This window comes from Schistocerca gregaria, chromosome 10 (genome assembly GCF_023897955.1).
Source record: "Schistocerca gregaria isolate iqSchGreg1 chromosome 10, iqSchGreg1.2, whole genome shotgun sequence".
Taxonomy (NCBI): Eukaryota; Metazoa; Arthropoda; class Insecta; order Orthoptera; family Acrididae; genus Schistocerca; species Schistocerca gregaria.
In genome coordinates, this window is record NC_064929.1 from 192,689,333 (window position 1) to 192,912,284 (window position 222,952).

General features: G+C 42.5%; 1 protein-coding gene and 2 pseudogenes across 1 annotated transcript; 2 read left to right on the plus strand and 1 right to left on the minus strand.

Annotated features, from left to right (window-relative positions):
* Positions 1 to 7,961: 7,961 nt before the first annotated feature.
* Positions 7,962 to 8,079, minus strand: LOC126293805 (5S ribosomal RNA; annotated as a pseudogene).
* Positions 8,080 to 8,687: 608 nt separating this feature from the next.
* LOC126293822 (5S ribosomal RNA) lies at positions 8,688 to 8,805 on the plus strand (annotated as a pseudogene).
* Positions 8,806 to 86,737: 77,932 nt separating this feature from the next.
* On the plus strand, positions 86,738 to 220,578 carry LOC126293425 (F-box/LRR-repeat protein 7-like). Its single transcript, XM_049986648.1, has 8 exons — positions 86,738 to 86,779; positions 128,161 to 128,609; positions 143,827 to 144,028; positions 158,822 to 159,123; positions 176,954 to 177,139; positions 199,221 to 199,400; positions 214,178 to 214,402; positions 220,129 to 220,578. The coding sequence occupies exons 2-8, from the start codon at positions 128,194 to 128,196 to the stop codon at positions 220,352 to 220,354; spliced, it is 1,737 nt and encodes a 578-aa protein (XP_049842605.1). The 5' UTR covers positions 86,738 to 86,779; positions 128,161 to 128,193; the 3' UTR covers positions 220,355 to 220,578.
* The last annotated feature ends 2,374 nt before the right edge of the window (positions 220,579 to 222,952 follow it).

A 222,952-nucleotide genomic window follows, 5' to 3' on the forward strand; every position in this document is an offset into this window, starting at 1 on the left:
GTGTCGTGGAATATTTTGTGAATTATCCCTGACTGTTAACTATTACTCCGTTTTTAAATTTACTTTCTGTTAATCACACAAAGTCCTTTATCTGTCAATTCTTTCAGAATTAGCCACAAAGAGTGGACGTTGGGTACTTCTAAAACGAAATTAACTTTCAAGCCACATAGAAAATATTTACTAACGGCTTTTTTCATGTATCAAAAGCAATGGCGATACTGCGTACATATATTCACTGACATCCTTTAGTTAAATAACATTTTGGAATTTATTGTTATTGAGCGATTACACGGGCAACATTACCAAAGAACTGCAGGCCCGATGTGTTCACTTAGTGACAGAGCTGGAATAACGTTCTATACTTTTGACCGTCAGAGAATACACGCTACACTTCATAAAGGAATCTCTAGTAGGTAGTTGAAGAATAAATTCATCTATAATAGGATTAGTTATCTGTATGAAATATTTACAGTTTTATAATCAATTAATTGAAACGTTATGAGTGTTGTGAATTTATTTGCTACACGTAACAAATGGTGCTGATCTTAGCAGAAAGGGTAAAGTAGCGTAAATCGCACCACTTTTCATAAAAAAATTGCTGTAGAAGCCTTAAAATGTTCTACTTCGGTTATACAAATAAATTGAAATGAACATTTGTGTTTCGGGTACAAAAAGCATTTAAAAGAATTTTTTGCCATAATATATGCTATTTATTTTTGACCATATTGTAAAACTCTGCTAATGGTGCCTTTTAGGCTACTGGTTTCCTAAATTTCACCACACGGTGCCAAAATCGCACCTGTTCCTACTATTATGCGGTTTTTTGATGAAAATTTGTTTTTAAATTAAAGGGTATACTCCATATAATTAATTATTTACTTCACTAAATATATCACACAAATAGCCTTTAAAATATTCGTAATAATGCTTTGCTGTTATTGGAAAAATAAAATAAATTAAAAATTTTAACTTTTGTATAAAACTCACACTGGAAGCTCATTTCATGTTTTAAAACACCATAACAGGTTCAAAAATGGTTCAAATGGCTCCGAGCACTATGCGACTTAACTTCTGAGGTCGTCAGTCGCCTAGGACTTAGAACTGCTTAAACCTAACTAACCTAAGGACATCACACACATCCATGCCCGAGGCAGGATTCGAACCTGATACCGTAGCGTCCGCGCGGTTCCAGACTGAAGCGCCTAGAACCGCACGGCCACCATGGCCGGCACCATCACAGGCTTCATGAGTCCATTTTCTGCAGACTGAGCATTGCGTCGTGTCCTCCACCACACTTCCTTCACAAATGAAGCAAAATCAGTCATCTACATCAATTTCAACCTGAACATTTTCGAGAGATGATGTCGATGAACCAGTGGTATTTACGTTGCTTCTTTGCTTCTTCCTTGTGAGGGTCCAAGTCCATCAATTGATTTCCACACATTCTTCGCAACATGAATTGATTTTTTGTCCCTAATATCGTGCAATGCATTCTTATGTGGGCTTGAAGTCAACAGATCAGCTTTCTGAGCACCTTTCTTTATTCCTTTTCCTTGTTTGGTAACGGATTTTGGCAAAGGACTTATTTTAAGGACGGCCACAGCAAGTTTGGGGAAGGGCTAATTTGAAGTGGTTGTGATAGCTTCGTGTTTGCTGCGCTGGAGAGGCCTCCTGCAGCTTCTTGACCCTATTCTCAGCACTGTCATTGGAAAGAGTTGGGTACTTTGGCGTCTATTCAGGTTCATTTGTGTTGCTTTTCCGTGAATGGATAATGGCTGGAACAAAGTCAGCATCGAGAAAGAATTTCTGTCTGTGGGCCAGATTCCAGGGGCTCTGAAATATTCATTGCATTGCTCAAGGTCGCTGCTCGGCTGTACGCTTCGGAAAGCAGAGAACAAACCTCGAACTGAGTCACAGAAGGCTCATTAGCTCGCAGCCATTTGCACTGTGCTTCATCATAATAGGTTTGCAACGGCTTGAATATTGCCACAGCTGGCATCTGCAAACAATGTGCACTATGCTCCGGGGTTGTAAGAGTAAAGCACCATGCGACCTTGCAAGTTTAATAGATTCAAGAGAGTAAAACACCATGCGACCTTGCAAGAAAATAGATTTAAGAGAGTAAAACACCATGTGACCTTGCAAGTTTAATAGATTCAAGAGAGTAAAACACCATGCGACCTTGCAAGTTTAATAGATTCAAGAGAGTAAAACACCATGCGACCTTGCAAGTTTAATAGATTCAAGAGAGTAAAACACCATGCGACCTTGCAAGTTTAATAGATTCAACAGAGTAAAACACCATGCGACCTTGCAAGTTTAATAGAGTCAAGATTCTTGGAGTGTGTCGAGGGCCCATCCAACACAAGAAGAACTGCCGATGGTTTGACATAAGCAATAAAATGCTCCAGCCATTTAATGAAGAGCTCACTACTAATATAACCAGCGTCTGAAATTTCCACAAGAGCTCCTGGGGTGCAACACCTTTCAGTGAAGGATGCATCCTAAGCCTGTTAAATGTTACCGTGGGCGGCACATAATTACCACTAGCACTCGTACAGCAGACAATTGCCCAGTTAATTCCTCTTTCGGCACTAGAAACACTACCCTCTTGAAGTTTCCCCTTCTGTGCCAATATCTTAGAATATTTCTTTTGTACAGTTGAGAAACCCAATTCATCAACATTGAAAATGGTCAGTGCATTTAGTTTATGCTTGTCTACAATTTTTTTCCAGAATACCAAAAAACTTGTTAACATTATCTTTATTAAAACCTCTAGCCCTAGCAATAGATACATTTTCAGGCTGTCGTAAAGTTAGTGTCGGATGACGTTTCACGCAAGCTCTATACCATTTCTTACCAGCCATCTTTTTCTCTCTACTGAGTGGATTGTCAAGATGGGGATGAAACGTCAACTTTCACGATCACCGCGAAATTATTTTTCTTAGCCTAGGAATATTAGCCTCCATAAATGTATTAAAATATTTAGCCTGAATGACTTTCATTACTAAGGTTCTTAAATTGCACCGGTAAAGATTCCTAAATCGCACTGTTGCTATTTAGGCAACTCGGCAGTGGTGGGATTTCAGCAACCACGCCTTTTTGCGAGTTTGTCATGCTGTAAGCTAAACAATTGATTGAATGACAACTATAACTATGTCAAAGAGTACTTAAATATATCTTAATTATATGTAATAGATATGAATGGAATAATGTTACGTACCTTAATATCAGGCTCCTTACGAAAAGTACACAAGTCTTACATGAAAATCATCACTTTTCTTGCGAACTAAATACGAGACAAACTACCGCAGCCATTGAACCCAAACTACTGTAGGCCAGCCGTTGTGGCCGAGCGCTCCAGTCTGGAGCCGCGCGACCGCTACGGTCACAGGCTCGAATCCTGCCTCGGGCATGGATGTGTGTGATGTCCTTAGGTTAGAGACATTTGAACCATTTCAACCGGTTTAGCCGTTTAGTAATACAGAACTGCTTTCAATTTCATCGTCTGGAAATGTAGTTAGTGTGGAAAACTACTATAGTATCATTGGGGTGTTCCCAAGTTGAAACTACTCCCGCTAGGTGGTGCCTAAGTATGAACGGTAAATCTACAGATGTGGTGGTGCGATTTGAGAGCCGATGCGATATAGGCTACTTTCCCCGACATGGCTGTCTTCTCGTAAGGTAGGACCAGAGAAGTGGGGAAAATACAATGTGTTCAGCGCCTATATAATGATGAGTATAGATAAATAAAACGTGGTTGTTGTTGCAAAGTGATTGACAAACGTACGGGAAAGGCAGATATGATAAATTTCTTGTACAAAAAAAGTCTTGATTTCTTTTTTTTCTTGAATTCTTTTGCATTTGAGACTGGTGGGTAATCTAGGAGGTGCAATGAAGGGTCACAAGCTTTAAATCTTTGAAGCGTGCGCCAGTTGCTCAGTTGTAGATAACAGTCGTTTGAAAAACGCATGCGTAAACGGGCAGACTTCTTTGTCAGATCCTCCATAAGTCAACATTTCTCTCAAACACATCGAACACGAATTATGTTTGACGAACACGTCATAGAAATGCCTCACATTTGACAAACCATTGAAGTTTGACAAATTGTTTGATCGTGAATGGGGGCATTAGGGGATGGCCACAGTAGCACCCACAACGCGGTTTCACTGCAGCTGATCTCATCGCCCGAACGTACAGACTTCGCACGATAGACAGTGAAATACAAAACTATTTTCTTAGGTCGAATTGGTGGTTGTTACCACGCTCGAAACACGGATTCTGAGAAATTGTTGAGTTTCACAGGAGAAAGAAGGAGCTCGTGGCATCTTGAGAGTGAACAATATAAAGAACAGGGTTATCCAAGAAATTTTTTAAAATATAAGTGAAACTTTTACTAAATAGACCACAATTTAGTGGTTATACAGTTATAACGTGATGACTAGTTTCGGTGGCTTTAAACAATCATCTTGCTTGCCTGAGTGGCCTTGCGGCGCTGCAGTCTGGAACCGAGCAACCGCTACGGTCGCAGGTTCGTAGCCTGCCTCGGGTATGGATGTGTGTGATGTCTTTAGGTTAGTTAGGTTCAATTAGTTCTAAGTTCTCGGTAACTGATGACCTCAGAAGTTAAGTCCCATAGTGCTCAGGGCCACTTGAACCATTTGAACAATCATCTTCAGGCTGGTTGGGCTCGTGGCATCTTACTTTTAAATCTTCAGCTTGTGGGCATTTTTTAAGAATCACTGTTTTACACACCATGATGGATCATTCCTTTGCAGGGGTGACTATGGAACAGCTGAAAATTCTTGTTACCGTTGCATGTATTTTTCTCATTATAATAATCTTCTGTACAGTGTCTTATAATAGGCATTTGACGCAGTTTCTACTCGTGGAACTCGGCATTTTACTTCTTCGTTACCTGCATCTTGCGAGATTATGGTTTACAATCTGTCTGGCTCTCGATGATGATTTTTACTTCATACTGTCCTAATCTTGTAGGCCCATAACAAGAATGCATGTCGTTGCATGACTGCTGTTAATGATGGTGTTTCTCAATGCACATTCCACTCGTTTCTACGATTACAACGATCTGAAAATGTTGCTGAAAGCGACCGAAACTAGTCGTCATGTTGTAATTGTATAATGTAAATTGCGGTCTAGGAAGTAGAAATTTTTTAAGAACGCTGTATCATTCCTGACCATGTCAGAATTCACTACATTACAGGGATTTGCCTCGGAATCTGTGACCTGAAGTCGCTACGTTATTGGAAATCAAAAGTTTTGAAGAACTTAAAATTTTAACAATAATAATTAATTGAAATTTACCATATGTTAGATTATCCATCTTCTGTGGCTGTCTAGCCATTGCAGCCTCATACCGCCTACTGTGGACACAGTGGAGACCCGTCTGCGATGAAAGAACCTCTCCAGGAGCAAGAACGACATTTTCACCGCAAGCGCTCCGGCGAGTCGGCCGCGCAGTCACGATAGAGACCTTGCGCCTTAGCGTAAGCACCGTGTCAGTACAAACGAAAAGGTTATCGAGGTAGACCAGATTGCTAAACGACCGAAAAGTTTTAATCACAACGACAGCTCTGTGCCGCCTGCCCTCACTGCCACGATGGCGCCACCGGCATTTACAACCAAAACAAAGGCAAGGCTCCGCCTACAGCCGCCAGAGTACTCTGGTAAAGGCGTCCTCCAACCACGGCAACGTCATTCGACAGACAGTCGTCTATATCTACGACGACAAACGCAGGAAGTACTCTCTTTAAACCTGCGAAATATTGCAGTTACCTGCAAAGAGCCTACCGATATTTCCCCAACGTCTGATCAAAATACACTACTGGCCATTAAAATTGCTACACCAAGAAGATGACATGTTACAGACGCGAAATTTAACGGACTGAAAGATGCTGTGATATGCAAATGATTAGTTGTTCTGGTGCCTCGTATAAGGAGGAGAATGAATACCATCACGTTTCCGACTTTGATAAAGGTCGGATTGTAGCCTATCGCGACATTGCTGCTCGCGTTGGTGGTGATCCAATGACTGTTGGCAGAATATGGAATCGGTGGGTTCACGAGGGTAATACGGAACGCCGTGCTGGATCCCAACGGCCTCGTATCACTAGCAGCCGAGATGACAGGCATCTTATCCGCATGGCTCTAACGGATCGTGCAGCCACTCTCGGTCCCTGAGTCAACAGATGGGGACGTTTGCAAGACAAAAAACCATCTGCACGAACAGTTCGACGACGTTTGCAGCAGCATGGACTATCAGCTCGGAGACCGTGGCTGTGTTTACCCTTGACGCTGCATCACAGACAGGAGCGCCTGCGATGGTGTACCCGACGACGAACCTGAGTGCACGAATGGCAAAAGGTCGTTTTTTCTGATGAATCCAGGTTCTGTTTAGAGCATCAAGATGGTCGCATCCGTGTTTGTCGACATCGCGGTGAACGCACATTGGAAGCGTGTAGTCGTCATCGCCATACTGGCATATCATCTGACATGATTGGTTTCTGGTCTCGGCCACTTCTGTTAGCATTGACGGCACTTTGAACAGTGGACGTTACATTACAGATGTGTTACGACCCGTGGCTCTGCCCCCTCATTAGATCCCTGGAAAACCCTACATTTCAGCAGGTTAATGCACGACCGCAAGTTGCAGGTCCTGTACGGACTTTTCTGGATGCAGAAAATGTTCGACTGCCGCCCTGGCCAGCACATTCTCCAGATCTCTCAGCAACTGAAAACGTCTGGTAAATGGTGGCCGTGCAATTGGCTGGTCACAATACACCAGTCACTACTCTTGATGAGCTGTGGTATCGTGTTGAAGCTGCATGGGCAGCTGTACCTGTACACGCCATCCAATGTTTGTTTGACTCAATGCCCAGGCGTATCAAGGCCGTTATTAAGGCCAGAGGTGGTTGTTCTGGGTACTGATTTCTCAGGATCTATGCACCCAATTTGCGTGAAAATGTAATCACATGTCAGTTCTAGTATAATAAAAAAAATGGCTCTGAGCACTATGGGACTCCACTACTATGGTCATTAGTCCCCTAGAACTTAGAACTACTTAAACCTAACTAACCTAAGGACATCACACACATCCATGCCCGACTTCCGGACTCTAGTATAATATATTTCTCCAATGAATACCAGTTTGTCACCTGCATTTGTTCTTGGTGTAGAAATTTTAATGGCCAGTGGCGTAAAACAGTTACACGGAACCAGTTGCAGGTTGGCTACCTGAAAGCTTTCAGCTGCAACAAAAATGCCCAGATAGCCGTATAGCCGTGAGCGTTAACGCGCCTCCCCTGGGCTAGGGAGGTGCGCCCGCCCCAGATCGAACAAGCCCTGAGGATTAAGGACGAGGTTTCGTTGTACCGCTTATCCTGGATGAGGTTTTTAGTCGGTTTCCCACGTCCCGCTAGGTGAATATAGAGCTGTTTCCCAAGTCCTGCCTCCGTCATACTATTCGCAAGCATTTAGGAAACGTTCACACGCTTACCAAACGATAACACTACATGGATGTGGTTAGCTTACACATATTCCCTCCTAGGGTGGTAACACTACACTCTGTCTTCAGGCCACAAGTGGCCCATCGGGACCATCCGACCGTCGTATCATCCTGAGCTGAGGATGCGGATAGGAGGGTTCAAAATGGTTCAAATGCCTCTGAGCACTATGGGACTTAACGTCTGAGGTCATTTGTCCCTTAGGACCTAAGGACATCACACACATCCGTGCCCGAGGCAGGATTCGAACCTGCGACCGTAGCGGTTCCAAACTGTAGCGCCTAGAACCGCTCGGCCACCTCGACCGGCGGATAGGAGGGGCGTGTGGTCAGCACACCGCACTCCCGGTCGTCATAAAGGTTTCCTTTGACCGGAGCGCTACTATTCGGTCGAGTAGCTCCTCAGTTGGCATCACGAGGCTCAATGCACCGCGAAAAATGGCAACAACGCACGGCGGCCCGGATGGTCACCCATCCAAACGCCAGCCACGCCCGACAGCGCTTAACTTCGGTGATCTGACGGGAACCGGCGTATCCACTGCGGCAAGGCCGTTGCCCAGGGTGGTAACAGGCACCCCTTAAATTGACCATGCCACAGGCCATGACAACAATGCCGAGCACGTGTAGTTGCAGCACAAAGGCAAGAAGGAATATGAAAACGACGTACTTCATATAATTATTGACCTAATTGAAATATTCATAATCCACTCATTTAACAGCTGTAATCTTACGTTAAAGGCTTAACACAATATGTCGAATATTAAAGTCAACATCTTGAGGTAGCATAACTCATGGCGCACGGGAATTACTCAGACCATATCAATCCAGTATTTGCGATTGAGAGCACTTAAGGACTTCCAGCAAAAGGACTTCCCACAAAAATTAAATGAAAAAATTTTTCGCTGGTAATGTAGTCAAACTCAAGCAAAAGGAATGATGTTTTATGCAATAACTTCTTTGTGCTAACTTAATGCTCAACACATTTTGCACACAGTATACCGCTGAATGTACGTGCAAAATTACGTCATCGTATGACACATAATTCGGGAGTTATGACATCATAAACGTTGAATTGCGTGGAAAACTAGGAATATTATTGATGCATTATATTGTTAAATGGCAGTTTCGTGACTTTGCTTTTAAAACTTACTTTTTCTATAGTCAAAGCAACGGCCTTGCCGCAGTGGAAATACCGGTTCCCGTCAGAATACCGAAGTTAAGCGCTGTCGGGTGTGGCCGGCACTCAGATGGGTGACCATCTGGGCAGCCATGCACTGTTGCCATTTTTCAGGGTGCACTCAGCCCCTTGATGACAGTTGAGCAGCTACTCGACCGAATAGTAGCGGCTCCGGTCAAAGGAAACCATCACAACGACCGGGAGAGCGGTGTGCTGACCACACGCCCCTCCTATCCCCATCCTCACCTGAGGATGACACGGCGGTCGGATGGTCCCGATGGGCCACTTGTGGCCTGAAGACGGAGTGTTTGCTATAGTCAAGTTTAAAAAAAGTGGTTTGAGACTGTGCACTATTCTCAAAAACCTTCTTACATGAATGTATGAAGCGGTTACCACTGTTTTAGTTTATCACTCTTGATTTTGACTCTTCCATTAATGTGTGGGTGAATAAAGGAAAACCAACACAATTAGGATTTTGAATCTTCAGCGATAAATGTTTTACATGCTTAAGGCCAGTCATTTAAAACATTAAATTATTTGTAAAGTAAGCGGACATATAACGCTTTTTTATGCGTGCACATAAGTTCTTTAAAGAATCGACGATTGTGGGATTTCTGGATAAGATAATTTTTCCGAATACAGGGAGCTTGTAGTTGAACTTTCGCCGCTTGTGAGTTCCCCTTTTAAAGAGCATAGCACTACAATGAAACACCGTTGAAACATTTTGTAAGGACATGTGGAAATGAAATATCAAATAATCCATTCAAACAAATACACTTTAATTTCCAAGTGATGGGGTCCCATTTGTTATAATTGCGTACCATGTTTACGTTGCAGGTCACAAACGGTGCTTAACGTGGAGAGTCTAAGTCCGTTATCAGCGTCTTACGTAACCAAGGTCGCGCTTCGCCTATAATAGCGGGCAGTGCACGCCAGCGGAGCTATTAGACTCCGAGTCGAGCTCGCGTAGTGAAAGGACGCTGCTGCGCTGCGCTCTGCTACTGCTTGCCCGACCTGGAAAAACCCACCACGTGGGCCGCCGCCGTCGCTTACCGCGGCTGCCTCTTTGTTTGGAGCTTCGTGTGCTTGGTCGCCGTCTTGCGTGTTCTTCGCTACATCGCTGGGCTTGCTCGTTTGCTAGGTTGCGAGGGACGGTGCTGTTGTTCTGGGCTGGTGGTACGTGATTGCTGGGCGCTTGTCGTAGAAAGCAAATTGTCGCTGGCAAGATTGTTCGTGTTGCCCGCGCCCAGTGTCCGTCCCGTCCGGTTTTGGTTCATCAGTGCCCTCTAAACTCTAGGATGGCATAGTTCCCCGCGAAGATAGACGTTTTCGCGCCGCCAGCAAGATAAGGAGTGAAGAGGAAGAGGCGTCGAACAAAGAAAACTTCTTTCCGAGAATTTTGTGCTGCAGGCGATAGGGTAAATAGCGGTCCAGGGACCCGTTGCGCTCCGTGGCTGACTGTTTAAGCCACGCAGCGGTTAGCGGTATCCCGCGCCCGCCTGAGTAGGGAAATCCGACCAGCACAAAATTGTCGGAATATAGGGACCCAAATTCTTTAGGAAAGCAACATCACGCGGATGCCCCACCATGGTACACCCGCAGGATCCACCTCCATCCGCTGATCAGCGAGAAATAAACCCCAGACCACTCCCTGCACCCTGCCAATCACCACCGCCATCACCACTCTCATCATCATCATCATCATCAGACGACGATTCTGCCGCTGGAAATAGTCAGTCATCGCGCAGTCTCGTCATTGATACCGACGCCGACTCGGCTTCAGAAGGTGAGACCCACGACTCACCGCTGTATAAGGTCCCACGACGCAGTCGCAGGCTCCTAAAATACAACTCAGAAGAATCATCAAGCGCCACTGGCATACCAAAGCCGGCACCAGAGCAGGCAGCGCAAAAGAACACGACTACAGACTCAAGACAACCATCAAGGACCGGTAGCGCTAGCATAACACCAAAAGAATCGACCCACGGGCCAACAGGTGCACCCACGAAGGCAAATCAGCAGGCAACCCAGCCACAAACTAAGCAATCGAAAGAGACAGCTGTCACTACCACCAAAGTGAGCGCACCACTTAAACCAAAAGAAATAAGTTTGCAAGGCACACAACCAGTAAGCGCCCCTGAACAGTTGGTAAAATCACCATCCATGCCGCCTTCACCAAACACAAGGACAGGAACCACACAAACCTCACGACCACTACAAAAACGAGGAAGAAGAGTTCCACCAATAACGGTATATGAAACTAAAGGGTACACCACCCTAATAGGACAAATTCAGAGCAAACTAACTGGTGCTCTTAGCACAACGTACAAAGGGGACCATATAGTCTACCAGGCGACCAACGCAGAAGACTTTCTCTATCTAAAACAAGAATTCCGAAAACGAAAGTTTGAATTTTTCACTTACAGCGATGACCCGAGAGGCACACTAAAAGTAGTCATCAAACGCCTCACACCCCACTGGACTACAGAAGAAGTTAAAGAAGCACTTATTGCCAAAGGCTTCCCAGTCAAGGAGGTATACCAGATGGCAAAACCAGTCACCATCACCACAGAAACGGGCGACGTCATCCCACAACCCCGAAATAAAATGGCAAATTTTCAAATAAACCTGCCAAACACTGCAGATGCACAGAAAATCTTTAAACTCGACAGACTACTGCACATGACGGTTTCAGTCGAAAGATTTCGGAAACCAAGTGGCCCTACCCAATGTTATCTCTGCCAGAGGTTTGGCCATGGCGCAAAACAATGTTATCTAACACCAAGATGTGTAAAATGCGCCGGTCCCCATCTCTCCAGCGCCTGCACCAGGAAGCCTAGTGACCCACTAGTCTGTGCAAACTGCTCTGGAAACCATCCAGCTTCATTCAGGGGATGTCCAGTTAGACTCAAAATCGCCGAATCGCGAGCCCAACGTACAGCAGCTACTGCAAGGGAACACCAAGTCCCCACCTCAAGACAGCAAAGACCACCAACCATCGCTCACCAGGGGATAAGCAACAACAGACCCCAAACCCCACCTATGCCTCCAAGCCTAGCAGAGGAGAGATACCGCTCTCTGCCACCCAGAGTAGAAGAAAACCCGCCAGGGACACAAACCGAAGCTCATGAAACTTCACCCCAAGGAGTTAAAACGATGGCGCAAATAGTAAAGGCTTCCACCTCAATCTGCACACCCACCATCAGACCCCACCCACAATCGCGCCCACAATCAAGACCAGAAGTCGTGAAGCAGCAAGCGAAAGCAAATGTGAAAATGGCCCCCCCACCAATAGCTCAAAGCACATCATCGTCATCAGTTCTTCCCCTACCCCTGCAAACCTGCACTACACAGACGAAAGCTACAATACTACCCCCAAACCCAAATCAAGAGCAAAGAAAATCCACCCAACATCAGGCAAAAGAAGAAGCTGCTCTCCCAACCAGTAACACGGCAGAAACGACGGAAACAACCACTCTTCAGGCGAATACCACCACACCTGAGCAACCGACCGAGCAAACAGACGAAAACGGGAGCACAGCAAACTCCACCCCAGAACAAGAAACTCAATCCACCCCACAAACCTGTGAGCAGACACAAGAACAGACACAAGATGCTGAACCAAAGCAAATCTTGGAACAAATATGGGACTTCCTCAAGTCACTAACCAAAATAAACTTCAGAGTCATATTTGGCAAACTAAAAGACGCCTTCACACAGATCATGGCCGCCCCAGACATGATGACAAAATTCACCCTGCTTTTCACCACCATCTTGCCAATCTTCTGCAGTGGAGGATAGAAGCAAACACCCACAAATAACCATTTGGAACACCAATGGCATTTACCAACAACGACACGAGCTGGAACTCTTCTTGGAGGAACATGGAGTGGACATAGCTCTCATTAATGAAACCCATCTGACCCCAAACCAAAATTTCCAGATCCGTAACTACGTCACACACAGAACAGACCGGCCAAACCGCCCAGGTGGTGGGACAGCAATCCTTGTAAAACAGAGGATATGCCATCAGAGAATAACTCTGCCTCAGCTCCAAGTCGTAGAAGCAACCGGAATCGAACTCCTCATAGAAGGCCACGTCACCCATCTCATCGCTGCATACAATCCACCTCACCATAACATCCCTACCATAGATCTAGACGCCTTATTAAACGGAAACCACAGAGTCATTATAGGGGGGGACCTAAACTCAAAGCACAGAGCCTGGGGTTGCCGCACCACGAACACCAGTGGTAGAACACTCTTAAGATACCTGGACAATGATCCAGACATTGAAATAGTCGCTCCAGAAGAGCCCACTCACTTCCACTACGACTCCAGATGCCGGCCAGATATACTGGACGTCTACCTACACAAGAACATCTCTCTGGCCATAACAACTGAAGTAGTGAATGCCCTTGACTCGGATCATAACCCGGTTATCCTTAGATTCGAGGACGATCGGGATGGTCCGGAGACGAGAAGGAGAGTTACATACCATACCAACTGGGAGCGCTACAAGACGCTCATCGCCCACCACATACCTAACATTGCTCCAGAGATGCCCCGTAAAAAGGACATCGACCAAGCTATTCAAGAATTCACCCATATAGTGTCCTCATGTAGCAAAATCGCAACGATAAAGATCACACATGAGCAAGGAAGAGGCGATTTACCACCTGACCTGGCCCAGCTCATTGCGGACAAGAAGAGAATCCGAAAGCTCTGGCAACGATTTCGAGATCCTCAAGACAGGAGAAACATGGAAAGGATGGCCAGAGAAATACGGCAGAGACTGCAAATGCTCAGAAATTCCCGCTGGGAAAGAAGCCTGCAGGAGGCAAACACAAACCCGGACCACCTCTGGAGCAAAATTAGAGCCAGAAGGCAACCCCGGAAGGCCATCAATCCTCTACACGGAGAAAATGGTATCGTGTACTCGCCAGAGGAAAAGGCAGACGCCATGTCGAGCACGCTCGAGCGCCAATTCAGAGAAAACATAGCGGATGAAGACGAAGAGGAAGTAGAGAGGAACGAAAGAAGGGTCCGCCGCTATCTCAACAGAAAACTTCGACAGAGACAAGACACCTTCTTCACCCCAGTCAGCGAACGTGCAGTTGGCGCTCTTATCAGGCGAATCGGCAACTCCAAAGCCCCTGGTCCCGACAGTATCAAACCTCCCTTCCTCAAAAACCTTCCTGAACCCGCTATATCACATCTCACAGCCATACTAAACAACTGCCTAAAAATAAACTATTTCCCTTCAGCCTGGAAGGTTGCAAAAATCATCTCAATCCCTAAACCCAATAAAAACCATCTATTCCCACAAAACTACCGGCCAATCTCCCTGTTAAACCACCTCTCTAAAATCCTAGAAATCTTAATACAGATCCCATTGTTGCACTACCTCCAAACAAACAACATCCTCTGCCCCGAGCAATTCGGTTTTCGTGCTGGACATAGCACCATACATCAGGCCATTCGCCTGATAGAGCACATCTGTACAGAGAAATCCCAAGGACATAGCACAGCTGCAATATTTCTAGATATTGAAAAGGCGTTTGATCGAGTTTGGCATGGCGGCTTGCTCTACAAAATGTTCCAAGTAAACATCCCAACCCACATAGTAAAAATTATTAGATCCTTCCTCACAAACAGGAAGTTTTACTCAACAATAGAAGGCGCTGAAAGTGCACCGAAAACAATAGAAGCAGGGGTACCACAGGGTTCTGTGCTTGGTCCCCTCCTATACCTCTTATATACTAACGATGTACCTAAAGCACCAAGAGGAAATATAGCGCTGTATGCAGATGACACAGCGCTATATCACAGCGGCAGAAATTTAAATTACATAGTGGCCAGCCTGCAACGACACTTAGAAGATATGATCAAATGGTGCAACATCTGGAAAACGAAGATAAACCCTGACAAGTGCCAGGCAATAATATTCACAACCAAACGCAAACAGCCACTTAGGAACTTAACAGTAAACAACCAAAATCTACCGTGGAGAGAGACAGTCCAGTACCTAGGCCTAAAATTGGATAAACACCTGACATTCAAACAGCATTTAAATGAGGCGTGCAACAAGGGCGCTGCACGCCTCTTCCAGCTGTACCCCCTGTTAAAAGGAAGGGGTCTCACGACAGCAACGAAAATCAAGACATGGAAGGCAATTATCCTACCGGTTATACTATACGGATCGGAGGCATGGAGTATGGCCGCTGACACAAATTTAACAAAAATCGAAACGTTACAAAACAAAGCATTTCGCATCATAGCTGAAGCAAACCGCTATACCAGCAATGAAGAAATGCGAAACATGTTAGGACAACCCACCATCTATCATATCATCCAACAAAAATCAATCAACTTTTATGAGGCTGCACGCACATCACGATACCAACTCATCAACACCCTTGGCAGGGAAATCCACCCCCAAATTAAAACCCCAAAAACAACCATCAACCGAATCTTTAGGATCTAGATCTAACAAAGTTCAACCTCCTTACAAACACCACCATCTAAGCCCCTCACAAAAATATCTTACCTACATCACTCATTAGGAAGGAGACCCCAAAATAATTACCAAATAAGTTAAAGCTCCGAAACACAAAAGAAAAGAGGAGAAGACAGAGTGCAAAAGGCACTGGTTCTTCTAAAACATGGGGGAAACCCAGCTAATTCGACTCGGCAGCGGAGCTATTCCGCTGTGAGCTCTATCTGCAACAGCATTGAAGCACTATGCCTCGTCGACGTGTGTATCGGCAACTCCGCATGCTTGTCTACAAACATATTATTAGCCTCGAGAATAAACTTGGAGGAAATGGAACAGCCCTAGCAGTCATTTTAAATGGACCTATATTTTTCCGTGGCTGCAGGGTAAATTTTACTCTTGACATCGCTACTGGGAATTCTGGTAGTGGTTGGTTTACCCTAGCCATCGTTCGTTGTGGAAACGCCTCCCTTCCTGGACTTGAATCTTTCGCCGATCGAGACGTCATCGCTTACAAGACGTGGCATTGTGGTATTGATCAGAAGACCCAAAGTAGACCTAGCTATGTTTATAGTAACATGCCACTTACATTGTATATACGCTCCTGTAGAAAAGCTAGTCATGATGAAAAAATTCATGTATGGACTAAAGGACTTGGTGTACGTGCTGAAAATGTAGCCTGGAACCGCACTAAAGACACCTTTTCGCAATTGTTGGGCTCACATTTCGAATGTTGGATCGTGGAATGTTCAGCTGTGTTGACACAGCTCGTGCACTGCATGAAGATGGCAGTTGCATCCAGCATTCTGAGCCATGGCAACAGTGACTTCTTCAATCTGTGGCGGAACTGGCTGTCGCCCTCTCCCAGGAGTGATTCCCAAATCGCCAGTTAATTCGAACTTTCGAAGTACGTTCTTTAAATCCAGTGCAGAAAGAGGACCTCTTTCGTATTTCTTTAATGCCTCGATACCAGCGAAGAGCAGCAGTACTGTTGCCGTTGTTTCGATAAAACAGTTTTACGGGTAACGCCCTGCTCACCTTGTCCAGACCCACGTTGATCGTCTTCAACCGTAACGCATCCTGTTGCTCGTGTTTAAACCCAACATCGACGAACCAGTAGCGGTGCCTTCCGGTAACTCGTGAAAATAACACTACTACCAACTAGAGACGGGCAAACTGAAACACGTAACTGTTTCGAAACAAATGAAACAGTACAATGTAATGTTTCGATACCTTGTTTCGAAACAGTGAAACAGTTTGTGTTTTGTAATCTAATAAACCTACACATTTTATCATCTTGAATGTCTACTGTATAAGTATGTCCATATAAACACAAATGAGGTGGGAGAGCGCTAACCATGTCGCAGAAAGTATGAAACTATCACTTAGGCGTCTTGGCAGTTTCGTATTTACTGCAGCAAATGCGCTGCTTTCGTGTCGTGTGACTTTCATACTTTTCAATTGGCTAAGGACAGCCATAGCTGAAGACAGAAGAACCACCACGAACGGATCTGGAGGTCGGAGCAAACTGCAGAAACAACTGATATGCTACTGGGATTCCCACATTCCGTTAGTAGGGGTAATATACCCATCCTGCTAATTTCCATGCACACAAAGGGAATCATTGTGGATAATAGGCACAGTGACTATAGACTCACAAATAATGCCAAATAATTCGAAAAAATTTTGTCTTTCTAGGTGTTCGAACAGTTACTATATATTCACCATGCTTCCCAGCCCTGCCCGTTCACCATTACACTATCAGTGATATGTCTAACAGATTGCTTGCAATTATACCTAGATCTAATTTATGTATATGTCTAATAACTGTCACTCTATGCCTTTTTTAATTGAAGATATTGTAGGCTTACTTGCGTTTCTTAATATGATTACTGTACACGAACAGGAAGCGTATTTTATAAAAAATAGTGTAATTTAACTGAATGATTTTAACATATTTATTATGTTGAATGTGAATAGTATGCGTTGTTTTATTATTTGGTTAGTGTTTATAAAGCAGATGTTACGCCATTTTGGAATAGGACAGTCAGCTAGAAACGAAGATTTATTTTCGGATATCTTAAGCTTCATGCTATTGCTTCGCAAAAATATTTCACACTCTTGAAAGTGTTTCACGAAGATCCACGTATCGATACACTGTTTCGAAACATAGAAACAGTGGCCAAGTCTACTACCAACGCAAATCCTGTTGCGGAAAGTCTGAACATCATTCCTATAAAGTTGTGTACCCATGCGGCGAGTAGTTTTCCGTCTACACTGCATCAAGAAGCGAAAGTTTAATTACGAGGTGCGACAATAAAGTAATGAGACTGGTGTGAAAGCAAATGTTGCTTATCGTTTTAGTCAAGTTTAGTGTTGTCTCCTTCAAAGTAGTTCCTTTCTAATCGCAAACACTTTATCCAGCGCTTCTGCCATTGATGGTAACATTTCTGGAACTCATCTTCTGTAATATCCTCCAAGATCCTCGTCACAGGTTTTTGGACATCTTGTGTAGTTTGAAAATGGTGTCCCTTGACCGCCGTTTTATCGCAAGGAGCGATATCTGGTGAATAAGGTGGCTGTGGTAGTACTGAAATTTGTTTTGAAGTTAAAAATTTCTGTACTGACACAGCAGTATGGCATGGCGCATTATCGTGATGCAGAATCCAATTATCAGCAACGTTGGCACGGACACGAAGAACACTTTTACGAAGTCTTTCTAAAATTTCTTTGTCGAGAAGACACCCACTCTTAATGAACAATTCCCTTGGAATCAAAGAAGCACGCAAGCATGCATTTCACTTTTGAGTTCAACACTCCTTCTGCCATCACTAAACATTTTATGCCAACGAAAAACTTGAGCTCTTGACATAACCTCCTCTCCAAAAGCCTTCTGGAGCTTACCATAAGTCGTCATCGCGTTTTCACCCAATTTAACGCAAAAAGAAATGGTATACCCTTCCACAATATTATGTGGTTCTATTTCTGTGACGAGAGACACAAACACGTGTTAACTTATTACAGCACAACTCATGACTGAGCAGTTGCATCGATGTGCCACTTGGACAAGAAGAAGCTTATAGACCAAGGTCAAAAATATTGTGCCTACACAAGCCGGCAGTGTTGCCACATCTTCTAAAGAAAATCAGTCTCATTACTTTATTGTCGCACCTTGTATAACCACACTGTATTTTGGTATTGGACATCTGTCGTCTCCAATGACTTGTACAGAGTAATAATCTACGAGCGGCGCCCGATAACTAATGCAACACATTTTTTTCTCGGCCGGTTTCAGTTGAAAAAATGCGAAATTTGTAGTTTCATGAAGCTCTCATAGGTGCCGGCGCTATACATAGCCTTCAAACTGGCATTCCAAGCTGTCATTGAGGCTCTTTTGGCGGTAAACGAAACGTCACAGATATTGATAGGCTACTGCACAATGTCTAGAGAGAGACCTGGCCGTGAACAAAACCACGGTGAGTCGTTGGACGAGGCGTCGGTCATCATAGCAACAAGGTCGCGCAAACTTGTCCGGTCTGCCTCGTGCAGACAGCCCTCACACAGTTGTGTCTTCTGCAACGTTGAAACGTGTAGACACTCTCATTCGAGGTGATCGACGGATCATAACCAAACACCTCGCTGCTCAACTGAACGTCTATGTTGGTAGCGCTAGTACACTCGTCCACCAGCTGGAGTACTCAAAGGTTTCTTCGCCGCTTAACAAGAAACCATAAGGAGTAACGAAGGACCATCTGTACGGAATCGCTTGCGCGTTACCAGGTTGATCTTGTCAAATTTTTGTCAAACATTGGCAAAGGCCATGAAACATGGGTTCATCACTTCGAACCGGAAACAAATTGGCAATCTGTGGAGTGGCGCCACACCACCTCCGAAGAAAACGTTCAGCGCCGCACCGTCAGAGGGTGAAGTCATGGCGACGGTTTCTGGGACTCTGAAGAGTTCTTCTGTTTGGTGTGCTACTAATCACGTCGGAAATGTATTATACCGATCGTAAAAAGTTCCATATTTCTGACAATAAAGGCAGTAAATGCTGTCCAGCAAAACTGTCGGCCACACAAATTGCAGCCACATGTTCAGCATCATTGTCATCCACTGTTGCCCGGCAGTGTTTGTATCAGTACGTTTCTGGGCCAGAAGTGTTTACAAGGGGCACACTTCTAGCATTCTGCGTGGTGTCTGTTTGTTCTATATGGTGTCTCCCTACCACTTTCGCGCAACGACACTCTGAGCGTGTTTTTTAGGGAATTGACTAGTTTGAACCTGGGACCTGTTGCTGGTAAGGAGACGCCAGACCACACATGACATGTAGAATTCAGAAGAGTTCAGTGAGACTAGCGATGATATAACCAAATACTTAATGATACCAGCGTCAGCTCCAGTGCACTCCCTGTAAAAGAATCTTAATATTAACTAAATTTAGTGGAAGGGGTTCAAGGCTTTCCTATTTTTAGTTAGCTGGTAAAATAACGTCGAAAAAGCAGTTAAGTTTACCATTGGAAATTTTATTCTACTCACAATACATCGTTTATATGGATCTGAGCACTATGGGACTTAAAATCTATGGTCATCAGTCCCCTAGAACTGAGAACTACTTAAACCTAACCTAAGGACATCACACAACACCCAGCCATCACGAGGCAGAGAAAATCCCTGACCCCGCCGGGAATCGAACCCGGGAACCCGGGCGGGGGAAGCGAGAACGCTACCGCATGACCACTAGATGCGGGCATTGTTTATAAATTGCACTGTTGACAAAAGGAAATGTTTTAATACAGGATGATAAAAACCAACTGCGTTCAACAAAAATGTGAACTAATATTCCCTGAATGGGTTTCCAACTTCTACAATGGATCGAAGGATGACCTATGCCATATCACATCTATAATCTAGATTTAAATTAAGTTTCACAAAAGAGAAAACTATGAAAATGGTCTACAGTGACCCACAATTATCTTTAATTACTTATCTAACTTGTCGTAAATTACAGTGGCTGATGTGGCTTCTCAATAACTAAATAACAGAAAAATCATCGAGTTTCAGATTTTTACTTCAAGTGGCAAATGTGAATGCCATGAGCTTTAATTTACGATCGACACTAGTATTACGCAAAAAAGTGGTGTAACAGATGAGACTTATGCAGTTCTGAGTGAAGCTTTATGCGCTGTTATGCGGCATCGCGTGTGTTCATTACCCTGTCGGTGTTCGTCAGGGGGCGGCGAGCAGCTCAGCTCTGCTCGCCTCGCCGTCTCGGAAGCAACTCTCTCCTAACTTCTCCTTACTACAATTTACCGAAGTTGGTTTAAAAAACTATCTGGCTGTGTTTTCATCTGACCAATCAGGGTCTCAATGTTAACCTTAGGCTCCGCCTACAAAAATTCTGTCTATCCAATGAGAAATGTTATACTTTTCGTGGTGGGGCAATGTTTTTAAAGTTTGCAACGTAACAGAGACGCGAAAAAGTCTCACGCTAAAACTTGCAGCTGGTGTGGTCCTTTTAGTGTTATCGTAAGATCTATACTGTTCTTCTGGAGGGCTCTATGTTTTAACATGGGCTGGGGCGTGGTCCTGACGTAACAGAGACGCGAAAAAGTCTCACGCTAAAGCTTGCAGCTGGGGTAGCCCTTTTTGTGTTATCGTAAGATCTATACTGGTCTTCTGGAGGGCTCTAGCTTTTAACATGGGCTGGGGGGTGGTCATAGCGGTTAGCTGGCGACGTGGGTGTCCGTCACTTATCGTAGGGCCTTCTAACTTGACACGGTTCTGCTCTCGGCTTCTGTTCTCTTTTCTTCCCTCGGAACTGCGTCTATCTCACGGTGGGAAAAGTCCCTATGAAATTATGCGATCACCAAAAACATCAGCAAGCAGTGACATTGAAACGCGAGCTGTATGCGCGGTTGCACAATCTTGTTGAAAATAACCGTTCAGTATTTCACTTAACACAAGTTCTCCTATGAATGGGTACAGAATATCACTGCAGTATTGTTGGGCGTTTATTGTTTCGTTGAAAATATCGGACCCACAATCCGACGTCTAGAAATTGCAATCAAAACTCCTGTTTTCACAGAATGAAGTGGTTCCTCATGAATACATAATGGATTTGCGGTACTCCACATACAAGAATTTTGCGAGTTCATGTTGCGGTAGCAGGGATTGTCTGCACCAGAAAGCATTGTTGGCAGGAGAGACCGCACTTAAGCGTTCGTAGGATGTCAGTAGTAAGCGAGATGTGAAGCGAGTCGGTAGCAGGTCTGAAGCGAGAGGTTGAGAGGAGCAGTGTGCTTGCCAGCCACCAGCTATGATTTACAAGAGATTATAAACGGATGTACAGAGACATCAGCTAACTATTATCATAAGAGGAGCTAATATTATTGAATTATTTTTTTGAGAAACTCAAGAATACTGAAGGTATGTTTGCGCAATGCTGGTTGTAAATTTCATTCAGAATATAGTTAATTTTTGCCAGCAATATTGCATTACTGATTATAATCCATCCCAAAAACCATCAACGTAAAACTTTGCAAAATTTTATTGTTGTCAAGAAAACGTTTAAGTATGAATTTCGTAACTTCAGTCAAATTAATTAAAGAATAACGTCAGCTTTGCTATTAAAGAATAACGTCAGCTTTGGTAATAAATACAGCCACTTATTATGGCAGACCACCAGCAGCTAATAGAGTATAGTAAAACAGAATAAGTATATTCATGTCGTAGTTCGATGTAGCAGTCAGATGGCGATCAAGTAACAGTAAAGAAGGTAAGGAACAGTTTTGGGTTATTGCAGGTAACGACTGAGGGCCACGACGACGAGACATTCTATGTTTTGTCGAAATAATCAGAAAATCACTTTTAATAAGCAGCAATTAAATTTGTATGCGAATATTGAGAAAGAGAATAAATTTCAAAGAGAAAATTTCATTTGTTATTAAGCAAGAGATAGAAATCCTAAGGGAAGGTTTCATAGGTTATTGTAGAAGGGAAGGTTGCGTAACAAAAGAGATATAGAAGAGACGGGAAGGTTTCAACGTGTACACCCTTCTTCCGTCATTCTTAACCCAAGTGTTAGCTATGATCAAGTTATTCTCTGTGCAAAATTCTACTAGGCGGCTTCCTCTTTCATTCCTTACCCCCATTCCATAGTCACCTACTATGTTTCCTTCTTTTCCCTTTCCTACTATCATTTAACCGTACACTAAAGCTGCATGCCTTCGGGAAAAATTACAGCTATAGTTTCCCATTGCCTTCAGCTGTTTGCAGTACCAGCACAGCAAGGCTGTTTTGGTTAATGTTGCAAGGCCAGATCAGTCAATCATGCAGTCAGTTGCCCCTGCGACTACTGAAAACACTGCTGCCCATGTAAAAAAATAACACACTAGTTGCGTTAAAAACTATTTTTTATCGCAAGTGGTGTGCTACTTCTTCACACCGGAAATCGTTATTCTATTCACAACCCTCCCCCTCCCCTCTCCCAGATCAATCGGACTTCTTTTGAGCCACATATATTTGCTTTACACAGTCAAAGAGAAATACTGGACGTGATAAAAGATCGAAAAGTATTAAGAGTCCTTCACACACTGGAAGTAAAATTATGTTCTACAACAATTTAAAAAAAAAACCTCAACTACTGGGCAACAAATTTGCTACACCAAAAAGAAACGCAGGTGATAAACGAGTATTCATTCGAAAAATACATTATAATAGAACTGACATGTGATTACATATCATGCAATTTGGGTGCATAGATACGGAGAAATGAGTACCCAGAAAAACCACCTCTGGCCGTAATAACGGCCTTCATACGCCTGGGCATTGAGTCAATCAGAACTTGGATGGTGTGTACAGGTACAGCTGCCCATGCAGCTTGAACACGATACCACAGTTCATCAAGAATAGTGACTGGCGTATTGAGACGAGCCAGTTACTCGGCCACCATTGACCAGACGTTTTCAGTTAGTGAGAGATCTGGAGAATGTGCTGGCCAGGGCAGCAGCCGAACATTTTCCTGTATCCGAAAAGGCCCGTACAGGACCTGCAACATGCGGTCGTTCATTATCCTCTTCGCAGGGTTCGAATGAAGGTTAGACGGGCGGACGGAGTGGTGGAGCGGTTCTAGGCGCTACAGTCTGGAACTGCGCGGCCGCTACGGACGCAGGTTCGAATCCTGCATCGGGCATGGATGTGTGTGATGTCCTAAGGTTAGTTAGGTTTAAGTAGTTCTAAGTTCTAGTGGACTGATGACCTCAGAAGTTAAGTCCGAGTGTGCTCAGAGACATTTGAACCATTAGAAGGGTAGAGCTACGGGTCGTAACACATTTCAAATGTAACGTCCACTGTTCAAAGTGCCGTCAATGCGAACAAGAGGTGACCGAGACGTGTAACCAATGGCACCCCATACCATCACGCTGGGTGATACGACAGTATGGCGATGACGAATACACGCTTCCAATGTGCGTTCACCGCGATGTCGCCAAACACGGATGCGACCATCATGATACTGTAAACAGAACCTGAATTCATCCGAAAAAATGACGGTTTACTATTCGTGCACCCAGGTTCGTCGTTGAGTACACCACCGCAGGCGCTCCTGTCTGTGGTGCAGCGTCAAGGGTAACCACAGCCATGGTCTCCGAGCTGATAGTCCATGCTGCTGCAAACGTCGTCGAACTGTTCGTGCAGATGGTTGTCGCCTTGCGAACGTCCCCATCTGTTGACTCAGGGATCCAGACGTGGCTGCACGATCCGATACAGCCATGCGCATAAGATGCCTGTCATCTCGACTGCTAGTGATACGAGCCCGTTGGGATCCAACACGGCGTTCCGTATTACCCTCCTGGACCATATTCTGCCAACAGTCATTGGATCTGGATCAACGCGAGCAGCAATGTCGCGATACGATAAACCGCAATCGCGATAGGCTACAATCCGACCTATATCAAAGTCGGAAACGTGATGGTACGCATTTAGCCTCCTTACACGAGGCATCAGAAGAACGTTTCACCAGGCAACGCCGGTCAACTGCCGTTGTGCATGAGAAATCGGTTGAAAAGTTTCGTCATGTCAGCACGTTGTAGGTGCCGCCACCGGCGGCAACCTTGTGTAAATGCTCCGAAAAGCTAATCCTTTGCATATCACAGCATCTTCTCCCTGTCGGTTAAATGTCGCGTCTGTAGCACGTCATCTTCATTGTGTAGCAATTTTAATGGCCAGTAGTGTATTTCAAATATTTACCTACAATTGCGAAGAAAATGTAACGTAAATTACAAATATTTGCACCCAGTATTTCCATTTTCATATCTATATGTCGGTGCGAATAATATCGTCGATATTTATCCGTATTTTTTGACAGATGTGTGGATATATGGATATTTTATCAACAGACCTAGTACATATTACCCGGCAATACGTACCATTCTGCTCCCTTGGTGGACAACACCGGCCAAACTTGGGCGATACGTTGGCAGATGCCTTAAGTTGCCTGATCCATTATCAATATCGCCTGCCCATCTCACAAAACATCCGTGTATTGCAGTTCGTGGGAGAGATGTCGATAGCAAGACTATCGCTGCCACACATTGCCGTAAAATACAGCGCGCGTAAACGCAGCCGTAATTATTTTTGTACCACATCTTCAGCTAGTGTTGCGTCTCCGATGATATCGCCGCCGACGGTTCGTTAAACCAGTCTTCCACGTTTCCAAATTACTCCTCTGCAAACAGCGCGGAACCGTGGATTAATTGCAATTAAACTGTAAGCAACTGTTGCAGCAAGCTCCGAACGCTTCTAGCTGCTCGCTTCCGCCCACGACAATTCCTCCAAGTAAACACGGTAGCGTCTCTGTTGCGTGATTTCCAGTCGCGGCGCTAACTAATCAAGGGGCCCGGTGTTACGTCACAGCAGAAGCAGCGGGAAGAGATGAGTAATAATGACGGTACGCTTTCTCCCACGCCAGGGGTCTCATTCCTCAACTTCCAGAGCTGACTGATGCACAACGCTTCCATGTACAACTTCCTCCACGCTCGTACGTGTTGCTTATCTGTTTCCACGCCACAAGCCACTTTACAGTGTGTGGCGGAGGGTATTTCTGGTACCCAATTATGCGTGTTCTCCCTACGCGGTTCCATCCACAAATGGCGCATAGGGATGGCGATTACCGCTGAAAAAACCGGTTTTCGGTTATATCGATTTTTTTTTCAACGCCAATTTAACCTGACAGTTGAAACTGCTCAAAATAGCCGGTTCCTGAAATGACCAGTTTTAGGTTTTTATTCCCATTCTTTTCTGTAATAAACGTAGAAATTTAGCTAAGATTGAAGAAATTTTGGCTCCCTCAGTTTCAAGATACATAGAATCAAAATATTAAATGAAATAGGCAATTAAAAGAAAGTGTAGTCAGTCTCCCGTTCACTGGTCTTCTCGACAAGCGAGACGTGGTTGAAAAAAAATACTACAAAACATCACCAGTGTTCTCCTATTGATTCTAATTTTTGAAATTGTGCTCAAAAATCGTGTTGTAATCGAGGATCATAACGCAATTTCCGCAGTGCTAAAAGGTGAAAACTGAGGTCGAATTATTTTTGTAGTAACAGGTTGCGGAGGAGACGAGCATTTCGTTCGCACAGGTAGACCAACAAGCCAGAGAGAAATTCTGCCGAAATTTTTACAAAGGCACAGACGGTGTTTAGATAGGATAGATGACATGCAACCGGTGGTGGAGTGTTCGTCGCTGTTAGTAGTAGTTTATCCTGTAGTGAAGTAGAAGTGGATAGTTCCTGTGAATTATTATGGGTGGAGGTTACACTCAACAACCGAGCTAAGTTAATAATTGGCTCCTTTTACCGACCTCCCGACTCAGCAGAAGCAGCAGGAATATCAGACCAGCTGTGTGGCTGGATGAAGAGTTTTTAGCAAACAAAACACAGCATGTTGTTCTCAATGGAGAGACGTCTACAGACGTTAAAGTAACCTCTGGCATGCCACAGGGGAGTGTTATGGCATCATTGCTTTTCACAATATATATAAATGACCTAGTAGATAGTGTCGGAAGTTCCATGCGGCTTTTCGCGGATGATGCTGTAGTATACAGAGAAGTTGCAGCATTAGAAAATTGTAGCGAAATGCAGGAAGATCTGCAGCGGATAGGCACTTGGTGCAGGGAGTGGCAACTGACCCTTAACGTAGACAAATGTAATGTTTTGCGAATACATAGGAAGAAGGATCCTTTATTGTATGACTATGTGATAGTGGAACAAACACTGGTAGCAGTTACTTCTGTAAAATATCTGGGAGTATGCGTGCGGAACGATTTGAAGTGGAATGATCACATAAAATTAATTGTTGGTAAGGCGGATACCAGGTTGAGATTCATTGGGAGAGTCCTTATAAAATGTAGTCCATCAACAAAGGAGGTGGCTTACAAAACACTCGTTCGAGCTATACTTGAGTATTGCTCATCAGTGTGGGATCTGTACCAGGTCGGGTTGACGGAGGAGATAGAGAAGATCCAAAGAAGAGCGGCGCGTTTCGTCACAGGGTTATTTGGTAACCGTGATTGCCTTACGGAGATGTTTAGCAAACTCAAGTGGCAGACTCTGCAAGAGAGGCGCTCTGCATCGCAGTGTAGCTTGCTCGCCAGGTTTCGAGAGGGTGCGTTTCTGGATGAGGTATCGAATATATTGCTTCCCCCTACTTATACCTCCCGAGGAGATCACGAATGTAAAATTAGAGAGATTAGAGCGCGCACTGAGGCTTTCAGACAGCCGTTCTTCCCGCGAACCATACGCGACTGGAACAGGAAAGGGAGGTAATGACAGTGGCACGTAAAGTGCCCTCCGCCACACACCGTTGGGTGGCTTGCGGAGTATAAATGTAGATGTAGATGTAGAATTTAATCATCAGCAAAAGTTCATGTCCAACAAATTTAATTACCATCAGAAGTTCATGTCCACTGTAAGGTACAGTGATCGTCGGAACGTATTTGTGAAAAGTATCGTATCAGCTCAGAGGCTTGATACCAGTAGAAGATATCAGTAAAATGCTATTTTGTAGTCTTAAGTAGTTTTATCAGAAAATCAGTTGCGTCAGTTTTGTTTTTTGTTTTTGTTAATTTGCTGTGTGACTAGAATATCAGTTCTGAAACAGTGATTGTTTGCAAGACTAAGGATAAAGATTAACAACATTCAGGGCCAACATTTTAATCTGAGTCATTTGTTTTGCACTCAAATAGCATATGTAAATTTCATTGAAAACAGATTGCTTTGTTGCAGGTGAATGTTTTGATGTACTGCCTAATCTGGATTTTGCATCATCGCACAACGTCAGCCCCATATAACTTCCATTCAAAAATGAATTTTCACGTAGTTCTGTCCCTGGACAGAAATTTATGCATTTCTGTGGCAGTATCAGTTTTACAAATTTTTCAGATGCGAACCATATACAAACAAACACGAGAAGTGTTACATTTTACTTTCAGCGTGGTGGGTAATTTATAGCAAAACTAGACGAAGCGTCTGATGTTTCAACAGGCGCGGTATCAAAGTTTCGTCTCTGTAAATAAAAGGCAGCGTCTCTACAAGGACGGTTGTTAATCTTATACGGTAGGCATCGTTTAAGAAGGGATTTCTCGAAGTTTCACCCCTAAGGGTGTAGAATAGGTAATGAAAGATTTTGGAAAACATGTCGCTATTAAGGCAATATTGAAGCCAGACCTATGGAAATCGGTATTTGATTTCTCGATCCGAAATAAAGAAATACGTGTTTCAGCATTTTTTGAAATTTCATCCCTATGAGTGTAAAATAGTGGGTGAAAGTTTTTTGAAAATAGTGATTATTAATGAACTACTACACTATTTTTAAATCTACAAAGAGAAAAAAAATACGTGTTTCAGTGATTTTTGGAAATTCAGTTCCTAAGTAGATGTTTTATGAAACTTTTCATTATGACAGCATTTTTAAAGCTAAATCGACGAAAATTTGAATTTGGCTTCTTTGTAAGAAGTAAAAAAAAATTTATGTTTCACTGTTTTCGGAAATTGAACCGCCATGGGAGCGAAATAGGGAATGAAAGTTTTTATGGAAATATTTCATTATGCCAACATTTTTGAATATAAATGTATGAAAAACTGTGTTTGGTTTCTGAGACACAAATAAAGAAAATACCCGTTTCACTTTTTTTGGATAATCAACCACTAAGGGGGTGAAATGTTTTAGGAAAATATTCCATTGTGAAAACATTGATAAAGCTGTATCTGTAACAGTTGGTATTTGGCTTCTCAGTCAGAAATAATACGTTTCACTGTTTTTGGAAATTCAACCCCTAAGGGGGTGGAATAGAGCCAGATTGATTCATTGAATCATCATCGCACTCCTCGAACCGCGAAAGACACAATCTTGATATTTGGGGAGGTTCTGGTTTTATGCTGTAAGCATCGTTCAAGAAGGGATTATTCGAAATTTCACACCTGCGGGGGTGAAAAAGTGCATGTCAGTGTTTTTGAAAATATGCCGTTATTAAGGTAGTTTTGAAACAAGAGCTACAAAAGTGGTATTTGGTTTCTCGGTCAGAAATAAAGAAACCTGTGTTTCAGCATTTTTGGCAATTCATCCACCAAGGGGGTAAAAAGGGGATGCAATATTTAACAAAATGTTTCCGTATATCAAAAAAATTTCAAACGTAAATTTGTTAAAACTGATATTTCAGTTCTCGGTTAGATATAAGGAGGCAGGCCGCGGTGCTCTCACGGTTCTAGGCGCGCAGTCCGGAACCGTACGACTACTACGGTCGCAGGTTCGAATTCTGCCTCGGGCATGGATGTGTGTGATGTCCTTAGGTTAGTTAGGTTTAAGTAGTTCTAAGTTCTAGGGGACTAATGACCACAGCAGTTGAGTCCCATAGTGCTCAGAGCCATTTTTTTAGATATAAGTAAATATGAATTAGGGGATGAAGACTCTATGGAAATACGACAGCAAGAAGGAAAAAGGGGCGATTATAAGAAAAATCCTGGAGTCCAGCGACCAGAATCGCTGGTCATAAGTACATCAGGCAAAGATCATGCTTTTATGATCTTATTTAGCGTTAAAGTTTAAAGGTGTTACAGTTTGTGAACAACATAAAGATTCGATTAACGAAAAACACAATAAGCAGCAGGCTCTATGCTAGTACCGCATGTAGGGAAAATGGAAAAGTCGCTTTCTCCAGAGGGGCTTAAAAATTTCAGTAAACTCTCCCTTTGGAATGTGGCAGTTTGTAAATCTTGACTTCCAGGCTAAACCAAGACACTTTGGAGAATTTTTTTGTCAGAAATTCGTTGTCTGTAAACATTTTACAAAAGATCAGTACTGGAAACATTTTACAAAAGATCAGTACCTTTAGCGGTGAAAAATAAATGAAGACATCTCGTTCTCGGCAAATTCATCCGTTATCGAGAGTACTGGTGAGGCGCTGTCGCACATTTCTCCAACAGAAGACACTGAAAAGGACTTCATAAAGATAAGCAAACTGTTTTGATAATCAACGTGCCTAGAAATATGACAGCTGATTGGATCGTACTAATTTCAGGGAACAAGAACTAGATCTGTTGCAGTTTCCTAATGATGAACGAAAACAGCGAATCCCAAGATGCACTGAAATATCTTTCGGGGTACATAGCATTTAAATGTTAAGTGCATTGAGAGTTCTTTCGGTTCAGTACCAGAAAAATCTTCAGAGGGTTACGTCGTCATCGGTCTGACCTAAATTGATTAATTATGAACGCTATTGCACATTCTACACTACTGGCCATTAAAATTGCTACACCACGAATATGACGTGCTACAGACGCGAAATTTAACCGGCAGGAAGAAATGCTGTGATATGCAAATGATTAGCTTTTCAGAGCATTCACACAAGGTTGGCGCCTGTGGCGACACGTACAACGCGCTGACATGAGGAAAGTTTCCAACCGATTTCTCATACACAAACAGCAGTTGACCGGCGTTGCCTCGTGAAACGTTGTTGTGATGCCTCGTGTAAGGAGGTGAAATGTGTACCATCACGTTCCCGACTTTGATAAAGGTCGCTTATCGCGATTGTGATTTATCGCGACATTGCTGTTCGCGTTGGTTGAGATCCAACGACTTTTAGCAGAATATGGAATCGGTGGGTTCAAGAGGGTAATACGGAACGCCGTGCTGGATCCCAACTGCCTCGTATCGCTAACAGTCGAGATGACAGGCATCTTATGCGGATGGCTGCAACGGATCGGGCAGCCAAGTCTCGATCCCTGAGTAAACAGATGGGGACGTTTGCAGCAGCATGGACTATCAGCTCGGAGACCGTGGCTGCGGTTACCCTTGACGGTGCATCACAGACAGGAGCGCTTGCGATGGTGTACTCGACAACGAACCTGGGTGCACGAATGACAAAACGTCATTTTTTAGGATGAAGCCAGGTTTTGTTTACAGCATCACGCTGGTCGCATCCGTGTTTGGCGACATCGCGGTGACCGCACATTGGAAGACTGTATTCGTCATCGCCATACTGGTGTATCACCCGGCGTGATGGTATGGGGTGCCGTTGGTTACACGTCTCGGTCATCTCTTGTTCGCATTGACGGCACTTTGAACAGTGGACATTACATTTCAGATGTGTTACGACCCGTGGCTCTACCCTTCTTTCGATCCCTGCGAAACCCTACATTTCAACAGGATAATGCACGAGCGCATGTTGCAGGTCCTGTAGGGGCCTTTCTGGATACAGAAAATGTTCGACTGCTGCCCTGACCAGCACATTCTCCAGATCTCTCACCAATTGAAAACGTCTGGTCAATGGTGGCCGAGCAACTGGCTCGTCACAATACGCCTGTCACTACTCTTGATGAACTGTGGTATCGCGTTGAAGCTGCATGGGCAGCTGTACCTGTACACGGCATCGAAGCTCTGTTTGACTCACTGCCCAGGAGTGTCAAGACCGTTATTAGGGCCAGAGGTGGTTGTTCGGGGTACTAATTTCTCAGGTTCTATGCACTCAAATTGCGTAAAAATGTAATCACATGTCAGTTCTAGTAAAATATATTTGCCCAATGAATACTCGTTTATCACCTGTATTTCTTCCTGGTGTAGCAATTTTAATGGTCAGTAGTGTAGATGTGGATGTAGATTAGGTATGTAACAAGAGCACGGATTAGGGGAGGAAATCGGTTGCGTCCTTCTTTTCGAAGGAACTATCGCGGCAATGACGTTATGTTATTTATGGAGACTGTGGGACACCTTAATCTGGATGGCCGGATGGGGGTTTGAAGCGGTGGACCAGCCCTGCCCCATCTAGCTCAGTCTGGGGGGGGGGGGGCAGTTGGTGGTGGTGGGGAGGGGGAGGAGCAGGAAGTTTGTGCTGGGAGGCTTGTCTCGTCCTTGTGATGCGCAGACCTAGCGATTACTTTTCCTTGGATCTCGTTTCGTCGCGACACGACGAACACTGGTAGGGAAGAGGCGGCGTCAGAAAGCCGGCGAAAGCGAGTCCGACTCAACGGCAGACCGCGCCCGCCTGCGCTTGCGCCATCCTTCAGCTGGATCTCTGGACAACTCGGCGGGCGCGTCGCCTTTCCTAACTCCTCGCGATGAGCGACCTAGAAGCCGCAATCGTCACAGAACACGGACCACTCCGAGTCTCGTTTTGTAGTCGAACACAACACGTCCCCTCTTCGTTCTCGACACTGTTAGGATGTTGAGAGCATTTTCACTATTTTTTATAGGAGACAGTCTTTAAACTGCATTCTCGTTACTGCCACATCTACATCTGTAGTCCGCAAGTCGTTGCGGATTGTTGTGGAGGGTAATTTGAGTACCAGTATCACTTCCCCCTTTTCCTGTTCCAGTCGCGATTGGTCAGCGTGAAGAACTAGTGAACGTCCAATCTCTCTAACTTTACCTTCACGGTCTTTTCGCGAGACAGGAGAAGGCTGCATAAAGTGCTCGGGGTGGCAGAAGTGGCCGCAGCATATCTTTTGCCCTGTATAGCCCTGCTGACTACCGAGAAGTTATCGGACTGGTTCTAATGTGAACCATCTCTATTGTCCGTGAGTATGGCACAGGAAGTTTCCTCCGTTACATTTTCTGATTTTTCAGTCGTATGATGTAATGTAACTAAGTTATACTAGTCTTGTTACCTCACTAACATATAGAGAAATACTTTTTTTTACCACATCAGAGTTTCAACAAAGTCTTTTGGAGAACGCATGTAGTTCCTTGTCGTTTGTTTCTGTTTGACAGTTTCATCTGTGAACCACTAATGCCGGCATGGTGTCCGGTCGGGAAAAGAGGCCACATTACTCGTCGCAAAAAGTGGCCAAGTTGTTTACCCTGGTAAGGGTTACCTATTTCCATATATCCACCCATAATACTTAAGGTCAGATTTACTTACAACCCCGTTTTATGTAAAAAGCTATCGCATGTCATTCTATCGCCTGAATTGATTTATACTAATTTAAAGCACCTCGTTCTGTTATATGTGACCTAATATAAAAATCCTGTTTAAAGCGATCTAATCAAGGCGCTTGATATTGTTTCAGATACGAAGACATCAAGATGTCTAGAAAGTATATCCGAAAATCTACTACGATGATCACGTTGCCCCCCCTAGACAGAGGAAAGTGGCCACTTTGTTAGCCTTCAGAGAAATGCATATAGCTTCTATATACTATTTTCGTTTTCACTTAACAAGTATATCTCAATACCTTGTAATATGTGTATTCAAAGAGTGTAGGCTTTAAGCTTCTATCGATAGCCATAGTCTGGTGAAAATTCAATTTCCCTTCGAGTGTTACTTCATGACACCTTCCCCTAGCCGTGCGAGGAAGCAATAAACAGACTGATTCCATGATGATGATACAAACTTTCAGGACTGATGGAGGAGTTAAATGTGTTGATTTTAGGTAAGGGAATTTGGTCCGTAAACGACCGAATCGAAAGCTAGAAGCGAAAATCGTTCTGATACCTCTGAGATTGGACCCCTTCTACTGCAAGGACCTTGCTTTTCATATTTTCAGAGGAGGTAGTATGGACCAAAACAAGAAAAAAATGTCCAATAAACAAGGGCTCTAAACCTGTATAACAAGAAATCTATTTCCATAAATGCGAAACTTCGGCACTACAGTACTGTCATTAAACCAGAGTGCCTTTATGCATCAGAATACCTTTCGCTAAATACAGCCAAACATCCAGGTCGAATAGAAGAGAAGGAAAGGACAGTAATCAGAAAAAATCTTATGACCAAAATATGATAATGAGAAATGGAAATTAAAAAATAATTAAAAAGTTTATAAAAAACAGAGTGAAAATCAGACATTATGGGGAGTAGTGCACTTAAAAAGGCTAGATGAAAACAGGGTAATAAAAAGAATTTTAACAGAAAATTTTGACAGAAACCCAAAAGCATCAATGACGTGGCTAAAAGAAATTAAAGCAGACATGAAGGAAATGGAAACAGTGGAGGAAGAAATATGAGAAAGAGAGAGGTTCAGAGCAAAAGAAAAAGGTTTCCAGGTCTTCCAGGAGAAAACAAAGAAAAAGACAGGTGCAATATGGTCAGAAGAAAGAACAGAAAAACATAGGGAAAGAATGAAAAATTACTGGAAAGAAAGAAACAAGAAAAAAAGAATACATAAGTTATTTAAGCAGGCAAAAAAAAAGAAAAGAAAAGGGCTCTAAAGTGCATACCGTAAGAGCATGAACATTTGTTCATCTTTGCTACCGTGGAACACATCTTTTCGACTGAACAGGCCTTCATAGCTCCTAAGGTATCTACAGTGTGTCTGGTAAGTCACCTCTCTGTTTTAAAACAATTATAATTTCTTTATTTATGAACCAATTATCTTAGAACTTCTTTTGTTGGAAACAGTATTCCTTGAGGTTGTGTTAAACAAATTTTTTTCTCTTGTTTCAGTTGGAAAATGCTGCCTATGGTGGCTGTGGAAGAACAGGCCAAAACAGCAGCTCGTTATGAGGTTTGGGAATATGGGGTAGTGGAAGACTGAACGACGGATCCATGCAACACTGGATGCAGAAACAGTTACAAATTGCCATTCCAAATTACTAACAACGGAGAGTGGTGTCCTCAAAGTTGATGGTCTTCCTGATCTCTTTGCATCGGCGACAGAGATTGTTGACAGAGCTGGTGAATTGTGGCGTTGAGCCCTAATAAATCACTGCGTCGAGGATCTTGTGAAAGTTGTCTTTCACGTTTCGCAGTAACAACGATTCGTAAGGAAGATCTCACATTTATGCTGTGGAAGCCACATTATGGGCAGCAATTGTTTCCTGATGACTGTGACAGGAAAATGGAGTTTGGAGAAATTTTCTTGGGTTGGAAACTATAAGCGCCAGGTCAAAGATAGTCCGAGGTGAGAATATCGATACACACCGCTGCTGCCACCGGCGGAAGGAGAGGACAACGGCGTAATCTCGAGGACCGCGGGAGGCTACACACAGAATCGCAACGAAGGTTTAATACAGTGCATAGCATGAGCCAGCCACGACTCACTTATCAAGGAACAAAACTGAAGCTGGGAGAGGCTTTTTAAGAACAGCTAGGGGACACATTCTCACTTGATACTAGGAAGATGTATTTCTGGAAGAATGTTCTGCAAAATAACCAACACAAAAAGTTTCCAAAATGAACATTTTTTCTGTTCCTACATCCACGTCTACATCTACATCTACATACATAGTCCGCAACCCACCATACAGTGCGCGGCGGAGGGTACCTCGTACCACAACTAGCATCTTCTCTCCCTGTTCCACTCCCAAAGAGAACGAGGGAAAAATGGTTGCCTATATGCCTCTGTACGAGCCCTAATCTCTCTTATCTTATCTTATCTTATCTTATCTTATCTTATCTTATCTTATCTTATCTTATCTTATCTTATCTTATCTTATCTTATCTTATCTTTGTGGTCTTTGCGCGAAATGTAAGTTGGCGGCAGTAAAATTGTACTGCAGTCAGCCTCAAATGCTGGTTCTCTAAATTTCCTCAGTAGCGATTCACGAAAAGAACGCACCCTTTCCTCTAGAGACTCCCAACCGAGTTCCTGAAACATTTCCGTAACACTCGCGTGTTGATCAAACCTACCAGTAACAAATCTAGCAGCCCGCCTCTGAATTGCTTCTATGTCCTCCCTCAATAAGACCCGTTAGGGATCCCAAACGCTCGAGCAGTACTCAAGAGCAGGTCGTATTAGTGTTTTACAAGCGGTCTCCTTTACAGAAGAACCACATCTTCCCAAAAAATCTACCAATGAACCGAAGACGACTATCCGCCTTCCCCACAACTGCCATTACATGCTTGTCCCACTTCATATCGCTCTGCAGTGTTACGCCCAAATATTTAATCGACGTGACTGTGTCAAGCGCTACACTACTAATGGAGCATTCAAACATTACGGGATTCTTTTTCCTATTCATCTGCATTAATTTACATTTATCTATATTTCGAGTTATCTGCCATTCTTTACACCAATCACAAATCCTGTCCAAGTCATCTTGTATCCTCCTACAGTCACTCAACGACGACACCTACCCGTAGACCACAGCCTCATCAGCAAACAACCGCACATTGCTATCCACTCTATCCAAAAGATCGTTTATGTAGATAGAAAACAACAGCGGACCTACCACAGTTCCCTGGGGCACTCCAGACGATACCCTCACCTCCGATAAACACTTACCATCGAGGACAACGTACTGGGTTCTGTTACTTAAGAAGTCTTCCAGCCACTCACATACTTGGGAACCAATCCCATATGCTCGTACCTTAGTTAGGAGTCTGCAGTGGGGCACCGAGTCAAACTCTTTCCGGAAGTCAAGGAATATGGCATCCGTCTAACACCCTTCAACCATGGCTCGCAAGATATCATGTGAAAAAAGGGCGAGTTGCGTTTCACAGGAGCGATGATTTCTAAAGCCGTGCTGATGCATGGACAGCAACTTCTCTGTCTCAAGGAAATTTATTATATTCGAACTGAGAATATGTTCGAGAATCGTGCAACAAACCGATGTTAAGGATATTGGTCTGTAATTATGAGGATCCGTCCTTCTACCCTTCTTATATAGAGGCGACACCTGCGCTTTTTTCCAGTCGCTCGGGTCTTTACGTTGGGCAAGAGATTCGCGATAAATGGAAGCTAAGTAAGGAGCCCTCCCCCCATGAACCATGGACCTTGCCGTTGGTGGGGAGGCTTGCGTGCCTCAGCGATACAGATGGCCGTACCGTAGGTGCAACCATAACGGAGGGGTATCTGTTGAGAGGCCAGACAAACGTGTGGTTCCTGAAGAGGGGCAGCAGCCTTTTCAGTAGTTGCAGGGGCAACAGTCTGGATGATTGACTGATCTGGCCTTGCAACATTAACCAAAACGGCCTTGCTGTGCTGGTACTGCGAACGGCTGAAAGCAAGGGGAAACTACAGCCGTAATTTTTCCCGAGGACATGCAGCTTTACTGTATGATTAAATGATGATGGCATCCTCTTGGGTAAAATATTCCGGAGGTAAAATAGTCCCCCATTCGGATCTCCGGGCGGGGACTACTCAGGAGGATGTCGTTATCAGGAGAAAGAAAACTGGCGTTCTACGGATCGGAGCGTGGAATGTCAGATCCCTTAATCGGGCAGGTAGGTTAGAAAATTTAAAAAGGGAAATGGATAGGTTAAAGTTAGATATAGTGGGAATTAGTGAAGTTCGGTGGCAGGAGGAACAAGACTTCTGGTCAGGTGACTACAGGGTTATAAACACAAAAGCAAATAGGGGTAATGCAGGAGTAGGTTTAATAATGAATAGGAAAATAGGAATGCGGGTAAGCTACTACAGACAGCATAGTGAACGCATTATTGTGGCCAAGATAGATACGAAGCCCACACCTACTACAGTAGTACAAGTTTATATGCCAACTAGCTCTGCAGATGATGAAGAAATTGAAGAAATGTACGATGAAATAAAAGAAATTATTCAGATAGTGAAGGGAGACGAAAATTTAATAGTAATGGGTGACTGGAATTCGAGTGTAGGAAAAGGGAGAGAAGGAAATATAGTAGGTGAATATGGATTGGGGCTAAGAAATGAAAGAGGAAGCCGCCTAGTAGAATTTTGCACAGAGCACAACTTAATCATAGCTAACACTTGGTTTAAGAATCATGAAAGAAGGTTGTATACGTGGAAGAACCCTGGAGATACTAAAAGGTATCAGATAGATTATATAATGGTAAGACAGAGATTTAGGAACCAGGTTTTAAGCTGTAAGACATTTCCAGGGGCAGATGTGGACTCTGACCACAATCTATTGGTTATGACCTGTAGATTAAAACTGAAGAAACTGCAAAAATGTGGGAAATTAAGGAGATGGGACCTGGATAAACTGAAAGAACCAGAGGTTGTACAGAGTTTCAGAGAGAGCATAAGGGAACAATTGACAGGAATAGGGGAAAGAAATACAGTAGAAGAAGAATGGGTAGCTCTGAGGGATGTAGTAGTGAAGGCAGCAGAGGATAAAGTAGGTACAAAGACGAGGGCTGCTAGAAATCCTTGGGTAACAGAAGAAATATTGAATTTAATTGATGAAAGGAGAAAATATAAAAATGCAGTAAATGAAGCAGGCAAAAAGGAATACAGACGTCTCAAAAATGAGATCGACAGGAAGTGCAAAATGGCTAAACAGGGATGGCTAGAGGACAAATGTAAGGATGTAGAAGCTTATCTCACTAGGGGTAAGATAGATACTGCCTACAGGAAAATTAAAGAGACCTTTGGAGAGAAGAGAACCACATGTATGAATATCAAGAGCTCAGATGGCAGCCCAGTTCTAAGCAAAGAAGGGAAGGTAGAAAGGTGGAAGGAGTATATAGAAGGTTTATACAAGGGCGATGTACTTGAGGACAATATTATGGAAATAGAAGAGGATGTAGATGAAGACGAAATGGGAGATACGATACTACGTGAAGAGTTTGACAGAGCACTGAAAGACCTGAGTCGAAACAAGGCCCCCGGAGTAGACAACATTCCATTAGAACTACTGACGGCCTTGGGAGAGCCAGTCATGACAAAACTCTACCAGCTGGTGAGCAAGATGTATGAGACAGGCGAAATACCCTCAGACTTCAAGAAGAATATAATAATTCCAATCCCAAAGAAAGCAGGTGCTGACAGATGTGGAAATTACCGAACTATCAGTTTAATAAGCCACGTCTGCAAAATACTAACGCGAATTCTTTACAGACGAATGGAAAAACTGGTAGATGCAGACCTCGGGGAGGATCAGTTTGGATTCCGTCGAAATGTTGGAACACGTGAGGCAATACTGACCTTACGACTTATTTTAGAAGAAAGATTAAGAAAAGGCAAACCTACGTTTCTAGCATTTGTAGACTTAGAGAAAGCTTTTGACAATGTTGACTGGAATACTCTTTTTCAAATTCTAAAGGTGGCAGGGGTAAAATACAGGGAGCGAAAGGCTATTTATAATTTGTACAGAAACCAGATGGCAGTAATAAGAGTCGAGGGGCATGAAAGGGAAGCAGTGGTTGGGAAAGGAGTGAGACAGGGTTGTAGCCTCTCCCCGATGTTATTCAATCTGTATATTGAGCAAGCAGTAAAGGAAACAAAAGAAAAATTTGGAGTAGGTATTAAAATTCATGGAGACGAAGTAAAAACTTTGAGGTTCGCCGATGACATTGTAATTCTGTCAGAGACGGCAAAGGACTTGGAAGAGCAGTTGAACGGAATGGACAGTGTCTTGAAAGGAGGATATAAGATGAACATTAACAAAAGCAAAACGAGGATAATGGAATGTAGTCAAATTAAATCGGGTGATGCTGAGGGAATTAGATTAGGAAATGAGACACTTAAAGTAGTAAAGGAGTTTTGCTATTTAGGAAGTAAAATAACTGATGATGGTCGAAGTAGAGAGGATATAAAATGTAGACTGGCAATGGCAAGGAAAGCGTTTCTGAAGAAGAGAAATTTGTTAACATCGAATATAGATCTATGTATCAGGAAGTCGTTTCTGAAAGTATTTGTTTGGAGTGTAGCCATGTATGGAAGTGAAACATGGACGATAACTAGTTTGGACAAGAAGAGAATAGAAGCTTTCGAAATGTGGTGCTACAGAAGAATACTGAAGATAAGGTGGATAGATCACGTAACTAATGAGGAGGTATTGAATAGGATTGGGGAGAAGAGAAGTTTGTGGCACAACTTGACTAGAAGAAGGGATCGGTTGGTAGGACATGTTTTGAGGCATCAAGGGATCACAAATTTAGCATTGGAGGGCAGCGTGGAGGGTAAAAATCGTAGAGGGAGACCGAGAGATGAGTACACTAAGCAGATTCAGAAGGATGTAGGTTGCAGTAGGTACTGGGAGTTGAAGCAGCTTGCACAGGATAGAGTAGCATGGAGAGCTGCATCAAACCAGTCTCAGGACTGAAGACAACAACAACAACAAGTAAGGAGCCAATGCAGAAGAGTACTCTCCGTAAAACCGAATTGGAATCCCATCAGGACCTGGCGATTTATTTATTTTCAACCCATTCAGCTGCTTCACAACCCCAGGGACGTCTATCACTATGTGCTCCATACGGGAATCTGTACGAGGCCCAAACGGCGGTATGTACCTGAACTGAGTAGCTTTTTGTAACCAGTTTTGTTAACATTTAACTTGTGCTAAGCTTTTCAAACGACTAACCTAATAAAAATTAACGAATTAATATTTTCTTTATACATTTAATCTGTTTAAGTTACAGTTATATATCTCACTTTTTGGAAATAAACATTAATTGGATTTTGGTTACAACCTATTATACATACGATAGTTTTTTTCTCGGTTTAACATGCATTCAGTGCATATTTCAGCTTATGTGAAAATCTTTGAAAATATGGACAAAGTCACCCAAGTAAAGGTAACATTGCCCCAATTTTTGAAAAAAATATTGCAGGCATAAAAGGTTTTTAAAAATATTGTAATACCCTATTGATGTACTAAAAAATATTATTATACTACAGTTTACCAGGACCCTATGAACTCATCAGAAATCATCTTGTGAAGGCAGACGGGAAAGTGGGCCAATGCTAGCCCAGCTGACGGTACCTCGCTGCTAGTTATTCGATGTAACCATCTAATGTTCAGCATTCATCGATGCCACTTTGTTGAGTGCTAGAAGGAGGGCTGCAAGAGGGGTATAATCATTTGATTACTTGTAATCGAAATCTGTTTCATGCTGAGTAACCACCCTCTGGTCAGAGGAGGGGTGAACGGTGATGGCAACGCAACAGTGACCCGAAGTAGGGTTTAATGTCCCGTCTTTAGAAACGGAGCATGAGCATACATTACTTGCTTTGAGGATGGAGAAGGAAATCCGCGTGGAGTGGCTTAGGGAAATCACGGAGAATCTAAATTGACCATTGTCATCCCAAATGCGAGACCATTGTGCTAACCGGTGCACTATCTTGCTCGCTGCAGTGACCCGAACAGTACAGAACTTCCGAGCTAAAGAGTGTAACGTAAATGTAAAACATTAGTCATTGACTTGTGTTCATACGCGACTGATTTTAATCTTTTGTTACGGCGGGCCGCGTTTTTTGACATTAACACTGGTATTGACAGGTAGTTTACAAAATGCTAACTACAAGGTACTTTGAGTGTAACTGTGGTTCCTGTAGCTCAGTGATAAGACTTCCACTTTATGATGTGTGTGATAGTGTGGTGTGTGTGATAGAAGGGTGAACCTCAACTGAATTTATTACACTGCAAATTACTTTTTAGTTAAAGTTTTGAGTTAACTTGAAGGGGGCCGAGCTGATTACTGTTTGAAATCTGCGCTGAAGTATTCCATGCATTAAGAAACGTACGGACCAGCGAAACTTCGATTATTGTAGGAAGTACGTTGAATACAAAAAGGCAAAAAGGAATAAAAAAAGTCTCAAAAATGAGATCGACAGGAAGTGCAAAATTGCTAAGCAGGGATGACTAGAGGACAAATGTAAGGACATAGAAGCGAGTATCACTAGGAGTAAGATAGATACTGCCTACAGGAAAATTAGAGAGACCTTTGGAGAAAAGACAGCCACTTGTATGAATATCAAGAGCTCAGATGGAAACCCAGTTCTAAGCAAAGAAGGGAAAGCAGAAAGGTGGAAGGAGTATATAGAGGGTCTATACAGGGGTGATGTTCTTGAGGACAATATCATGGAAATGGAAGAGGATGTAGATGAAGATGAAATGAGACATATGATATTGTGTGAAGAGTTTGACAGAGCACTGAAAGACCTGAGTCGAAACAAGGCCCCGGAGTAGACAACATTCCATTAGAACTACTGACAGCGTTGGGAGAGTCAGTCCTGACAAAACTCTACCATCTGGTGAGCAAGATGTATGAGACAGGCGAAATACCCTCAGACTTCAAGAAGTATATAACAATTCCAATCCCAAAGAAAGCAGGTATTGACAGATGTGAAAATTACCGAACTATCAGTTTAATAAATCACAGCTGCCATATACCAACGCGAATTCTTTACAGACGAATGGAAAAACTACTACAAGCCGATCTCGGGGAAGATCAGTTTGGATTCCGTAGAAATGTTGGAACACGTGAGGCAACACTGACCTTACGACTTATCTTAGAAGAAAGATTAAGGAAAGGCAAACCTACGTTTCTAGCATTTGTAGACTTAGAGAAAGCTTTTGACAATGTTGACTGGAATACTCTCTTTCAAATTCTAAAGGTGGCAGGGGTAAAATACAGGGAGCGAAAGGCTATTTACAATTTGTACAGAAAGCAGATGGCAGTTATAAGAGTCGAGGGGCATGAAAGGGAAGCAGTGGTTTGGAAGGGAGTGAGACAGGGTTTTAGCCTCTCCCCGATGTTATTCAATCTCTATGTTGAGCAAGTATGGAAGTGAAACATGGACGATAAATAGTTTGGACAAGAAGAGAATAGACGCTTTCAAAATGTGGTGCTACAGAAGTATGCTTAAGATTAGATGGGTAGACCACATAACTAATGAGGAAGTACTGAATAGTATTAGGGAGAAGAGAAGATTGTGGCACAACTTGACTAGAAAAAGGGATCGGTTGGTAGGACATGTTCTGAGGCATCAAGGGATCACCAATTTAGTATTGGAGGGCAGCGTGTAGGGTAAAAATCGCAGAGGGAGACCAAGAGATGAATACATTAAGCAGATTCAGAAGGATGTAGGTTGCAGTAAACACTGGGAGATGAAGCAGCTTGCACAGGATAGAGCAGCATGGAGAGCTGCATCAAGCCAGTCTCAGGACTGAAGACCACAACAACAACAACGCTGAACTTAGGCCATTAGATGCAAATTTACGGCCTTTATGTACTGCATCCGCTATTATTGTGGGAGATATTTGTGTTAGGCCCCTTGTTACGCAAAGCTTCTCTCGATCCAGATTAGTAGAACAGGTATTATACAGAGTGTAACAAAAAAGTACGGTATAAATTGCCATACACATTCTTCACACATAGACGAAAAAATCATGTTGTGCTAACGTGGGTCTGGAAATATTTCGTTTCCATGTTACAACTCATTAATCATGGGAAACACACAAGAACAGAACGTTAGAATCATGGGAGACATGCACTGTTGGTAAAAATGTGAATGTCGTGTGACTAGGGCCTCCCGTCGGGTAGACCGTTCGCCAGGTGCAAGTCTTTCGATTTGACGCCAATTCGGCGACTTTCGCGTCGATGGCGATGAAATGATGATGATTAGGACAACACAGCACACAGTCCCTGAGCGGTGAAAATCTCCGACCCAGCCGGGAATCGAACCCAGGCCATTAGGATTGACATTCTGCCGCACTGACCACTCAGCGACAGGGGGCGGACATGCACTCTCGGTGACGTCTAGTTACGCTGTGCACCGCCAGTGTTTTGTTTTACATGTCCCTGTGGCCGTGCGGCGTACGTCATTGCTTGTTTACAGGTGACGCCAACTGTTCCAGAGATCGGTACGACTGCTGCAAGCACACGGGTTACTGCGTAGAGTTAATCACAGACTGGGCCCGTGCAGTGAGAGTGAATATGCCCGTTTGATGTAAGGATCAACTGACGGAAATGGTGCTCGCGCTCAACGTTTGTGCCGGGGGAGGTTTCCAAAAGGAAGGTGCCCAGACAGCTATTGATCGTCATCTTCGGGAACATGGGCGTTTAAGCCTGATAGTCGCTACCGGGGCAGAGCCAGAAGAACGAGGACACCACAACGGGAGGCGGCAATTCTTGATGTCGTTGACGATGGCCCTGCCGGTCGGTGTGGCCTACATCTACATTTATACTCCGCAAGCCATCCAACGGTGTGTGGCGGAGGGCACTTTACGTGCCACTGTCATTACCTCCCTATCCTGCTCCAGTCGCGTATGGTTCGCGGGAAGAACGACTGCCGGAAACACTCCGTGCGCGCTCGAATCTCTCTAATTTTACATTCGTGATCTCCTCGGGTGGTATAAATAGGGGGAAGCAATATATTCGATACCTCATCCAGAAACGCACCCTCTCGAAACCTGGCGAGCAAGCTACACCGCAATGCAGAGCACCTCTCTTGCAAAGTCTGCCACTTGAGTTTGTTAAACATCCCCGTAACGCTATCACGGTTACCAAATAACCCTGTGACGAAACGCGCCGCTCTTCTTTGGATCTTCTCTATCTCCTCCGTCAACCCGACCTGGTACAGATCCCACACTGATGAGCAATACTCAAGTATAGCTCGAACGAGTGTTTTGTAAGCCACCTCCTTTGTTGATGGACTACATTTTCTAAGGACTCTCCCAATAAATCTCAACCTGGTATCCGCCTTACCAACAATTAATTTTATGTGATCATTCCACTTCAAATCGTTCCGCACGCATACTCCCAGATATTTTACAGAAGTAACTGCTACCAGTGTTTGTTCCGCTATCATATAATCATATAATAAAGGATCCTTCTTTCTATGTATTCGCAATACATTACATTTGTCTATGTTAAGGGTCAGTTGCCACTCCCTGCACCAAGTGCCTATCCGCTGCAGATCTTCCTGCATTTTTCTAATGCTGCAACTTCTCTGTATACTACAGCATCATCCGCGAAAAGCCGCATGCAACTTCCGACACTATCTACTAGGTCAGTTATATATATTGTGAAAAGCAATGATGCCATAACACTCCCCTGTGGCATGCCAGAGGTTACTTTAACGTCTGTAGACGTCTCTCCATTGATAACAACATGCTGTGTTCTGTTTGCTAAAAACTCTTCAATCAAGCCACACAGCTGGTCTGATATTCCGTAGGCTTTTACTTTGTTTATCATGCGACAGTGCGGAACTGTATCGAACGCCTTCCGGAAGTCAAGGAAAATAGCATCTACCTAGGAGCCTGTATCTAATATTTTCTGGGTCTCATGAACAAATAAAGCGAGTTGGGTCTCACACGATCGCTCTTTCCGGAATCCATGTTGATTCCTACAGAGTAGATTCTGGGTTTCCAAAAATGACATGATACTCGAGCAAAAAACATGTTCTAAAATTCTACAACAGATCGGCGTCAGAGATATAGGTCTATAGTTTTGCGCATCTTTTCGACGACCCTTCTTGAAGACTGGGACTACCTGTGCTCTTTTCCAATCATTTGGAACCTTCCGTTCCTCTAGAGACTTGCGGTTCACGGCTGTTAGATGGTGGGGGGGGGGAGTTCTTTCGCGTACTCTGTGTAGAATCGAATTGGTATCCTGTCAGGTCCAGTGGACTTTTCTCTGTTGAGTGATTTCAGTTGCTTTACTATTCCTTGGACACTTATTACGATGTCAGCCATTTTTTCGTTTGTGCGAGGATTTAGAGAATTAACTGCAGTGCGGTCTTCCTCTGTGAAACAGCTTTGAAAAAAGGTGTTTAGTATTTCAGCTTTACGCGTGTCATCCTCTGTTTCAATGCCATCATCATCCTGGAGTGTCTGGATATGCTGTTTCGAGCCACTTACTGATTTAACGTAAGACCAGAACTTCCTAGGATTTTCTGTCAAGTCGGTACATAGAATTTTACTTTCGAATTCACTGAACGCTCACGCATAGCCCTCCTTGCGCTAACTTTGACATCGTTTAGGTTCTGTTTGTATGAGAGGTTTTGGTTGCATTTAAACTTGGAGTGAAGCTCTCTTTGCTTTCGCAGTATTTTCCTAACTTTGTTGTTGAACCACGGTGGGTTTTTCCCATCCCTCACAATTTTACTCGGCAAATACGTGTCTAAAACGCATTTTACGATTGCCTTAAACTTTTTCCATAAACATTCAACATTGTCAGAGTCGGAACAGAAATTTTCGTTTTGATCTGTTAGGTAGTCCGAAATCTGCCGTCTATTACTCTTGATAACAAATAAACCTTCCTCCCTTTTTTTATATTCCTATTAACTTCCATATTCAGGGATGCTGCAACGGCCTTATGATCACCGATTCCCTGTTCTGCTCTTACAGAGTCGAAAAATTCGGGTATGTTTGTTATCAGCAGGTCCAAGATGTTATCTCCACGAGTCGGTTCTCTGTTTAATTGCTCGAGGTAATTTTCTGATAGTGCACTCAGTATAATGTCACTCGATACTCTGTCCCTACCACCCGTCCTAAATATCTGAGTGTCCCAGTCTATATCTGGTAAATTGAAATCTCCACCTAAGACTATAATATGCTGAGAAAATTTATGTGAACTGTATTCCAAATTTTCTCTCAGTTGTTCTGCCGCTAATGCTGCTCAGTCGGGAGGTCGGTAAAAGGAGCCAATTATTAACGTAGCTTGGTTGTTGACTGTAACCTCCACCCATAATAACTCACAGGAACTATCAGCTTCTACTTCACTACAGTATAAACTACTACTAACAGCGACAAACACGCCACCACCGGTTGCACGCAATCTATCCTTTCTAAACACCGTCTGTGCCTTTGTAAAAATTTCGGTAGAATTTATCTCTGGCTTCAGCCAGCTTTCTGTACCTATAACGACTTCAGCTTCGGTGCTTTCTATCAGCGCTTGAAGCGTTTCTAGGCGCTTCAGTCCGGAACCGCGATGCTGCTACGGTCGCAGGTTCGAATCCTGCCTCTGGCATGGATGTGTGTGATGTTCTTAGGTTAGTTAGGTATAAGTAGTTTTAAGTCTATGGGACTGATGACCTCAGATGTTAAGTCACATTGTAACAATACGAGTCAAGATAGATGTAACGGAACTTGAACAGCGTATTTACCTCTATTGGTTACGGTAGAGAGATCGATCGTTTGGTCCTGTCTGTATATTTATATATAATATTGCATGAATAAAGGCTGGGCGAGTGTAAAGCTATCGTTAAAAACGCACGCCGCGCGATTTGTTACGATTTAGTAGGTCATAATAATAATAACATGCTTTTGAATACAATTAAAACATAACGGCGATACCTGTTTAATGTTATTGGAAATATTATGTAGTAAATTGATGAGTAAGGTAGCCGATCCCTTAAGAAGAGGTAAAATTGTGCATATTAAGGATTTTTGCTTTATATCGACGAAGCCGATGATACGGCGTCATTTTTTTTTTCGTTTACTCTTAGAAATAAACAAGTAAAGAAGTGCTAATTATGCGTAGTGAAAAAATATAGGGGCGAGATTTAAATAACTACGGTATACAATCAGAGTGACAAAAGGACATTTAGTTACACGAAATCGCGGATAGCGAAGTGTGGTCACTAAATTGAGTACACCTACATGGCGGTCAATTCCCGGATAAATCTATACGCATCTCACGAGGGACGCGGTATTGCGACCGTTCTTTTTTTTCTTTTTTTTATTATATCGCTGAGAGCCGGCTCCAATTTATGAAAAGGACAAAAACGTTAACTTTTACGCGAACTCGTAATAATTGTGGAAAGGAGAGAGAAGTGTGTAATTGTCTTACGCCTAACAAACATTCATGGAGGCGGTGGCTAAACTAGAAGTATGAATTACAAAATACTGTATCATTATCATTGACTGTTGGTGTCGAGCAACCAAAACTGTTCATCAAAGGGTTTCGATGGAACTTGGGAGTTAGGGTTCAGACACTTGCATATACTCCACATCAGAGTGTGAATGAGTTGTGAATGCGAAATAAAACTGTGAACAAAGTTACGTTAAATAAAACAGAAGAAACAAGACAGTTTGGTCGTATCTGCTATTATTCCATGAACTGTAACATTTCTTATCGTTGTACGAAGCCTTTATAGACGATCGTTATGACAATTTGCTTCGAAGGGATCTCGTTACGAGTTAAGTTTTGGGGACCTGGTCAAGAGAGGGTAGTTCGTAGAACCTAACTACTGCAGCTATTCTGGAATCAGGTGCTACCGTGACCGTTGTGTGTTGTCAAAGACTTAAGGTTACCATATCTCATGCTCTAAGATCGACGCGCTTTTCCACTTGGTATAACGGTGCTTCACGGCAACAACGACAACGCCGTCGACGAAGGAAGATACGGTAGATAATAGTGCTTAGAGCCGTTTGAACCATTTTTGAACGACGGACCTAGTGACAGTACAAGATGGGTATCTGCGACACTGAGTGTTGACCACATCACTGGCGAGTGTTACACGAGGATCAACTGTATCCATACCACTTACAGCGTATGCAGGCACTATCAACACCTGATTTCCCTGTACGGGCACTCTCCTGCAAATGGTTTATTCAATGAATTGTCAATCCTAACTTTAGCACAACGGTGCTGTTCACAGCTGAGGCGTCTTTTCAACGAGATCAGACTGTACATTTTCACAATCTGCGCATGGGCAGACGTCCACCCTCACGCAACTCTTAAAGCTAGTCATCATCAAAGATTTCCTGTCAGTGTTTGGGCCGGCATTGTTGCTGACTGTTTGGTAGGTCCTCAGTTTCTTCCACCCAGGCTCAACGGGCAAAGTTGTTGTAATTTCGTACAGAATGTTCTTCCTGATCTGTTGGCGGATATGCCCTTAGCTATACGACAAAAAGTGTACTTCATGCACGATGGAGCACCTCCTCATTGGGTGTTAATGTCCGTCGGGCAACTGAATAACAGATTCGATGGCAGACGGATAGCTAGAGACTGACAAACTGCTTGGCCTCTACGCCTGAAGGATGTAAACCCACTGGGTTTTTATTTGTGGGGGAATTTGCAAACTCTTGTCTATGGAACCCCAGTACAAGATGTTCAGAGCCTCCGTGCATCTATTTTGGAAGGCTACGAAACCACAAGCAATACTCCAGCGATACATCAGCGCATCCGAGATTCACTATGGCGGCTGGTTGATGCATGTATCAGTGCCAACGGAGGACATATTGAACATCTCTTGTGAGAAGAGTTGGATGTAGTATGTTGGTGTTTATTGTTCGGATGTGTTTCCCATGATTAATGTGTTGGGGGAAAGATTTGTAACATGGAAACAGGACGTTTTCAGACCCATGTACATGTAACACAATTTCTTCTTATACGTGTTAGGAATGTACCCTCCAATTTGTACCGTACATTTTTTTACATCCTGTATAGAAAGTTTGCGCTTGGGAAGTGCTGGTTGGACTTATATCACGTAACCCAGTCTCTCAGGCACTAAATAAGTGAACCGCCACAACTATTTATTGTCCATGTTTACTTACGTAGAAGGCTACACTCGAGATAAATACTTTCAGAACAGACATCCTATTACTTACAATATCTGACGACAAGAAATCTATGTTTTTGACAAATGCTTCTCTTGGTATTGTCAGCCTGTGTTTCATATCCTCTCTACTTCCGCCATATTGGTTACCTCGCAGCCCAAGCGGCGTAACTACAACTTACGTCTACTGTCTGGTTTGTGTATAAGCTCCGTATAATTTTCAACCCCCTGTATTTTATCTCTGCTACCTTCAGAATTTCTAAACACGTACTGTGGACGACACTGTCAAAAGATTTCTCTAAATCCCCGAATGTCACAAATGTAGGTTCCCTTCTTTCTTCAATCAGTCTTTTAAGATGAGTCGTAGGATCAGTGTTTACTAAAAAAGAACGAAAAGAAACGCTATTGTAAGAAAAGGATGCTTGCACCGAAGAAGCAAGAATGCTAGTATGAGAACTGGGACTGTGCCTTCATTTTGTTTTCCTTGCAACATCGAGAGGGAACCTGATTGAAGGTAATAACTGTGTAAAACTTCACACAGTAACCAAATCCCCTCCCCCTCCCCAACCGTAAAAGTAAGAAACAATTTTTCCATGGCCATCTAAGAGATCTTTTTCATTACCACCAGAGTGATGAAAGCTTCTTGTGATCACGTATCTTCTAAGTCATTGAACAGAGGTTGTCGTCTCGCATACAAACATTACGCATACGCTGTCTGCCTGTTCCGTTTTCACAAAGCTTATGCCCACGGTTTCGTTGGTCGACCTTCCTTTTTTATAGTAGCACAGGATTTAATTGGATAGAAAGAGACGAGGAAGTAGAGGAAAATGAGAAAGCATATCGGATACTGTGAGAAGAACCTGACGGAGCACTGAAACATTTAAGTTAAAACAAGGTGTGTGGAGTATAAGATATTCCTTCGGAATTATAAGATACTTCGGAGAGCTAGTCATGGCAAAACTATTCCATGTGGCGTGCAACATACGTAGGTTGGAACTTAAATAGTGGGAACACTGCTGTAGAGACACTATGCACTGTTGTCACTGATAGAACACGTTGTCGACATACCTACCTTACCTCTGATCAAATGGACTCGCCCGTCCCACGTCACCGGCGTCCGCACAATCGAGGGAAACAGTCACTTGTGAGCGAGCGGTCTACCGTAATGGTGTCACTACGTTTTCGAAACTGGAACAACGGAGTTGGATCAAGACTGAATGTGCCAGAGGTCGTACAGCACGACAGTGTCATCAAGGTCTTCAAGAGGCTTGCGGGGAATCGGCATTGTCGTACAGAACTGTGGCACGTTGAGTAAAAACCTTCAACGAATATCGGCAAACTGGCAGACATGCATCGGGCAGGTCGTCCTATCGTCTCTGAAGAACAAGTGCATGCTGTTGCCTCGTTAGTGGTCAGTGATCGACGCCATACGATTCGTGAGCTCTCCCACGAAACCGGATTGGCGCATACGACTGTGCTTCCGCATGAGTTGACGGAAATGCAGAAATGGTTGCGTTACGGACGTTGCTCAGACGCACTTGGAGCGCTACGAGAGCGAAGGAGACGCTTTCTTACGCCGTGTCGTAACACATGATGAGACATGGGCCACATCGTACGAGCAAAAACTGAAACGCCAATCCAACGAATGGCGACGTTATGGGTCGCCCCGAAAGTTGAAAGTGCGTCGGAGCCCCAGTATGGTGAAAGCTATGGTGATCCTCGCGTACAACTGTGATGGTGTTATCCTAAGGCATTACGTTCCTCAACGAAACACTGTTAATGCACAGAATTACTGTTCGTTTTTGGAGCATCACCTGGCACCAGCTTTGCGAAGGAAGTGACGACACTTTCTGCGCAACCCACCCATCATTTTGCACGACAATGCGCTGGCGCATACAGCGCAAGATGTAGCTACTCTTTTCGGTCGATGGGACTGGAAAGTACTGTACCATCCACCATACTCCCCGGAATTAAGTCCTTGTCACTTTGATTTGATTCCGAAGATGAAGGAACCGCTTAGTGGCGTCCGCTTCAGAACTGTTCCAGAGATTCGACAGGCGGTAGACCGCTCCATTCGCACCATCAACAGAACGGGCTCTGCTACGTCTTCCACATCGCTGGCAACGGTTTGTACACAACGCTGGTGACTGCTTTGAAGGACAGTAACAGGCGCAAACATGTAACTATTAACGCTGGTGACTGCTTTCAAGGACAGTAACAGGCCCAAACATGTAACTATTTTGTATCGGTTGTGAATAAATGGTTGCCACTATTTAAGTTCCAATCCTCTTATATACACTGAAGCGCCAAAGAAACTGGCACACCTACATAATTACGTGCAAGGCCCCCGCGAACACGCAGAAGTGTCGCAACACGACGTGGCATGGACTCGACTAATGTCTGAAGTGGTGCTGGAGGGAACTGACACCATGAATCATGCACGGCTGTCCATAAACCCAGAAGAGTAAGAGGGAGTGGAGATCTCTACTGAACAGCACGTTCCAAGGCATCCCAGATATGCTCAATAGCGTTCATGTCTGGGGATGGTTCAAATGGCTCTAAGCACTATGGGACTTAACATCTGAGGCCATCAGTCCCCGAGACTTAGAACTACTTAAACCTAACTAGCCTAAGGACATCACACACATCCATGCCCGAGGCAGGATTCGAACCTGCGACCGTAGCAGCACCGCGGTTCCGGACGGAGGCGCCTAGAACCGCTCGTCCACCGCGGCCGGCCATGTCTGGGGACTTTGGTGGCCAGCGGAAGTATTTAATCTCAGAGCAGTGTTCCTGGATCCACTCTGTAGCAATTCTGGACGTGTGGGGTGTCGCATTGTCCTGCTAGAACTGCCCAAGTCCGTCGGAATGTCCAATTGACATGAATGGATCAAGTGACAGGTTGCTTACTTACGTGTCACTTGTCAGAGTCGTACCTAGACGTATCAGGGGTTCAACATCACTCCAACTGCACACGCCCCACGCCATTACAGAGTCTCCGCCAGCTTGGACAGTCCCCTGCTCATATGCAGGTCCTTGGATTCATTAGGTTGTCTCCATATTCGTAAACGTCCATCTGCTAGATGCAATTTGAAACGAGACTCGTCTGAGCACGCAGCAAGTTTCCGGTCATCAACAGTCCAACGTCGGTGATGAAGGGCACAGGCGAAAAGTAAGGCTTTGCGTCGTGCGGTCATCAAGGGTACACGAGTGGATCTTCGGCTCGGATCGATGATGTTTTGTTGAAAGCACGCTGCCACTTATTGATGGCCCAGCATTGAAATTGCAGTAATTTGCGGGATGGTTGTACTTCTGTCACGCTGGTATGATTGTCTTCTGTCGTCATTGGTCCCGTTCTTGGAGGATCTTTTTTCGGGCTGCAGTGATGTCGGATATTTGTTGTTTTACCGGATTCCTGATATTCACGGTACACTCGTGAAATGCTAGTACGGGAAAATCTCAACTTCACCCTACCTCGGAGATGCTGTGTGTCATGGCTCGTGCGCCGACTATAACACCTCGTTTGTTGTTGTGGTCTTCAGTCCTGAGACTGGTTTGATGCAGCTCTCCATGCTACTCTATCCTGTGCAAGCTTCGTCATCTCCCAGTACTCACTGCAACCTACGTCCTTCTGAATCTGCTTAGTGTATTCATCTCTAGGTTCTCTTTATGATTTTTACCCTCCACACTGCCCTCCAATGCTAAATTTGTGATCCCTTGATAGCTCAGAACATGTCCTACCAACTGGTCCCTTCTTCTTGTCAAGTTGTGCCACAAACTCCTCTTCTCCCCAATTCTATTCCATACCTCCTCATTAATTATGTGATCTACCTATCTAATCTTCAGCATTCTTCTGTAGCACCACATTTCGAAAGATTCTTATTCTCTTCTTGTCCAAACTATTTATCGTCCATGTTTCACTTCCACACATGGCTACACTCCATACAAATACTTTCAGAAACGACTTCCTGACACTTAAATATATACTCGATGTTAACAAATTTCTCTTCTTCATAAACGCTTTCCTTGCGATTGCCAATCTACATTTTATATCCTCTCTACTTCGACCATCATCAGTTATTTTGCCCCCAAATAGCAAAACTCTAGTACTTTAAGTGTCTCATTTCCTAATCTAATTCCCTCAACATCACCCGACTTAATTCGACTACATTCCATTATCCTCGTTTTGCTTTTGTTTTATGTTCATCTTATATCCTCCCTTCAAGACACTGTACATTCCATTCAACTGCTCTTCCAAGTCCTTTGCTGTCTCTGACAGAATTACGATGTCATCGGCGAACCTCAAAGTTTTTATTTCTTCTCCATGAATTTTAATACCTACTCCGAATTTTTCTTTTGTTTCCTTTACTGCTTGCTCAATATACAGATTGAATAACATCGGGCAGAGGCTACAACCCTGTCTCACTCCCTTCCAAACCACTGCTTCCCTTTCATGCCCCTCGACTCTTATAACTGCCATCTGCTTTCTGTACAAATTGTAAATAGCCTTTCGCTCCCTGTATTTTACCCCTGCCACCTTTAGAATTTGAAAGAGAGTATTCCAGTCAACATTGTCAAAAGCTTTCTCTAAGTCTACAAATGCTAGAAACGTAGGTTTGCCTTTGCTTAATCTTTCTTCTAAGATGAGTCGTAAGGTCAGTATTGCCTCACGTGTTCCAATATTTCTACGGAATACAAACTGATTTTCCCCGAGGTTGGCTTCTACTAGTTTTTCCATTCGTCTGTATAGAATTCGCTTTAGTATTTTGCAGCCGTGACTTATTAAACTGATAGTTCGGTAATTTTCACATCTGTCAACACCTGCTTTCTTTGGGATTGGAATTATTATATTCTTCTTGAAGTCTGAGGGTTTTTCGCCTGTCTCGTACATCTTGCTCACCAGATGGTAGAGTTTTGTCAGGACTGGCTCTCCCAAGGCCGTCAGTAGTTCTAATAGAATTCTGTCTACTCCCGGGGCTTTGTTTCGACTCAGGTCTTCCAGTGCTCTGTCAAACTCTTCACGCAGTGTTGTGTCTCCCATTTCGTCTTCATCTACATTCTCTTCCATTTCCAGAATATTGTCCTCAAGTACGTCGGCCTTGTATAGACTCTCTACATGCTCCATCCACCTTTCTGCTTTCCCTTCTTTGCTTGGAACTGGGTTTCCATCAGAGCTCTTGATATTCATACAAGTGGTTCTCTTTTCTCCAAAGGTCTCTTAAATTTTCCTGTAGGCAGTATCTATCTTACCCCTCGTGAGATAAGCCTCTACATCCTTACATTTGTCCTGTAGCCATCCCTGCTTAGCCATTTTGCACTTCCTGTTGACCTCATTTTTGAGACGTTTCTATTCCTTTTTGCCTGCTTCATTTACTGCATTTTTATATTTTCTCCTTTCATCAATTAAATTCAATATTTTTTCTGTTACCCAAGGATTTCTACTAGCCCACGTCTTTTTACCTACTTGATCCTCTGCTGCCTTCACTACTTCATCCCTCAGAGCTACCCATTCTTCTTCTACTGTATTTCTTTCCCCCATTTGTGACAATGTTCCGTTTTTGCTCGCCCTGAAACTCTGTACAACCTCTGGTTTATTCAGTTTGTCCAGATCCCATATCCTTAAATTCCCAGCTTTTTGCAGTTTCTTCAGTTTTAATCTACAGCTCATAACCAATAGATTGTGGTCAGAGTCCACATCTGCTCCTGGAAATGTCTTACAATTTAATACCTGGTTCCTAAATATCTGATACATTCTAGTATTTTCAGGATTATTCCAAGAGTACAACCTTCCTTAATGATTCTTGAACCACTCACTCACTCACTTTAATCTTGATAACTTGCCATTGTAACAGCAGAAACCAATCTAGCAACTGCGCCAGACACTTGTTGTTTTATACATGCGTTGCCGACTGCAGCACCTTATTATGCCTGTTTACATATCTCTGTATTTGAATATGCATCACGCCTATACCAGTTTCTTTGGCGCTCCAATGTAATACAGTTGATATATCCTCAGACTTCAAGAAGAATATAATAACTACAATTCTGAAGAAAGCAGGTGCTGACAGGTGTGAATGAGAAGTCTTGATTGCAAAGTACTGAAGCATATTCTTTAGAGATGAATGGAAAAATCGATACATGTCAACCTCAGGAAAGACGACTTTGAATTCGGGTGAAATGTAGCATCACGCGAGAGCAGTACTCACCGTATGACTTCGCTTACAAAATAGGTTAAGGAGACGCAAATCTACGTTTGTAGCACTTTTAGATTTAGAGAATCCTTTTGACCATGTTGATTGGAGCACTATCATTGAAATTCTGAAGGTAACAGGGATGAAATACGAGGAGCAAAAGGCTATTTACGACTTGTACAGAAACCAGTTGGCAGTTATAAGAGTCGAGTGGCATGCAATCGAAACAGTGGTTGAAATGGGAATTACACGGTTGCAGCCCATTCCCGAAGTTATTCAGTATGTACATTGATAAACGCTAACGGAAACCAAATAAAAGTTTGCAGAAGGAATTGAAGTTCAGAGAGAAGAAATCAAAACTTTATGGTTTTCCGATGACAGAGACAGCAACGGACTTGGAAGAGCAGCTGATCAGTGTGGACAGTGTCTTGAAAGGAGGGATGCAAGATGAAGATCAACGAAGGCAAAACGATGACAATGGAGTGCAGTCGAATTAAATCAGGTGATACAAATGGCATTAGATTAGGAAACTAGACACTTAAAGTAGTAGACAGTTTTGCTATTTGGGCACAAAATAACTAATTGATCGATTCGGCGGAAGGGACCAAACAGCGAGGTCATCGGTCCCATCTGATTAGGGAAAGATGGGGAAGGAAGTCGGCCGTGTCCTTTGAAAGGATCCATCCCTGCATTTGCCTGAAGCGATTTGGGTAAACCACGGAAAACGTAAATGAGGACCGCCGGGCGCGGGTTTGAACCGTCGTCCTCCCAAACGCGAGTCCAGTGTGCTAACCACAGCGCCACCTCACGCGGTAAATTAACCGATGATGGCCGAAGTAGAGAGGATATGAAATGTAGACTGGTAATGCCAGAAAAACGTTTCTGAATAAGCGAAATTTATTAACATCGGATATGAACTAAGCGTTAGGAAGTCTTTTCTGAAGCGTTTGTCTGGAGAGTAGCTTTGTACGGAAGCGAAACATGGTCAATAAATATACCACATGAGAAGAGCGTAAAGACCCTCTAAATGTGGCGCTACAGAAGAATGCTGAAGATTAAATTGTTGGATTGGATAACTGATGAGGAGCCACGAACTGAGAAAGAAATTTACGGCAAATTTGATTAAAGAAGGGATCGTTTGACAGGACTCATCCTAAAGCAGCAAGGAATCGTCTGTTGGGTAACGGTAGGAAGTGTTTGTGGTGGTAGGGGAGTCTGGTGGAGGGTCTGGGGATGGGGGTGATGAGAACTGTAGAGGGAGACCAAGGCCCGAATACAATGAGCAGACTCAAATGTACGCAGTTGGTGGTAGCAACAGACTTTAGTCTCGCATTCACATGTTTTTACTGCTCTCTATTCAGTTATTTTTTCACGAATAGTATTTGCAGATTTTACCTTGATTTCCCCTTAATCGTTTAAGGCAGAGAAAGGGACACAGCCAATTCCTTACCCCATCCTTCCGTACTGCGAGTTCGTGCTCCGTCTCTAATGACTCCGTTGACGAAGAGACATTAAACGCTGATTTCTTTACTTCCATCTTCGAACAGTATATACTTTTAACATCAAACATGTGTAGATAAAAATCCTGCGACAACATCACAACTTTTCTCAATAGATTTATGGTTTCAGCTCGTTATGGAGCCACCTTCGGTTCAATCTAAAATGTTGCGTAGTGCGAACAATCATTATACCTCGTCACTTAGTTAAATAAAAAATACTAAAACTAAAGTCGTAGTTGATTATGTAAACTGAGAAAATTAAGCACTAGTCAAATACTGTTACAGTGCTCGTTTTACCACACCTATGTTCACTGAAGAGCCAAAGAAACTGGTACATCTGCCTAATATCGTTTACGGCCCCTCGAACATGCAGACGTGACTCAACACGACATGGGATGGACCCCTGGAGCCACTCTGGGTATACCCGCTGGGTATAATTTGAAACGAGACTCGTCCGACCAGGCAACAGGTTTCCAGTCATCAGGGGTTCAATGTCGTTGTTGACGGGCTCAGGCGAGGCGTAAAGCTTTGTGTCGTGCAGTCATCAAGGGTACACGAGTGGATCTTAGACTCCGAAAGCTCGTATCGATGATGTTTCGTTGAATGGTTCGGACACTGACTCTTGTTGGTGGCGCAGCATTGAAATGTGCAGCAATTTGCGGACGGGCTGCACTTCTGTCACGTTGAACGATTCTCTTCAGTCGTCGTTAGTCCCTCTCTTGCAGGATCTTTTCCCGGCCGCAGCGATGTCGGAAATTTGCTGTTTTATCGGATTCCTAATATTCGCGGTACACTCGTGAAATGGTCGTACGGGAAAATCCCCACTTCATCGTTAAGTCGGAGATGCTGAGGCCAATCGCTCGTGCGCCGACTGTAACACCACGTTCAAACTCACTTAAATCTTGATAATCTGCCACTGTAGCAGCAGTTACCGATGTAACAACTGCGCCAGACACTTGTCTTATAAAGACGTTTGCCGACTGCAGCGCCGTGTTCTGTCTCTTTACCAATCTCTGTATTTGAATAGGCGTGCCTATACCAGTTTATTTGGTGCTATTTTAAACTTGAAACATGTTTCGATAAAATGCTACGACAAGATCGCAACTTTTTCATTCTTAAAAGATGTTCAGTGTTTAACAATCATTACATGTAGCCGTATTTTTTAGAGCTAAGTCGGCCTAGTTACATAAAAAATACTAAAACGAAAATCATTGTTGGTTGTTTAAACTTACAACGTTAAGCACTAATCAGATATTCTTACAATCCCAATTTTGCCACCCCTATGCACTAACGATCGACAGCAATGATAGTTGCATCGCTCATGTGTGGGTATAAATAAAATATCATTTCTTATATTCGTAACAGGATCAAGGATGTGTGTGTGTGTGTGTGTCAGCTGTACATGGGTGTGGCAAAATGGACACTAACAATATCTGATTAGTGATTAACGTTGTCAATTTACATAACCAGTTACGATTTTCGTTTTAGGGTTTTTTATTTAACTAAGGCGACTTAGCTCTAAAAAATACGACGATGTGTAATGTGTGTCACACACATAAAAACATTTTAGATTCTTCTGAAGATGGCTTAGTAACGGACTCATACCGGTAACCAGTAAAGAAAATTTGCTATCTTAACGTAGCATTTTTTCCCCCATATGGTTTAAATCAGCTGATGGTGTGTCTCCCTATTGACAGTGTCAAAGAGTAACTCTTTTTAATTTTTGATACTGTACCACACAAGCGGCTTGCATTGAAACTGTGCGCTTATGGATTATCGTCTCAGTTACGTGACTAGATTCATTATTTCCTGTCAGAGAGGTCACAGTTCGCAGTAATTGACGGAAAGTCGTCGAGTAAAACAGAATTAGTTTCTAGCGTTCGCCAAGGTAGTGTTATAGGCCCTTTGCTGTTCCATATCTATACAAACGATTTGCGAGACAATCTGAGTAGCAGTCTTAGATTGTTTGCAGGTGACGCTGTCGTTTATCGATTAGTAAAGTCATCAAGAGATCAAAAAAAAATTGCAACACGATTTAGAAAAGATATCTGAATGGTGCGAAAATTGGCAGTAGACCTTAAATAACGAAAAGTGCGAGCTCATCCACATGAGTGCTAAAAGGAATCCGTTGAACTTCGGTTACACGATAAAAGAGTCAAATTCAACTAAATACCTAGGAATTACAGTTATGAACAACTTAAATTGGAAGGAACATGTGGAAAATGTTGTGGTGAAGGCCAGCCAAAGACTGCGTTTTATTGGCAGGGCACTTAGAAGACGTAGCAGATCTACTAAAGAGACTGCATATGCTACGCTTGTCCGCCCTCTTTTTAGAGTACTGCTGCGTGGGCAGGGATCCTAGCCAGATAAGATTAACGGAGTACATCGAGAAAGTTAAAAGAAAAGCCACACATCTTGTATTATCGCGAAATTGGGGAGAGAATATGGCGGACATAATACAGGAGTTGTGGTGGTCGTCATTAAAACACCAGTGTTTTTCGTTGCAGCGGAATCTCCTCGCGAAATTTCGACCACCAACTTTCTCCTTCGAATGTGAAAATATCTTCTTGACGCCGACCTACGTAGGGAGAAACGATCACCAGAATAAAATAAGGGAAATCAGAGCTCGCCCGGAAAGATATAGGTCGTCGTTTTTTCCGCGCTCTGTTCGACATTGGAAAAATACAGAGCTGTGAAAGTAGTTCGATGAACCCTCTGCCAGGCACTTAAGTGTGATTTGCAGAGTAGCCGTATAGATGTAGGTGAACTTACTACAAACATTTTTACTGTTAGTTCAGTCATTTCTCATGCAGTGTGTTGTTTCCCTCCGGAGCTCTGCTTTCAGCTCTTGAAGGTGAAAGAGCTGCCATTCCTCCATTCAAATTGATGCTCTTCATTGAGACGGCCCCACGCAGGGTTCAAAGGCGGGGGGGGGGGGGGGGGTGAGTTGGAGTCACCCCGTGTTAACATCCACTAATAGTGGTCCGGACACTTATGATCAAATAGTGTAGATGTACACAGTGAATCGCCGTCGTTCTAGTCGATACGTAACTAATACCGGCGGCAAAGATTAACAAGCGGCTTGTCCGCTCTGTAACTATCTACAGTCAAAGTTCAAAATACCCAGCAAGAAGAAACGTCACGGCAGCCGTCACCATTACGTCAGTGATCAAATCCAACGTCTTCTCATGAGTTGTCTGCAGCAGATATGTCTTATCTGTGCAGTCGGCGGAAGTGGCGGTGGTTGTGCACTGAGGTCACGCCCTCTGCTGGTCAGTACATGGGCATGCCTGCCTTGCCAGCTCATCGGGCAGACTGATCAAAGCAGGGGTGTACAATGAGTGGCCCGTGGGCCGCATGCGGACCACAGCATGTCAATGCGGCCCAAGAACTGAGCATCTATCACACGACCGGAAAAAAAAATTATCATAGAAATCTGTTTATCTAAACTTAGGACAACTGGAACATAACGCTAAAGATGGGATGAAATACGCTGCCACACTTTTCTGTTTGATGCAAGAATTTCAAAATCGGTTTCAGCATTTCCAAGAAAATAATCAGCATTTTTGTATTTAAGCGACATCGCTTAAAAGCAGTGCAGACACGTTTCACAAGCTGCGATATGGTCGGCAATTGAACGGTGACCCGAATATAGAATAGATTTCCTTTACTTCACATCTATGGTCACAAATTTTTTGTCATCAGACTACCGGTTTCGGTCTATAATGTTTATCTTCAAGTGCTCCTGACAAGATGAGTTTTTTATGTACTATTATTTATATACATTTGGCGATGCTGGCGCTGATTTTGCGTTTAGCATTTGACGAAGAGTATTTCTCAGAAATGTTAAATTGCACTATCCGCACATAACCTTCAATTACGCAACTTCTGAGAGTGACAGCATTAATAATGACGAATGTAGAATCACAGAAGTGATCCAGTCCATTCAAAAGCTCACAAACAACAAGGCAGCAGCCGAGGACCAGATATCAGCAGAGATGTTAAAAGAGGGCGGAAGCAAACTACACAAAGAAATTTATAACCTTATCACAAAGATCTGGAAAACTGAAGCGCTGCCTGAAGATTGGAAAACTGCAATAATTTGGCCCATACATAAGAAAGGAAACAGAATGTAGTGTGGAAATTACAGAGGAATCAGTTTGCTAATTATAACATACAAACTATTGTCAATGACCATTCTGGAAAAACTTAAACCTTACTCGGAAACATTATTCGAGATTACCACGCTGGATTTCGAACAAACCGCTCCACAACTGATAATTTGTTTACTATACGACAGATCTTTGAGAAATACTGGGAATTTAACAAAAACATCCACTGTCTCTTCATTGACTTCCAGCGAGCCTACGACAGCATCTACAGAAGTAACCTCTACAACACCTTACAAGAATTTAATATACCCAGTAAAATCATTAGGATGATACAACTGTGCATGGATGACTCCCAGGCAGCAGTGAAGTTCAGAGGATCCATATCCCCCACCTTCCCAATTAAAACAGGCTTACGACAGGGAGACGCTTTTTCATGTGTCATGTGTCCTCTTCAACCTTGCATTAGAGAAAGTGATTGAGGAGAGTACTTTACATCTATACAATGGTCTCCGATTCGAACACAGTGAAGTAAAACTCCTGGCTTATGAAGATGATATAGTGTTGCTGAGTGAAACTGAAGACCTGAAAGACATGTACAGATCTCTCAGGCACAGTGCCAGCAAAATCGGGCTTTTGATTAACCAAGAGAAAACCGAATATATAGAAACAGGTAGAGTCATAAACCCAAATCCTTACTTTGAAATTGACCAACATTCTAAATTCAGGATATATTTCCAGTTTAAATACCTTGGATCACGTTTCAACAGTAAAAATATCGTAACAATGGATACAAATGAAAGAATAGCCTTAGGGCCAAGATGTCTGTACTGACTAATCAACCCACTCAAAAGTAAAGCTTTGCCTATCACGACAAAGATGAAGATATAAAACACTTTTATCTTTCCCAGAGTACTGTACGGTTCAGTAAGTTGGATGCTTACAAAGAATGAAAGAGAAAAACTGAATGTTTTTGAAAGAAAAGCAATGAGAAAAATATGGGGACCTGTGTTGGAGAATGGCGTATGGGGAATTCGAAAGAACAATGAAATTTATCAGTTAATGAAGCAACCCACTATCACCCAGAAATTGAAAAGTAGGAGACTGCAATGGGTTGGACATGTGATCAGAATGGAAAACAACAGAATAACCTAGGAAGCATTTGAAGGAACTCTCCAGGCAACAAGACCATTGGGCCGGCCTCGTACAAGGTGGAAAGATGACACAGAGAAGGACATCGCAGCATCAGGAATTTCCGCAGGGTGGAGAGAGGCTGCGAGAGATAGAAGGCGGTGGAAGCAGATCGTTGATGCAGCGCGTGGTCTACAGGGCCTGTGATCGCTGAGAAGAGAAGAGAGATTATGGCTCCAGTATATTAGGACATGTTTTTGTAAAAACAACTCTGAAGATGGTCATTATAGATCGAAACCGGTATTCTGATGACAGAAAACTTGTGACCATAGACGTGAACTAAAGGAAATTTATAACCTAGAAACGTTGCCAGAAGATTTTCAGATGGAATGCATAGACTTGCAGTCTAACATCCTACTAAAAGAAAAATTTGGTCATGTGTCTCTGTTCAACTTATATAAATCATACCTCACCAGAGACAAATATCCCTTGCTACACAGTCGTGCGTTATATATGTCATCTTATTTCGCAAGTTTGTGAATAGTTATTTTCACTAGTAAAACACACAAAGGCTGAAAATATAACCAACATCTCATGAGAACACCTTGATAATTGCAGCCACTTCAACGGAGCCTGATACTGGTACATCAGTTTACCAAATTCAAAGCCAAACGTCATATTAATTCTATAATTTGTCATACTTATTTATAAAGTTATTAATGAGGTCTCATTTATAAAATGTCAGATTAATGTCATCTTGCATTTTTGAGAATAAAGATTCATAATTTAATAAATTCGAAGCTATATCTGTTAACTGTATACCTTGAATCGTATCCCTCGTATCCCTTTTCCCCCACTTTCTTGCATTTTTTCTGATCAGCCATTATTGTCACAGTAAAGCATATTACGTGCAGCCCAGAGATACTCATCTCCTTCCAAATGAGGACGAGGTTTAGAGCGCTGTGATTTTATTCATAGCCATTATGTTCTCAGCAATTTTAAATGTGTAGCAAAGTTCTTATGATTTATATTATCGCAAATTTTGTAGGCTTTGGAGATGAACTATTAATCTATCGAATCGGACAACGCAAAATAAAAATAGCTGAGGATGGACAAACCACTCGGAAACATGTGTGGGTAGTAAAACAAAAAAGTTGCGTTTGCTCAAGGCACAGCCACAGTTCCTTATTGCTTGCTTCGCGGGCTAGACGCTCGGGACAATTTTGCATATGCTGGTGAAATGTGATGAAAAAGTCGAACGTCACAAATATATCGGACGCAAGCATTCATGAGCAGTTACAGACGTTGCGAATTTTCCTGAGAGAAGCCTTGTAGGATAATATCGCTGTAGTCAATGATTGGGAGTATAAGCGTTTGTACTAATTTCTTTTTCAGATCGAAAGGGAAGAGTTTTTTATATTTTTGTAGGACATGAAGGTATGCTTTTTTGCACACTGCAGTTACGTGCTCTGTCCAATTTAGATTTTCATCTATTATTACTCCCAAACTCTTTGTGAGGGAGACAAGTTAATATTTGTTCCATTTAGGATAAGAGATGGTACGGATTCCCGATGTTTTGGGCTAATGAGCTTAGAGTGACCAAGAAGTACCGCTTGGGTTTTAGATGGGTTTAGTTTTAGTCCTATGTCCTGTGCCCATTTTGATAGTGTATAGAGGTCAGTATTGAAATTTTCAATAGCTTTCTGAAGAGTGTTTGGTTTCGCAACTGAAGGTCATCAGCATACATATATCTGCAATAGGTCAGAACCGATGACACATCATTGACATACAGAGGGAAGAGTATAGGACCTAATTCTGAGCCTTGGAGAACGCCTGACACTACCTGCTGCCATTGTGATTTTATATTCCCAGACGTCATGTATGTGCGAAACCATTGCACTGCACTTTGTGAGAAATTTAGAGCGCTAAGTTCGGCTAGTAAGATGTCGAAGTCGACAGTATCAAATGCTGTGCTGAAATATAAGAAGCAGATGATAGTCGCTTCTTGTCTGTCCGTGGTAAGTGTCAGGTCATCTGCGGATGTTGTGCTTCGATGTTTACGGAAACCTGATTGGTATTCGTCTAGTAGGTTGTTAGTAGTTAGGTAGTTGGTGAGCTGGTCATGGACTATATATTCTAAGGCCTTTGATGAAGAAGACAGATGGGGCGGTAGTCAGAGGGTGCTGTAGCAATGTCCTTTTTAGGCAGTGGCTTAATTTGTCCCAGTTTCCAGACCTCAGGAAAAACATTTGTGATTAATGAATCGTTGAAAATGTGTGTTATAGAGGGCAGTAATTGGTCAATAATAAGTTTTACCATCTGGATAGTGATGCCATCATGTCCAGTAGATGCTTATCTAATCCGCATTATGGCATTCTTGACAGTACTGCAAGTGACGTGCTGTAGATAGAATTTTTCTTTGCTACAGTCATTCATCCCCATGAAGTAATCAATGATTCTCTGTTTTTTTGCGGTTCAATTGTAGTTGTAGGTAATGTGAAGAAACCGTTTAGTTCTTCAGCTGGGACCATGGGATTTTCTGCAACTTTTATTTTGCCTAAACCGAGACTGCGGAGATTTTTCCATAGGATAGCTGGTCTACATCTATTGTCACCTAATGTACGGGCATGCCTGAGCTTAGCGTTTCTCACCGCTTGACTGACTTTGTTTCGTTTCTGCTTGTAAACAATACGATTTTCAGGTATAGGGTGTATCTTGTATGCTCGATGTGCAGCATCTCTGAGATTCATGAGCTGGTTTAGTTCATAAGTCACCCAGGGTGCAGGTTGCCTTTTTACTTTTCTGGTCTTTATTGGAGCATATTTGTCATACAGTTGAGTAATGTTGTTAGTGATATCCTGGAGTTTGTCGTTTATGTCCATGAGGGGAGTGGAGGTCATCCCCCAAACTATTTCTTGTGCCTCACTTTAGAGTCCAGGCAAATTTATACGTTTGAGGTTTCGGTATGTAGACAGTTTTTGTTTCTTTCTAGGACATTCTAATGAATACGTCATGAAAATAATGTCATGGGCAGACATGCCGGGCGCAGATATTTGAGAGGTGCGGATTATTCTGTTTGGAGATTTTGTTGCGAATATATCTATGAAAGTGTGACTGGTAGTCGTGTGATAAGAAGGTGCCAGCTGAAGTAGCGTCATATTTGAGGAAGAAAGCATCCTCTTAAATTTTCCAGTGGAGGACTATTGCGCAGAAAATTAATGCTGGTGTCACCTGCTATAATGACATGTTCATATGACGATTCGAGACTAGAGAGGGCAGTTTCGAAGCAGGCGAACCCGCCTACTTTAGGAGGTTTGTAAAGGACACATATTAAGCACTTCCTGTTAAGGGATTTGATCTTTAGGCAGTGGTTTAATTTTTCCCAGTTTCCAGGCCTCAGGGAAAACACTTGTGATTAATGAATCGTTGAAAATGTCTGTTATAGAGAGCAGTAGTTGATCAATAATAAGTTTTACCATCTGGATAGTGATGCCATCATGTCGATGCTGATCTAATCCGCATTTTGGCTTTCTTGACATTATTGCAGGTGACGTGCTGTAGATTGAATTTTTCTTTGCTACAGTCGTTCATCCCCACGAAGTAATGAATGATTGTTTTTTTGCGGTTCAATTGTGGTTGTAGGAAATGTGAAGTTCTTCAGCTGGGACCATGGGATTTTCTGCAATTTTTATTTTGCCTAAACCGAGACTACGGTGATTTTTCCACATGATAGCTGGTCTACATCTATTGTCAGCTAATGTACGGGCATTCCTGGTTATGGACGGTTATTGAGGCAGCATGGCTCAGTATATCTACGCGTCCCTCGAACGATTTGTTGACCCTGTGCCTCCTCAAGCTGCTGCACCATGGCGGGCATTTCATGACTTTTGTCGCCTCATTGTAGCTGTCCTAATGCGTTTCTGTATTCGGAAAATGCAGGACGATACATAAAACCTGAGCTACTTCAGTGCATAATTTTCCTCCGAAAGGAGGTAGAAACGGGAAAGTTGTTTTAATGATCTCAGTAACTGTGGGAGAATCGGAAGTACCGCCCGTTGTTGGCAAGTTGACTGTTGTTTCTTCGCATGAGGTCCTTTGTCCGGTCCAATGCCGCAGATGCTCGGCTCGTGTTAGTTCCTTCGTAACCTCAACGGTCTGCGTTTGTGACGTCTGTGAGCTTGTATTTCGGACCGCGTGACAATAACGATCAAACTAGTGATTCGTTCGCAGTCTTCAGCAGGAAGGAAGATACTACACACACTTCTAGAGTTGATTTTATTGTTTCACAGAGGAAGACCGCACTGCAGTTCCTTCTCTAAATCCTCGCACAAACGAAAAAATGGCTGACATCGAAATAAGTGTCCAAGGAATAGAAAAACAACTGGAATCACTCAACAGAGGAAAGTCCACTGGACCTGAAGGGATACCAATTCGTTTTTACACGGAGTACGCGAAAGAACTTCCCCCCCTTGTAACAGCCGTGTACCGCAAGTCTCTAGAGGAACGGAAGGTTCCAAATGATTGGAAAAGAGCACAGATAGTCCCAGTCTTCAAGAAGGGTCGTCGAGCAGATGCGCAAAACTATAGACCTATATCTCTGACATCGATCCGTTGTAGAATTTTAGAACATGTTTTTTGCTCGAGTATCATGTCGTTTTTGGAAACCCAGAATCTACTCTGTAGGAATCAACATGGATTCCGAAAGGAGCGATCGCGTGAGACCCAACTCGCTTTATTTGTTCATGAGACCCAGAAAATATTAGATACAGGCTTCCAGGTAGATGCTATTTTCCTTGACTTCCGGAAGGCGTTCGATACAGTTCCGCACTGTCGCCTGATAAACAAAGTAAGAGCCTACGGAATATCAGACCAGCTGTGTGGCTGGATTGAAGAGTTTTTAGCAAACAGAACACAGCATGTTGTTCTCAATGGAAAGACGTCTACAGACGTTAAAGTAACCTCTGGCGTGCCACACGGAGTGTTATGAGACCATTGATTCTCACAATATATATAACTGACCTAGTAGATAGTGTCGGAAGTTCCATGCGGCTTTTCGCGGATGATGCTGTAGTATACAGAGAAGTTGCAGCATTAGAAAATTGTAGCGAAATGCAGGAAGATCTGCAGCGGATAGGCACTTGGTGCAGGGAGTGGCAACTGACCCTTAACGTAGACAAATGTAATGTTTTGCGAATACATAGGAAGAAGGATACTTTATTGTATGATTATATGATAGCGGAAGAAACACTGGTAGCAGTTACTTCTGTAAAATATCTGGGAGTATGCGTGCGGAACGATTTGAAGTGGAATGATCATATAAAATTAATAGTTGGTAAGGCGGGTACCAGGTTGAGATTCATTGGGACAGTCCTTAGAAAATGTAGTCCATCAACAAAGGAGGTGTCTTACAAAACACTCGTTCGACCTATACTTAAGTATTGCTCATCAGTGTCGGATCCGTACCAGATCGGGTTGACGGAGGATATAGAGAAGATCCAAAGAAGAGCGGCGCGTTTCGTCTCAGGGTTATTTGGTAACCGTGATTGCGTTACGGATATGTTTAGCAAACTCAAGTGGCTCTACATCGCGGTGTAGCTTGCTCGCTTCGAGAGTGTGCGTTTCTGGATGAGGTATCGAATATATTGCTTCCCCCCTACTTATACCTCTCGAGCAGATCACGAATGTAAAATTAGAGAGATCCGAGCGCGCACGGAGTGTTTCCGGCAGTCATTCTTCCCGCGAACCGTACGCGACTGGTACAGAAAAGGGAGGTAATGACAGTGGCACGTAAAGTGCCCTCCGCCACACACCGTTGGGTGGCTTGCGGAGTATAAATGTAGATGTAGATGTAGACAGGCAAAATAATGTGAACACCTGTACTTATTTCGGAATGGTTTATTAATACGGGGTTGGATCTCCATTTGCCCACAATACGGCTGCCATTCTTCTTGGAATACTGGGATATAATGAATGTATGGTCTCCAGTGGAATGTTATGCCACCCTTCGATCAGAACCTCTTCTAACTCCTGTAGTAACGAGGCGGAAATCTGCTCCGAAGTCTGCGCTCCAATACCGCCCACAAGGATTGCATAATGTTCAAGTCTAGGGACTGTGCTGGCCAGGGAAGACGCTGTAGTTCAGTTGCAAGCTCCTCATACCACGACTGTACTGTCCTGACTGTGTAAATGGGTGCATTATCATCCTGAAATATGGCATCATTGTCGGGGAACAACATTTGAATCATGGGGTGCACCTGACCACCTAAAATGTTCACATAACCGTTGGCTGTAACACGTCCTTTGAGAGTAATAATCGGACCCGATTTTGATTCTCGGCTCGGCACACAGTTTTAATCTGCCAGGAAGTTTCATATCAGCGCACACTCCGCTGCAGAGTGGAAATTCTCATCCTGGTTTTCTTAAACATCGATGTTTCCGATTCCCGATATTTTGAGAAATACCAACAGCCGTATTACAGCGCAGAGAACGTTAAGGAATATGGCGAAACGGGTACAGTCGCGCGTTGATGCTTGCGGAGGGCAGTTCCAGCATTTGCTGTGAGGACTTTGTGTGTACGTACGTAATCTCCCAATTGTGTATTATCATTTCCCAAAATTGCAAATGTGTCCAATAATTGATTCAAATGTTATGACTCATTCAAAGTAGTTCATGTTTTATGGAGCGCACTGTTCTACCTTTCTGAGTTGATTTTTCCCCAAAAAAATTATAGCGTAACTCATTAGTGAGTGTAAGATACACAATAAACTAATTAATCCACTTGTAAGTCATTCATATACAAGTACGCCAGACAAATTATTAGTCACCCCAGCGGACATCGCGTTAATACTGCGTAACACCGCCTTCAGGATTTGATAATGTTCGCAGATCGGCGAGGAGGATATTGCACAAGTATCTTCATGTCTGGCATATCAAGCTGAAACCACTCATTCGTGATGACGTCCCGTAGAGCTAACACAATGCAAGAGGTTAATCGCTATGTTTCACTTCCTGCCCGTAATAGTCGTGGATATTTTCCGTGTGATGAAATTTTATGACTGCAGAGACCTTTTCAGATCTCATATATATATCATCTTTATATACAGGCTGAAGCAATGAATGAAAAATTGTACTAAGGCCGGGATTCGAACCCAGGTGTCCTGCTCACTAGGGAGATGTGCTAACCGCTACGCCAACCGGGCACAGTGGCTTTGCTCAACTGCACAGACTTCTCTAGAGTGCCTCCCCCCTCAAGCAAAATTTCCACTCACGCTTCAGCCCACTGACATTCTTTGTAAACCCGAACAGCATTGGAGAGGCTCTCCAACTGTACTGAAATAGCACCCCAGCATCGAACGAATCGGAGGACCCTGCCTGAAATCCAGGGGTAGGTGTTTCAGTCAAATGAAATCATTTCGAGGCCTCTGGGATCATGTAGTTTCATTTGATTAAAGAGTATGTGCTGGGGTTTTAAGCTGGATCAGCCAATTCAATCGATGCTGAGATGGCATTCCATTACAGCAGAAGCGCGTCTACAATGCTATTCGAACTTACAGGGAATACCAATAAGCTGAGGTACGAACGGGAATTTGGACTGAAGAGGGAGGTTTGCTAGGGTACTCCGTGCAATTGTCCGAAGCCTCTGTGCCAGGGTGGCGCAGTGGTCAGCTTATGGATATTGTTCTTATTCGTAATACTGATACTATGTACTAAGCAGTTATTTGGAAAAAGAGATGTATTATTTACAACAAACTTCAATAAGGTATAAATATACTCAGAAGCTGTGGTTAGTATGTCCATTTCTTTGAATAGGTTTCGACATGATGTTCTTGGATTTACACTACACATTATTCTTATTACACGCTTCTGTAGGCTAAAAATTTTTTCTCGTTTTGCGGAGTTACCCCAAAACATGATACCATATGACATAATGGAGTGAAAATAAGCAAAACGTGACAGGTTTTTTATATTTATATCTCCTATGTCTCACAACATTCTCATTGCATACATAGACTTATTTAGGCGCTTTAGCAGTTCGTTAGTATGTCGCCCCCAACTGAATTTATTATCAAGTAGTACTTCCAAGAATTTTACGCTCTCAACTTCTCCTATTTCCATGTCATCATATTTTATACAAACACTGGAAGGAAATCTCTTGGAAGTTCTGCAGGTATTTTCGAAGTTTAATGACAGTGAATTGGCTATGAACCACTCATTAATGTCAGTAAAAAATCGATTAGCTGCCCTGTCTATATTTATATCTGATTTAATATTTATTGCAATGTTTGTGTCATCTGCAAATAAGACAAACTTGGCATCTGGTAATGTAACACATGGCAGGTCATTAATATACGCAAGAAACAGTAGTGGACCTAGTATGGAACCTTGGGGAACACCACATGTAATTTCTTCCCAGTCAGATGATATCTGATTGCCTATTGCTGAAGTGTTACGTAATGACACCCGTTGTTTTCTATTAGTAAGATTTGACTTAAACCACTTTGCATAGTTGTTTCGGAACATGAAGTCCAAGAAAGGCAAAAAATAGTCTGCAAGTAGCCGAACACAAGCACGAACCAGTCAATTCCGTGTCAACACAGCCCATTACCAGCATACACAGCGCCTTGTTGACAACTTGGGTCCATAGCTTCGAGAGAACTGCGTCACACTCAAACCCTACCATCAGCTCCTACCTATTGAAATCGCGACTCATCTGATCAGGCCGCGGTTTTCGAGTCGTCTTGGGTCCAGCCGATATGGTCAAGAGCCCAGGAGAGGCGCCAAAAGCAATGTCGTGCTGTTAGCAAAAGCACTCGCGTCGGCTGCCACAGCCTATTAACACCAAATTACGCCCCACTGTCCTAACGAATACGTTCGTCGTACGTTCCACGTTAGTATCTGCGGTTATGTCACGCAGTATTGCTTGTCTGTTAGCACTGACAACTCTAAGCAACACAGCTACTCTCGGTCGTTAAATGAAGACCGTTGACCACTTCTGAAACGGAGTTTCCCATGAATCTAGCTCCAACGACCATTCCGCGCTCAAAGTCTGTTAATTCTCGTCGGAAACCTTTTCTCATGAATCCTCTGAGTACAAATGATACCTCCGTCAGTGCACTGCCTTTTTATTCCGTGAGTCCGCGATACCACCGCCATCTGTCTGTCTGCATCACTGCCCAATGACTGTCGATACCTCAATGTGTGTCTGTGAACTTAATCCTTGAACAGTGCTGCGAGAAGGAGTTTCTGTTGAACAGTGCTTCGAATTGTTTCACCTGCGACAGTCTGTTTCATCACAAGTGTTACACTGGTTCTCTCTATGCATATAAATGTAACTATGCTTTGACCCACAGTCGCAGCAAAGAAGAAGATGTATAACAAAATATAAGTGTTTGTTTTGACTGTCAGTATATTGTAATTCTTATATTTTACACGTGCAATAATCACGAAATTTATCACCTTTATAGAGCCCGTCACAACAGCTGCCACCATTCCATCTTCACTGAATATCACTGTTCACTCGTACTATATCCACACTACGGCAACCAGAGATTCTGACATAATTAGGAATAACACAACAAATATATCACCGTTCTGCAGTTTATTGACCCAACACTGATACAAATAATTCTGTTACCAAGTGCCAAGTTGCACATGAAAACCTTTTGGAAAATTATACACTGAAGGGCAGAAGAAAGTGCTTCACCTGCATAATATCGTCTAGAACACCCGCAAGCACGTAGAAGTGCCAAAACACGACGTGGCATGGACTCGACTAATGTCTGAAGTAGTGCTGGAAGGAACTGACACCATGAATCCTGCAGGGCTGTCCACAATTCTGCAAAAGGGCGAGGGGGTGGAGATCTCTTCTGAACAGCACGTTGCAAAGCATCCCAGATTTGCTCAATACTCTTCATGTCTGCGGAGTTATGTGGCCAGCGGATGTCTCCAAACGCAGAAGAGTGTTCCTGGAGCCAGTCTGTAGCAATTCTGGACGTGTGCGGTGTCGCATTGTCCTGATGGAATTGCCCAAGTCCGTCGCAATGCATAATGAACATGAATAGATGCAGGTGATCAGACAGGATCACTCCAAATGCACACGCCCCAAATCATTACACGCCTTCCACCAACTTGAACAGTCCCTTGTTGCCATGCTGGATCCATGGATTCATGAGGCTGTCTCCATACCTGTACACGTCCATCCTCTCGATTCAAATTGAAATGAGACTCGTTCGACCAGGCGACATGTTTCCAGTCATCGAGAGTCCAATGTCACGTCCATCCTCTCGATTCAAATTGAAATGAGACTCGTTCGACCAGGCGACATGTTTCCAGTCATCGAGAGTCCAATGTCGGTGTTGACGGGCCCAGGCTAGGTACAAAGCTTTGTATCGTGCTTTCATCAAGGGTAGACGAGTGGACCTTCGGCTCCGAAAGCTGATATCGATGATGTTTCGTTGAATGGTTCGCACGCTGACATGTATTAACGGCGCAGAAGTCGAATCTGTTGCAATTTGCGCCGCGTGGGTATAGCCGAGCGGTCTTAGGCGCTGCAGTCATGGACTGTACGGCTGGTCCCGACGGAGGTTCGAGTCTTCCCTCGGGCATGGTTGTGTGCTTGTTTGTCCTTAGGATAATTTAGGTTAAGTACTGTGTAAGCTTAGGGACTGATGACCTTAGCAGTTAAGTCCCATAAGATTTCACACACATTTGAATATTTTTTTGTTGCAATTTCCGTTGGACGATCCTCTTCAATCGTCATTGTATGATCTTTTTCCGGCCGCAGAGATGTCGGAGATTTGATGTTTTAGTTGATTCCTAATATTCACAGTACACTCGTGAAATGGTCCTGCGGGAAAATCCCTATTTCATCGCTACCTTGGAGATGCAGCGTCCCATTAAACTATAACACCACGTTCAAACTCACTTAAATCTTGATAACCTGCCATTGTAGCAGCAAAAAGTCTTATATAAACGTTGTCGACCGGAGCGCCGTATTCTGTTTACATATCTTGTAAGGTGTCAGGCAAATCCAACACCTTCCATGAAAACCCTGACATGATAAGCAAATCCAATAGTATGTCACATAGCTCCGAATAAATCGTGACATTAAATTAACCAAAGTAATACGAGTAACGAGTGAGCAAATGGAATACCACAGACTAACACAAGAATTCCTAAATGCATGTCATAACTTCCCATCGTGAGACAGACGCAGTTCCGAGGGGAGAAACGAGAACAGAAGCCGAGAGCAGAACCGCGTTAAGTTAGAAGGCCCTACGATAAGGGACAGACACCCACGTCGCCAGCTAACCGTTAGGACCACCCCCCAGCCCATGTTAAAAGCTAGAGCCTTAGCGTGAGACTTTCGCGTGTCTGTTAAGTTAGGACTTTTTCGCGTATCTGTTACGTTGCAAACTTTAAAAACATTGCCCCACCAGGAAAAGTATAACATTTCTCATTGGATAGACAGAATTTTTGTAGGTTAGCTTAGGTTAGTGTTGTTTAACGTCCCGTCGACAACGAGGTCATTAGAGACGGACCGCAAGCTCGGGTCAGGGAAGGATGGGGAAGGAAATCGGCCGTGCCCTTTCAAAGGAACCATCCCAAAACAATGTTTTGCGAGTAGAATAAAATTTCCAATAGTAAACTTAACTGCTTTTTCGACGTTATTTTACCAGCTAACTAAAAATAGGAAAGCCTTGAACCCCTTCCACTAAATTTAGTTAGTATTAAGATTCTTTTACAGGGAGTGCAGTGGAGCTGACGCTGAGATCATTAAGTATTTGGCTATATCATCGCTAGTCTCACCGAACTCTTCTGAATTCTACATGTCATGCATGTGTGGTCTGGCGTCTCCTTACCAGCAACAGGTCCCAGGTTCAAACTAGTCAATTCCCTAAAAAACACGCTCAGAGCGTCGTTGCGCGAAAGTGGTAGGGAGAGACGATATAGAACAAACAGACACCACGCAGAATGTTAGAATCTCTGTGTTTGAATATGCATGCCTATACCAGTTTCTTTGGCGCTTCCGTGGATAAACTGATGGCGTTTATAACAGTGTCCAGGAAGTGCAAGTGAAATGCAGAATCCGGCGTAAATCGCATTTCCGTTGACATACTAAGCCTAGTAAACGTTGGTCTCCAAGTTCCAGTATAGCAATCGGATTCCAAGTCCGGAATGGCTCGAATAAACATTGAATAACAGGTTCATCGCACCACAGCACTTCCTTTCCAACTGTGGAGTAGAAACAGCACGATGACAACTGGCTTCTAGACGTCAGTAGCGGCGTTAAATAAGGGTCCGTAATTGAGATTTTCACTCTGCAGCGGAGTTTGCGCTGATATGAAACTTCCTGGCAGATTAAAACTGTGTGCCGGACCGAGACTCGAACTCGGGACCTTTGCCTTTCGCGGGCAAGTGCCTTACCAACTGAGCTACCCAAGCACGACTCACGCCCCGTCCTCGCAGCTTTACTTCTGCCAGTACCTCGTCTCCTACCTTACAAACTTTACAGAAGCTCTCCTGCGAACCTTGCAGAACTAGCACTCCTGAAAGAAAGGATATTGCGGAGACATGGCTTATGGTGTGTTTTTCGCCTGTAATTGTCATCGCATGACGTATACATGGCCTTCCCATAACACCTCTCTTTTCTCCTCTAGTCCAGTGATCTGCTCTGCAAGAACAGGACCAACGACGACTGAAGAGAATCTTTCAACATGACAGAAGTGCAACCGTTCCTCAAATTAGTGCACATTTCAATGCTGGGCCACCAACAAGTGTCAGAATGGGAACCATTCAACGAAACATTATCGATGTGGGCCTTCGGAACCGAAGGCCCACACGTGTACCCTTGAAGACTGCACGACACAAAGGTTTGTACCTAGCCTGGGCCCGTCAACACCGACATTGGACTGTCGATGACTGGAAACATGTTGCCTGGTTGAACGAGTCTCGTTTCAAATTGTATATAGCGGATGCACGTGTATGGATATGGAGGCAACCTCAAGAATCCATGGATCCAGCATGTCAACAGGGGACTGTTCAAGTTGGTGGAGGGTGTGTAATGGTGTGGGGCGTGTGCAGTTGGAGTGATACGAGACTCCTGATACGTCTAGGTACGACTCTGACACGTGACGTTAGCAATCTGTCTGATTACGTGCATGCATTCATGTCCATTGTGCATTCCGCGGAGTTGGGTAATTTCAGCAGGACAATGCGACACCGCACACGTCCGGAATGGCTACAGAGTGGCTCTAGGGACACTCTTCTGAGTTTAGACGCTTCCGCTGGCCACGGAACTCCGCAGACATGAAGAGTATTGAGCATATCTGGGATGCTTTGCAACGTGCTGTTCAGAAGAGATCTCCACCCGCTCGCACTCTTGCGGATTTACGGACAGCCCTGCAGCATTCATGGTGTCAGTTCCCTCCAGCACTACTTGAGACATTAATGGAGTCCATGCGACGTCGTGTTGTGGCGCTTCTGCCGGGGCCCTACACCATATTATTCAACAGTTTCTTTGTCTCTTCAGTGTAGATTGTATTCAGACTTGTTCGATTTTCGGCGTCGTTCTTAAGTAGTTCGAAGTTCTAGGGTACTGATAACCTCAGATATTAAGTCCCCTAGTGCTCAGAGCCATTTGAACCATTCGGCGAGGAGGCATGCTGCAAGCGCCTATGAATATCCGCTATGCTGTTGTTTCTCGCCAGAAGAAACTCAATGACAGCTCTCAGCCTGGGTCGCACCTCCGTTACAGACGCCATTTTGAAGGCTACGTATAGCGTCGCCACCTATCGGAACTTCATGAAACTGCAGGGGCTGAAAAGGGAATATTCCACGATGTTCCACAACAAATTCCCCATTTTTTCAACCGAAATGGTCGAGAAAAAATATGTTGCATTACTTATTGAACGGTCCTCTCACAAAACGAGAAACAAGGATTCCAACACACTTCTCTGAGGTACGCCAGAAATTTCTTCTACACCTTTAGATGACTCTCCGTCCGACACAGCATGCCGTCCCTTCCCTTCAGGAAACCATCAGTCCAGTCACAAATTTCACTTGTTACCTACGCGACAGTGCCTTCAATAATAGGCGAAGTGTGGTACCGAGTCATATGCTTTTCCGAAATTCAGAAGTACTGCGTCTACTTGAATGCCTTGACCAATTGTCTTTCAGTATGCCATGTCAGAAAATTCCGAGTTGTGTATCATGTTTTCGGAATTCATACCGGCTGGCGTAGGGCAGATAATTCTGTTCGAGATACCTCATTATTTTTAATCTCAGTGAGCTGTGCGCGGCTCGTGTTCATTCCGTTTACTGTTTGTCATCTTCACTTACCGCACTGCCGCCTCTTTTTCTTATTCCATTTACTGGTGTCACTAACTTTCTGCCTTACCTGCCCGTGAGTGGCAGCAGCAGCGCTTGTCGATAAGTGCACCGTCGTACTGTCTCTGGAGCGACCGCTAGTATTTCCGGGTGGTCGTGTGGCTGGAGCTCAGTTGGGAGCTCAGTCGGGGCGCAGCAGCAGGGAAGTCGGGGACGGAGCGTCTGTGAGGCGCAGACAGCCAGTACTTGCCGAACGCTGGCCAGACATATGAACTGTCCGACAGAAGGAGACTGGAGCGGGACGACCGTTGCTTGGTCGTTCGGTCGGTCGTCTCATCGGATGACATGTGTTTGGTCGCCGACTGCTTGTGGAAACTCTCTGTGTGTCGAATTGATTCCTCCTTGTGGTTCCACAGTGGTTGCCTTTACGATTGTTCGAGTTCTTGTGCAAGTGTGTTTACGTGGGACCGTGTGTGTAGCTTCTGTGATTTCCACTGAGCAGATAAATGCTGTCTGCGTACTGGAGTAGGCAGTTGGTCGGTAGGGACAGAGGGAAACTTGCTGGCAGATTAAAATTGTGTGCCGGACCGAGACTCGAGTCTCGAATCTCAGCCGGCCGGTGTGGCCGAGCGGTTCTAAGCGCTTCAGCCTGGAACCGCGAAACCGCTACGGTCGCAGGTTCGAATCCTGCCTTCGGAATGGATGTGTGTGATGACCTAAGATGTTAAGTCCCATAGTGCTCAGAGCCATTTGAACCATTTTTTTTTTTTTTTAATCTCATTCTGGAGGACAGAGGGAATTGATTAGGCTGTTGGTTGGTTCTTCAGCCGTCGCTAGGTTGTGTTGCCACCCGATTGTTTAGTGTTACGCTTGGCTGTCTCTCTCACATAAACTGTGGTTAGAGTTTTCTCCCCAGGACGACCCCTGGAACACTTCTGAGCACCACGGTTTCTTGCTCGTGATTGTCATTTTATTTGGTCGCAGAACTGTACCAGGGCTTCAGCCGTTTATTAATATTGTCTGTTTTATGTTTAGTATATGGCCTTCAGCCGAACTTCATAACAACTGTAAGAATAGGAGTTCAGCCGTGTTTCATTGAAAATTCTTGTTGCTCTGTATTTAGGCCCTCAGTCGCGTTTGTTTCAGAATCTGTGGCTTTAATATATAAATCCTTGTCTGCAAGGTTTCTCTTCAGTTATCATGAATTCTTGAAACGGCCTTCAGCCGTGCTCTGTAAATGTTGTCTTTAATTATACTTGAGTAATTGTGCATTGGTTTGAGGAATAAAGTTGTGTGTGTTCTTGTATAGCTAACAGTAACTGACCTTGGCCCCTTTTCACAAATTGATCCTCTCTGTCCTGCGAAACTCAGATTTTACTCAGATTATGTTCTAAGATTCTACAGCTGATGAACATCAGTGAGATTCGTTGGTAGTTTTCTGGATCACTTGTGCTATTTTCTAGTAGACTGTTGCCACCTTTGTGTCTTCTAACAACGGAAGACAGATTTTTGTGCGTAATTTCTACGGTATATCATGGTTATACAGAGGGCTAAATGAGTTAGAAACTCTGTATGGAATATCAGAGGGATTTCGCCAGGTCTGGAGTCCAGTTTAATTTCAGTGATTTTATAACACCACATCTCTGTGGATGATCACACATTTTCTACATGTTTTAAGATGTTTCTTGTATTAATTGTGCTGAATATTATTCCTGTAAATATGTTGTCAAGTTACAAATGATATTTAAGAAAGAGAATGCGCATGGAATGATAACATTTTGTAAGGAGACACGCTGCCCTAGTCAGGGAAAAGATATTGTCCAAGAGTGCAACAAAATGGTTCAAATGGCTCTGAGCACTATGGGCCTTAACAACTGAGGTCATCAGTCCCCTAGAACTTAGAACTAGTCAAACCTAACTAACCTAAGGACATCACACACATCCATGCCCGAGTCAGGATTCGAACCCGCGACCGTAGCGGTCACGCGGTTCCGACTGAAGCGCCCAGAACCGCTCGGCCACTCCGGCCGGCTCAAAGAGTGCAATAAATTGTGAATGTATGACCAGTGGGCGTGCGAGCGCACCAAGAGAGCAGCAGTCTGGAGTGGCGAGGAGACGATGGGTGGCGCTGGTTGTGTGTATTCGCCGGCGTGGCTCTGCAAAAGCGCGAAGATAAAAAGTGAAAACTGAAATGGTTGGTTTGGCGGATGTTTAATATGGGCAAGCTATGGCATTTATTAGGCACGGTACAAAGGCAACGGGAATAACTCACATAACATCAAGAGTACTGTGGGCCCTTGTCATTGACTATGGAATGGCAAGAAGAGCTACCTGTACCCTATTTTACCTCTAAATGAAGCCACTCGACAAACCAACGGCATCATACAGTGGAGTAAGATCTAGACTTCTTATATCTAGAAGTGTAATAGGCTGACCAGCGCAGTTGGAATTTTATTACTTAAATAACATTGTTTTCGTGCATATTGTCACGAAAATAATTTTCGTATGTCATCATCCAAGTAGTATCCATCCTATCCCTTTGTATGAAACGAGATAATCAGAAAATGAAGTGTACATTCATTTATTAGATTATCAAAACATAATTTTTCCATTTAGAAAGAATGGACTCAAACAGGTTAACGCACAAAATCCATACATTTTTAAAGAACAGAACTACAAGACTGAACTGGTACAGAGAGACGGAAAAATACCTGAGAGAATTAGGGTCTTCAGATCTACATTACAGAAATGAAATCAGAAAAATCACAAACATCCGGGGTTTTGAGGAAGAAGAGAGAAAAAATAACGGACATACGTGGTCTACGCAACGAAAGCTAGCCCATTTGTTGCTTATGAAGGAATACTGGGCGAAAAGGAAAGCCAACAAATGTTGATTACGCGTGGTACTAAGTGATCCATCCGCGAAGTAAAAAAAAAAAAGAATTTTTCCAACTTTTGGACAACTGCATACTAATGAAATCTTTGGCTGTAGTAGGAGTAATGACAGAAATAAGACTATGCAAAAGCCAGTATTAATTCGTATGCTAAAAATAGAGTAACATTCATAATAAAAATATTGCTAGTCAAACTTTATGTAACTTGGACACGATTTCACTGAAACAGGACAATTCTAATTTATTGCCTGTGGAATAATTTATAACTTTTATTACAAAGAAATATCTGAGTAATTGTTAGGTAAATGAGAGTCCTTGCCAGTGAGTAAATTCAAACAATCTTTCTGCTGGCTACAATTACGACATTCATTATTACGCTCAGTAACGTAACAAAAAGTTTCTGTCCACAGCCAGTAAACAATCTTACTGTAATCCATCTTTGAAAATTAATATAAAATTATGTATGTGTTTGCTGTTGGATTGTAATAATCCAAATAATTTTCTGTGACATGTGTGGTATAAAGTACTTGAAAGTGTGCGTTAGCTTAATTACGAGTATAAAGTTCAGTTTAAATTTAATTATTCTTGTTCCGGTGAGGAACTGGCGACCGTTGACTATTTTCATTAATGACATACTTTAAAAACAATTTTTCCAAATTTTCCACTAACTACGTTAATTAAAAATAAGTTTACGTAATAAGAAACTTCGTTTCTAATCGTCATTGCTAAAGTACCGAGCAGTGGCGATTCGGTTATAAATTCATCTACTTCTCTCGGTTTTGCATTATTCTTCGGAATAAGATGCCTTTTCCCACACATTAGGGACTTCAGGTACACGGTCATACAGGAAAGCCTAATTAGCTAGAATGGTAGGAGGGTTGTAATTTCAGATGTTTCTTAACACCACTAGCAGTAATGACTACACTATAAGATCCGAAGTGTCCGGTCACCCCTATGTAATGCAGAATTTACCACTAGCTGTCACTAGAGGCGGATCGGCCAATATAAAAGGACGCAGGGAGTATTGTGTATTGCCAGACTACCATATATCACCCATAGCACTGAGGTGTACCAAACAACCGGAGAAGAACTCCTCGAAACTAGGTTGGGCAAACTCAGAGCAAAGTATGGTAAACACATTTTAAACAAAAGGCCCGATATGGAGCACCTGATTTCGACCAACCACAGAACACTCCGAAATTGTAGGTTCAGATATAAGACCCCATCCTGCACAATAGTTCAGAACACTGCTAAAATGTAGCCAGACCTGACACCCATGTTGGAACTACTCACAGCAAACACTACCACACCGCCACACCCAGATATCCAGATGAGAGCACAGATGATTAAAACACCCCCCGCCCCCCCCTCACACACACACGTAGTCACACAGGCACACATCACGCAAACACGACAAGGGAGGACAGGCGTTCCAAGGCGCGGAAGCAGAGACGATGCTGAGGGTAGACCAAACTAGGAGAGATATCGTTGCATGAAGTAAATCGTAAGGGGAGAGCCCTGCGAAAATGCAGGTCCCCCCAGACGTGGTCCCAGGGCGCTAGTTACTCTTCAAGGAATTAACATGTAACTTCATATGTCGTCATGTCGTCTGGACGCTGTGGTAGGTTGGCACCGTAGAACTTTGTAACCAACGGGCACGTACTAGCGCTTTCAGCTGAACAATGTTGATACCAAATGTGGACTTAGTTAGTGCAGCTGCATTAACATCACCATCTTAGGAGCAGTAGAGGGGACCTAACTAAACCGTGATTGGCAGGCAAGAGGCCTGCAGGATTGGCTGGCTGGCTTTAAGTGGGAAAAACAGTGCCCCCACGCGACTCTTTAAAACCCCTAGATTCTGCATTTCAGCGGAGTTCCCAGTCAGACGATCTGGGCGCCGAATCCGTATCCGTCAACTCCAGCCTCGGTCCAGCTCCGCTTAAGTCTGCTCTCTCACTTGGAGTGCCTCAGTGAACAGTGTCACATTCAGTGTGTTTTGTTTTGCAACTAAGTTGTTGCCTTAAGATGCTGCTAGTGTTGGGTACTGTGGTTAGCATCCACTCCTGGGACTTCTGCACTGGCTCCTGTTGTTAACAGTGTTATTCATGCTTTTTCTAACCCTAGAACCAGCCTCCAGTTTATTAGCTAGTCCTGTCTGGAATAAACAATTATTTCAAAACGCTGTTTGTCCAAGAGTCTCCACAGCGAGTTCCCTACCAAACCTCACGACCTGCATTTCTAGTAAATGCCTTGGCTCAGATAGGACAAAACAATCAAATGCCTTCACTGCGAATTGTCCTCCTGTCTTCTGTTCTGTACCGCTGGGGAGCGCAGACTGACCAGTAACCCCTTTTCTCCCTCTTCCAACTATGTCAGAACACGACACGAGAACAGCGTCGTTTGTGTAGAGTTGTCAGTGCTAACAGACAAGCAACACTGCATAACCGCGGAAGTCTACATCGCACGAACGACAAACATATCCGTTAGGACAGTGCACCCAAATTTGGAGTTATGGGCTATGGCAGCAGACGACCGACGCGAGTGCCTTTTCTACCTGCTCCGCCTAACCATCTCTCCTGGGCTCGTGACCATATCCGTTGGACGCTAGACGACTGGAAAACCGAGGTCTGGTGAGTCCCGATTTCATTTGGTAAGAGCTGATGGTAGGCTTCGAGTGTGACGCAGACACCACGAAGGCATGGACCAAAGGTGTCAGCAAGACCTTGTGCAAGCTGGTGGAGGCTCCATAACAGTGTGGGCTGTGTTTACATGCAATGAACTCGGTCCTCTGGTTCAACTGAAAGGATTGGAAAAGGGCAAAGGAAAAGGTTCAACTGAAATGATTGGAAAAGGGCAGAGTCATCCCCGTTTTCAAGAAGGGACGTCGAACAGATGTGCAGAACTATAGACCTATATCTCTAACGTCGATCAGATGTAGAATTTTGGAACACGTATTATGTTCGAGTATAATGGCTTTTCTGGAAACTAGAAATCTACTCTGTAGGAATCAGCATGGGTTTCGAAAAAGACGATCATGTGAAACCCAATCGCGCTATTCGTCCACGAGACTCAGAGGGCCATAGACACGGGTTCCCAGGTAGATGCCGTGTTTCTTGACTTCCGCAAGGCGTTCGATTCAGTTCCCCACAGTCGTTTAATGAACAAAGTAAGAGCATATGGACTATCAGACCAATTGTGTGATTGAATAACAGAACGCAGCATGTCATTCTCAATGGAGAGAAGCCTTCCGAATTAAGAGTGATTTCAGGTGTGCCGCAGGGGGGGGGGGGGGGGGGGGGGTGTCGTAGGACCGTTGCTATTCACATTATACATAAATTACCTTGTGGATGACATCGGAAGTTCACTAAGGTTTTTGCGGATGATGCTGTGATATATTGAGAGGTTGTAACAATGGAAAATTGTACTGAAATGCAGGAGGATCTGCAGCGAATTGACGCATGGTGCAGGAAATGGCAATTGAATCTCAATGTAGACAAGTGTAATGTGCTGCGAATACATAGAAAGATAGGTCCCTTATCATTTAGCTACAAAATAGCAGGTCAGCAACTGGAAGTAGTTAATTCCATAAATTATCTGGGAGTACGCATTAGGAGTGATCTAAAATGGTATGACGATATAAAATTAATCGTCGGTAAAGCAGTTGCCAGACTGAGATTCATTGGAAGAATCCTAAGGAAATGCAGTCCGAAAACAAAGGAAGTAAGTTACAGTTCGCTTGTTCGCCCACTGCTTGAATTCTGCTCAGCAGTGTGGGATCCGTACCAGATAGGGTTGATAGAAGAGATAGAGAAGATCCAAGCAGCGCGCTTCGTTACATGATCATTTGGTAATCGCGAAAGCGTTTCGGAGATGATAGATAAATTCCAGTGGAAGACTGCAGGAGAGACATTTAGTAGAGCGGTACGAGCTTTTGTTGAAGTTTCGAGAACATACCTTCACCGAGGAGTCAAGCAGTACATTGCTCCCTCCTACATACATCTCGCGAAGAGACCATGAGGATAAAATCACAGAGATTAGAGCCCACACAGAAGCATACCGACAATCCTTCTTTCCACGAACTATACGAGACTGGAATAGAAGGGAGAACCGATAGAGGTACTCAAGGTACCCTCCGCCACACGCCGTCAGGTGGCTTGCGGAGTATGGATGTAGATGTAGATGTAGATGTAGAATCATTTATCTGAAATGGTTATCTCCGGCTACTTGGAGACCATTTGCAGCCCTTTATCGAGTTCATGTTCCCAAACAACGATGGAATTTTTGTGGATGACAAGACGCCATGTCCCCGGGCTACTGTTGTCGGCAGCTGGTTTGAAGAACGTTCTGGCAAATTCGAGCGAATGACTTGGCCACACAGATTGCCCGACATTCAACACTTATAGGGCATAATCGAGAGGTCAGATCGTGCACAAAATACTGCGCCGGCAACGCTTTCGTAATTATGGACGGCTATAGGGGCAGCATCGTTCAATCCTTCTAGATGATACTTCCAACGACTTGTTGACTCCATGCCACGTCGAGCTGCTGAACTATGCAGGCCAAAAGGATGTCCTTCAGGATATTACGAGGTATGCCACGACTTTTGTCACCACGGTGAACGTACTAGAGAGATCGGCAAAATAAGTTTATTACGATCTGGAAGTACACTACTGCCCATTAAAATTTCTACACCACAAAGATGACGTGCTACAGACCAGAAATTTAACTGACAGCAAGAAGATGCTGTGATATGCAAATGATTAGCTTTTCAGAGCATTCACCCAAGGCTGGCGCCGGTGGCGACTCCTACAACGTGCTGACCTGAGGAAAGTTTCCAGCTGATTTCTCATACACAAACAGCGGTTGACCAGCGTTGCCTGGTGAAACGTTGTTGTGATGCCTCGTAAAAGGAGAAGAAACGCGTACCATCACGTTTCCGACTTTGATAAAGGTCGGATTGTAGCCTATCGCGATTGCGGTTTATCATATCGCGACATTGCTGCTGGCGTTGGTCGAGATCCAATGACTGTTAGCAATATGGAATCGGTGGGTTCAGGAGGGTAACACGGAACGCCGTGATGGATCCCAACGGCCTCGTATCACTAGCAGTCGAGATGACAGGCATCTTATCCGCATGGCTGTAACGGATCGTCCAACCACGTCTCTATCCCTGAGTCAACAGATGGGGACGTTTGCAAGACAACCACCATCTGCACGAACAGTTCGACGACGTTTGCAGCAGCATGAACTATCGGCTCGGAGACCGTGACTGCGGTTACCCTTGACGCTGCATCACAGACAGGAGCACCTGCGATGGTGTACTCAACGACGAACCTGGGTGCACAAATGGCAAAACGTCATTTTTTCGGATGAATCCAGGTTCTGTTTACAGCATCATGATGGTAGCATCCATGTTTGGCGACATCGCGGTGAAGGCACATTGGAAGCGTGTATTCCTCACTGCCATACTGGCGTATCACCCCGCGTGATGGTATGGGGTGCCATTGGTTACACGTCTCGGTCACCTCTTGTTCGTATTGACGGCACTTTGAACAGTGGACGTTACATTTCAGACGTGTTACGACCCGTGGCTCTACCCTTCATTCGGTCACTGCGAAACCCTACATTTCTGCAGGATAATGCACGACCGCATGTTGCAGGTCCAGTACGGGCTTTTCTGGATACAGAAAATGTTCCACTGCTGCCCTGGCCAGCAGATTCTCCAAATCTCTCACCAATTGAAAACGTATGGTCAATGGTGGCCGAGCAACTGGCTCGTCACAATACGCCAGTCACTACTCTTGATGAACTGTGGTATCATGTTGAAGCTTCATGGGCAGTTGTACCTGTACGCGCCATCCAAGCTGTCTTAGACTCAGTGCCCAGGCGTATCAAGGCCGTTATTACGGCCAGAGGTGGATGTTCTGGGTACTAATTTGTCAGGATCTATGCACCGAAATTGCGTGAGAATGTAATCACATGTCAGTTGTAGTATAATACACTGCTGAAAATGGAAAAAAGAACACATTGACACCGGTGTGTCAGACCCACCATACTTGCTCCGGACACTGCGAGAGGGCTGTACAAGCAATGATCACACGCACGGCACAGCGGACACTCCAGGAACCGCGGTGTTGGCCGTCAAATGGCGCTAGCTGCTCAGCATTTGTGCACCGCCGCCGTCAGTGTCAGCCAGTTTGCAGTGGCATACGGAGCTCCATCGCAGTCTTTAACACTGGTAGCATGCCGCGACAGCGTGGACGTGAACCGTATGTGCAGTTGACAGACTTTGAGCGAGGGCGTATAGTGGGCATGCGGGAGGCCGGGTGGACGTACCGCCGAATTGCTCAACACGTGGGGCGTGAGGTCTCCACAGTACATCGATGTTGTCGCCAGTGGTCGGCGGAAGGTGCACGTGCCCGTCGACCTGGGACCGGACCGCAGCGACGCACGGATGCACGCCAAGACCGTAGGATCCTACGCAGTGCCGTAGGGGACCGCACCGCCACTTCCCAGCAAATTAGGGACACCGTTGGTCCTGGGGTATCGGCGAGGACCATTCGCAACCGTCTCCATGAAGCTGGGCTGCGGTCCCGCACACCGTTATGCCGTCTTCCGCTCACGCCCCAACATCGTGCAGCCCGCCTCCAGTGGTGTCGCGACAGGCGTGAATGGAGGGACGAATGGAGACGTGTCGTCTTCAGCGATGAGAGTCGCTTCTGCCTTGGTGCCAATGATGGTCGTATGCGTGTTTGGCGTCGTGCAGGTGAGCGCCAAATCAGGACTGCATACGACCGACGCACACAGGGCCAACACCCGGCATCATGGTATGGGGAGCGATCTCCTACACTGGCCGTACACCTCTGGTGATCGTCGAGAGGACACTGAATAGTGCACGGTACATCCAAACCGTCATCGAAACCATCGTTCTACCATTCCTAGACCGGCAAGGGAACTTGCTGTTCCAACAGCACAATGCACGTCCGCATGTATCCCGTGCCACCCAACGTGCTCTAGAAGGTGTAAGTCAACTACCCTGGCCAGTAAGATCACCGGATCTGTCCCCCATTGAGCATGTTTGGGACTGGATGAAGCGTCGTCTCACGCGGTCTGCACGTCCAGCACGAACGCTGGTCCAACTGAGGCGCCAGGTGGAAATGGCATGGCAAGCCGTTCCACAGGACTACATCCAGCATCTCTACGATCGTCTCCATGGGAGAATAGCATCCTGCATTGCTGCGAAAGGTGGATATACACTGTACTAGTGCCGACATTGTGCGTGCTCTGTTGCCTGTGTCTATGTGCCTGTGGGATCATGTGATGTATCTGACCCCAGGAATGTGTCAATAAAGTTTCTCCTTCCTGGGACAATGAATTCACGGTGTTCTTATTTCAATTTGCAGGAGTGTATATTTGTCCAATTAATATCCGTTTATCATCTGCATTTCTTCTCGGTGTAGCTATCTTAACGGCCAGTAGCGTAAACTAACGGCTTCTTTTGCCATTCACACATTAATTTTGAACGATACGGCTCGAGGATGAAAAGAAATGCGTCAGGTCGCCGGCAGTTTATCTGTATTCGGCACAAAACGAACTGCCGTCACTCATGGAAGATAGTGTGATAGTGACCGAAAACGTCGGAGGGAGTCATGTGATCTACACTGGATACGGGGTATAGATGTGCGATAGAGTGTGCAGCGGGAGGGCAGGATAATATAAAGGGACGCGATTTTTCTAGCGTGTTCATACCGGCGTTGTATTGCACTGCTGGCGAGTCTGACGCGGCACTATGTAAGTTATCATTATTTCACAGTTTCCGTACTGACAGTGTAATTTTTTCACTGGTCAACGTTAGTTAACCTACAGTAGGCGGCCGTATTATTAGGAGCAGTACTCAGATTTTTGCATTTTGTACTTTAATTGTATTTTTCTGATAAATTGTTGGCTGTAGGTCTCTTATCTATTATTTATTTGTGTCAGTATTCTGTTGGGATCATAAAAACAACAAAATATGCAGGTAAAACTATTTTGTACATTCTGTAGAAGTAATATTAGCACTGACAAAAATTTAATGCAGTAAATTTCAAAATTTAGTTATGCCACTTTTTGCTACAATAAGAGCTTATATGCGTCGAGGCATGCTCTCTACACATTTTTTTGTTTTTATTTTCTTGGATTTCGGAGTTACGATGGAATTCTCTGATGAGAGTTTCAAACATCCGGCGGCTAATGTTTGATGAATGTGTCTCCATTTTGCTGTCATAGACACATTGTGCAAAATCCAAAGTATGTGTGTAATCGTTGGACTATGTGAGGAAGACGAGTGAAAATAGTAATGATACTTGAAAAATGATTTAGTTTTTGGACCAAAACGCAGTCGAATCCTTTTGTTTTTACCCCTCAGAAAATCACGTTTGACCCCTTAGGGTATAACTACCCCCAGCTTGGGAACCACTGTTCTAGCAAAGCGGGAAGTATCCTATAGGTTCTGATGAGTGAGTTTGTGTGTTTCAAAACGTGTGACATAAATTGCAAAATAATTTCATCACATTGACTTAGGAGCTTAAATTTTTACACCGCCAAAGGACCATAGACTTAAGTATGTGACACATACTTGAAATTCATTCTAGAGGAAAAAAGCTCTTAACAGACCAAAGGGGCAGACAGAGGGATACAAAAATTAAAACAAAACATATCGTGTGATATAATAATAAAGCAACGATTTTTCTGATTTTTACTTTACTTGCACTGTAAAACCTTGCCTCTTGCCAAATTTCATGTTTCTAGGTCACCTGGAAGTGCACTATAGGTTTTCATGAGTGAGTTTGCCAATGCCAAAATATGTGACATAAATCGTCGTATCTCTTTATTGTATTAACTTATACATTAAAAATATTTACACAGACAGACGATCATAGACCTCAGAATGTTATATATATTTCAATTTGATATTCCAACCTGTTCCAGAAAAAAAGGATCTTAACAGACGAATAGACACACAGACGGATAAAAATGGCAAAAAAATATTTTATCGTGTTATACAATATCAAGTTAACACTTTTCGGAACTTTCCCTTTACTTCTAGTGTGAAACCTTGCTTCTTGCCAAATTCGATTATTCTCAGTCCACGAGAAGCAGTCTATAGATTTTGATGAGTGAATTTTTGATTATCAAAATATGTGACATAAATGGCCGTATCTTTTGACTGAAATGACTTACGAACTTAAAAGTGTTTCACCGCCCAGAGACCATAGACGTTGATGTGTGACATAAATTTGGCTTACATACGTCTACCCGTTCTTGAGAGAAAGGATTCTTAACAAATGGACAGAGAGACAGCCAGATGGACAATATGGCGGTCCTATAAGCGTTCCGATTTTTCGGACTGAGCCAAGGAACTCAAAAAAATGACGAGATGCACAATTACCACATTTAAGTAATTTAGAATTTATTAATTAATGATTCTGTATCCTAAAAAAGCTAGATGGAATTAATTTGACAGTTTATAAATGAGATTTAATTAATAATTTTATACGTAAGTAATTACAAATCATAGAATTAATGTGACATTTGACTTTAAATTTGGGAAACTAATGTATCCATCATATAAGGTTCGATCGAAGTGTTTGTCTGAGATTTTCACATACGTACGGGCCTCCAAACATAGATGACATTATGTAACACATGACTGTGCAACGAGGGATATTTGTCTCTGGGCGGGAATTATTTGTAAAAGTCCACGAGAGACACTAGATCAAATTTTTGCTTTAGTTGGTTGTCAGACTGCATCTCTACGCATTCTATGAGAAAATTGTCTGGCAATGTTTCTACGATCTCGTATATTGTTTGTAAAATTTCCCGCGAAAACACAAAAATTTTGGTTTTTTTCGATATCCTGAAATCAGTTTTCAACTTCTTGCATCAAATCGAAAAGTTTGGCTGCGTATTTCATCCCGTCCTCAGGGTTATGTTTGCCCAACGCGTCGAAATGAAAGAAACTGTTTGTACTTGTGCTTGCCATAATTTCAGTTCTATTTAGAATGCGTTTATTGTTTGAAACGTTGTACCGATAAGGAGGTTTCAACCTTGAAGAAGTCTGTTTAAGTCACCTAAATGAGCTGTCGAATCTACCAAAAATGCTAAATCTACCTCCGTCCTGGCATCGTGAACTTCTGGTACACATTTTGCTTCTGATATCATGAACGATTTGATTTCATTAGTTATGCTATAAAATCTTTTTAATACCTGGCCTCGACTGAACCACCTTCCTCCTGTACAATATATGGTATCCCCACAGTCACCGTCCAAACTTCTGATGGGAACTGACGATGAGTCAAACCCGCAGGAAGTTAGCTCTTAGGCTTGGAATGAAAAATTGAATTGAATTTGAGCTTATCTTTTTGTACCGATCAACTTCACACGGAAGTAAAAAGATTTCGTGAAAGTGTGTTGTAGAGACGTTCATGTTAAAATATGATTCTTATTTGTAGCAAAGGATATGATATCAAATCAAACCCGTTATAACAAAAATACGATACCGTCAGATAGTAAACATTGGCAGTAACTGCAGTCCGCATGAACATTTCTAACTTTACCGACTTGTAATGATCAGAACCATGGTGGAAAACGTTCTTTATCATAAGCGTACATGGAATATCGTTGTATTTTCATAAATTAGTTTCATTATACGTCTATAAATCTCTAGTTTCTCAATTGGAACCGAAGTAGCGGTAAGATAACAGACAAACGCGTCTGTCAGATCGGTCGGTTATGAGAACGAGGCTGTAGGGTTTCAATTACCGCACGGGCAGGCGCAATTTGAGAATAGCATCGTGTGGCTGGAATATCAAATTGAAAATATCCAATTTGTATTAACTTTTTTTACATAAACGGATTTTTTTCCGGTTCCGTGTTAGGTGCTCAGTTCTTCGGCCCGCTTGCGGCTGAGACCTACCTTCTCTTGTGGGTGGACCACATTTACTGAAGAGTCTTCCAGTAAATCGCAGTCTGGCATTTGCCGTACCCGTATTTAGATTTATGTGGTCGTTCCACCTGGAATCTCTCTGTGCGAATTCTCGCAGGTATTTAAACGGAGACAGACCCGAGCCTTTTCCCCTACGTAGGCAGTGCAGATTATCAAGGCATTCAAGTACCATTTCTGAACAAACTACTAAACATTGAAACTTGGAAATGGAATTTCCAGTCACCATTGCTTTAATATAGTGCAGATTCAGGCACATTGAATTTGTAGAGTTCTGTTGACATTTGTTTAAATAATTGGCTTAAAATTAAAGAACAGAAACTTCTTTTTGAGCCTGAACCAGAAGCAAAATACCTGCAAAGCGAAATGTGCATCTGTTTGTTAGTTTGTTGTCTTGGAACAGTAGCAAAATATTTCAAGTTTCTGTGACATATAGTTCTAAATAATGGTACGTATAGGGAAAAAATATACTTTTGAGAAAAATTGTTTAAATTCTTATAGTTTTGTTTGTGTATTATTTACAAATTCTATTTATGATTAATATTTTCCTGATCCTTATTCAAAGTCATGCGAATCGTAGGCATCTTCTCTTTAATACTCGTAATTCTTGTTTGCTTCCTCACCTCTTTTGTGCAATTGAGTGCAGTTATGTCTGCTTTAAGAACCATCTGGTGGGCAAGATGTATGAGACAGGCGAAATACCCTCAGGCTTCAAGAAGAATATAATAATCCCAATGCCAAAGAAAGCAGGTGTTGACAGATGTGAAAATTACCGAACTATCACTTGAATAAGTCACAGCTGCAAAATACTAACACGAATTCTTTACAGACGAATGGAAAAACTAGTAGAAGCCCACCTCGGGGAAGATCAGTTTGGATTCCGTAGAAATGTTAGAACACGTGAGGCAATACTGACCCTACGACCTATCTTAGAAGAAAGATAAAGGAAAGGCAAACCGACGTTTCTAGCATTTCTAGACTTAGAGAAAGCTTTTGACAATGTTGACTGGAATACTCTCTTTCAAATTCTAAAAGTGGCAGGGGTAAAATATAGAGAGCGAAAGGCTATTTACAATTTGTACAGAAAGCAGATGGCAGTTATAAGAGTCGAGGGACATGAAAGGGAAGCAGTGGTTGGGAAGGGAGTGAGACAGGGTTGTAGCCTCTCCCCGATGTTATTCAATCTGTATATTGAACAAGCAATAAAGGAAACAAAAGAAAAGTTCGGAGTAGGTATTAAAATCCATTGAGAAGAAATAAAAATTTTGAGGTTCGCCGATAACATTGTAATTCTGTCAGAGACAGCAAAGGACTTGGAAGGGCAGTTGAACGGAATGGATAGTGTCTTGAAAGGAGGGTATAAGATAAACATCAACAAAAGTAAAACGAGGATAATGGAATTAAGTCGGGTGATGCTGAGGGAATTAGATTAGGAAATGAGACACTTAAAGTAGTAAAGGAGTTTTGCTATTTCGGGAACAAAATAACTCATGATGGTCGAAGTAGAGAGGATATAAAATGTAGACTGGCAATGGCAAGGAAAGTGTTTCTGAAGAAGAGAAATTTGTTAACATGGAGTATGGATTTAAATGTCAGGAAGTCGTTTTTTAAAGTATTTGTATGGAGTGTAGGCATATATGGAAGTGAAAGTTGGACGATAAATAGTTTAGACAAGAAGAGAATAGAAGCTTTAGAAATGTGGTGCTACAGAAGAATGCTGTAGATTAGATGGGTAGATCACATAACTAATGAGGAGGTATTGAATAGAATTGGGGAGAAGAGAAGTTCGTGGCACAACTTGACTAGAAGAAGGGGTCGGTTGGTAGGGCATATTCTGAGGCATCAAGGGGTCACCAATTTAGTATTGGAGGGCCACTGGAGGGTAAAAATCGTAGAGGGAGACCAAGAGATGAATCCACTAAGCAGATTCAGAAGGATGTAGGTTGCAGTAGGTACTGGGAGATGAAGAAGCTTGCACAGGATAGAGTAGCATGGAGAGCTGCATCAAACCAGTCTCAGGACTGAAGACCACAACAACAACATCATGTCTGCTTTAAGAACTCATGAAAAATCGATATTTCGTAACGCCATTCTTGTGTTTGGACCTGAATAGACTCCTAGTCTCTCCAGCAGTGCAATTTTTCTTGATACGCTGTCATTAAAACGTAAAGCAGCATCCAATACACCAAATTTTAAAGTTTGATGGTGTACAAACACCGTCTTTGGTTGACTGCCGTGAATTCCAGAGTTCGAACTTTTATTGAGCATATCATCATTAGCACGGTTACTAAATACAGGTTTTATTGCGCACGTAACTGCTAGCGGAAAAGAGTGTTTATGCTCATAATTTTCGACAGAATATAATGCTCGTTTACATTTGCTGCAACTTTCAGGACCGGTTGGGTAACGGATGTGCTGTGGGTCTTAATCGTTGCACCTTGAATCTCTCTGTGTGTACTTACGAAAAAAATGGCCCCTGCGGCTCTTCTCATACTTTCTAAATCATTGAAGTTCCTTCTCGTGGCTAACCCATAATAAGTTTGCAGCTTGTCTATTTCTGAATTAGTGAGACGTTCTTTTCCTCCAAGTTTTTTCCCAAAATAATCAAATGACACATATCTTCACCTCGTATCGACAAACGACATTCAAATGTCACCTAGGCTACAGGCTCGGAAACTACTGAACTATAAATCATTGATGGTTACATCACGTGGAGACAGCACGAAGCCATAAGCCTGAAAACTAACATGAGCGCGGAAATCGGCGTGGACGTGCAACGTATTGTAAAACTGTCAATATCTCGAAAATAATTATCAGATTTTCTTGAAGGGTTCATTTTACACAAAAAAAACCTGCGGAGCGTTTGAAATGACAAAAAGAAGCAAGAAATTTCGAGTTTTTGGTTCCATGTAGAACATGTTCCTTTTAAGAGCTGTCACTTCTTCCAGGGTTTGCTCTGCAATCGCGTATTCATGCAATAATTATTGTTTGTGTCTATTTAAGATCAATTCAGTACATTTGTTTGTGTTGAGAGTCACCTGACAATCCCTGTACCAAGTGTTGATCCTCTGAGAGTATTCCTGTATTCCACTATCTTCAAGCGTAGCGGCTTCCTTGTATACAACAGCATTCACTGTGATGAGCCTCGTAGATCTTCCGACGTTATCTGCTAAATCATTTACGAATATTGTGAAAAGTGGTCGCCCCTTAGGGTAAGCCCGAAGTTGTTAGGTTGCTGCATAAGTTCGTAGCGTTTTGGTTTTGCTTGTTGGTATTCCAGCTGCTACGAGTTTGTTAATCGATTTGTAATATTGATAAATTAAGTTGATATGAAAGCGGTGCTGCTATTCAAGACCATTTGCAATCAAGACGGTTTTTAAGTAACATTACCATAAAAGTGGGTTAAAAGCTGTGAGCTGTCTGGGGAAGTTAACCTTGCATTACTGAGCAACTGTTTCACCAGGTATCCAGTCTAGTTTACCAAATTCCCAACCAGACTAACATTAATTATAATCTTTTAATAGTCATACGACGACCGGTGATATATATATATATATATAAAAGATAATTTAAATAAAAAAGAAATAAATCAGTTTATATTTAGAAATTTATTTTAACATTGATCATTGAAATTTCAGCATATTAAACTTGATTCATTACTAAACTGGTGCCTTATTTAGGATTGTGAAAATGTGAGTTTGTAATCTCACGGAACACATCAAATATGGAGTCAAGATTGGGAGACTGCATACAACACTGCATTCATAAAATAACACACGAAGAACGTTGAAACACATGCAAGAGGAAATTAACCACAACCAACCGATTCAATCTTCACCCAAAGAAGTTACGTTCGTAGCGCAATCCTGTCCGTCATGAAATTACCACACACTGGTATACTAAATTCATACTAGCTCTGTAAAATCTTCCCGAAAAGAATAGCTGAGGGCTACTTTGACGATTAGACCACATGCTTCACGTGGTCAACTTGGTTTACACTAAGAGTGTAACTCCACAATAATTTTGATAATTAGAAAACGGAAGTGACCAGAGAGACAGCTTCCTATACCAACATGACAAGGGACGGACAGTACCATACTAAGAATAGAAACCTCTTTCCTTTTAGACAGCGTAGCTACCTGTTCCGATGTTGGCCCTACTGTTCTCTAGCAGACAGGCTTCTCTGCTGCCATCAAGCATGCAACTAGAAATACATTTGTTCATTCATCCTTTCACACAGAAGGGAAGGAGGATGACAGTATCTTATCATATACAGTATATAAAAGAAAGCAGATGTAGGTTCCGTATGACTGTGTGACATGAATTACATATAAACTGTGTTTTAAAGTGTAGTAGTGTGACAGATCGTTCTTGATTATGTGCAAAAGTAACATGTTCCACTGCTCAGTCTCCTCCCAGATAGAGTCAGAAACACCACAGTAAATGTAGAAGTGAAATGTACGCCGTAAATGACAACAGATTTAAGAAACTAACATGAAAGGAATCCAACAGAGACCTTTCAGATTGTCTTTTTTTATTTGTAGTACACTGTTGCTGTTTGAGTTTACACATCGTCATTTTGTCATTTGGAGATATAATAGTAGGTGGAGCTGTGGACGCTAGAAAATGGAGTGTCAATTGGAGAAATCGGAACATTCCTGACATGTTCGTCCGTTTGAGTTCAATAGAGAGGTGGCAGCAGCAGAGACAGCCAGAAGCATTTGTGCCCTGTATGGGGATAACGCCGATGGACAAAGCAAAGTAAAAAAATGGTTTTCTCGTTTTAAGGAAGATCCTTTTCACATTAGTGACTCGTTGCTCAGGAAGACGTTTGGGGTTTGATGCAGATCGTTTAAACGCATTAATCCACAATGATCCACGTCATTGTACTCGAGAATTGGCAAATGTGGTGAACTGGGGTCATACCACCATCGTGCGACACTTTCATGCAATGATAAAGGTTCAAAACTCGGGTGTACGGGTACCGCAAGTTCTAAGCCAAAATCACAAACATCAGCGGCTCGCCATATGTGCATTTCTGCTTGCTTGTCATCAACTCACTCGTGAACAACGCCGACCATTCCTATCCAGTATCATTACTGGCGACGATCGACGAGAAATGGTGTTTTTATGCTAACATATTGTAAGATGTCGTGGCCTCCTGACCTTCATTGCTTACATATTCCGCCTTCACAATCATATTCCTCACATCAAGACGCTTCATTCGAACCCTTACTTGATAAGATAAAGTCAATGTTGTATGAATTCATGTAAACAATATGCAGTTAACAAGTATGCACACCGTGGTTGAAATACTCGAGGCTGGCGTACACACATACATTCCAGACACGACAGTCACAGAAGCTTTTAGTTCGGGAGAGAAATCGCACAGTGGGATGCCGGTCCCTCCAGAGGACGACCCAGCTCATGTCGGCCAGTCACCGCCCGTGTAGCAGACAGCATGAGCCCGAGTGAAAAGGGGGAACGACCCTGTGTTCAGCTTAAAAGCAAATTCCGCTACATGGTGTGGGAGCGGCCAGCCTACGCATTCTTTACACATAGCACGCAGTTTCAGAGATTTTCACAGGGAGACAGCAAACGCCAAACGCCAATGCTACAGGTTTCCGGATAGGTCGCCTTAAACGAAACGTCATTCTCCCGTTTAGAAGAGCAATGCTGATTGGCAGACGATATTTATGATGCCTTGAGCTGAAGGAATAATGGAAGACACCGAAAGATTTACCCCTTCACGTCTGGCGTGGAGAGGCGCCGTTCTGTTATCGCTCTTGAAGCGAGGAACAAGTCTCTCCTCAGTACTTCACTGGGAGAGCACCTCTGTCGAGAGCGAATCGAAGTGCTACTCTATATTGAGTCCTTGTAATTAAGCGTTGTTCACTGTGTTGGCCGATACTCTTATTGTGCGGTGTGAACGGACAGAGTTATAGTTAAACACCTGCTAGCGAATTTTGAGTGGAATCGCGGTGGACTGGTTATCTGACCGGTGTACCACGCCAGTAGTTAGACTAAGGGCGAATAGGAATCCTTGACTTCATCAAGGCATAGGGAGAGTTTGATTGGCGAAGGTCAATCCAGATAGAACGAGAGTTATCTTATTTGTCAGCAGCGAGCGGCGTAGACAGCAGTCATCGCAGCTTACGGTATTGTGGGCTACAGCTATTGCGAGCCCCATATTTCCTCCACAACAGTACAATTCACTGCATTTCACACGCGACAGCCTCGACCGCACCTAGCAACATTCTAAAGGATAATTATTCGAGTTGAGTAGGCGCGCATCTCAGCCATTCTGCCGAGTCAACAAGCATCTTAAACTTCGTATAGGAATTTCATTAGCGAATCCTATCCTTGAGAGGTAACTTTACATTCCGAAAAGAACCAGGATATAACTTGTTCAATTCATAACTATAAGTGCCTTTGTGATTTCTCAGAATGTTTGAAAACAAATAATAACTTTCATAAGTTTCATGTTTTTCTTACACTAACTAGCACTACTCCAGTACAAAAGTATCCCACAAGTTTCTTAAGAAATTTTGTGAATTTTTGTGTCATTTCCTTAAAGCGGACGACTCCAGAAGGTATTTATTGCTGAAAGTTTTTCAGACTTTTCCCTTAGAACGTTAGGAGCGTCTGTCTGGCTTCTGTAGTTGTGTGGGGGTGGACATTGCATCTTGCAGGAGCCACAGGGTAAAGGGCACATCTCAGATTAATCCGTTGCGCAGAATAAAGATCAACCCCACACCTCAGAATATGGGAAAAAAGGTATAGTTGAGCCCAAATAGAACAGCAACTTCCCGTGCAAAGACCTGAGCACATCCACAAAAGATAACGGTTTGTATATGGGGGAACACCGGCTGTTTGGTGTTCTAGGGATTGCTTCCCTGAGCTATATCACTGCTGAAATTTTTTGTCAACAACTGCGACGTCTTGCCGACGCTATCCAAGAGCAACGACCAGAGGGACTACGTGAAGCGATGCTACTTCACGATAACGCCAGCCCGCATTCTCCTACACTGATAATAAACGCCATACAGAAGTTAGGTTGGGATATCATTCCCCTCCCACCTTATTCATGTGGTCTTGTGCCCCCAGATTTCCACCTCTATCGAACAACCTTCATGGAGCAACAATTCCGGAGGAAAATAGTCTCCGAACATGGCTCCACGAGTTCACAAATCCACGTGATTTCTACAGTCCGGCAAGTTACACCCAGTGTTGGCAGACAGTTCAACAGTGAAGAGGAGAATACACTGAAGAGCCAAAGAAACTGTACACCTGCCTTATATCGTGCAGGGCCCCCGCGAGCATGCAGGAAATGCCACAACACGACGTGGCATGGACTCGACTAACGTCTGAAGTAGAGCTGGAGGGAACTGACACCACGAATCCTGCAGGACTATCCATAAATCCGTAAGAGGGCGTGGAGATCTCTTCTGGACAGCACTTTGGAAGGCATCGCAGGTATGCTGACTAATGTTCATGTCTGACACTATGTAGCAGTTCTGGACGTGTGTAGTGTTGCATTGTCCCGCCGGAATTGCCCAAGTCCGTCGGAATGCACAATGGGCATGAATGAATGTAGGTGATCAGAGAGGATGCTTACGTCAGTGTCACTGGTCAGAGACGTAGCTAGGCGTATCAGGGGCCTTATATCATTCCAACTGCACATGCCCCATACCATTACAGAGCCTGCACCATCTTGAACAGTCCCTTGCTGACATGCAGGTTCCATACACGTACACGTCCATCCGCTCGATACAATTAGAAACGAGACTCGTTCCACCAGGCAACATACTTCCAGTCATCAACAGTCCAATGTCGGTGTTGACGGACCCAGACTAGGCGTAAAGCTTTGTGTCGTGGATTCATCAGAGGTACATAAGTGGATCTACGGCTCGGAAAGCCCATATCGGTGATGTTCGGACGCTGATACTTGATGGTCCAGCACTCTGAAATATGCAGCAATTTGCGGAAGTGTTGCACTTCTGTCACGTTGAACGATTCTCTTCGGTCGTCGTTGGTCCTGTTCTTGCAGGATCTTTTTCCGGGCGCAGTGATGTCGGACTTATGTTTTACCGGTCTGTTGATATTCACGGTACACCCATGAAATGGTCGTCTGGGACAATCGACACTTCATCGCTACCTCGGAGATGCTGTGTCCCATCGCTGGTGCACCGACTATAATACCAGATTCAAATCACTTCAATCTTGATAACCTGCCATTGTAGCAGCAGTAACCCGCATAACACCTTCGCCAGACACTTGTTGTCTTATATAGATTTTGCCGACCCCAGCAGCGTATTCTGCCTGTTTACATATCTCTGTATTTGAATACGCACGTATATATAAGTTTCTTTGCCGCTTTGGTGTATTATTGATGAAAAAAGCCTCCCTTATGTATATGTTGCCTTTATTAAACTTGAAAAATCTACGAACCAATGCACAGGCCCAATACTCTTATATCTGTAGATCTCTTTCTCTCTTCCTCTCCCACTGGCTATCTCTCTCTTTCTCTCTCTCTCTCTCTCTCTCTCTCTCTCTCTCTCTCTCTCTCTCTCTCTCCCTCTCTCCCTCACTCCCTCTCCCCGATAAATCTGATAAGGACGATATGCTGTGCTCTATTTGCTGCCAGGTCTTCTATTTAGTCTCAAAGCTGCTGATATAACGCACGCTCTAATTTTTTTCATTAGGTAACGGTATGGAAATGTATCGAACTATTTCAAGAAGTGAAAAAACATCAACAAAAGCGAAACGAGGACAATGGAATGTAGTCGAATTAAGTCGGGTGATGCTGAGGGAATTAGATTAGGAAATGAGATACTTAAAGTAGTAAAGGAGTTTTGCTATTTGGGGAGCAAAATAACTCATGATGGTCGAAGTAGAGAGGATATAAAATGTAGACTGGCAATGGCAAGGAAAGCGTTTCTGAAGAAGAGAAATTTGTTAACATCGAGTATGGATTTAAATGTCAGGAAGTCGTTTTTTAAAGTATTTGAATGGAGTGTAGGCATATATGGAAGTGAAAGGTGGACGATAAATAGTTTAGACAAGAAGAGAATAGAAGCTTTCCAAAATGTGGTGCTACAGAAGAATGCTGAAGATTAGATGGGTAGATCACGTAACTAATGAGGAGGTACTGAATAGAATTGGGGAGACGAGGAGCTTGTGGCACAACTTGATTAGAAGAAGGGATCGGTTGGTAGGACATGTTCTGAGACATCAGGGGATCACCAATTTAGTATTGGAGGTCAGCGTGGAGGGTAAAAATCGTAGAGGGAGACCAAGAGATGAATACACTAAGCAGATTCAGAAGGATGTAGGTTGCAGTAAGTAATGGGAGTCGCAGAAGCTTGCACAGGATACAGTAGCATGGAGAGCTGCATCAAACCAGAACTGAAGACCACAACAACAACAACAACGTGGATGCCTGTATTTACCGCTTGTTGGGTCTCGTGGACGAACAGTGCTAGCTGGGTCTCACGTGATCATTGTTTTCGCCATACTGATTCCCTCTTTGACATAATATCAGTGTCTTAGATCTTTAATTGTACGTGACAGTTTGATAACCCTTTTTGGAAACGGGAATAACCTGTGCGTTTTTCCGATGTCTAGGAAATATTCGTTTGTGCAGTGAACCCCAGAAGACAGATGAGCAAGCTGTTTCGCATATTCTATGTAGGACCGTATAGTTGTTCCGTCAAGTCCAGCGAACTTCCCTCCACTGACAGATTTCTATTGCTTTTCGCTCCCGTGATCACTTAATTCAATGTCTGCCATTCTGACGTTCGTGTTACGATTGAAAGGAAGAACGGCTGTACAATCTGCACCACAGTGTGTGTGTGAATTCCTAAGGGACCAAACTGCTGAGGTCATCGGTCCCTAGACTTACACACTACTTAAACTAAGTTAACGCTAAGGACAACACCCACACCCATACCCCAGGGAGGACTCGAACCTCCGGCGGGAGGGTCCGCACGATCTTTGACATGGCACGTTTAACCGCGCGGCCACCCCGCGCGGCTGTCTTCACCACTGAAACAATTCTGGAGAAAAGAATTTAGTATTTAGGTATTCTTTCTGTCATTCTCTGTCATACACTGAAGAGCCAAAAAAACTGTTACACGGTCCTAACATATCCAACCAGCTAATCCGGTTCATGATTTATTGTCCGCTATCCAAGTTGCAGGTTGCATGGTTTCCAGGGGTAACAAAAATTTCATTTTAACATTTCTCGTAATTATTGACCAAATTCAAAAATATAAAATTCTTCATAATATCATTAACGGGTTAAATCTTATATTAAAGGTTTAACGAAGTACGACAAGCATTACAGTTAGAAAGTACGTATATGTCTAGGGCAGTCTATCTCACAATGCGCAGATACCCACAATATATTCATTCAGTATTTCAGAATGAGAGAACTTAGTGACATCCAACTAAACGTAAAAAGTTTTCCGTTTAGCCCTGACCACCGCCCATTTGAATAGCTATTCGAACATATGCCGTATTGTAACTATGTGACAGTATGTTAAGCAAGGTTTGAACGACTAACAGGACATGTTGCCCAGGCAAGTTGTGCGAAACGATAAAGTGCTTTTGCAAAAGATGTTAATTTTGCTGAAAATTAATGTTCAGCTGACCGCACTATTTGTATGTGCACCGTTCGCACTTTACGCGCGAATACGTGGAAAAACCACGTTTTTCTGGAAGGATTTAGATGCTTGCCACTTATGTGATTTAAACCTGTGCGAATCGGTTCAAACTTTGCACCAAGGTAGGTAAATGAATAAACTCAAAAGTAACAAGTGTCCATTGTCGAGATACAATGGTTTAAAGTTGAGCGAAATGTAGCACGTGAATAAAAAGGGCTCAAATTGTTTAGAGAGATTCAAACATACAAAAATGCGTTCGTACATAAAATTGAAAAATCGCTTTAAAAGATCTAGCTTCATTCGGATTCTATGTGTAAAAGAACGTTTTTGTGAGTTTTTTTTTTTTTTTTTTTTTTTTTTTTTTTTTTTTACTCACACCACTTCCAGCTCTACCTAAGCGTCAGACCTGAAGACGTAAACACTGCAATCGCTCTGATGACTGATGATCTGTCTTCAGTAGTGACATGGGCGAAAAACCTGGGGCTTAAATTAAATGCAAAAAAGACGCAAGTAATCTTAATAGCCCATCAGAAATTAAAAAGTTCAGATTTCCGCGAACGGCTACCTCCTATTCTGCTCGAAGGTACTCCAATACCATATCAGAAAACAGTGAAGAACTTGGGTGTAACTTTGGACGAGCATCTTAACTGGGCGGAGAATACAGTCGCAGTGTGCCGAAAGACGTCTGCTTGTCTCTATGCTCTCAAAAAGTTTCGGAACATATTCCCACAGGACTTGAAACGCGCCGGCTGTGGTGGTCTCGCGGTTCTAGGCGCGCAGTCCGAAACCGTGCGACTGCTACGGTCGCAGGTTCGAATCCTGCCTCGGGCATGGATGTGTGTGATGTCCTTAGGTTAGTTAGGTTTAAGTAGTTCTAAGTTCTAGGGGACTAATGACCACAGCAGTTGAGTCCCATAGTGCTCAGAGCCATTTGAACCATTTTTGAACTTGAAACGCCAGCTCGTGCAAGCACTCGTTCTACCGAACCTCCACTATTGTGATGTGATTCAACAAGGCATGAGTAGTGAAAACAAAAGACGGCTAGAGCTAACCATGAATGCCTGTGTGCGTTACACCTGCAACATTCGCCGATATGATCATGTTAGTGCTTCATACTCCGAGCTAGGGTGACTGCGGCCGGACAAACTGCGTGACTACCACACTCTATGTCTACTTCACCGACTCCTCGTCGCGCAAGCACCCCAGTACCTAGCTTCAGAGATTAAAAACCTGCCATGCCATCATAATCGAAACACGAGGTCACTCTTATCTGGTATCCTAACTGTGCCCACTCACAAAACAAAAACTTTTGCAAACTCCTTCTCAGTTGCCGCTGTCCGCCTCTGGAACAAACTGCCCCTTAACTTGAGGAAAATTCAATCTCCTGTTGCTTTTAAGAAGAAGTTGAAGCATTTCCTACTATCATCCGCATAAAATTCTCCACAAAATTAATGTGCAAGGCCAATCCTCTCATCTGTCAAATAGCAAAGCTAGCGTCTCCTGTCTTGCTCCTGAGGTGCCTTCCACTTCATCTATCTCTATTAGCCACGCAGACTTCTTTTCCTTTATATTTTCCTTAATCATGTTTCGTCATGTCTCTCTGTTCTTCTCCTCCCTTCACCATGAGTCTCCCTCATACTCCCTGCTGCCAGCACTCCTATATAAAATCTTTCTCTTCAATAATGTATTTTTCAAGATGTACCTTTCTAATTGTTTATCTCACTTTTTGTATTAGATGTAGTTTAACATGCCTACTAAAACATATGACTGTAAAATAAGTAGAATGCCTGGTTAGATGTAAGAGAGGGCCTGATGGCCCTAATCTTGCCAGGTTAAATAAATAAATAAATAAAAATAAATAAAATAAACTTCTACGTTTCAAATTAAGTGCAAAATGCACGTTTCTCTGGGAGGTTTTTGAAAAGCAACACTTGTGTACTTTTAACTTATACGAATCGTTTCAAACATGCACTGAGGTATATAAATGCTTTAAGTCAAAAAGTAATTCTATAATCCAATAATCTTCATCCGTTGTCGAGATGCAACGGTTTAAAGTCGAGGTAAATGTAGTGGGTCCCTCCCGTTGGAGGTTCGAGTCTTGCCTCGGGCATGGGTGTGTGTGTTGTTCTTAGCATTAAGTTAGTTTAAGTAGTGTGTAAGTCGAGGGACCGATGACCTAAGCAGTTTGGTCCCTTAAGAATTCACACACATTTGAACATTTAAATGAAGTGCGTAAACTCCACTCCCACTTGAATTGAATGCGCGGAAACGGTTTAAAATTTATCAAAGTAATAAAAAATGCATTCTTACAATAAAATCGAAACCTTGTTTTCAAAAATTTAGCTTCATTTGGATTTACATGCAAGAAACAGATTTTTGTAATTTTTTTTTTGCGCATGCCACTTATACGATGGTTGCCCAGAAAGTAAGGCACCACACTTTTTTTCTTCAACAATTACTTATTGAACATAACGAGAATTACACAAAAGAAAGAATAGTGTTTTATCTACACATCCTAGTTTTACACGTAATTTCCGTCCTGTACTACGGCCTTTCTCCAGCGCGAAACAAGGGCGTGTCTGCCCTATCAGTACCAGACCTTGTCCTGGTGGAGGAGCCAGTGGTTCACTGTGTGAATGACCACCTCGTCTTCCTCAGAATGTCTTCCACGAATGGCTTCTTTCAATGGCCCAAACAAGTGGAAGTCCGAGGTGGCTAGGACAGGGCTTTAGCGTGGATGGAGTAACGCTGTCCGAGCCTGTTTTGCCATGTGTTCAGCAGTCCTCAGACACTTGTGGGGCCGAGTGTTACCGTGTTGCAGCAAAACACCTCCTGTGTTGCTGTGGTGCCGAAGTCGCCAGAAGCGTGTCTTGAGTTGTGTCGACGTGTTGACACGTGCTTCTGAATTACTGGTACCGCCTCTTGGCATCACATCAATGAGAATCACACCTCCACAGTCCCAGAACACGGTGATCAGCGGCAGCAGTTGCTTTGAATTTTTTCACCTGTGGGGAGTGAGAATGGCGCCATTCCATCGACTATCGTTTTGTACCGGGCTCAAAATAGTGAACAGAGGTTTCATCGCCCGTCACAATCTGGGACAAGAAGGCCTCGCCCTCAGCTTGAAAAAGTTGCAACAAATCAACACAAGTGCGATTTGTGATCCACTGCGGAACCGATCTTGCACACACTTCGAAATACCCAAGAGTGCAGATAACTGCATCCACAGTTCCTTTGCTGACCGACAGATACAGCGCCGACTGACGAGTCGTAATGCGTTTGTCCTCGCGGATGACCACATCAGCTCGCTGCAACGTGGCAGGTGTGACAGCCGTGGATGGTCTCCCCGACCGCTGCAAATCGTGGAGATCAGCCGAACCGCCTTCTGATGACCTCGCCCTCCGTGCCCAGCGAATAACTGTACTTACATCGACAGCAGATGCTCCATAGACTTCGCACAAGCGTTCGTGAATATTCCCCAGAGTGCATTTCTCGGCAGTGAGAAATTCAGTGACGGCACGGCACATGGTCTACAGACGCCATTTTGAAACTGTCCTGCAGCTACACTACCTGTCAGAAGTGACGAAAACTTGGCGCGCTCACTCAGGACACTTCAAATTATATAACTTACTTAACTGAACCGTGAATTTTAACTTTCAAAATATTTTCTTAAAGAATTTATTTACTGGCGATTCGTCAAGAACATTGACACATTTAATCACACTAGGTGAGTGTGGAAGTCGTTGCCAGGAAGCAACTGATGGAAAATTACTTTTAACAAATATGAATTTATTCCTAAAAGTCTTTTCAAAACAGATTTAAAATTATAAGCAGAAAAGCACCCTCGAAATGTCAAGTTACAGTTATGTTTAGAGGCAAGAACAATATTAACAGTAGGAGCCTTCGGGCTGAGAAGTTGCCTGCTTCCTTTTAACGCGGTCGTAGCCGTGACGGCTAACAACAACCTCTGAAAGAGTACACTAGTGCAAATCTGCAGCACACCACATTACTTTAAACAAAAATTTTTAACAACTCACACAAACATGTAAACTATACACCCCGTAAGAGGAATAGAAATGGTACAACCCTCAAATTATTTGCCACCGAAAGTGCATTTTTTTGAAATGACTTTTACGGTGAAAGTGTGGCAAGCTTATAACCTAAAATACCTATTTAAATAAAACACATAAAATGCAGACTTATATAAAATGTACAACATGCTTTACATTACACATATACCACCTCGCAAGATGATGAGCAAGATAGAAATACATTTCAAGAATTCGGCCTTTAAGCAATAAATTCGTCAACACCGAGTCCGACAAACATTACAGAGGCAGCTATTGACGTACGGCAGGCAGACAGACAGACAGACACTAACTGCCTAACAAATGTGGATGAGAGACAGATGAGCAAGCTTGAGACGAGAGACTGACCAAGAACACCAGTAGAATTTAAAAAGTAAGTGAAACAACATATCACGAATCATTTAACCTTTAATAAACTGCGATGTCTGGCGAAGACCTGGCGCAGCACGCCCAGAACGCTCTCCCGAACCGTCCGTTGGCAGCCGCTTCAACGGACGCAGGAAGGCGCGCCGATCTCCCGTCTCGCGGCGTCGCAGCTCGCGCCGGCCACACCGATGTCGTGGCTTGACTCCTGTTGTCGTGTCGGCACCGAAGCCGCTACCCCCCGCTATACGGCGCGGCCCACTGGACTCACGTGGCGACCTCACATGCGCCGGCGCTCAAGGCGGACAAATCATCTGCGTCCCAGGGTGCGACCGACCAACAGACCGATCTAGCCGCCAATGACCACTGCCTAAAGAAACTCGCGTAGACTGGCGGCCTAACACGTACTAGCACTCCGGACGACAAACAGACACTGACTGCCCCACACTGAGCCGGCTGACCAACTGACTAGACTCGGCTCACCCCTTGGCTGAACAACTGCCTCCGACTGACTTCATGCGACTAACAGACTGCCGAGTTTTTTTTTCTTTATTGTGATTTCATTCCCCTGCCCCATATGGGCAGGGGAGGACTGTCAGCGGCACAATCCACCGCTCTTCAGCCGAGTGACAAGAATAAAGTGATACATACATAAGGAGATAAAAAAGGGGAACATAAGACAGAGTAAGGGGAGAAAATGGAGGTAAAATATACACTGACATGGAGACGTTCATGGGGGACAGTTAAAACAAGTCACCAGAAAGTTAAAAAACACAATTGGCGATTCTAGCGACTGCCGAGCTGATAGCGTCCCTTAAACTCACGTGAACAGGCAACCTTTCCCCTTTCACGCCAGAGGGAGACACCAAAGCTGCGATTGTCACAGCGGCGCCACCGTCAGAAACGGAGGGCGACTGCTTTACACGACGCGCTGCAGCGCGCTTTTCAAAACAGCGAATTTTACTACGGATCAGTAACGTTTCCCTTTCGTAGCATTGTTTTAGGCTGAGAGGAAAAAAATGCAGTGCATTACTCTCTGGGCAACCCTCGTATGTTTAAAACTTGTGCGAATCAGTCCCAGGTTTTTAAGAAGTGAAACAAATACATGTATTACAGTGAAGGATCGTCCTGTTGTTTTGTGAAGGCTTTATCCGTTGCCAGGAAGTGAGAACATGGTTCGAAATACAATTAAAAGAACCTATGCCGAATCAGTAGTTGTCCAATTTAAGAAAAGTCTATACCAGTTGCCAAGCCATGGCAGCCTAACCTATGGCGGGGTAAAAGTTGGGAACTAGAATTAAAAATGCTTCTGTCATAGTACAATAAAAGGCGAATTGGTTCTGGTCAAAGCTAGGGACAACTTATGTGGCAGCTGCAAAGACATTTACACCAAACATCTTGATATATTCGTGCTTTTTTACGAGTTAACCCTACTTCCCCAGGGCAGTGAACTCTGCTAGTGTTAGCGCAAAGCGTTGTCACACCTGTATTTTGCAATTTATAGGCTTAAGTGCCTGATCCTGTGCCCAAAATCCAGAAGACTCGCCAGCCATAATAAGCAGTGTCCGATATCATGTGGATGAAGATCATACATGAAATACCTAAAAAAGTTTTCTGGGGTGATAACATTTCTGGAGTGGGTTTGCTGCTGGAAAGGGATTACTTTACTTGATATGATGCATTTTCATAGCGTGTAGGCTTTCACGGCCGGCATCGTCAGTAGTTAAAACTTCCGGGCTGAGAGGCCGTGGTCGAACAGTAGAAATTCTTCTCCCTGACGTTTCGTTGCCAGCTGCGGACAACATCTTCCGAGGCGAGTCTACGACTGGCTACCAAGCCGCGGAGGTCCTGTATATATAGAGCGGGTAGAGGGCACCACCACTCGTCACGTGATGTCACCAGTAAAACTATCTCTGACTGGCGTCATTACTCTCGATCGAAGGTAATCGATTGTCACATCTTTGATGCAAGGTTGATCGCCATATTTTATCTAACTTCAAACCTTCTTCTTTCATGTTAAAATAATTGTGGTGTTTAAAAATCTCTATCGCCTCTCTATACATACGTGCATGATAATGCGATGTCTTAGATAGCACGCTTGTCTCGCTAAATTTTATCTCATGGTCTCCGTCTTCGAAAACATGTTCTGCTACAGCTGACTTATCCGTGTGTCCCAATCGGCAGTTCCTCTTGTGTTCAGTCAGGCGAGTATTGATACTTCTTTTAGTTGTTCCAATGTAAACTTTCCCACAACTACACGGAATTTTGTAAACACCCGGAGTAGCTAAAGGGTGTCGTGCATCCTTCGCCGATCTTAAACATTCACTAATCTTCTTAGTTGGTCTGTAGATTGTTTCAATTCTAAACTTGGCTAGCACTTTTCCGATACGGTCCGTAATATTATGGATGTAAGGAAGAAAAACTTTCCCTGCTGAAGGTTGTTGTTTTTGCATGTTTTCGGACATTTTCTTTCTAGGGTGGAGTGCACGATCTATCTCCTTATCAGTATATCCATTTTTCCGAAAAACTGTCCGCAAATGATTTAGTTCCTCTTGTAAATACGCTGGCTCACAAATTCTTCATCTCTTCACTCTTCATAATTGACTGCTGGTTACCGCTAGTCCACGACGTGTTTAATGGATCCGTTCTCGTAGAAATGGCTACAGTGTTGATGAAGAGTGAGGATTACCACAGGAAGATCGACGATCTTTTGGATCCTACCATTTACAGGAAGCTGAACAAAGATCCTACAACAAAAGTGCTGACAGCTACTAACCAACTAATAAAAAAGTCTTCTATTCCTGCAGCAGATAAAAAAGATCTTTGTAAAACGGAAGCATTCCCTCCTAGATTATATGGGTTACCTAAGGTACATAAACCAAATGTCCCTCTTAGGCCGATTTTGAGTGCTATAGGATCCCCTACTCAAGAGTTGGCTAGATATCTTGCCTCATTGCTACAACCGTTTATCGGAAAGACTGATCATCATATTAAGAACTCCATGCACTTCATCGAAAAACTGAAGGGGATTACTATAAGCCCCAGTGATATCCTTGTTAGCTTTGATGTTGTATCCTTGTTTACTATGGTTCCGGTGAACGAAACTCTGGCTTACATATCTGACATATTTCCTACTGATATAGTAGCCTTGTTCCGGCACTGCCTATCTACGACTTATTTCCAGTATAATAATGAGTTCTATGAACAAATTGATGGAGTGGCTATGGGTAGCCCCCTAAGTCCAGTCGCTGCTAATATTTTTATGGAATTTTTTGAGCAACAGGCACTTCAGTCAGCCAGAAAAAGTCCTTTGAAGTGGTATCGGTATGTGGACGATACTTTTGTGATATGGAATCACGGAGAAGAGCAACTGAACGAATTTCTGAAGCATTTGAACAGCATTAATTCAAAAATTCAATTTACCATGGAGACAGAGAGTAATGGACAGATTAATTTTCTGGACGTTTCAGTAATTAAACGAGCAGATGGTACTCTTGGTCACAAAGTATACAGAAAAGATACGCATACCGGCCGTTATCTTCATAAGAGTTCAAATCATCATCCCAGGCAGAAGAGAGGTGTCATCAAAACACTGGTGGACAGGGCCAATAGAATTTGTGAGCCAGCGTATTTACAAGAGGAACTAAATCATTTGCGGACAGTTTTTCGGAAAAATGGATATACTGATAAGGAGATAGATCGTGCACTCCACCCTAGAAAGAAAATGTCCGAAAACATGCAAAAACAACAACCTTCAGCAGGGAAAGTTTTTCTTCCTTACATCCATAATATTACGGACCGTATCGGAAAAGTGCTAGCCAAGTTTAGAATTGAAACAATCTACAGACCAACTAAGAAGATTAGTGAATGTTTAAGATCGGCGAAGGATGCACGACACCCTTTAGCTACTCCGGGTGTTTACAAAATTCCGTGTAGTTGTGGGAAAGTTTACATTGGAACAACTAAAAGAAGTATCAATACTCGCCTGACTGAACACAAGAGGAACTGCCGATTGGGACACACGGATAAGTCAGCTGTAGCGGAACATGTTTTCGAAGACGGAGACCATGAGATAAAATTTAGCGAGACAAGAAGAAGGTTTGAAGTTAGATAAAATATGGCGATCAACCTTGCATCAAAGATGTGACAATCGATTACCTTCGATCGAGAGTAATGACGCCAGTCAGAGATAGTTTTACTGGTGACATCACGTGACGAGTGGTGGTGCCCTCTAGCCGCTCTATATATACAGGATCTCCGCGGCTTGGTAGCCAGTCGTAGACTCGCCTCGGAAGATGTTGTCCGCAGCTGGCAACGAAACGTCAGGGAGAAGAAGTTCTACTGTTTGACCACGGCCTCTCAGCCCGGAAGTTTTAACTACTGATGATGCATTTTATTACGTGACATGGGTACTAATACCAACAAGAAAAAAGCGCAAATGTTTCGATTTAAATGACTTTGAAACTGCCAGATAAGTTGAGACCTAGTTCCCTTCTTTCGCTTCCCTAACCCTGTCAGGACATATTCTCCTTTTTGTGCTGTGAGAGGAGTATTTTTCACCCTGGTAATTGTATCACTTTACAATACATGGTTGAGGAGGTACGAACATCATAAACACTGAGATAGTTGAAAACCTCGCAATTGCTTAATGCAGAATGCTAATTTCACAAGCTACATTCCTCGATCCGGCCGGGGCGGCCGAGCGATTCTAGGCGCTCCAGTCTGGAGTTCTAGGGGACTGATGACCCCAGAAGTTAAGTACCACAGTGCTCGGAGCCATTTTTGAACATTCCTCGAGTGTTTGTTGGTTCTTCGGCTTGGCTACAACCTAGAAATTTTAAACATAATTTCAAACTTCGTTTCTCTCTTTTATGAATAACGTCAACTATTTCACGCAGAAATTTATTTGTAAGGTAATCACAAGTTTGAAGCAATAATCATGGGGTTATGTGGCTCCAACTAACAATTTAGCTTTCAGTTAGTTCAACATACACAGGGCGAGGCAGCTAACGTTGTAACAATATACTCTGAATAGCGTTGATGGTGTACAAATTAGATGACTCTGTGTGCATATCTTTTCAGCTAAAAAAACTGAGAAGCAAAGCATGTCATTTTTAATTAGTTCAATATACACAGGCGAGGCAGTTAAGACAGGGCACTTGAAATGTATGCAGAATTAATAAATATATAGAGATGTGGTTGTCGCCAAGTTGTAGCGAACTATATGGCGAATTTCCTGACGTACGCGAGTAATTTTTATCGTTTATAGTAGACGAAGTACGACACTAATCTTTTTCCTAATCTAAGTACACACATTTTTCTGCGGCGTTTGAAAGAAACTTTAAAGCGAACTGCTACGACATAACACGAATCGGACTCGGTCAGGAGAAGAATTTCCATAAAGCCTGCCCTATTGTAGAAGGGTAAGCAAACATGGAACTCAGGTAGGGTTCTTTTCTGCATGTGTGCGCTTGAGGCCCATCAGTCCTTGTGACGTTCTCTCATAAGTTTCTTTCAAATACCACAGGAAAAGTACATAGTTCCTTTACAAAAAGAAAGTCGGCTATAAATGATAAAAATTGCCCAGATGCCAGCAGGACTCCGGCAGTCAGGGTTCCATACAAACTTAACTGTATACGAGAGCAATTCAAAATGTAAAGGGCCTTTTGTTAAAAGTAATATTTATTCGAATGGCAGAAAACTGAAACATGTATTATTTTTCTACAGAGCCTCCCTTCACTTCAAGGCACGTTCCACTTTTTTTTTAAATTACGTTAGAAAAAAAAGTTTATTGGTTGCACCTGTAATCAATTTTGTACCGCAAACAATGATTTCTGCATCGGTTAAAAATCCTCTTCCCCTCAACGCTTCCTTCAATGCCCTAAACATACGGAAATTGCCTGGAGCCAGGTTTGGACTGTATGGCGGGTGCTGCAGCAGTTCGAATGCCAACTCGTTTATTGTTTCAGCCGTCCGTTTGGCAGAATGTGGCCGAGCGTCTTGCTGCAGGATGACACCTTCTCGCTTTTTTCCGCGACGTTTTTATCTGACTGCAGGTTTCAGTTTAGTTCGCAACACACCACAGTAGTTCTCACTGTTCACAGTTTCGCCTCTTGGGGTGAAATGAACGGCTGCCACACCTTCTATGTCCCAAGTAGTGTTAGCACAATCTTACCAGGTGATGGTGACGTATAACTTCTGATGATCATGGAGTGTTTCCAAGCCACGCTCGCAGCCTTACTGTGATGTTCGTGGTGACGAACCCACATTTCGTCTCTTCGCTCTCGCCTAACAACTAATATATTGATAAATGGATGAGATAAAATATGTTGCTACGAAGAGCCCTGAAATACTTTTTAGGGATGCTGTGCTGTGACTTTCTTTGGATCATTGATTTTCAACAAAACAAAATATGTTATGTTATTATTCTGGATCTGGCTTGTTATAAAAGGAACATTGTTTCGTTCCTGTAACTCGCTATAAACTTCAACATATCTTTCTTACTTTACAGTTATTGAAAAGGTTACTGAAAATTACTTCGTTATCAATACTGATGTTACAGTACGCAATGTTTGTTCAACATCAAAATTTTGCACCGGACTTCTGTTAACATTAAAACACCAATAAGTACCACGACTAACACGAGAACACGACACTATTATCAGAGAAAAAATTTTTTACTGTAATGTTTGCCAGACCAGAACTACGCACAGCGAGATTCCTTTTATGTCATGAAGATAAATTATCTTTTTGCACTGTTTATAATGTAACAACATCCGCAGCCCGCGTCCACCTCTAAAACATCAAATCTGCTGCTCTGCCCTGCAATCCCGAAACCTGAAAGAAATAATTTTAGTTCACTATTACCTGTCCGCTTCTTTGCGGTATGATTGGTTTCATTTAATGCAGTTTGAATGCGCCGCGGCAGCGGCTCGTTCGTTCGTAGCGCAGCTCTGCACCACGAATAATATTTAAACAGCTGAAAATGTCTTAAAGGGATGGCATAAAATACCAGGTAAGCTTATTACAAATTGTTGTGTTGGCAGAAGAGCCAACAGCGTGTTATGAATGGAGGCCGAAATGCACGCGTTTTAGCTCACGCATGCTGGCGCGAGGAGAGAACTATACTGACGTGACGTCTGGAACATGACAAGGAATTAGAATTCAGAAAGCGGACGTAATTAGTTTGATACTTAACTTTAATCCATTAATGAGTAACGTCGCTCTTGACGGTACATGATTCCCAATATTATCTGTTCAGAATAATAACTGAATAAGGCGCCTTGCTAGGTCGTAGCAAATGACGTAGCTGAAGACTATGCTAAACTGCCGCCTCGGCAAATGAGAGCGTATGTAGACAGTGAACCATCGCTAGCAAAGTCGGTTGTACAACTGGGGCGAGTGATAGGGAGTCTCTCTAGACTAGACTTGCCGGTCTGCAATCACTGATAGTGGCGACACGCGGGTCCGACGTATACTAACGGACCGCGGCCGATTTAAAGGCTACCACGTAGCAAGTGTGGTGTCTGGCGGTGACACCACACAAATCATAATGCAAGTTTTCGCTAAGTAACTCTATTCAAAACATTTAGACAGATTAAATTCTTGCACACCTTTACAAATCAATGCCTAATGGCGTCCTTTTCTCAATCTTGACAAAAGAATGCTCCACCACCATACAATATAGCATCATAGGCTCTTCCTACTCACATAACTCCAAAAAGACGACAGAGAAATTAAAGCTCGGTTACAACTATTTGTACTCGGTTTGATATATTTACATATTTGTTTGATATTTAATAAGAAATCGTCTGTGGCGTTTCCAGTACTCTCTGACATAGATATTATCTTTAAAAAATAGATACGTAATTCTATACGAGTATAAAACATGACACACAATGGTTTCTCTTTATTACATAAAGTTCATACAATCATTGTCCTTGGAGAAATAAAATTATAATCATACAGATCAATTTTTTTTACCATACATAATATGTGTTTTTCCAGGAGACGTTACAGTCTGCAGTAATGATTTTCTGTAAAACTCCATGACTCTCGCGATGTTGACCGGCCAAATGTTTACGAGGGATGTCCATCCTTTGTGGCTTATGCTGGGCTGACAATTCATTCGGTACCCACCTTGCACACACTTTCCTAAAATTTAGCCTGTTGTGTAAGATGGAATACGCTGAACCGTGTCTGATACGTAAACTATTGGTGATTTCCTGCACTGTGATTCGTCTGCTTTCCACCAGCGTACCATGAACGACTTCCGCATCGTCCTCGGTTATTGACGTCGATGGAATGCCCGGTCTTTCCTCATCGAATAGACCAGTTCTTCCCTGTTTGAAGCGCTCTTATTAGAGCTTTCTTCGCGATAAACAGCCGTCACCATACTGCGCTTGCATTCGACGAATGATCTGCGCAGGTTCAACCGTTTTCGTCACACGGGGTAGCCGCGTGGTCTATGGGTGCCTTGTCACGGTTCGCGCGTCTCCCTCCGTCGGAGGTTCGAGTCCTCCCTCGGGTATGGATGTGTGTGTGTTTTCCTTGGCGTAAGTTCACAGTTTCCGCAAACAAAAAACGAATTACTGCCTTCATTTCGTTCTCGGTGCAGATCGACAATGGAGCTGCCGTATTGCACGGTCTGCTACACAACGACGACCAACGCGGGAATAAGAGTGACACGTTGTATAAGATTGTTGGAGACGACAATACTTCAGCCCTGGAAACCAGCAGAAAACTGCAGAACTCTCTTTACGTACCGTTCCCTTCGTACACAGACAGTTCATCCATTCCGGAAATCGAGTTTCTCGACCATTTTTGTAGGTTATCGACCATCATACCGACAAGATATCGGTCCCAGAGATTCGAAGATTTTCGAGAACGTTTTAATTTCAGTAATATCAATGTGAAATAGAGTCATGCAAAAGGCAGGCGACCCTTATGAAAATAATAAGTAGATCTCCATTCAAGCAGCCCGTGTTGCAAATGTAAAAGTCAAACATCAGGCAAGGAATGACTTTATTGATCATATGTCGCGTTTCGGAATTTGTGCATAGTCACATGTCCAAGAGCGATTACCGCACGTAGCCGGCCGCGGTGGCTGAGCGGCTCTAGGCGCTTCAGTCGGTAACTGCGCGAATGCTCGGTCGCAGGTTTCAATCGTGCCTCGGGCATGGATGTGTTAGTTAGGTTTAAGTACTCTACTGGTCATTAAAATTGCTACACCAAGAAGAAATGCAGATGATAAACGGGCATTCATTGGACAAATATATTATACTACAACTGAGATGTGATTAGATTTTCACGCAGTTTGGGTGCATAGATCCTGAGAAATCTTTACCCAAATCAGTACCCAGAACATCCACCTCTGGCCGTAACAACAGCCTTGATACGCCTGGGCACTGAGTCAAACAGAGCTCGGATGGCGTGTACAGGTACAGCTACCCACGCAGCTTCAACACGATACCACAGTTCGTCAAGAGTAGTGACTGGCGTATTGTGACGAGCCAGTTACTCGGCCACCATTTAGCAGAATTTTTCAATTGATGAGAGATCTGGAGAATGTGCTGGCCAGGGCAGCAGTCGAACATTTTCTGTATCCATAAAGGCCCGTACAGGACCTGCAACATGCGGTCGTGCATTATCCTACTGAAATCTAAGGTTTCGCAGGAATCGAATGTACGGTAGAACCACGGGTCGTAACACGTCTGAAATGTAACGTCCACTGTTCAAAGTGCCGTCAGGACGAACAAGAGGTGACCGAGACGTGTAACCAATGGCACCCCATACCATCACACCTGGGGATACGCCAGTATGGCGATGACGAATACACGCTTTCAATGTGCGTTCACCGCGATGTCGCCAAACACGGATGCGACCATCACGATGTTGTAGACAGAACCTGGATTCATCCGAAAAAATGACATTTTGCCATTCGTGCACCCAGGTTCGTCGTTGAGTACACCATCGCAGGCGCTCCTGTCTGTGATGCAGCGTCAAAGGTAACCGCAGCCACGGTCTCCGAGCTGATAAACCATGCTGCTGCAAACGTCTTCGAACTGTTCGTGCAGATGCTTGTTGACTTACAAACGTCCCCATCTGTTGACTCAGGGATCGAGACGTGGCTGCACGATCCGTTACACCCATGCGGGTAAGATGCCTGTCATCTCGACTGCTGGTGATACGAAGCCTTTGGGATCCAGCACGGCGTTCCGAATTACCCTCCTGAACCCACCGATTCCATATTCTGCTAACAGTCATTGGATCTCGACCAACACGAGCAGCAATGTCGTGATACGCTAAACCGCAATCGCGATAGGCTACAATCCGACCTTTATCAAAGATGGAAACGTGATGTTACGCATTTCTCATCCTTACGCATAGCATCACAACGTTTCACAAGGCAACGCCGGTCAACTGCTAATTCTGTATGAGAAATGGGTTGGAAACTGACCTAATGTTACTTAAAAACCATCTGAAAATGGTTCTGAATGAACCGAAACCGGTCATATGAATAAAAAAAATTGCAATCAAGACGTTTTTTAAGTAACATTATAAAATCACTGATTGCTGTTATCCCATAAGACATTATGTCTGTTTTTGCAAAGGAAACTTTCCTCATGTCAGCACGTTGTAGGTGTCGCCACCGCCGCCAACCTTGTGTGAATGCTCTGAAAAGCGAATCATTTGCATATCACAGCATCTTCTTCCTGTCTGTTAATTTTCGCGTCTGTAGCACGTCATCTTCGTGGTGTAGCAATTTTAATGGTCAGTAGTGTAGTTCTAAGTACTAAGGGACTGATGACCTCAGATGTTAAGTCCCATAGTACTCAGAGCTGTTTAACCGTTTGATTACTCCACGTAGACGCGGCGTTTCAAGTTATGTGTGAAACAAACATTAGAGTCGAGTGTGGATAGATTCCAAAACACGACCTATGAGCAATTAAGCTCCTTGCCTGATGTTTGACTTTTACCATTGCAACGCAGTGAGCAGGAATGCAGAACTGCTGTATCATAATTTCAAGTTTGACATCGGATAACAAATGACCAAGAAGTATTTCATCTGTGTAGTATAATTGCAAATTAACGATTTTCGGATTTTTTTCCTTTGGTTGTACAGTGAAACCTTCTTCTTGCCGAATTTCATGACTCCAGGCACAAGGAAAAACTCGGTAGATTTTAATGCGTATCAATATATACGACCTAAACGGCCGCATCTTTTGATTTCATTGACTTAGAAGCTTAAATTTATGACACCACCAAGGGCCTAAAGACCTTAGTGTGTGACTTAAGGTTCAACTTGATATGCTTATCCGTTCCCCAGGAAACCAGGCCTCCACAGACGGACCACAGATAGAGAGTCAGATGAGAAAGGATAAAAAAAAAAAATTGTGTCACGTAATTACAAATTTACAGTGAAGCTGCATGCCCTCGGAAAAAATTACGGCGGTAGTTTCCCCTTGCTTTCAGCCGTTCACTGTACCAGCAGGCTGTTTTGGTTCATGTTACAAGGCCAGATCAGGCAATGATCCAGATTGTTGTCACTGCAACTACTGAAAAGGCTGCTGCCCCTCTTCAGGAACCACACGTTTGTCTGGCCTCTCAACAAATACCCCTCCATTGTGGTTGCACCTACGGTACGGCTATCTGTATCGCTGAGGCACGCAAGCCTTTCCACCAATGGTGAGGTCCATGGTTCTTGGGGGGGAGAGCAGTTGAACGGAATGGACAGTGTCTTGAAATGAGGAAATAAGATGAACGTCAACAAGAGTAAAACGAGGGTAATGGAATGTAGTCGAATTAAATCAGGTGATGCTGAGGGAATTAGGTTAGGAAATGAGACACTTAAAGTAGTAGATGAGTTTTGCTGTTGAAGGAGCAAAGTAACTGATGATGGTCGAAGCATAGAGAGTATAAAATGTAGACTGGCTATGGGCAAGGAAAGCATTTCTGAAGAAGAGAAATTTGTTAACATCGAGTATAGATTTAAGTGTCAGGAAGTCCCTTTCTGAAAGTATTTGTATGGAGTGTAGTCACGTATGGAATGGAAACATGGACGATAAATGATGTAGACAAGAAGAGAATAGAAGCTTTCGAAATGTGGTGCTACAGAAGAATACTGAAGTTTAGATGGGTAGATCACGTAACTAATGAGGAGGTACTGAATATAATTGGGGAGAAGAGGCATTTGTGGCACAACTTGACTAGAAGAAGAGATCGGTTGATAGGACACGTTCTGAGCGATCAATGGATCACCAATTTAGTACTGGACGAAATTTTGGAGGGTAAAAATCGTAGAGGGAGACCAAGAGATGAATTATCTATAGCAAATTCAGAAGGATGTAGGTTGCAGAAGTTACTCGGAGATGAAGAAGCTTTCTGGACTGAAGACCACAGCAACAACAACAACAACAATTACAAATTTACAGTTTTCGGGTTTTTCCCTTTGGTTCTACTGTACAACCTTCCCTTTTGCCAAATTTCATTATTTAGGCCAACGGAAAGTACCGTAGAAGTTTCGACGGGTGAGTTTGTGAGTGTTAAAATGTGCGACATAAATAGCCGTATCCTTTGAGTGCATTGAATTAGAAGCTTCAGTGTTTTATTTAAAGCGCCAAGGGATCATAGACCTCAGTAAGTGACATAAATTTCAACTAGATACGACTACCCGTTCCTGAGAAAAAGAGTTTTTAACAGTCGAACAGACAGACAGGTGAACAACAAAATTATCCTTCAAGGGTTCCCTTTTTACCGACCGACGAACTGAAGCTTAAAAGTTACTTGGGGAACGTCGGGAAATTCGCCATATCTTTCGCTATAACTTCGCGAAAAACGCACCTCGTTATATTCCATCATTTTAGATGCGTTTTGGGTGGCCTGTCTCAGTTACGTCGCTCTATGTATTTCTGAGACTGCTCACTCGGAAAGTCATGACCAGTAAGTTATCGACATCGTCATGGACATTTAAAGGAACTCTAAGAAGTTTGCCTGAGAATGAGTTGGCAGTGCACGCAAGAGCATTCACTGACCTGCAGACCGCGTGACCTCACTGCAGAACCAACGCTACTGCTCGTGAATCCTACTCAGATACGACGTAGCTGCTGCAGACCACTCATGTGCGCTGGTTTCCCCCACTGACGGGCATTTCCGATACAAGACACTGGATTTATCACTGACGTAACTGTAACGGCTACTGTGACGTCACTTCTTGTTGGTTAGCTTGAACTTGCGTCTCACGTTTTCCGTTTTAAATCTTGCGAGCATTATCATATTGTTGTTGTTGTGGTCTTCAGTCCAGAGACTGGTTTGATGCAGCTCTCCATGCTACTCTATCCTGTGCAAGCTTCTTCCTCTCCCAGTGCCTACTGCAACCTACATCCTTCTGAATCTGTTTAGTGTATTCATCTCTTGGTCTCCCTCTACGATTTTTACCCTCCAAGTTTTCCTGCCACGCTGCCCTCCAGTACTAAATTGGTGATCCCTTGATGCCTCAGAACATGACCTACCAACCGATCCCTTCTTCTAGTCAAGTTGTGCCACAAGCTCCTCTTCTCCCCAATTCTATTCAATACCTCATCATTAGTTATGTGATCTACCCATCTAATCTTCGGCATTCTTCTGTAGCACCACGTTTCGAAAGCTTCTATTCTCTTCTTGTCTAAACTATTTATCGTCCATGTTTCACTTCCATACATGGCTACACTCCATACAAAAACTTTCAGAAAGGGACTTCCTGACACTTAAATCTATACTCGATGTTAACAAATTTCTCTTCTTCAGAAACGCTTACCTTACCATTGCCAGTCTACATTTTATATCCTCTCTACTTCGACCATCATCAGTTATTTTGCTCCCCAAATAGCAAAACTCCTTTACTACTTGAAGCGTCTCATTTCCTAATCTAATTCCCTCAGCATCACCCGATTTAATTTGACTGCATTCCATTATCCTCGTTTTGCTTTTGTTGATGTCCATCTTATATCCTCCTTTCAAGACACTGTCCATTCCGTTCAGTTGCTCTTCCAGGTCCTTTGCTGTCCCAGACAGAATTAAAATGTCATCTGCGAACCTCACAGTTTTTATTTCTTCTTCATGGATTTTAATTCCTACTCCGAATTTATCTTTTGTTTCCTGTACTGGAGCATTTTCATATGTATTAAAAATTTTCATTCTGTATAGGCCAAGGAGAAAGTATTGCGTGCTTTTTAGTCCATTTTAGAACCGCATTACATAAAAAAATTATTTAAATAGTTATTTTCTGTCCTTTAGTCTTCTGTGTGTGAAATTTTTCAGAGGATTATAAACATTTTCACGACTTCATATCGGAGACCTGTGTTACATTCAAGGTTTATTTCATTGTCTTTTCACCTCATATTATCTGAAACAGTTCAAGTGGCGCTAATTTTTCCGTATGATTATTTGAGCCACGCGTTGTTAAATTAACGTTGTTTTCGTCGTTGCTCCACGCAGACCATCCTGTAGTATGTCCCGACTTTGCTCGGCTGACGCGAAAGCTGACTCTTGGAAGTCGCCTGTATCTAAAGGACACATGCTATAAGCGGCTGTGAGAGAAGAGGTGTAGCGAGGTACAAAAGCGACAGCCAATGTTTAATTGTTATTTTCCTAAAGAATATAATAAAGAAGCAAAAAGTAAAAGCAGAGTACCCTCTGGCACATACCAGACAAGAAAGCGAGTTAATATTGTATTGCCATCCAGTCCTGAGCAATGTAGCAAGTTTCATTTCTCTAACTCATCGGAAAGTTAGTTCGAAATCAATTGCAAAATATGAGCTGGACATACAAACAGACAGAAAAACAAAGTACCCACCGCAAAGCACCAGACAAAATAAGTTAATACCGCACTGTCATCCAGTTCTGAAATATGTAGTCTCTAGCCCATCACGACGTTATTTTAAAATCAATTGCAAAATTTGTGCCGAACAAACAGGCAGGAAAACAAAGTACTCTACGACACACACTAAACATGAAAGCGAGTTAATATTGCGTTGTCATCCAATTCTGAGTTATGTACAACGTTTCAGGTCTTTAGCTCATCGGGATGTTAGTTTAGAATCAACTGCAAAATTTGTACTGAACAGATAAACAGACAAGAAAGCGACCTAGTGTTAAAACTGAGAGAGAGTGCTAGATGATGAAACCACTGGAAATCCCATAAAAATCTGTGAAAGTTCAATAGAAACTTCATTCATTCCAACCGGGTAGAGAATGCTCCCCTCTATAAATTTAACCTTATCATACGGAACAGTTTTATTGAATTCAGACTTAAACATGTGTCATGACAAAATGGTGTTAATATAATAAATACCTCAAGCAACCTAAACTGTACTCGCTCTCTCTTACCATCAGTCGGTCAATTAAAGAAGGAACCTTCCCGAACTGATACAGGAGTACAACCAGTCCATAAAAGTGGCAAACATGACGATGCAGGAAATTATTGCCCAATTTCTCTACAGCAAACGTTTTTCAAAATGAAACTTCCTGGCAGATTAAAACTGTGTGCCGGACCGAGACTCGAACTCGGGACCTTTGCCTTTCGCGGGCAAGTGATCTACCAACAGAGCTGCCCAACCTGGTTCACAGAAGAGCTGCTGTAAAATTTGGAAGGTAGGAGACGAGGTACTGGCAGAAGTAAAGCTGTGAGTACGGGGCGTGACTCGTTCTTGGGTAGCTCATTTGGTAGAGCACTTGCCCGCGAAAGGCAAAGGTCCCGAGTTCGAGTATCGGTCTGGCATACAGTTTTAATCTGCCAGTAAGTTTAATATCAGCGTACACTCCGCTGCAGAGTGAAAATCTCATTCTGGTTTTTCAAAATATTCGAAAGGATAGAATACACCAAATAGAAAACTATAATAAAACACACAAAATTATTTTGGATAACCAACATGGTTTCAGAAAAGACCACTTTAGAATACAAGCCATTAATAAACTTATCACCAAAGTAAACAGATGCCTGGAAAACAAGATTTACAAGTATATAAAAGGTACTTTTTGTGACCATGACTTTTTAGTTTGCAAAATGGCCACCTAAATCATCCATTCAAAATGTTTCAATGCTAATTTCATTCCTGATGTATAAAGAACATCAGCACAATAACTTCGGTGGCAGCTTGAGCTAACAACTATAAACAACAGGCGTGCATTTGACCAGTGAGTTGTGAGTAAGCGGTGAGAAGCAGTGAACGCTTGGCTGTAGTATGTCAGCGTTGTAATGTTACAAATCACAACCGAGCAATGAACTCAACATCTTGAAATGAAATATTCAAGACAGCCTTAAGTATTGTAGGAATACCCAACATCGACATAAATGAGAGTTAAAGGTAGGTGGTGAAATCATTGCAAATCCCATGCAAATCTCTGAAGTATTCAATAGAAACTTCATTCACACAAACTGCGTTGAAGAAGAGAGAAGTGCGTGCAATGTTTGTCCTGCACACCAAGAACCCCCCCCCCCCCCCCCCCAAAATATAAGTCTTAACGTGGTTGCCTGCAGTGACTTGACTGAAAGGAAAAACATTGACACTTCTCTTCCGCAAAAAATCATTGCCGTTAATGAGACTTCGTGTTATCAAGATGAACGTGACAAAGAACATGATGGGTCTCTGATGGTTCCTCGAGGCCGAAGGAGGTGTGACTGTGACGTGTGAGTTGACCAACATCCCATAGGAGGACTTTTCTGACGTTTTCATGTTGTTTTACAAATGTTCGGTGCTTTTTAGTCAGATGGGGGAAGACTATGTAGAACCTCTGGAGCATTAAGACCATCATCTTAAATTTTCTCTATTTTTTTTTTATTAATGAAGTGTCGAAACTTTTGGAGTGATGAGGTATTTCTTCTGGGGAGAGTCTCTCTTGCTTAAAATGTAGAAAGTGGAGAGTAGTTCATCAGGAAAGTGACGACAGGACTTATTCAATCTGTGGAGAGAAATTCTGTGGTGTTCCTTAACGGCCAGTACTTGGCCTTATTACTATTCTTACTCTACATAAATGATATGCGACGAAAATATAGATACCATACTTTATGCACGTGATTCGACAGCAAGTTAAAACCTATTTAATGTGAATGTAAAATTGTTCGTATCTGAGTCCAGATACTCGTATTCTGGAAAACTGTGGAAGAATCCTAAGGAAATGCAATCCGAAAACAAAGGAAGTAGGTTACAGTACGCTTGTTCGCCCACTGCTTGAATACTGCTCAGCATTGGGGGATCCGTACCAGATAGGGTTGATAGAAGATATAGAGAAGATCCAACGGAAAGCAGCGCGCTTCGTTACAGGATCATTTAGTAATCGCGAAAGGCTTACGGAGATGATAGATAAACTGCAGTGGAAGACTCGGCAGGAGAGACGCTCAGTAGCTCGGTGCGGGCTTTTGTTGAAGTTTCTAGAACACACCTTCACCGAGGACTCAAGCAGTATATTACTCCCTCCTACGTATATCTCGCGAAGAGACCATGCGGATAAAATCACAGAGATTAGAGCCCACACAGAGGCATACCGATAATCCTTCTTTTCATGAACAATACGAGACTGGAACAGAAGCGAGAACCGATATAGGTACTCAAGGTACACTACGCCACACACCGTCAGGTGGGTTGCGGAGTATGGATGTAGATGTAGATGATGTAGAGTGTTTCATATAAGGCTCTCTTTCACTGTAGTAATGAAGATATGGAGATTTTCAGTTTCACACCATTTGTTCCAGAATAAGAAACTTCATTCTGAACCCTGGACAGGGACCCACAGCCAATATGACAATTATTTCTACTTTTAGTATTGCTATTTATCCTAAAACACTCTTACTATTAACCACAATTACCATTAAATAGTATCTGTAAGGAACCACTAGATCTTCGAAAATAATTCTACAAGATGTTTAGTTATAAATTTTACACAACAGTTTTGCTGCATGCTTCTCCTTTTAACATAGGGCATTACTCTGTAAAATTACCCTATAAGACAGCAGTGAGGGGAAGTCACAAAGCAGTACTCAGATACGTCAGAGATCCAGTCTATAGGTCAGCCGAATGGGAGATTCCTCAGTGCAAAATGGAGCTGAGATTTCTGCTTAATGTAGCCACTGACTGGTGCTAACTCATTGCCTTATCCATCTGGATGCCCAGGCACCTGACCCATGGAACCTCATTCAGTGATCATTCTCCACTTCTGGTATCTGTAAATCATTTTAATTGTTTTGAATTGCATACTACGATCCTTTGCAAGATTAGTGGTTAAACTGATAGCTGTGAAATAGTTATAAGCTTCTTCCGTTATTTCCAGAGCTGTGTTTAGTATGCATATGTCCGAGCCCATTATTAATATACTTCTGTCACCGGCAAACATAGGTATGGAGAACTCTCCAGTGGCTTATGTTAATCATTTGTGTAGTCGGAGAGCAGGAGTGGATGAAGTATCAAACTTTGTGGGACTCCATATTTAAAGTTTCTTCTCTCTGAATTTAGTCTTATTTTTGTGCCACCATTTACTAATTTGCTCCTCTCTTTTATGTTGTTGAGGGAGGACTCCATCCACGCATGTGTGATTCTGTTAATCTCATAGCACTTGCATTACCCCAGTAGAATTTTGTGAACTACTCATCTAAATTGAGTCTTATTTCTGTGGTATGATTTACTAACGTGATCCTCTGTTTCTGTTGTTGAGATCGGACTTCATCCATGCAAGGGCGATTCCAGTTAATTTCATAACATCTCCATTTCCTCTGTGGAACTTTATGAGCTAAACTGAAGGTTCTGACAAGAATACTGAAAATCGCCAACAGAGTAATAATTCCAGAAAGACAGCATTTCGTTAGGAGAGATAATATTGATCCTGTTTTATAATCTATAGGGGCCCTCAGCCCAAACCACTAAGGAGAGACACCTGAACTTTGGAGAGGGTATTGGTCTTATACTGTTTAAGAAGATATTTTTCGTAGTTAAACCCTAAGGTCCTTTTAAAAAATATATATGACATTATTAATGCCTACGAAAATTGGTATATGGTTTCTCCGTCAGAAATAAAGAAATACATGGTTCGAACAGTGCACGGGTATACAGCCGGTTCATAGTGTCCAACGGGCACAATATTTCAGCGATCAGACACGTCGCTATCGTCAGGTGCGCTGACGAACTGAGCTCCTGAGGGTGGCCGGCCGATTTAAATCCCCTCCCCCCGCGGGCCGCTCTCTTCGCCGTCCGCGCCCTCGCGCCGGCGGGCGCGAAGACGCCCTCAGGAGCTCAGTTCGTCAGCGCACTTGACGATGGCGACATGTCTGGTCGCCGAAATATTGTGCCCGTTGGACACTATGAACCGGCAGTATACCCTTGGACTGTTCGAGCAAAAGATACGCCGGGAGAAACTGAAGAATTACAAAGAAATACGTGTTTCAGCATTTCTGGAAATTTAACCTCTTTGGGATGAAATAGAAGGTGAAAGTTTTTTTTAAATAAATAATTATTAAAGAACTACTAAAGTATTTTTAAAGTTACACCTATGGAAATTGATATTTCACTCCTTGGTTACAACTAAAAAAAAACGTGTTTCAGTGTTTTTGGAAATTGAACACTTAAAGGGGTGAAATATGGGATAAGAGTTTTTGTGGAACTATTTCAATAGGCAAGCAGTTTTGAAGCTTAATGTATGAAAATTTATTTTTAACTACTCGTTACAAATAAAAAATACGCATTTCACTGTTTTTGAAAATTCAACTCTTAAGGGGATGAAGTAGAGGGTGAAATATTTTATGGAAATATTTCATTGTGAAAGCATTTTTAAACCTAAGTCTTTGAAAACTGGTGTTTTAGCTTCCCAATTAGAAAAAAACATGCATTTATCACTGTTTTTGTAAATTCAATAGGGAATGAAACTTTTTAAGAATATATTTGTTATATTAAAGAAATTTTAAAGATAAGTCTGTGAGAACTGGTATTTCACTTCTCGATTAGATATTAAGAAACATGAGTCAGGCGACGAAGTGACTATGAAAATACCATCACCAGAACGCAAAAGGCACGATTAACAAAGCCTTGGACTCCAGGTACCAAAAACGATTTCTGGTCATAAGTACATTCGGTAAAGACCATATTCTGTGGACCTAATTAGTGTAAAAACTTTAGAAGGCGTTTTAATTTGTGAACTACGTAAAAAAACTGTGCAGACCAGACAGTCTTCTTGAGTGAAACAGCAGGCACGAAGCAAGTTTTATGATATAAACGCAGAGTACATCCCTTATTTTATTAGCAGAGACATTCTTACAGTAAGATACTTAGTAATGTGTCCAAGTCCCCTATACGGCAAAAGTTCATAGAAAAGCAGAATTCGGTCACGAGAGTTAACAGTGCTCTTGTTGACAAGAGGTGTAATTTTTTTGTTTAATTTGACGAGAATTGAGTCTGTGAGAGTATAAATTCCCTTCACTATACAGACGCTTTTACGGAAGCCAAATGAGTTGTTCTTAAAAGTTTATTATCAGAAAAGAGGTTGAACGTTCTTCTTCTTATTTTGCTTGTGCCTTTCTCCCGTGGTTTCCTGTCGCCACCCTGAACTTCCCCCCCCCCCCCCCCCTTCCCCGCTGGATGGAAGTAGTGTACCCCAGCTGTCTGCGTCTAGTGTAATCTATGGAATAGTGCGAACGAGTTCTGATGTCTGCAGGTCGTGTAACTGAGGTTGAATGTGGGGACCAGCCCGGTATTTACCTAGTGGGAAGACGAAAACCGCCTAAAAACCACATCCAGGCTGACTGGCACACCGGCCTTCATCAGTAATCCGCCACGCGGATTTGATCCGGAGCTGGCGCACCTACCCGAGTCCGGGAAGCAGAGCATTAGAGCTCTCGGCTAACCTGGCGGATCACAAAAGTGGTTCAATTTTGTTTATAAATTAAAATTGTTTGAGAATACAGGAAGGAAGGAGATGGCACTGTCATAAGGTGTTAGTTAGTTACACTTTTATGAAATTGGTGAAGAAAGTCATGGGATAGCAATATGCGCATATACAGGCGGCGGCAGTGTCGCTTACACAAGATGTAAAAGGGCACTGCATTCGCGAAACTGTCATTTGTTCTGGTGGTTCATGTGATAGGCTTTCCGACGAGATTATGGTCGCACGACAGGAATTAACAGACTTTGTAGGCGGAATCGTAGTTGGAGCTAGACGCATGGAACATTCCATGATTCAGTATTCCGATATCCACAGTGTCTAGAGTGCGCCGAGAGTACCACATTTCAGTCATTACCTCTGACCGCGGACCACTCAGTGGCTGACCGCATTCAGTTAACGCCCGAGAGCTTCGGCGTTTGCGCAGCGTTGTCAGTGCCAACAGACAAGCAACACTGCGTGGAATAACCGCAAAAATCGAAGTGGGATGTACGACGAACGCGTCCGTTGGGACAGAGCGGTGAAATTTGCCTTTGCTAACAGTACAACATCGCTTGCAACACCCCACCTGCACTCGTCACCATATCGGTTGGATGCTAGACGACTGGAAAACCGTGGCCTGGTCACATGTTTCCCGCTTTCCTTTGGTAAGAACTTATGGGGGCTACTGGTCTGACGCAGGCTTCACAAGGAACCATAATGGTGTTGAGTTTGCTTACGTGGAATGGAGTGGGTTCTCTGGCGAACCGACCATTGACTGGAAATGGTGATTTTTGATTATTTGAAGAGTATTTGTAACAATTCATGGAGCTCATGTTCCCAAACATGTCACCAGGCCGCAATTGTTTGTGATTGGTTTGAAGAACATTATGGACAATTAAAACTTTGAGGTTCGCCGATGACATTGTACTTCTGTCAGAGACAGAAAAGGACTTGGAAGAGCAGCTGAACAGAATGGACAGTGTCTTGAAAGGAGGGTATAAGATGAGCATCAACAAAAGCAAAACGAGGATAATGGAGTGTAGTCGAATTAAGTCGGGTGATGCTCAAGGAATTAGATTAGGAAATGAGACACATAAAGTAGTAAAGGAGTTTTGCTATATGGGGAGCAAAATAACTGATGATGGTCGAAGTAGGGAGTATATAAAATGTAGACTGGCAATGGTAAGGTAAGCGTTTCTGAAGAAGACAAATTTGTTAACATCGAGTATAGATTTAAGTGTCAGGAAGTCTCTTTCTGAAAGTTTTTGTATGGAGTGTAGCCATGTATGGAAGTGAAACATGGACGATAAATAGTTTAGACAAGAAGAGAATAGAAGCTTTCGAAACGTGGTGCTACAGAAGAATGCCGAAGATTAGATGGGTAGATCACATAACTAATGATGAGGTATTGAATAGAATTGGGGAGAAGAGGAGCTTGTGGCACAACTTGACTAGAAGAAGGGATCGGTTGGTAGGACATGTTCTGAGGCATCAAGGGATCATCAATTTAGTACTGGAGGGCAGCGTGGCAGGAAAACTTGGAGGGTAAAAATCGTAGAGGGAGACCAAGAGATGAATACACTAAACAGATTCAGAAGGATGTAGGCTGCAGTAGGTGCTGGGACATGAAGAAGCTTGCACAGGATAGAGTATCATGGAGAGCTGCATCAAACCAGTCTCAGCACTGAAGACCACAACAACAACATGGACAATTCGAACAAATGAATTGGCTTCCCATATTGGCCGGCGTGAATCGTATCGAACATTTATGGAACATAATCGAATGATCAGTTCGTGCACAAAATCCTACACTGGCCATACTTCCGCAGTTATGGGCGGCTATAGAGGCCGTATGGCTCAATATTTCTGCAGGGGACTTCCAACGACTTCTTCACTCCATGCCACGTAGTCTTCCTGGACTATGCTGGGCAAAAGCAGGTTCGACAGGGTATCAGGAGGTTTCCCATCACCTTTGGCATCTCAGTGTATATCATCCTACAGAATCACCAAAGGAAGGTGATTATATAATCTACTATATTACAAGCTGTACACTGGTGATGCCAGTCTGTATAGCTAACACTGCTGTTTTTATATGGTGCTTTGACATTGTGTTTAGAGCGAGAGTATTTATGTAAGTTCTCCATTTTTTTTATTTCTAATATGTTTTTGTAACGTTTTCTCTCCTATTTACAGTGCCAACAAGTATCTCTGACGGAGGTCCATATCATGGGCTCCTACCCAACACGTTGCAGCTCCCCGAGTGACGAAAGTGAATTCAGCAGTGATACAGCTTCAGAACCTGAACGAAGTGAAGGGTGTTTCGTGGCAAATGATGAAGCGTGTTCGAGTAGTACATCGAGCCAAGCATCTCTGTCAGCTGTCTGTTCCGGTCTCAGCAGTGCAGTCAAACTGCAGTCCCAACAGGAGTTGGAAGCGAGTGTTCCCGAGGTGCCTGACAGCACAGCATGCAGCTTGGACGCCTGGCGTGTCAGCATTGATGACTTGCCGGATGAGATACTGATAAAAATCTTTTCTCACATGTCTTTCAGTGAGCTGATGGATGTGATAAAGAAAGTGTGCACCCGGTGGGAGAGGCTGTCGCAAGATGCATATTTGTGGTCTGACAAGACGTATTTAATAACGTAAGAAATCTGTCGCTTTATAAAATGAAATTTCTTATAGCTGTATGCCAGGAGAGAATATTCAGAAACAACATTTTCTTTTAATCTGATACAGATATGAAACGTGTAAATCCTCTCTTTTCGCGATGGATGTTGTGAGTATTTTTGTATTACATTCAAATGAGCTCCAGTTCTATAATTGTACGAAAAGCATTTAAACCAACCTTCCGTAGTCAGTCTTGTGAATCATATGAATGGTTTTTGTTTATGTCTGACTGGTGTAGCGCCAGTTGCTTCGTTGGCGTAGACTGTTGTGGTCTTTACAGATTTTTTTTGTTTATCTGAAAGCGAATTTTTTCGCTGTTCACAAACTGCAACACCTTCTAAACTTTTCACGATAATTAAAGGCATATAACGATGGTCGTTTGGCAATGCTCTTATGATCAAAAAGCGACTCTGGTAGCTGGAGTCCAAGGTTTTTGTTATGCCTTTTGCGATTTGTAGTGATATTTCCATAGAAACTATCATCCCCTTACACACACTTCTTTATATCTAACCGAGAAGTAAAAATACCAGTTGAAAAGTTTTAGCTTAAAATATTTTAATATTACGAAATATTTTCTTAAAAATTTTCAACCCCTATTCCACCTTTTTAGCGGCTGGATTTCCAAAACCAGTAAAACAAATACTTTTTTTCTAACTGAGAAGTCAAATACCAATTTTTGTAGATGTGCCTTAATAATACTGTAGTAGTTCTTTAATAACGACTTATTTAAAGAAAACTTTCAGGCACTATTTCACGGCCATAGGGGTCAAATTTCCAAAAAAGGTGAAACATATATTTTATTATTTCCAGAAAAGGTAAAACATAGACTACTGGACATTAAAATTGCAACACCAAGAAGATTATACTAGAACTGGCATGTGATTACAGTTTCACGCAATTTGGGTGCATAGATCCTGAGAAATCAGTACCCAGAACAACCACCTCTGGCCGTAATAACGGCCTTGATGTGCCTCGGCATTGAGTCAAACAGAGCTTGGATGGCGTGTAAAGGTAAGGCTGCTATGCAGCTTCAACACGATACCACAGTTCATCAAGAGTAGTGATTGGCGTATTGTGACGAGTCAGTTGCTCTGCCACCATTGACCAGACGTTTTCAATTGGCGAGAGATTTTGAGAATGTGCTGGCCAGGACAGCAGGCGAACATTTTCTGTATCCAGAAAGGCCCGTAGTGGACCTGCAACATGCGGTCGTGCATTACCTGCTGAAATGTAGGATTTCGCAGGGATCGAATGAAGGGTAAAGCCACGGGTCGTAATACACCTGAAATGTAACGTCCACTGTTCAAAGTGCCGTCAGTACGAACAAGAGGTGACCGAGACGAGTAACCAATGGCACCCCATACCATCACGCGGGGTGATACGCCAGTATGGCGATGACGAATACCCGCTTCCAATGTGCGTTCAGCGCGATATCGCCAAACACGGATGCGACCATCATGATGCTTTTAACAGAACCTGGTTTCATCCGAAAAAATGACGTTTTGCCATCCGTGCACCCAGGTTCGTCGTTGAGTACACCATCGCAGACGCTCATGTCTGTGATACAGCGTCAAGGGTAACCTTAGCCATGGTCTCCGAGCTGATGGTCCATCCTGCTGCAAACGTCGTCGAACTGTTCTTGCAGAAGGTTTTTGTCTTGCAAACGTCCCCATCTTTTGACTCAGGGATCGAGACGTGGCTGCACGGTCCGTTACAGCCATGCGGATAAGATGCTTGTCATCTTGACTGCTAGTGTTACGAGGCCGTTGGGATCAAGCACGGCGTTCCGAATTACCCTCCGGAACCCACAGATTCCATATTCTCCTAACATTTATTGGATGTCGACCAACGAGAGCAGCAATATCGCGATATGATAAACCGCAATCGCGATAGGCTACAATCCAACCTTTATCAGAGTCGGAAATGGCATGGTACGCATTTCTCCTCCTTACACGAAGCATCTCAACAACGTTTCAACAGGCAACGCCGGTCAACTGCTGTTCGTGTATGAGAAATCGGTAGGAAACTTTCTTCATCTCAGCACGTTGGAGGTGTCGCCAGCGCCGCCAACCTTGTGTGAATGCTGTGAAAAGCTAAGCATTTGCATATCACGGCATCTTCTTCCTGTCCGTTAATTTTCGCGTCTGCAGCACGTCATCTTCGTGGAGTAGCAATTTTAATGGCCAGTAGTGTAACATAACCAAATATTTTCTCAAAAATTTTCAACCCCTATTCCACCCTGTCAGCGGTTGGATTTCCAAAACCGGTAAAACACGTACTTTCTTTGTAACTGAGAAGTCAAATACCAATTTTTATAGATGTGCCTTAAAAATACTGTAGTAGTTCTTTAATAAAGACTTATTTAAAGAAAACTTTCAGGCACTATTTCATGGCCATAGGGGTCAAATTTCCAAAAAAGGTGAAACATATATTGTATTATTTCCGGTAGAGAGAACAGATACAAATTTTCGTGGATCTAGCTTCAAAATTGCCTTAATAGCGACGTATTTTCAAAAATCTTTCCTACTCTATTTCACCCCCTATAGGAGTGAAATCTCGAATACTCTCCTCTTAAGCGACGTCTCCACTATAAGATCAACACTATGTTCAAATTTCAAGTTTCCATTCTTAGTGTTTTTGGGCTGGGCGGTGATGAGCGAGTCGGTCAGGACGCTGTCCTTCATATACGTAGAGATTATCGTAATTTACCACTGCTTTCCACTTACAATCGGATGTCTGTTTAATACATGTTTCCTAACTATTTTTTTAAACCGAAAGTTTCCTGAGCATATAATTTTAGACTTGAGCATTTACTGATTTAGCTGTAATTTTGTAGTTAGCACTGAACTCCCTTTTTTTTACTTCCAATAACATATGTGGAAGATGGGGTTGGCACTTTGGTTAAAAATCAAAGTCGAAATTGTATTCATCTTTCTTTTGTTTCATTTCACACTTCGTTGTCCGCTGTCTCTACAAAATTCATTAAAGGTCTTCTAATTGTAGGATTTCATATTTTCATTTCAAATGAATTCTACAGTAACCTCTGTGCGAGCATTTACAACTTCTTGCAATGAGCTCCACGTCAGAACGTATGTGCCATGGAATGTTGGCACCAGAACGACGAAAATGAATACAAATGAGTGACTTATGATGAAATTAATTATTGTAATCTGTATTAACATACTTTTGATACAATTGGTCTCCAATTTATAATTTTACATCAAATATTTTTGGCTGAATTTTCTTGGACTGTAATTCATCTAACCTCGGAATTGTATTATTCTGAATTTCAGTAGACAAAGTCCAAAAGTTAGTTCAACGGTCTCTTGAACGCAGGTGTCAACAGCTGTTCCGAATATGTCCTTTGTTATCACTACCTGTTTTGATTAATAACCATCACCACAGTATGGGAGTGAAAAGAACCTTTCTATTACACTATCAGATCGAGCGTACGTCAACATCGCTGTTTAATGTAGAGTTGAGCACTACACGTCACAATCCACTAAGCCAGTAGTATTGAAGTAGACCTGGAGCATTGTGTTGTCAGTAGAGAAGCAGTAACAAGAGCATTGGTTTGTCAGGAGAGCTTAGTGACTTTGAGTGTAGACAGATCATTGGATGTCATCCACGTAAAAAATTCATTCACCAGGGGCCCTTCAAATGCTGTACAAGTCGACTGTTGGTGACAAGATAATGAACTGGAAATACAAAGGAACAATTACAGCTGAACCAAGGCCAAGTAGACCTCATATACCGATGGACAGGGATCGCTGAGAATCGTGAAGGGTAGCTGTAAAAAAAAATCGCAGGATAGCGGTGGAAGGAAACACTCGTGTGTTCCAAAGTGTTACTGGAAGTTCATCTAGCACAATAGCCGTATATTGGGAGTTCTGGACGAGCAGCACCTCATAAGCCTCACATTTCTGTAATTAATGGTAAGCGACCCCTGAGCTGGTTAAAGAGTGGGTACTGGATGGGTGGAGCAAGTGATTTGGAGTTACGTGTCACGCTAGATACGGCAAAGAGGAATAGCTCAGTAGGCACTACAGCTGAAGAGAAATGGACATCTCTAAAAAGGTCAATCGTAGAACTGGATAGAGAAACATAGGTACAAAGAAAGTAACAGCGAAGAAAGCATGGGTAGCAAAAGAAATACTTCAGTTGATCATTGAGAGATGGAAGTACAAAAATGTACAGGGAAATTCAGGAATACAGAAATACAGGTCGCTGAGGAATAAAATAAACAGGAACTGCAGGGAAGCTAAGACGAAATGGCTACATGAAAAATACACTATGTGATCGAAAGTATCCCGACATCTGGCAGAAAATGACTTACAAGTTCGTGGCGCCCTCCATCGCGTTAGCCCACCCTCAGCCTTGATGACAACTTCCATTCTCAAAATGTTCGAATGTGTGTGAATTCTTAAGGGGCCAAACCGCTGAGGTCGTCGGTCCCTAGACTTACACACTACTTAAACCAAGAAACTTCCTGGCAGATTAAAACTGTGTGCCCGACAGAGACTCGAACTTGGGACCTTTGCCTTTTGCGGGCAAGTGCTCTACCATCTGAGCTACCCAAGCACGACTTATGCCCTATCCTCACAGATTTACTTGTGCCAGTACCTGCTGTGAAGACGGGCCGTGAGTCGTGCGTGGGTAGCTCAGTTGGTAGAGCACTTGCCCGCGAAAGGCAAAGGTCCCGAGTTCGAGTCTCGGTCCGGCACACAGTTTTAATCCGCCAGGAAGTTTCATATCAGCGCACACTCCGCTGCAGAGTGAAAAATCTCATTCTGGATACTTAAACTAACTTATACTAAGAACAACACACACACCCATGCCCGAGGGAGGACTGGTACCTCCGGCTGGAGGGGCTCCGCAGTCTGTGACTTGGGGCCTCAAACCGTACGTCCGTTCCGCGCGGCCCACTCCCACAGGCAACGTTCAATCAGGTGCTGGAAGGTTTCTTGCGGAACGGCAGCCCATTCTTCACGTAGTGCTGCACTGGGGAGAGGTATCGATGTCGGTCGGTGAGGGCTGGCATGAAGTCGGCGTTATAAAGCATCCCAAAAGTGTTCTGTAGGATTCATGTCAGGACTCTGTGAAGACCAGTCCATTACAGGGATGTTATTGTCTTGTAACGACTCCGCCACAGGCCGTGAATTATCAAAAGGTGCAATCGCTATCCCCGAATTGCTCTTCAACACTGGGAAGCGAGAAGGTGCTTAAAAAATCAATGTAGACCTGTGCTGTGATAGTGCCACGCACAACAAGGTGTGCAAGTCTCCTCCATGAAAAACACGTCTACACCATAACAACACCGCTTCCGAATTTTACTGTTGGCTCTACACACGCTGGCACATGACGTTCACTAGACATTCACTATACCCACACCCTGCCATCGGATCGCCATATTGTGTGCCGTGATTCGTCACTCCACACAACCTTTTTTCCACTGTTTAGTCACCCAATGTTTACGCTCCTTACACCAAGCGAGGCGTCGTTTGTCATTTACCGGCGCGATGTGTGGGTTATGAGCAGCCTCTTGACCATGAAATCCAAGTTTTCTCACCTCCCGCCTAACTGCTATAGTACTTGCAGTGGATCCTGATGCAGTTTGGAATTCCTGTGTGATGGTCTAGATAGATGTCTGCCTATAAAACATTACGACCATCTTCGACTGTCGGCGGTCTCTGTCAATCAACAGGCGTGGTCGGCCTGTGGGCTTTTGTGCTGTACGTGTCCCTTCACGTTTCTCTTCACTACCACATAGGAAACAGTGGATCTAGGGATGTTTAAGACTGTGGAAATTTCACGTACAGACGTATGACACAAGTGGCACCCAGTCACCTGACCACATTCGAAGTCTTCAGTTCCACGGAGAGCCCCATTCTGCTCTCTCACGATGTCTAATGACTACTGAGGTCGCTGATATGGAGTACCTCGCAGTAGGTGGCAGCACAATGCACATAATATGAAAACATTTACGCGACTGGCCATTAAAATTGCTACACTACGAAGATGACGTGCTACAGACGAGAAATTTTACCCACTGGAAGAACATGCTGTGATAAGCAAATGATTAGCTTTTCAGAGCATTCACACAAGGTTGGCACCGGTGGTGGCACCAAAAATGTGCTGACATGAGGAAAGTTCCCAACCGATTTCTCGTACACAAATAGCAGTTGACCGGCGTTGTCTGGTGAAATGCGTACCATAACGTCCCGACTTCGATAAAGGTCGGATTGTAGCCTATCGCGATTGCGGTTTATCGTATCGCGACATTGCTGCTCGAGTTGGTCGAGATCTAATGACTGTTAGCAGAATATTGAATCGGTGGATTCAGGAGGGTAATACGAATCGCCGTGCTGGATCCCAACGGACTCGTATCATCAGCAGTCGAGATGACAAGCATCTTATCCGCACGGCTGTAAAGGATTGTGCAGCCACGTCTCGCTCCCTGAGTCAACAGATGGGGACGCTTGCAAGACAACAACCATCTGCACGAACAGTTCGACGACGTTTGCAGCAGCACGAACTATCGCCTCGGAGGCCATGGCTGCGGTTACCCTTGACGATTCATCACAGACAGGAGCGCCTGCGATGGTGTACTCAACGACGAACTTGGATGCACAAATGGATGAATCCAGGTTCTGTTTACAGCATCATGATGGTCACATCCGTGTTTGGCGACATCGCGGTGAACGCACATTGGAAGCGTGTGTTCGTCATCGCCATACTGGCGTATCACCCGGCGTGATGGTATGGGGTGCCATTGGTTACACGTCTCGGTCACCTCTTGTTCGCATTGACGGCACTTTGAACAGTGGACGTTACATTTCAGATGTGTTACGACCCGTGGCTCTACCCTTCATTCGATCCCTTCGAAACCCTACATTTCAGCAGGATAATTCACGACCGCATTTTGCAGGTCCTGTACGGGCCATTCCGGACACAGAAAATGTTCGACTGCTGCCCTGGCCAGCACATTCTCCAGATCTCTCACCAACTGAAAACGTCTGGTCAATGGTGGCAGAGCAACTGGCTTTTCACAATACGCCAGTCACTACTCTTGATGAACTGTGGTATCGTGTTGAAGCTGCATGGGCAGCTGTACCTGTACACGCCATCCAAGCTCTGTTTGACTCAATGCCAAGGCGTATCAAGGCCGTTATTACGGCTAGAGGTGATTGTTCTGTGTACTGATTTCTCAGGATCTATGCACCCAAATTGCATGAAAATGTAATCACATGTCAGTTCTAGTATAATATATTTTTCCAATGAATACCCGCTTATTATCTGCATTTCTTCTGGGTGTAGCAATTTTAATGGCCAGTAGTGTTCTTTTGGGGGTGTGCAGATACTTTTGATCACATAGTATATGAACGAATCGAAAAAGATATTATTTTCGGATCAACTGACTCAGCATACAGGAAAGTCATAATAACCTTCAGTGAAATTAAAACCTAGGTGGCAACATTAAGAGTGCAATGTAGAGGACAGTGCGGATAGGTGGAAAGAGTATGTTGAAGGCCGCTATGAGGGGGAATATTTGTCTGATGTGATAGAAGAAAAAACATGAGTCCATTTAGAAGGGAATCCAGTATTAGAATCAGAATTTAAGAGAGCTTTGGTTGACTTGTGATCAAATAAGGCAGAACGAATAAATAACATTCCATCAGAAATTCTAAAATCATGGTGGGAAGTGGCGACAAAACGACTATTTACATTCATGTGTAGAGTGTATGAGTCTGGCGACATACCATCTGACTTACGGAAAAATATCATCCATTCAATTCCGAAGACTGTAAGAGGTGGCAAGTGCTAGAATTGTCGCACAATCACCTTAACAGCTCATGCATCCAAGTTGCTGACAAGAATGGAAAAGAAAATTGAGGACGTGTTAGATGACAATCAATTTGGCTTTAGAGAGTGTAACGGCACCAGAGAGGGAAGTCTGAGGTTGCGATTGATAATGGAAGCAAGACTAAAGAAAAATCTGGACACGTTCATAGGATTTGTCGATCTGGAGAGAGCGTCGACAGTGTAAAATGATGCAAGCTATTCGAAATTCTGAGAAAAATAGGGGTAAGCTATAGGGAAAGACGGGTAATATACAATATGTACAAGAGTCAAGAGGAAATAATAAGAGTGGACGCGCATTTTATAGGAAGCAGAGCCGTACGACGTGCAGTAGGGCTATGGCCACCAAACCTTTGCGGTGTTCAAGCCAACCTGTGGGTTTATGCCAGCTTAACCTCCTTTTCCTATTAGAGAAATGTGCTTATGTCATTGAAATAAGGCTTTTAACATTTATTCTAACAAAGAGCTGTGTGCTATTTTATGCATGGCACAAGTAAACAGACTCCTCAAATGTATGGGTAACCATGTTGTACTAAATTTGGAAGATGAAAGAGATGATAGGGAAATGAAAGTTGTTAAAATCATCCTGTCTTCTATTCATTATTTTGGTGATAATTTTTTCTGGCACGAATATGTAATGGAAAGTTATGGAAAAAGTGTCATCACTATTACACCAGTTAGATGCATAGTTGTTTTTGCTTTGTACATGGGGCTTTGTGAAATGCAAAGCTGAAATAAAAGCTGGAAACATTTCATATCCTGCAACAAGAAGCCTCCTACACTGCAGCGCCAGAGAAACTGGTAGAGGCATGTGTATACGTTAACAGGCATAACACAGCGGTGCGGTCGGCAACGCCTATATAAGACAAAAAGGTGGTGGTTAGTGTTTAACGTTCTGTCAACAACGAGGTCATGAGAGACGGAGCGCAAGTTCGGGTTAGGGAAGGATAGGGAGGGAACTCGGCCGTATCCTTTCAAAGGAACCATCCCGGCATTCGCCTGAAACGATTTAGGGAAATCACGGAAAACCTAAATCAGGATGGCTGGAGACGGGATTGAACCGTTGTCCTCCCAAATGCGAGTCCAGTGTGATAACCACTGCGCCACATCGCTCGGTAAGACAAAAAGGGTATGGAGCAGTTGTTAGATCGGTTACTGCTGCTAAAATGGCAGGTTATCCAGATCTAAGTGAGTTTGAAGGTAGTGTTTTAGTCGGCGAACGAGAGATAGGACACTGAATCTCCGAGGTAGAGATAAAGTGAGAATTTTGCCCTACGACCATTACACGAGTGTACCATGAATATCAGGAATTCGATAAAATATTAAATCTCAGACATAGCTGCGGGCGGGAAAAGATCCTGCAAGAACGGGACCTACGACAACTGAAGAGAATCGTTCAACGTCACGCAAGTGCAACCCTTCCACAAATTGCTGCAGATTTAAGTGCTGGGTCAGCGTGCGAACCATTCAGTGAAACGTCATCGATATGGGCTTTCCGAGCCGGAGGGCCACTCGTGTACCCTTGATGACTGCACGACACGAAGCTTCATGCGTCGCCTGGGCCTGTTAGCAACGACTTTGGTCTGTTGGTGACTGGAAACATGTTTCCTGCTCGGACGAGTCTTGTTTCAAGTTGTATTGACCAGATGGATGTATATGGGTATGGAGACAATCTCATGAATCCACGGACCCTGCATATCAGCAGAGGACTGTTCAGGCTGGTGGAGGCTTTGTAATGGTGTGGGGCGTGTGTAGATGGAGTAATATTGGACCCTTGATACGTCTCGATACGACTATGATAGGTGACTCGTATGTAAACAGCCTGTCTGATCAGCTGCATCCATTCATGTCCATTGTGCATTCCGACGGACTTCGGCAATTCAAAGAGGAGACTGCGACACCCCACACGTCCAGAATTGCAATAGACTGGCTCCAGGGACCATGGAGGTAGAATAAGGGGAGATGGCGCTACAGACTTACGCTGTAAGTTGTTTTCAAGCCAATGGACGGCGCCTGCCGCCATCTTGGATCCCCCAAAACATTAGCTGACGAGTGTTTACAATTAATTCTTGTTCGTTATTTCTGTCTTGTGCACGCAATATGTATGTTATATAGTAAATGTTACTATGTTTTAGTGAATAACACAGCATAAGGAATGCAACTTCAAATGTTTTTCTGGTCTTAAATGCGTATTAGACACAGTAATACGACACGAAAATATGACGCTTCTGGCCTCAGTACTGCAATTCCTTTTTGTTTATACACTTCGAAAAACCGAGAAGAGAAATATGTGCTATGAAAAGCGTCCTTTAGTAATCTATTTCTATTCACTTTCATTGTGTTTGTGTCGATAATTGATAAAGCCAGAACTCCAAAAGCAGTGATTGATAGTTTGGAGGCACCGATTTGGATTCGTTGCATTTTCAACTCAAATGCAAATTTTAAATGTTCAAGTTTGCAATAAACTTATCTTATTTCCTTTGGTGTCCCATAGATGTATGCAGGGACGATATAAACAAGCCAGCTGTCATGACACAAAATGAAAGATTTGTTACATTACGAAGGAAAAGAACGGAATTTAAGACTGTCAGGCCCATTGTAGTTTACACATCTGCTTTGTTCTTAAATTGTGCCTTCCAAGTAATATTCAGTGTGGCAAATAACAGCAATTTACAGGGTAACACGACAACACAGTGATTAGCCCGGACCTAGGTAGGGAACTTTGCTTTAACAAATATGTAACCCTTTAAGTACTTATAATTTAACCACTGTAACAGGCGTTCCACACATTTTACTGAAGATTTAATTAACTACATGTAGTTACATTACTTTTATATTAAATTATCGAATTTTAAAACATTAGTCCCCATTTCCAGGACATTTTTTGCCAGGACTTTTCAGTTACTTCGGAATAACCAAACACTGAAAACCAAGTGTATTGCTCACCTCCAGAGAGCTCTTCGTGTTGGACTGATAGGAAATCTAAAGTCAAATCACAGAAATAAAACCTTACTGTAAAACTTTACAGTGCATCAGAATTTCAAGTATATATACGAAAATAGCGCTTAAATAAGTCCACTTACGAATGAAATGTGATTTGTTTAAACTTCAGACTACGAGCAGAACGATTAGTACACCCATAAGCGACGCAAGCCGGTATTTTTTTTTTTTTTATCAAATCACTTCACGACTACACGGAATCAAACCATCAGAAGCGAATGTTTTGGGGTAGCTAACATGGCGGATCTTCACTTGGGTTGGCTTCAAGTTTGTGACGTGATGACAACTCCTCTTATTTTTACCTCCATGCCAGGGACATTCTTTTGAGTTTAAACACTCCCGCTGTCCACCAAACTTTCCAGACATGAACATTATTGAGCATATCTGGGATGCGTAGCAACATTATATTCTGGACAAATACATTGATCAGCCAAAACATAGTGATCTCTGTCCGTTGCGACGTTGGATACTGCCTGGTGGCATTGTGGGAACATGGCAGGGTAACAAAAGTTTGTAAGCGGGGAAGACACAGGCTGTCCACCAAACTTTCCAGACATGAACATTATTGAGCATATCTGGGATCCGTAGCAACATTATATTCTGGACAAATACATTGATCAGCCAAAACATAGTGACCTCTGTCCGTTGCGACGTTGGATACTGCCTGGTGGCATTGTGGGAACATGGCAGGGTAACAAAAGTTTGTAAGCGGGGAAGACACAGGTGGGGGATGACCCTAGTGATGATATGGGCTGCAAATGGGGAAATCATTTGAGATAAGCGACTCTGTCAAAGGGCAGATTATTATTACGCAGAGCCTGTGAACGAGAAACTCGAAAACGGCGAAGCTGGCCGAATGTTCACGTTATGCAGCCGTGAGCATCTACGGAAAGAGGTAAAAGGACAGTGGAACCACCACTAGGTGCTAAATGGCTGAACGTCCATGACTCTCCACAGAACGCGGGGTTCGGAGGCTTGTCTGATCTGTAAAGTAGGATCGATAGTGATCTGTGGCACAAGTGTTTTGTAACACGCCGTTCATAGTATATTGTTGAACATGTAGTTCCGCTACAGACCATCCTTATGTGTTCACATGTTGGCCCAAGGACATCGCAAGTTACGACTGCAGTGGGCGCGGGACCATCGGGATTTGCCGTCGATCACTGGAAACGTGTTGACTCTTCGGGTGACTCACATTTCTGTTACACTAGGTCGGTGGTCGTCTCCACAAACGCCGTCATCGAAGTGAACGGCGGCTCGAAACGTGCAGCACGCACGCTGGTGGGAGCAGTGTTGTGCTGCGGGAGACATCCTCCTGAGCTTGCACGCGACCTGTAGTAATCGAAGACAGGCTGTCAGCTTCGAACCATCTGCATGCCTTCACATTTGACGTCTTCCCCAACGGTGTTGTCATCTTTCAGCAGTACAATTGTCCGTGTCTCGGAGCCAGAACCGTGCTACAGTAGTTTCAGGAACATTATAATGAACCCATATTGATGTCATGGCGACCGTATTGGCCTGACGTAAATCTTATGGAGCCCATCTGGGTCGCTGTTAGGCACCATCACCGCGTACTCAAATCAGAGGCCCGTTATTTATGCGAATTCAAAATGGTTTCAATGGCTCTAAGCACTAAGGGACTTAACATCTGAGGTCATCAGTCCCCTAGACTTAGAACTACTTAAACCTAACTAACCTAACGACATCACACACATCTATGCCCTAGGCAGGATTCGAACCTGTGACCATAGCAGCAGCGCGGTTCCGGACTGAAGCGCCTAGAACCGCTAGGCCATAAGGCCGGCTATGCGAATTACGAGGTGCATTCAAATTCTAAGGCCTCCGATTTCTTTTCTCCGGACTGGAAAGAGATAGAAACATGCGCATTGTTTTAAAATGAGGCCGCATTCATTGTCAATGCGTCCCAGAGATGGCAGCACCGTACGCGGATGGAATTTTACCGCCAGCGGCGAGAATGAGAAATGTTTTAAATACTTAAAATGGCGACGTTTTCCTTACTTGAACAGCGTGCAATCATCCGTTTTCTGAATTTGCGTGGTGTGAAACCAATTGAAATTCATCGGCAGTTGAAGGAGACGTGGTGATGGAGTTATGGATGTGTCGAAAGTGCGTTCGTGGGTGCGACAGTTTAATGAAGGCAGAACATCATGTGACAACAAACCGAAACAACCTCGGGCTCGCACAAGCCGGTCTGATGACATGGTCGAGAAAGTGGAGAGAATTGTTTTGGGAGATCGCCGAATGACTGTTGAACAGATCGCCTCCAGAGTTGGCATTTCTGTGGGTTCTGTGCACACAATCCTGCATGACGACCTGAAAATGCGAAAAGTGTCATCCAGGTGGGTGCCACGAATGCTGACGGACGACCACACGGCTACCCGTGTGGCATGTTGCCAAGCAATGTTGACGCGCAATGACAGCATGAATGGGACTTTCTTTTCATCAGTTGTGACAATGGATGAGACGTGGATGCCACTTTTCAATCCTGAAACAAAACGCCTGTCAGCTCAATGGAAGCACACAGATTCACCACCACCAAAAAAAAATTCGGGTAACCGCCAGTACTGAAAAAATGATGGTGTCCATGTTCTGGGACACCGAGGGCGTAATACTTACCCATTGCGTTGCAAAGGGCAATACGGTAACAGGTGCATCCTACGAAAATGTTTTGAGCAACAAATTCCTTCCTGCACTGCAACAAAAATGTCCGGGAAGGGCTGCGCGCGTGCTGTTTCACCGAGACAACGCACCCGCACATCGAGCTAACGTTACGCAACAGTTTCTTCGTGATAACAACTTTGAAGTGATTCCTCATGCTCCCTACTCACCTGACCTGGCTCCTAGTGACTTTTGGCTTTTTCCGACAATGAAAGACACTCTCCGTGGCCGCACATTCACCAGCCGTGCTGCTATTGCCTCAGCGACCTAAAGAAGCCCTCGCCGCTCCTATGGAATCATGGCGCCAGCGTTGTGAAAAATGTGTACGTCTGCAGGGCGATTACGTCGAGAAGTAACGCCAGTTTCATCGATTTCGGGTGAGTAGTTAATTAGAAAAAAAAATCGGAGGCCTTAGAACTTGAATGCACCTCGTACATGATATGTGCGTAGACATCTAATACCACTCACTAATCGTCTAATTGCCAAAAAGTTGAACTGTTCAAGTACAGTGATTGATAATGTCGCTAAACTGGGCTCAGAAAATTACCTGAAGCATCGAAAGGGCTACTTTTACGCAAAAGGGCCACAAATCGTTGTTCCTCTCAGCTTGTTGCTGACACACAGTTGCCTGTAGCTGCTAGACATATGTAGCCAATTTTTTCACGTGACAAACCTCTTGCATTCAAGAGTCGAGTGCAGAAACCTTCCCTAACATCCAAACATTAACAGGCTACACTGGGGTTTGCTATAAAAAACATGGACTTCAGCATGCGATAAAGTGGTCTTCAGTGATGAGAAGATGTTCAGTTTGGATGGACGGGATGGATTTCAATGTTATTGGCATGATCTGAGAACAGAACAGCAGTTAAGAATGAGCTGAAGTTTTGATGATGGAACTTTTATGATTCGGGCAGCCCTATGCGCTAAAGCTAAGTCACGTATTGCTTGACTGAACACTGGTATGAACTCCAACATGTGCACTGTGGTCCTAGAGACAGAACTGATTAGAATGCATGAAGACTTAGGGAAAAAAACTCTAATCTTTCAACAATATATTGCGCCTGTATGTATTTCTGCTACAACAAAATGTGGTTTGAAGATAAAGATTTCTATGTCTTGATCTGTCCTGCAAGTAGCCTCGATTTGAATCGCCTGAAGAACCTTTAAGGAATACCTGCAACGAGTGTTTATTCCAATGGAAGGCAATTTGAGACCTATGTGAGCTGAAAAGTGCGATACGAGAAGAGCGGGCGAGAGTTTCACTTCAGGAACTACAAATCCTAACTGAATCAACGCCGAAGTGCATTTTTGAGGTAATTAAGAAGAACGGAGGTTGGACAAAGTACCAGCAGTGCAATAACACAACAGAACAGTTGGTGCCTTTATGCCAGTTTCCATCCATGAACTGAAAACAACGTATTTTGTTATTCGTTTTATGAATGATGTAATTCCATCGTGACTGTCTTGTATATATCTACTACTTCCACAGTAAATGCAATAAATGTATGGTTCAGACATCGTGTTATTACTTTCGTGGAACCCTGCACTACTGTATATTGTAACTAATTGCATGTTTCTTCCTCACTGACAATTCCAAAAAGAGAGGCGGTGTTCTGAAGTCATCTCATGTAAAACTGTATTATTTTCTGACAGAAGGGGGTGCGTTCTCAGTTCTGACTGTTGGAAGGCAGACAAGACTGATCAGCAGGCAGTCCAGACTATCAGCAATTGCCCAAACCTCCGTAGTGTTTGCATGTGGCGTGGTGCCAAATCCCGTGTCTTCCGTGCACTCTACAACAGGTGCCACAGACTCTCTGAGCTGTACCTCCATCCCAGACAGAAGCTCAGCTATGAGGTAAGTTTAAAATAAGTTTCAAAGTCCTTGCTGGTGCCTAATTTGGAGACTATCTCCTTTTTAACAAGTGTCTTTTGTTCTCTCTCTCTCTCTCTCTCTAAGCTGTTGGCAGTGATATGTAATCCTATGTTCAGTTATCCTACCAACGGTTACACAGTGCAAGCATTCAGGACCTGTGTTTGCTTCCTAGCTGAAAAACAATATTTGGTAACAGCCCTTAGTCGTAAGTGCAATTGTTTGCTTAAAATTTGGTCTTCTGCTGAAGGGAATAGTGGGAAACGGCATTGAAATTCTCCAGCGTTGACTGATTTTCTGATGAAGAAAAGGTATTCATCACGTTCCCATCTAACACAAAGCAAAAAACTGGGAATCATTATCAGCTCAAAACCTGATTTAAAATTAACCTCATTAATAATGAAGGCAGCAGAAGATCAAGTAGGTAAAAGGACGAGGGCTAATAGAAATCCTTGAGTAACAGAAGTGGTATTGAATTTAATTGATGAAAGAATGAAAATATAAAATATGCACTAAATGAAGCAGGCAGAAAGGAATACAAACGTATCAAAAATGAGATCGACAGAAAGTGCAAAATGGCTTAGCAGAGATGGCTAGACGACAAATGTAAGGATGTGGAGGCACATATCACTAGGGGTAAGATACACTCCTGGAAATTGAAATAAGAACAAAATGAATTCATTGTCCAGATACATCACATGATCACACTGACAGAACCACAGGCACATAGACACAGGCAACAGAGCATGCACAATGTCGGCACTAGTACAGTGTATATCCACCATTCGCAGCAATGCAGGCTGCCATTCTCCCGTGGAGACGATCGTAGAGATGCTGGATGTAGTCCTGTGGAACGGCTTGCCATGCCATTTCTTCAGTAGTGACATGGGCGAAAAACCTGGGGCTTAAATTAAATGCAAAAAAGACGCAAGTAATCTTAATAGCCCATCAGAAATTAATAAGTTCAGATTTCCGCGAACGGCTACCTCCTATTCTGCTCGACGGTACTCCAATACCACATCAGAAAACAGTGAAGAACTTGGGTGTAACTTTGGACGAGCATCTCAACTGGGCGGAGAATACAGTCGCAGTGTGCCGAAAGACGTCTGCTTGTCTCTATGCTCTCAAAAAGTTTCGGAACATATTCCCACAGGACTTGAAACGCCAGCTCGTACAAGCACTCGTTCTACCGAACCTCCACTATTGTGATGTGATTCAACAAGGCATGAGTAGTGAAAACAAAAGACGGCTAGAGCTAACCATGAATGCCTGTGTGCGTTACACCTGCAACATTCGCCGATATGATCATGTTAGTGCTTCATACTCCGAGCTAGGGTGGCTGCGGCCGGACAAACTGCGTGACTACCACACTCTATGTCTACTTCACCGACTCCTCATCGCGCAAGCACCCCAGTACCTAGCTTCAGAGATTAAAATCCTGTCATGCCATCATAATCGAAACACGAGGTCACTCTTATCTGGTATCCTAACTGTACCCACTCACAAAACAAAAACTTTTGCAAACTCCTTCTCAGTTGCCGCTGTCCGCCTCTGGAACAAACTGCCCCTTACCTTGAGGAAAATTCAGTCTCCTGTTGCTTTTAAGAAGAAGTTGAAGCATTTCCTACTATCATCCGCATAAAATTCTCCACAAAATTAATGTGCAAGGCCAATCCTCTCATCTGTCAAATAGCAAAGCTAGTGTCTCCTATCTTGCTCCTGAGATGCCTTCCTCTTCATCTATCTCTATTAGACACGCAGTCTCCTTTTCCTTCTATATTTTCCTTAATTATGTTTCATCATGTCTCTCTATTCTTCTCCTCGCTTCACCATGAGTCTCCCTCATACTCCCTGCTGCCAGCACTCCTATCTTAAATCTTTCTCTTCAATAATGTATTTTTCGAGGTGTACCTTTCTAATTGTTTATCTCACTTTTTGTATTAGATGTAGTTTAACATGCCTACTGAAACATATGACTGTAAAATAAGTAGAATGCCTGGTTAGATGTAAGAGAGGGCCTGATGGCCCTAATCTTGCCAGGTTAAATAAATAAATAAATAAATAAATAAATAAATAAATAAATTTCCACCTGGCGCCTCAGTTGGACCAGCGTTCGTGCTGGACGTGCAGACTGCATGAGACGACGCTTCATCCAGTCCCAAACATGTTCAATGGGGGACAGATCCGGAGATCTTGCTGGCCAGGGTAGTTGACTTACACCTTCTAGAGCACGTTGGGTGGCACGGGATACATGCAGACGTGCATTGTCCTGTTGGAACAGCAAGTTCCCTTGCCGGTCTAGGAATGGTAGAACGATGGGTTCGATGACGGTTTGGATGTACCGTGCACTATTCAGTGTCCCCTCGACGATCACCAGAGGTGTACGGCCAGTGTAGGAGATCGCTCCCCACACCATGATACCGGGTGTAGGCCCTGTGTGCCTCAGTCGTATGCAGTCCTGATTGTGGCGCTCACCTGCACGGCGCCAAACACGCATACGACCATCATTGGCACAAAGGCAGAAGCGACTCTCATCGCTGAAGACGACACGTCTCCATTCGTCCCTCCATTCACGCATGTCGCGACACCACTGGAGGCGGGCTGCACGATGTTGGGGCGTGAGCGGAAGACGGCTTAACGTTGTGCGGGACCGTAGCCCAGCTTCATGGAGACGGTTGCGAATGGTCCTCGCCGATACCCCAGGAGCAACAGTGTCCCTAATTTGCTGGGAAGTGGCGGTGTGGTCCCCTACGGCACTGCGTAGGATCCTACGGTCTTGGCGTGCATCCGTGTGTCGCTGCGGTCCGGTCCCAGGTCGACGGGCACGTGCACCTTCCGCCGACTACTGGCGACAACATCGATGTACTGTGGAGACCTCACGCCCCACGTGTTGAGCAATTCGGCGGTACGTCCACCCGGCCTCCCGCATGCCCACTATACGCCCTCGCTCAAAGTCCGTCAACTGCACATACGGTTCACGTCCACGCTGTCACGGCATGTTACCAGTGTTAAAGACTGCGATGGAGCTCCGTATGCCACGGCAAACTGGCTGACACTGACGGCGGCGGTGCACAAATGCTGCGCAGCTAGCGCCATTCGACGGCCAACACCGCGGTTCCTGGTGTGTCCGCTGTGCCGTGCGTGTGATCATTGCTTGTACAGCCCTCTTGCAGTGTCCGGAGCAAGTATGGTGGGTCTGACACACCAGTGTCAATGTGTTCTTTTTTCCATTTCCAGGAGTGTAGATACTGCCTACAGGAAAATTAAATAGACCTTTGGAGATAAGAGAACCACTTGTATGAACATCAAGAGCTCAGATGGAAACCCAGTTCTAAGCAAAGAAGGGAAAGCATAAAGATGGAAGGAGCATATAGAGGGTCTATACAAGGGCGATGTACTTGAGGACAATATTATAGAAATGGAAGAGGATGTAGATGAAGATGAAATGGAAGATATGATACTGCGTCAAGAGTTTGACAGAGCACTGAAAGACCTGGGTCGAAAAAAGGCCCCGGGCGTAGACAACATTCCATTGGAACTACTGATAGCCTTGGGAGAGCAAGTCCTGACAAAACTCTACCATCTGGTGAGCAAGATGTATGAGACAGGCGAAATACCCTCACACTTCAAGAAGAATATAATAATTCTAGTCCCAATGAAAGCAGGTGCTGACAGATGTGAAAATTATCGAACTATCAGTTTATAAGACACGGCTGCAAAATACTAGCACGAATTCTTTACAGACGAATGGAAAAACTGGCACAAGGTGACCTCGGGGAAGATCAGTTTGGATTCTGTAGAAATGTAAGAACACGTGAGGCAGTACTGACCCTACGACTTATCTTAGATAATAGATTAAGGAAAGGCAAACCTATGTTTCTAGTATTTGTAGACATAGAGAAATTCTGGAAGTGTCAGGGGTAAAATACAGGGAGCGAAAGGCTATTTACAATTTGTACAGAAACAAGATAGCAGTTATAAGAGTCGAGAGGTATGAAAGGGAAGCAGTGGTTGCGAAGGGAGTGAGACAGGCTTGTAGCCTATCCCCAATGTTATTCAATCTGTATATTGAGCAAGCAGTAATGGAAACAAAACAAAATTTCGGAGTAGGAATTAAAAATCCATGGAGAAGAAATAAAAACTTTGAGGTTTGCCGATGACATTGTAATTCTGTCAGAGACAGCAAACGACCTGGAAGAGCAGCTGAAAGGAATGGACAATGTCTAAAAAGGAGGATATAAGATGAACTGAACAAAAGCAAAACGAGGATAATGGAATATAGTCTAATTAAATCAGGTGATGCTGAGGGAATTAGATTAGGAAATGAGACACTTAAAGTAGTAAATGAGTTTTGCTATTTGGGGAGCAAAATAACTGATGATGGTCGAAGTAGAGAGGATATAAAATGTAGACTGACAATGGTAAGAAAAGTGTTTCACAAGAAGAGAATTTTGTTAACATTGGGTATAGATTTAAGTGTCAGGAAGTCGTTTCTGAAAGTATTTGTGTGGAGTGTAGCCATCTATGGAAGTGAAACGTGGACGATAAATAGCTTTGACAAGAAGAGAATAGGAGCTTTCGAAATGTGGTGCTACAGACGAATACTGAAGATTAGATGGGTAGATCACATAACTAATGAGGAGGTATAAAATAGAGTTGGAGAAAAAAGAAATTTGTGGCGTATCCTGACTAGAAGAAGGGATCGGATGGTAGGGCATATTCTGAGGCATCAAGGGATCACCTATTTAGTATTGGAGGACAGCGTGGAGGGTAAAAATCGTAGAGGGAGATCAAGAGAAGAATACACTAAGCAGATTCAGAATGATGTAGGTTTCAGTAGGTACTGGGAGATGAAGAAGCTTGCACAGGATAGAGTAGTATGGAGACCTGCATCAAGCCAGTCTCTGGACTGAGGGCCACAACAACAACAACCATTCCTACAAATTATCCTATTGTGCTGATTGAAGGGTTGAAAAACTTACAAAAAATTGTTATTTTAAATAATTAATTTATAATTTGAATGTTTCCAAAATGTCTAAAACTCTAAGAGTTCACTATGTTTGACCTAATACATCTTTAACAAGCTAAAATATTTGTTGACAACATGATAGCACTCTTATATTTAGCCATGTAATGATTGTCAGAATTTTTTCTGTTGAAATAGAATGTATGTAGCAGGCCTTGTTTCGTTTTTGCTTTCTCTTCCTCAAGCTGAAATAATTTATTTTTAGTGAAATAAACTGGTCACTTTAGTCAGCACAGCTTAAACTGAGTCTTAAATAACGAATTTCCACATATAAAGGTTTAAATTCCACATTTCTCAAATCTGCATTGTAGCATGTTGCAACTAACATTTTGACCAGAATGTTTAAAAAATTGATTATTAATTTCCTATGTAGTTATTGTTATCTGTCTCACATGAATTAATAGTACAATTAACCTTGAAGAATGTTATGTTTAAGTATTATATGACCCCCAAGCTAAAAACCACTTCCACATTAATTATACAATAAAATTTTAATTACTGTTATGTGTCTCAAATGAATTAATATGATGATTAACCTTGAAGAATGCTATGGTTAAGTACATATATAAAGCAACGTCCATCAAACCAACAACTTTTCTTTTGATTTACAACACTATATTTAGTTGATATACTCACAAATAGCACTAAGCTGTAGACTAATAGTTTACTGTTAATGCAGTGATCTGATTTAGTTTCTAAAGGAAAGTTACTTCACTTGACTCGTTTCACTTCCCTGAATATTCTCCTTCTTAATGTACACTACGTTAGTGATGAATGAGTGTATTAACTAGTTAGGAATAAATGAATACTTCACTTCTTCATGCTATTCGATTTTCAAAATGGTGACTAAGGCAGAATTGAAACACCTGTGTTGGTAGTCTCTGATTACTCTCCACATGTCAGGAGATCAAACAGTAGGACCATAATTATCTTTAGAAATGTTCACCGAGGATGACAGTGTGTGTGGGTAGCGACCTTGTGGCTACATCTGACAAGTGTTTTTTCTGATAACTCAGTACTCATATGGGATTCCCTGGAGGAAAGGTGACATTGTTTTCAAGGAGCACTACTGAGAAAATTTAGAGAACCAGAATTTGAAGGAGACTGCAGAACTATTTTACTGTCGCCAATATATATTGCACATAAGGACCACAAAGGTAAGATGAGAGAAATTAGGGCTCGTATGGAAGCATGTGGATAGTCGTTTTTCCCTTGCTCCATTTATGAGTTGAATGGGAGAAAAAGTGACTAGCAGTGGTACAGGGTACCTTCAGCCATGCCCAATACTGTGGCATATGCATGTAGATCAGTATTTGACAATCTACTCTTAAATATGCCTGTCTGTTGCTCAATGCCTCCTCTATGTTGTGAGTAGCAATCTAAATTAACTCATACCAGATTTCCCATTGTTTTAGAAAAGATTTGATAATTTACTCAGAGAATAGAGCTTTGGTGTTTGGTTCATATGAAAACAGGGAATGAAAAAACACAGAATAACAGACAATCAGGTCTATACACCAACACCCTAAGTGATACTTCTAAGGGAAAGGTTTACCAATTTGAGCTTTGTGATTAGTTTATTCCTGTGTTCACTACATTTGAACTTGTCATCCAGTTCCAGTTGAACCACAAGAAATTTCTCACACTGTTTCATTGCACATACAACCGTAAATATCTACTTTGGGCGATGAAAAATAATTTTTCCTAATTTTTTAACTTTATAAGTCACTAATCTCATTCTGCTGCTCCTCAATATTTTTCTCTTTCTTCAGTTTACCCATAATCCATAATCATTACACTATTTATCCAGTTTAACAATCCCTGTAATTCTTCCTCGTGTTCATGGAACATTTTACTGTGATCAGCAAATTTTATTGTTGATATCTTTCACTCTGAATTTTAATCTAGCTTTTGAGGCTTCTTTTAACTTCCTTCAATGATTTAAATGCTGGAGGAACAGCCAAGGAGAAAAACTTGATCACTATATTATGCCATTTTTAATCTGACCAGTTCACTCTCAGTCTACTGTTTTAAATTTTTCGTTTTGCTTCTTGTACACATTGTATACTATCCATCTTTCCCTGTAATGTATATCTATTTTCTGAGGATTTTGAGCATGTTTAATTTTTCAGAATCCTTTTGTAGGCCAGCATGAACATGTATTGATTTTTCCTGTCTTGCTTCCATTATTAAGAGCAACGTCAGAACTGCCTCTCTCATGTCTTCTCCTTTCCTAAAGTCAAACTGATGCACAACCAACAGATTTTCAGTATTCTTTTTGATTCCTCCATATATTGTCCTCATCAGTAGTCTGTGAGCATGAGCTGTTAAGCTGACAGACAGTTTTTGATACATCATCAGCCACTCTTTGTACAAATTATCTGAATATTGAGACTGAGGGTTTTAAAATTTCTGTATGTTATTTGGCAGGTACCAGTGTTTATTATAAAGTTGTATGACAATAACATATAATAAATATGATCATTATTTATAGCTGTAAAATATTTCCTTTAAAATGTACCATTGTAATCAGTTAACTGTTACGCAATGTAGTGATAATTTCTTGTTAACTACTGTTGCCCATAGCATTGTTATGATGAGTGATGTAGAGTAAGTAAGCTACAGCACATGTCTGCTGCTCAGGTAAACATGGCTCATGATGTGCAACTGCAACCCACCCTCTCTCATCCTCTTCCTACTATTGAACTAGTTATAAATTATACAACATGTGCATATTCAGAAAACTTTATGTTATACTCACCTTCAGATTAATGCTATAAAAATGTGACCCATTTTCTTCCTCAGGATTGAAGCTATCTCTTTATCAAATTTCATCGAAATTGGTTCAGCAGTTTAACTGTGAAAACATAACACACAGAGTTACTTTCATATTTAATAATAGAAGTATTAAAATTAAAGAGACCTTTGGAGATAAGAGAACGACTTGTATGAACATCAAGAGCTCAGATGGAAACCCAGTTATTAGCAAAGAAGGGAAAGCAGAAATGTGGAAGGAGTATATAGAGGGTCTATACAAGGGCGATGTACTTGAGGACAATATTATGGAAATGGAAGAGGATGTAGATGAAGATGAAATGGGAGATGCAATACTGCGTCAAGAGTTTGACAGAGCACTGAAAGACCTGAGTCGAAACAAGGCCCCCGGAGTAGACAACATTCCACTGGAACTACTGACGGCCTTGGGAGATCCAGTCCTGACAAAACTCTACCATCTGGTGAGCAAGATGTATGAGACAGGCGAAATACCCTCAGACTTCAAGAAGAATATAATAATTCCCATCCCAAAGAAAGCAGGTATTGACAGATGTGAAAATTACCGAACTATCAGTTTAATAAGTCACAGCTGCTAAATACTAACACGAATTCTTTACAGACGAATGGAAAAACTAGTAGAAGCCGACCTCGAGGAAGTTCAGTTTGGATTCCGTAGAAATGTTGGAACACGTGAGGCAATACTGACTCTTAGAAGCTAGATTAAGGAAGGGCAAACCTACGTTTCTAGCATTTGTTGACTTAGAGAAAGCTTTTGACAATGTTGACTGGAATACTCTCTTTCAAATTCTGAAGGTGGCGCGGGTAAAATACAGGGAGCGAAAGGCTATTTACAATTTGTACAGAAACCAGATGGCAGTTATGAGTCGAGGGGTATGAAAGGGAAGCAGTGGTTGGGAAGGGAGTGAGACAGAGTTGTAGTCTCTCCCCGATGTTATTCAATCTGTATATTGAGCAAGCAGTAAAGGAAACAAAAGAAAAATTTGGAATAGGTATTAAAATCTATGGAGAAGAAATAAAAACTTTTAGACAGCAAATGACTTGGTAGAGCAGTTGCACGGAATGGATTCTGTCTTGAAAGGAGGATATAAAATGAACATCAACAAAAGCAAAACGAGGATAATGGAATGTAGTCGAATGAAGTCGGGTGATGCTGAGGGAATTAGATTAGGAAATGAGACACTAAATGTAGTAAAGGAGTTTTGCTATTTGGGGAGCAAAATAACTGATGATGGTCGAAGTAGAGAGGATATACGATGCAGACTGGCAATGGCAAGGAAAGCGTTTCTGAAGAAGAGAAATTTGTTAACATCGAGTATAGATTTAATTGTCAATAAGTCGTTTCTGATAGTATTTGTATGGAGTGTAGCCATGTGTGGATGTGAAACATGGACGATAAATAGTTTGGACAAGAAGAGAATAGAAGCTTTCGAAATGTGGTGCTACTGAAGAATGCTGAAGATTAGATGGGTCGATCACATAACTAATGAGGAAGTACTGAATAGGATTGAGGAGAAGAGTAGTTTGTGGCACAACTTGACCAGAAGAAGTGATCGGTTGGTAGGACATGTTCTGAGGCATCAAAGGATCACCTATTTAGTATTGGAGGGCAGTGTAGATGGTAAAAATCGTAGAGGGAGGCAAAGAGATGACTACACTAAGCAGATTCAGAAGGATGTGGGTTGCAGTGGGTACTTGGAGATGAAGAAGCTTGCACAGGATAGAGTAGCATGGAGAGCTGCATCAAACCAGTCTCAAGACTGAAGACCACAACAACAATAGAAGTATGGAGGTATGAAGTAAACACATTGAATATTGTATAAGCATTATATTCAATATATTTAATCATATCATGTAATGCATATCAACGAGTTAAAGCATTTTCACAAATATGATGTAGTTCAAAAGTCAGAAAGTAAGCACCTCATCCAAAGAGTAAATATTTATCTTCAATTCACACAATACTGTTCGAGTAAATGAATATCTAATTCTATACACTTTCTAAATTAGCCTATGTTCTTCCTCAGCTTTCAAGTTCTCTCCATATCAAATTTCATCAAAATCGATTCAATGGTTTAGTCGTGGAAACGTGACAGACCGAGATATTTTCCAATGCTAATATTAGTATGGAGATAACTCTAAATAACGATATCAGTTTTTTCTTCATCATCTTGATTGAACATATAAAGCCTGTGTGTTGCAGCAAACTATGTTCAAGTTAACTGTGAAAATTCCTCAAGTAATTTTGGAGACTAGCATATTCAAATAGATGAACAGACAAATATGACAGTTTTAGATAAAACTTTCAATCACAATATCTTTTTTGGTTGTCCTTTTCGTGACCTGGTTTTGATGATATAAAGCCTGTACCAATCAAAATGGCTCTATGCACTATGGGACTTAACATCTGAGATCATCAGTCTCATAGACTTAGAACTACTTAAACCTAATTAATCTGAGGACATCACACACAGCCATGCCTGAGGCAGGATTCGAACCTGCGACCGTAGAAGCCGCGTGGTTCCGGACTGAAGCGTCTAGAACCGCTCGGCCACAGCGGCCAGCTTGCCCCAATCTACACTCAAATTAAAAGTGAAAAATTCCATGAAAATCTGTCTAGTAGTTTTGAAGTTTCGTGTGTGCAAACAGACAAATACACAGAAACGAAAGTTTTGCACATTTATTATTAGTATGAATATAGTTTACAGATTGCGTTTCTATGATGTCTCACATTAATGTATATATTGGCCATTGACACATCCCAAAAGGTTCTCTTTATTAATGGGCTCTACAGAGCACACTGAATGAATCAATGAATGCCTTTGCTAACTTTGGGACTGTGTGGATTATACTCTTCCAAAAGTCCAAAGATGTATCCCAGACTAATAGGGTTCACACGCTGACTTGAATAATGAATTGATGGCCGCTTCCCCCACAGAGTTCAGGAATTCCACTGGAATGTTAGCTGTCCCTTCTTTCTTGTATGACTGGATGCTTTCAAAAGTTCAGTTAAAATCTTGTGCTAGTTCTGAATCTTGTATGTCTTCCAAACAGGTACTCATTTTTTTATGCCACTATGATAAGCAAGTCTTCTCCCTCCTACAAGTGTACTATGTACTCTTTTCACCTGTTATTTCTTGCACTTTTAGTGAACACTTCTTTGGTTCAGAATCCTCTAAAAGGTATTTTGATTTTTCTATGGATTTAATTTGTCTTCCCTGTTACCATTTGATTTCGATTTTTTAAAATCTTTCCTGCAGCCATTTTGTTTTAGTTTCCTGGCACTTTATATTGATGTCATTGCTGAGTGTCTTTTTCCTGAGAATTTTTCGCTCTTTCATGTGTTAGTTGAAGTATGTCTTCTGGCACCTGAAGTTTTTTCAGTTACATACTATCATTAACCCCCTTCTCTGTTAGTAGTGAAAAGTTTCGATCGTTCTTGTGCACTTTTCTTATGTATAATAGCTCGAAGAATTTTAAGTGAGAAGGAAGTCAGGAATAACAGTTAAAAAATTTAAGGAAATGTTCTCATTTGACTCTCATACATCTTCGTCAAAAACAAATCTCGCTGCAATATTCACTGTGATCTCTTAGGTATGATCAGGTTAGTAGTTAACAAATAAGGACAATGGAGTAGGATGAAGTTTTATCGCTTCTTTTAATTTCTTTCTTTCAAATTTAAGTGAAATGTCACAAATCTGGGTTCTATTCTTTGACGTCACAATTTCACAGAGAGAGTGTACAACATCTCACATTATAATGCACCACGTTGTAATTTACACCATTTCAGGCTTACCTCTTCTATCATATTCCATAACTCACTAATACACAAAAATCAACAACAGCAAAAATGCAACAGGTTGCATTTCAGAGATCATATACATTGATCTTTATCATCCGAAGTTTTTCTATCACAGTTGAATACTCCATTCGTAAATTATGCAAATAGGAATACTTACAACAATTTTAAATTATTATTGCAGTTTAAAACTAAACTGGAGCTAAATCTTGTGTTATATATATATATATATATATATATATATATATATATATATATATATATATATATATATATATATTTGCTTTATTTACGAAAAAATGGAAGAATAATTTAGGTGTTTAGTCTTAGGATTTTGATTCCACTGGAATTTAATGTGGGTATTGTATTCTGTGATACGTAAGTGAGATAGGATCACTGACCAGTTCCATTACAGTACCTTCCTTGGATAGAATCTAGTCATTTTCCAAGCTGTGTCATTTCTAATAAAACAGTCGAGCTTTCAGTAACTATCTTCACCACCATCGTCAGGAGTACATACCACTGGCTGCCGAGTCTGGCACGGTTTTTCGCTTGTGTGGTCTTTGTGGTTTGATGCAGCTTCTACACCACTCTGCCTAGCAACTCAATAGAGTTTTCCTTCACAACAGGATAACATATTACTTTCTTTGATTTCTTGATGTCATGTCTTACTATCTAAAATAATACCAAGTGGCTCAGCAGACCGTTTTGATTTGGATGCTTGTTCTAAACCAAATATAATGGAACAGAGATGTTCCAAATACAATAAGTTAATTAATTAATTCAAAACTGTCACAGAGGGATAGATTTGTGTACAAAATTGTTTAGAAGTCAGTCTTTAGTATTATACATGATATATGGAAGTCTCACTAGGAAGATCGTTTTTGTTGTTGTGGTCTTCAGTCCAAAGAGATTTCATGCATCTTCGATGCTACACTATTCTGTGCAAGCCTCTTCATCTCTGAATAACTACTTCAACCTATATCCTTCTGCATCTGATTCCTGTATTCATCTCTTGGTATCCCTCTACAGTTCCTCCCTCACCCCCTCCCCACTTCCCTCCATTACTAAATTGGTCATTCTTGATACCTCAGATAGTATCCTATTAACCAATCGTTACTTTTAGTCAAGTTGCTCCACAAATTTCTTCTCTCATTCTTTTCCATACCTTTTCATTTGTTACATGATCACCCATCTAATCTTCAGCATTCTTCTGCAGCAGCACATTTCAAAAACTTCTGTTCCCTTCTTGTCTAAACTGTTTATCATGGACGTTTCACATACATGCAGGGCTAACACCTTCAGAAAAGACTTCCTAACGCTCAAATCCAAATTCGCTGTTCACAAATTTCTCTTCTTCAGAAATGCCTTTCTTTCCATTGTCAGTCTATATTTTATATCCTCACTACTTTTGCCTCCATCTGTTATTTTACTGTCCTCATACCAAAAATCAATGACCTTTAGTGTCTCATTTCTCAATCCAATTCCTTCAGCATCATCTGATTTAATTTTACTATGTTCCACTACTTTTGTTTTGCTTTTGTTGATATTCATCGTATATCCTACTTTCAAAATGCTGTCTATTCCGTTCAACTACTCTTCCAAGCCCCTTGCTATCTCTGACAGAATTACATCGTCATTCAGCACGCCTCGACGTTTTTACATTTTCTCCCTGCACTTTAATTCCTTCGCCAAACTTTTCTTTCGATTCCTTTACTGCTTACTCATTGTACAGACTGAATACCACAGGGGATAAGTTACAATGCTATTTCACTCTCCTTTCCACCATTGCTTCCGTTTCATGCCACTTGACTCTTATAACTGCTGTCTGGTTTCTGTACAAGTCGTAAATAATCCTCCACTACTTTTATTTTATTCCTGCTACTATTAGAATTTCAAAGTGTGTATTCCAATCTATATTGCCAAAAGTTTTTCCTAAGTCTATAAAACTTATAAACACAGGTTTGCCTCTCTGAGCGCTATGGGACTTAACATCTGTGGTCAACAGTCCCCTAGAACTTAGAACTACTTAAACCTAACTGACCTAAGGACATCACACGCATCCATGCCCGAGGCAGAATTCGAACCTGCGACTGTAGCAGTCACGCGGTTCCAGACTGAAGCGCCTAGAACCGCCAGCTTGTTTGCCTCTCCTTAAGCTATCTTGTAAGATAAGTTGTAGGGTCAACATTGCTTCACCTGTTTCTCTAAAATCCAAACTGATATTCTCTGAGGTCAGGTTCTAGCAGCTTTTTCATTGTTCTGTAAATACTTCATCTATATTGTAAACACTATTTATTAAAGTGATAGTATGGTAATATTTACGCCTGCTTTAGTGAAATGTAATTATTATAATCTTCTTGAAGGTTCAGGTATTTCGCTTATCTTATACATCTTGCACACCAAATTGATTGCTGTTCTTATGGTTAGCTCCTCCAGAAAGATCAGTATTTTCGAGGGAACATCGTCTACTCTAGTTACGTCTTTGAGTGCTCTGTCAAATTCTTCTGGAAGTATCATATTTACTATCTCGTTTTCATCCTATTCCGTCTCTGTAATACTGACTTCAAGTTCATTTCCATTGTACAGACCTTTTTAGATTTCCATTCTTTGCTTAGTAATCGTTTTCTATCTGAGCTCTTCATATTCATACAGTTGCTCTTCTTTTCTCCAAATATTTCTTCAATTTTCCTGTAGATTGTAATCTATAGTCTCCCTAGTTAGATGTTCATCTATATCATTACGTTTGTGCTCTAGTTTTCCAACTTGGGGTCAACAGTTTGAAAATAAACCGTGAGAAGAAATATTCATCCTTCTTGTCATGACAATGACAGAACAAGCATCCTCTGTCAGATTCACTAACAACAGTGACTGTGTATATCAGAAATAATGTGACCATTTCCTGGCAGACAGCACCACTGTTCAGAGGAAAAAAATGCGATGTCCACTTTCCCATCCAGGCCATTTTACCCCACTTTCCTCTTTTTGTAAATACATACAATTTTAATTTTACGCATTCCACATCCATGGTGAACTCATCGCTGCATGGATCCACTGAATATGGAATAAATAAATTGGTAACAGAAAGTGAAGTCTGAAGTTCTATAGGTTCCACATTTAGGTAATTTTAATAAGGAAGGATGTCGTTGTTTGCTTACAGGTGCTGAAGAACTTAGTTGAGAAGTGCTCCAAAATACACACACTGAGGATATCCAGTGAACTTCTGAAGTTGAAGAAGTTTGCAGAAGCAGTGTCGCAGTTTCAGCACCTCCATGTGCTGGAACTGCAAGAACACTTTATGAGGAACCGTCTTCTGCTGCGACCTTTGGGTGATGGGTGCCCACAGTTAACTGCGGTGCATTTCGGATTCATGACTGTTGATCTGGATGATCTGAGATATTTTCTGAATGCCAAAAGGAACAGCCTTAAGTCCATATCCATAAACTGGACAATGGAAGAAAGGTGAGTGCTAACACCTGTCCTCCAGTGTTAGTACAGCTCTACATCAAGTTAATTTGCCGGTCGGCGTGGCCGAGCGGCTCTAGGCGCTACAGTCTGGAACCGCGCGACCGCTACGGTCGCAGGTTCGAATCCTGCTTCGGGCATGGATGTATGTGATGTCCTTAGGTTAGTTAGGTTTAAGTAGTTCTAAGTTCTAGCGGACTGATGACCTCAGAAGTTAAGTCCCATAGTGCTCAGAGCCATTTGAACCATACAGTTAATTTTTGGTTAATTAGTTCTCCTGGCAGTCATTCATTCGTTTCAGATTATGTGATACCTTAGAGCTTCGTGTTGCAAGCTCTATACCTTCAGCTTATTTACATTTTCATCAGGAAAACTGTATAATTAAACTTGTCTCTCTCTCCAACAAAATCTTTGATTGTGTTTGTTGCAGAATTACTTCAACTCCAACTGACTGTGGTATTGTTTGCACTGTTTTTAACAGTAGTACACACTTTAGTTCTGTGTAGTGCAACAGTACCCCTCAGCCCCCTTCTCTCACCTGTGAAGATTAGACTCCAGAGTTGTTCTAGAATTTGAGACTGTAGGAACTGATGAAATCAAAAAATGCTCACTTTTAAGATGTTAAACTGAAATATTCTCGTATTCAATCTGACTCTCTTAAACTATCATGTAGTATAACAGTATATATACTATAAGTGTCAGACTTCTGTCCCAAAGAGCTCAGTTTTTAACTTTTCAAACCATGTAAATATATAAGACATTAAAAATTATCAAAAATGATTTCAGCTGGTGATTAACTTTCCTCAATAACCATATCTCGTCCATATGTCAGTGACAGAGTTGGCAAAGATAAAAAATGAAATAAATATTTTAAAGTTAAAATTAACCCTCATCGTTGATACAGGAGCAACAGGTACTGAGGTTTTAGTTCCAAACAATATAGCATCATACAATTCAAACTTTTTTTTCATTTTGTTTAGATGCGAGACAGAGTCCTTGATGAAATTGAAAGTCAAATATACAGTAGCAGCAGCCTTGGGTGTCTACATCTTCATAAATAATTAACTTGCAGATTTTACCCAAGGATGGGATGAAGATAACATGTAGTTATGACAGCTAGATATACATGCACATTATTCCACAATTGGCACACAGTCGCTAGTCAGAGTGTTTCTACTCTGACAGCCACTGTCGCTGCTGGAGTCTAAATAGAAACCTCCTCCTCCCCCCCCCTCCGCCCCCGCCCCCAGCAGAGCTGAGCACTGTGGGAGGAGATAGCCAGGTAATTTCACTACTGCAATCATTTTGATGCCTCTCTACATGGTCAAAATACCAACCAGGCCGTGGCTGACTGAAAAGCAGAGTGCGTTTAGACTTTTCCTTCGGGGAAGGACGCAATGATTCGATGCTGTTGCTGTTGTTGTGGTCTCCAGTCCTGAGACTGGTTGATGCAGCTCGCTACTCTATCCTGTGCAAGCTTCTTCATCTCCCTGTACCTACTGCAGCCTACATCATTCTGAATCTGTTTAGTGTATCCATCTCTTGGTCACCCTCTACGATTTTTACCCTCCAAGCTGCCCCCCCCCCCCACCCAATACTAAATTGGTGATCCCTCGATGTCTCAGAACATGTCCTACCAACCCAATTCTATTCAATACTTCCTCATTAGTTATGTGATCTACCCATCTAATCTTCAGCATTCTTCTGTAGCACCACATTTCGAAAGCTTCTATTCTCTTCTTGTCCAAACTATTTATCGTCCATGTTTCACTTCCATACATGGCTACACTCCATACAAATACTTTCATAAATGACTTCCTCAAACTTAAATCAATATTCGATGTTAACAAATTTCTCTTCTTCAGAAACGCTTTCCTTGCCATTGCCAGTCTACATTTTATATCCTCTCTACTTCGACCATCATCAGTTATTTTGCTCCCCAAATAGCAAAACTCCTTTACTACTTCAAGTGTCTCATTTCCTAATCTAATTCCCTCAGCATCACCCGACTTAATTCGACTACATTCCATTATCCTCGTTTTGCTTTTGTTGATGTTCATCTTATACCCTCCTCTCAAGAACTGTCCATTCCGTTCAACTGCTCTTCCAAGTTATTTGCTGTCTCTGACAGAATTACAATGTCACCAGCGAACCTCAAAGTTTTTATATCTTCTCCATGGATTTTAATACCTACTCCGAACTTTTCCATTGTTTCCTTTACTGATTGCTCAATATACAGATTGAATAACATCGGTGAGAGGCTACAACCCTGTCTCACTCCCTTCCCAACCACTGCTTCCCTTTCATACCCCTCGACTCTTTTAACTGCCACCTGGTTTCTGTACAAATTGTAAATGTCCTTTCGCTCCCTGTATTTTACCCGTGCACCTTCAGAATTTGAAAGTGAGTATTCCAGTCAACATTGTCAAAAGCATTCTCTAACTGTATAAATGCTAGAAACGTAGGTTTGCCTTTCCATAATCTAGCTTCCAAGATAAGTCGTAGGGTCAGTATAGCCTCACGTGTTCCAATATTTCTATTGAATCCAAACTGATATTTCTCGAGGTCGGCTTCTACCAGTTTTTCCATTCGTCTGTAAAGAATTCGTGTTAGTATTTTGCATCCGTGTCTTATTAAACTGACTGTTCGGTAATTCTCACATCTGTCAGCACCTGCGTTCTTTGGGATTGAAATTATTATATTCTTCTTGAAGTCTGAGGATATTTCGCCTGTCTCATACATCTTGCTCACCAGATGGTAGAGTTTTGTCAGGACTGGCTCTCCCAAGGCCGTCAGTAGTTCTAATGGAATGTTGTCTACTCCTGGGGCCTTGCCTCGACTCAGGTCTTTCAGTGCTCTGTCAAACTCTTGACGCAGTATCGCATCCTCCATTTCATCTTAATCTACATCGTCTTCCATTTCCAAAATATTGTCCTCAAGTACGTCGCCCTTGTATAGACCCTCTATATACTCCTTCCACCTTTCTGCTTTCCCTTCTTTGATTAGAACTGGGTTTCTATCTGAGCTCTTGATATTCATGCAAGTGGTTCTTCTTTCTCCAAAGGTCTCTTTAATTTTCCTGTAGGTAGTGTCTATCTTACCCCTAGTGAGATAAGCTTCTACATCTTTACATTTGTCCTCTAGCCATCCCTGCTTAGCCATTTTGCACTTCCTGTCGATCCCATTTTTGAGACGTTTGTATTGCTTTTTGCCTGCTTCATTTACTGCGTTTTTATATTTTCTCCTTTCATCAATTAAATTCAATATTTCTTCCGTTACCCAAGGGTTTCTACTAGCCCTCATCGTTTTACCTATTTGATCCTCTGCTGCCTTCACTACTTCTACATCTACATCTACATCCATACTCCGCAAGCCACCTGACGGTGTGTGGCGGAGGGTACCCTGAGTACCTCTATCGGTTCTCCCTTCTATTCCAGTCTCGTATTGTACGTGGAAAGAAGGATTGTCGGTATGCTTCTGTGTGGGCTCTAATCTCTCTGATTTTATCCTCATGGTCTCTTCGCGAGATATACGTAGGAGGGAGCAATATACTGCTTGACTCTTCGGTGAAGGTATGTTCTCGAAACTTTAACAAAAGCCCGTACCGAGCTACTGAGCGTCTCTCCTGCAGAGTCTTCCACTGGAGTTCATCTATCATCTCCGTAACGCTTCCGCAATTACTAAATGATCCTGTAACGAAGCGCACCGCTCTCCGTTGGATCCTCTCCATCTCTTCTATCAACCCTACTTGGTGCTCAAAGCTACCCATTCTTCTTCTACTGTATTTCTTTCCCCCATTCCTGTCAATTGTTCCCTTATGCTGTCCATGAAACTCTGTACAACCTCTTGATCTTTCAGTTTTTCCAGGTCCCATCTCCTCAAATTCCCACCTTTTTGCAGTTTCTTCAGTTTTAATCTACAGTTCATAACCAATAAGTTGTGGTCAGAGTCCACATCTGCCCCTGGAAATGTCTTTCAATTTAAAATCTGGTTCCTAAATCTTTGTCTTACCATTATATAATCTATCTGATACCTTTTAGTATATCCAGGGTTCTTCCATGTATGTCTATCCTGTAGTATAGCATATACATGGTATTCACTGAGATGAGATGGAGGGCAGTGAGGCCAGCCATAATGAGAATAATCAGGGTGATCGATGATGATTGTCAACAGTGTGGAACTAGAACATGGACATAGCAAAGCATTGGGAGGGGGGGAGGGAGGAGATATGCCAGAATCCAAAAAATGAGTTGCAGGACATCATAACGTCCTAGTGACCATGATGGCGAGGGAGTGCTCAGGTGAGAGTCATGATGTGATTGTAGCTATGTGTACATCCCTTGGGATATTTTAACTATGGGAGAAATGTTGGTGCGAAATCTATTCTCGACTTGACAATGCTGATCCAGTCCCTCAGCCACAATGGAATCATCGACTACTTTGATCTGAATTTGGTCCAGTGGAAAGTGCTGCATTTCCAATTAGTACACCAATGTACTGTCAGTACTAAACCTGGACGATGTGTCACAAGCTGTGAAGGGATTGGAAGAACTTAATTGGTCATGGTGATTTCTACATTGTAGGTGTGGGCAACGTTGTGTGATGTCAAAGCTGATTTTAAGTGGTTGACTGCCACAATGGTAGGCGTACTGTGAAGGAATGTTTTGAAAGTATTAGTGCCTCATCTGATGACTTTGTGAGACCAGTGTAAGGCACCTGTAGTAACAACCTGGAGCATGACATAGTCACAGTCTGCTACTGCCTTACGGACGAAGATTTTCAGAGAAGTGTGCAGCTGTGGTGATGGTATCCAGAATGATGTGACGTATTGTTTGACTCATGTGACGAGAGTGGCGATTTCTGAGGTCTTTGTTGGATACTTGTAGCATAAAGTCTGAAGGCAGAATGAGCGACTCACTGAAGAGGACTTCTGTGAGGGTGGCACCAAGATTGTTTTTGTGAGCAGTGTGAACACCTAAGGCACCCAACCTAATACTTCCATATGGCGACCACTGTGACACATAATGACAGTTTTAAGAGTATGGTGCCATTGTTCTTTGAAGCCATTGTTTTGTGGATGGTAGGCCATTATGCTGTAACATCGTACACTGCATAGTTTGTTAAATAGGGCCGATTCAATCTGCCGTCCTTGGTGAATGTTTACAGAGATCGAGCAGCCAAAATGTGAAATGCATGTCGACAAATGCTCTTACTTTCGTCTCTGCTGTAAAATCCTTGAGCGGAATGGCGTCCATGCAGCACATCACATAATCGATGATGGAGGGTATATAATGGTAGCCTTCAACCTTGGGAAGAGGCCTTACCAGATCTATGTGGACATGCAGAAGTAGAACTTTTGGAATCTCAAAACGACCAAGTGGCAGCTGCACCTAACCACCAACTCGCTATGCTGTGTAATGATCCAGCTACTTATGGCTAACAAAATTAAGACCTAACCTGCTATGCTATCTAGTTCAGTTATGAATCAAGCCATATGCAGTGATCGTGACTCTGCCCTGCCACTAAATTATCGCCAAACTACCTTAAAACTCTGGGTCAACCCTGCTCGTTGTAAATATGATGCGGCCTGGAAAAAAACACACTCTCTGATGTCTACTAACAAAATTTTTACCACTTTGTCCATCATTTAACTCTGCACACACAGTTAAGTACGGTAAAACTGCATGCACATACAGTTATAACGATGTGGCAACAGGATATCTATTTCAAAGTGAATACACAGTGCTCAGTATGACACCAGTTACTATGTTTACTCACATCTGTGTATATTGCACCAATCGGGTGTAAGCAGCTATGCTGCCATTGGCTGTTGGATTCAGCTCAATAGCTGACGTCACAATTCGAACAAATACAAAGCCTAAATAATTGCACATTAAATTCATTCACAGAAATTAAAGTGCACACATGAAATTTCCTGGCAGATTAAAACTGTATGCGGACTGAGACTCGAAATCGGGACCTTTGCCTTTCGCAGGCAAGTGCTCTACCAACTGAGCTACCCAAGTACGACTCACGCCCCGTCCTCACAGCTTCAATTCCGCCAGTACCTCGTCTCCTACCTTCCAAACTTTACAGAAGCTCTCCTGCGAACCTTGCAGAACTAGCACTCCTGGAAGAAAGGATATTGTGGAGACATGGCTTAGCCACAGCCTGGGGGTTGTTTCTAGAATGAAATTTTCACTCTACAGCGGAGTGTGCGCTGATATGAAACTTCGTGGCACATTAAACTGTGTGCCAGACCGAGACTCAAACTCGGGACCTTCTTCAAAGTGCACACGTTTCACACTCACCCAAAAGGTACTTAAACTAGCAGGCAAGGACAGCAACGCTAAAATTATGAATGAAAGAAATAGGTATAGGAGTGGAAACAACTAGGCAACGCCTTGTTGCAGTGGATACACCAGTTCCTGTGAGATCACTGAAGTTAAGTGCTGTCAAGGGTGGCGGGCACTTGGATGGGTGACAATCCAGGCTGTCACGTGCTGTTGACATTTTTTCGGGGTGCACTCAGCCTTGTGATGCCAATTAAGGAGCTACTCGACCGAATAGTAGCTGCTCCGGTCAAAGAAAACCATCATAACGACCAGGAGAGCAGTGTGCTGACCACACTCGCCTCCTATCCGCATCCTGAGCTTAGGATGATACGGCGTTCGGATGGTCCAAATCAGCCATGTGTGGCCTGAAGACAGAGTGTTGCTGCTGCTGCTGCTGCTTGGAAACGACTACACTAATGGAAGTGAAAAAGATCTATATTAATAAAAAAATTTCGCTGACATGTGTTTTCAATAATGATCAAAGCAGAAGAAATGAAATAAAATTTGTGCCGCAGCTGGGACTTGAACCCACGTCTTCCTGCTTGCTGGGCCGAAATGCTAACAATTGCAACACCATAGCACAGTGGCCACCATTACTGAACAAACTACCCATATTGAGTGCACACCCCAACACAAACTTCAATTCATATCTTCTGCTTATTTTCCCTTACATCGTCACTACTGCCGCGGCTATCCGACATTGGATGTAATGGGAAAGTCCTGTACCATAGGAGATATTATAGATCTCATAAGTAAATGTTTCACTGAGACATTTAAGTCTCTTCATTATCTATGATAATGTTCAAAGCAGAAGAAATGAATTAAAATTCATGGTGCAGCCGGACATCGAACCTTGGCTGTCTCCCTTGGGAAGCAGAAATGCTAACCACTGCACCACAACAGCACAGTGGGAATCACTCCTACACAAACTACCCAAGTTGAGCGCCCTTCCCAACACAAACTTTAATTCACGTCTTCTGCTTATTTTCCCTTGCATCATCACAGATAATGAAGAGACTTAAATGTCTTAGGAAAACATGTAATGAGAAGATCTAAAAGATTTCCTATGGTACAGGACTGTCCCATTACGTGCAACGCAGGGGTGCTAGTCCAATGTCAGAGAGCCCTGGCAGTAGTAACGAGTAAGAGAAAGTATGCAGAACATAGGAATTGAAGTTTGTCTTGAGGAGGGCACTCAACTTGGGTAGTTTGTGCAAGAAATGCTGACCATTGGTGCAATAGTTAGCATTTCGGCCTAGCAAGCAAGAAGACCCGGGTTCGAGTCCCATCCGTGGCTCATAGTTCATTTCTTCTGCTTTCAACATCATCGTAGATAATGAAGAGACTTAAATGTCTTAGGGAAACATATAATTACATAACATTTATTTTTGAAGAAGAAGCAAATTAAAGATTAGTTTCTCTGAACAAGTTCCAAATAGAAAGTTTACAATTTTAATACTTGTTTTTAGTCTTTTGACGCGAGGTAAAGCAGCTATCCTTATCTGTTCCGATGCAGGCGGTGAGGTGCAACGTTGTCGGCAGCTTATTGTTGCAGTTGGACTCTGTTACAGTTGCTGCCAACATTCAGCTTTGCACGTGCAATTTATTTTGTCTCTTATGCACAAGGCTGAAGTAACACAGTTCAGAAGAGCGGTTTTAAAGTTATTTCGCTCGTGGTTTTACCAGGCGAATAATGCAACCGCATACTCTCTACTGTTGGTACTAACATGCACACTCATAGTAAACAGTCTCTATACGCCTGTGGCAAATTAACAGTTCATGCACACGGTAGTCAGTGAAGGCGCGAGTTCGCCTTGATATTACAGAGTATTTAAAATGCACATGGCACAGTCACAGCAAACATTGTTCTTTCCCTAACACATTAATTTTTCAATGTCATTTGTCCATAGCTATACTGTCGTAGTTACGCGACACAGTTCGTTTAGCGGTTTTACACAGTCCAACTTCTCGGTACACTTTTAAACGTTCTTACATGCCATTACATGAAAGAGCAGAAATGTATCTCATCCTTAATCAGTTTCGTTGGTACTGATTGTTCCACGACACAACATAGCAAACTTTTAAACTCCTTCCTCCTTGGTACGAACATGAATGCAGCATATGCTCTACTCACACTGTTTCGATCCTCACAATCGATATTCGGATGGCTCTCGCTCCCTCACTGTTCTTGTACAATATCTCAGCATACATTTAACATTAAAAAGTCATTCCAGTCACAATTAATGCAATAAATGATAAACGAAGAATCAAAATATTTTATATATTCAATAAACAAGAAAATTTAATTCCTAATGTCCAATAAGGAAATGATATAATTTGCCTTTGATTATTTTCAACAAACAGTTACTTATCACATTATTGAAGAAAATGAACACTATGCAATATCTATGAAGACAGTAACTGTTTATCGAAAGAAGAGATACTGTAGATGACCGTGCAGCTTTTCCCTGCAATAAATGATGACTAATTGAAACCCTCAGCTGCCGACAGGTGTTGCTGATATGTGAGTCTCACGAGAAGCGTGCAAGGGATACGTCCATGCAGTCGCGCTATTCATCTGTGTCCTCGGTGGATCAGATGGATATTATGACGGCACGGTAGCTCAGCGTGTTCAGTCAGAGAGCCGATTGGCCCCTGTAATAAAAAACTGAGTGGAAGAATCAACCACAGAACTTGAACAGGATTTCTTGCGACGTCTGCAACGACCTAACACAACGATCAATAAAAAAAAGGTGGATAGAGCGTCTGCCATGTAAGCAGGAGATCCTGGGTTCGAGTCCCAGCCGGGGCACACATTTTCAACTGTCCACATCGAGGTATATCAACAACACCTGGTGGCAGCTGGGGGTTTCAATTAGTCATCATTTATTCTATGCAATATCGCTATAAATTCATGTATAACTACGAAAAAAGAAAGAAAACAGAAAAATCTCGTGTATAGGTCGCAACTAGCATGTCTTCATATATGCCCCCATTTTATCATAAGATGTTTCCACGAATCTCTCAAGACAAAATGTCTTCGACACATGTGAGACTACAGGCCTTATAAAATTATTTAGTATTCTAGCATGCATCTACCTGAAAAATTCGAATTTTTTACTGACAACTTTTTGCATCAATACTTAAATCTGCCATGGAATACTGTGAAAACTGTCTAGCAGAAGTGGCCATAGAACTTTAGAAAAATTATTTACAATATGGCACTAATTACGCAAAATATTTAAACACTGATTGTTCTCTATGTTTTTAAAATCCATCCCTCAGAAATGTATGAATAGTAGCAGATAAACAGAATTGCTACTTAAACAATACTTAAATGAATCTTGTACATTACCACTGGACTCTAACTACATTAGTCTCTTGTCTACAGGAAAGACTTACTTTTTTAAAAATTATACACTCTTGGGTGTACAATAAACTAAACACAATAATTTCACACAATATCCCTATAGACTAATTTTCTACACATCAGATCACACTCTTAACACACTTTGGAATGTCCTTTGGAATGTACTTTTTAACACAAAATTTGTGTCTCTGTATCATTGAGTCTTAGTCACAATAATGTTTAGTCTCTAGCATACCTGTTAAATTCTTCTCTTGCCAAAGGACTTTGCATGAATTTTTCTTCTCTGTTCTTATATCTCCTGGAAGTCACTCATCAACTGAGCTCTAAAGATACAGATTAAAATTATCGTCATATTACCAAACATCTCACACCATGTGTCATCTTACTATTCACTGCAAATCAGTATCTGAATTCAATAAATTACAAAATTCTTCAACACAGAATTTTTCCTGAAATACTTCACTTAATTATGTAAATTTAGTTCTCAATGCCCCTTAGACATTATGCATCAATTCCTTCCTTCTACTCCCAGTTGGTGGACAAATGCATCTACCTATGGACAAACCCCACAAAACTGTACCTCATTTGATTTCACCAGGTGTTATCCTACTGACACATTTGCTGTGCATACCTTTCAAGTTTCATTTTAGGTAGCCTTCCTTCATTTTCTCATAATACATGTACTGCATTAACCATTATTTTCTCCATTGTTTGCTGTGACACAAAACATACTTTCATTTTTTTTAGTCTACTGAATGCCATTCAGTCCTCTTGACTAGACTGTGGCAAGGTTCCTAATAACTTCTATTTAGAACACCCTTTACTTCTCCTCTTATCTTATCTTCCTCTTCTCGATTCCTCTGAATTTCGTCCCCCATACTGATGTTACTTTACCTTTTACTTCACTTATTATTTATCATCTATTTATTATTGTCATTTATTTCTTCTTCCTTTCGTCAACTACTTAATAATCTTCCTTACCACACTACATCAAAATTCCTGACTTCTTTCTGCACTCATCTTGCTCTTTCATTTACCACATCAGCAAAACAATAACACTTTTTGTAGTTATACTCCATTCTACACTTGTTAGCAACTCCTTCCTATCACAGTCATTAGTTTCGTTACATGGCAATAGGAAACTTAACATTCCATGTTATTCCTGTCCAAATTATACAAATTCAAATCAAACTTTTTACTACATTGCCTCACTGCCATTCTATATCATGATGTTCACAAACAATTTACCTCTTTCAATTGATTTCCCAACCACTCTTCTATCTTCAACTCATATCTTGTTATCATTAGTAAATTGTCACCTTTGAAAAAAAATAGTAAATCTGATTATCTCTACTTACTCCACAGTCTGGATAGCATGATAGCCAAAGAGTATTTAAGACGGACAACAAGATAGTTAAAGAGTAGGTAGGAGCACAGAAAACTAAAGAAGAAATAGAACTGCTACAGCTCGGGGCCCTCTGCACACTATGGCACATATTCACTAAAGAATAGTGAATCCCCTGGGGTTTCTCATCACTAACACTTAACAACTTCATTTAGTTTACCTGTAGCACCTATTATTTTGAATCGGAACACTGGTGCATCCATCATCTCATTACCATGTTTTATACAATATTAAAACTCTTCAGCTACTGTACTAATTTCACTATCAGTATCCAAAAGAGCTTTAACTTCCCTACCATAGACTCTTATTTTTACAAAAGGTTGGCCAGCTTTCCTATCATCAACATCCTCTTTTTTGTGTAATAAATCACTTTCAAGATATACATTACTAACCTGGGTTGTGTTATTGTGTGTACTGTGATGGTAAGTGTCCCTGTCGTACGGCATTTCGGCTGGGATAATGTATTGGAATCGGTGGGATGAGATTGTTACGTCAAAGTAGAGGCTCGTTGGCATCGTGTGGAAGCGTTTTCATCCAATACTGAACAAATGGCTCATCATACGGTTTCATTTTCGTCCCACAGATTTAACAACTCAAACCTTGTCTCAACCTAAAATTGTTGGTGTTGTTGCAGTTGGGACAGTGATGTGGCGTTTTGAGAGGTGGTTGAAGCCTGCTGTGTTGGTGGGGCCCATAACCAATGACACGATGAATGGAGTGACCACCGTCTTCATAATGTAGTGTGCCACGTGCTAAATCCAGCAATAGAGAGAGTCAGCTCCTAGTACCAGTTTAGTGGCATCTGTAATGAGAAAGTTCCAAAGCCGAGACCTAAGGTATGAGATGGAGATCTATTGACGGTAATAGGGGAGTCATTTGGCACATGGAGCTGGATGATGGGTATGTTGTTTTTCACTGGAAAATGTACAGGAGGCGAGGTCCTCACGACCGAACCCAAGTTGATAACAAAATACTGTCTATGTATGCAGTCGAAGACACAGAGTCTGCCATTCTGCTGAAAAGGTGGTGTGTGAGATATTTCACTGATGTGTTGCAAGGTGAGGCGACTTCAGTTGTCGCCATGATCCACTGCACCCAATGTGGATTGCACTTCTCGTTTGTGAAATCACATGGTGGCTGGCAGTTGCACACTGCGCCACTGAACTGTGTGTGGAACCAGCAGAGGCCACTCCAGGAATGTCAGAGCAGGAGGCAGGGTTGTCAGGTGTGTGAGTGTTCCAGGTGGTTAGCTGCTGTGACTTGTACGCTGTGGAGGAGTTGTGTCACGCTCAATGTTGGTGGGTTGTGGTTGGTATGGTTCATCAGCATCTAACTGGTTGCCATGGTGTAGCTGTAGTCAATCATGGTTGGGGACATTGTTGTTTTTAGTGTTTATACATTGTTGGCGTTGCAAAAGTGTACAAATCCTTTCTGCCTTTCTTTACAGTGATTAGCATACGTGTGAAATTATCGCCAGTTGTGTATTGGGTGGGAGCCTGACGCTCCACAAAGTCCAAAGTGTGTGGTACGGCTAGCGATGAGAAAAACCGATCAGTTAAAACTGATACCGGTATTTTACTTCCGAATAACAGGTTTTTTCGATATTTGTTTGGTCTCGGTTGTAACAGGAGTTTTTTTTATTTTTTGCTGATAACCGAATAAAAAACTGAAATATTAGTTCGCCGTAGCAGCAATGCTACAATTTTTCGTTTTTAAATAAACCTTTTTAAAAATAGGAGTAATTTTTAGTCGTAAATTTTGCATTGGTTTAAATATTGCGTTATTACAGAAAATTGTGAAAGAGACCAGGGCTATTTTAATAACTATGCCGAACTGTCGTGCAAGAATTGCATAGCATAAGAATTGGTACATCACTGCTGAGACTATGACGTCCCTGTTGCCAAGTGTTGTGGCTTAAGGTATGCATGTATTAAACGCACAAACTAAGTTGACACTTGGCGCGCTTGCTGATGCGAGCGGCTGTAAATGGGAAGTGCCTTTGCAGTAGTATGCAAGACTTGCCCCCACCTGGTCTATACGGTAATTTCTCGCTGTCGTCGCCAGACATACATTGTGTTGCTGAATGACATCAGCCAAAAAAACTTAACAAGATTTCATAAATAGTATACGAAGAAAATAGAAAGTAACTGATATGTTGCCTGTGTCTTCGTAATATTCCTCTATCTTCTAGTAGCCCTTGAAAACGAACAAATTAACACGAAAAATAGAATCCTTTACCTCAGTTATAGCCCTTTAGCACTGATTATTCGTAATACCCAAATAGTGGTATGATCTCCGATTACAACAGGATATTTGAGCAGAGTTTTCAAAAATTAGAATCAGTGTGGGAATACCGGGATTTTTTGTAGTATTCAACCACTAGTCACTTTTCGAGAAAAGTAGGTAATTGTGAATAGACTACGTTTTCTTTTATTTTTCCATTTTAATTCAATATTTTGACTCTTCTGATCTGGAAACTGAGTCAAATTTTTCAATCTTTGCTCGATTCCTACGTTTATTACAGAGAATAATAGGAATAATAATAGTAAAATCGGTTATTTCAGAAACCGGTTATTTTAAGCGGTTTTAACAGTCAGGTTAAAGCGACGTGGGAATAAACTGATATAGCAGAAAACCGGTTGTATCAGCGATAGCTGTCATCCATATATCTAGCGTGAGGTTAGTACCTGCCAATGTAGGTAACTGGCGCCAAAGCTGTGAAATGCATTGTAGAAGATCTGTTTTAATTACTGCTCCAATGTCTGTGAAATGCATTGGAGTTGTGCACACCTTGTGGCGCAATCTGGGTGAACCAGAAAAACATCACTGATTATGTTAGCGTTGTCACTGAGGTGGCTGAGCAAAGCGACGAATTTCGCACTGTTGTCCGAGAGACTGTGGGTGACCAGAATGCACTCAGCAATTGCCAATCACATTTTAGGTTGGTCTGGGCTAAATAGAGGCAGCATAAATGCTGAACCAAACTGAATTCTGAAGTCGGTGCACGATAGTGCAGATGGCTAGAACAATGTCTGGACTAGGTAAACAGTGTGAATGGGGTGTTCAAGATCGGATGGATGTGACACGGGAGGAATGGCATTAGTGAACCTTCGAGAATTTACATGTCCAAGAAGCTGGTGCACAGTATCGGACTGATATGCATGCAAAGTAAAGTGTAGAATGATGTAACCCAGCAGATTGTCTGTAGTGTTCCTTGTTCGGCACCATAGGTATCATTGTGAGAACAGGTGACATAGGACTGAGAGTGATCATTTTTCTGCTTGACAGGATCAGTTTCTGAGTATTTCACTGCGAAGCACTGAACACACCTGTGTGAAAGTCAGTCTTTTCATTAGAATTCTGGTAACCAACAGTTGCAAGATGACTCCATCGTCGACACAATATCCAAACTGGAAACATAGAAGTGTTCAGATGGGGCATAAGTGGTCGCAATGTAAATTTTACCCCAGAATGGGATTAAAGTAACTTGTAGTGATGACACATTTAGGCGTAAGTTTCACTTTATTTGTAACTGACACAGGATGAATTCATGTCGAGGTTCATGGCCAGTATAAAGCACACTGAATCATAGCTACTTAGATATTCCACACCAGGTCGCTGTCGCTAGTCAGAGAGTTTTCTCTCTATAACAGCCATTGTCAGTGATGGAGTTCCAACAAACTTAACATGTTACATTGTTGTTTAGATCAAATGCAATTAATTTTGGTGCATTACAATTTTTCATGTTGTTTGTTGCATTGTAAGTCATTTGAATACTAATTTTTCTTGAGAAATCAAGTTTCATCTAATGAAATGGATTAATTTCGCCAAAATTCAAGTTTAGACATTCAAGCTGAATAATAATTTCGTAATTGAATTGATGTGACTAATATTGGCTTTCAACACTTACCCAAATGAGGACACTAATGTATCATGCAATTAAATTCATAAACGTTCTGGGTTTACTTAGAAAGAAGCAAAACAAATATTGTCAATTTTTATATAACACTAACAGTTAAGTGTCTAAGTGTTTGAAAACAACCACAAGCTGCACTTTCGATTTTTTATTTACTGGTTTCGCTCTCCAAATGAACAAGAGTATCATCAGTATACCCACTGTAAAAAACAAATTGAGATAATATGGAAAACGTAAACTGACATTATGTAAAGTAAGTATTCTATTACCAATATGATGACTTATGTTTAAAGTTGGCTAACAGTACTAAAGATTGCATTTAAAGTTGGCTGATGGCTCTAGAGGTTAAACTGTCTATACTCTAATACTTAGATTTAATATAGTTTAAAGTACATTAGTAAATTTTTACATTGACAGCTCCAAAGTTTAAATTGACTGGACAACAGTAGTTGTAACATCCATGGTGTAGAGTCTCTAAAGATAGTTTACAACTACAGAAAACAAAATTTACATTTTAATCGCCTCCTTATAGGTGTGTATGTAGACACCTCAAATCCATACATATCTGCTTATCTTCAAAAAATACGACTACACCAGTAAATATTAAAATATCTTTCAAAATATGTTATAAAAATATACACTCCTGGAAATGGAAAAAAGAACACATTGACACCGGTGTGTCAGATCCACCATACTTGCTCCGGACACTGCGAGAGGGCTGTACAAGCAATGATCACACGCACGGCACAGCGGACACACCAGGAACCGCGGTGTTGGCCGTCGAATGGCGCTAGCTGCGCAGCATTTGTGCACCGCCGCCGTCAGTGTCAGCCAGTTTGCCGTGGCATACGGAGCTCCATCGCAGTCTTTAACACTGGTAACATGCCGTGACAGCGTGGACGTGAACCGTATGTGCAGTTGACGGACTTTGAGCGAGGGCGTAATGTGGGCATGTGGGAGGCCAGGTGGACGTACCGCCGAATTGCTCAACACGTGGGGCGTGAGGTCTCCACAGTACATCGATGTTGTCGCCAGTGGTCGACGGAACGTGCACGTGCCCGTCGACCTGGGACCGGACCGCAGCGACGCACGGATGCACGCCTAGACCGTAGGATCCTACGCAGTGCCGTAGGGGACCGCACCGCCACTTCCCAGCAAATTAGGGACACTGTTGCTCCTGGGGGCAGGTGAGCGCCACAATCAGGACTGCATACGACCGAGGCACACAGGGCCAACAGCCGGCATCATGGTGTGGGGAGCGATCTCCTACACTGGCCGTACACCTCTGGTGATCGTCGAGGGGACACTGAATAGTGTACGGTACATCCAAACCGTCATCGAACCCATGGTTCTACCATTCCTAGACCGACAAGGGAACTTGCTGTTCCAACAGGAGAATGCACGTCCGCATGTATCCCGTGCCACCCAACGTGCTCTAGAAGGTGTAAGTCAACTACCCTGGCTAGCAAGATCTCCGGATCTGTCCCCCATTGAGCATGTTTGGGACTGGATGAAGCGTCGTCTCACGCGGTCTGCACGTCCAGCACGAACGCTGGTCCAACTGAGGCGCCAGGTGGAAATGGCATGGCAAGCCGTTCCACAGGACTACATCCAGCATCTCTACGATCGTCTCCACGGGAGAATGGCAGCCTGCATTGCTGCGAAAGGTGGATATACACTGTACTAGTGCCGACATTGTGCATGCTCTGTTGCCTGTGTCTATGTGCCTGTGGTTCTGTCAGTGTGATCATGTGATGTATCTGACCCCAGGAATGTGTCAATAAAGTTTCCCCTTCCTGGGACAATGAATTCACAGTGTTCTTATTTCAATTTCCAGGAGTGTATATATTTAAAAATGTCTTTAACAAAACGCTTTCAAAACGACCGTTTTTAAAAATATTTCTGTTCGGATAACATGGCCGGTATTATATATTTTGGTTGCTTATCTGCTACACTTCATCGGATAACTGGAAGACCCACATAAGTTAATTCATTCTGTTCATTTAATAAGTTTTGTGGGTTTTTCTTTGTTCTACTATATTTTAAATGCAGTTTAAATGGAAGTACTAGTGCAGCCAGTTTAATGTTTAGAGATGTCAGGCAACTTTAAACGCAATCTTTAATGCTGTCAGTCAACTTTAAAAGTAGGTCATGATGCTGGAAATAGAGTATGTACTTTACATAACATCAGTGCAAGCTCTTCCGAGGCGAGTCTACACTCGTAGACTCGCCTCGGAAGATGTTGTCCGCAGCTGGCAACGAAACGTCAGGGAGAAGAAGTTCTACTGTTCGACCACGGCCTCTCAGCCCGGAAGTTTTAACTACTGACGATGCCGGCCGTGAAAGCCTACACGCTATTATCAGTGCAAGCTTTTAGTATTGTCGCAATTTGTATCCGTTACAGTATATATTGTGATGATGCTCTTGTTTATTTGAAGAGTGCAGCCAATAAATAAAAAATAGAAGGTCGCTTTGTGGCTGTTTTCAAAAAGTTATTTTAACAGTAACTCCTTCTACTCCTCCTGCAGACAATGTTTGCTCCAGTTAAAGTTAAGTATCTCATATTTAGCTGTTTTAACCAATGTTACTAAGTTATTCACTATTATTATTGTTATTTGTTACTTCAGTATATATGAAAAATAATGTCAAAGAAAAACATGCGTATTAAACTGCCTGAAAAGATACGCATTAAAATGGGAAATGAAGTAAGCACACTAATAAAGGTATCGACCAATTGACCTGTTTCCAGCTGGAGCAGTTACAGTATTATTCTCCCATCCCAAATTTCTGTTGTTACACAGGTGTGTCCTTCCATTACTGTCAGTCTGTGCTGACAGCTTGGAACGTTTGGAACTTTCTGAGTACAACGTAGATGAGGAAGAAGCAGTGGAAGCATTCACTGCCCTGGGAACCTTGAAGAACTTGCAGGAGCTCAGGACGTCAATCTTCTATCCAACACCACCTGGCACAGCTCCTCTGGCATTCGAGTAAGCTATGTGGTGAACACACACAGTTTTTCACGTATGTATACACTAATAGGAATAAGATCTATTGGATCTTCCAGCAAATCCAGGTGGTCTGAATGCCACACACTTTCAGCTGCTTGTGAATGTGTGTGTGTGTGTGTTAGAGAGAGAGAGAGAGAAAGAGAGAGAGAGAGAGAGAGAGAGAAGGGGAGAATGAGAGAGAGAGAGATTGAGAGAATGAAGAGAGAATGTAGTGTAACTAAGGATGAGTGTGTGACAGGGAGTGTGTGTAAGAGAAACAGGGAGTGACAGGGACAGACGGAAGAAGCATGAGGGAGCAAGGGAGAGAGAGGAATTGTGTGTGTGTGTGTGTGTGTGTGTGTGTGTGTGTGTGTGTGTGTGTGTGAGGGAGAGAAAGAGAGAGAGAAAGAGAGAGAGAGAGAGAGAAAGAGATGGGGAAAGAAATTCTGTGTGTGTGTGTGTGTGTGTGTGTGTGTGTGTGTGTGTGTGTGTGTGTGTGTTTTGCCATTGAATTACAACACTGGGGATAAAAGAATGCTGCCCCAGACAGAAAAGAAACTGAAAGTTAATCGTCTTCCTGAAGAAGAATAAGCATATGAATGAAATATAAGAATTCATGTGAGAATTCATATAAGAATGAAGCAGAATATGAGAATTTAAAACGACTGTAACCCCTCAACATATCATACACGCATATATTATGTAATAATACACTTCTTGTGAAATCCAGTTGTAATTTTACAATTAATGTAACATCCTTATGTCTCCAAATTTGATAAGAAACATTCGTGAGGTATCCTTCTATGGACGTGGGTACATAAAAGAAAAGAGTAAAAATAAAACATAATAAAAGATATCATTGGGTTTCGAACATGGGATGCAGAAGTAAGAAGTCGCGATCCTTAGCATTTTACCACCATTTCATCCGATAGTGTGATGCAGTAAAAGACATGTAATGTACCTAGAAAAAACATCAGAAACTTGACCATTGTTTTTTCAGAAACAGTGGAGAATCTAAGTATCGGTCAAGACACACGTTTGTTTAATTTGACTCCTCTTTCACTGAGCGAAGTTCCTGGGAAACTGGATGATGGCACTTGCTGTGTCCTCCCCTTAAGCAAATAAAGGCAAAAGTCCCGTTTTCATTACGTTCAGGTGTTTCAAATAAGGACAATAAAAAAAATTACTTAACAGTTATAATGTGCTTCTCCAAAGACAAGGGAAAATGTAACAAGTTCTCGATTTCTATGAAGATATGAACGAATCTGAAGAAGCCATTTCAAATAACCTAAAATGTATCTTAACTGAATCAACTGTGGGTGCTGGTAAAAGATTGTAAATTAACTACACAAACACTGTATTTTGCCTTGTTTCAGGTTATAAGCACATTTTCAAGTACTTTACTGATTCCCAAAGATGATAATGTACAGATAAACATGATGTCAAGGCAAAGATAATCATCTCAACTTTTTAACATATCGATCGATAGCTTACTGTAAAATTACGCCAATGACCATTTTCAACAAATTGCTGAATTGTGTAATAATGTATGTAATTTGATAAAAATGGTCATCGACATAATTTTACATTAAGCTATGGATCGATATGTTAAGAGGTTTAGATGTTAACTGTGACTTGCCATCATGTTTATCTGTGCATTATCATCTTTGGAAATCAGTAATGTACTTGAAAATGCATTTATAACCCGAAATCTAGGTTGTGCAGTAACATTAACAATAAAATTGTGAAACAAGACAAAAAACAGTGTTTGTTTAGCTAAAATCTATCTTACTGGAAAATGGGTTAACACTAAACAATCCAGTTTTTATTCATCCGACAATGCTTCAGTTAATTTCGATAAGCATGATTCTGTCTTTGCTAGATTAAAAGAAGAAAACACAAAATTAATCGAAATGCATTGTTTTAATAAATTATACAATTTCGCTAAATATGGATTCAAGTATCTAAAATATCATGTAGAACGTCTAGATCTTGAAAAACGTTCAGAATTTTCTTCATCATCAATAAATGTTGAAGAACTATAAACATTTAGCGAGATTGCTCAGCATGACTACACTGAAATATTGTTACAGACTTTTGTGCAATGGTTGTCTTTGGAGTCGGCTGCATGGCCTCTTGTAAGATGTGTTACGTATCACAATAAAAAACATGCCCCCTAATTTCGAATAAGACAAAATAAAGGAGTATTCACTAACACTAACAGTGTTCCCTGAAATTTTTGAAAGCAACTTTACCTGTATTTTCTAAAGCAATTAGACTTTTGGAAAAAGAGGTCTCACTTTCCACAGATGTTCAGGAGAAATCTCAATTTTGTACACCTTTGATCTGTTAAATTTAATAAACTGGCTCTTATTACTATAATTAAGTACATAACAACCAAAGTTATAATTTCATTGCAAACTAGTGATATAGCGGTATTACTTCTGCGATACCATTAACTCTCTAACAATCTGTAAACGTTATTTTTTACTGTCCCTTTTCGTTATTTCCTTTTTTTTAAATTTTAAGTGAATAAAGAAGTTAAAACCTTTGCCTTTTCTTAAATGAAATCTAATTAAAACCTTTTTCTCTAATTGCTGATTTTATATTGTAGTAAAATCTCTATAATACATTGATTCTTCGATTCTCGCTCTTTGACATGGAATAACGGACTTATCTCTGCAAGACTGACTTTTAACTACTTTGCATCAATCTAGTTCTTTATTATTTACGCAACTTGTACATTTTTCAGTGGGCATTCAATCCTTTCTGCTGCCCAAACTAGGAAATTAGGTTTGACTTTTCTTTATTTGAGTCAAATTCGTATCTGACATACAACTTTCCTGTCAACGAGTGACATTCAAAAATCTAAACGCCACACAAATCGGGGTAGGACAGACAAAACAAAAACACCATCAAAAATCCTACGTGAAACCACCACTCCTGTACTGACTTTAATACAGCAATCAAGGCTCATCCACTTAAGGTGTTGGCAATTGCGTTCCCTCTAACAGTCTCTAAATTAAATTTGCCACTTTTCACCCTACCAAACATAGGAACTGCGTATCGTCGAATAATATTAATGGGTTCTGCTAGGGTACTAAGTTCATCTTCGAGGATTAGGATCACACATTTTATGGGCAACAATAACTGTGACCTCTTTTACATGTCGTGTAGATTGTGTCTGCCCACTCTTCTGATATAGGGTGCCTAGGCAGCTGTTTTCTCGGATCGCCAGACAATTCAAGCAAATTATATTAATGGAGTTTATTACAGTAAGTTAATTTGACAATATTTAACTTTGCGTATTCACAAAGGTATGTCGCAAGGAAATAGCGAGATGCAAATAATCAATGTCCTTTGGCTCATACAATTTCAATGCAAGCAAAGCAATACAGTTCATAAGTCACAGCTGTAACGCTTTTATTAATAGCTAGTATTTCACTCAGCCCGCGGCTAGTCGGAGCGGCGATTATACACTACTGGCCATTAAAATTGCTACACCACGAAGATGACGTGCTAAAGACGTGAAATTTAACCGACAGCAATAACATGTTGTGATATGCAAATGATTAGCTTTTCAGCGCATTTACACAAGGTTGGCGCCGGTGGCGACACCTACAACGTGCTGACATGAGGGAAATTTCCAATAGATTTCTCATACACAAACAGCAGTTGACCGACGTTGCATTGTGAAACGTTGTTGTGATGCCTCGTGTAAGGAGGGGAAATGAGTAAAGGTCGGATTGTAGCCTATCGCGATTACGGTTTATCGTATCGCGACTTTGCTGCTCGCATTGGTGGAGATCCAATGCCTGTTGGCAGAATATGGAATCGGTGGGTCCAGGAGGGTAATAGGGAACGCCGTGCTGGATCCCAACAGCCTCGTATCACTAGCAGTCGAGATGACAGGCATCTTATCCGCATGGCTGTAACGGATCGTCAGCCACGTCTCGATCCCTGAGTCAACAGATGAGGACGTTTGCAAGACAACAACCATCTGCACTAACATTTCGACGACGTATGCAGCAGCATGGACTATCAGCTCGGAGACCGTGGCTGCGCTTACCCTTGACGCTGCATCACAGACAGGAGCGCCTGCGATGGTGTACTCAACGACGAACCTGGGTGCACGAATGGCAAAACGTCATTTTTTCGGATGAATCCAGGTTCTGTTTACAGCATCATGGTGGTCTCATCCATGTTTGGCGACATCGAAGTGAACGCATATTGGAAGCGTGTATTCTTCATCCCCATACTGGCGTATCACCCGGCTTGATGGTATGGGGTGCCATTGGTTACACGTCTCGGTCACCTCTTGTTAGCACTGACGGCACTCTGAACAGTGGACGTCACATTTCAGATGTGTTACGACCCGTAGCTCTACCCTTCATTCGATCCCTGCAAAACCCTACATTTCAGCAGGATAATACACGACCGCATGTTGCAGGTCCTGTAAGTGCCTTTCTGGATACAGAAAATGTTCGCCTGCTGTCCTGGCCAGCACATTCTCAAAATCTCTCACCAATTGAAAACGTCTGGTCAATGGTGGCAGAGCAACTGACTCGTCACAATACGTCAATCACTACTCTTGATGAACTGTGGTATCGTGTTGAAGCTGCATAGCAGCCTTACCTTTACACGCCATCCAAGCTCTGTTTGACTCAATGCCGAGGCGTATCAAGGCCGTTATTACGGCTAGAGGTGATTGTTCTGTGTACTGATTTCTCAGGATCTATGCACCCAAATTGCATGAAAATGTAATCACACGTCAGTTCTAGTATAATATATTTTTCCAATGAATACCCGCTTATTATCTGCATTTCTTCTGGGTGACGCAATTTAATGGCCAGTAGTGTATTCTCTTCGTGAAGAGGCCGCCCCCGCCTCGGTGCGTCCTCGAGAGGGGTCCGTCAGCGCACTATTGGCTGACGTCGTCTCACAGCCCTCTCTGCTCTCCTGTTCTTGATCGTCGTGCCGGGGCTTGTCATTACGCCGGAACAGTGTAGCTCTTGGTTCCTGGCTTTATAGAAAAGCCAACTGAGATTTAAACTCAGTGCCACACAAAATCACAATTATTGCGCCACTAACCCTGTAGGGCGTACTCAAAATATACACTAACATAAACCGCTCAACACTCAACTATCTTAGAGTGGTCGTCTACATTCACACAAATATCGCAAACCGGTCGCGGGTTCGAATCCTGCCTAGGGCATGGATGTGTGTGATGTCCTTAGGTTAGTTAGGTTTAATTAGTTCTAAGTTCTAGGCGACTGATGACCACAGATGTCAAGTCGCATAGTGCTCAGAGCCATTTGAGCCAAATATCGCAAACGCTAAATGACCCTTATAGTGACCGTGAATACAAATTCTACCAACTTAAATCACAACAACTTCTATAGTCTTGTGCGCACCGAGAATACCACGAACCGCACTCTATAAGTCCAGACCAGTGACTGACTATTACCTTCAAACACCAACTTCTCCAAATATGGAACCCAGTTTCATCGAAATTAGAGCGTAACTTTACAACAGCACTTCCTACACAACGTGATCACTAATAAACTTTATCCACGCTACTGCAGCGTCAATTAACCAATACCTTCACCTATCCAATCGTAGCAAAAATCTTTCCAGCGCTACGACCCAAAATAAACTGAAATCAATTACATTAACGTACCCTACTTTCTCTCGCGGAACAATATAAATTGAAGCAGATACACTGCTAAACACGTCTAACAACTCCGTCACACTACGTTCTGATCTACAACACCCACCGAATACTAACTCCATAATTCAAGAAAACTTCTTGACGGTATTCTCACAAAAATTGTCTAATCGCTATTCGATCTACATCCGCGAGCTGTTATCTTACTGGTGACTGTTAGATACGATAATTAATTAGGGCTTACACCTATTACCTCTAGCATAGGCGTCCCTAGCAATACTCAAATCAGAACTGCACTTCTAAATCCTAAGAACTTTAGGGGGACCAATTAGACAATCACTTTACAATTCCATTGCTTTTAACAATTAATTATAAGTTCTTCGGCGGCCTTCGTATCGCTGAATGACAGCCAGCTCGATGTGATGTCTTCGAGCCAATCACATGTCTGTGAACTTATTTCATATGCTCGTATCTTCGCTAACAGCCTGCAATGGGGATTTGCGTCAAATGCTTTCCGGAAATATAGAATCTGCCTGTCGCCCTTCATTCATAGTTCTCAGTACATCACGTGAGAAAAGGACAGACTGAGTTTCGCGCGAGTTATGTTTCTAAAACCATGCTGATTCTAAAACCATGCTGATTCGTGGACTTAACTTCTCTTTCTCGAGAAAGTTTATTATATTCGAACTGTGAGTGTGTTCAAGGATTCTGCAGCAACAGAAGTTAGGGAGGGATATTTGCCAGTAATTTTCCACGTCCGTCCTTTTAACCTTCTTATCTACTGAAGGCACCAGTGCTTTTTTCCAGTAGCTTTCGACTTTGTGCTAGGCGAGAGATTCAGGATAAATGCAAGCTAGATAAGGGCCCAATGCCGTAAAGTACTCTTTGTAAAATCAAACTGGAATTCCATCCGGACCAGGTAATTTATTTGTTTTCAAATCTGTAAGTTGCTTGTCTACATTAGGTATGCTTATTTCTATGTCATCCATACGGAAGTCTGTCCAATTTTCAAATGACGGTATATTTGTACGATTCTCCTGCGTGAACTTTTCTTGAACGTGAAATTTAAAATTTCGTCTTTCGTTTTGCTGTCTTCAACTGTCACACCAGACTGGTCAACAAGGGACTGAATGGAAGCCTTCGACTCGATTAGCGATTTTACATACGACCAGAATTTTCTCTGGTTCTTTGCCAGACCTCTTGCTAAGGTGTGACAGTGGTAGTTGTTGCATGCCTCTTGCATAGATCTTTTCACAGGCTCACCAATGATTACTAACACTCGCTTGTCGCCATTTGTGCGTCCCCTTTTGAACCTGGATGCTTCCTCAGCATCTTACGAATTTCGTTTTTAAACCAAGATGGGTCTTTGCTATCCTTTATACACTTCCTAGGCACGTAACTCTCCAGACCATGATTTACAATCTGCTTAAACTTTGACCATAATTCCTCTACATCCATCTTACTGGTACTAAGTGATGTCAGTTCACTATCTAAGTAAGATGTTAATAACTACTTATCTGTTCTAGCTAACAGAAACACTCTCCTAGCCTTCTAGACTGATTTATAAACTTTCGTAATCATAGTTGCTATAATGGCATCATGACCGCTAATCCTAGTTTCTGTACTGACATTGTCGATAAGGAGTGGCCTATTTGTAGCTACAAGGTCTAAGATATTTGCAATGCGTGTAGGCTGCTGAGCTCGCTGCTCAAGACAATTTTCAGAAAACGTGTTCAAAAGTATTTTGCATGGCTGTCTGTCTGTGCTACCCGTCATGAATCCATAGACTCTCCAGCCTATACTCGGCAGATTAAAGTCGCCTCCAGCTAGTATTGCATGATCTGAGTGTTTACACTTTATTGACCGTAGACTTTCATTGAATGACTAGAACTGCCACAGCGGAATCGGGTGGACGGTAAAAAATCCAACAATGAACTTAGTTTCACCTACACCTTTTACACGCGACCAGATGACTTCACGATCACACTCAACTTCGACCTCAATGGAGACAATATTTTTGTCAGCTGCAATGAACACTCCTCCTGCTATGGCCACTAATCTGTCTTTCCGATATACGTTCCACGACTGGCTAATTATCTCAGAGTTTTCCGCTTTTTACAGCTAATCTCTGGCTCGGACATCTTTTGTCTACTGCTGGCGACACGAGAAGACTCTTTACCGAAGTTTATCGTTCTGTCAAGCGCGGTCGAAAGCTCACTTTCCTACAACAGTCATACACGTAGAGACTTTAGTTACAGAACAGTTTAAACCCTTCATCACGTATTTAATACTTGCCAACATCTAAGTTAATATGCTGAAGCGAATAAGTCCGTGACGGCACCCAAAAACTTTTTTCCCGTCATACGAGGGTGGTTTGAAAAATTTTTTGAACGGAATAGAAAAAAGTTCTTACATCACTGAAACTTTTTTTAATTTTTCAATGTAGTCTCCTTGTAGACTAACGCAGTTGGGCCAATGGTGTTGCGGTGCCTTGATCCCATCTCAAAAATGAGTTTCCTCCAGACCTGCAAAATAGTTGTCAACTCCGGCTATCAATCTTCGTCTAGTAAGAAAAATTTCCAGTTTTGGGAAGAGATGAAAGTCTGACGGAGCCATATCAGGTGAATAAGGAGAGTGTGGCAACAATTCGTACCTTAGTTCATGTAATTATGCCATGGCGACGGCACATATGTCAGGGCGCGCATTGTCTTAATTCAAAATGACTTTCTTCATTGGTAAACCTGGCCTTTTTTTGCGTATCTTCTGTTGCAATTTGTCCAGGAGGTTAGCATAGTACTCTCCAGTAATTGTTTGCCTAGTGGGGAGATAAGCTCCAAACAGATTTCCCTTCACATCCCTGAAAACTGATGTCACGATCTTTCCCGCCGAAGGAATTGTCTTTGCTTTCTTTGGTGGCGGAGAATCAGCATGTTTCCATTGCTTTGAATGTTGTTTTGTCTCAGTGCACCCACGTTTTATCTGCGGTCACAAACCGGCGCCAAAAAACTTGTTCGTTTCTCCTAAAACGGGCCAAACATTGCTCCGATATCACCCAACATAAAGATAATTTTTTTCATTTCTAATTCTTCATTTAAAGTGTGATATACCCTTTCAGATGATATCTGGCAAGCGTGGGCAATTTCACTTATATTAAATCGGTGATCCTCCACGACCATTTTGTGCACTTTTGCAGTAATTTCTGGAATAGTGACACATCTTGGCCGACCAGTGCACGGACCATCATCTAAGCTCTTCTGACCAAATTTAAATTCATTTGTCCACTTGGCAACAGTTGAATATGAAGGAGTCCCCCAGCGTATTTTGGAAATCGGCATGAATGTCCTTTGGTTTCATACGTTTCTTTATGAAATGCTTAATCACTGCTCGATTCTTGATTTTGTCCAACTTCGCAAATCACTACGCAGGAATAACAACAGAGCCACGTTACCGCCACAGCTCTCTTCCAAGAGCACTGAAGTGGCACGTGTTTACAGGCAACAGTCCAATGAATATCACATGAACAACTCGTTGCGCTAGCGCTGACCACTTATGGTGATTCCGAAAACTTTTCAAACCGCCCTCGTTCTATCTTAATAAATGGTGCAATTTTAGCGCGAATGACAATCTGTATCGAATTGCGTCCGTGCTAGATTTATGTCAACCAGAACTATTTTCATGTAATGACTTGATCGAAATGGAGAAGAAACTGAAAATTAATTACGAGGGAAACGAAATGTACCATGAGCTTTCTGTTTTGAAGTCGATAGTATCAAATCTTGATAGGCAAGATAATAATTGTTGAAATTGTGGAGCAAATTTTTCGAAAAAACAGATTCACCAAATCTGTTCAGAATAGTGCAGTAAGTCCTTGCACTTCCTGTGACTGATGTACACACTGGGCGAGTGTTTAGTGTAATGAGTGCGTTGTGGTCGGATGCTAGAAACAGGACGTCCTCTGAGCTTGTGAAAGCCAAGATTTGTGTTCAAGTGAATTTGAAAACGGCATGCGAAGATTCTACAGCGTGTTTCCTAAAAACCAGACTGTTCTGAATCCAGGGAGATACTCCGCAAAATGTGAACAATAATGTATGCGTTTAGAACATCAATTTTTTACAACTGTTATTTTTATTTGGTTTGTTACATATACGATTCGTGGTAATGGCAGCATTAGTAGTTACAATAGTACTACTAGTAGTTAATTTTATTATGTTAGTAAACATTGTGGCAGTAATATTAAACAAAAAATTGTTTAATAAATTCTGTTCCCAGTTACATTACTGTCCATGTCCCGTTGGTTGGTCTGCGGGCATGCCTTGAGTTCAGTCTGGCAACCCTAATAATACTTAAGGAGGGTCGACCAGGGCATCTGCTGTTTGCAAGATGTTATGCGTGAAAAGAGGGTTAGGACTTCCTCAGCCCATATCAGTCAGCTGAGAGAAGCTATTATTGACTGCATAGCTAGAGGTGACGTCATGCATCGTGCTCTGCACTCAACAGCTTACTGTGAAATACTGCCACATTCACTGACGAGCCAAAACATTATGATCAATTACTTAATAGTTTGTTCGTCCGTATTTGGAACGAAACAGATCACTGATTCTCTATCTGCGATTCGACTGCTTATTGGTAGGTTGGTAGAGGTATGTGGCATTAGATGTCTATCTACAGGTCATGCAATTCGCGTATATAATGGACCACTGACTTGAGTACACGGTGATGGCGACAGATAGCGACTCAGATGGGTTCCACAGGATTTACATCAGGCGAATTTGGTGGGCGAGACATCAACATGGATTCACTATAATGCTTCTCAAACTACTGCAGCGCGGTTCTTTCTCGGACACATGCACAATTATACTGCTGAAAGATGACATCGCCAGTGGGGATGATATCTAGCAGGAACGGATACAGGTGGTTCGCAGCTGTCAGCGTGTCTTTGATTGCTACCAAAGGTCACGCCCAAGTGCAGGAGGTGTATCCCATAGCATGATACTGCTCTCAACAGCCTCCGTCTGTGGCGCGCTCCACGTTTCGAGCTGCCGTTCACCTCGACGACAGCGTTTGTGGACACGACCAGCGACCTAGTGAAGCAAAAATGTGATTCACCCGAAGAGCTGACCCGTTTCCATTGAGTGACGGTGGATCACAATGGTCTCGTGCCCACTGAAATTGTAGCTGACGATGTAGTTGGGTCAACGTGGGAACACGTAGGGATGGTCAGCTGCCGAGCTCCATGTTCAACTATGTACGTTAAACGGTGTGCTCCAAAAACACTTGTGCGTGCTCCAGCATTGTGCTCGCTTGCCACAGATGCCACAGATCACCATCTATCCTGCTTTACAGAGCAGACAAGCCGCCAAACCCCACGTTCTGTGAAGAGTCATTGACGTACAACCATTTAGTGCCCAGTGGTAGTTTCGCTGTCCTTCTACCGTTTTCCATAGATGCTCGTGATAGTAGCACTTAAACATTCGACCAGCTGTGCCGTTTTCGTGGTACTCGTTCACAGGCTCTGCATAATATTAATCTTCCCTTTGTCAAAGTCGCGTATCTCAATGGATTTATCTCAATAGATTTAAGAAAGCAGATAAAAATTCTCATGGCGCCATCTTAAGACAGAGTCACCACTTCTTTCAATCTGATTTTGTAAGCCTAAACCAGATATGGTTTAAACTGAAATGATAGTATCAAAGGCAATTGAAACATATAATGCCAAATAAATTAATAGGAGATGGTACTTATTGCCTGTGGTACACTAAACAGGTCAGAACATTGTTGCCGAAACAATGCAAAAAGTATGTCAGATTTAAGGGATCAGCGAAGTTATACAGAAGTGCAAAATGCACAGTGATCTTCAGTGTGAGATGCTTATAATAGTTTCCACAAGGAAACTTTGCCTAGAAATCTGGCAAAAAAGCCAAAGAGAGTCTGGTCATGCATTATGTACACTAGTGCCAAGACGCAATTAATACATTCACTGCGCAATACCAATGGTAATGTTTCTGAGCACAGTTCCACTAAAACAGAGTTACAAAACACGGTTTCCCAAAATTCCTTCACCAAAGAAGATGAAGGAAATATTCTAGAATTCGAATCAAGAACGATTGCCAATGTGAGTAACTTAGATCTAGATATCCTAGGTTTGGAATTTTCTAGAAAGTACTTTTCGAAACAGATTTTTCCAGCAGGTTCCAAACCTTTGGAGATACGTGTGGCTGAAAATTGTAATAAAATAACTGTCAATAGTTACATTAATCATAAGGCAAAATTTTCACCAAATTTCTTCAATTATTAGAACAGAGACGCTTTTCGTTGTGGCAGAATCCTCTCACGAAATTTTAATCAGCAACTTTCTCCTCCGAATGCAAAAACATTTTGTTGGCGCCAACCTACATAGGGAGAAATTATCATTATAATACAATAAGGGAAATGAGAGCTTACACAGAAAGATATAGGTGTTTATTTTTTCCGCATGCTGTTCAATATTGGAATAATAGAGAATTATTGTGAAGCTGATTCGATGAACCCTTGCCAGGTACTTAAGTGTGATTTGCAGAGTATCCAGGTAGATGTAGATGCAGATGTAGACTTTCCTAAGTCGAAATGCAGAATATCCAAATCGAATATATCAAATTTCGATCATCAATATAAGTAGCAGCTCAGAGCGTTTTCATCAACCACATTTTGAGTAGAATCAAGAGTGAATCAAAGACAAAATACAAGAAGTAAATTGTGAATGTTGAAGTGATAAAGCGATTTCGAAAAAATATTTAAATATTCCAACAGAAAATTGAATTCGAGGAAAATATTGTGTGCTTCTGTGCTTTGTATTGAATTATTTTCTTAAAATTTTTACTGAGTATAGAACTTTTCTTACTTTTTTACTTTTCTTATTTACTGTTAATGACTTACTTTAATGCGTTTTACACACAGTTTTCTGATATATATATATATATATATGTGTGTGTGTGTGTGTGTGTGTGTGTGTGTGTGTGTGTGTATTATTTAGGGATAAAAGGGACAGCTCATTAAAAGGCAGAGGTGCTATGTCATCGATAGGCACACAAACAAAAGGTACAGAGGTTGGCTAGCTTTCGGAATGTTCTTCCTTTTTCTAGCTGTAGCAAAAAAATGCACACACACACACACTCACATGCACACACCTGTCTCTCTACATTGTGCTGAGTTGACTGCCAGCTCTTTACTGGTTCATGGTGAGTGTACTGGGCGAGGTAGGGGCATGGAGTGTGGTGGTGTGGGGGTGAGGGATGGAGTGGGGCAGGAGGCTGGGAAGGGGCTTGGGGGGGGGGGGGGGGGGGAGCGCCTAGTGGCTTGTGGGACGGTGGGGAGTCCTCCGTGGTCTAGCTAGGGGGGCAGGTGACAGACGACCCTAATCTATGAAATCGCTTGCCCAGCCACTGATCACGTGCTACCTTTCTCATAGTTGTTGTTACAGAGACAATGTCAAAGTGTAATATAGTGTTCGCACTGTATTAAGTGATTTCACAAAGAAGAAAAGCGGCACTTAGAAATGAAACAGAAGAAGCGAAATATACTCAGAAAGCTTCGAAAATTATACCAATTTAGAATGATTATCTGAGGGAGTTATTCTAGCAATGAAAAACGAAATTGTCAACGACGTCAACAAAAGCATTCAAGAACTGATTCAGGGTCAAAGAAAATTTACATGTCAATCGATACCATGACTGGTGAAAATGAAACTCTAATTTTTCCTACTAAATTTTTAAATTAGTTGAATGTTCTAGGAATGCTGTTGCACTGCTTCAGATTGAAGGTCAGTTCACTAGTTCGGAAACTGAATTTGCCAGAACTGTGTATTGGTACAAGACTCTGCAGCAAACAACTGTAGAAGAACATCATCGAAACCAGTATAATGACTACCAAAGAAAAAGGGCAGATGATACTTGTGCAGTCCTAAAGTATCGACTGGACATCGATCAGGCATCGAGAAGGCGCTGACACGTGCTCCAGTAGGCAGAGAAGGCAGCGCCACACCTCTGAGAAGACAGAGTTCAGCGCCCCCTCTCAATGTTGACTCAACAAGCCGTCCATCGCTGGTTGGCCTCAGGTCGGTTGCAGACTTTGAGACCATCAGTACTGACTACTATGAAGACAATACATAGCCTGCGTTCCACAACTAGTAATTATGTATAAAACTACATAACTGCATGCAGGAGGCGCTAGAAGCACATGATGCCACTTCATAACAAGAAGTTAAGTTATGTTTCTTTCCTTTTTAGAAATATAGAATTCTATTAATCTGCAAGCGTATGTAGACCTACAGATCATTTTGGATTCCTACCACCAGCCATTGCAACTTCACTGAGTCCCACAGTAGCCGACACAACAATATTTGCACTGTGGATACCCTTAATATCATCTGGATTGCCCTTCAGTTTAATGCAACTGCAATTTCCAGTTAAGCTGGTTTACAACTTGACAGACAACAAACCACAGAGCCAAACATTCCATAGTGTGTAGTCTGGTGTTAACCTAAAAGAACCATGCTTTTCAGAATGTGAATTATATGTTGTGTGCTCAGGAGATGGATCACCTCAAAATTTGTCCAACTATAGTCCGAACAACAAAACTAAAAATAAAGCGGATAAGCAAGCGTTGTGGAACAATAAAAATAGAAATATGCATATATAATAAAAAATAAATTTCTTATTAAAGTAAGTACCTTTTTTATTCTGGCCTGTGTCATTTAAATAATAATATTATACTGAATCCTTGATTACTTAATTTAGTGTACCCTACGTACATCGCGTGTTTAATGGAATATACGACTGTATATACCTGAAGGGAAGAATGGTCCTCATGCTAACAATAGTACGATATATTCCGACCTGGGCAATGCCACGTATTGTAGCTAGTCACCTAATGAAGGCAAAGCTGCTGTTCCAAACTGTATGCCAGTTGAGTTCCTATCGGATTACGGTGATGCAACAGCTCTATACTTAGCAATCACATACAGCCACTCTTTGGTCGAAATATCCGTACCTAAAGACTGTAAAGTTGTACAGGTCACGCTGTCTAAGGCGCTGCAGTCATGGACTGTGCGGCTGGTCCTGGCGGAGGTTCGAGTCCTCCCTCGGGCATGGGTGTGTGTGTTTGTCCATAGGATAATTTAGGTTAAGTAGTGTGCAAGCTTAGGGACTGATGACCTTAGCAGTTAAGTCCCATAAGATTTCACACACATTTGAACATTTGTACAGGTCACGTCAATATTCAAGAAAGGAAATAGGAGTAATCCGCTGAATTACAGATTTGTATCACTACCGTCAATTTCCACTAGGATTTTGGAACACATACTGTGCTTAATCATTATGAATTATTGACAAATGGCCAACATGGATTCAGAAGATACCGTTTATGTGAAGCACAACTAGCTCTTTATTCTCACGAAGCATTTAGTCCCATCGACAGAGGATTTCAAATTGATTCCAAATTTTTAGATTTACAGACTCCTTTTTGTGCCGTTCCGCACATGCTACTTTAATCATGTTGCAAGCCTACGGAATATCGTCTTCAGTTGTGCGGCTGGATTCATGATATTTTTGTCAGAAAGGTCACAATTTGCAGTAGCTGATGGAAAGTCATCGAAAAAAACATAAGCAATGTCTGGTGTTCCCAAGGATGTTTGATAGGCCCCCTGCTGTTCCTGGTTTATATCAACGATTTAAGAGACGGTCTGAGCAATCCTCACAGATTGTTTCCAAATGATGCTGCCATTTACCGTCTTGTAAAGGCATCAGATGATCAAAACTAATTGCAAAGTGATTTAGAAACGATATCTGTATGTTGCGTAAAACTCCGCTAAATTTCGGTTACAAGATAAATCATACAAACCTTTAGGCTGTGAATTCAGCTATGGACTTAGGGATTACAATTACAAATAACTTAAATTGGAACAATCACATATACTTTGTATAATGTCGTAGGGATGGCGAACCAAAGACTGCGATTTATTGGCAGAATATTAGAAAATACAGCAGGTCCACAAAAGAGAGTGCCTACACTACACTCGTCGGTCCTCTTCTGGAGTACTACTGTACGGTCTGGGCACAACATCAGATGGGACTGACAGAGGACATCGAAAACGTCCAAAGAAGGGCAGCTCGTTTTGTATTATCGCGGAAAAGGGAGTGAGTACCGCGAACATGATATTTGAGTTGGAGTGGCAGCTATTAAAAGGAAGGCGTTTTTCATTCCGACAACATCTCTCTTGAAATTGAAAACAGTAACTTTCTACTCCAGAAACGAAAATACTTCGTATGTGCCAACCTGCATAGGGAGAAATGATCATCATAATGCAATAGAGTGATCAGTTCTCGCACGGAAAGTTTTAAGTGTTTGCTTTTCACTCGCAGCTGTTCGAGAATGGACCGGTAGAGAAGTAGCTTGAAGGTGGCTCGACGATACCCCTGCCAGGCAATTAATGTGAAATGCAGAGAGATCACTGGAGATGTAGATGTAGAATAGGTACCTTAAGTAACCTTAGTAAAGGTGGTATTGTCTCGACAAATCGCAACACCAAGAAGGAGTTGTGCAACATAAACGGAAGTTGGAATGCGCATTTCTGCACCTGAAAGACTATGTCTGTGAAAATTTTGGCGCCAGTCGTGTCAGAGTGGCGCCAGTGGGGCCACTGCTGGGATTCAGATCAGGTTTCTTTTAAATACGCGTTGTAACGATGGTGAACGTTAGTTACCTTTGAGACTGGATGTGATGAGTTAATGTTAGTCAAGAATATCTTTAAGGCGCAAGGACGCCATTATCAACACACCACTGAGTTTGAACGAGATCGTGTAATAGGGCTACGGGACGCTGGATGTTCCTTCTGCGATACTGAAGAAAGGCTTGGTAAGGATGTAGCCACTGTACACGGTTACTGGCAGCGGTGGTCCAGTTTTCAAGAAGGGTTGTCGAGCTGATGCGCAAAACTATAGGCCTATATCTCTGACATCGATCTGTTGTAGAATTTTAGAACATGTTTTTTGCTCGTGTATCATGTCATTTCTGGAAACCCAGAATCTACTCTGTACGAATCAACATGGATTCCGGAAACAGCGATCGTGTGAGACCCAACTCGCTTTATTTGCTCATGAGACCCAGAAGATATTAGATACAGGCTTCCAGATAGACACCATTTTCATTGACTTCCGGAAGGTGTTCGATACAGTTCCGCACTGTCGCCTGATAAACAAAGTAAGAGCCTACGGAATATCACACCAGTTGTGTGGCTGGGTTGAATAGTTTTTAGCAAGCAGAACACAGCATGTTGTTCTCAATGGAGAGACGTCTACAGACGTTCAAGTAACCTTTGGCGTGTTATGGGACCATTGATTTTCACAATATATATAAATGACCTAGTAGATAGTGTCGGAAGTTCCGTGCGGCTTTTCGCGCATGTTGCTGTAGTATACAGAGAAGTTGCAGCGTTAGAAAATTGCAGCGAAATGCAGGAAGATCTGCAGCGGATAGACACGTGATGCAGGGAGTGGCAGCTGATCCTTAACATAGACAAATCTAATGTATTACGAATACATAGAAAGAAGGATCCTTTATTGTATGTTTATATGACAGCAGAACAAACACTGATAGCAGTTACTTCTGTAAAATATCTGCGAGTGTGCGTGCGGAACGATTTGAAGTGGAATGATCATATCAAATTAATTGTTGGTAAGGCGGATGCCAGGTTGAGATTCATTGGGAGAGTCCTTAGAAAATGTAGTCCATCAACAAAGGAGGTGGCTTTCAAAACACTCTTTGGACCTATACTCGAGTATTGGCCATCAGTGTGGGATCCATACCAGGTCGGGTTGACACAGGAGATAGAGAAGATCCAAAGAAGAGCGGCGCGTTTCGTCACAGGGTTATTTGGTAAGCGTGATAGCGTTATGGAGATGTTTAGCAAAACTAAAGTGGCAGACTCTTCAAGAGAGGCGCTCTGCATCGCGGTGTAGCTTGAGGTCCAGGTTTCGAGAGGGTGCGTTTCTGGATGAGGTTTCGAATATATTGCTTCCCCCTACTTACACCTCCCGAGGAGATCACGAATGTAAAATCAGGGCGATTCGAGCATGCACGGAGGCTTTCCGGCAGTCGTTCTTCCCGCGAGCCATACGCGACTGGAACACACCGTTGGGTGGCTTGCGGAGTATAAATGTAGATGTAGATGTAGATGTAGAATGTACGGTCACAAGAAGGACCGTGCTCCCGATAGCCGCGTGGCTCTGTCTCTCGGGGAAGACCATCGTGTCCGGCGAACGGCTTTGGCGCAGTGTACTGCATCTGCAACAGCAATTTGAGCAGCAGTCGACACTACAGTGACACAACGAAATGTTGCAAACTGGTTACTTCAAAGATGTCTCCGAGTCAGACGCCCTGGAGCGTGCATTCCACTGACACTAAACCACCGCAAATTGGGACTTCATTTGTGTCAAGCGAGAGCTCATTGGAGAGCAGGGTGCTCTGTTGTGTTTTCTGATGAAGACTGGTTCTGTCTCGGTGCTAGAGATGGCCGTGTGTTGGAGGCCAGTGGAGGGTCTGCAACAATCTGTCTGAATGCTAGACGCACTGGACGTACACCTGGAGTCATGGCGTAGAATGCGATTCCGCGTGGCAGGAGGAGCAATCTCGCGGTTATCCCACGCACCCTGACGGCAAATTTCTATTATCAGTCTGATGATCCACCCTGTTGTGCTGCCATTCATGAACAGTATTAAGGGAGTGATTCCAACAGGATAACGCTCGTCCACACACCGCTGTCGTAACCAAATTCAAAATGGTTAAATGGCTCTGAGCACTGTGGGACTTAACATCTGAAGTCATCAGTCCCCTAAAACTAGAACTACTTAAACTTAACAAACCTAAGGACATCACACACATCCATGCCCGAGGCAGGATTCGAACCTGCGACCGTAGAGGTCGCTCGGATCCAGACTGAAGCACCTAGAACCACTCTGCCATGCCGGCCGGAGTGTCATACTCCTACATGTTCTATGAAGTGTCGAAATGTCGTCTTGGCCTGCTCGATCACCAGATCTGTCGCCAATCGAGCACATGTGGGACAACTCCACTGTCATCCACAACGAGGGTTAACCGAGCACGTACTGATCAACCAAGTGCCACTGGCACGACACTCCAGCCCTGAAATCGATATCTGGGACCTATAAAACACGATGTACGTACGTCTACATCTACGTGACATCTACACCTACGTGATTACTGTGCATTGAAGCCTCAACTGGCAGAGGGTTCAATGAACCACCTCCAAGCTGTCTCTCTACCGTTCCACTCTCGAACGGCGCGCGGGAAAAACGAGCACTTAAATTTTTCTGTCTGAGCCCTGATTTCTCTCATTTTATCGTGATGATCATTCCTACCTACGTAGGTGGGTACCAACAGAATGTTTTCGCAGTCGGAGGAGAAAATTTGTGATTGAAATTTCATGGGAAGATCCCGTCGCGACGAAAAAGGCCTTTGTTTTAACGATTGCCATTCCAATTCACGTATCAAGTCTGTGGCACTATCTCCCTTATTTCGCGATAATACGAAACCAACCGTCCTTCTTTGAACTTTTTCAGTATCATCCGTCAGTCCCACCTGATACGAATCCCACACCGCACAGCAATACTCCAGAATAGGGCGGACAAGTGCAGTGTAAGCACTCTAGTAGATCTGTTGCACCTTCTAAATGTTCTGCCAATCAATTGCAGTCTTTGGTTTGCTCTACCGACAATTTTATCTATGTGATCGATCCAATTTAGTTTATTTGTAATTGTATTTCGTTGAATTTACAGCCTTTAGATTTGTGTGACTTATCGCCTAATCGAAATTTAGCGAATTTCTTTCAGTACTCATGTGAATAACTTCATACTTTTCTTTATTCAGGGTCAATTGCCACTTTTCGCTCCACACAGATATCTCATCTAAATAATTTTGCAATTGATTTTGGTCATCTGATGATTTTCCAAGACGGTAAATAACAGCATCATCTGTAAACAATTTAAGACGGCTACTCAGATTGTCTCCAAGTCGTTAATGTAGATCAGGAACAATAGAGGGCCTATAACACTTCCTTGGGGAACGCCGGATATTGCTTCTGTTTTACTCGATGACTTTCCGTCTATTCTACGAACTGTGACCTTTCTGGCAGGAAATCACGAGTCCAGGCGCACAACTGAGGCGATATTCCACATGCACACAGTTGGGGCAGAAGTCGCTTGTGAGGAACGGTGTCGAAAACCTTCTGAAAATCTAAAAAATATGGAGTCAATTTGATATCCCCTGTCGATAGCACTCATTATTTCATGAGTATAAAGAGCTAGTTGTGTTCCGCAAGAACGATATTTTCTAAATCCGTGTTGCCTATGTGTCAGAAATCGTTTTCTTCCAGGTACTTCGTACTGTTCGAATGCAGTATATGTTCCAAAACCCTACTGCAAATTGTTGTTAGTGATATAGACTTGTAATTCAGCGAATTACTCCTATTTCCCTTTGGGGTATTGGTGTGACTTGAGCAACTTTCCAATCTTTAGGTACGGAACTTTCTGTGAGCGAGCGGTTGTATATAACTGATAAATATGGAGCTATTGTATCTGCATACTCTGAAAGGAACCTGACTGGTATACCATCCGGACCGGAAGCCTTGCCTTTATTACATACGTGATATAAGCTGCTTTGCTACACCGAGAATATCTACTTCTGTGTTTCTCATCTTCGCAGTTGTCTTGATTGGAATTCGAGAATAATTACTTCGTCTTCTTTGGTGAAGGAGTTTCAGAAAACCGTGTTTAATAACACTGCTTTGGTGTCACTGTCATCAGTGACTTCACAGTTGTTATCGCTCAGTGAAGGTATTGATTGCGTCTTGCCACTGATGTGCTTTATGTACGACCAGAATCTCTTTGGGTTTTCTGCCAGATTCCTAGACATCTCGCATTGAAGCACGCGCTGTATTTCGAACGTCTGCAAAACTTTGTCAATCTTCGGGATTTTGCGTTCTTTTAAATTTGGCATGATTTTTTCGTTGCTTCTGCAACAGCGATCTGACCCGTTCTGTGTACCATGGGGGATCAGTGCCATGACTTATTAATTTATATGGTATATATCTCTCAATTGCCGGATACTATCTCTTTGAAATCATTCCACATCTTTTCTACGCTTACGTGACCAGATCGGAAGGAGTGGAGACTGTCTCTTAAAAAGGCCTTAAGAGCATTTTTATCAGTTTTTTTAAACAGAAGTACTTTGCGGTTTTTTTATGGTTGTGCGTGTTACGGTATTCAGCCTAGCAGCAACTGCCTTGTGGTCGCTAATCCTTGTATTCGTCATGATCTTCCCTATTTATCGAGAATCATTTGTTGCTAAGAGGTCAAGTATGCTTTCGCAAACATTTACGCTTTTAGTAGGCTCATGAATTAATTGTTCAAAATAATTTTCTGAGAAAGCATTCAGTACAATTTCGGATGACGTCTTGTGCCAGCAGCCGGTTTTAAACGTACAATTTTTCCAGTATATCGAGGGTAGACTGAAGTCGTCATCGACTATAATTGTATGCGTGGGGTACTTGTCTGAAATGAGACTCAAGTTTCTGTTGAGCAACTATATCTTCTGAGTCGGGGGGTCGGTAAAACGAGCCAAATAATAGTTTAGCCCGATTGTCAAATATAACCTCTACCCATACTATTTCGCAGCAACTATCTACTTCAATTTCGCTACAAGGCAAACTACCTCTGACGCTACAATGCAAACTACCTCTGACAGCAATAAATACTCCACCGCCAACTGTTTTTAATCAATTCTTTCTGAACATTGTTAGATCGTTAGAAAAAATTTCGGCACAACTCATTTCCGGCTTTAGCCAACTTTCTGTACCTATAACTGTTTGAGCTTCAGTGCTCTCTGTTAGGGCTTGGAGCTCTGGTTCTTTCCCAACACAGTTACGGCAATTTACACCTTCAATACCAATCGTTTGTACAACTAACTTAATGTGTTTTACCTACCCCCGTTTAGACGGACGCCCTTTCTGTGGTTTCCTGAGACCGTCTAACCTAAAAATCCGTCCAACCCCCTTTCACACAGCTCCCGCTACCCGTGTAGCCGCTTCCTGGGTACTTTTGGATGCTTGCATACAACATTCTGCCGGTTACACCGGTTATTAATGTACCAGCATTTCACATTTGCAATGCCTTATCTTTCGCTTATATTAACGTGTGAAGTTGCAACGTTAATGTTAAATATGTTACGTAAACAAATGTATTCCCAAAATTTTAGTATTTTACGTTAATTATTTTTTGGTGCAGTGATTTCAGTAGATCAATAGAGACAGCTCCGCTCGTAATTTCTGGAGCACCAATAAAGCTGCCACTTACTTTTGTGTTTAAGGACTGGAGGGCTGCCAAAACTGAGAGTGCTGGATTTGCGAAATGGGTTCGGGCTGGACGATGAGACAGTGATTGCTGCCTGTCGTGGGTGCCCCGCTTTGAGGGAACTTGATGTCGGAAACGCCGAGCTGCTATCTGACGCTGCCTTCTCTGAGATCTATCGGCTGCAACATCTTGAAATGTGAGCAGGTTTGTCGACTTCTTACTTTAGTGCAGTAGCAGTAACTGACGGATTAATAATTGAAAAAGAATGATGGGTGAAGCAGCAAGCTCCAAAGACACGGTTCATAGTGGTGACTGAACTTCTTTTCAAAAATGGTTAAGTAACGATCTTTAATAAAAACTAGGCGATCCACGCGAAACCTTCACACCTGTACACACTGAGATGACAAAAGTCATGGGATACCTCAAAAATGGCTCTGAGCACTATGGGACTTAACATCTATGGTCATCAGTCCCCTAGAACTTAGAACTACTTAAATCTAACTAACCCAAGGACAACACACAACACCCAGCCATCACGAGGCACAGAAAATACCTGCCCCCGCCGGGAATCGAACCCGGGAACCCGGGCGTGGGAAGCGAGAACGCTACCTCACGACCACGAGATGCGGGCCATGGGATACCTCGTAATACCGTGTCGAACCTCCTTTTGCCGGAGTAGTGCAGTTACTCGATGTGGCATGTACTCAACAAGTCGTTGGAAGTCCCCTGCAGAAATACTGAGCCAAGCTGCCTCTTCAGCGGTCCACAGCCGCGAAAGTGTTGCGGGAGCAGGGTTTTGTGCACGAACTGACCTCTCCATTACGTCCCACATATGTTCCATGGGACTCATGTTGGGCGACTTGGGTAGCCAAAACTTTCACCCGAACTGTTCAGATTTTTCTTCAAATCAGTAATTAGCAATTGTCGCCCGGTGACATGCACTTTGCCATGGGAACTTGAAGTCCATTCATGGCTTCAAATGGTCTGCAAGTAGCCGAACATAACCATTTCCAGTCAATGATCGGTTCAGTTGGATCACACGACCCTACTATCCATGTTAACGCAGCCCACACCATTATAGAGCCACCACCAGCTCACACAGTGCCTTGTTAATAACTTGGGTCCATGGCTTCATGGGCTCTGCTCCATACTCGAACTGTACTGTCAGCTCTTACCAACTGAAATCTAGACTCATCCGACCAGGCCACAGTTTTCCAGTCGTCTAGGGTCCAAACTGTATGGTCACGAGCCCAGGAGAGGCGCTGCAGGTGATGTAGTGCTGTTAGCAAAGACACTCGGCCCGGTCGTCTGCTGCCACAGCACATTAAAACCAGACTTCGCCTCACAGTCCTAACGGATACGTTCGTCGTATGACCCACATTGATTACTGCGGTTATTTCAGGCAGTGTTGCGTATCTGTTAGCACTTACGACTCTACACAAACGCAGTTGCTCTCGGTCGTTGAGTGAAGGCCACCGGCCTCTGGTTTGTCCGTGAGGAGAGGTAGTGTCTGAAATTTGGTATTCTAACACTCTTGGTATTTGAATTGTCTAACGATTTGCATCCCACAGCTCTAACTCCAACTACCAATCCACGCTCAAAGTCTGTTAATTCCCGTCGTGCAGACATCATCACGTCGGAAACATTCTCGCATCACTCACCTGTATACAAATGGGAGCAGCGCCAGTGCACTGCTTTTTTATACAAGGGTCACTCCAAAAGAAATGCACATTATTTTTCTTAAATTCCTTCTTTTTTTCTAGATGTTTGAAAGTTTTACAGTGTGTAAATACATCCTTTAGAAACAGTATTTTCTTTTCTCTACATAATTTCCACCACTCTCAACTGCCTTACGCCATCTTGCAACCAGCGCCTGTATACCCGTACAGTAACATTCAGGACCAACCTGTTGGAGTCACTGTTTGGCAGTGTGCACAAGGGAGTCATCGTTTTCAAACCTTGTTCCACGAAGAGAGTCTTTCAGTTTCCCAAACAGATGACAGTCACATGGAACCAGGTCAGGACTGTAAGGGGGGTGGGGGTGGGGGGTGTTTCAGTGTTGTCCATCCGAGTTTTGTGATCGCTTCCATGCTTTTTTGACTGACATGTGGCAGCGCATTGTCATGCAACAGCAAAACATCCTGCTTTTGCCGAGGTGGTCGAACACGACTCAGTCGATCTTGAAGTTTCTTCAGTGTCGTCACATACGCATCAGAATTTATGGTGGTTCCACTTGGCATGATGTCCACAAGTAAGAATCCTTCGGAATCGTAAAACACCGTAGCCATAACTCTTCCAGCAGAAGGTGTGGTTTTGAATTTTTTTTCTTGGGTGGATTTGAATAATGCCACTCCATTCATTGCCTCTTCGTCTCTGGTGACAAACGATGGAGCCATGTTTCATTACCTGTCACAATTATTCCAAGAAATTCATCTCCACCATTCTCGTGCTGTTCCAAAAGTTCGCTGCATACCGTTTTTCTTGTTTCTTTGTGAGCCACTGCCAACATCGTGGGAACCCACCTGGCACAAACCTTTTTTAACGCCAACACTTTCAGTATTCTGCAAACACTTACTTCCCCTATCCCAAAGTAACGTGACAATTCGTTCACTGTGATGCGTCTGTCAGTAGTCACCAGTTCGTTAACTCTCTGCACATTGTCTGGAGCGTGTGCAGTACGAGGTCCGCCGCAGCGAGGACAATCCTCAATATTGCCGTACCCGCTTTCATCAACTAACCTGCTTGCCCACTGACTAACTGTACTGCGATAGACAGCAGCATCTCCATACATCTTTTTCAACCTCTTGTGGATGTTTCCCACTGTCTCGTTTCCACAGCACAGGAATTCTATGACAGCACGTTGCTTCTGACGAATGTCAAGTGTAGCAGCCATCTTGAAGACATGCTATGACAGCGCCACTCACGAGAACAGGTTGAACTAAGTTTGAAAAGAAGCGGGAAGGATGTATCTACACACTAAAACTTTCACACATGCAGAATGAAAACGGTATTTTTACAAAAATAGTGTGCATTTGTTTTAGAGTGACCCTCATACCTTGTGTACGCGATATTACCGCCATTCCTATATGTGCATATCGCTATCCCGTTACTTTGTTTCACCTCAGTGCAGTTTTAAATAATGAAAGTACTTGGAATAAGTGTAGTCGTTGGAAATGGAGAGGAAACATCTCTAAAAGAGAACCTAACCTCATGAAATAATAACCATGAATTTATTATACATCCTTGTATATACATTTTTACGCCTCTAAAAATGTGTTTTGCATTCGGAATGTTTATCCTTGCTTGTACGACGGCCAAAGATCACAGACTGCCAGTAGGGCCACATAACTTATAACTTTAATTTGACAAAGATTTTCAGTTGCAGTAAGCGCATTAGGCTATAGTAGTAGCATTAGGTTAATCAGAATGCAACGTGACAATGACAAATATGTTTCTCGTTTTCGAAAGCACATTAGTTTACAAGAATCAACTTGTACGAGAGACAGAAATAATGGACTTCTGGAGTGGTCACGCTTGTATCTAAGACAATGCTGTATGTAAACTGCCAACTCAATAAGTGTTTTAAAAGAAATAAAATTGTATTTGTAATGAAGTTATATGGAAAGGGCATCTCTTATTCGTGATTAAAAAGTGAGTTTCGTAAAATACAGTTAGGGAGCTGGGCATCCATGATATCCTTTTGCGTATGATAGTTAAACGTCTCCTGTAGATTAAAATTTTCCACAAATCGTAAGTTTTTGCGCAGAATCGGTATGCAATGTCAGAAACCAGCATTAATCTCACACTATGTAGTATATAGTCTGAAGCGCCAAAGAAACTAGTATAGGCACGTGCGTCGAAATACAGAGATATGTAAACAGGCAGAATACGACGCTGCGGTCGGCAACGCCTATATAAGACAAGTGTCTGGCGCAGTTGGTCGATCGGTTATTGCTGCTTCAATATCAGGTTATCGAGACTTAAGTGAGTTTAAACGTGGTGTTATAGTCGGCGCAGGAGCGATGGAACACAGCGTTTCCGAGGTAGCGATGAACTGGGGATTTGTTTACTAAATGGTATCTGTTCTTTCGGACATGACCGAAAGAACAGATACCATCTTAGTAAATATATAGTTAAGACTCACCGGCCACTTGACCATCTTCTTCTTCTGTGCGAAAGCACAAACAGTGCCCTAACTCTTACGGGAATCGGCAACGCGCCGCGAGTAATGAGTATAATGAGCGGGGGCACTACGAATGTTGTGCGGGACAATACGTTGAGAATGTGGGTTTCGCGGGAGGCGTGTCAGAGATAAATCCCTGCAGTCGCGCTTTCCTCTGTGTCCTCGGTGGCTCAGATGGATAGAGCGTCTGCCATGTAAGCAGGACATCCCGGGTTCGAGTCCTGGTCTGGGCACACATTTTTTATCTGTCCCCGTTGACGTATATCAACGCCTGTAAGCAGCTAAGGGTGTTCATTTCAATGTAACTGGGGATTTTCCCGTACGACCATTTCACGAGTGTACCGTGAATATCAGGAATCCGGTAGAACAAATCTCCGACATAACTGCGACCTGAAAAACATTCTGCGATAACGGGACGAACGACGACTGAAGAGAACCGTTGAACGTGACAGAAGTGCAGCCCTTCGGCAAACTGCCGTAGATTTCGGTGCTGGGCCATCAACAAGTGTCAGCGAGCGAACCGTTTAACGAAACATCATCGTTATGGGCTTTCGGAGCCGAAGACTCACTCGTGCATCCTTGACGACTTCACGACACGAAGCTTTACACATCACCTGGGCCCATTGACACCGACATTGGACTGTTGATGACTGGAAACATGTTGCCTGGTCGGATGAGTCTCGTTTCAGTTTGAATCGAGTGGATGGATGTGTACGGGTATGGAGACAGCCTCATGTATCCATGGCTCAAGCAAGCCAACAGGGGACTGTTCAAGTTGGTGGAAGGTGTGTAATGATTTGGGGCGTGTGCATTTGGAGTGATTGGGACCCCTGACACGTCTAGATACGTGACGCGAACGTAAGCACCCTGTCTGATCACCTGCATCCATTCATGTCCATTATGCATTGCGACGGACTTGGGCAATTCCATCAGGACAATGCGACACCCCATACGTCCAAAATTGCTACAGAGTGGCTCAAGGAACACTATGTTTGAGTTTACACACCTTCGACGGCCCCTGTGGCCGAGCAGTTCTAGGCGCTTCACTCCGGAACCGCGCTGCTGCTACGGTCGCAGGTTCGAATCCTGCCTCGGGCATGGATGTGTGTGATGTCCTTAGGTTAGTTAGGTTTAAGTAGTTCTAAGTCTAGGGGACTGATGACCTCACATGTTAAGCCCTATAGTGCTTAGAGCCATTTTTTTAAACACTTCCGCTGGCCACTAAACTCTCCAGACGTAAATATTATTGAGCATATCTGGGATGCCTTGCGACGTACTGTTCAGAAGAGATCTCCAGCCCCTCGTACTCTTACGGATTTATGAGCAGCCCTGCAGGATTCATGATGTCAGTTCCTTCCAGCACTCCTTCAGACATTAGTTGAGTCCATGCCACGTCGTGTTGTGCCACTTCCGCCTGCTCGTCGGGCCGCTACACGATGCTAGGCAGGTGTACCAATTGCTTTCGCTCTTCAGTGTATTATAGGCTGTGACACCAAAGTATGAACAAGACGTTTCTCACGCAGCTCATCCACTACATAAATACTTTGTGACTTGCATCTACGACAGTAAAATCGAGACGTATAGGTCACATATGCTTACATATCAAATGATAATACCTTGTCCGAGTTGTAGGCAGTTCCCCATAATAGACCATAAATTGCATCTTTATTCCTCTCGGAAACTAAACAAACCAATACACGGCACAACACAACAGTAACTATGTAATGGCTACAAAGCTGTTGTAGGACCTTATAACATCCCAGCTTCCTCAACCAAATTATAACGTCCCAGGACTTTCTGCACCAAATTATAACATTTCAGCTCCTCAACACCAAATTAAAACGTTGCATTAGGAGGTGTCTGCTTCGTGCAAAAGGTCTTGAGTTCATATTGGCGACAACAAGTAATTCTTCATTACAGACGTTTATTTACAAACAGAACTGACAGACTTCACAGACTCAACAACTGACTCTCCGAGCTAACCACACTGCATATCCGAACTGAACTGGCAACTGACAACTCCCAGGTGTATTAATATCTTTCCAAACAATGAGAGTCTTTGACAATGTTTTGTTTACAATACGATAGCAATTCACGACTTAAAACTAAATTAGATATTACAGAATTTTAGTACAGATTAAAGTAAGTAAAAGGATCAGTACATATAAATTCTTACAAGCATAATTTCCAAATAGATTTTATAACATTTTTCTACCAGCTTCTGGATAACCTTCACCAGATTTGTACCGATGTTTCCAGAAATATCTTGACATTTGATTCTGGATATTTCTTGAGTGATTTAGAACAACTATTTATATGTAAAATGATTTAAATCGTGTTTCAAAACGTAAATAAATCTTTTTAGCAATATTTCTTGATACAAATCGTCTTTCGAAATTAGGTTATGAAACAGTTTTCACAAGTTTTCGTATTTTTGCGATCATAATATAGAATTTCTCCATAGAAAGTTCCAGAAGTGTGCATTAAACGTTCATTTACAGACTTTCTCTTTAGCTGGTGAGTTTTTAAAAGTATCTTGTTCATATTATACGAGATAATTTAGCTCAAAACTGATAATTTATACAATTAATCAGAGCTACAGCTAACAGTGAGTCTTTCTTTTACAAAATGAAATATAATTACAAAATTGAATGAAAATAGGTTACTAACACTAATATATATTTACATTAATTCTATTTTTGTTCTTTCTGTGCAAAATGCCCTAATATTGACACAGTACAATATTTAAACATCACCAAAGTTTCCCTTTACATTTTGCATATCTGTATCGACATCCCCTAAAAGTCTACAGTATCGAATACTTCAATATGTCCCAATATGTCCTGTAATGTTACAACCTATACTGTATTAATGAAAATAATAATAATGATGATGATAGTGGCAGTGATGAGGCACAGAGTGTGACAGCTTGATGTCTTCCAGTTTCTGCCAGTTTGGGAGTAAGGAGTGCAGCAATCAAGTGATGTATGACAGAAGGCTCAAGTGTAGTGCACACATTTTACTTCGTCTGCTGTTAAATGAGAATACAGAGAATGGTTAATGCAAGTGTCGCTAGGAAGTGGCGTGGTGTAGAGGAAGCATGTTTTGTAACAGGTGTCAGTCCTCAACGTGGATAGTTAGCTTTCTTTTCTGAAAAGGAGTTAAAGGTCGCACTCGTGATGGACTGAAAATTGCTCCACCATTCTTCAAAAAATGTTCATAGAAATAAACAGCAATAATTGTCACACTGAATCACTAATACTTGGTGTGGAGTGCGTACTGTAAGACCTTCGGTACACACACCATCAGATTATTTGACTTGTCGCTCTAACGGAGTAGGCGAGTGTCATCAATGTGTCTCGTGGTCTTATCGTGGCGTGTTTATCTTCTGCTGTTAGGTCAGACGATAGAAATGCCACTTGCACGCTTGGACTAGCAGATTGACGGTGACCAACTTTAAACAGAACTTGATTAATTTTCACACACATTTATTAAAATAATAACAAGCATAAACATTACGTAACTTGACTCTGGATGCTATTTACAATTGACAATCTGAAGTTCCTTTGGTCTTGGTACGTTAATCTCATTCTCACATATCTCTGATACTTGACAAAGTGTCTATACATTTATCCTCATGGCTATATCTTCATAGGTGCAGACTGATACTTGACTATAGACTGGTAGAGACTAATGCAGACAAATGCAGACTGACTAATCGGAGGTCTGTACACTCGTTACAATACCTCGCACTGCGCGAGTGCGATCCGCGAGGAGAAAAGGTTCTACGTTAGCTGCAATCTCATTGGCTGCGTTGCATATTAATACGCGGATCGGCAGAAGCAGATTATGGTCCGTCTCTAAGGCAGACGGACGAGCACTGCGCCTGCGCTGTTGTGCTTAGCGGGGCGCGCTCTAGTGGGAAAGTTGTGTACGTGCTGACTATGCGGAACTATATACACAACACTTGGTTTAATGAAGTACCTATGAAAACTAAATATAATTTATCATTTGACATTTTCAAAGTGAAAGTGTTCAAAGAATCTATTTTTTCATTCTCATTCCTGTACTCCATAGAGAAGAGCTCTGACAGTTGACGCAGCCCTGGTGCACGTGCTTTTGCGTATCCACGACAGCCAATTAGACTGTGAGCTTTTGTTTACATTACCATGGCAAGGCCCCAGGGTGGATTGCGTGAACAGCAGAGCAGTCCCGAACGGCGACATTGCCAAGTCCTCCACTGCTTTGTTATTTTTATCAGTTCCAGCCTTCTAAATGCATCCTTAGGGAGTTCAAGATCTTCCTTTATAACAGACACCAGATGTTTGCCGTCATATTCTTGCATCTGCTGTACTACTGATATATTTTTCATGAGTGATTTCCAAGTGTCATACCACAGAATGTTCCTGAATGCCATAGGTATGGCCTAGGCATTGTGGTGTGGACAGGTTGAAGTTATGTGTAAAACTTATGCTCGTGTCCCACAAGTGTCAGGTTGGTATCTGAGAAATGTGTAAAACTTATTTTGACATCGAAATGTGTAAATTTTGGTGTAGGGCTAGAGAACTGCATAAAAAATTAATTTCGAATGGAAATGTATGGAGCTCACGCTACACGATGCGAAATCCAGACCAGTCTGTACATCAAACACATCAAACAAATCGTCTGCGTGAAAGCAATCCGTTTTGAATGAAATGAATATACGCCATCTGACTGAAGACCAAACGATTCATTTTAAAATGTCGACCCTGAATATTGCTAATCTTTATCTTTAGTCTTGCAATCAGCCACTGTACCAGAACTATTATTGTAATTACTTAGCAAATAAACATAGATATTGACGCATCTGACTTTTATCGTAAAACTGCTTGGAAACTCACAAAGTAGCACTTTACTGAAATCTTTTACTGGTGTTAAGCCTCAGAACTGATACAGATACTTAAAAAAAAAAAAACACAATGAAAATCACTGTGCCTTACAATGGACATGAACTTCGATTGTAATTAATTTTCTTGGCCTACATGTGCGCACGAAATGTTCGTCTGATCTGCAACCTGTCACTGTTAGGAATAATGATGAGACTGTCAAAAATCAATTTTTCTTTGTTGTACTTGCGATGTGCAATGCAAGATGATATCTTACAAAGTGATAGAAATATCCTTGTCAGTAGACAACTTGCTATGTGCAAAACGAGTGTGCAAACAAAAGTCATGAAAGTAAATAAAAAGAGGGAACTAATCTTAATGAGTGATAAGGGAGAACAAAAACTCTTATGTTTAACTATGCTTCATTAAGATATGACAGCAACATACATTTTGATAAAGTTCTCACACCTAGACAAATCAGCAAATTTTTTCTTAACAACTTTCCTGTGTACAGTTGCCTTCCTTGACGAGTTTTAATTACAAGACAAGACCCCATGTTGCAGTATAAAATTTCTACAGCAAACTTCAACCATAAGCAATGCTGTAACAATAATAAACAGTTACGAGTGTGTTGTAGTATGGTCTTTGGCTCCAAAGATGTTAGTACTTTCATCAAGGTTTGAGAAAACAAGATGCGCTTGACATTCGACCAACGAAAATGTATTCTGAGGAGGTTTGTCAAGTTTGATAATGGTGTTGAAGTGCAACGTCAGTGGAGGCAGGAGTTTGAAACGGAACCGCGGACCCGCCTAACAATTAAACGCATCATTGACACGTTTGAATTGCGTGGAACGATTGATGATATTCACAAAGGACGATCAGGAAGACAGCGTACAGCTACAAGTCCTGCTTCTTCGGCTCTCGTGTTGGAAACGTTTGTTAATTCTCCCCAGAAGTCTGCTACGCAATGTGCTCTTGAAGTGTGGGTTTGCAGTACAAGTGTACGAAGAATTCTGAAAACTGCAAAGTGGAAAGTTTACATTCCCGATTACTGCACGCGATTAATGATGACAATCCTGATCGCCGAATGCAATTTTGCGAATGATATCAGCAAATGGTAACTGATGACGAACAATTTGTGATGAAGGTAGTGTAAAGTGACGAGGCACAATTTAAACTTAATGGAACCGTGAATCGGCACAACAGTGTTTAATGGGCACCGGAAAATCCGCATGTTTATGTGGATAAAGCGGTCAATCTACCAGGGATTCATGTATAGTGTGGACTATCATCTAGGAGCTTAGTAGGACCTTTTTTCTTTGATGCTACTGTCACTTGAGAAGTGTACCTGGAAATGTGAGGCACATCAGTTTTGTCAGGTATACGTGCACTTTATGGAGCTGATGAAGTGGTCTACCAACAGGATGGGGTACCACCACTCTACTATCTAGCCATACGAGCTTTCCTGGATGACAGTTATCCAGGGCATTAGATTGGACGAAGAGGGCCCATTGAGTTTCCTCCATGGTCGCCAGATGTAACACCTATGGACTTTTATTTGTGGGGAACTGTGAAAGATAACGTCTATCGACGTAAGCCACGCAGGCTGGAGGAACTTCACCAGGGCACTACAGCGAAGTGTGCAGCAGTCTCCATTGTAACATTGACTGACGTAGTTGCGGCGACCGCTCGTCGTTCTGTTATGTATATAGCCGCCAATGGTGGACATTTTGAATATTTACAGTAACTATGTGCTAAACTGAAGGTCGTACAACATGTGTGATCAATTATTAAGTACAACAAGTGTGATCAATTATTAAGTGCAAAACAAACAGATAAGTGATACTTTTTGTTCCTCAAAGTGTGTATACATTTTTCTGGCGGACTCTGTATAAAAAGACATTACCTTAGAAATTGGCTTTTCTCATTCTTCCATTCATATCATTTCATTTGCTCACTATTTTTCCTCAAAACATATTATTACAATATCCTTCTTAAATAGTGCTACCACCAATACACGCCACGCTAGCTTTCATCCTTTTCAAACCGAGTACATTGCCAGACTGTCCAATACACACTGCTTGCTACTCTCTGACTTAGAGCAACATCTCTTGTCTCAAACACCGACTTACAAAGAATATGGTTATATTGATACTACAGAGGTTGAGCACCTTTTAAAATACTCAACTTCATTCACTTTTATGGAAAAAGGCATTTAAAGGCATTATGCACAATAGCCAAACACAGCTGCATATCTTTGCACGAGGTACAATTGCAGCAATGCAGTATTGTAGGGAGATGATTCTAGATCATGTCTGTCTGTTTACGGACGTGGTAGGTCCCGACTTCCTGTCTATGGGTGACAATGCCCACCCACACAGGACCACTGAGGTGTCCGACACACTGGAAAGTGAAGATACCGAGCATAGGGAGTGGCCTCTTTACTCACTGGACCTAAGCTCTATAGAGCATGCCTGAAATGCTCTTGGCAGACGTGTTCCTCAACGAAGATACGTTTCCCAAATCCATGAAAAAACTGAAAACTGGCTTGAGAGAGGACTGGCAGATCATTCCCAAGGCCTCCTCAATAGTTTGGCGACTAGCATGAATGTTGTTATGGTCTTCAGTCCTGAGCCTGGTTTGATGCAGCTCTCCATGCTAACCTATCCTGTGCAAGCTTCTTCATCTCCCAGAACCCACTGCAACACACATCCTCCTGAATCTGCTTAGTGCAGTCATCTCTTGGTCTCCCTCTACGATTTTTACCCTCTACGCTGCCCTCCAATACTAAATTGGTGATCCCTTGATGCCTCAGAACATGTCCTACCAACCGATTCCTTCTTCTGGTCAAGTTGTGCCACAAACTTCTCTTCTCCCCAATCCTATTCAATACTTCCTCATTAGTTATGTGATCTACCCATCTAATCTTCAACATTCTTCTGTAGCACCACATTTCGAAAGCTTCTATTTTCTTCTTGTCCAAACTATTCATCGTCCATGTTTCAGTTCCATACATGGCTACACTCCATACAAATACTTTTAGAAATGACTTCCTGACACTTGAATCAATACTCGATGTTAACAAATTTCTCTTCTTCAGAAACGCTTTCCTTGCCATTGCCAGTCTACATTTTATATCCTCTCTACTTCGAACATCATCAGTTATTTTGCTCCCCAAATAGCAAAACTCCTTTACTACTTTAAGTGTCTCATTTCCTAATCTAATTCCCTCAGCATCACCCGACTTAATTCGACTACATTCCATTATTCTCGTTTTGCTTTTGTTGATGTTCATCTTATATCCTCCTTTCAAGACACTATCCATTCCGTTCAACTGCTCTTCCAAGTCTTTTGCTGTCTCTGACAGAATTACGATGTCATCGTCGAACCGCAAAGTTTTTATTTTTTCTCCATGGATTTTAATACCTACTCCAAATTTTTCTTTTGTTTCCTTTACTGCTTGCTCAATATACAGATTGAATAACATTGGGGATAGACTACAACCCTGTCTCACTCCCTTTCCAACCACTGCTTCCCTTTCATGTCCCTCGACTCTTATAACTGCCATCTGGTTTCTGTACAAATTGTAAATAGCCTTTCGCTCCCTATATTTTACCCCTGCCACCTTCAGAATTTTAAAGAGAGTATTCCAGTCAACATTGTCAAAAGCTTTCTCTAAGTCTACAAATGCTAGAAACGTGGGTTTGCCCTTCCTTAATCTAGCTTCTAAGATAAGTCGTAGGGTAAGTATTGCCTCATGTGTTCCAACATTTCTACGGAATCCAAACTGATCTTCCCAGAGGTCGGCTTCTACTAGTTTTTCCATACGTCTGTAAAGAATTCGTGTTAGTATGTTGCAGCTGTGACTTATTAAACTGATAGTTCGATAATTTTCACATCTGTCAACACCTGCTTTCTTTGGGATTGGATTTATTATATTCTTCTTGAAGTCTGAGGGTATTTCGCCTGTCTCATACTAGCATGAATAATAAGCGCAAAATGTGCATTAGTGCCTGATGAGGGCATATTCGTTACTTAAAGTCTCATATTGGGAGTCTGACATATGACAAATGTGATTGTTATTTATATATGTTTTCCTGACTCTTATGTAGTGAAAGCTGTACCATTTGTAAATACGAGGGTCGTTTCAAAAGTTCTCAGAACTGAATAGAAAGAAAGCACTTACATCACTGAAACTTTTTTTTATTGTTCAATGTAGTCTCCTTGTAGATAAATCCACTTGGTCCAATGATGTTCCAGTGCCTTGATAGCATATCGAAAACGAGTTTCCTCCAGGCCTGCAAATCAGTTGTCAAATCCAGCTATTAGTTCTTTGTTCGAAGTGAATCTTCGTCCACCAAGAAAAATGTTCAGTTTTGGAAAGAGATGGGAGTCTGACGGAGCCATATCATGTGAATAAGGCGGGTGTGGCAACAATTCATATATTAGTTCGTGTAATTTTGCCACGGTTACGGTACATGTGTTGGAGCGCGCATTGTCTTGATGGAAGATGACTTTCTTCCTTGGTAATCTTAGCTTTCTTCGCGTATCCTTGGTTGCAATTTGTGTAGGAGGTTAGCATACTATTCTTCAGTAATTGTTTGCCCAGTGGGGAAATAACCTACAAATAGGTTCCCCTTCGCGTCACAGAACACTGATGACATGACCTTTCCCACCGAAGGAATCGTCTTTGCTTTCTTTTGTGGCGGAGAAACAGCATGTTTTCACTGCTTTGGCTGTTCTTTTGTCTCTGCGGTATAGTAGTGCACCCAAGTTTCATCTGTGGGCACAAACCCGTGCGAAAAGTCTTGTTCGTTTCTCCTAAAACGAGCCATGCGTTGTTCCGATATCATCCACCTTCCAGCTAATTTTTTCATTTCTAATTCTTCATTTAAAATGTGATATACCCTTTCAGATGACATCTGGCAAGCGTGAGCAATTTCACGCACATTGAATCGGTGATCCTCCACGACCATTTTGTGCACTTTTGCAGTAATTTCTGGAGTAGTGACACATCTTGGCCGACCACTGCCCGGATCATCATCTAAGCTCTCTCAACCAAATTTAAATTCATTTGTCCACTTGGAAACACTTGAATATGAAGGAGCAGAGTCCCCCAGTGTATTCTGGAAATTGGCATGAATGCCGACCGCGGTGGCCTAGCGGTTCTAGGCGCTCAGTCCGGAACCGCGCGACTGCTACGGTCGCAGGTTCGAATCCTGCCTCGGGCATGGATGTGTGTGATGTCCTTAGGTTCGTTAGGTTTAAGTATTTCTAAATTCTAGTGGACTGATGACCACAGATGTTAAGTCCCATAGTGCTCAGAGCCAATTGGCATGAATGTCCTTTGGTTTCATACCTTTCTTTATGAAGTACTTAATCACTGATCGAATCTGGATTTTTTTTCCGTCTTCGCAATCACTACAGGGGAACAACAAAAGAGCTACGTCACGGCCTCAGCCCTCTTCCAAGAGCACTGACGTGTCACTTGTTTACAGGCAACAGTCCAATGAATATCACATGAACAACTCGTTGCGCTAGCGCTGACCTCTCGTGGTGATACCGCAAACTTTTCAAACCACCCTCATATACCATTCCAACTCTATTACATATGCACTGTGTTTGACGCGTCCAACATTTCCTATGTTTATTCATGTCCAACAATGTTTCTGTTCCTTAGCAAATGCTGAGCAGAGTATGTGTCTATAGGCAGTTTTATAGATTTATCAGACGAACTTTCCTTTTTGTACAGTTAGACTTTACTGTAATTTAGGTGATCGTTATCTATAGAGAAGTATCTTTTTTTTGTCGTCTTCCTCGTAAGAAGCTCTGTTTCACAGATGATCTCTAGGATTAAAACGCATTAGATTTTTCTTTGCCAGGTTATTCCCAGACGAACGATACGACGCTTGTGGTTTGTTCCAGACTGGATGTGTCAGGTTGCGAAGGTCTCGGTGGAGCTCTGATACCCTGCCTTGCCAGGCTTCCACGACTTCACACGTTGGTGATGGAATACATGGAGTTTCCAATGTTGCAGCCAGGTCTGAGCAGTATCCTCCAGTTGTCTAGTATCCGCTGCCTGACGCTCAATAATTCGTCTCTTACTGGAATGCCGTTTGATAAGTTTGCGGGCAAGCTAGTGAATCTCAGGTAAGAAAAGTTCTATGCATGTAGCAGACAATCAGAACATATTTATACTGTGAATAGATACGTACTCTCTTCTCCTGTTTAGCAAGTACCACTTCAGGTGGAATCGTGAATGAATTTCCTTACAGGCCCAAGTGTATTCTGCCTTTATCTGGGATGCAGAACCCATGATTTTTTTAAAATAACGATTTCATCTCTTTTTTTACAAGTTTCCACCAGCTGCCCCAATGTGGTTAGATATTCCCTATCTGCAGGGTTACTCTAAATTATTTTTCCTACGCGTAATACACTACTGGCCATTAAAATTGCTACACCAAGAAGAAATGCAGATGATAAACGTGTATTCATTGGAAAAATATATTATACTAGAACTGACATGTGATTACATTTTCACCAAATTTGGCTGTACAGATCCTGAGAAACCAGTACCCCGAACAACCACCTCTGGCCGTAATAACAGCCTTGACAAGCCTGGGCACTGAGTCAAGCAGAGCTTGGATGGCGTGTACAAGTACAGCTGCACATGCCGCTTCAACACGATACCACAGATCATCAAGAGTAGTTAATGGCGTATTGTGACGAGCCAGTTACTCGGCCGCAATTGACCACACGTTTTCAGTTGGTGAGAGATCTGGACAATGTGCTGGCCAGGGCAGCAATCGAACATTTTCTGTATCCAGAATGGTCCGTACAGGACTTGCAACATGCGGTCGTGCATTATCCTGCTTAAATGTAGGGTTTCCCAGGGATCGAATGAAGGGTAGAGCCACGGGTCGTAACACATGTGAAATGTAACGTCCACTGTTCTAAGTGCCGTCAGTGCGAACAAGATGTGACCGAGAAGTGTAACCAATGGCACCCCATACCATCACGCCTGGTGATACGCCAGTATGGCGATGACGAATACACGCTTCCAATGTGCGTTCTCCGCGATGTCGCCAAACATGGATACGACCACCATGATGCTGTAAACAGATCCAGCATTCATCCGAAAAAATGACGTTTTGCCTTTCGTGCACCCAGGTTCGTCGTTGAGTACACCATCGCAGGCACTCCTGTCTGTGATGCAGCGTCAAGGGTAACCGCAGCATTGGTCTCCGAGCTGATAGTCCATGCTGCTGCAAACGTCGTCGAACTATTCGTGCTGATGTTTGTTGTCTTGCAAACGTCCGCATCTGTTGACTCAAGGATCGAGACTTGGCTGCACGATCCGTTACAGCCATGCGGATAAGATGCCTGTCATATCGACTGCTAGTGATACGAGGCTGTTGGGATCCAGCACGGCGTTCCCTATTACCTTCCTGGACCCACCGATTCGATATTCTGCCAACAGTCATTCGATCTGGATCAACCCGAGCAGCAATGTCGCGATACGATAAACCGCAATCGCGGTACGCTTCAATCCGACCTTTATCAAAGTCGGAAACGTGGTGGTACAAATTTCTCCTCCTTACACGAGGCATCACAACAACGTTTCACCAGGCAACGCCGCTCAACTGCTGTTTGTGTATGAGAAATCGGTTGGAAGCTTTCCCCATGTCAGCACGTTGTAGGTGTCGCCACCGGCGCCAACCTTGTGTGAATGCTGTGAAAAGCTAATCATTTGCATATCACAGCATCTTCTTCCTGACGGTTAAAGTTCACGTCTGTAGCACGTCATCTTCGTGGTGTAGCATATTTAATGCCCAGTAGTGTAGTAAATACAGTGATGGAAAAAGTTCGCTTGGTTGGTTTGGTTGTTTGGGGGAAGAGTCCAAACTGCGAGGTCATCAATCTCATCAGATTAGCGAAGGACGGGGAAGTCGGCCGTTCCGTTTCAAAGGAACCATCCCAGCATTTGCCTGGAGCGATTTAGGGAAATCACTGAAAACCTAAACCAGGATGGCCGGACGCGGGATTGAACCGTCGTCCTCCCGAATGCGAGTCCAGTGTGTAACCACTGCGCCACCTCGCTCGGTGAAAAAGTTCGCAACACCGTACAGGAAGTTGGCAGGCGTTTCTCTGCATCTGAAAGGTGATGCCAATTCAAAATTCGTGCCAGTTGTAGAAGAGATGTGCTAGTAGCGCCACTATGACGATGTAAATCAGGTTTTCTTCAAACACACGCTGTAACGGTCGTGTACATTAGTTGCCTTTGAGATTGGATGTAGTAAGTTGATGTTAGTCAAGAATGCCTGTAAGGTGACAAAGACGCCATTATCAACACCTCACTGAATTTTAAAACAGACCGTGTAACAGGGATACGAGAACCTGGAAATTTCTTGTGCGATTGCTGGCAGCAGTGGTCACGAGAGTGTATAGTCACAAGAAGACCAATGTACGGTCACAACCAGACCAGTTTCTGTACGGCCACATGGCTCTCCTGAGATGGAAGACCATCGTGTTCGGCGTACAGCTCTGGCGCATCGTACTGCATCGGCACAGCAATGTGGACAGCTGTTGGCACCATTGTGTCACAACAGACATAACAAATCGATTACTTCAAGGGCAGCTCTGAGCCAGTGTGCCTATAGCGTGTATTCCACTGACTCAAAACCACCATCATTTGCGGCTTCAGAGATGTCAAGTTAGAGCTCACTGGATGGCAGGGTGTAGGTCTGTCGTGTTTGCCGGTAAAAGCTGGTTCTGCCTCGGTGCCAGTGATGGTGGTATGTTAGTTAGAAGGAGGCCAGTGGAGGGCGTGCAACCAACCTATCTGCATGCTACACAAGTTGCACCTGTATCTGAGTTTACGGTAAGGGGTGCTATTTTGTACGACAGCAGAAGCACTCTCGTGGTTTACCACACACAGCCTGACTGCAAATTTGTACGTCAGTATGGTGGTTCAAACTGTTGTCCTGCCATTAATGAAAACCATTGCAGGGGTTGTTTTCCAACAGGAAAACGCTTGCCCTCATACCACTCCTATAACTCAACATCCTCAACAGGTCGTCAACATGTTCCCTTGGCCTGCTCAATCACCAAATCCGTCTCCAATCGAGCACATATTGGACATCATCAGGCGATAAGTCCAGCGTCATCTACAACCAGTATTAACTGTCCCTGTATTGACCGACCAAGTGCAAAAGCAATGGAACTCCATCCCACAAACTGACATCAGGTACCTGCAAAAAACACAATGCATGCACGTTTGCATCCTTGCAGTCAACATTCTGGCGGTCACATTGGTTATTAGTGTACCAGTATTTTTCATTTGCAACAACTTATATCACGCTTACATTAACCTGTGATGCTGCGCTATTAGAAAGACAAATGTATTCCTGAAATTTGATGACTCTATATTAATTGGTTTTTGGAATCAGAAAATTTAGAGCCATGAGACTGTGTCACAGAAATTTTGAAAGTATTACATTTAAAATTAGAACATATTAAAACTGACAGTCTTGAATAAAGCTCCATATCTCAGGGAACAATCCACTTGGCTGAACTGTCACAGGGACTGTTTAGAGAACTAGGGATACTAACTACTGCTTCCCAAAATATTTATTCCTTAATGAAATTTGTCATTAAAAATATATCACTTTTTCATACCAACAGCTCAATTCATGGAATCAATACTAGAAATAAGAATAATCTTCACAAGGATTTAAAGTCACTTAGTCTTGTGCAAAAAGGTGTGCATTATTCAGGAACACATATTTTCAATAATTTGCCAGCAGCCATAAAAAGCTTAACAACCAATGCAATTCAGTTTTAAAAAAAAGCCTAAAGGATTTTTGGTGGCCAACTCCTTCTACTCCACTGATGAATTTCTCAGTAGAACTTACTGATTTATATATATATAAGTACAATATAACTTCTGCACAATTTCAGTGCAGTAATGTGTTCATTGTAAATAAGTGTGTGTGTGTGTGTGTGTGTGTGTGTGTGTGTGTGTGTGTGTGTGTGTGTAAGTACAATCTAACTTGTGTTCATTGTAAATAAGTATTTAGTAGTTGTATGACACGTTTATTACCTTATAAATAAATAAGAAACTTTTTTATTTTAAATTCAGTGCATTAGTATTTCTAAAATGATTCTTTCATATAGCGTTCATTAAAAAATGACGACCATGCCACTTCGGACTTGTGGAATGGTACATTAGCTTATTTGTTTGAGTTGAAAATATTTGTCATGTATTGTTGTTTTTCTGACATGTTCTACATCCTGGAGGACCTCCTAACTACAGATCAATTGGAATGAAAGCAAATCTAATCTAATCTAAAAGGTAAATTACAATCTGAAAGCAGCTCGATTATGGTTTTTCTAAAGCTACACAGTCCAGTCACATTAATGTGACCACTGCCTATGTTCGACGTCAAATTGCAACAGCCACTCACAGATGGCAGGTGGTAGCACTAGCACTATAAAAATATGTCAGGGGATGTGGAAAACATTGTAGTCGTAATCACAATGAGGAAACGGTGGATGTAGAAAACAGTGTAGCTGTAATCACAATGTGGAAACGGTGGATGTGGAAAACATTGTAGTCGTAATCACAATGTGGAAACGGTGGATGTGGAAAACATTGTAGTCGTAATCACAATGTGGAAACAGCGTACTTTACCTGATGTCCAAAAGGAAATGATTGTTGGCTTTCAGGCCAAGGCTGGAAGCATTTCAGAAACCACTAAGCTTGTAAACTGTTCACGTGCCATTGTGGTTCAACTGGATGGCAACATGGTGCTATCCAAAACTGGTGTCAAGGCCAATGTGGTGCTCCACAGAAGACAGATGGCAGGAGTGAACGATGGCTGCAGGGATGCATATGGAGGAATAGACGTGCAGCTGTTGAACAAGTGAGTGACCAGATGAACTGAGTGACTACCAATAGTATCTCCTCATTGGCAGGTTGGTGAACTTTGTTGCATATGGACCTCCAAAGCAATCATGTGGTCTGTCCACCCATGCTGATTGCTGTTCATCAGCGATGAAGGCTGGAATTTGGTCACTAATACCGCAAGTGGGCATACACTGAGTCGTGCGTGACAGGAGACCTTTTCAAATGATCACCTTTTTGTTCCATTGGACAGATGGACATTGGTGTGTACAGAGTAAAATGTCAGGGCAAACACTGCAACAATCGTTGGAAGGGGAATATTTTCTTGGCGTTCTCTGAATGATCTCATGATTCGGGAAGGCACAGTGTATCATTATAAGTTGCATCTATTCATGGGAACCGTTTCACCCTCACATGCAATTTGTCTTTCCTTGCCACCATGACATCTACCAGCAGCACAATGCTCACAATGTATGTGCTTGGTTTGAAGACTACTGGGATGAGTTTATCACACTCATCAGGCCACCACACTCTCCAGATTTAAATCCAATCGACAGTCTGTGGGACCACCGCGATAGGGCTGTCTGCGGCATGATCCCTGAGCTGAGAGAACTGGTACAATGGGCCATAGCACTGCAGTTGGCATGGCTCCAAATTCCTGTCAGCAGCTTCCAGAGCCTCAATGACTCTCTCTGTGTATGTCTCAAAGCAGTCTGTGCTAGAAATGGTGGTTATTCAGTTTTTGATCGATGGTCACATTAATGTGGCTGGACAGGGTACACATTTCCTAAAATATTTCCTTAAACCATACAGTGGTCCAGTGTCTTCCAAATCCTGGTCTGTTAGGAGCATGTAATCCGTGTATAATTATGTTGAAGGCGCATTGCACTCTAACTTTCTTACATCCTGATAGCTACAGTGTCTTGTTGACTGTATTTTGTAAGTTGAAGATGTTCTCTCCATGTCACAGGGAGCTGTATGTCTACTCATGCATAGGGGACAGTGAAGCGCAGCATATACTGAAAGAGCAGATGCCCAGCCTGAAAATCTACGGCACCATTAAAGAGCACGAACCACCTGAGATTGAGGATGAACTGGAGGGTGATATAGATTATGTGGAAGCAGAATATGACGAAGATGACTCGGATGGAGCACAGTATGACAGTTCAGAGAGTGAGGAAGACAGTGTTGGCTAAGTGTCAATGTGACATATTTGTTGCCTTTTCAGAGGAAAAAAATTAGTGAAATAGTATCTACAGGGAACTATAACAGTCGCTGATTGTCAGATCTTAGTTGGAACTGAAAATGAATCAAAATTTAATATTCTTCAAGTTCTGTTACTGACCTATGTATTGTCCTGGACAACAGTATGGCATGCAGATAAAAGTTGTGTAGTTTTATAACATTATTTTTAAATTTGCTTTTGCTGTAATTGTTTGATGTGACAAAAGCCAAAAACTTTTCAATAAGGTAACTGCAAGGTATTCTGGAAATGCATGGAAGGAAGTGATGTCTCCAAACCCTTGTTGTTATGTCAAGGGCTCACAGTTCCTCTTCCCCCAACAATAAAAGGAAAGAGAGATGTAATGGAAAAACACTCTTCATGTAGATCAGGTTGTTCAAGATTAAGTGCTGCTCACAGACACAGGTAGACAAATGGCTGAAGTGTGGCAGTCAGGGAACTGGGCCGCAGCCTCCATAATCAAATTCATTGGTTGAACACCCACCATAGGGGTGGGTAAATGTCTTGTGTGTGCAGCAGAATTAGGCATGAATGCAGTACATTAGGGCAATGTGTCAGGTAGACCATCAGTTGTGCTGGCCCAGCAGGCAAGATCTGGGCACTCACCACGCCTCGTGGGATTAAGTGGGAACAGGCTGGTGTAAATGTGTGTGTGAAATCTTATGGAACTTAACTGCTAAGGTCATCAGTCCCTCAGCTTACAAATTATTTAACCTAAATTATCCTAAGGACAAACACACACATCCATGCCCGAGGTAGGACTCGAAGCTCCGCCGGGACCAGCCGCACAGTCCATGAGTGCATCGCCTTAGACCGCTCGGCTAATTCCGCGCGGCCGGCTGGTGTAAGGGTTTCTTGAGGAACAAATTGAGGATAACAGCCCATGCTCAGAAACGTCATGTAACAAAACCACAGGGCGTCTATGCTCTAATGGGAAATTACTGACCTTGTATCACGCAATCGGCAGCAAAAATAAGTTGTAATGTTAACGCCTCTGCGCTAACTGTGTCTAATGTATTGTTGTAAAAAATGCGGGTGCATTAGAAGCATCTGACATCCTAGGAATTGTCAAGTCCATTAAGAGGATTTTGGCCTGTAGTGTGTATGTGTTACAACTCAAGTTTACTGTAAAATGATTGACCTAGTGGCAGGTATATTGCACTTTAAGTGTCATTTCGTTGGGTTGGATGTGGACGTGGATTGATGTCCTGAATTTATTCTCCTAGACACGAGCTACACGGACAGTTTCCTTGCACCAAAACAGGAAAAAAAGTCTTTGGAGCATGGGCTCCAAAATTCATACCTTAAGAGTTAAGATACATATGTGTTCTACTGTAAGAACTTTGCTCTTCATATTTGGGGAAGAAGTAATATGGAGCAAACGAACAAAAAAATCCAGTAAACATGCTGGTCTCAGATGCATTCTTTAAGAGCTATTTACATTTGTTCACCTTTGCAAGTGTGCAACACATCACTACTCCTCAACAAGGAAAAGAGATATCTTTCACATTTCCAAAGAAGCTCGTAAGGTATTCGTTTTAGAGCCCATATTTACCAGATTTTTCTTGTTTTTGTGTATAAAATCTGTACCTGTGGCTTCTCAGTGGTTTTCTAGGACATTGTATGCATATACTGCATAGCTTGAAAAGAATGTTAAGAACCTAGAAGGGAACGAGGAAATAAAAAGAAACTTCAGTGGTTGAGAGGGTTTGTGATGATATTTCAGTGATTCCATTATCAAATGAAATTTACAAATAACTTGGCAGCCATTGTACCCCCTCTGGCCTGAACATATGCACCAATTCATTTTGGAAAGATGTTTGCAAAGCTTTGTTTTGTATCCCGAGACAATCTGGCTCACAACTGTTAAAACTGGTCTTCAGTATTCTGGATACTGGCACTGGATGGAGCAGTACAGGGTGAACATCTGTGTGAGGGAAAGAGGGAACTGCTGCATTTCATCATTCTACAGAGGCGGAAGTAACATGCAGAAGTAACTAACATAGCTTATACATTATTTATAAACGAGACTGAAATTCTCTTACATATTAACACCTTTAACTCATGCAATATGAAGGGGGTTGGGGAGGGGGTGAGGGAAGGTACTTGATGCTCAACTTTTGAATATATTGTAATCTAGTTACTTATTTTATATTTTAAAATTTTGAAAAGAAATATTATTGGTTTTAATAAATTATTCTGCCCGAGTCCACAAATATATTTAAATTTTTCAGTTAAACTTACCCCTAAGACTCAATAGTCGATGTCACTTTCCCAAACGAACATCACATTCAATATTTCCGGGTTCTGGGCCTTACTTACACATCATTAGAAAGTACATTGTTAGTAAATGTCACAACAGTTAACAGAATTAGCATTTTTTAAATTTATTTTGTGGTGCACTATAGCATCAACACCCTTTGGTAGTACACATTATTTACACAGGAGCCTATGGCTGGGGAAAGGGGGTGTCCTAGCCTTCAGGTAAACGAAAAAGTATAGTGTTGTCAGTTGTTTTTCTATAGAAAAATATTTAAAAATCGGTATCAGG

Bases quoted from the DNA above. Each gene is read 5' to 3' on its own strand.
- LOC126293425 (XM_049986648.1), top strand. From the start codon at position 128,194: ATGGGCTCCTACCCAACACGTTGCAGCTCCCCGAGTGACGAAAGTGAA. The intron at 128,610-143,826 runs GTAAGAAATCTG...ATTTTCTGACAG, and splicing joins GACAAGACGTATTTAATAAC to AAGGGGGTGCGTTCTCAGTT. The intron at 159,124-176,953 runs GTGAGTGCTAAC...GTTGTTACACAG, and splicing joins AACTGGACAATGGAAGAAAG to GTGTGTCCTTCCATTACTGT.